Here is a 284,389-nt window from a genome sequence, read left to right on the forward strand (position 1 = left end):
ATTTAAGGCATGGTGTTTTTAAGTAAAGGTATCATATGCTAAAAAGATGGTCTCAATGAAAAAAAACAGCGCAAGCAGTAGCTCGTACACGCGTGATCAATGGTGTCACGCGCTATCACAACACCGACCACGGATTTGTAGGCGCCCGCTCAACATTGACCGGCTCTCAGAAAATGGATTTCAATGACAGAAAATGTAAAAGAGGGCAAGCGGTGGCCGACGCATTTTTTTGGTAACTAATCGATGTGATCAATTAGCTCAAATCAAATAGATTCTGAAAGAGCCTATTTCAGCTTTATTGGGGAAATTTTCTGAGGATCCTAAATCTAGTCTCAGATTTGGGATACGACACCTAGTTCGTTCACATAAACGTTTTCAAGCCTAAGATGTGACTCTACAAGAGTTGGGATGTTTGGTCTTTTTGAAACTTATTTGACTAAAGGATCAAAATAACAATGGTAATTTTTGATTTGCTGCAATGTATCCTTAGTAAATTTGTGCTGATTCCGAAAAAAGAAGCCAGTTTTGCCTAGCTGGCTAGTTGAGCCGGTAATCGCGGACAACATAACGTCTGCACACCCGTTGCGGAAAAGGAGTTTTCACCCGCTGACTATATACCCGTCCTCCGATTTATTTTAAGAATAATACAGAACGCGTGAAAAGGGGTTGTGCTCCTCTGGTAAGGACACATTCAGGAGCAAAGTGTGACTTGTTGCTTACTTTTCGGGTGGCTTCACCCCTACACTGGGAGAAATAATGAAGACTGTGGCTGTTAAACCTAATGCCACTCTCCACCGTTCATCGAAAGAAGGTGTTTACCGTACCCTGGCATACAGTAGACACCGTGCCTGAAGAAACGGCGTTCACTGTATTCTGGGAACCCGCATCTGCTGTACCCTGGAAACTGTTCAGACACGGCATTCAGTATAACTGTAAAATAAAGGCGAAATTTCAAAATCACGAAAGAAACGATTTGATGACGGAAATGAATTCATCTTATCAAGGCGAACAAAAAATGATAAGCATATTATGGTCTCAGACTGATAATTCAGTGGGAATCGTGATCAGAAGTCTAAAAAAGTAGGATTTTGGACTCCAAAACATCGGACTCAGCAAATTACGGTCCAAAATCCTACTTTTTTAGACTTTTGATGCCGATATCTGTTGAATTTCGAGTTTGAGCCCACAACATGCCTATCATTTTTTGTTTGTCTTGTTGAGATGAATTCACTTTCGTCATCGCAACGTTCTTATCGGGATTTTTGAATTTCGCCTTTATCTTACAGTTTTACTGAATGCCGTGTCTGATGTCTGAACAGTGTCCAAGGTACAGCGGATGCGGGTTCCCAGGATACAGTGAACGCCGTTCCTTCAGGCACAGTGTCTACTGTATCCCAGGGTACGGTAAACACCTTCTTTTGGCAAACAATGGAGAGTGGCATTAGGTTTAACAGCCCCAATCTTCATTATTTCTCCCAGTGTATGCGAAGGGAAGGAATCTGCGCCTGACATAACAAAAACTTTGACGCAGCCTCTTTGAGGTGAGGTCTATCGAGTACGTGACGGGTAGGGGTGGTCGAAAAAACACCTTTTTCGAAATCTCAAAAGGAAGATGGCGCACTGTGTAGCATTTTTTCTGCTGATTCCGAACATGTACTTGGTTTTGAGAACGGAGGAAAACTAAGGGCGCTACCAGCCTTTTAAGTTTTGAAAAATTGCGAAAAAAGCGCATTTTAAAGGTTTTTCAATTTGTCAATTTTTCTCCGTTTGAAAATCACTGTACATTTTCGGAATCGGCAGAGAAAATGCAACAAAATGCGCCATCTAACTTTTGCAAAACTTTCGCAAAATGGATATTTTGACGAAAATGGTGTTTTTGACCACCTCTTAGGAGCGTTCTTTTTTCAAAATGTCCATTTCGCAAAAGTTATGCAAAAGTAAGATGGCGCATTTTGTTGCATTCTCTCTGCCGATTCCAAAAATGTACTGTGATTTTCAAACGGAGAAAAATTGAAAAATTAAAAAGCCATGAAAATGCGCATTTATCGCAATTTTTCAAAACCTTAAAGGCTCACTCTAAAAAAAATGCTTCTTAAATTTCATAATCTGGATTTGAAGTTATTTGTAGAACAATGGATCTTAAATTTCATATCCAAAAAGTTCTTAAATTTCATAACTTGCTGTTCTAAACTTTCAGAAGTGGTTTATGAAATGTGAGAACTAGTTTATTAATTTTTTAGAATCAATTGGTTTTGAAAATTCACATTTGGTTCTGAATCTCTACAACCAATATTATGAAACATGATAATAGTTGCATTACTGCCCACAAAATGTATAAATAAAAAATAATAATAAATAAAACCTTTATCCCTTTCTTAATGAATATGTTACAAATGATGAAATCTCAGAAAGCTATGATTTCTTTTCACACTCAGTATTGTCGCAAATCGTTGCAGCTGGCCAACGGAAATAAGCATTGTACTGTAGTGCAGTCGACGCTGTTAACAGTCAGAGGCGCAGCAGTGCATAAGATCCAGATGCACTTTAGGGAAACTCGGTCGACACGCAGAAACTACTTTGGGGACGAGGATGAAAGAGGAGAAGCGAATTGACATAATACGCCACCCACACGTTCATCGCCCGTCCCTACAGTTAAGAAGATGGAATAACAGCACTCAGTAACACCGCTTTTGGCGAAAACACGTCCTTTTTCCGAGGGTCGCCAAAATAGCTTGTAACTCTTGAACACGAGTGGTGGCTGTTCGGCACCACAAGCAACACTTTAACTGCACTCTACGCACTACGCGCACTAACGGTACATAGCGAAACAAAATTGATGACGCGAACTTGCGGTGACGCGGACGCGAACTGGATACGATGTGCACAGCACTGGAGACAAAGACACACTAAAAGTGACGCAGTGTCGCCGAAATCCCGTGCGGCCGAGGGATTACGCGACCCCTCGCCGGGCACAGGTAGCTTCGGCTTCGGCCGGCAGGCCGGCGACCGGTGATTTTCCGTGGAAGCAGCGCCGACTCGGCTCGGGGCGGCTCGGCTCGGCCGGCTCGGGGCGGCTCGGCTCGGCTCGGCTTGGCCGGCTCGGCTCGGCTCGGCTCGGCCCGGAGGACGGTGGCCGGTCAGGCATTGCAAGGGACGCGATTTGCAGCCTCTTGGGAAATACTACACACAAATTTTGAACATGCATTAACTGGAGCATGCCTGCAAGTACGCTCCAACAAGCGCATGCCCGCCAAGCATGCACTAACTAGTGCATCATGCCATGTACACGCGAACTGAAGCAGACAGCTCTCCATACCTCTCATTAATGTAATAACTGTATGCACTAAAAAGTAGTAGGCATACGCTAGCAAAAGCGTGCTGGCTCCAGTTAGTGCATTAAATGTACGTTTTTCAGTTTGTAGACCGCCCCTAGGACTCCTACCTTAGCGGTTCGGAAAATGTTAACACATGCCGATAAAAATGAAAACTTCACCTCTTTATTAATTTAACCATGAATAAAGGACTAGGCAGCAGGACTAAACGGTTAAAAATTTCAGAACCTTGCTCTAAAATCGGCTAGCGTTATAAACTTTCAAAGCGAAAATCTAGATTTTAAGAACCAGAGTTATAAGTCACTCTGTTCTAAAAGTTTATAACCAGTTAATCTTAAAATCCATAACCCAAATCTTAGGTTTCATAACACGATCTTAAATTTTATACGAAGGTTATAAAAATTGAGGTTTAGAACGTGATTATGAAATTTTAGACTCCTTTGGATATGAAATTTCATAATTTTTTTTAGAGTGCTGGTAGCGCCCTCAGTTTTATTCCTTTCTCAAAACCAAGTACATATTCGGAATCAGCAGAAAAAATGCTAAAAAATGCGCCATCTAACTTTTGAGATTTCGAAAAAAGTGTTTTTTCGACCACCCCTAGTGACGAGCCCAGTACAGCGTGTACTATGGACCTCCCATACTCACAGGCTGTGGCGCTGGCAGCGATGGCCACAACGGCGATAGCAAGGACAAGCAGACGCGCCATCGTGCTCGTTGTGCAATGACCGATGTCGGTGTGCCACTCAATCGATTGCCGTGCTTTTTATACGTGCGTCCAATTATCAGTTCGCAGATTGCAGGTGTCATTGCTGCGCATGGCACGCAAACACCCACCAGCTCGTTATGGGCTGAGCCTCAGAAAATAAGTCGTGCCCGCGACGACGTGTCCGCGACGCTGCGAGACAGAACGGCGTAACCCAGAAACGGTTCGGAAACTGCCGACAGAGCAACAGAAACACCGGCCAAGTCGTCGACGGCACTCAGTCATAACCACAGAAACGACAACAATGAAAATTGGACACTTCCTGTTCAAGACAGCCGAGTGGCTGCCTACCGTTCAGGAGGAGCGGCGGCGGCCGCTCTCGGACTGGACGCTGTGTGCGACTCATTTTCTGAGCGCTCTGGCGGCTGACTCGTTGGTCGAAGGGGTTTCGGCGTTTGCATCCTTGTCATGGAAGGTCGTGCGCTTCTCGGCGCACCTGAGCGGATGTTGTGCCCCTCCTGGTTACGGAGAATCAGGGGTGCAAATTTAGGGGTTGAAAGTGACACGATTTAACGTCTTTTGGGTCCCGAACGGGAACGAATGGACCGAATCGCTTCAAATTTGGTGCCGAGCTGCCTGAGGGACCCCTTCATCGTGCAGTGAACACGGGGTCCCGCCGGCGGCCCCCCATCCCCTTCAAAAGGGGTGAGGGGCGTAAGTGGTTTCCACCCCCTGCCAAAACGTTGTTTACCAACGATGTGCTGTTTTTTCGCCTGGAGTCGATTCAGGCGGTTACAATTAATCGTTTTTTTTTGCTTTTTGGCCCTGTTTTTGTCATTTTTGGTGGTTTAAGGGAAAAACATGATTTGGGGTGTCAGTCGTTAGCGGCTGGACACCCCCTGGACAGGGCCACGGACATGGAAACACTTTTGTCGTGTCCGGGGTACCTCCCGCTACCACGCTGACCACCTGGAAAAGGTTCTTAAGAACCATCCCGTGCAGGAGGTGGTTTTTTCTCTGGCTCAGGAACGGTGCGTCGTACGGGGTTGGCTCTACTCTTAATCGAAAGAGGACGTCAAAATAAGTCGGCTTACCAAGTTTAAACCCTCTGTGACAATGGACAGGCCATTTTGAACCTTGCAAAAGTGTCAAAATTTGACACTGTTTTACGGGAGGGGTGAAAAAAACGCAAGGTGGTGGGTTTCGTTGTTGCAACTTTGGGGACGTTTACCCAACACTCTGGCCCATCTCTCCTCAAAATTTCATGTTTCTAGCTGAATTCTAGCAAGACTTACCAGAAAAGGAAAAGATGGGGCTTAAATTTTTACGGCCAGTGTACTCCTCCTGAACGGCTTGGCTGAATCGTCTGAGCTTTTGTACGGTTATGAACAGTGCCCTTGGCTCACCACACACCAAAATGCAGCTTTCCATCTCAATCCATGTCGTCATTACGGCCAAAAATCGTTTTAAAAATTTAAAAAAATCCTGATATATGTTGTCATGTTAAGTTTTACATCATTTCGTACGCTTTGGAGAGTGCTGGTAATGAAAATGGAATCCATTTTGACCTTCGACCGTGGTTCGAGTGATGATGTGACCAAATTTACCATGAACACCGAGCAACCGACAGTACAAAACTTCTTTCAAAAACAATTTTTCAGGATTTTGCAAAAATTATCAATACCTGTTTTTTTTGTAAATTTTTTAAATTCTGATTGCTCCATAATCATGATTCTAGGTCATGCGACAGCCGCTTCTATTACCAACATTTTGGTGCAGACGGGGTTGAGATATCTTTGTTTTTGTGGACTGAGGGAATCCCACCAGTTGTAATTTTGACGAAATCTTGATTGGTCGCTGCTCCGCTCCCTGATGTCTAATCGACGCCATTCTGGGCTTAAAATGCTTCTTTTTGTAAGGTCTTGGCACGTGAAAACTTTAAACAACGTACAACAACGCGAATGGAAGCAATTGCACAAGTCACTTTTGGTCCACTTTTAGTGTAATGCCACCGTACAGGGTACCAGCCAGCACCAGCGGTGTTCTCAGCGATTCCTCTTTTCTTTCGTTGAAATATTATTGCCGTCCTTAGACTAACGTCGGGATGCTGTTCAATTGTCAAGTGGCACGCCTCAAACAACTCATATTGCTATCTTCAACTTGTTCTAATACAACAAGTCATTCTCTATAGCAACTGCGTCAATACACCGGGAAGGATTCCTGAAAAAGGCTCTCTGAATCATGTCGAGAGGCGATTTGTGCTACAAACTGGCAACAGGCGGTTCTAGACTAATTCGACCCCGCTGAAAACGATGCGCCCTGTTGCCAAGCTCGATTTTTGCATTTAAGCCCCTAAATTCAAGATGGCGTCCCAAATGGCCGCCAAAAGGCTCGTTTTTCTGAAATAGGGTAAACTATACAGTTACCGTCAGTTTAAGGGGGCTCATACAAGTTAAAAGCACTTTTTTTAAAAAAATATTTTGATGTAGACGGATTAAGATTTTACAATTTCTGTCTTAAAATCCTTTTAGATAATTGAGTAAGCTTCATTTTGGCTTAAGGGAAAGTGACTTTGGACATTTTTTGGAGATTTAGTCGAAACGTTTAAAATTTTGCTTCTCGTAAGATTTTGTTCGCATACTTGCTCAGATCTGTGGGGAAAAAATCAGGGAGACTCATCCCCAGTAGTGTCATAGAATTGACTACAATGGGCTTTATATCTGCAATAGTTTTCAAGAAAAAAAATAAAAACAATTTTTTGTTGAAAAATTTGTTTAAAAAATTGTTAAAAAAATTGTTTTTATTTTTTTTCTTGAAAACTATTGCAGATATAAAGCCCATTGTAGTCAATTCTATGACACTACTGGGGATGAGTCTCCCTGATTTTTTCCCCACAGATCTGAGCAAGTATGCGAACAAAATCTTACGAGAAGCAAAATTTTAAACGTTTCGACTAAATCTCCAAAAAATGTCCAAAGTCACTTTCCCTTAAGCCAAAATGAAGCTTACTCAATTATCTAAAAGGATTTTAAGACAGAAATTGTAAAATCTTAATCCGTCTACATCAAAATATTTTTTTAAAAAAGTGCTTTTAACTTGTATGAGCCCCCTTAAGAGCATCGCGTTCTTTTCAAGGGCTTCTAGGGTAGGTTATGACACTTAGACCCGTGCGACTTGTTCCAGACACTTGAGAAGGATCTAGACAACGAAGTGGCTGACAAAGATTTCACTTAAAACTTTTTGTGACGCTCTTATTTAACCTGAGAAAATGGTTACCAAAAACACAGTAATCGGCAGCCAAAATACAGTTATCGGCACCCTTTATGACAGTTATCGGCACCCCTTGTTAAAAAGGCAAAACATGACCGAAAGTGACGAAAATTTCTAACAGTCGTCACAGACACTCTATATCACCCCTTGACAAGTCACGAACCCCCTCTCTCTTCTGTTATGCCTCTTGCGCCCTTCATTTTAGACTCACGGACAACTAGCACCATGAGCTGCGAAAAAACAATCTCTCAAAGCGCCGAGGAGGACATTTCGTAAATCACGTAGATCACTGGGAAATAGTGGTCCGATTTCATTCAAATTTGGCAGGGGTCTTCCCACGGTCATAATGCATCAGAATATTAACTCCCGGACGACGCCCGAAACACCAGTGAAGTTTGAGGCCACCCTGACGATAACTGTGTTTGGGGTGATTTCTCTGGTGCAGTTAACGGCACCCCCCGAATGAGGGCAAGCAAGAGGAATTTCTGTGCACCGAGCACAGAATGCTCTGTTCAATAGATGAAGAGAAGGAACCTGGCAAGGAGAATAGTTTTTTCCGGCCCACATTCACGAATTTAACGAAAGATTGAACCCCTGTTCCTAGCATGGAAGATAAGAACGGGCGGCCGAAGCAGCTTCATTTTGCGCTTGACAAGAAACATGGCTCTGTTGGCGGACATGCTCAGTCAAACGCGATGCTGTCTCGGTCCTGCATGCTCAAAAGGTGTCTCTAGCTACCTGCATTGGCCGCATCACTAACGGACGCGTACTTGCAGAGCAGGACCCAATTATTCGCCGAGATGACGATAACTGTACCCCTGCCGATAGTTTACCCTATCGAGGTACGCACAAGCGTCGCTGTATTATTTTTACAGTTTAGGGGTAAAATTATATGAAGTACACTTTGTGTAACCATTATCAACCATCTCCACATTTTTCGGGGGCCTAAATGCGAAGATGGCGTACGAAATCGTCAAAATATACCAAAACTCCCCGTTTTGAAACGGTTTTCTGCTCCTTTTGCTCGTGATTCACGTCCAATGGCAGTTCTTGTCGATCTTCGTAAATTTCCACGATTTAGGAATATACGGGGTCTAATGAGGGAGGGTTTAGTTGCTAAGATGGCGTTCGAAAACGTCCATAAGTACGAAATATTGCTGTTTTTCCTGGAAACTTGCCTTATTTCGTTCGGGTTTCGTGTTCGATGTCAGTACTCATTATTCTTTGTACATAGTCACGTGGTGACCATGTCGGGAAACACTCTTTTACGCCCTTCAAGTGGCGTAAGTCCTTTTATACCCTTCGAAAGGGCGTTAATAACGTAGGAATTGTTTAGCAAAATTTTAATGCCCTGCCAAAAGGCACAAACGATTTACGCCGCTCCGAGGGCGTAAGTCGTTTTCGCCCTGAAAGGGCATAATTTTAATGCCTTTATTTCACCAGTGTTATCACCGTAGTTGGCTGAGCGATAGCGAAGCCCGTTACTCCAGTGGGGTTGAAAAGTTTTGTCTGTCTGTCTGTCTGCGTGTGTGTGTGTGTGTGTGTGTGTGTGTGTGCACTACTCCTCCTAAACAGCTCGGCCGATCTGGCTGAGATTTTGTAGGGTCATTAGGTATGTCCTTTGCTCGCCACCGAGGGGTGACCAACTGTAAAATTTTGTGTACAATGATTGTGTGAATGTGCAAGAATGTGCAAGATTTCTGGCATTTTTGCCACACATGTTGCCTACTTACAGGCGTTTTTGCCACCTGAATGTGGAATGTGGTCAAATTTTGTACAACGAATGTGGGAAGCTGTTCCCCCCTCGCTCGCCACACACCAAAATTCAGCTTTCTATCTCAATCCATTCGGTCATATTAGCCAAAAAACACTTAAAAACGGCAGAAAAAAGACAACTTTTGAGGTACTTTCAACTTTGTGTCAAATTTCATACCGTTCCATATGTTTTTGAGGCTGCTGACGACGAAAATAGAACCCGTGCGGACCCCCGACCGAAAGTTGAATCCCATTGGTGTAGATTTTGATGACCTAATGCTATTTTTTGAGGGGATGACGCCCATTTCTTCGGTCTTCCTAGGAAAGCAGCCTGCCGAAGGCAGGTTATCGCCGCAGGCCAAGGTAGGTGTATATGCCAGTCGTGGATGGTCGAAACTGGCACAGCACCGCGAAGCCTGTTACGACAAGACACGGTCTGGCGTACACCTAACTTGTATTATTTTTTAAAATCGACGGGTCTTGGGCTGAAAGTCGTCCGATCTCAATGACATTAAGCTCGCTGGGAAGGTAATGAAATTCCCCATCTATAGAGACCTTCAGATTAATTGTGTCTCATGAGGTCCGTTCGTAGATGAGAAAACACTCCAACTTTAAGCTGCATATCAACTTGGGACCCTCTACACTGTCTGAAAAAAATGGTTCCCGTCAAATGCGGCTTGGATATGATGTTAAAACGGAGGTGAGTTTTTTAAACGGGTGTTACGCCCCCTAACTTCCGTCAAATTCGATGAAACTTGGTGTCTCAAGTTACCCCGTACAGTTACCTTTCTAAAAAAAAAAGTCAATATTGCCCGATGAGTGATGGCTTCCCCTCAAAACCAATTCTACATTTAGAATGTTCAAATAATAGGGTTGAGAAATACACTGAGATTCCATACGCTATAAGTATAGCACGTATGGTACAATGCAGCTGAGATATCGCACCATACGTGCAATACGATAGCCATATTGCACCTTACGTGCGATGCGTCCCGAAAATGCCCTATGCTAATGCATGGGAATGGGGAGGTTTTGCACTTCATGTGCAATGCTTTTGCATCGCACCAATTGACGCTATACACATAGCGTTTGGATTCTTAGTGTACTGCAGTCATTTGAGTCTAAACAAGACTTGTTTCGAGTACCAAGGGAGAACTCCTTTACTAGGGGTACGCGCCGTTCAGTCTGGGCGCGTAGTGTGGCTGAGCGATGCGAATGGACATTTTTTGTGCACTTCGGACTTTGCTTGAGTAGACGAAATGTCCATCGTAAGGGCCCATATTCAGTGAACTTTAGACCAGGGGTCCAAATGGAAGTGATTTTTGTTATCAGAACACCAAAAACTGCTGGGATCAGTGTCAAACTCCATTCAAAAATTTTGGTCCAAAATTGGTCCAACTTCGGTTAAATGTGAGTCTGGGAAAAGTTTGGAGGTCATTTTTGGCCCGCCCTTCTATTCAAAAAATAGGGGGAGGGCCTATGCATTTGCCTTTGTGTCTGTGTGTTGTTGTTGTTGTTGTTGTTGTTGTTGGCGTCTGTGTACAAGGAAGGAGTTGAGCTAGAGTAACCAGATTTGGAGGGTACTTCAGGAGTACCGTCCAAACAAATAATCCGGTGGTGCAAATCCCGTCCGGGTCGCACAAGGGCTGCTGCAGGTGCATCATGGTTTACATGAGCGGGAGGGGGATTTCCGCCATTATTGGTGCTAGCAGGGCACATAGGGGTATTTTTGGAATCGGGGCGACGAGACAAGATGAATGGACCTGGTCCCGACCCCATCGGCCGCTTTTACAAGTTGGCCAGATCAGGATCTTCAAAAAAAGGGGTCGGCCGACTAAAAAAATTTATTGCAGATTTCGATTGGTCTCAGCAAGGCCTTTTCAACGAGGGGTCGGAAAGGGGGTCCAGGAGCCCGACTTCGTCTATCAGTCACATCAGGATCTTGAAAAAAGGGGGTCGACCGACTGAAAATTTTTACTTAAGTTATCGATAGGTCTTGGCAAGACCTCTTCAACGAGGGGTCGGAAGGGGGGTCCAGGAGCCCGCCTTCATGAGTTATGGGAAAAAGTGCGACGGACTCGTTTTGCGCTCCTGCTGTGCCTCTATTGCAAGGAGTTGCAGGAGCATGGCAAATATGGGTATTAGGGTGGGTCGAAAATCCCAGAATTAAACGGCGTGTGGTTTTCTTTGCAGTTGACCATATTAGAAAAGAGATCCCACAATGCTGGGGTCTGGTGACGTCACCTTCCATCTCTTTCGAGGCTCCGAACTTGGGTCTAATAGTGAAAAATGGCACTTTCGGCCCTACAGGGACCAAACCATGGATCGCCCAGGATGCGGCTATCTCGCGATGGGTGCGGAATATGTTCCTTTATATTTCTGCAAAGTCTGGGCGATGTGGCTCGACATCTTGGTTAAGCCCGGGCACTTGTTTTAACGCTAAAACAAAGTTGCAAAACACTAAAAATTGGATTTAAGGGTCTATTGTTTGCTCAAAGGTCCCATGTTTTTATATGAATGGAAAGAGCTCAAAAAATGCAATTCTTTGGTATATATAACTTTGTGATCGGACGAAAATTGTTGCCAGGGCGTAACTTTACACATTTCAGCGAAAGCTCAAAAACACTAAAAAGTGATCTTTACGAGAATATGTATTGCCTGTGGATCCAATATGATCATACTGTTCGAAAGATCTAAAAAAATGCAAAGTTTTGGTATATTAAGTTTTGTGATTGGACAAAAACTCGATTTGTTGTTAATAATAGAAGAAAGTGTAAGCGTTCGTCGGGCCATCTCCTGCCTAACAAGGGCTTTGCTTCGCTTTGCTTGTGACTTATTTTGCAACAATTCGAGTTTTTGTCCAATCACAAAACTTAATATACCAAAACTTTGCATTTTTTTTAGATCTTTCGAACAGTATGATCATATTGGATCCACAGGCAATACATATTCTCGTAAAGATCACTTTTTAGTGTTTTTGAGCTTTTGCTGAAATGTGTAAAGTTACGCCCTGGCAACAATTTTCGTCCGATCACAAAGTTATATATACCAAAGAATTGCATTTTTTGGGCTCTTTCCATTCATATAAGTACATGGGACCTTTGAGCAAACAATAGACCCTTAAATCCAATTTTTAGTGTTTTGCAACTTTGTTTTAGCGTTAATACAAGTGCCCGGGCTTAACCAAGATGTCGAGCCACATCGCCCAGACTTTGCAGGGATATCAAGAAACATATTCCGCACCCATCGCGAGATAGCCGCATCCTGGGCGATCCATGGTTTGGTCCCTGTAGGGCCGAAAGTGCCATTTTTCACTATTAGACCCAAGTTTGGAGCCTCGAAAGAGATGGAAGGTGACGTCACCAGACCCCAGCATTGTGGGATCTCTTTTCTAATATGGTCAACTGCAAAGAAAACCATACGCCGTTTAATTCTGGGATTTTCGACCCACCCTAATGGGTATTTTCGGAATGAGGGCGAAGAGACAAATGAAACGGGCATATTCTAAGGACAGTTGGAGTAAAAAGTGTAAGGACTATTGCATATTGTGAATAGAAGGGCGGGCCTAAGTCACGATGGTACATCGATAACTTTGCTTTACCCGCTCACGGTGTGTGTGATGCGAGCGGGCCGAAGGCCCGGGCCTTCGACTGGCAAATTTGGGTCTGATGCGAGGGCCGAAGGCCCGAGAAAAGGCCGCCGGCAGGCCAAGCTGGGCCGGCCCCCTGTCGAACCAAGTTGCCGGCGCAGCGAAGCGGAGCTGGCAACTCGGTTCGACGGAAGGGCGGGCCCTAGCTTGTTGAGTTCAGCACACCAAAAACTGCAGGAAATAATATAAAACTCGACATGTAAATTTTGGTCCAAAACAGGGATGGGCAGTACCTAGGTAAAAGTACCTAGGTACTGTACCTAGGTACTTTTTTCAGTACCTTACAGTACCTAGGTACTGAAGAAACAATTGTACCGAATACCGTACCTAGGTATCAGTTTCGGAGTACCGGTACCGAAATGTTTCGGTATTTTTCGGTACTGCGCGTGGAGTGTTGACGGAGCGACGGTGAATGAGATGCGCTAATACAAATGCGTAGGGGGAGAAAGAATTGGACAAAAAGAATATTCCGGGGAAGAAACAGGGCAGGTCTGGTTACCGCACAAGGTCAAGGCAAAAGACCTGCACTCTGAGATGAGACAAAAGATCCATCCCAGCCGAGCGCTGAGGGTTCGTGCCTAAATTGCGTTCTACCGGAACCATCGGCTGCAGCACAATAGACTTGAGGTAGGTCGGTGAAGGGATGGTCCCTGCTGCTGCAGGACGATTTGGTGTGTCGAATTGACGCGGGATTGTAAACAAAAAATGATAGGGTCATTGACGCAAGAAAGTTAAAAGGAACGCAAACAATTGATGTCCCATTCGTGATGTGTGATTGATTTTTGACGTGTTGTGCCCGAATAAGTCCACGTATTGAAGCACTGAAAAATACCTAAAAAGTACCTAGGTACTTTTGAGAGTACCGGTAAAGTACCTAGGTACTGGACTTGCTCGAGTACCGAATACAGTACCTAGGTACTAACTTTTCAATTTTACCGGTACAGTACCTAGGTACAGAACCGACAGTACCTTGCCCACCCCTGGTCCAAAATGACCTAACTTAGGATGAAGTCTGGAGTCGAAATAAAAGTGATTTTCGTTATCAGCACACAAAAAACTGCTGAGATCAATGTCAAACTCGATTTAAAAATTTTGGTCCAAAATTGGTCAAAATTCGGTTAATGTGAGTCTGGGAAAATTTTGGAAGTCATTTTTGAGTTCAGCACACCAAAAACTGCAGGAAACAATATAAAACTTGACTTAAAATTTTTGGTCCAAAATGACCTAATATGGGATGAAAGTATAGGTCTGGTGTTAAAATGGGAGTGATTTTCGTTATCAGCACACAAAAAACTGCTGGGATCAATGTCAAACTCGATTTAAGAATTCTGGTCCAAAATTGGTCAAAATTCGGGGTAAGTGTGAGTATAGGAAAATTTTTGAAGTCATTTTTGAGTTCAGCACACCAAAAACTGCAGAAAACAATATAAAACTTAACGTGAAATTTTTGGTCCAAAATGACCTAATATGGGATGAAAATATAGGTCTGGTGTTGAAATGGGAGTGGTTTTCGTTATCAGCACTCAAAAAACTGCAAGAATCACTATACAATTTATTTTTAAAAATTTAACCAAAAATCGGTTAAATTTTGGGTCAGGGGACAATTTAGAGGTCAATATTGAGGTCAGCGCACTGAAAAATACAGGGAAACACATAAATCTCATCTTGGAAAGTTTGGCCCCAAATTGCGTAGCTCTGGATGAAAATGTAGGATTGGCGTCGAAATAAATGTAGTTTTTGTCACCAGTACACTGAAAACTACACATAATACTTTAGACTCAATTTCTGTATATTGTTTCTAATTGTCTTCATGAAGCACCCTCTGTCGTCACCAATTCCCTGATGGCACACCAAAGCAAATCCATCAGTCGAGTAAAATTCAATTGCCAACATTCAATCGCTTTATTGGCTACTCGTATGCTTGGGTAGGGTGGTCTTAAAAAATAAGAAGTTGCTCTGATCGTCCAACGCCGCTTGGATTTGGATTCTACATCGAAAAATATGTAATACGTGTTTTTTCCTTTTTCGAAAAAATGATTTTTAGGACCTCCGCAGAGCCCTCAAAGTTTTTAACAGTGCTATTAATAGGAAAAAATCGTAACTTGTTCATTTTTTGACTGATTTTCAAAAACGAAACGGGGATTTGTTTGTTTTTGAATGCTTATTACGAAAAAAAATATGCCTACTCCTCTTTTTGGTTCGCCTAACTTTCAGGGGCAAAATATGACTAAATTTCGGCCCAAATTGGCAAGAGTTTCAGTTTGTAGGCCGCTACAGCCACTCCAAGTCCACCCTGTCAGCATGGCAGGGTGCCCCTACCACTAGGCAAGCCCCATGAACAGAATTGGGGTGCCGAGTGCAATTTGCCTACCTCCCGGGGGCATCAAATTGTGGATTTTTTCGAAAATCTATCAATAGTGATGGCTCTTGGGGCTTCTGGGCACTCAAAAGGCCCCCTTTTACACGGTTTGGTACCCACACTACGTGATATGAACGTTATGGACGTAGCTGACGCGAGGGACCGCAAACCACGCAAGGCCACAATAAAAGCCATCAAAATGAAGGAATTTTCTTAATTTTCACGTTTTTCTGCTCCTGAGAGGTATGCATGAGGTGCTCAACAGTCCATTCCTATTGTTTGTTCTTATCACGTAGTGCGGGTACCGAACCGTGTGAAAGGGTGCCCATCTGAGTGTCCAGGGGCCCAAGAGACATCACTATTGATAGATTTTCGGAAAAATCCACAATTTGATGCCTCTGGGAGGTAGGCAAATCGCACTCGGCACCCTAATTCTGTTCATGGGGCTTGCCTAGTGGTAGGGGCACCCCGCCATGCTGACAGGGTGGACTTGGAGTGGCTGTAGCGGCCTACAAACTGAAACTCTTGCCAATTTGGGCCGAAATTTAGTCATTTTTTGCCCCTGAAAGTTAGGCAAACCAAAAAGAGGAGTAGGCATATTTTTTTCGTAATAAGCATTCAAAAACGAACAAATCCCAGTTTCGTTTTTGAAAATCGGTCAAAAAATGACCAAGTTACGGTTTTTTCCTTTTAATAGCACTGTTAAAAACTTTGAGGGCTCTGCGGAGGTCCTAAAAATCATTTTTTCGAAAAAGTAAAAAACACGTATGTCATATTTTTCGATGTAGAGTCTAAATCCGGGCGGCGTTGGACGATCCGAGCAACTTCATTTTTTTTTGGGTCACTATTCGATAACTATTTTTTCTTAACTTATGAACTCACAATTTTATAAGTAATAGTCATGAAACATTTTGTCATTCTTCCATTGTGAACCAGTGAATAAAACAATATTGATTGGAATATGTTATCACAGTTAATATTGAGAGAGTCAGTTTAGGGTAGGCTGATCTGAACCAGTTGGCGGGGACCAATTATTGTCAAATCCAGTGTTTCGTCACATAGAGTCCAATGCCAAGGCTACCCAAGGCTTAATGAACCGACATAATTTATCTTACTCATGTAAACAATACTAAAAGCAGTATCAGTTTTATTAACTTTGGTGAAGTTAAAGGAATCGTCTCATTAAATCCCATCACTAATCATATATTTATATAGTTGGTTGTCTATGCACTAATTGACTCACCGCTCAAAACCTGAGTCGTCTCTGGGTAAAATTCAAGGGGATTGACAAGACCTGAACCTCATGTCGTCAGAACTTGATGAAAGTTGGCTCAAATGTTACCCCCATAGGGGTAAGTAAGCCCACAAAATTTGAACCCTCTAGCTCAACTAACATGGGCGCAGTGAGCAATCTAATTTTCGCCTGAAATTCATTTTCACCTTTTTCCGCAAAATGCACATTTTTGGAAAAGTCGTCGCGCTGGCCGCCCCGACGGCCTTTCCTCCGCCTGATCGACGTTCCTGGACTCAAAATTGTCTGGGGGATCCGAATCTGGCGTCGGTCTTCCGATAGCGTTCCGATAAAAATCCAAAAATGGCACTTTTTTACGGAAATTTAGTTATTTTAGGGGTTCACGCGACAGGCCGTATCCACTAGCCCCCAATCCAAACATGCCCGTTTCAACTTTTTTTCAGTTAAGGGACACCATAAGCTTAATTTTAAGATGGGCCCCGACATTGTGTATGGGTCTCGTTTAGGAGCTAGCCCTATGCCCAACTTTTGACTTTTTCCCTAAAACTTGTTTTTCTATGAAACCTTTAAAAAGGCATGGCCTCCTCAAAAAACGTCCTAGGCGGCAAATAAAGTAGTCTAACGGACGCAGAATTTCCCGAGGATCACGATGCTGCACGTGCATATGAGTTTTGAAGCCTCAAACACAGTCAAAACTACAAAAAACAACAAATTTATGTTAAATGCCACAAAATGTTGAACGGCAATTACGACCCTTTTCCCCGTCGCAAGGCCGCTTTCCCGTTGCCTACTCGGACTCCTTGGAGTTTCCACTTTGAGAATAAGCAGGAAAGGGTCAGCAGCCCACACTGGAAACTGCGGATTTCCCCATAAGGGAGAGGCACCGCGCCGCCCAGGTGGGCAACCAGTTTGACGCACCCCTTGGCCACAGGCAGTGGAGGTCGCGCGCGCCGCCCGGGTAGGCATAGGCGGTGGGCCTCACGGAAAAAAGCTGTACGTCATGACCATATTTTGAGCTTTTGCACAGTTGTAGTATGTACGTATAGTTACAATTTTGGCTGGAGAGGCAATTGATTCGTCCCCTAGGATTCCAGTAATCGGCTATTTTTCAAGGAAATTCCAGGAAATTGCCGTTAGTCCGTTTTAGACGTAGCTTCGTTTCCAGTGGACCGATTTCAACACGCGAAGAATTCTATCCGACGTAAAATATAACAAGGAATCTAAAACTGCCTTCAGATTTAGCGTAGATAAAATACTTTTGACTTTTAGGCCGACAAAGTTAGAATTTTATTTTCACAATTTTCACAGCGCGCGCGGCGGCTCTCGGCGCAAGCGCGGGCCCGCCTGGCCCGGCCCTGTGGCCGCGCTAGCCAAAAAAGTCACACATTCAGTGATGCAGTGATGTACTTGACACAGACGCTCTCAAAGGTATAAGAAACGATTTTGTACGAAGTCTTTTGGATTTTTTCGGACCGTTTGGCCAGAAACGTTCAATGTGTTCAAATTGAACATTTTTTTAAAAACTACATGCAAACTATAATAAACAGTCCCACCAAGTGACGTTTCCACAGACTTCGATGTCTCTTAACGTGAATCCGGCCTCATCCAAGGAATTGGAACACATTTGAACACCTTTTGTGAACGATTTTTTTCATTTTCCTACATTGCCTCTAAAACAGGGGTTCTCAACCTTTTTCGGCTCGCGACTCCAAATTTGTAGCCAAATATTTCCGCGACCCCCACTCTACAAATCGAAGAGCGTACATTGTATGCTCCTACTAGAGCATTCCTGCAAGCACGCTCTAGCTACCGCATGCCTGCCAAGCATGCACTTACTAGTGCATACATGCCATGTACAACGTCCGCCTTTTTGGCCAAAAAATTTTGGCCAAAAACGGTTCAGCTTTACGGATCGTGCTATAGAAGGGGAAATCAACCAAAACGGAGGAAAATGGAAAAACAAGCACGGCACAACGTTAGAATAAGTAAAACTGGCGTAAATAACGTAAATTGCGTCCTTAGAAGCCAACACAATGGCCAAAACACCGATTCCACTTGCACATGGTGTTATATCTTCCAACTTCAGTGCCTTCAAAAGACAACTTCTGCAGTGGTTCAAATTCATTGGTGCTCAAATTATTGAACAACTGGTCGGTCACCTTCGTTTGAGTCCCAGCACGCAATTTGAACCACCAGGGTTGCCTACTCGCATCGCCTTAAACATGCCAGATCGAACGATTTTCTTGCGTTATCTTACAAGTTCGGGGCTCGTGGAATCCGACGCCGTGGTGGTTCAAATTCATTGGTGCTCAAATTATTGAACAACTGGTCGGTCACCTTCGTTTGACACCCAGCAGGCAATTTGAACCACCACGGTTGCCTACCAGCATCGCCTCAAACATGCCGAATTGAACGATCTCATCACGTGTTCTCGCAAGTTCGCGGCCTCTGGAATCCGATGCCGTGGTGGTTCAAATTCATTGGTGCTCAAATTATTGAACAACTGGTCGGTCACCTTCGTTTGACACCCAGCAGGCCATTTGAACCACCATGGTTGCCTACCAGCATCGCCTCAAACATGCCAAATTGAACGATCTCATCGCGTTTTCTCGCAAGTTCGCGGCCTCTGGTATCCGATGCCGTGGTGGTTCAAATTCATTGGTGCTCAAATTATTGAACAACTGGTCGGTCACCTTCGTTTGACACCCAGCAGGCAATTTGAACCACCAGGGTTGCCTACCCGCAGCGCCTCAAACATGCCAGATCGATCGATTTTCTTGCGTTATCTTACAAGTTCGGGGCTCGTGGAATCCGATGCCGTGGTGGTTCAAATTCATTGGTGCTCAAATTATTGAACAACTGGTCTGTCACCTTCGTTTGACACCCAGCAGGCAATTTGAACCACCACGGTTGCCTACCAGCATCGCCTCAAACATGCCGAATTGAACGATCTCATCACGTGTTCTCGCAAGTTCGCGGCCTCTGGAATCCGATGCCGTGGTGGTTCAAATTCATTGGTGCTCAAATTATTGAACAACTGGTCGGTCACCTTCGTTTGACACCCAGCAGGCAATTTGAACCACCAGGGTTGCCTACCCGCAGCGCCTCAAACATGCCAGATCGAACGATTTTCTTGCGTTATCTTACAAGTTCGGGGCTCGTGGAATCCGATGCCGTGGTGGTTCAAATTCATTGGTGCTCAAATTATTGAACAACTGGTCGGTCACCTTCGTTTGACACCCAGCAGGCAATTTGAACCACCAGGGTTGCCTACCCACAGCGCCTCAAATATGCCGAATTGAACGATCTCATCGCGTTTTCTCGCAAGTTCGCGGCCTCTGGAATCCGATGCCGTGGTGGTTCAAATTCATTGGTGCTCAAATTATTGAACAACTGGTCGGTCACCTTCGTTTGAGACACAGCAGGCAATTTGAACCACCACGGTTGCCTACCAGCATCGCCTCAAACATGCCGAATTGAACGATCTCATCGCGTTTTCTCGCAAGTTCGCGGCCTCTGGAATCCGATGCCGTGGTGGTTCAAATTCATTGGTGCTCAAATTATTGAACAACTGGTCGGTCACCTTCGTTTGACGCCCAGCAGGCCATTTGAACCACCACGGTTGCCTACCAGCAACGCCTCAAACATGCCGAATTGAACGATCTCATCACGTGTTCTCGCAAGTTCGCGGCCTCTGGAATCCGATGCCGTGGTGGTTCAGATTCATTGGTGCTCAAATAATTGAACAACTGGTCGGTCACCTTCGTTTCACACCCAGCAAGCAATTTGAACCACCACGGTTGCCTACCAGCATCGCCTCAAACATGCCGAATTGACCGATCTCATCGCGTTTTCTCGCAAGTTCGCGGCCCTCTGGAATCCGATGCCGTGGTGGTTCAAATTCATTGGTGCTCAAATTATTGAACAACTGGTCGGTCACCTTCGTTTGAGACCCAGCAGGCAATTTGAACCACCACGGTTGCCTACCCACAGCGCCTCAAACATGCCAAATTGAACGATCTCATCGCGTTTTCTCGCAAGTTCGCGGCCTCTGGAATCCGATGCCGTGGTGGTTCAAATTCATTGGTGCTCAAATTATTGAACAACTGGTCGGTCACCTTCGTTTGAGACCCAGCAGGCAATTTGAACCACCAGGGTTGCCTACCCGCATCGCCTCAAACATGCCACATCGAACGATTTTCTTGCGTTATCTTACAAGTTCGGGGCTCGTGGAATCCGACGCCGTGGTGGTTCAAATTCATTGGTGCTCAAATTATTGAACAACTGGTCGGTCACCTTCGTCTGACACCCAGCAGGCAATTTGAACCACCACGGTTGCCTACCCACAGCGCCTCAAACATGCCGAATTGAACGATCTTATCGCGTTTTCTCATAAGTTCGCGGCCTCTGGAATCCGATGCCGTGGTGGTTCAAATTCATTGGTGCTCAAGTTATTGAACAACTGGTCGGTCACCTTCGTTTGACACCCAGCAGGCAATTTCAACCACCACGGTTGCCTACCAGCATCGCCTCAAACATGCCGAATTGAACGATCTCGTTCATTTCACTTCTGCAAGTAAGTGTAGTCACCACTTGTATGTCATTGTTTCAGTCCAGCTTCATAGTTAATTTGTCTCTGGCAACGCTGTTTCATCTTGTTTGAATAACACATACTTCTTTTTGGCCCGCCCTTCTATTCAAAAAATAGGGGGAGGGCCTATGCATTTGCCTTTGTGTCTGTGTGTTGTTGTTGTTGTTGTTGTAGTTGTTGTTGTTGGCGTCTGTGTACAAGGAAGGAGTTGAGCTAGAGTAACCAGATTTGGAGGGTACTTCAGGAGTACCGTCCAAACAAATAATCCGGTGGGGCAAATCCCGTCCGGGTCGCACAAGGGCTGCTGCAGGTGCATCATGGTTTACATGAGCGGGGGGGGATTTCCGCCATTATTGGTGCTAGCAGGGCACATAGGGGTATTTTTGGAATCGGGGCGACGAGACAAGATGGACCTGGTCCCGACCCCATCGGCCGCTTTTACAAGTTGGCCAGATCAGGATCTTCAAAAAAGGGGGTCGACCGACTAAAAAAATGTATTGCAGATTTCGATTGGTCTCAGCAAGACCTTTTCAACGAGGGGTCGGAAAGGGGGTCCAGGAGCCCGACTTCGTCTATTAGTCACATCAGGATCTTGAAAAAAGGGGGTCGACCGACTGAAAATTTTTACTTAAGTTTTGGATAGGTCTTGGCAAGACCTCTTCAACGAGGGGTCGGAACGGGGGTCCAGGAGCCCGCCTTCATGAGTTATGGGAAAAAGTGCGACGGACTCGTTTGGCGCTCCTGCTATGCCTCTATTGCAAGGTGTTGCAGTAGCATGGCAAATATGGGTATTTTCCGAGGGGTGAATCACTAGTGTACTCATGTGTACAAATTTGCCCATACTCAGTGTACTCACAAGTTTGAAAAACGCGAAATTCTGTAGTTTTTTGACCGATTTAACGTCGAGTGCCGTTAAAAACGCTAAATAAAGCCTAAAAACGTTTAAAATTATGAAATTTGTGAGCAAAGCCAGGTGTACTCACCCGTACTCATGTACTCATGTGTACAGCAGAACGCTGAGTGATTCACCCCTCGGTATTTTCGGAATGAGGGCGAAGAGACAAATGAAATGGGCATATTCTAAGGACAGTTGGAGTAAAAAGTGTAAGGACTATTGCATATTGTGAATAGAAAGGCGGGCCTAAGTCACGATGGTACATCCCGCGCGGGAGAATCTGCAGTCTGAATTGTACCCAGGAACTGATGTCACACTATGCTTTTAAGTGAACAAGGAGGGTAGTTGTAGTGTGGCTCAATTGTTCTGAAAGTGTTCACAGATGTGCTATTTTGTGTGTAGAATGAAGTATGCATCGGGCATAGTCTAACTGCAGATGACCGGCTGCAGTTCGAGTACGGTTAAAATACAGTTTAAGTACACTTAACTGTACTTGAACTGTGCTCTAACTGCCGAAAAACTAGTAGTTTTTTAGGACCTTTTCAGTTTCAACTGCAGTTTTGCGGACAGTTCACGACAGTTTTGACAAAAATACGGTTTTGCCATAAAAATTCAAAATTTTTGATTTCCAGCCTTATGTTGCCTCCCTCCCTCCCACTCTCTCCCTTTTTTTTTTTTTTTTTAGTCGTTGAAGTCTGTCAGTCAGTAGTCGAACCCGGGCCTCAGGGTTGTCAGACCGCAACGCTGCCAACTGCGCTACGGAGTCGTGTGAGGGTCTGGCGCCAGCGCGGGCGATGCCACTGGCCATGCCCGCGCGCTCAGGTAGACGAGGGATTACCGCCACTCCGCGCTCGGCGCGCTCCACTCCACGAGGAATTTTCCCGTCATTTGCCGAGACAAGCTGATCTGGAAGCAGTGCCGAGCTTCACTCGGCGAAATTTAGAACATTAGAATCATTCCAAGGCCGTGACGTGAAAGGGCATTCAGGGTGAAGTTGGAAGTACTCTTTGACTTCTACAGCAATAAACTTTAATTGTAGTTTTTGACTGCATTCCCAATTGACCCCGGGAATGCATATGTCATACACTTTTTTTTACTCTCCATGTGTAAGCAAAGAGCAAATTAGAAGTATATTTGTAACGGCATTTGGATTTGGAAATAAGTTGAACTTTGACTGTCGTTTGAACTACATTCTGGACTGCCAAAGCAGACTGCAGTTGGATCTGGCAACAAAAATGCAGTTGAAGGACAGTTTCTGTGCACTTGAAAGCACAAAATTGACTGCAGCCAGCAATACAGAACTGATGGCACTTTAAATGCAATTTAAGGGCAGAAAAGAACTGCAGAAAGGAACTGCAGATGAGCCACTGCAGTTTCAAATACAGTTTGACTACTGATCCTTTCGCGCGGGATCGATAACTTTGCTTTACCCGCTCACGGTGTGTGTGATGCGAGCGGGCCGAAGGCCCGGGTCTTCGACTGGCCAGGTTGGGTCTGATGCAAGGGCCGAAGGCCCGAGAAAAGGCCGCCGGCAGGCCAAGCTGGGCCGGCCCCCTGTCGAACCGAGTTGCCGGCGCAGCGAAGCGGAGCTGGCAACTCGGTTCGACGGAAGGGCGGGCCCTAGCTTGTTAGGCTGTGGAGGAGCTCATTTTTGAGAAAAACGACCATGTGTGCATAGACTATGTGTCTTTATAGTAGCCTCTAGGAATTTCACTTACATGTCACCCATAATTGTCTAAATATATGCATCTGGAGCTTGATATTCGCCAAAAGTCGAAAAAATCGTTAAAAAGTGCCCCTTTTGGCCCGCCCTTCTATTCAAAAAATAGGGGGAGGGCCTATGCATTTGCCTTTGTGTCTGTGTGTTGTTGTTGTTGTTGTTGGCGTCTGTGTACAAGGAAGGAGTTGAGCTAGAGTAACCAGATTTGGAGGGTACTTCAGGAGTACCGTCCAAACAAATAATCCGGTAGTGCAAATCCCGTCCGGGTCGCACAAGGGCTGCTGCAGGTGCATCATGGTTTACATGAGCGGGAGGGGGATTTCCGCCATTATTGGTGCTAGCAGGACACATCGGGGTATTTTTGGACCGCCCTTCTATTCAAAAAATAGGGGGAGGGCCTATGCATTTGCCTTTGTGTCTGTGTGTTGTTGTTGTTGTTGTTGTTGTTGTTGTTGTTGGCGTCTGTGTACAAGAAAGGAGTTGAGCTACAGTAACCAGATTTGGAGGGTACTTCAGGATTACCGTCCAATCAAATAATCTGGTGGTGCAAATCCCGTCCGGGTCGCACAAGGGCTGCTGCAGGTGCATCATGGTTTACATGAGCGGGAGGGGGATTTCCGCCATTATTGGTGCTAGCAGGACACATAGGGGTATTTTTGGAATTGGGGCGACGAGACAAGATGAATGGACCTGGTCCCGACCCTATCGGCCGCTTTTACAAGTTGGCCAGATCAGGATCTTCGAAAAAGGGGGTCGACCGACTAAAAAATTTTATTGCAGATTTCGATTGGTCTCAGCAAGACCTTTTCAACGAGGGGTCAGAAAGGGGGTCCAGGAGCCCTACTTCGTCTATTAGTCACATCAGGATCTTGAAAAAAGGGGATCGACCGACTGAAAATTTTTACTTAAGTTTTCGATAGGTCTTGGCAAGACCTCTTCAACGAGGGGTCGGAAGGGGGGTCTAGGAGCCCGCCTTCATGAGTTATGGGAAAAAGTGCGACAGACTCGTTTTGCGCTCCTGCTGTGCCTCTATTGCAAGGAGTTGCAGTAGCATGGCAAATATGGGTATTTTCGGAATAAGGGCGAAGAGACAAATGAAATGGGCATATTCTAAGGAGAGTTGGAGTAAAAAGTGTAAGGACTATTGCATATTGTGAATAGAAGGGCGGGCCTAAGTCACGATGGTACATCGATAACTTCGCTTTACCCGCCCACGGTGTGTGTGTGATGCGAGCGGGCCGAAGGCCCGGGCCTTCAACTGCCAAGTTGGGTCTGATGCGAGGGCCGAAGGCCCGAGAAAAGGCCGCCGGCGGGCCAAGCTGGGCCGGCCCCCTGTCGAACCGAGTTGCCGGCGCAGCGAAGCGGAGCTGGCAACTCGGTTCGACGGAAGGGCGGGCCCTAGCTTGTTAAATTCGTCATCTCTTTTCATAAGCTCTAATTCTCAAAGATGAACCTTCATTAATAGAAATTAAAATACTATGATTTCCCTTGACAGTCAAAATTAATTTTTAAGTGTTGTTCTTTCTCCTTCTGTCTCTCTTTAGGCTAAAACATCTCGTGTCCTGGAAGCTGTTTACCATCCGAATACTGGGCCTTCACAACTCGGGATCGTCTTTAACTGAGAGACCCCATTCAAGACGGCTGTGACTCCTTGCTTTCGTTTCATGAATTTTAAATTTAGTAATATAATTTCTACTAACTTTAAATGTATGGCATTGTTTATTTCCAAACATACTGCTAAAGGAATACTCGCAAGGTAGATTTGAATGCTTTCAATGATGTCAAGTTTCAATTATATTTTCCCTGCATCCATCAAATCTCAGAACTTGTAGGGCAGCGGTAGCAATTGGTTCTTACTTGAGGGCAAGGATGATATGATACCATGATGGAAACAATTGTTAATGAGTATTTATTCTGGATGTTAATATACAGATTTCTTTACAAATATAATCTATGTATCAAAGTACAGATGTTAAAATAAGGTAGCAAAGACAGCACTTAAATTTTAAAAGGAACATAAACAAGAAAATACTTGTGGGTAGGTAATAATGTGGGAAAAATAGTTTAACATAAAATTACTTACTGCAAATCAGAGATATTCTGGTTGGTTATTTGCAGTTAGAATGACATATTCCACTCCTTCATACTTCATGTTCATTGGTTTTAAAACATTGCAATTTCCTGTGATGTCTATTGCTTCAATATTAGCCACTTTTTCACACTTTACTTCATATGCATTCAGATCGACACAGTAGGCAATTGTGTTGAGTTCCCTGTACAAAATGACATACCTTTCATGAATGCAGAAAATGTCAACCACAGTGGCAAACTTTGGAAGTATGTTGTTTGCTGATTTTGGCGCAATCAATAATGTGTCACCCTCAGCAAAAACCGTCCCAAACCACTTCAAACTTGCTAATTGAATAGTTTCGCAATCTTCCACCAGTTTCAGGCAAGCAGTTATCTTCATCTCATGTGGAACTTGGGACGATTTCATCTTCTCCTTGACCTGTGGCTTCACAACTGAGTGGGTCAGGTAGTTGGCTTTGTTCTGGTACATCTTGAATGCTTGCAGAGCACACATGCGTGTGATTAAGGAAAGATAAATTCTTAGCATTGTGGAGGACTTTTGCCAATCGTTTCAGGGTAGCGTGGAAAGCTTCAAACCGCATGTCCCACTGTTCCGTAAAAATAGAAAAAAGGACAAGCTGAGTTGGTAGATGAATTAAAAAATGATGTTTGGCTGTGAATTTACCAGGATACAGGATAACAAACTTCATCAAGTACTGCTTGATCATCCTTTTCAAAAGAGGCGCATGACCTATTATTAGCTCATGGGACAAGCACAAACTTAGTATCATCAGCAGTAAAATGAAGTTTTGTAGACGATCAGGCTCACAGCACTTCCTTAAAAGAAACGGCAGCACACAACTTAGCATCAGAATTTGAGAGGAAGTTTGGCGTAGCCCATTCTTGAGATGCTGGGGTTCAATTGGTGAGGGTCTTCCAGTTGGCAAATCTTTCAGATAGTTATTCACATCAGGAAGAGATATTTTCTTGGATGATACAGCATGATCGAGTAACAGTCTGCACTCAGTCTCCAGAATTCCTTCGGAAAACAAGTGCATGATGTCTTGAGGGAGACATTGCGTAACATCAAAATAGTTGACTTGAAGCAGAGGACTTCTGAAGTTGACTCCAAACTTGACAGTGGGTTTTTCATGTTGTTGTCTCTCTTCCTCTTCACTTTCTTCAAAGTTGTTATTCCCCTCCAAGGCATCAAGCTGCTGTAGGTGCGTATCAGCAGAGCGCAGGACAACTTGAGATTCCTCAAACTTCTCACTCTTTTCACCTTGAGTAACCATGCACTGTCTGCAGAACCTCAAGGCAAATGAGGCAGACTCCTTAAAGCCGCCAATGTTTGCCAAGGCTGGGTAGTCTCCTATTACAAATAACAAAAACCCATGTAAAACTCTTGGAACCCCATTGATGTTGAACGTGACTCCCTCTTCACTGCTCAATTTGTTGATGCCTTCAATGAAGTTTTTCAGAATGGACGCATTCTTCACTTCCTTAGCATGATTTGCATTCGAGAGAGCAAGTAGCTGGATAGCTCGTACTGAGGATCTGACCTCGGGATAAATATTGGCAAGTGACCACAGGTAATTTCTCAACCCAAGACTTGTAAAGGACGACAAAGAATCTCCGGCTTTGATATCATCCAAGTAAAATATTATTGCTAGCGCTGGGGTGCTTTTGTACAACCGGATGATTTTGGTATACATAACCATCTAAAGCAGATTTGAAGATACTTGATGGAGGCTTGGGGTTGTCCACACAATTTAAGATATCCTTACATTGAAGAATCGATTCTAACTGTTTTAAGAAGTCCACATAATACCCAAACTTAGCAGGAACCTGCCGAACCTTGCCATGAAGCAGTATTTTCTTCCAAGCATATACAACTTGTTCAGGAACCAGAGCATCCCAGTTGGCGCGTTGATATTTTTCCAGCCTGTATTTGGTTTGGACACCCTCAAAAATGGTTTGTTGATTCATGTAAGCGAAGAGTGATTCTATATCCTGTTTCTTCACTAAGTCAGTCTCTGAGAGTTCAAAAATGCGGGCCTGAAAAAATGAGACAAGAAAGAAAAAGTTAAAATTAAGAGAAAAAAAAAATACTCAGTAAGAAAACTATGGGGCCAAACCTTGAGAAATTTGTTGTAAAGGTGAAACAGATCATCAACTCCCCTCACAACATTGTCTATTGTAACTTGAGTAGTAACACATTCCTGTTTGATAAATGTCAGAAATTCAGCTGCTCTTTGCTGAATCTTAACAGCATATCCATGCGATTCACCTAAAGAACAAACGATGTGAATTATTCAAAAAAAAAAAAAACATTTGCAAATAAAGTATAGGATATGCTTCCCTTCAAGACGCTTAAATGTAATTCTACCAAACAAGAGAGACCGTTTTCAACTAAAGTAAAATTTAAAATTCTAGCTGTGCTGCATCAAGCACTAGAACATTGGAGCAACAAGAACTTTTTTTACTGCTCACCTGTTGCTTCACCCGATGCATCAACAACATTGATATCGTTCTCAGATAACTCATCTCCAGCTAGTACTTCCTCCAGATCACTGATCTCACTGTCCTCACTGTCTGATGCCATTGGATCATTTAGCCTCCCTGAAATGTTCATAAACATTAGATAAATTGACGACAGTTGCAGCGCCCCGAGCGATGATTGATCAGAGCGATGACGGCACGGCCAGCCAGCAGGAACAACTGGATCGCGAATGGTTTCAGCAAACGCACATCACGCACCTTGAATTGAAACGAAAAGTAGGCAGGATAGCAAAATGGCTAGAACTGTAGAGGACAGACGCATGGTCACGGCCACACGGCCACACGGCCACAGCCACGACCGACAGACAAGGCCTCCAGCACAGAGCGACACAGCACGCCTCCAGAGACAGGCACACTGCAAGAGCAGAGGGTGAGGGGGTGAGGGTGGAGCTAGGTGGAGCGAACGGGGACGGGTGGGGAGGAGGGGTAAGGGGATGGGGGTTGAGATGCAGACACACTTACCAACAGAACGAAGAATTTTGCCATTCGACATAAAATAAGAAATGTAAAGAAGGTTTCGAAAGAAAATACGATAATGTGTGGTGTACCGATATATAATAAAGCTGTGAAGCGACATGGTTTGCAAACATTTTGTTTTTAAAATCAATAGTTTCATAAGGAAAGGTCCTATTTCATATGTTGGCAGATCTGGAGAGCACGTTGGCGGTTGAATTGATCCTTTACCGTTCGTTGCAAGATTTCGTAAATTCGCCTTGAACGTTCCAATAAGTTACTTGAAACCATAGTTTTAGATTAATCAATGCGTTTGACGACATGGCAGCTGCAAAACACCTTTATCGGAAATGGGAAGAATCGCGGGAGGTAGGCCAATTTCTAAACAATAACAAAAAGAGTCTGGCTGCACTGTTCTTTCAACTTTGTCATGCACTTCAATTGACAGGATCAAGATAATGCAATTGCTGATGAAAGAAGTCCCTCTCCTGATCATCAAGATGTTGATTTAGAAGCAAGAGAGATGAGTTTTATAAATAACAGTGCTGCTCTAGAACATGAACTGTGAGTATCTACAGTCATTCCCTATAACTGTAAACAAAGTAGAGTGGGTTTAACTCTTTTGGTGTTGAATTTATTGTAAGTGTGGCAGGTATTTTGATTGAATTGTCATCAAAATTTTCTATTTCTAGTTTACTTGATGAAGATGCAGACCAAGAGGACTGGTCTGACATTTCTGTGTACTTTGCTGATGATGAATGGAGAACAATGCCTGCAGTTGAGAGGGCAAAATATAGAACAATGGAGGAGCGTTACGAGCACATGATGCAAAATTGTAAGTTGTATTTTCCAATTTTATTGTCTTAGGACTCACTCTTACATCGAAAGTCTAATTTTCCCCTTTCCCTATGTTATGTGCCATGAATAGTTGTACCTGTCAAACCACCATATTTCATGGTCCCCGCTGCTGTAGCACAGCCTACTCAAAGAAGACCACACACTGATAAAAATTTTGTAGTAACTTAGCGACACATTTGTCGCTAATTTTTTTAACGACAAGATTTGTTGTGGAACGAATAGCTTGTCAAACCATAGTCGTACAGGAACTAAAGGATAATTTCACAACGACTAACTTGTAATAACACATCAACAGTCCACTTTCAAAAACAAGTCGTTGACCAACAACAAATGTTGTAAGTCAACGACAAGTATTATAAGTCGAAAAAGATTTTGTTATGTCTGCGACAAGTACTCATGGAGAACTTTTGTCGCTAAATTTATTTTGCATGGTTCTTTTTTTATCAATAGTAATTTCACTATGACTGGGCGAACAAATTAGATGAATTTTCATAATTCGCTTTAATTGAGCAGATACAGTACATCCCGCCTATAACGTTGCGGTCCACTTGCGCGGATTCGCAACGTTATAGGCGGGAAACGTTATTAGCGGGTATCAATTAAAACCGTTCTTTTCAAGTGTAAAACGACCCCCCGAGTCAGTCTAGAGATAAATAACCCATATTCAAGCTTTTGTGGGGCTAATTGTTAGTTCTTTAGATAAATTTGGCTATTAAAGACGTGGGGAGTTAAAGGACCTGCTGGAAAGCAAACATAACAGGAAATGCATTGATTGATTGATGTATGTACTGATACTTAGTGAAAATTAAAAAAAGAGACAACTTATTTTTGAAAAAAATGGTTTAATTACAGGTTTGGTTTCTAATTAGGTAACTAAAATCATATATTATTAGTTAAAACATAAAATTGGTGCACATGCTGTTGCATGCTGTTACAAGGACTTGAAATAATCATCAATTGTAGTTTGTTTTTTCTTTTGAGATGTCAAAAGAAAGGTTTCTAAACGGCTCACGAGGGCCATCATTTCCTCAGGTAGGTCCTGCTGTTGACAGAGGTACCGCTTAAGCCCCTCCAGCCTTTCCAAGCCCTCGGCCATTGTCAGAGGGCGGGGCGGCTCCACGTCGTCTCCGTCTTCCTCCTCCTCGCCGTCGATCACGTTGGGCTCCTCCGTGACTGGGCGCAGCGCGATCTGCTCCTCGGCAAACCTTTCCGCAGTCCATACTTCGCTGACAGGCGGGTCATCGTCCGCGGCCACGTACAGGTGGAAAGAAACCCCGGCTTCCAGACCGAGCATCCGACAGACGTCGTCCCATCTAAATCAAGGATACACAAGCATTAGACACTACCCTTGGAATTCGAGACATGCTGGTTGAATTTATTTGAACTTACTGGTCCTTGATAGAGCTGTCGATAGGGATTGGCTCGTCGGTGTCCTCCTCTTCAATGTCATTGCCACCAGCGTTGGACCGGTCGTCCTCGGCGCCGTCCTCATCGCCGTCCTCGGCGACGTCCTCATCGCCGTCCTCGCCGCCGTCCTCGGACTCACCGGCGTCCTCGGCCACTTCTTCGGCGGTCGCTTGCTGCCCGCGGTCAACCTCCATCGCCTCGTCCTCATCACGGTCGTCATCAAGCTCGTTCTCCTCGTCTTCAGGCTCATTGTCGTCCTCTTCTTCCGAGCTGTCTTCTGAGCTGGTCTCCATGGTCTCCAGCTCGTCGTCAACATCGTTGTTGGAGTCCGAGTCAGAGCAGCGCCGCACAGTGGGGCGAAACCGGAAAAAGTCGCACGTAAGTCCGATTTCGCCGTTTTTGTCCCAGAGGGATGGGGCCGACGTTTTTGAACTCAGAAAGGACCATTCTATACAGTTACGAACATTTTGTGCACCTCAAATAACTACTACTTGCCGTTTAGCGACCTCAAAGTAGAGCAATTTTGCGAGAAAATGATACATTTGGCGGGGGTCGGGTAAGAAAGGCTACTCCTATCGCTGTTGCAGAGCAAAATAACATGTTTTATATGTTTTTGGAAAGGCAAAAAATCAAGCAGTCCAGTACATTCATTGGAATCGGTTTCAAACGAAAAGTGTGGAAACTGCGGGTCTTCAAATGTTTGCGAAAATCGTCGTCTGCGACTTTTTTGACGAGGGATAAGTCGAGTTGCGAACATTTGCGAACCGGTCGGGCACCGTGGTGAGATATTATGGTGACCCCACTTTCATGTCCATTTCGTCCGGCGATGCCGTTCGATGCCGTTTTCCTTCAAATCGACGTCAAACATGCGACTTCGTCTCGCCGCGCCACACCGCCGCTACCGCACCGCGCCCTCGGGAGAGGACGGCAGAGGCGCTACGCGCGCTGGCTACTCCAGCCAGCTCTGCCAGACACTGTGCCACACCAGACATCGTTTTGGACTGCCACCGATAGTGATACAACTTCCGTGGTCATGCTGTTACGCCAAGACATGCAACGTTTCGCAGGCCTCGGGTGCAGCCAGTACCAATAGGCGGCACAAGAGGCGCGTTTGGTCGTCTCCTGGGTATATCTTTTGTCTTCTTATCTCCTCAGAAATGATTTTCACTACCAATGAAACCCTCAAATCTAAAGTTTTGCGAGAATTCAGCAATAAGGTTCGTTTTACCCCCCTTCACGCACCTGGCTCCGCCCATTAGGGTGCCTTTCACGATCAAATCTCGTCAGAAATGAATTCAGCGACCCCTAAATACACGATACACAAAATTTGGTGAAGAAAATAATTTCGTGCGACTTTTTCCGTTTTCGCCCCACTGTGCGCCGTGTATTGCGGCCTCCGCGAGCAGCACCGCGCCCACGTGAGCCTCGGCCTCGGGAGCCTCGACCGCCGCGGCCGCGACCGCCGCGGCCTCCCCGCCCACCGCGAGGGCCACGAGCAGCGCCTCGAGCACCGCGGGCACCACGGGCACCACGGGCACCTCGAGCGGCGCGAGCTGCGCCGCGTCCTCCGCGACCAAGGCCTCCAAGTGCACCGCGCTCAAGGTCAGCCGCCAGCTGTCTAGCCTCCGCACTCTCAGCGTCATCCACTGCATAATCTGCTTCGGTGAATTCCCTCACACCCGCCTTCTTGAAGCAATTGGCAATTGTTTCGGCCTTAACTTGATTCCAAGCCCACTAAAAAAAAAAAAATTCTTAGCACTTAACAGACAATTTTTATTGCACTGTCATTTCGATAGAAACTCACCTGAAGAAAGTGAAGAGCCTGGTAAACATTTACCAAGCAGTCTTTTCTTTCAACATTGGGTTTTCCAATGAGATTGCAGAGCCGCTGCACCAGGCGAGTTCGGTAGTAATGCTTCACATTTTTTATGATTCCTTTGTCACAGGGCTGGAGCTTTGATGTTGTGTTCTTTGGCAAGTAGACCATCTTGACATTTGACAGTTGGATTTGTTGAGGGTGCGAGGGGCAGTTGTCAAACAGCAGCACTATCTTCCTTTTCTGGATTCTCATTTTGTTGTTTAGCTTTTCTAGCCACCGGGTGCATTCGTCTGTTGTCATCCACGCATTAACTTGGTCGGAGTAATCACATGGCAGTGAGCGTATCTTTGCAAAACAACGAGGGTTTTTCGCTTTTCCAATCACTAACGGCCTCAATTTGTCCGTCCCATCAGCGTTGCAGCCCAGCAGGATGGTCAAGCGAGCCCTTGATTGCTTGTTGCCAGAGCTCTCTTCTGTTGAGAAGCACATTGTTCTATCAGGTAGGAGATTTAAAAAAAGTCCAAACTCGTCGGCATTGTAGATGTCTTTCAGTTCGTATCCTTTGAGAAGCGATGGGAGCACACGTCTTCGCCAAGCGTCAACAGTATCGTCGAAAACGTCGGCCGACTCACCCGACACCTTGCGGAAGAGGATTCGGTTGCGTCTTTTAAACCTGCTCAACCACCCTCCCGACCTTTCAGTGAAGTCAGTGATTCCAAGCCTGAGAGCAATTGTTTTTGCTTGGGTCTTGAGAAGTCTGGTATTCACAGGAATTTTCACAGGCATCGACCTGGCTTGGGTTATGAACTGCACCAGCGCTTTTTCTAATTCTGGGTATTTAGGAGCCTTCATGCGGTGTTGTTCAAGATTTCCCAGTGTTGCTGCATTCTCAATCTTCACCCGATCTTTGATTATTTGCTGCAAAGTTGTCACTGGCAAACCTAGGTCCTTGGCCAAGGCCTTCTTCGTCGTGTTGGGACGCTCATCAACTCTCTTCAAGATCTCCAGTTTCGCCGACACATTCAGCTTTCTTCGCTTGCCGGGCTCTTCAATGCCCTGTATTCCTTTCGACGGCATTTTCCCATTTACAGGACGCACAACACAAACACAAAAACAATAAACACAGCTTGCCGACGCGGACGACTGAGCCGAGCGAGGGTGGGAAAGCTGGCGAATGGAGGGGTGGGGGGCGCTCGCTGCCCGGCTCTCGACGCCCGGCCGATTCCTGGAACTGTGGCGTTGTTTTGACTTGTCGTGCCGCGCTGCCATGCGAGAATGGCACTAGGGAGGTGATAGCAGAAAGCCTTCTTTTTGCACTTGATATCGAGTACGACGGTCATTTTATTTAGAATAGTTGCTAACGACAGGTGTTTGCATCCAGCAGGTCCTCGAGGAGGGAAGGAAAGTTCGACATGCATGGAAGGGGAGAGGGGGGGGGGACATACTTCGATCGTAAAAAGAAACCTTGGAAATCAATAGTTAATCGTCTTTGCCAATTTTCGGATCGTTTAGACTCAATTTGACCCCAAAAAAAGAGGGCGAAATGCAGCCAAATTGCAACGTTACAGGCGGGAAAACGTTAAATGCGGGAAACGTTTAATGCGGGTGTATTTACTAGGGACTTGACTCGGGAATTTCGTTTTACAACGTTGTAGGCGGGAAAACGTATTAAGAGGGCAACGTTATAGGCGGGACACTGAGATTCCAAACGCTATGAGTATAGCACGTATGGTGCAATGCAGCTGAGGTATCGCACCATACGTGCAATGCGATAGCCATATTGCACCTTACGTGCGATGCGTCCCGAAAATGCCCTATGCTAATGCATGGGAATGGGGAGGTATTGCACTTCATGTGCAATGCTTTTGCATCGCACCAATTGACGCTATACATATAGCGTTTGGATTCTCAGTGGATGTACTGTAATTGCAAAAGATGTGGTTTCCACACAAATTGTATCGTTAAGGGTGATAACAAGAATATTGTTCTTCAACGACAAATTGTCGCTGACTTGAGTCAACGACAGTTGTTTCGCTTTGGTTCATGATGAAATTCTATGTTTTGGAACGACTAAATTTTCACTCATCTGGTTGTTTCTGTACAACCATTTTTTAACAGTGCAGACTCCTAGATCAGTTGGAACAGTAGAAATACGTAAGTAAAAGAACTATGATATAACGCGAGAAATCATGCAACATTCTAAAAACACAATTTATATTTGCCGTGAACAGGAGCTTCTCCAAGGAATGTGACCAAGAGAAACTACAGAGAAATTTCACCAAATAAAACTCCACCCAGAGTACGTCTTTCAGCTCAGAGCAATGTTCCAGAGAACAGTAATGAGGAAATGCCAAACTCTCCACGTTCTTCAAACAACAGGCCAACGCCTCCTGCATCAACAGCTGCTTCCACTGAAAGAGCAAGTGCTCCATCAACATCTTCAGGAAGAAGTCGTGGCGGGCGGATTCCTGAGAAGGTGAAAAGCCAAAATAATCTCAATTAGGCAACAGTTTCAATTTTTAAAAACTAATCAATTTCCTTAAAATTTTACAGATTCGGACATTAGATGAAAAGGTGTTTGGAATACCCAGCTTTGGTGGGAAGAGTTTAACAGAACTCTCCAAGAGAAGAATAAATATGAACATGCGCCCCATTTATCATGATTGCAAAGATTATATTCGAAGGAAATCAAGGGGGAGAGAGTATCTTGATAGGGAGGAATGGACTAACTTTGCAACAAAAGTTTGCGATGCCCATCCAAACCTCAATACTGAAGAAGAAAATTATTGGGTAAGTATATCAACAGTTATCCTTCTCATTATTTCAAATAATTGAATCAAATGTGGTCTAATACTTCCATTATTATAATTAGGAATCATTCAAGGTGGGTCTTCAGAAGTCCTTCAGTGCAGAGAGAAAGAACAACAAAAAGAAAGAAGCAATGGAAAGCACTCAAGAAACATTGGAAAATTCTGAAGACAGGTAAGTTTGCCTCCTCAATCATAGTAATATAACAGAATTACATCAATATTTCTGATACTACTTTTATTTCTGACAGTCCATCCATCATGCACCCGTTGGATTTTGAAGCACAAGATGCTACCAGAGAGCTCAAGAATAATTGTGATCGGAGAGCTATTAAAGAACTCCTAGAGAAATCTCACAGGTTCAGAAAGGAAGAGCGTAGCTCAAGGACACCTTCCGAGCTATTGCTAGAATATCCTTATTTGAAAGTGCCTGAAATGGTAAAAAATACTAGAAAACAATTTGGATTCATGTTTTGATTTTCTTGAAAAGTGCTTTCATGGACCCATGCTTTGCTTGCAGATGGTTTACGATTACCTCATTACTATTGGCATTAGGGTCAGTTGGGGTAATAATGGGACACTGGAAACTTGGGGAAAAATGGGACACTTTCTAAAGTTGACGAGTTTTGGCATTTTAAAACGTCCTACAATGACATGTTTGTGCTTAAAATGTTCATTGAGGTGTCTAGTATTCCATTTTTCATTCGGCGGGACAATGACTGCTCATAGAAATGAGAACTAAGAAATCAAGCAAAACATGGCAATTATGGGTTTTCTTAAGGTTGGAAAAATTTGCCGCAGAGGTCATCTAATTAGAACACTACAGAACCCCCCATAAACAGAAAAGTTAAGTATTATAGTGTGTTGGAAAGCTAAAAGAACGAGGATTTCGATCCACCAACTCATTTTGACATCAATGCATTCGTTAACTTGCAATTGTAGAATTTTCCTGTGGGGTAAAAATGGGACACCACTTTGGGGAAAAATGGGACACTCCTGGGGTAAAAATGGGACACTTGGTTAATGGTAAATTGTGGCCTTTGGGGAGAAAATTTCCAAAGTTGTTTGAATTGACATCTCTGAACGGAAATAGATAGGCCTCGACAATACAAACAAAAAATGTCAACACATGCTATGGGTTTGGACGGATATTTAAAAAGTTAATGGGCTTTGAAATTAACAAATAGTCGCAAAAGGTCAAATTGCACCCAAGTTCTTTTGAAGCGCAATGCCTCTTCATTATTCATCCGAACCGGTGGCATGTGATGACATTTATTGTTCCTCGTGTTGAGACGGATCGAATTTTATAAAGTGGTGTCTATTTGGAAAACTTTGAGGCCTGTTTTACCTCTGCTAAGCCCTTGTCCCATTTTTACCCCAGCGTGTCCCATTATTACCCCAAACTTACAAGTCCGAATTTTCACAGTTTATTTTACACAACTGCAAAATTAAATGACTTTTTGATCTTATTTTAACGCCAAATGGTGTGGAACAGAGTAGCCTATCCTTTAAAAGCATTAGAAACACTCCAACTCGCCATTGTTGAGTTGTGGAAACCTTATTATTCAAACTGTCCCATTATTACCCCAACTGACCCTATAGGCACAGACTCCGAAAGTGACATTTTGGAAATCATGATTAAGGTCCACGAGTTTTTTTTGTCCAAAGCTGTCAAAAAAGGTTTAAAAGCTGTATTTATTGTTAAGGAAGTAAGCATTTGAGCATGTTTATCCTCCATCTGAAATCAGTATTTTATTTCTGAATTTATTTCCCTTTGTTTGCCAACAGGAGGAGAGACAAAGTCTTAGTGCAATGGAGTCAAGCAATATTCAGGCGCCCTTCATTGTGGTACTAAAAAAACTTAACTTTGTCACAGGCGTTACTGAGATCAGAAGTGCGAGCCTGCTCATGGCCAACAATCTAGTGTCCTCTCTTCAAAAGCCCAGTGTGGACAAAATCATGCTGTTCTTGCTGGCAGCTTATGTAACATTGAATGCTGAATATCCATCCCCATACCAGCAGTTTATGAGGGCTCTAGAGAAATTATTCACTGGAAAGGCTCAGCCATCTAAATTTGGTAGGACACAGGTACAATATGACAGGCTAATGTCCCTAATTAAGAAAAAAAATAATGAAACCTTCCTAACATAAGTGAAGGATATGAATTCACTCATTTCCGATAAAGTTTATTCCCAAACAGAGAGACAAAAGTATTTTCTCAAAAAATTGATCTACAATGAACTTTTCTTGAATGACTAGATGATTTTATTTTTTTTAACAAAGTTAAGTTGTTATTTTAAATCACTATTAGAGAACCATGTTCTTAGAAATATTTTTCAATGTAAATTATGGAAGTAGCTTTCAAATAAACAACAAATATTTTGTTAAGTTTTTTGATTTATAGTGATTTGCAGTGAAGCTGAGGGACAAAAGCACTCGCAAAATAGCGAGAACTCACTTTTGCGAAAACGAAGGGGCTGGCGGAGACAACAACAAAAACATTGTCTGGGGCTGCATCAGAAACGTCTCCCGTACATTGCAGCGCGTGTCGCTCGTTGCCCCGCAGCCGTGCTGTGATGGCACAAGTACCTCCAGAAAGCTTGAGACCTCCCCTTTCAGCACGCCAACTTTTTTTTCCCCTTACGTCCTCTCGCTGCGCAGTGCTGTGGCCGAACTATTGGTGCACTTTCGGACGCCACCCGACTGTTGTCGTTTGCTCTCCCGCAGTGTGAAGAGCAACAAGTATCTTATTTGCACTCGACATTGAGGGTGAATAGGTGAAGAGATGGCGGTTCAGAGATGTTGACAAACTTTATTTCAAACGGATCAGTTTCATCATTTGCACCATGTCAAGCATTTTGAAGTTGTGCCCAGTGTGTTGCCCGAAGAAATCTTTATGCTCGCAGTCACAGCATACTCTTAAACTTTATAGTACAGTAAAATCGAACTGTCCCATCAGCCCCAAGTGGTTATGTGGTCTGTGTGTGGGCTGGGCTGTCATCATGTCATCAGGAAACATGAAAACCAGCCTCAGCAGTCTAGAGACTGTAAGAAACAAATCATCAACATTTAGACCAAACCAGTGGGAACAATTCATGGATAGCACTACAAGGTAAGTGTGTGAAGAGTGAATGCTGGAACTGATCCAGGTATAAATACTTCTAGATTGTTATAGAGTCCTAAAGGCCTTAAGGACTTTAGCCCACAAGAATCTTTTCATACATTTTGTAATTTTCTTTGATAGTTCACTTTTTAAGTGGAAGATGCATGAAGCTGAGAAATTATCTTAAATTAAATTGAGCTGATTTTGTACGATGAATGAGCGCATTCTCCTTTGCTTGTAAAATGGAGCCTGGGCTTTCATTACGCTTGAAATTGAGCGTACTAACTTTACGCTTGAAGCAGGGCGTAAGAATTTCTGACCTGGCTTGAGTACGCTTGGCTTCAAGCGTAGGTCTTCTTACGCTTGAAGTCAAGCGTAAAAGTACGCTTCAAGATTTTACGCTTGAGGAAGGGCGTAATACTACGCCTTAGTTTTACCTGTGTGTTTTCACCACGTACAGGTTTGCGTAATTTTTTCGGCACTCCGTTGTGGTACCATCGAAGTGCGTGCCAAAGTTCCTGGGTGAGGTTACCAAACATGGATCACTTTTTAAATAATCTTCTCTAGATCGAAATGAAGTATGGGTTGACTACTATTTTTAAATCTAATATTGATGTTCACCTTACTGGTCATATGGCTACCAAAAATGGTACCTCTAACTCGAATACTTTGGAAGTTGTGAGGACAAGAAAATATGGCTATTTTCGCTAAGGTTAGGTTAGGGTGGTCCAATCATGGATCACCCCACCAGCGTACGGACCCACAGCAAGGTATGCATTCAGTAGTCCCAAAAAATCCAAGTAGTCTGTCTAAATTGCACGATGAAAATTTTTGAAGTGACTGCGGTGATTGCTTGGCCCAGAATCAGGGGTGCAAAAATCACCTTTTTGAACGTCATTTTTCCATCGATTTTCGGGGGCCTGTTTTAGGTGTCTTTCTAAACGCAACCCTGCAGAGTAGAGAGACGCAGTTACAAACTTGTCAGATTCACATTGAACAGTCAAAGGGTCAGTCGATGAGGGGAAAGACAGAAATTTATAATCTGGTCACCCGGTCTTTAGATATAGACCCCCAAACAGAAATGATCCATGTTTGGTACCCCGATCCATGTTCGGCACTTTACCCTATGTAGTCCAAAAACTTGGTCAAAGTTAGGCCAAAATTGGGTCAAAGTTAAGCACCAGATTTGACAGGCATGCCCCTAGGATAACGTTCCCAGAGGTACCACAACGTGTGCGCACGTCTTTCCCCGGCACAGATCTGCATCTAGATTTGTTCTGGCATCAACACTTTCTGAGGGTGAGCTGCACAAAAAAAAATCTCATTCAACGAACGTTAATGAAAGCAGATGATACTCGTTTAGTTTTCTTCTACGGAGTAGGAGTGGCTCATTCCAAAGATAAAAACTGAGTCCTTTGTGCCGTGGCCTGCACCGCCGCGCCGTGCCCGTTGGATTGCGAGCACCCGGTGCCTGTGCGCTGTAGTGGGGAGGGATTGTCAATGCTGCGCGCAGGCCGTCGCGCGCGAGGAGGGGGTGCCATTGTCGAATTCCGCGCAGGTTGCGCCTCATTGCCAGCCAGCCAGCCACACGAACCAGCCCGCCCCGGTCGCCAGCTCCTAATACTATAATATATTGTTAGGATACGCGCTTGGTTTCTGGACTCGAGAGTAAAAACACGCTGACACCTTCATTTGTGAATAGTAGTTTTAAGTATGTTTCATGTGTGAAATTATCATCTGCTAAAAAGCAATGTTTTTGTGACACTGCGTTGAGGCGATGCAAAAGGTGACCGAGCAGTTGTTCAATAATTTGAGCACCAATAAATTTGAACCACCACGGCGTCGGATTCCACGAGCCCCGAACTTGCAAGATAACGCAAGAAATTCGTTCGATCTGGCATGTTTGAGGCGATGCGGGTAGGCAACCCTGGTGGTTCAAATTGCCTGCTGGGTCTCAAACGAAGGTGACCGACTAGTTGTTCAATAATTTGAGCACCAATGAATTTGAACCACCACGGCATCGGATTCCAGAGGCCGCGAACTTGCGAGAAAACACGATGAGATCGTTCAATTCGGCATGTTTGAGGCGCTGTGGGTAGGCAACCGTGGTGGTTCAAATTGCCTGCTGGGTCTCAAACGAAGGTGACCGACCAGTTGTTAAATAATTTGAGCACCAATGAATTTGAACCACCACGGCGTCGGATTCCACGAGCCCCGAACTTGTAAGATAACGCAAGAATATCGTTCGATCTGGCATGTTTGAGGCGATGCGGGTAGGCAACCCTGGTGGTTCAAATCACCTGCTGGGTCTCAAACGAAGTCGACCGACTAGTTGTTCAATAATTTGAGCGCTAACGAATTTGAACCACCACGGCATCGGATTCCAGAGGCCGTGAACTTGCGAGAAAACGCGATGAGATCGTTCAATTCGGCATGTTTGAGGCGCTGTTGGTAGGCAACCGTGGTGGTTCAAATTGCCTGCTGGGTCTCAAACGAAGGTGACCGACCAGTTGTTAAATAATTTGAGCACCAATGAATTTGAACCACCACGGCGTCGGATTCCACGAGCCCCGAACTTGTAAGATAACGCAAGAATATCGTTCGATCTGGCATGTTTGAGGCAATGCGGGTAGGCAACCCTGGTGGTTCAAATCACCTGCTGGGTCTCAAACGAAGTCGACCGACTAGTTGTTCAATAATTTGAGCGCTAATGAATTTGAACCACCACGGCATCGGATTCCAGAGGCCGCGAACTTGCGAGAAAACACGATGAGATCGTTCAATTCGGCATGTTTGAGGCGCTGTGGGTAGGCAACCGTGGTGGTTCAAATTGCCTGCTGGGTCTCAAACGAAGGTGACCGACCAGTTGTTCAATAATTAGAGCACCAATGAATTTGAACCACCACGGCATCGGATTCCAGAGGCTGCAAAGTTGCGAGAAAACGCAAGAAAATCGTTCGATCAAGCATGTTTGAGGCGATGCTGGTAGGCAACCGTGGTGGTTCAAATTGCCTGCTGGATGTCAAACGAAGGTGACCGACTAGTTGTTCAATAATTTGAGCGCTTATGAATTTGAACCACCACGGCATCGGATTCCAGAGGCCGTGAACTTGCGAGAAAACGCGATGAGATCGTTCAATTCGGCATGTTTGAGGCGCTGTTGGTAGGCAACCGTGGTGGTTCAAATTGCCTGCTGGGTCTCAAACGAAGGTGACCGACCAGTTGTTAAATAATTTGAGCACCAATGAATTTGAACCACCACGGCGTCGGATTCCACGAGCCCCGAACTTGTAAGATAACGCAAGAATATCGTTCGATCTGGCATGTTTGAGGCGATGCGGGTAGGCAACCCTGGTGGTTCAAATCACCTGCTGGGTCTCAAACGAAGTCGACCGACTAGTTGTTCAATAATTTGAGCGCAATGAATTTGAACCACCACGGCATCGGATTCCAGAGGCCGCGAACTTGCGAAAAAAACACGATGAGATCGTTCAATTCGGCATGTTTGAGGCGCTGTGGGTAGGCAACCGTGGTGGTTCAAATTGCCTGCTGGGTCTTAAACGAAGGTGACCGACCAGTTGTTCATTAATTTGAGCACCAATAAATTTTGAACCACCACGGCATCGGTTTCCCAGAGGCGCGAAGTTGAGAGAAAAAGCAAGAAAATCGTTCGATCAAGCATGTTTGAGGCGATGCTGGTAGGCAACCGTGGTGGTTCAAATTGCCTACTGGGTCTCAAACGAAGGTGACCGACTAGTTGTTCAATATTTTGAGCACCAATGAATTTGAACCACCACGGCATCGGATTCCAGAGGCCGCGAACTTGCGAGAAAACGCGATGAGATAGTTCAATTCGGCATGTTTGAGGCGATGCTGGTAGGCAACCGTGGTGGTTCAAATTGCCTGCTAGGTCTCAAACGAAGGTGACTGACCAGTTGTTCAATAATTTGAGCACCAATAAATTTGAACCACCACGGCGTCGGATTCCACGAGCCCCGAACTTGTAGGATAACGCAAGAAAATCGTTCGATCTGGCATGTTTGAGGCGATGCGGGTAGGCAACCGTGGTGGTTCAAATTGCCTGCTGGGTCTCAAACGAAGGTGACCGACCAGTTGTTCAATAATTTGAGCACCAATGAATTTGAACCACCACGGCATCGGATTCCAGAGGCCGCGAACTTGCGAGAAAACGCGATGAGATCGTTCAATTCGGCATGTTTGAGGCGCTGTGGGTAGGCAACCGTGGTGGTTCAAATTGCCTGCTGGGTCTCAAACGAAGGTGACCGACCAGTTGTTCAATATTTTGAGCACCAATGAATTTGAACCACCACGGCATCGGATTCCAGAGGCCGCGAACTTGCGAGAAAACGCGATAAGATCGTTCAATTCGGCATGTTTGAGGCGCTGTGGGTAGGCAACCGTGGTGGTTCAAATTGCCTGCTGGGTCTCAAACGAAGGTGACCGACCAGTTGTTCAATAATTTGAGCACCAATGAATTTGAACCACCACGGCATCGGATTCCAGAGGCCGCGAACTTGCGAGAAAACGCGATGAGATCGTTCAATTCGGCATGTTTGAGGCGATGCTGGTAGGCAACCGTGGTGGTTCAAATTGCCTGCTGGTTGTCAAACGAAGGTGACCGACCAGTTGTTCAATATTTTGAGCACCAATGAATTTGAACCACCACGGCATCGGATTCCAGAGGCCGCGAACTTGCGAGAAAACGCGATGAGATCGTTCAATTCGGCATGTTTGAGGCGCTGTGGGTAGGCAACCGTGGTGGTTCAAATTGCCTGCTGGGTCTCAAACGAAGGTGACCGACCAGTTGTTCAATAATTTGAGCACCAATGAATTTAAACCACCACGGCATCGGATTCCAGAGGCCGCGAACTTGCGAAAAAACGCGATGAGATCGTTCAATTCGGAATGTTTGAGGCGCTGTGGGTAGGCAACCGTGGTGTTTCAAATTGCCTCTTGGGTCTCAAACGAAGGTAACCAACCAGTTGTTCAATAATTTGAGCACCAATTAATTTAAACCACCACGGCATCGGATTCCAGAGGCCGCGAACTTGCGAGAAAACGCGATGAGATCGTTCAATTCGGCATGTTTGAGGCGCTGTGGGTAGGCAACCGTGGTGGTTCAAATTGCCTGCTGGGTCTTAAACGAAGGTGACCGACCAGTTGTTCAATATTTTGTGCACCAATGAATTTGAACCACCACGGCGTCGGATTCCAGAGGCCGCGAACTTGCGAGAAAACGCGATAAGATCGTTCAATTCGGCATGTTTGAGGCGCTGTGGGTAGGCAACCGTGGTGGTTCAAATTGCCTGCTGGGTCTCAAACGAAGGTGACCGACCAGTTGTTCAATAATTTGAGCACCAATGAATTTGAACCACCACGGCATCGGATTGCAGAGGCCGCAAACTTGCGAGAAAACGCGATGAGATCGTTCAATTCGGCATGTTTGAGGCGCCTTGGGTAGGCAACCGTGGTGGTTTAAATTGCCTGCTGGGTCTCAAACGAAGGTGACCGACCAGTTGTTCAATAATTTGAGCACCAATGAATTTGAACCACCACGGCGTCGGATTCCACGAGCCCCGAACTTGTAACATAACGCAAGAAAATCGTTCGATCTGGCATGTTTGAGGCGATGCGGGTAGGAAAACCCTGGTGGTTCAAATTGCCTGCTGGGTCTCAAACGAAGGTGACCGACCAGTTGTTACATAATTTGAGCACCAATGAATTTGAACCACCACGGCATCGGATTCCAGAGGCCGCGAACTTGCGAGAAAACGCGATAAGATCGTTCAATTCGGCATGTTTGAGGCGCCTTGGGTAGGCAACCGTGGTGGTTCAAATTGCCTGCTGGGTCTCAAACGAAGGTGACCGACCAGTTGTTCAATAATTTGAGCACCAATGAATTTGAACCACCACGGCACCCGGATTCCAGAGGCCGCGAACTTGCGAGAAAACGCGATGAGATCGTTCAATTCGGCATGTTTGAGGCGATGCTGGTAGGCAACCGTGGTGGTTCAAATTGCCTGCTGGGTGTCAAACGAAGGTGACCGACCAGTTGTTAAATAATTTGAGCACCAATGAATTTGAACCACCACGGCATCCGATTCCAGAGGCCGCGAACTTGCGAGAAAACGCGATAAGATCGTTCAATTCGGCATGTTTGAGGCGCCTTGGGTAGGCAACCGTGGTGGTTCAAATTGCCTGCTGGGTCTCAAACGAAGGTGACCGACCAGTTGTTCAATAATTTGAGCACCAATGAATTTGAACCACCACGGCATCCGGATTCCAGAGGCCGCGAACTTGCGAGAAAACGCGATAAGATCGTTCAATTCGGCATGTTTGAGGCGCCTTGGGTAGGCAACCGTGGTGGTTCAAATTGCCTGCTGGGTCTCAAACAAAGGGTGACCGACTAGTTGTTCAATAATTTGAGCCAATGAATTTGAACCACCACGGCATCGGATTCCAGAGGCCGCGAACTTGCGAGAAAACGCGATGAGATCGTTCAATTCGGCATGTTTGAGGCGCTGTTGGTAGGCAACCGTGGTGGTTCAAATTGCCTGCTGGGTCTCAAACGAAGGTGACCGACCAGTTGTTCAATAATTTGAGCACCAATGAATTTGAACCACCACGGCGTCGGATTCCACGAGCCCCGAACTTGTAAGAAACGCAAAAAAATTCGTTCGATCTGGCATGTTTGAGGCAATGGGGGTAGGAAACCCCTGGTGGTTCAAATTGCCTGCTGGGTCTCAAACGAAGTGACCGACTAGTTGTTCAAAAATTTTGAGCCCAATGAATTTGAACCACCACGGCATCGGATTCCAGGGGCCCGCGAACTTGCGAGAAAACGCGATGAGATCGTTCAATTCGGCATGTTTGAGGCGCTGTGGGTAGGCAACCGTGGTGGTTCAAATTGCCTGCTGGGTCTCAAACGAAGGTGACCGACCAGTTGTTCAATAATTTGAGCACCAATGAATTTGAACCACCACGGCATCGGATTCCAGAGGCTGCGAACTTGCGAGAAAACGCAAGAAAATCGTTCGATCAAGCATGTTTGAGGCGATGCTGGTAGGCAACCGTGGTGGTTCAAATTGCCTGCTGGGTCAAACGAAGGTGACCGCCCATTTGTTCAAAAATTTGAGCCCAATGAATTTGAACCACCACGGCATCGGATTCCAGAGGCCGCGAACTTGCGAGAAAACGCGATGAGATCGTTCAATTCGGCATGTTTGAGGCGCTGTTGGTAGGCAACCGTGGTGGTTCAAATTGCCTGCTGGGTCTCAAACGAAGGTGACCGACCAGTTGTTAAATAATTTGAGCCCCAATAAATTTTGAACCACCACGGCGTCGGATTCCACGACCCCCGAACTTGTAAGATAACGCAAGAAATCGTTCGATTGGCATGTTTGAGGCGATGCGGGTAGGCAACCTGGTGGTTCAAATCCCCCTGCTGGGTCTCAAACGAAGTCGACCGACTAGTTGTTCAATAATTTGAGCGTAATGAATTTGAACCACCACGGCATCGGATTCCAGAGGCCGCGAACTTGGGGAAAAAAAACGATGAGATCGTTCAATTCGGCATGTTTGAGGCGCTGTGGGTAGGCAACCGTGGTGGTTCAAATTGCCTGCTGGGTCTTAAACGAAGGTGACCGACCAGTTGTTCATTAATTTGAGCACCAATGAATTTGAACCACCACGGCATCGGATTCTAGAGGCTGCGAAGTTGAGAGAAAAAGCAAGAAAATCGTTCGATCAAGCATGTTTGAGGCGATGCTGGTAGGCAACCGTGGTGGTTCAAATTGCCTCTGGGTCTCAAACGAAGGTGACCGACAGTTGTTCAATTTTTTGAGCACCAATGAATTTGAACCACCACGGCATCGGATTCCAGAGGCCGCGAACTTGCGAGAAAACGCGATGAGATGTTCAATTCGGCATGTTTGAGGCGATGCTGGTAGGCAACCGTGGTGGTTCAAATTGCCTGCTGGGCTCAAACGAAGGTGACCGACCAGTTGTTCAAAAATTTGAGCACCAATGAATTTGAACCACCACGGCTCGGATTCCACGAGCCCCGAACTTGTGGGAAATACGAAAGGGAAAATCGTTCGATCTGGCATGTTTGAGGCGATGGGGGTAGGCAACCGTGGTGGTTCAAATTGCCTGCTGGGTCTCAAACGAAGGTGACCGCCCAGTTGTTCAATAATTTGAGCACCAATGAATTTGAACCACCACGGCATGGATTCCGAGGCCGCGAACTTGCGAGAAAACGCGATGAGATCGTTAAATTTCGGCATGTTTGAGGCGCTGTGGGTAGGCAACCGTGGTGGTTCAAATTGCCTGCTGGGTCTCAAACGAAGGTGACCGACCAGTTGTTCAATTTTTTGAGCACCAATGAATTTGAACCACCACGGCATCGGATTCCAGAGGCCGCGAACTTGCGAGAAAACGCGATAAGATCGTTCAACGGCTGTTTGAGGCGTGTGGGTAGGCAACCGTGGTGGTTCAAATTGCCTGCTGGGTCTCAAACGAAGGTGACCGACCAGTTGTTCAATAATTTGAGCACCAATGAATTTGAACCACCACGGCATCGGATTCCAGAGGCCGCGAACTTGCAAAGAAAACGCGATGAGATCGTTCAATTCGGCATTTTTGAGGCGATGCTGGTAGGCAACCGTGGTGGTTCAAATTGCCTGCTGGGTGTCAAACGAAGGTGACCGACCAGTTGTTCAATTTTTTGAGCACCAATGAATTTGAACCACCACGGCATCGGATTCCAAGGCCGCGAATTTGCGAAAAAAACGCGATGAGATCGTTCAATTCGGCATGTTTGAGGCGCTGTGGGTAGGCAACCGTGGTGGTTCAAATTGCCTGCTGGGTCTCAAACGAAGGTGACCGACCAGTTGTTCAATAATTTGAGCACCAATGAATTTGAACCACCACGGCGTCGGATTCCAGAGGCCGCGAACTTGCGAGAAAACGCGATGAGATCGTTCAATTGGGAAATGTTTGAGGCGCTGTGGGTAGGCAACCGTGGGGGTTTCAAATTGCCTTTTGGGTCTCAAACGAAGGTAACCAACCAGTTGTTCAAAAATTTTGAGCCCCAAATTTAATTTAAAAACCCACCACGGCATCGGATTCCAGAGGCCGCGAACTTGCGAGAAAACGCGATGAGATCGTTCAATTCGGCATGTTTGAGGCGCTGGGGTAGGCAACCGTGGTGGTTCAAATTGCCTGCTGGGTCTCAAACGAAGGTGACCGACCAGTTGTTCAATTTTTTGGCACCAATAAATTTGAACCACCACGGCGTCGGATTCCAGAGGCCGCGAACTTGCGAGAAAACGCGATAAGATCGTTCAATTCGGCATGTTTGAGGCGCTGGGGTAGGCAACCGTGGTGGTTCAAATTGCCTGCTGGGTCTCAAACGAAGGTGACCGACCAGTTGTTCAATAATTTGAGCACCAATGAATTTGAACCACCACGGCATCGGATTCCAGAGGCCGCAAACTTGCGAAAAAACGCGAGAAAATCGTTCAATTCGGCATGTTTGAGGCGCCTTGGGTAGGCAACCGTGGTGGTTTAAATTGCCTGCTGGGTCCAAACGAAGGTGACCGACCAGTTGTTCAATAATTTGAGCACCAATAAATTTTGAACCACCACGGCGTCGGATTCCACGAGCCCCGAACTTGTAAAAAAACGCAAGAAAATCGTTCGATTGGCATGTTTGAGGCGATGCGGGTAGGCAACCCTGGTGGTTCAAATTGCCTGCTGGGTCTCAAACGAAGGTGACCGACCAGTTGTTACATAATTTGAGCACCAATGAATTGAACCACCACGGCATCGGATTCCAGAGGCCGCGAACTTGCGAGAAAACGCGATAAGATCGTTCAATTCGGCATGTTTGAGGCGCCTTGGGTAGGCAACCGTGGTGGTTCAAATTGCCTGCTGGGTCTCAAACGAAGGTGACCGACCAGTTGTTCAATAATTTGAGCACCAATGAATTTGAACCACCACGGCATCGGATTCCAGAGGCCGCGAACTTGCGAGAAAACGCGATGAGATCGTTCAATTCGGCATGTTTGAGGCGATGCTGGTAGGCAACCGTGGTGGTTCAAATTGCCTGCTGGGTGTCAAACGAAGGTGACCGACCAGTTGTTAAAAAATTTGAGCACCAATGAATTTGAACCACCACGGCACCCGGATTCCAGAGGCCGCGAACTTGCGAGAAAACGCGAAAGATCGTTCAATTCGGCATGTTTGAGGCCCCTTTGGGGTAGGCAACCGTGGTGGTTCAAATTGCCTGCTGGGTCTCAAACGAAGGTGACCGACCAGTTGTTCAATAATTTGAGCACCAATGAATTTGAACCACCACGGCATCGGATTCCAGAGGCCGCGAACTTGCGAGAAAACGCGATAAGATCGTTCAATTCGGCATGTTTGAGGCGCCTTGGGTAGGCAACCGTGGTGGTTCAAATTGCCTGCTGGGTCTCAAACGAAGGTGACCGACCAGTTGTTCAATAATTTGAGCACCAATGAATTTGAACCACCACGGCATCCGATTCCAGAGGCCGCGAACTTGCGAGAAAACGCGATGAGATTGTTCAATTCGGCATGTTTGAGGCGATGCTGGTAGGCAACCGTGGTGGTTCAAATTGCCTGCTGGGTGTCAAACGAAGGTGACCGACCAGTTGTTAAATAATTTGAGCACCAATGAATTTGAACCACCACGGCGTCGGATTCCACGAGCCCCGAACTTGTAAGATAACGCAAGAAAATCGTTCGATCTGGCATGTTTGAGGCGATGCGGGTAGGCAACCGTGGTGGTTCAAATTGCCTGCTGGGTCTCAAACGAAGGTAACCAACCAGTTGTTCAATAATTTGAGCACCAATGAATTTGAACCACCACGGCATCGGATTCCAGAGGCCGCGAACTTGCGAGAAAACGCGATGAGATCGTTCAATTCGGCATGTTTGAGGCGATGCTGGTAGGCAACCGTGGTGGTTCAAATTTCCTGCTAAGTCCCAAACGAAAGTGACCGACCAGTTGTTCAATAATTTGAGCACCAATGAATTTGAACCACCACGGCGTCGGATTCCACGAGCCCCGAACTTGTAACATAACGCAAGAAAATCTTTTCGTTCTTTGGCATTTTTGAGGCGATGGGGTAGGCAAGCCTGGGGTTCAAATTGCCTGCTGGGTCTCAAACGAAGGTGACCGACCAGTTGTTCAATAATTTGAGCACCAATGAATTTGAACCACCACGGCGTCGGATTCCACGAGCCCCGAACTTGTAACACAAGGTAGGTTTACGCCAGACCGCGTCTTGTCGTAACAGGCTTCGCGATGTCTCGCTGCCTGTTCCTCCAATCCACGCCTGGCGTACCTACCTTGGCCTGCGGCGCTAGCCTGCCTGCGGCAGGCAATGGCTTGTCCATTGTCGGTTATTTTTAATTTTTGAATGCTGGGGGGCTCCCCCCCCAAAAAACCCCCCTACATTCAAAATGGTTTGTTTTATTACAAATAACACGATCTTCCCCCTTGTCATTTTTAACGGTCGAGGTGTTGCCCCCCCTTGCTCCAATCCAGAAGTGATCTATCTGCAGAAAGCTCTATTTTTCGCCTTTTTTTAGGTGTTTTTCGGCTATAAAAACTAAAACCAGTTGATCTAGGATGGTAAAATTTTCGCGTGTGCCGAGCCAAGGACATACCCAAGAAGTGTGCAAAATCTCAGCGAGATCGGCCGAGCCGTTCAGGAGGAGTAGTGCGGACACACAGACAGACGGACAGACAGACAGACAGGAAAAACTTTTCAACCCCACTGGAGTAACAGGCTTCGCTATCGCTCAGCCAATAACGCAAGAAAATCGTTCGATCTGGCATGTTTGAGGCGCCTTGGGTGGGCAACCGTGGTGGTTCAAATTGCCTGCTGGGTCTCAAACGAAAGTGACCGACCAGTTGTTCAATAATTTGAGCACCAATAAATTTTGAACCACCACGGCATCGGATTCCAGAGGCCGCGAACTTGCGAGAAAACGCGATGAGATCGTTCAATTCGGCATGTTTGAGGCGATGTGGTAGGCAACCGTGGGGGTTCAAATTGCCTGCTAAGTCTAAAACAAAAGTGACCGACCAGTTGTTCAATAATTTGAGCACCAATGAATTTGAACCACCACGGCGTCGGATTCCACGAGCCCCGAACTTGTAACCCGCAAATTCTAAATCGAGGGGGTATTCACTCGAGGTATTCTGTGTACCCACTAGGATATTCATATTCATTTTCAAATATTCATGTATTCACAAGTATTTAAATATTCACAATTCAGAATATTTGGAAGTATTCGTAAGTATCACGGGTATTCTCTTAGTATTCACGGGTATTCCCCAAATATTCAGAGGTATTTTAGTCCTTGTTGACATTATTTTGTCGGTCTTTTGTCCGAAATCGGCGCGAGGCTTCTGGTATCACTCTCGGGTCCATATTTTGGGCGTTTCTTACTGAAAAAAAAGAGATCCGGGGGAAACCTGGTTCCGGCTTGCCGGGAAAGCTCTATTCTTTAACGACATATTCAAAATATATTCTCAAGTATTCGAACATATTTCCCCAAATATTCATTCATATTTTTGATATTCGTGAGATTTTTTGTATTCGGAGATTTTATGATTCTCAGTATTTAAAAGATTCACAAGTATTTACGCTATTATTTTTGTACCCCACAAAACCGATGAGACCCCCTCGTTTAAATGGTTTGTTTTTTCTACAAAAAAAACGATCTTCCCCTTGTCACTTTTCAATTGTCGAGGTGTTTACCCCCTTTTCACCAAACCAGAAATGATCTATCTGCAGAAAGCTTATTTTCGCCTTTTTTAGGGTTTTTCGGGTATAAAAACTGAAACCCGTTTAGCTAGGATGGGGGAAATTTCCGGGGTGCCGAGCCAAAGGGCATACCAAGAAAGGGGGCAAATCTCACCGAGATCAGCGAGCCGTTCAGGAGGAGTAGTGCGGGCACACAGACAGACGGGCAGAAGACAGCAGGAAAAATTTTTAACCCCACTGGGTAAAAGGCTTCGCTACGCTCACCCAAAAACGCAAGAAAAACGTTCGATTGGAAAGTTTGGGGGCCTTGGGTGGGGAACCGTGGTGGTTCAAATTGCCTGCTGGGTTTTCAAACGAAAAGGGACCGACCTTGTTCAATAATTTGAGCACCAATGAATTTGAACCACCACGGCATCGGATTCCAGAGGCCGCGAACTTTCGAGGGAAAAAAAGCGATGAGATCGTTCAATCGGCATGTTTTAGGCACTGGGGTAGGCAACTGTGGTGGTTCAAATTGCCTGCTGGGGCTCAAACGAAGGGGACCGACCAGTTTTTCAATAATTTGAGCACCAATGAATTTGAACCACCACGGCATCGGATTCCAGAGGCCGCGAACTTGCGAGAAAACGCGATGAGATCGTTCAATTCGGCATGTTTGAGGCGCTGTGGGTAGGCAACCGTGGTGTTCAAATTTCCCCTGGGTCTAAAAAGAAGGTAACCAACCAGTTGTTCAATAAATTTTAGCACCAATAATCTGAACCACCACGGCATCGGATTCCAGAGGCCGCGAACTTGCGAGATAACGCGATGAGATCGTTCAATTCGGCATGTTTGAGGCGCCTTGGGGGAGGCAACCGTGGTGGTTCAAATTTCCTCCTGGGTCTCAAACGAAGGTAACCAACCAGTTGTTCAATAATTTGAGCACCAATGAATTGGAACCACCACGGCATCGGATTCCAGAGGCCGCGAACTTGCGAGAAAACGCGATGAGATCGTTCAATTCGGCATGTTTGAGGCGATGCTGGTAGGCAACCGTGGTGGTTCAAATTGCCTGCTAAGTCTCAAACGAAAGTGACCGACCAGTTGTTCAATAATTTGAGCACCAATGAATTTGAACCACCACGGCGTCGGATTCCACGAGCCCCGAACTTGTAACATAACGCAAGAAAATCGTTCGATCTGGCATGTTTGAGGCGATGCGGGTAGGCAAGCCTGGTGGTTCAAATTGCCTGCTGGGTCTCAAACGAAGGTGACCGACCAGTTGTTCAATAATTTGAGCACCAATGAATTTGAACCACCACGGCGTCGGATTCCACGAGCCCCGAACTTGTAACACAAGGTAGGTTTACGCCAGACCGCGTCTTGTCGTAACAGGCTTCGCGATGTCTCGCTGCCTGTTCCTCCAATCCACGCCTGGCGTACCTACCTTGGCCTGCGGTGCTAGCCTGCCTGCGGCAGGCAATGGCTTGTCCATTGTCGGGTTTTTTTTTAAATTGTTGAATGCTTGGGGGCTCCGCCCCCAAACCCCCCTGCATTCTAAATGGTTTGTTTTATCTACAAAAAACACGATCTTCACCCTTGTCACTTTTCAACTTGTCGAGGTGTTTAAACCCCCCCTTTCTCCAATCCAGAAGTGATCTATCTGCAGAAAGCTCTATTTTTCGCCGTTTTTTAGGTGTTTTTCGGCTATAAAAACTGAACCAGTTGAGCTAGGATGGTGAAATTTCGCGTGTGCCGAGCCAAGGACATACCCAAGAAGTGTGCAAAATCTCACCGAGATCGGGCCCAACCGTTCAGGAGGAGTAGTGCGGACACACAGACAGACGGACAGACAGACAGACAGGAAAAACTTTTCAACCCCACTGGAGTAACAGGCTTCGCTATCGCTCAGCCAATAACGCAAGAAAATCGTTCGATCTGGCATGTTTGAGGCGCCTTGGGTGGGCAACCGTGGTGGTTCAAATTGCCTGCTGGGTCTCAAACGAAAGTGACCGACCAGTTGTTCAATAATTTGAGCACCAATGAATTTGAACCACCACGGCATCGGATTCCAGAGGCCGCGAACTTGCGAGAAAACGCGATGAGATCGTTCAATTCGGCATGTTTGAGGCACTGTGGGTAGGCAACTGTGGTGGTTCAAATTGCCTGCTAGGTCTCAAACGAAAGTGACCGACCAGTTGTTCAATAATTTGAGCACCAATGAATTTGAACCACCACGGCATCGGATTCCAGAGGCCGCGAACTTGCGAGAAAACGCGATGAGATCGTTCAATTCGGCATGTTTGAGGCGCTGTGGGTAGGCAACCGTGGTGTTTCAAATTGCCTCCTGGGTCTCAAACGAAGGTAACCAACCAGTTGTTCAATAATTTGAGCACCAATTAATCTGAACCACCACGGCATCGGATTCCAGAGGCCGCGAACTTGCGAGATAACGCGATGAGATCGTTCAATTCGGCATGTTTGAGGCGCCTTGGGTAGGCAACCGTGGTGGTTCAAATTGCCTGCTGGGTCTCAAGCGAAGGTGACCGACCAGTTGTTCAATAATTTGAGCACCAATGAATTTGAACCACCACGGCGTCGGATTCCACGAGCCCCGAACTTGTAACATAACGCAAGAAAATCGTTCGATCTGGCATGTTTGAGGCGATGCGGGTAGGCAACCCTGGTGGTTCAAATTGCCTGCTGGGTCTCAAACGAAGGTGACCGACCAGTTGTTCAATAATTTGAGCACCAATGAATTTGAACCACCACGGCATCGGATTCCAGAGGCCGCGAACTTGCGAGAAAACGCGATAAGATCGTTCAATTCGGCATGTTTGAGGCGCCTTGGGTAGGCAACCGTGGTGGTTCAAATTGCCTGCTGGGTCTCAAACGAAGGTGACCGACCAGTTGTTCAATAATTTGAGCACCAATGAATTTGAACCACCACGGCATCCGATTCCAGAGGCCGCGAACTTGCGAGAAAACGCGATGAGATTGTTCAATTCGGCATGTTTGAGGCGATGCTGGTAGGCAACCGTGGTGGTTCAAATTGCCTGCTGGGTGTCAAACGAAGGTGACCGACCAGTTGTTCAATAATTTGAGCACCAATGAATTTGAACCACTGCAGAAGTTGTCTTTTGAAGTTGGAAGATATAACACCATGTGCAAGTGGAATCGGCGTTTTGGCCATTGTGTTGGCTTCTAAGGACGTAATTTACGGTATTTACGCCAGTTTTACTTATTTTAACGTTGAGCCGTGCTTGTATTTCCTTTTTCTTCCGTTTTGGTTGATTTCCCCTTCTATAGCACGATCCGTTAAGCTGACCCGTTTTTGGCCAAATTTTTTTGGCCAAAAAGGCGGACGTCTTTATATATTATGCATAAATTTGCGTTAAAATCACTGTATTACACTCATGCAGGGCTGGGAAATACCTAGGTAAAAAGTACCTAGGAACTGTACCTGTACTTTTTTGGTACATATAACTGTACCTAGGTACTCAAGTCACAATTGTAACTGTTCCTGTACCTAGGTACTCAAGTCACAATTGTAACTGTACCTGTACCTAGGTACATTTTGGGCAGTAACTTTACCTAGAACTGCAGGTACTTTTACAGGTACTTTTGGGCGCGAATGTAGGGAAAGACGGGTATAATGAGATGCGCTCACAACAGTGCGGGGATAAAGAGAGACACTCAGAGGACTGCCTGTTTTCGGGGAAGAAACAGATATTCGGCCCCCTCCCCTTTTTATGTGCCTCCTCCGGGTTCCATGTGGCAGGTCTGGTCACCGCACGCACTGCCAAGGTGAACGCAGAGGACTTGCACTATGAAACAATGGACACATCTCAGCGGGGATCATAGGGTTTGTCCCTAAAATGCGTTACCGGAACCATCCCATTATAGCAGCGAGGTTAAGGATGGTCCCTGGAGCCGCCGGCGATGCGGCGTGACGAATCGGGGTTGTAAACAGCACGCACGTTGGCATGAAAAGGGTCATTGACGCAAGAAAGTTTAAAGGGACGAAAAACTCGCGCGAGGTTTGTTTTGGTTGCGTTACTGGGCGGATGTGTTGAAATATCAAAATATCTGAAAGTACCTGAAAAGTACCTAGGTATTTTGCCAAAGTACCTGTAACTGTACCTAGGTACTGAGCTCGATCAAGTACCTGTAACTGTACCTTGGTACTTTTTTGATCCAGTATCTGTATCTGTACCTAGGTAACAAGGTAGGTTTACGCCAGACCGCGTCTTGTCGTAACAGGCTTCGCGATGTCTCGCTGCCTGTTCCTCCAATCCACGCCTGGCGTACCTACCTTGGCCTGCGGCGCTAGCCTGCCTGCGGCAGGCAATGGCTTGTCCATTGTCGGTTATTTTTTAACTTGTTGAATGCTGGGGGGCTCCGCCCCCCAGACCCCCCTATATTCTGAATAGAGTTGTCTTATCTGCAGATAACACGATCTTGACGCTTGTCACTTTTTAACTTGTCGAGGCTGGGGGGCTCCGCCCCCCAGACCCCCCTTTCTCCAAGCCAGAAGTGATCTATCTGCAGAAAGCTCTATTTTTCGCCGTTTTTAGGTGTTTTTCGGCTATAAAAACTGAACCAGTTGAGCTAGGATGGTGAAATTTCGCGTGTGCCGAGCCAAGGACATACCCAAGAAGTGTGCAAAATCTCACCGAGATCGGCCGAGCCGTTCAGGAGGAGTAGTGCGGACACACACACAGACAGACAGACAGACAAAACTTTTCAACCCCACTGAAGTAACAGGCTTCGCTATCGCTCAGCCAAAAATATAAAGTATCTGTCCCAGCCCTGCACTCATGTAACTGGGCAAAAACCGTCAAAAGACAACAACACACTGCTTATGGGGTAAAATTCAAGGGGATTGACACGACCTGAACCTCATGTCGTCAGAACTTGATGAAAGTTGGCTCAAATGTTACCCCCATAGGGGTAAGTAAGCCCACAAAATTTGAACCCTCTAGCTCAACTAACATGGGCGCAGTGAGCAATCTAATTTTCGCCTGAAATTCATTTTCACCTTTTTCAGCAAAATGCACATTTTTGGAAAAGTCGTCGCGCTGGCCGCCCCGACGGCCTTTCCTCCGTCTAATCGACGTTCCTAGACTCAAAATTGTCTGGGGAATCCGAATCTGGCGTCGGTTTTCCGCTAGCGTTCCGATAAAATTCCGAAAATGGCACTTTTTTACGGAAATTTAGTTATTTCAGGGGTTTACGCAACAGGCCGTATCCACTAGCCCCCAATCCAAACATGCCCGTTTCAACTTTTTTTTCAGTTAGGGGACACCATAAGCTTAATTTTAAGTTGGGCCCCGATATTGTGTATGGGTCTCGTTTAGGAGCTAGCCCTATGCCCAACTTTTGACTTTTTCCCTAAAATTTGTTTTTCTGTGAAACCTTTAAAAAGGCATGCCATCCTCAAAAATCGTCCTAGGCGGCCAATAAAGTAATCTAACGGACGCAGAATTTCCCGAGGATCACGATGCTGCACGTGCATTTGAGTTTTGGGGCCTCAAACACAGTCAAAACTCCAAAAAACAACAAATTTATGTCAAATGCCACAAAATGTTGAACGGCAATTTCGACCCTTTTCCCCGTCGCAAGGCCGCTTTGCCGTTGCCTAATCGGACTCCTTGGAGTTTCCACTTTGAGAATAAGCAGGAAAGAGTCAGCAGCCCAGCGGCGGCCAACGTGTGGCCGCCGCCACACTGGAAACTGCGGACTTCCCCGTAAGGACGAGGCACCGCGCCGCCCAGGTAGGCAACCAGTTTGACGCACCCCTCGGCCACGGGCGGTGGAGGTCGTACGCGCCGCCCGGGTAGGCAACCAGTCTGACGCGCTAGGCCCGAGATTTTGTGGGGGTGGGGTGGGGGAGGGGAAGGGACGGTAGCGGGGGGTGGGGGTGGAGGGTGAGACAACCGTGGACTGTTAGTGTTGTTAGTGTGTTGTTGTTGGTGGTGGTGTATTGTGTTTTTGTGGCTGCTGCTTTGTTGTTGATCGCTTTTCGGCTTGAGGCCATAAGAAAGGAACTCTCTCTGTGTGCGTTCGGGCTCGCCTGTTCATCCCGTTGAAGGTTTTATCTACATATCGGTTCAGGATGCGGAAGCCGGTAGGGGGTATTTTGTTCCACCTTGATAAATGTACTAGTTCTTTTAACCTCAACTGAAGTTAAATCCTCATATGTTTCTTTTCAGGCGAGCCCGAACGCACACAGAGAGAGCTCCTTTCTTATGGCCTCAAGCCGAAAAGTGATAACCTACATAGCAGCAGCCACAAAAACACAATACACCACCACCACCAACAACAACACACTAACAACACTAACAGTCGACGGTTGTCTCACACCCCCCGCTACCGTCCCTTCCCCTCCCCCTCCCCACCCCCACTTAATCTCGGGCCTAGCGCGTCAGACTGGTTGCCTACCCGGGCGGCGCGTGCGACCTCCACCGCCTGTGGCCGAGGGGTGCGTCAAACTGGTTTCCTACCTGGGCGGCGCGGTGCCTCGTCCTTACGGGGAAGTCCGCAGTTTCCAGTGTGGCGGCGGCCACACGTTGGCCGCCGCTGGGCTGCTGACTCTTTCCTGCTTATTCTCAAAGTGGAAACTCCAAGGAGTCCGATTAGGCAACGGCAAAGCGGCCTTGCGACGGGGAAAAGGGTCGAAATTGCCGTTCAACATTTTGTGGCATTTGACATAAATTTGTTGTTTTTTGGAGTTTTGACTGTGTTTGAGGCCCCAAAACTCAAATGCACGTGCAGCATCGTGATCCTCGGGAAATTCTGCGTCCGTTAGACTACTTTATTGGCCGCCTAGGACGATTTTTGAGGATGGCATGCCTTTTTAAAGGTTTCACAGAAAAACAAATTTTAGGGAAAAAGTCAAAAGTTGGGCATAGGGCTAGCTCCTAAACGAGACCCATACACAATATCGGGGCCCAACTTAAAATTTAGCTTATGGTGTCCCCTAACTGAAAACAAGTTGAAACGGGCATGTTTGGATTGGGGGCTAGTGGATACGGCCTGTCGCGTAAACCCCTGAAATAACTAAATTTCCGTAAAAAAGTGCCATTTTCGGAATTTTATCGGAATGCTAGCGGAAAACCGACGCCAGATTCGGATTCCCCAGACAATTTTGAGTCTAGGAACGTCGATCAGGCGGAAGAAAGGCCGTCGGGGCGGCCAGCGCGACGATTTTTCCAAAAATGTGCATTTTGCTGAAAAAGGTGAAAATGAATTTCAGGCGAAAATTAGATTGCTCACTGCGCCCATGTTAGTTGAGCTAGAGGGTTCAAATTTTGTGGGCTTACTTACCCCTATAGGGGTAACATTTGAGCCAACTTTCATCAAGTTCTGACGACATGAGGTTCAGGTCGTGTCAATCCCCTTGAATTTCACCCTTATCCAAGTGTGGACCAGGTCCACGCTAGGTAGCGTAGACCACGATGGTCCACGCTAGCAATCGTGGACCACGAATGGTTCACGCTAGGGAACGTGGACCACGAATGGTCCAGGCTACACTGTGGCAAAAAGGTACGGAAAATTCTGTTAATTTTTTTGCCAGGATTCTCCGTAGCCCTCTTATCAACATTCTCCGTAGGCTCTTACAGTATTCTCCGTAGGACCGCACAGTGTTCTCCGTAGGACCGCACAGTATTCTCCGTAGGACCTGGAAGACTGTATAGTCCCACGGAGATCACTGTAAGGTCCTACGGAAAATACTGTAAGAGCCTACGGAGAACATTGACAAGGGGGCTACGGAGAATTACCACAAGCTGTTTACAGAATTTTCCGTAGCTTTTCGCCACAGTGTGGGAAGAACTAAACTTCCTACCGTGGACCATTCGTGGGTCACGCTTCCTAGCGTGGACCATTCGTGGCCCACGTTTTCTAGCGTGGACCACCGTGGTCCACGCTACGTAGCGTGGACTTCGGTGGACTTGGTCCACACTTGGATTAGCTAGCAGTGCAAACACTTGATGTATATTTAACGCGACAATTTTTATTTGCTGCCACAGATGCGACAATTTAAAGGAATCAGATTAGCCTTTCTACCACTGCTTGTTGCATGTAATAAATTTACACACAAGGTAAAGCAGAGTAGCAGCACTCACCAGTGAACTGCACGGGCATGTCGGCGGACCAGACGTAAGGCCTGACCCTGAGCGTGCCGTAGTCCGCCTCCACGGGGACCTCCGCCGCGTCTTCCGGCCGGCCCTGCGGCCACACGGCGAGCCGCCCGGGCCGGTGCTGCGCCTCCAGCACCACCTCGCCGAAGACGAAGTTGTGCGGGCCTGAAATGTGGGCCTGCATGGGGGGCATACGGTGAGACACATCAGCACCTATCTGAGCCAAAAGAACCCGACCACTCCGGCCGGCTCTGCCTAGACATCGAGGGGTCCTATTCAAAAGATCTTATCTGGGCGTTCCCCCCAAGACAATCTTATCTTAAACGCAGGTGAATTTCACATAGTTTGATCGCTTGGTACAGCTACCTATCAACATAATTTGTGAATTTGTTCAAGTAAATCTTAAGATGGAAGATCATAGAAACCAAAAGTGCATGTAGAAATTTGTTTCGCTTACTGTCGTATTTATTCTGATTGATCAAAATGAGTGAAATTTGCCGGCGTTTCAGATAAGATTGTCTTGGGGGGAACGTCCAGATAAGATCTTTTGAATAGGACCTGCCCGGGGGTTTCTGGTCTCAGCGTCTAAACCGTCCAATTAAGAGAGGTATAATAAGCGATGGGCTCGCTTACTTTACCCCTGTAAATTGAAATATTTAGACGCTGTGACCAGAAAACCCTTGCCGGAGCCGGCCGGAGTGGTCGGGATCTTTTGGCTCATATCAGCCATTTTCAGAAAACTCCGTTGACACTGAACTGCTCCGTAGTGTTTTTGTGCATAAGCTTTTGCATAAAGTTGACCAACGGCAACGCGACGCTCACGTAGGAGCGTGCTCGTGAATACAAGCAGAACAGTGTCTCTTATTGAGCGTAATGTTGAGTTTGCAGGGACGTGCGAGCATAACTTTCATTCCAAGTTTACCGTCGTTTCATGTTGTAAGGGTGCTGAAGACGAAAATAACATCATCCACTTTGACCTTTGACCCAGGTTCAAATACCGCGACAGTAAAACATGAAAGAACTAGCAAAATTTAAATAATAAGAGATGGATCAAAGTTCGAGGGGTCCTATACAAAAGATCTTATCTGGGCGTTCCCCCAAGAGAATCTTATCTTATACGCAAGTGAATTTTACTTGGTTGGATCATTTAATACAGCTACTAATCAATATAATTTGTGATAAAGTTCACTTAAAACTGAAAATGAAAGATCAAAGAAACGAATCGTGCATGTAGAAATATATTCCACTTACTCTCGTTTCCGTCCGAAATGATCAAAGTGAGTGAAGTTCGCATGAGTTTAGGATGATTCTCTAAGGGGGAACGCCCAGACAAGATGTTTTGAATAGTACCCATCGAGTTGCTTATTTGTACCGTAGCCTTTCCTGTCGTTATGCCTTTGTATCCCCGGTGCCGGACGGGCGGCTGCCCGAGACCAAGGGGAAACAACTCCAGTCAAACTTGTACACCAAAATTCATCAAACATGTAAAATTCACTGAAAATCACTGACATTTATCGCAATTTGACTGAGATTCATCAAAATTCAAGTGAAATTCGACTGCAATTCATCGAAATTTGACTGAAATTTATCAAAATTTGACTGAAATTCATCAAAATTTGACTAAAATTCATTGAAATTCGACTAAAATTCATCGTATATGTACACCGAAATACACAGTGATTTCCCCTTGCCCGAGACACTCACCTCGAGGATGTTGGTGCAGTCCCTGCCGAGGCGGTTGCAGGACGCGGTCGCCTCGTACGCCAGCGTGCCGTCGGGCCTCTCGCCGTGCAGCATCAGGGTGCTGCAGTTCCGGGCGCCGCACAGGTGCAGCTCGACGTAGCGATGCAACCGTGCAAACTGCACGCGCACCGTCACCGAAGCGTTTGGCGGCAGGGCCACCGTGTGAGCTGCGCACAAACCTCAGACATTCAACCTTTGAAAACTTATTTAGCAGAACTCGAGGGGTCCATTTCAAATGATATCTGGGCGTTCTCCCCCAGAGAATCTTATCTTAAAAGCAGGCATATTTTACTCTTTTTGAACATTTGGGAGGGATACGAGTTGAAACGGAATAAATTTCTACGTGAGCGATTCTCACGTTTCGGGGTAGTTTTGGCGTCTCTGACTTGCCGAAAGTGAGAAATATCCAATTAAGTTTTTCTGATTATTGGGGTCCTGGATGATACTAGAGTTATGGCAATGGTATTCATAGTAAAGACCTTGTACTACCTTACTAAAAACATGAGCCATAAGGTATTCCCATACATTTTAGTGGGTGTTTTGATCACGGAAATTACGTTATCACGGAAGTTACAAAGTGAGAAAATCGGCTTTAACGGCTGACTCGGGCTTGCTGTGGCTTATAAGTCGTTCCAGGGTCAAATGATAGTCTAAGCCCGACATTTCTGCGGAAAATTTTTCACCTAGTGCTGCTGCAACATTGGGTAAAGGGTGCCACGGAAGTTACAGGTAATTGTTGATACACGCCATTTTATAATGCTCTAGCCCGCTTTGAGACCGTGTACAGCTTCTTAGATTTCCGCGACCCATGCAATTATATCCCAGGGACTCCACTTTGATGGCTTGTGTCATGGAAAGTGAAAAGTTTGGCTTGGGGAGAAGTCCAGAGCTGCCTTTCCGAAATAAGTGTAGTGAAATTGAATACACGGTGGACATTTTTCGTTGCAGCATTAGTACCTTTGAAAGAAGTCTGGCTTATTGAGCTTCGGTTGAGTACCTTTGAAAGAAGTCTGGCGTATTGGTCTTCGGTTAATATTAGCTCGAGACATGTCAAGCTTCGAATCCCCATCGATAGTTGGCAGCATTTTCGAACCACACCGCCACACTGGCGGCGGAAAGTTCGAGTATGTTCTCTTTGGACAATCACGGAAGTTACATTTAGGGTATTCCAAACGCTACCTAGACCAATCCAACGAACGTGAACTTTTCGAAATGTGTGCGTTTAGTGGGCAATGGCCCTCCCTAACATCAGAAACAAACCCCATGTCGATATCTGCGCTCGTTTGGGCACAGGAGTCAGAAGAAACGAAACTACCCCGGAACGTGAGAATCGCTGACATGCACTTTTGGCCTCTCATTCATCTTTTATCTCCTAGTTCAAGTGAATTTTGTCTCAAATTATGTTGATTACGTTGATGTAGCTGTATCAAATGATCAAACTAAGTGAAATCCGCCTGCGTTTCAGATAAGATTTTCCTTGGGGAGAACGCCCAGATAAGATTTATTTAAATAGGACCCCTCGAATAACACTGCCATTCGAAATGTGATGGACATTGCACGGTAGGGGCGGTCGTGGTGAAGCCAATGCTGACTATGAAAGTTCTCTACATCAGAAAAGTTCGACAATCACACAGTAAATTGAAATAGCAGAATCTGTAATGGTCTGAGAGCCCCGAATCGCATAAACCTTTAGGTAAATAGATCCGAGGCAGTTTAGCACCAAATCCGCCAGCGGCAAACCCATTCTGCGCACAGGCGAATGAATCCGTGCACTCGCCACGGAATCCGGACAACACTGCACCGTAATCGTCAATTGCGAATCGCTCCACATCGCGCCTTTAGGATGTAATATTATTGGAAATAAAGAGTGTAGATGTACCGCGTAAGTAAAATATAGTTTTATAGACTTGTCAAAGCAAGAAATAGTATGCACACTCATCAAAATATGTAAATAAGGTCGAAAACAACAAAAGCATCCAGAGACACAGTGAGGTTAGGTTGGCCAGCGAGACCGTCACCCTCTAGCAGTATCTGTGAGCCCATCCCAGTTTCTGTGGAGGCCTTGTCCGGCCCATGCCAGTTTCTGTGACCACCAAATTCAGAATCATTTACTGGCGAGCGATTCTCACGTTTCGGGGTAGTTTCGTTTCTTCTGACTCCTGTGCCCAAACGAGCGCAGATATCGACATGGGGTTTGTTTCTGATGTTAGGGAGGGCCATTGCCCACTAAACGCACACATTTCGAAAAGTTCACGTTCGTTGGATTGGTCTACACGAACTTTCCACCCCCAGTGTGGCGGTGTGGTTCGAAAATGCTGCCAACTGTCGATGGGGATTCGAAGCTTGGCATGTCTCGAGCTAATTTCAACCGAAGACCAATACGCCAGACTTCTTTCAAAGGTACTTATGCTGCAACGAAAAATGTCCTCCGTATATTCAATTTCACTACACAAATTTCGAAAAGGCAGCTCTGGACTTCTCCCCAAGCCAAACTTTTAACTTTCCATGACACAAGCCATCACAGTGGAGTCCCTGGGATATAATTGCATGGGTCGCGGAAATCTAAGATGCTGTACACGGTCTCAAAGCGGGCTAGAGCATTATAAAATGGCGTGTATCAACAATTACCTGTAACTTCCGTGGCACCCTTTACCCAATGTTGCAGCAGCACTAGGTGAAAAAAATTTCCGCTTAAATGTCGGGCTTAGAGTATCATTTAACCCTGGAACGACTTTTAAGCCACAGCAAGCCCGAGTCAGCCGTTAAAGCCGATTGTCACACTTTGTAACTTCCGTGATAACGTAATTTCCGTGATCAAAACACCCACTAAAACGTATGGGAATACCTTATGGCTCATGTTTTTAGTAAGGTAGTACAAGGTCTTTACTATGAATACCATTGCCATAACTCTAGTATCATCCAGGACCCCAATAATCAGAAAAACTTAATTGGATATTTCTCACTTTCGGCAAATCAGAGACGCCAAAACTACCCCGAAACGGGAGAATCGCTCTGGCGGTTTCTGTGCCGAACCGTTACGAATTCTGTCATTTCAATTTACTGTGCAAGTAAGTCACAGGAACGTAAAGAAACATGTGAAAAATGGCTACTTTGCGATTATTGAGGACATATGCCAATGCTTAGCATGAAGTAATACGGCGCCAAGCGTGCGTCTGTAAGTGTGGTCTTGGCCAAGCATGCATTTGTAAGTGTGCTCTAAATAGACAGTTGGTTAGGTTGGTAGTGTAATCCAGAGTGATGCATTTTGGATGTCCCTTGATGTCATGGTCTCAAACTTTTGAGCTGGAGTCAACGTTTTAACTCAGTACGTTCTTAGTGTCTTACAAAGAAATTTCGCATAACAGGAAGGAAATGGTGCATTGGTGCAAGTTTGATACCAGGTGTTCTTCGCATTATAATGGTTTTTCCTTGTATCTTACACTGACTCTGTGACTTCGTGCCGTTCCAGGTCACGCCGACAAAAAGCATGAGACGTGAGTGACATAAAATTTCGTTGTGACTTCTCTGAAATGATTTTCCCTGTTGTAAGCACCTAGCCCTATGGTGCATTTGTGTCAAAAATCGGAGCGACTGTAAGTCACGCAATTTTTCTTTGACGTCACTTTTTTGTGACGTCCCTCCGGGACAAGAGTTGTGTGCTCCCGAGCATTCGGCGTCTCTGTGGCCGCAAGGTTGGTGGCGCACTCACCATCGCAGCCTTCCTCGTCGGAGCCGTCGCCACAGTCCTCTTCGCCGCTGCACCTCCGCTGCCCAGGAACACAGCCACCGATGAACCCGCTGCCGTCCTTGCACTTGAAGAGATCCGACGCCCCGCAGTCGCCGGCCGTCACTGCAACTCCAAGCGAAAGGCATGAGGGGGTTGCGATGCAAAGGCAGGCCGTCGACGGTGTCCGAGGCCCAGCCTAGCCGCGGCGGGCTCTCTTAGCACTCAGGTGCACGTCGATGACAGCCGCGATGTTGCAGAGAGGCGGGGCGCAGGGGGAGAGGGGCACAGGCTGGGGCATGGGGAGGGTAAGCGGTTTGAAGCGGTGAAGGCAGTTCGTAGGGGTCGTTGAGGTACATAGGTACTATAATTCAACATTCAACTATGCTAAGGCAAACTTCAGATTTTTATTTCTTTCGCAGATTCTTGCGTTTTATTACTGCAATAAGACGAATTCTCTGGACTTTACAGTAGCAATGCTGTAGGAGTTGTTTGGCATCTCTTGCATATAGCAACTGTGCAAGGGGAGGGGAGGGAGAGAGAGAGAGAGAGAGAGAGAGAGAGAGAGAGAGAGAGAGAGAGAGAGAGAGAGAGAGTGAGAGAGAGACTGCCATATCTGGCCGACCGAAGTGGCCCGAGCGCCTGTGCAATAGGCAAGGCCGGTCGGCGCACGGGCGAGCCAGTTGGGTTGCCTACCCCAAATTACCATTACCATTAAGGGCCAGACCACACATGATCGTATGCCATTCCAGGCGTTCTCAGCTCTCATTTTTCGTGGATCCAGGAGACTTGTTCGAACAATATCGATTGCATTGTTCAAATGGGGAACCTTAAATATTCAACTAAGGCCGAAAAGCGGTCTCTGAACAAGGCTAGCCATGCCGCGTGGAGCCTGTAACAAGAAAAATCCCCCGCGTGCACTTTGGCCAAAAACAGAATTTGACCTATTTTTACGAATTTTCAAGTCGCTGCAGCTCCGAAACTAGACCCACATCCAACAATTCCGAGATCGTAATGTGTTTGGGCATGGTATGGGCTTCAATTTTCGCTATTCGGTTTGGATTTTCACGATATGGGCATGGCCCGGAAAACTCACTAAAAAATTGGTCCAAAAAATAAAAAAATTTCTGCGATTTTTCACATTTTTTATCACCTTTACTAAGTCGCATCTCAAATCCAAGTACATTTTCTGAATCCTCACAGTATTCCCTTCCAGAAACCGTGCTGGGAATCATCGTAGCTTGAATAGTGAGGCAGTTATCGGCCATTACGTGAAAAAGTGCGAATTTCCTCAAACCACTTAAATGTAGTTTTGACTAAAACTTTGAGGGCGCTTTTCTCAGGAACTAGGGTCAGGGCGGGAGGGGAAGAACTGGACACTCCACATTTTACTTCAAATGCCGTATGTACTGGCCTGACAACTGTCGTGTAATGAACCGCTCATGCCACGGAACAACTTTTGATAGTTGTTATTCCTGTGCCTACGGTATTTGAAGAAAAATATGGGGTGTCCAGTTCTTCCCCTGTCCAGTTCTTCCCCGCCCTGACCCTACTGGACCGATCTGGCTGAGATTTGGCACAGAATTTTTTTTTGATGATTTCTACCTACAAAAAAAAAATTGTCGTTATCCGTAATGGTGACCTGCAAAAGTGGCCGATTCGAGATGGAATGCCTATAAGGCAACTTCAGGTTTGATAACGGAAAATCAGCAGCTAATCACGAGCTTTGAGAAAACACCGCTTTTCACGTGATGTGCAGTTAGGATAGTTCTGAATTGACACGAAAAGTTAGGATTGTCTTGGATCTGCTCTGACAGGATTGTCTTGAATCTACCCTGGCAGTTATGAATTTTCTGTAAGGACTCGTCGAGTGATCACAAGTACCCTTTTCCCAAAGTGTGGCAGTCTGGAGAATGGCCTACCTAGCGAGACGGCGGCCAGAAGGCCCAGCAGAATCAGAAACTTGGTCTCCATACTGCGAAGAAAGCGCGAGCACTACTGACCGGCGGCTGCGTTGTGGCAAGCCGACCCCACTGGGCTGGCTGTGATAACAGGGTTAAGGTCATGAATCGTGGCAGCAAAGAAGAACTAGAGCGAAGTACCGATCAAAAGATAACAATTTTTGATGAATTGGGACACAAAATTTGCTAACGGACAATACTTCGTCAGATTTTGTAAGATTTCGACCAGGGGGTGGCAACGGCCTAGGGATACCGTGAAGCGGTGCTCGCGCCGTCAGTGCAGAGATTGCGCACTTGTTCGAGATCATGAAAACTAGACAATGTTTTTCAAAACGATTTGCACCGATGGAAAGGGCTTGAAATTTAGGGTGCATTAGGCTAATTGCTCTTCTCGAAACTCCCCCCTGACTTTATAGCAAGGTGCAGTAAAAACACCGAAAAACACGAGAAATCATAAAATTCAGGAAAAACTCGAATGCGCCATGTTGATTTAAATGATTCCGCCTTTGTGTTCGGTTGAATTGGAAGTATCGGGCAGTCTACTAGGCCTAGTGCACGTTAAATTTTGTGCACTTTTGATCTGCGCAAAGCGTTTTGCAATCAACGGGCTGGATCTTCCAATCGAAGCAAAATACATAAGTAACCCCTGCACCTTCCTCGCGCATGGCTTCACGCGCTTCCTAGGCCGTTGCCGCCCCCTGTTCCAACCTGTTCCAAGACCAAAATATTCTTGTTTTGGCGGCCCGGTAGGAGTGCCGTGTTAGTCAGCTCTCAAGGTAAGGTTGGGTTTAGTGCTAGAATAGCTAGGTCTAGGACTCGGCCCCGTAGTGACTGTACGAACTGAACCACCGCATACAATCATACCTAATCATACCTAATCATACCAATCATACCTAATCATACCTAACCTAACCTAACCCTTCGAATTATAGATTGGAAGTCACTTACATCTTTGGCGTTTGTGTTTCTCGAGTAGTTCCCCCATTCTTGAACTCTGACACGCTTTCACCATTTGCACGTCAAGAACCCGCGGCAACGAGGCTAGCCCTCACAACATTAACCCCTCCTGGAGTGCTGGATCCGCCTCTGGCGGCTGTTTTCGGCGTTCAATTTTGTCATAAATGAGTTTCTTCCCCCTCCAACCCTCCCCAAAAGAAGAAAGAAAACAACCTGCCACAAATTTGAGACGATCGGCACGTATTTCGCGTGGCCCAAGCGGCGTGGGCAGGATCACTGGCAACTGAAGGAGGCAGATTCCAGACCTAAAGGGCAAGCCATTTGCCAACACCTCATGGATTTGGACCAAACTTGGTATACCTATACCTTTTGAGTCAAAAAAATTTTTGGTGAAAAAATTTTTTTTTTTGAAATTTTTTTTTGTCGTTAAAAATAAAAAAATGTTTCTAGACAATTTGACGTCATCACCAAAATTGCTCAAAATTTCACCAAAGACTCATCATTATGTTCTCTTTTCACCTGCCAAGTGCCAATACGGTTAACTTAATACTTTGGGAGATATTAAAGTTTACGAGTCCAAAAGCGACCAACCCGTTAATGATTTTCACCTAGATTTGCTTCTATTCTAGTCAGCAGTCATATTCCGACTAAAGTAATGCTTCGTCTTGAAAAATTTAGAACCAGACTTGATAGTTACACTCAGAATGATGCAATTTAAGGCCACATAAGGAATATTCAGTGATATTTAGTCTTTTTTATGTTTAATAATTCAATTATTTTTATTGCTGTTGGTCAGAATTTTATCATATACTTCTAGATATTACAATTAATACAATAAAATCAATTTTTTGCAGTTGGTGAACATTGATGTACGACCAGGCAGAATAACAGCAGGTTGGCTCTGTTAAACAGAAACAAAACTAATTAATTTTATTCACCAATTTTATGTCAACAGATATTTTCATAGAGATATGAGCCTTACCAGAGAGATTTACATTGCCTCTTTCCGCACTGTAGCAATCACTCCAAATTCTTTTGCAGAATATTCTTTCAGTTCCACTTGGTATTTTGAAATGGGCTTGAAATGGTGCATTTTCATGATTGATGGAACTTTCAAGGCACCAGAGAACCTTTTATCCAAGAAATCCATTTCATTACTTACTTCCTGATCTGACACAAATGCTACAGTCACTTTGGAGTCCTCAGGTAAATTCCATCGCTCATTGGCCCAAGTGAACATCTCCTGTGCATTGCGAATCAGTTCGCCTTGTAAACTTGCTCGACTAGCTGAACGCTTGATGGCTCCACCTAAACTGTCGCATAGTGTCTTGCCATGAGATGTTTCAAAACAGTTCCACACTGCTGTTATTTTGAAGTCCTCTTCATGGTGTAAAAGGTTGGCCACATTTTTGAAATTTCTATACTGTGAAGTTGGGCTGTCAGAAAAGTAATTTATGTGTGTCAAGTCAGGCAGCCTCTTCTTCAAGAAAGAAATTAAAGACTTCTGAAAGGTGTAGATGGTGGGAACAGTATGCTTTAAACAATCAGATATCACCACATAGTTGATGTGCCTCACTTCATTTTGCTCTTTGTCAAAATGGTAAATTATAAAGGGATGAATGGTGCACTCTTTTTGTCCAAAATAGTAGCTCTGTACAGAATCTTGAATCATGAATCTGTAATTTTCTGCGAAGTCCATTAAAACAACAGCCTCACCTTCTTTCAACGAACATTTAGTTTCTCGCAGGAACTTGGCCTGTGACTTTGCCAGAAAATCATGTAAATTTACTTCTTTCATGAGATTGAGGAACTCTTCAACAAAATCTTCTTTATCTTTGGTTACTGTTTCAAGCTGGCTTCTTTTATCTTTCCTGTTCCATGAATTGTATGTTACAGTTTCTGTTTCTTCATCCTGAAGGCTGCCTTCCAATAGTTCTTTGAGGGGTTGAAGACCTGGGCAATTTTTACATCTCCCCAACACACAAGAGAATGTAACATCTGAGCATCGTATCAACTTTAGGCATTCTGGATATCCTTTTACTTCCACTTCATCAATTTTGGTGAACTGTCTCAACATAGACGCATTAATCATAAGCTCTATGTTTTTATGGCATTCACAGACACACTGAGTGTGTGTGCCTGGGGCCCCTGCCAACAGGCAGTATTTGGGACGCAACTCTGCAAACTTACTAAATGATATCTTGTATTCTGGATTTTGATTCTTGAATGATTTGTGGAGTTCCTTCAAATTTCCCAGTAACAGCCTCTTCTGCTTTGTAACCTTTTGCCCATTAATTTTAACACTCAAGCATTTACTTTTATCAGGGTAAATATAAACACATCCCTCATCCTCTTCATAAAACTTCAAGACTGCATCCAGTGTATTCCGAGGCAAGCCATTCTTTGGCCTTTCCCGAACTGAAGGAAGAACGCCACCCTCAGCTTGTACCAACTCTTTTACTCCTCTCACAAATTTTTGGGTTACATTATATTCAGCAAATAAAGATACTATTTTATCCACTGTCCAGCTCTGAGGCAAAACTGAAATTATGTTCACTTTCTCCTGTCTTGAGGCTGCTTTGGCATATTTTTCTTTAAGTTGTTGAACTATTTCTTCCAGATGTTGTTTTTCCTTGTTAAGGGGGCACACCAGTGAAAATCGTCAAATTTTTGCCTTCTTTTTTATTTTATCTTATTTTTCTGCTATTCATCCCGAGTCGAATGCCGCAAACCCCACCCCAAAATTCCCATTAGTTTGGCTTGTGCACATTTTTGAAGTTGTTAAAAAGGTTATTATTCCTGGATATTTTGGACCAATTGTGAACGTTCAGCTTTTTCACTTGAAGTATAATTACAAAATCCTTGAACCACCCAAACGCAGTTAAAAAGAGGGTCATTTTGGCGCAAATCGAACTTAAATACGTCAAATAGCGCATTTATAATCCGAAAAAAACCGTCAAATCTATGTTTCCACTAAAAGGGCTTTTTCTCAAAACACCCTTTTTGTACCTTTGTGCCACTCTCACGGGCGCAAAAATTGAGATAAATTAATGCGGTTTGCGGCAAAATGTTCGTTAAACTTGCGTCTATGGTCTGAACCTCGGAAACGGCCATCCCATAAATAGGACGTGAGCTGCAGCCATGAAAACGCGAAAAAATTGGTTAAAAAATTTCTTTTTATTTTTGCCTTTTGAAAAAACAAATTCAAAATCATTCTTTTTGCATGCCCGTGGTTCAGACCATAGCCACATGTGTCCTGTTGAGAAATTTTCAAATCCCGTGCTCGAGGCTCAATCCAGAGAGGCGGAATCGTGGCAGGAGTGAGACGAGGTCGCAGAAAAATGAAGTGCACTGGCGCTCCGTCTTGCCATCGCCACCCCACCCTCCCATACTGATTTTTCTTTTCTTTGATATAATTTTGAGCCACGAATAAAATATCAATCGAATACATAGGTTACTTTTCTCAGAGTGATCGTTTTTCAAAACCTCTACATTTTCACTGGTGTGCCCCCTTAACGTTGATACTTGACTGCGCTACTTTTTCTACAACTTCCTGTACAGTTTCTTGAATTTTAGCAAGCTTAGATTCACGGTAGCTTACACTTCTCTTAGCTTTCCTTTTTTGGTATGGTGACACTTTTTTGGTGACAAGAAATTCATTTAGTTTCCCCATTCCTGTGCTACCAGTGGAGGAAAATGAACTAGTTTTGGAGAGCTTGTTGTCAGAAGTAGATGAATCAGATGGTACAGCAACATTTTCAGTTTGGGGACCTGATGAAGTTCCTGGTACTGGTGCCGGAGGAGTGAAAGGGAAGTCATCTTCTTCGTGTTTTTGTGACTTTTCCAAGGTAACAACTTTGGCAGAATCATCAAAGCGGCCTTGGTCAGACTGATTTTCAGCATCAATGCTAGAGTCACCTTCCAGCTCTACGGTCTTATCTTTAATTTCATCTTCCTCACTTCCTGGTGAAGGTGGTGGAGACGTAATGTTTTCTAGGCTTTTGTTGATGGTTGAGAAGCACGCAGGACATAAACCTGATCCAGGAACCAAAGAAGTTGAAGGCTGGACAAGTAATAGTTTTTTAAACATGGCATAACTAATATTTCTTGCAGCTTTGGCCTTGTGATTTGGGCCCTTCTCTGCACAAACTGTTTGCTTCATAGGAAATAGTCTCAAATAGGTTAGTTCATGGTTCTCACAAACAGTAAGAATAACTGCTAAGCTAGTACGATAATGCAAAATACTCCGCTCTTCTTTAGTAAAATCTGCTCTTTGTTTGATAGAGCCTCCACAAGCTCCAGTCAAATATTGAAGGGAACAACTAGTCTCCATTGTAGCTTTAAAAACCCTCTCAATTATTCAATAAACACCTCGAAGCAGAAACAACAATAAGACAAATTTTGTTATTGTTCACATCAACAAACAACATCTTGTATGAAAAATTGAGGCAAAAAAGAAAACGAAAAACTATGAGAAATTGCAAAGTAGCATGGGGTATAGACGATGGGACGAGGGCAAGACTTGAGACTCCCCGCACTCCCCTTGACGGGTCCGGCGATACCCCGCACTCAGGTAGCTACTGGAGAAGCCATATCCGTGGCGCGGGGTAGCGCCGCGCACGGCTAGGGGGTGAGATTCTTTTGCAAGTGGTAGTAGCTTGAAGAAATGATTACTTTCTGTTGGAACAGAAGAAATTCTGTCATTGAACTTACTCAGAAGGTTAGTACCACATCTAGAAGTATATGATAAAATTCTGACCAACAGCAATAAAAATAATTGAATTATCAAACATAAAAAAGACTAAATATCACTGAATATTCCTTATGTGGCCTTAAATTGCATCATTCTGAGTATAACTATCAAGTCTGGTTCTAAATTTTTCAAGACGAAGCATTACTTTAGTCGGAATATGACTGCTGACTCGAATAGAAGCAAATCTAGGTGAAAATCATTAACGGGTTGGTCGCTTTTGGACTCGTAAACTTTAATATCTCCCAAAGTATTAAGTTAACCGTATTGGCACTTGGCAGGTGAAAAGAGAACATAATGATGAGTCTTTGGTGAAATTTTGAGCAATTTTGGTGATGACGTCAAATTGTCTAGAAACATTTTTTTATTTTTAACGACAAAAAAAATTTTCAAAAAAAAAAATTTTTCCACCAAAAATTTTTTTGACTCAAAAGGTATAGGTATACCAAGTTTGGTCCAAATCCATGAGGTGTTGGCAAATGGCTTGCCCTTTAGGTCTGGAATCTGCCAGGAGTTCTCTTGCGTTTCCGCGAATACCTTGACCTTAGGGATGTGCGAATAGTTCGGTATCGTATCGAATCGAATCAGGGGTGATTCGATGCGAGGACGGATCTCTTTGCTTCGACCCCGAATATTCGAAATTTCCAAAAACATATAATGCCGTAATACACGTGTAATATCCCCGAAATACCGCGTAATACCGAGTACTCTGTACACGATTTCTTGGAGTGTTAATCCCCTTGGTACAGACTAGTCGGTATAACGCGGTGTTACGGTTACTCGTGTGTTGTGTATTACGGCACTGAAATGCCAATATTTGGCACATTTTGCGAAACAATGGTTTTACACTCACGTGTATTAAGGGGGCAGTAGCGTCATTTGCACGTGTTTTGACGATTTTCGAACCTCCTGTTTAGACGTTAATATAAAGATAAGTATGAATGCCAGAGACAAACGGCAGGCACCATTTGAAAGATAAAAGTCTTTACAACATTTTCAAAAAAAAATATTTTGTTTTAGCATTGAATTAGGATGTTTTGTGTTCTATGCAAAAATGGTCTGCAAAATTACATGGTGTCACTGCGCGCACGATTGCAGCCAAAGTTTTTAACTTTTTACCAATCGGTAAAATGCATCTGAAAAAGCATGAAATTGCCCATAAAATGACCCTTGGGTTTTAATATTGGGCCAGAAAAAATGTGGTTCTTTTCCATCTTAAGTTGAAGATGAGCGTTTCAATAGTTTTTCTTGCCCAATATTGAAACCCAAGGGTCATTATATGGGCAATTTCATGCTTTTTCAGATGCATTTTACCGATTGGTAAAAAGTTAAAAACTTTGGCTGCAATTGTAGAGATTTGACGGTTTTAAAAGGAGTTAAACAAGTGTCAGTCAGTATTTTTATTTCTTGTCTTCTTCCCCTCTCTGGCTTGCTTCCCTCACTCCTGGCCAAGGCCCTACAATACTCCTCTTTCTGAACTCACCCACCAAGCAAGGTGTCACTGTTGCCCAGACTATAAATTGGATCGCGCCTCAGCGCCGGTCAACAGTCTGTAGCCTGGTCTCGGTCTGTGCGCACCTCCCTAATAAACCAGTGAATCCCTACTCTCTCTCGTCACTTATCCGTTCCTCATCACTATTAGTGCCCTACACTACAAGTGGTGACAGCGGTTAAACTGGCGATATTGCGTGGGTTTTCCCTACGTTTTTGAAGGAGGACGAGAGTGTGACGAGCGATTTGTGTGATTGAGTAGTCTATAGGAGGTGTAAGGAGGTATTGCCTGGCTGGATAGTCGTGCTGCTTCCTTGAGGAGCGTAAGCCACTACCAGTCTGTGCAGTCCTACACTTCTCTGAGCAATTGGGTTGATTGATCGTAAGCCTAGTATTTGTGCTGATCAGTTGACAGTTTGAGAGGGTTAGACGAACGTAAGCCTGGAGCTGTTTGAAACGTAACCACTCAGGAGTGCGCTGTTTCAGACGTAAGCACAAGAGCTGTTCGGATAACTTGAAAGAGGTGGATTAACGAAAGCAGTTTGTAAAAACGTGCTGTTAAGACACAGAGTGAGTGGACGGAACTGAAAGCAGAGCTCGCTCGCGCTAGTTACTGTCGTTAGGTCAAAGGAATTTCAGGGAAGTACACGAGAAAGAAAACACAAGTTCTCAAGACATCGCTGTATTATGCAGCCTTTCAGACAACCAGCACGTGACTTCTTCGATCCACACGTAGGACCTTTGCCGCATCCGATGGACGAAGATCAACCAGGCCCTGCTGGTCCTGCTCAAAACGAGCCGCCGCAGCAACCCGACGCGGTAGTTCGACTAGTCCCGCCTCGCGCAGGCCGACCCGGATTGCCCGGATTTGAAGGGTTTGATGTTCAAGAGGGACAGCCTGCAGGAGAACCCGAAGCACCAGAAGCCGGCCGAGGGCGTGGCCGAGGAAGGGGACGTGGCAGAGGCAGAGGCCGCGGTAGAGGCAGAGGCAGAGGTCGCGGAGCTGCTCAAGGACAAGCAAGAGAGTTACGACAGCGTCACGTCGATGAAGCAGACGACGACGACGATGAGGACGAGGAAGCAAGCGAGCACGGCGACGACTTGGGTCATGGATTCCAACAAGGACTACAAGCAATGCAGCCTCTCTTTAATGTCCTAACTCAGATATTGAACACGCAGCAGCAGCAGATACAACAACATCAACAACAGCAACAACAAAATCAGGGTGTACAACAACAGCGCCCAGCACCCACTACAGAGAATACTAGAATCCCAGAATATGACGGAGAACATTGCTATACGCTATGGAGGTCACAGTTCAACAAGATTACAAAGAACATGACGGAAGAAGAAAAGAGTCAGAAACTCGTGACAGCTCTACGAGGAAAAGCTTTGATGGTCTTGCCAATGCTAGACCAGCAAGGAAAAGAAGCAACGTTTCAAGAACTGGATGCTCTTTTGGCAAAAACATTCAGTGCTGTAACATCGCTTTGGCAAAGAAAGCGAGACTTTGAAACATTGAAGCAAGGGCCAGATCAGAAACTAGAAGATTTCGCTCTACAAGTCGAGCATGTGGGAAGAAAATACATGGTCACACACAATGAAGAAGACCTACAAGAAGCATTAGTGACAGCTTTCGTCAAAGGATTAGCAGATAGCCACATGGCAGAAAGACTGGCATTTGCACAGAGCGACACCTTGGCAGATGCTGTAAAGAACCTAAATAGAGGATTACTGCTGTATGGAGAGCGACCAGCCAAAAAGGTCCGTTTGGCTGAGATCGAGTCCACATCAAAGGATACAAGTGAAGTTGAAGTAAACCAAGCTGAGGGTGAACAGAGTACTTCTGGTACTGGAACTCAGACGGTTCAACGAGGACGAGGCCGTGGACGTCCTAGAGGGTCTGGAAGAGGCCGTGGACGAGGCGGTCGAGGATATGCTGGAAATGTACAAAATGGCACATGTCACAATTGCAAGCAGCCAGGACATTTCGCAGCAAACTGCCCAAACGGCTCAAACAACCGAGGCAGAGGATACTTCAATAATGGCAATAATGGAGGAGCACGTACCTGTAGCTACTGCCACATGCCAAATCATGTCTACAGAGACTGCAGAAATCGCCTTCGAGACGAGGCCATGTCACGAGGCCGAGGGCGTGGAAGAGGATACTTCAGTTTCCCACCAGACGCTTTGCGCACAGCTCTGGCATACTACCAATTCCAGGATGCTGGGAACCAGCGCAGCATTGGATGGCCGGACATGAACCAACTCCGGTCCATTCAAGGTCCTAGAAATCAAAATAACCAGTCTCAGCAAGGTTACCAAGGGCAGCGTCAGAATCAGGGGAATCAAGGCCAGCAGCGCATGCCTTACGTACCCAGAAATAATGACCAAGAGGATCAGGGAAACTAGAGCAGGTACCCTTCCAATCGGAGGGAAGTCGGGTGCCAAAAGAACCAAACGTGCTTCAAGTTAAACCAGAAGCTACTCCGACTGTAAAGAAAGAAGACAAACCAGAAGTGAGAAAACCAGTAAAAAGGAAGACAGATGAAAATGCAATGGTGAAAAAGCCTAAACAGTGCAAGCAGAGTAGAGAAACTGATTGCATGAAAAAGGCGTTGCAAGACTGTACCAGTAAAATCCTCAATGAAGAGCAACATCCAGATTGTGATGTGTGTACTTCTTGCAAGGATGTACCAAAGTTGCGGAATGCTCCTTACATAAAGTGTGAAATTCTGGGAACACAAACAGAAGCACTATTAGATACAGGAGCACAAATCACAGTACTTAAAAGAACAAGAAAAGATTTACCTCAGGCTAAACTCAGATTGAAGAGTGCTACTGCACACAGAGCTCCACTATATGGACCAACCTGGACGGACTTCCAAATAAAAGGGAAGACTTATTCCTTCCAAGTCTATGAAGCTGACATTAGTGAAAATCTAATTGGATATGATTTCATGGAGCATTTTGATGTAAGAGTCCATGCCAAAGGACGGTTTGCTAAGTTTGGCTCCAAGGTGAGAGTCCCGTTCAGAGTCAGAAAGTCACCAACAAAAGGAAAGTTTGATGACGGAACATTGTACTATGTGGTCAGAGCCAATCAAAGGACTCTGTTAAGACCATTTGTGACAAAGAAGTTGGAGACAAAGCTGGATGCAGATTTGGAGGCTGATGAGCTGGGAGAAGCCAGCGCATGGGTGAGACAGGGAGACGTAGTGGCCATGGAGCAGGATGAGGTGGAGGTGCTGTCCACACCAACACAATGTTCTGAGCCTTCGGTCACTTCGCCTCTTGCTGGTCTCAACGTGAATCTGAAAGAGAAAGAGAATTATGAAACTGAAAAAGAGAACAAAGACAAAGTGAAAAGTGAGAAAGTCGACACAAAGCAAAAGCAAAGTATGAGAATCCAGCCAGAGGAGGTTTTGAACCTCGAGTCTAGTACAATCAGAACGGGTCTCTTTACCAATAATAAATTTGCAGAAAATAAAGTCTCAAAATTACCTGCAACAGTTTTGGTCCAGTCCGGGATGGTTCCATGTGTAAGTGCACCAATTACTGTGACAATGGAAAATTTGGGAGCAAAATGCATTGAGATCCCAAAGTATACCATCATTGGAGAAGTTTTCCTAGTTCATCCATTGAAGTACAGCGGTCTAACTGAGGATGACGACGATGATCTCAACCCCAATTTCTTGGGTGATATAGAGCCTGATGAGGACCCTGTCCTTGTTGAGGGGGACGAGGAGGCAGAAGATACAGAAGAAATTGTGGAGTTATGTCACCTTTGTGGAGTGGCTTGGACAGAACACGAAGTAGCCCCACATTATGGCGCAGAAATTAATACAACTCCAAGAGAGCCACCGTTGGAGAAGTTGCCAGAAGATTTGCAAACACTCTTGGAAAAGAGCAGTAAAAACCTAACACCAGAACAGAAGGAAGTGTTAGAAAACATACTTAAGACTCATCATGATGTATTTGCAAAAGACAACTATACCTTTGGTACATGCCCATGGCTTAGATTCCGGATTGACACAGGAGATCATCCACCAATAAAGCAAAATGCAAGACCAGTCCCATTGCATTATAGAAAAGAAGTCAGAGAAACCTTCTTAAAATATCTCAAGATGGGAGCCATAAAACCCAGTCAGTCTGCATGGGCATCGCCCATTCTTTGTGTACCAAAGAAAACTGGTGAAGTAAGAGTTTGCGTGGATTACAGAGCACTAAATGCCATAACCAGGGTGCCGGCAGCGCCAATACCTAGAACACAAGAGTTATTGCAACATTTAGCGGGCAAAAAGTACTATCATTGTGCGGATTTGGCACATGGATACCACAACTTGGTAGTACATCCAGATGATCAGCCAAAAACTGCAATAATCTTACCTGATGATTTGGCATTGCCGAGCAGGCAATATGAATACACCCGAATGGGATTTGGATTGTCAGCAGCACCTGGTGCTTTCCAGTATGTTACAGACAGACTGGTAACTCCAGCCACAGTGAAAACTCCGGAAAATGACCTTGGAGACACAGTAGCAGTCTACATCGATGATGTCTGCATTGCTGGAGATAAAGTTGACCAAATGATGACAAGGCTGATAGCTTTCTTCAATAGAGTGAGAGCAGGAGGATTCTTGCTAAAAGCCAAGAAGTGTGAACTTTTCCAGACGGAAGTCTCATTCTTAGGCCATGTCCTGTCAGAAAAAGGAATAAGAGTTGACAATAAGAAAATTCACCAGATCACTCATTGGCCAGCACCAAAGGATGTAAAGGAAGTAAGGTCCTGGTTAGGACTGGTACAATATTATGCAAAATATGTACCTCACTTGGCAACCATAGCCACACCAATATTTGCGTTAATGAAGCAAGGTGTGCCATTCGAATGGTCTAATGATTGTGAAAAAGCTTTTGCAGAGATAAAACAAAAGCTGGTATCGCCACCCATATTGGGAACACCAGATGTAGAGAAGGGCCAATTCACAGTAACGTGTGACGCAAGTCTAACTGGACTAGGAGCAGTCCTAACTCAAGAGCAAGACGGCAAAGATGTGACTATCTCTTTCTGGTCTAAACTGCTCAACAAAGCACAAAGGAACTATTGTGCTACACACCGTGAATTACTTGCTCTAGTAGAAGCAATAAAAGCCTTCAACCATTACCTGGCAGGAGCGCCGTTCATTGTAAAGTCTGACCATGCAGCTTTGCAGTGGCTAAGAAACTTCAAAAATCCAACTGGACGCCTAGCTCGATGGCTTGAAAGGCTGGCGCCATACAAATTTGAAGTTGTCCACGAGAAAGGAATCAACATTGGGCATGCTGATGCATTGAGCAGACGGCCTGCTAGACCATGCACGGCCAACTGCAAGAAATGTGCAAGATTAGAAGAGCGAGACGCGGCATCCTTGAACTACATAGACATGGATAAACTTTTAGAGCTCGATACACTACCTTCGTCCAAAAACTTTGAACTATTCCATGTCTATGACAACATCTTCCACAGTCCACCTTCTATTCCACTATGCCATGCAGTCAGTCATGATGGCAAGTTTGGAAAAGGACTGGCATTGGAGTTAGAAACTCTGTATCGAGTGAAGAAGGATTTCCTGAAACAGAAGGACAGAGGATGCCCAGGATTAGTCATCTCTCACAGTCATGGAAGATGCATAGTGAATGTCATCACAAAAGTGAAGTACTATGACAAGCCTACTCCAGAAGAGGTAGAGCAAGCCTTAATCACTCTACGATTGTGGGTAATAAAGCACAACGTACCTGCAATTTGCATGCCTGAATTCTCATGTGGACTTGATAAAATGCAGTTAGCCACACTGGTTGAAATGCTTCACAGAGTGTTTGGAGACTTGGCCTTCCGGATCTACATGTACCACTTTGAACCTGCAACAAACATACACTGGAAGACATGTGATGTACACTGTAAACTATGTGAAGTAGAGGATAGAATGACAATCCCTGCAAACACAGATGAAGTGATAGCCAATTGGACAACAATTGTGCCTGACGGAGTCTCTAGCATGACCATGGTACGAGACCAAAAGCTTGATGAAGATATAATGCCCATCTATATGGCTGTCAATGACGGACAGAAGCCACACTTTCAGGAAGTGTCTGCCTTTGGTCCACGCACAAGAACACTGTGGCATAAGTTCAAATCATTGGAAATCCAAGACCATTTGTTGTACAAAAGAATTGAACATCCGTCTGGAAACCCTGAAAAGACAAGCACAGTGTTAGTTCTTCCGAGAAAACATGTGAAACCCACAATGGAAATGTACCACACACAGTTGGGCCAAAACAACCACTTTGGTGTTGGTAAGACTTTACAAACCTTGAAGAGATTCTTTTGGTGGCCAGGAATGTACAATGATGTGGCAGAATTCGTGGCAAGTTGCACAACGTGCCTCAGAGTCAAAGGACCTCTCCAGAAAATTAAGGTGCCTCTCAAGATATTCCACGATGGAGTTTTGCATGGCAGATGGCATGTTGACACAGCCGGGCCATACCCTACAACAAAAGAAGGGTACAAGTTTGTGTTAGTGGCAGTGGAAGCACTGTCTGGATGGCCAGTATTTGTGCCACTCAAAACTCAGCAAGCCCAAGAGGTAGCAAGAGCTTTAATCACTCACGTGTTCTCAGTCTATGGAGCGCCACTGTCTATTCTGACAGATCAAGCTCAGATCTTCGAGTCAGAGTTGTTCCATGAGATAATGGCACTCTATCACATTAAGAAAACTCGAACGACTGCTTATCATCCTTCAGCCAATGGAAAGGCAGAACGTTGGGTAAGAACACTGAAACAGAATCTCAAGTTACTATGTGATGGAGCTCATCGAATGTGGGTAGAGTATTTGCCCTTCATTGCACAAGCATACAGAAGTCTACCTCATGCAAAGCATAAGTTCTCACCTTATGAGATAATGTTTGGAGCACCAATGAGGACACCTCTTCATATGGATCAAGGACCACCGCCTGTGATGCCGGTAATGAAAGATAATTACCCATGGGCAGTGCGGAATGCTTTGTGCAAAATCCATGAGGAAGTCAGAAAGATACGAGCTGAAGCTGCAATCAAAATGAAGCAATACTATGACAGGAATGCTGGAATTTGTCCTTTCAATGTAGGAGACAAAGTTTTCCTATACAATAAGGCATTGAAATGGTATGAAGCATGCCGAAAGCTACATATTGAGTGGACAGGCCCCTATACCATACTCACTCTTATAAATGATTGTGATGCTCGAATTCAAAATGATAAAGAGCCTTCTGACATTCAAGTTGTACACATGGATCGCCTTGCACCACATCCTTCAGTTGGAGAAGAAGGTGTCGGAGCTTGGCTGAATTGGCTCACATTCAATGGAACAGATGAATCCGATGAATACTTGTTCCTGCAAGAGAGAAAGAAAAAGGAGTGAGACAGAGATACCAAGTAACACCTGAGACCTCAACAATACTTAGTCCAACAGTTCCCATAGCAACAGAACCATCTTGAAAAGCTGAAGCAGTCATGAGTCAAAGAATGGATACTTTTCTGGAAAAATACAAGATCCCTAAAAAGCCAGGAAGCAAGACAGATGAAAAATGGGAAGCAGTAGTAAAATTGGCAGGACGCAGTAAGCAGTGCCATAAAACTGCAAGTAAGAAGCCAGTGAAGCCACTGAAACAGAAAAAGGTTACAGCAGCCTTACCTCAAGTAGATTTTGCTGCTCTCAAAGCAAAGATGCAAAAGAAATATGATGAGCAGAAAGCTCTAGGGAAAGAAAAACTGGAAGCAGCTGAAAAGGCGAAGCAAGAGAGACGGCGAGAATGGGAATTAAAACAAACAGAAGTAAGTGCTTCACGCAGAAAAATGCAACAAGAGGAAGCAGAAAAACGCAGAGCAATGGTTCGAGATTGTGAAGCAAAAGCAGAAGAAAGACTACAGTTTGACTTACTGGAGGAAGAATTGTTTGGTTCTGCTGGTACGAACAACGATGATGTCGATATTGTCCTCTCTGACTTGGATGAAGACGAGTTGCTTGAAGAACATAGCCAGTTGGTTCCACAAATGCAGCAACTCTCAGTACAAGAAGAAACGGAGATTGCAGATGTTGAAATGGAGTCAGAAGGTATTCCAGTAGTCCACGAAACTTCTCAGTCGAAACCTGCACAAAAGAAAATATTAGTGAGCAAGAAACAGAAGGAGAAAGCCCGTTGTTGGAAATGTGGCTCACGCAATCACAAACGAAGTGAGTGCTCAAACGCACCAAGAAACAACTTCGCCGAGTGGCAAAAGAATTGAATTTGCAAGTACTTACCCTCAAGGATGCCAAACGGAAAGTCGCATTGTTCCCGTTGATTCCGGTGCCACCTCCTTTGCCACCGATCGAGTTGATGGAACAATTGTCATCTCAAGAAAACCTCATAGAGTGAGAAGACCTGCAAAGAAAGACAGAGACAGGTTAGGTACGACGAGACCTAGTGAAACATTTAGCTCTCTATTGTATATATGTTAAAGCTTCAAAGTCAGTATAATCATTAACTTCATGTAAAGTGAAAACCCCTGTTTAAAAATAATAAAACACTAAGCTAATAATTATGTTTTCCTTAGAACTTCTACATTCCTTGGTACACCCACTTAATACGATGATGAACAAAGTTTTAGAGAAACACTCGTAACCCGCCTATTGGCCGCGTTGAGTGCTTTCTACACAAACAAAACGCAAAGTAAGCCCGTCTGTGGGTCAAGTCCCAGACCGCGCTTTTGTGTTTCACCTACACTTGAACTCTAGGATGAGACACTTACAATGAACACGAAGTAAGTTTAAAAATTGGTTGTCAGCTAACCACTTTGTTTGATGGACACCAGTGGGTAAATAGAACGGCTAGAAGTGCCTCAGAATATGGAAGTACGACTGGAAAACAATTCTTTAAACTCAGAATGAACTTAGAATTTGCTTACCTTTGGTCTTTTCGTTTGAAGGGGGAAGAGAAGTAGAATATGTTTCACAAAGTCTCAAAGTATTAACCTGAAATGTCACCTGAAGGAACTTTTGTTTTGATTGGAGTGATAAGCCAAAAGCAGAAGAACAACAACGTTAATAGAAGGCACAGAATCAGCATTACCAACCCAGACGGAATGACAACTTAACAACAGGAAGAATGAAAGTTGGATAAGAAACGTATAAAAGGAAACAAGAATGGAAAGGGGGAAATAAACACTAGAAAACTGGCCCAAGAGCCGCATGCAACATGCACCGAAAGATAAGGTTAAGGGTCGCAATGAATAATTAATGATGTCCTTCCCTGGATAAATAGAGACAAAGTCTAGTGCCCTGGAAATCTGCTGGAAACGCACTTATCGTCACGCACGAATGAGGACATGGTGGAGAAATGGGTGAAGAAATATCAATGACTGGTACAGTGTAAAAATGGAGGAGTGGTAAGAGATGGTCAAACCTACCCAGGAAATGATAAAAAAAAAAAAAAAAAAAAAAAGGGTAAAAAATGAAATAAAAACAGGAAAGATGCACAAATGGTCATGATGTGGAGAGAACGCTAAGCCAAGACATCATTAACGGGATCATCGTCATCAGGATAAGGACATAATACTCCTTCACCGACGGCAAGTTGGAGGCAGGAAAAGCGTGGTTTGGACGTCGCTAAGACAGTTCACCACTCGAGAACGTGCGCTGTGAACACGCAGGGTTTACCCAAACAAACTAAAAAAAAAAAAAAAAGAAGGAATTAGCGAAGGAAAACTAATGGCTGGAAACAAGAAAAGTTAGAATGGTGGGACTTACGCGCATCGCCAGACGCGATTTTCAAGGAGATGGCAGGAAGCAGATCTATTGAATGTCATAGACGGGACTTTGGGCGAACCGTTCGGCAAAAGCGATGATGCTCAAAGGGAATGGTTGACTTTAAGTTTTGAAACCAAATAGCGCAGTGGGTATGAATCTAAAAAAAAAAAAAAAGAAAAAAAAAGGAAAACTCCGAGGAGGAACCCTCAACAACCAAAACGAAGACGTAAGGAAATGAAAGAAAACTTACGGATGAGGCAACCCCACCAGGGGCGCTGAACTTGACTAGTAGACCCGCCACACAGGGGTAGGGGGTGCGAGGATTAATCCCCAAAATATTATAAACACCCATGATAAACAGATACCAGGATACCGGGATACCAGTAAACACGAAGACAGAGCAATATGGCGAAGCAGGGCAACCAGACAAGAAGAGAACAAGCAGATTGACCAACATTGGAAAGTTACAGGAAGTGTTTGAAAAGAACGCGCGCTAAAATTACAAGGCAAAATCAAAGGCCAGAACTATACGAGAAGAAAGCTTCAAGAACGGACATGAAAAGACAATAAGGGAGTCAACATTCAAAAACAAAGAAGTCACAGAGAATAAAGCAAAGGAAGTTCGACCGTTAAACAGACACAGTTGGTACGACTGGCGTCTGCAACCACCACCGAGCCAGACAGGCCGCAATGGAATGGCAGGAAAGCCGGAGTCAAGTGTCAAGGAGCAAAGGCATTGGGAATGTCAGACACAGTAAAGAATCATAGGAGTCAGAGGCAAAATATTACTGTGGTCTGTGACAGGGGTGAGTCAGATGGAGAACACCACACGGTATCTGACGTGGAGGCCATCCGCCAAACCAATCCCTACACCAATGTGGAGGGAAATGTTCCGCAGATGAAGCTGGAACACCATGGAGGACACCGGCACAACAGCACCAGCACCATGACCATCACCACAGCCAACGCCGACACCAACTAGGCTTGGATGAATTCTCAGCCAAATGCCTCTCAGAGAAATTGGTGTGGAGCTGAATGTGGAGAATCGAACCACCGATACCGGTTGTCAACCATCTCAGTCACTCACGCTACCCACTAGACCATTGCAATACATCGGACGGAGCGGAGCGCTAGTCCTGAAGAACCGCTCTGCCCCACCACCGACGCGAGCGTCGACGAACTCGGGAGCCAATCAGCGCAGCGACGTGACCCCACCATCGGCACGAAGTGACCCGCACGACGAAGCAACAGTGCGAACAGGGTAGCCAACCCAGTGAAAACAATAGCCATTCATGCGGATCAATCGCACTCGATATGAACGCACCGAGGCAATGCGTGCTGGAATGCATAACACGCGGGCCGTTGCCCGGTCAAGCCTCACGGTCAGTCGGCACTTGACAGCCAAGAGACGCAGACATGGCGCTTGCCTGGTTAAGTCGGCAGCCATGGTACAACAAATTCAAGCAGACAGCTGTCAAACAGCCGGTGATTGTTTACATTGAAGGAAACATAGGAGTTGGCAAGTCAACGTTACTGAAGAAATTGGAAGAAAAAGGATACCTTGTAGTGCAAGAACCAGTTTCCCAGTGGACAAACTATCATGGGATTAATTTCCTGGAATTGTACACTCAAGATATGCAAAAGTGGGCGTTTACCTTTCAATCAATGGTGCTCAGTACATTGTGGCAGGCTCAACTAGAAGCTATACAACAAGAAAATCTGTCATCGCAGAGCGATCTCTACATAGTGTGGTCAAGATGTTCGCTAAAACGCAGAAAGACGCTGGATTTATGAACGAAGAGCAGTATGTATTGCTTGACAACACAGCCAAGACTATGGTATCTCAGTACAAGAGAAAGGAATACTTCATATATCTTCGAGGCAGTGCCTCGACAGCCTACAAAAGGATCCATCAAAGGGCAAGGGATGAAGAGAGCACATTGTCCAAAGGTTACATCCAACAGCTTCATCTGATTCTGGACAACTGGATGGAGAACGAACCAGGACTTCATGCAGTAGTGGATGCCACAGGATCTCCAGAGACTGTGCAACAACAAGTCATCAAGGCCTTGGGACAATTACCAAGTTAAGTGTGGTAAAACATTGGTGTTAATTAGTCTTCTTAGATCAAAACTGGTGTTTTAGATAGGATTTAGCTAGCTAGTCAGGATTTGCAACACCAAGGCATCATCCCCAACTGTTAGTTAGAGGGGATTAGGTTACAAAATTCTGTGCGCAGTGTTATGTGTGTTACAGGAGGATCTACGAGAATTCTTCTAGAACTGTCTTCTAGAGTCAACAAGACCAACACAGCAAGAATAATCCAATTCTGTAAAATTCCTTTATTTTAAAATGATCAGGCTAAATGGTTGCACCCCAGGATGGCGTCCCTAACTAGTTTTTGGACGTGCCATGGGAGTCGCTGTTAAAAAAATGAAGAGGATCGGGCATATTGTTTGATCCTTGCTGTTGGTCCGTGTTCGTCCGGTCCGTCGTCCAGGACTTCCGTGGTCCGATCGACCAAAATTGGTATGCAGCCTTTGGGGACCTAAGAACGGTGGCAGCAAATCCGGTAAAAGCCCCGGGGGCGATGCTGCAGGAGAACATGTCACAAGGGGTCGAGGAGGATCTGGCAACGGATGCAGCAAGCCGGGCAATTAGGGGTTATTTTGGGAATGGGGCGACGAGAGAAAAACAATGGTACAGTTTCGAGCGAATCGGAGAAGTTGACGGGAAAAGGGTTCAAATCCCAGCAGTATTTGAACATTCTTTTTATTCGAGTTTTTGCATTGTTTCTCATGTTTTGTGAGTTTGCTGATGAAAACGACCTTTATTTAAACCCCAGATCAGGTTTAATTCCGTAAGGTCAAACATAGGCAAAATTCGTACGTTTCTTTGTACACGGGACGGGCAAAGTTGCCATGATCGTACTTCCTGTTATTGGAAGTGCATGGAGTCGCTGTTGAACCACTCTTTAAGAAGATCATATGAATTTTGTTTGACGTTGATGGCGTGTCAAGGAAGGATGGACACCCTTACTTGAGTCAGATGGGCCTAGACGGATATTGTTTCAGCTCACACAAGATGACGCAGAAAGAAAAAAATTAAATGAATGTCAAAGTTTGGGCAACTTATAATTTTCTTTAAAAGAAGGAGTGGAGTAATAACTTTAAAAGGAGGAGAAGTGATAACTTTAAAAGGAGGAGAAGTAATAACTTTAAAAGGAGGAGAAGTGATAACTTTAAAAGGAGGAGAAGTGATAACTTTGAAGGAAAGGAAGCAATTTGAGAAAATTCTTTTAAAGGGGGAGTGGTGTAGAGATTTGACGGTTTTAAAAGGAGTTAAACAAGTGTCAGTCAGTATTTTTATTTCTTGTCTTCTTCCCCTCTCTGGCTTGCTTCCCTCACTCCTGGCCAAGGCCCTACAATACTCCTCTTTCTGAACTCACCCACCAAGCAAGGTGTCACTGTTGCCCAGACTATAAATTGGATCGCGCCTCAGCGCCGGTCAACAGTCTGTAGCCTGGTCTCGGTCTGTGCGCACCTCCCTAATAAACCAGTGAATCCCTACTCTCTCTCGTCACTTATCCGTTCCTCATCACTATTAGTGCCCTACACTACACAATCGTGCGCGCAGTGAAACCATGTAATTTTGCAGACCATTTTTGCATATAACACAAAACATCCTAATTCAATGCTAAAACAAAATATTTTTTTTTGAAAATGTTGTAAAAACTTTTATCTTTCAAATGGTGCCTGCCGTTTGCCTCTGGCATTCATACTTATCTTTATATTAACGTCTAAACAGGAGGTTCAAAAATCGTCAAAACACGTGCAAAAGACGCTACTGCCCCCTTAAACGTAATACACAGTTTTTGTGTACAGGGTATTACGAAAGTGTTTACCCTTCTTTACATCTCGGCAAAAATTTGTTTATGGTGCTATTTTTTAAGATCTCCTTTTATGTTTTGCCGCTTTTGCCGTGTGCGACGTGACCATGATTCGAGAAATTACCTTTCATTTCAAAATAAGATTCCATCCCAAAAAACGACCAAATGAGATTTAGGCATGCGGAGACGATTAGAAAAGATTTTGTGAACCGGCTGCTTTTGGTCGAATTTCTAATTTTTCAAATCTGCTTTGAGGCAAATCCGATCTGTCCTTATTCTTTTCACTTCCTCTATCCTTTACAGTAACTGAAAGTTACTATGTCTGGGGCAACTCAATAGTTCAGCCACAGCTGCGCAGAAAAAAGGCAATTTCCATACAGGGTGAGCTTTCTCAATGTGTCAATAATTTGTTGGTAGCTTGGGCACTCCGAGAGGATCATATTTCACCAATGAACTAGTGGGCGCAAACGTCTAGGTACGGAGATAATTGATATTTAGAAATGGGCATTCGCACCTGATAGATACGCACCTGCGGTCACTGAGGGTGACAAGACCTCACGAGAGGATGTCGTGGGTCTTGCGGGGATGCAACGAAGGTCGCAGGGGTGCGGCGGACCTTCAATTGTCTTTTCAGAGGGGTTGCCGAGGGTCTCAAGTTGCTGTCGTGGGGGTCTGCGTAACAGTGGATCTCGCGGCTGTGTTCACGAGGGTGGCAGGACTCCACGGTTTTTCCGTGAAGTCAGTCCCTCGAGTACTCACTCTACCAAAAATGTCCTGTCAATGCCGTTAATTTATTACCAGTTTTCACTGTAGGTCAATTTACAGCGTTTCCTGTGATCTAATCACGCGATTCACTGTGATCTTGTTCACGGTGTTCACTGTGATCTGGTCTACAGTAAACACTGTGAGTTTGACGCCGCTGAGCACCGAAGTACTGCAAATCAGGCTCCAATTCACGGCGTTTACTGCGGCCAGATCACAGTGAACACTGTAACCAAGATCACAATGAACGCCGTGAAATAGTTCACAGCAAACTCCGTGAATTGCATAACAGCAAACATTGGTAATAAATTAACGACGTTCACATGACACTTTTTGTGGAGTGCTGCGAGTCCCATGGCACCCACTCGTGAGGTCCCGCCGCGGCGCACAGTGGGTCAGAACCCCTATTTCCGTGATCATAGGGCCAAAATTCAAAGTGACTTTGGACCCCATCCAACACCGATTCTCCACTCCAAAATGTCCACTGAACCCAAATCAAGCATCGGTTCGGCGATAGGACGCATCGTTTTTGAATGGCAGGGCTGCAAAGTCAGAATTTGTATCTATATTTTCATGATTTGGGGTAAATCGCACATTATCGCTTCCTCCCAGTTTGGATGCAAACCAATCCAGGTAACCTGCATCCCAGCACGGGACTTTAATTAATACTGTGTAGAAAAGTGCCGTGAGTGAACCGGACCCGAACTTCGTCCGTCTAAGGGTTCTACAGACAACGCTTCTAAGCAAAATATTGCCCCAAAATGCCCAAATTCGACATAAATTGGAGGAAAAGTTACGTTACCCCCCTTTACCCCCCGACCATTTCAACTGGGATTGGTAGGTGGATGCTGTAGATACAACGGGCAACCGGCCGTTCAACCGCACTTAGCCGCAATTTTTTTTTGCATTGATTTTTGAAAATATTAGCATTTTCTATAAATAATTGTTTTTTGACGGTTATGTGTTTTTGCTACCCAATCGGCTTCAGCGCATTCCCGCATCTGATTTATGTTGCTTCGTCTTGTTCAAACGTGTTTGAACGTGTCCATACCTGTTCGGACGCGTTCAAGCGTGTTCGGACGTCTGAATGTGTCAGGGGCGTCGGAAGTACTTTTGGGTGGGGGGTGTGCAAATTTAAAGGGTTGTGCCGTGGGTTGCCTACCTTTCAGGCGGCACCTCCCAAAGCCGGTATAATTGGCGAGCGAAGCGAGCCAAAAGCTCAGGACTAAGCAAAAACAACAGGTTTGTTTCGAGAACTAACAAAAGACATGTGTAAAATGGATTGAGACCATGCAATTTGTGATAAACAAGTCAATAATCCTTGAAAATAAACCAAGTGTAAGACTTCAGGGGAAGTGAAAGGTAAAGCTTTAAATTTATGCGTTCATAAAAACATTAAAGGCATTAAAACGGATTTTTTTTGTACAGAATCTTTGAAAAAGAACGGGAAAAAAGAGAGTGAAGCAAGCTGGTTTCAGGATTTAGTTTTGGTCCTGTTATCAGAGTACAGCGCTACGAGTTCTTGGCGAGCGAAGCGAGCCAAATGGTTTTGATTTAAAAAAGAAAATTATCAAAACCAGTAAGCAAAGCAAGTTTCAGATCGAATATCATCTCATGAGTGTTAACTAGTTTTGTTACCATTAATCTCTCACTCTTTGTGCATCAAAATGGGGGGTGCTGCGCACCCCCCAGATTATTTTGGGGGGTGTGCAGCGTACCCTTTGAACCCCACTTCCGACGCCCCTGGAATGTGTCCAAGTTCAAACGTGTGTCCGAACACGTCTGAGCTTGTCCCAACATGTTCGAACATGTTCAAACGTTTTCGAACGTTCTATCGGTACGCGTCGACGTTCTAACGTTGTGGTTAGTGGCGGTGTGTGTCGGGAATCCTCCCGTCTTGATAAGTGAAAGAACTTGATACTGTTAAAACTCGTCGATACGTGTCGGAACAAGTCCAAAATTCACAATACGGGTTGGTGCCGTTGAAACGACTCTGCGCTAAAACAAACTGTTCAGTGCGTGATGGAACGTCTCAGGTTGCTTAGACGTGTCAACCGTTGTTGGTACTAGTCTACGCTCGATATAAGAATGCACTCTCATTCCAGGAACGAGACAAAGTGTCACGTTCGTTTGATCCGGCTTGGGCATTGTGTCACATTCGTTTGGATGTGTATCTACTAAAAATTAGCTTGCTCACATTCAAACGAATGTGACACAATGCCCAAACGAATGTGACATTTTGTCACGTTTGTTTCAACGTGATGTCACGCTCCTGGAATGAGAGTGTGCACTAGTTTGGGGTGCATTATTTACATCAGACACTAAATAAACCATACACCTTACACAAATACACAAAAATTCGTCAAAAACCTAAATTTTAACCGGATTTTAACCTTAAATTGACGAAAGATGCATGTTTTTGCTGTCCTGTGGTCCTGAAATTTTGCACAGCACCTGCTTATGTCATAATCTATGCAACAGAATAGCATTGTTTGCAATTTCGGGTTAATTGGATTTATACATTAGTCAAATATACCTTTAAACGACAATTATGCAAACCTGACTTTTTCCATCTCTGAAGGGACCTCTTAGGAAGCTTCAGTTAAAATTTGATCCCATTCGGTCGATAAACGGCTTTGCAGGAGGCCGTGATCACGAAAATAGGGGTTCTGACCCACTGTGCGGCGCTCACCGTGATACACTTAAGGATACAGTAAAGTGAAAACAGTGCAGGTACTCACCGTTGAACTCTACGGGCATGTCGGTGGCCCAGTTCCAAGGCCTGACCCTGAGCGTGCCGTAGTCCGCCTCCACGGGGACCTCCGCCACGTCGTCCGGCCGGCCCTGCAGCCACACGGCGAGCCGCCCGGGCCGGTGCTGCGCCTCCAGCACCTTCTCGCCGGGAGGGAAGAAATCGTAGCCGTCCGTGTGGTCCTGCACAGAGAGCACGCGATGAGGCGCCTGGGCAGCGCAAGGCGGCCCGACCGGGGACACTCTGCGAACTCAACAGTGTGCTCTGCACACTCTGTTCAGCGTGTACACAGCAAGTACACCCGGACGAAAGTGTACTCAGATGAGTACACTCCAACCAGAGTGCGCTTAGATGAGTACACTCTAACGAGAGTGTGCTTAGATGAGCACACTCTGAAGAGAGTGTGCTCAGATCCTGCAAATATATGCAGTTGAGTTCACGCTGGTGGGAGTTTGCTCGTGAGCACGAGCACACGCTGAAGAAAGTGTATTCGTGAGTTCACGCTGAAGAGAGTGTACTCGTGAGTACACGCTAAAGAGAGTGTATTGGGTACACTGTTGAGTTTGCAGAGCACTCACCTTGCGGGTGCCGCCACGCCTACCGAGGCGGTTGCAGCCGCCGAATGTCTCGTACCTCAGCGTGCCGTCTTCCCCCACGCCCCGCAGCCACACAGTGCTGCAGAAATGGGCGCTGCACAGGTGCAGCTCGATGGCTTCGTGTACATGCGCGTACTGCACGCGGGCCGTGACCGAGGCGTTGGCGGGGAGCGCCACGCTGGGGATCACTGCGGACAGGGAAGGGAACGTCACTGCAGCTACATGTAGCTCGGCCTGCCGAGGGGCCCGGGAGGGTGACTGCATTGCCCTTTTGGTGAGGTGGCTGCTCCGGAACGGACCGAGCGCCACCGAAACTAGACCGAGCCTCGCCGAAACGAACAGAGGGCCGCCAGAACAGTCTGAGGGTGTCGCTGTTCTTGTAATATTCTCGTTTCGGCGCCCAGACGTTACTGAATCGGCGAATCTTTTTTTACTGTGTGTAGTCCCGGGGAGTACGCACTGCTGGATGGTTGGCAGTAGGGTTGCTGCGTCCCTTTTATCCTCAAACTGGATGTACCCCCGGGACATCTGTTGATCATAGATGACGAAGACCCACTGTTCGCGCACTCGCCGACCCCTGTTGTATTTCCGCTTCACCATTATGCTCTCGCCAATCTGTACTTTCCGACCTGCCCCGCCAAACTGCAACAGGCCTGGGGTGTGCAGGAGCTTGTGGGAGCACACGTCGCGGAAGAATGAGTAGTGGTCAACGCGAGTGTGCTGCCGCCCTGCCCTCATGCCCACCAGGGGGCCCGTCTCTTTTTGGCTGACGCCACAGCAAACCATATGAATTTAGTAAGAAAACTTCGAGCAAATGACAGCTTGGTTCCTGCAATTTAATACCCATTTGTCACACTGAGGTGATTAGGGGGAGAGGAAGGGGAGGGGGAGGGGAAAGTACCGTCAAAAAGGGTGCCAGTTATGAGCTTGGAGAACTTTCGGCACGCAGGGCACCGTGCTCCGTATAGCCTCCTTTGTAGTATTTGTTCTCACGTCCCACAATTTCTGAGGAAACCTTCGTGTTGCAACTCTCTGCACAGTAATTTAGGGTCCTGTCCGTCGAAAACCTTAACAACGTCCGTGACTTTTAAGCAGTGGTTAGACATCTTGAAATTTTAAAAAATTAGCAAAAAAAAAAAAAACAGTGAGGCACGAACGGTGGCTGCGAAAGTTGCCGGGGCAGTGGCTACAATACAAGGCTCAGTAGCGGGGCATGGCCGGGCCAGTCGGTGGTCATCAGTGGTGCAATAGGTTAGGGCGGGTGGGTTCTGAGTGGTCGATACACTGTGGCAAAAAGGTGCGGAAAATTCTGTGAATTCTTTTGCCAGGATTCTCCGTAGCCCTCTTATCAGTTTTCTCCGTAGGCTCTTACAGTATTCTCTGTAGGACCGCACAGTCTTCTCCGCAGGACCTGGAAGACTGTATAGTCTCACGGAGAATGCTGTAAGGTCCTACGGAAAATACTGTAAGAGCCTACGGAGAATACTGACAAGGGGGCTACACAGAATTACCGAAAGCTGTTCACATAATTTTACCTAGCTTTTTGCCACAGTGCATACCTGCGCAAATGTTTTCACTGCTTTCCAACCTGAATTGAGCGCGGGTCTCGCTATCGCTCATCCAACAGTGCGCACTGTGCAGTGGATGGTTTTCACGCACCTTTCGTCAAGTCGTTTCGAAAAAGTGGAAAATAATTGACCTCGTTGATGGTAGAACCTTGTGTGAGTGTATTTCATTACACAGCACCACCATCAACGTCTCATTGAAGCGGGACCTCGAGAATCCACTACTGGGACTTCGGAATTATACGCAGTTCAAATTGACTGCACATTTTGATAATATTGGTGTTTCCTCTTCCGCCTTTCATGGTGGCAAGGTAGTGACCGTAGGGGAAGACAGGCACGTTGGGGAAGGTCCAATCCACGGGTTCATCGAAGACGTACACTCCCTAGAAGCAACCATGCCTATTAATATTCTACAAACTGAAGTGTGTACTCAATATGCCTCTGTAGACGCGTACTTGCAAGTGCACACTTACAGATGCATACTTAGCTGACTATCTACAGAGGCATTCTTTGCTGAGTACACACCTACAGATGCATACTTTGCCGAGTACACACCTACAGATGCATACTCAACTGAGTACACGTCTACAAATGCATAATCAGCTCAGTAACCGTCTATTGATACTCTACAAATTAAGTGTGCAGGTAGGCATATATTTTAGACTGTGGGCCGGGCACACTGTTAAAAATTGTTGTTTTAAAACAACAACACAATTTAGCGGTTCTCACGTTTCGGGGTAGTTTTGGCGTCTCTGATTTGCCGAAAGTGAGAAATATCCAATTAAGTTTTTCTGATTATTGGGGTCCTGGATGATACTAGAGTTATGGCAATGGTATTTATAGTAAAGACCTTTGTACTACCTTCCTAAAAACATGAGCCATAAGGTATTCCCATACGTTTTAGTGGGTGTTTTGATCACGGAAATTACGTTATCACGGAAGTTACAAAGTGTGAAAATCGGCTTTAAAGGCTGATTCGGGCCTGCTGTGGCTTAAAAGTCGTTCCAGGGTCAAATGATACTCTAAGCCCGACATTTAAGCGGAAAATTTTTTCACCTAGTGCTGCTGCAACATTGGGTAAAGGGTGCCACGGAAGTTACAGATAATTGTTGATACACGCCATTTTATAATGCTCTCGCCCGCTTTGAGACCGTGTACAGCATCTTAGATTTCCGCGACCCATGCAATTATATCCCAGGGACTCCACTTTGATGGCTTGTGTCATGGAAAGTTAAAAGTTTGGCTTGGGGAGAAGTCCAGAGCTGCCTTTTCGAAATTTGTGTAGTGAAATTGAACATACGGTGGACATTTTTCGTTGCAGCATTAGTACCTTTGAAAGAAGTCTGGCCTATTGGTCTTCGGTTGAAATTAGCTCGAGACATGCCAAGCTTCGAATCCCCATCGACAGTTGGCAGCATTTTCGAACCCCACCGCCACACTGGGGGCGGGAAATTCGAGTATGTTCTCTTTGGACAATCACGGAAGTTACATTTGGGGTATTCCAAACGCTACGGAGACCAATCCAACGAACGTGAACTTTTCGAAATGTGTGCGTTTACTGGGCAATGGCCCTCCCTAACATCAGAAACAAACCCCATGTCGATATCTGCGCTCGTTTGGGCACAGGAGTCAGAAGAAACGAAACTACCCCGAAACGTGAGAATCGCTCAATTACCAACCTCGACAACGCTGTTGTTTGTGAACATGTTTGCTTGTTTTAAAACGACGAATTCGCTAATAATTATTTTTGGCTGAGCGATAGCGAAGCCTGTTACTCCAATGGGGTTGAAAAACTTTTTCTGTCTGTCTGTCTGTCTGTCTGTGTGTGTACACTACTCCTCCTGAACGGCTCGGCCGATCTGGCTGAGATTTTGCAGGCTCATTAGGTATGTTCTTGGCTCGGCACACGCGAAATTTCACTATCCTAGCTCAACTGGTTCAGTTTTTATAGCCGAAAAACACCAAAAAAATGGCGAAAAATCGAGTTTTCTGCAGGTAGATTTCTCCTGTGTTGATGAAAGGGGGGTCTGGGGGCGGAGCCCCCCAGCATGCAACAAATCAGAGGTAACTGATGATGGGCAAGCATTGCCTGCCGAAGGCAAGCTAGCGCCGCAGGCCAAGGTAGGTACGCCAGGCGCGGATTGGAGGAACAGGCCGCGAGACATCGCGAAGCCTGTTACGACAAGACGCGGTCTGGCGTAAACCTACCTTGTTATGACTTATGCTGTTTCAAAACAATATTTTGCTGCGTACAAACAACCCGGACAATCTAAGAAGTGGTTACTGCGGGGTAACCGGGACTCTACTAGGTCTGTGACCTAATCGGCAATAAAAATTGATGCAAATAAGGCTGTCTACCGGTTTACAAACATCTTGTGGACGAACGACGCAACTCGTTAGTAAACAACGAAAGTCATTTGAAAACAACTTTGATCGCTAAGAAAATAAGCAACATATTTACTGCTAAATTACAACATAATTTTTTACAGTGCACAAACTTGCGTTTGCAGAGCAGTAATAAAATGTTACGTTAAGAATCCCTGTCAGGTCCCCAAAATCAGGCTCAAACTTCTGTGGCAATACAACAAAGTGACGTAAGTCAAAAACATCAGTATTTCAGGAGACGTAAAAAACACTTTTCAAAATCAAGCAACAGGTTAAAACTTTAACCGATGATAGGAGAATTTCTTGTGGCACTTAAACAAGGTAGGTTTACGCCAGACCGCGTCTTGTCGTAACAGGCTTCGCGATGTCTCGCGGCCTGTTCCTCCAATCCGCGCCTGGCGTACCTACCTTGGCCTGCGGCGCTAGCCTGCCTTCGGCAGACATTGGCTTGTCCATCGTCGGTTACTTCTTACGTGATGCATGCTGAGGGGCTCCGCCCCCCAGACTCCCCTTCATTCTAGAAAGAGTTGCTTCATCTACAGATAACACGATCTGGACCCTTGTCACTTTTTAACTTTTCGGGGCTGGGGGGCTCTGCCCCCCAGACCCCCCTTTCTTCAAGGCAGAAGTGATCTGCCTGCAGAAAATTCGATTTTTCGCCGTTTTTTAGGTGTTTTTCGGCTGTAAAAACTGAACCAGTTGAGCTAGGATAGTGAAATTTCGCGTGTGCCGAGCCAAGAACATACCTAATAAGCCTGCAAAATCTCAGCCAGATCGGCCGAGCCGTTCAGGAGGAGTAGTGTACACACACACACAGACACACAGACAGACAGACAGGAAAAACTTTTCAACCCCACTGGAGTAACAGGCTTCGCTATCGCTCAGCCAAAAATACTTTTATGTTAAGAGAAAGTTAAAATAATGATTGGTTTTCCACTTCGCTAGACTTACGTCACATGATTTGTGATTTTTAATCCGTAAGTGCACTTACGTCACTTTGAAAGTTTATATTCTACTCCGTTGTGACCCCTTCTATATATTAAAGTTTAGACAGTGCAAGTCATTAGCTGTATGACATAATCGTACTCGAGATCCCTGCCCAGCTGTGAAAAAAATCTGTGACGCAAGTGTGCTTACGACACATTTTTTACGACATGATTTCAAAAAATATGTCGTAAGTGCACTAACGACATTTTGGCAAATTGACTTCTGAATGAAATTGACTTACGTCAGATTTTACTTGTCATTATCTCCTAGCCCAAATGAGAAAAATGTAATTGTGCATATTGGAAAAGGTCCGCATCAATGAGAGGGTTCCAACCGTGCGACTAACTCGTTTTTGTCGTAAGTGCACTTACGTCACTTTGTTGTAATGCCACAGACTTGGCCGGATCGGCGAAGCTGTTGGAGATGTAGTCCGAACACTTAGTTGGGAAAAAAATCGTTAAGCCAACCCTAGAACTGCACTGTAATTCCAACTGCATTAACCGCTGCCTACATTTTGCAATAAAAAAAAACTTGTCTCAAGTATTTGGCAATGATGACTACTAAAAATTTGCAATAAAAAATTTGTAGCTAAATTTTGCAACAAAGTATGGCTTTTTCGCGATAATGACTACAAAGAGAGCGCAATAAAACAATAATATCAAAAAATTGTGATAAAGTTACTACAAATCGCTCTTTTATCGCCAAAACCAAGGGGTGGTTATTGCCAAAGAATGCAATACCTACATTATTGCACTCCAGGGTGCAATAAATCGTGGGACTCGCAAACTCGGTTTCATCGCCAAAAAATTGTAGTAAAAGTATCTCTAAATGAAGGACACACTGTGAGGAAAATGTACGGTATCCGCCGTTAAATGACTAAGCGATAGCGAAGCCCGTTACTCCAGTGCGGTAGAAAAGTTTTGTCTCTCTGTGTCTGTCTGTGTACACTACTCCTCCTGAACGGCTCGGCCGATCTGGCTGAGATTTGGCAGGCTTTTCAGGTATGTTGTAGGCTCAGCACTATTCTAGCTCACGTCGTTAAGTTTTTAGAGCCGAAAAACACCTAAAAAACAAGCACTTCTATCTGGAATGAAGGGGGGTCTGGGGGCCGAGCCCCCCAGCATGCAGCAAGTAGGAAGTAGCCGACGATTGACAAGCCATTGCCTGCCTAAGGCAGGCTAGCGCCGCAGGCCAAGGTAGGTATGCCAGGCACGGATTGGAGGAACAGGCCACGAGACATCGCGAAGCCTGTTACGACAAGACGTGGTCTGGCGTAAACCAACCTTGTTTATTAACAGGATTTGCCATAGGGGTTTGCGTGAATTTTACAAGTCCTCCGAATCAAGTGAATTGTCAACGTGGTCCAAATCAAGTGAATTTTCAAAGTGGTCCAAATCAAGATCTTCTAACAGAAATGGATTCGTCGAGTCAAGACAAACAAAAAAATGCCAACGCATGTCGAAGGTTTGGATGGAAAATAAAAAGGCTTTATAACTACAAACTTTAACAAGGTAGGTTTACGCCAGACCGCGTCTTGTCGTAACAGGCTTCGCGATGTCTCGCTGCCTGTTCCGCCAATCCGCGCCTGGCGTACCTACCTTTGCCTGCGGCGCTAGCCTGCCTTAGGCAGGCAATGGCTTATCAATCGTCGGCTACTTCCTACTTGCTGCATGCTGGGGTGCTCGGCCCCCAGACCCCCCAAGGCAATGCTTGTCCATCATCAGTTACTTCTAGTTTGTTGCAAGTGGGGGGGGGGGGGCAGACGGGGGGTGAAAGGGGGTTTCCTCAAGACAGGAGAGATCTACCTGCAAAAAATTCGATTTTTCACCGTTTTTAGGCGTTTTTGGGCTATTAAAACTGAACCAGTTGAGCTAGGATAGTGAAATTTCGTGTCTGCCGAGCCAAGAACATCAGCCTGCAAAATCCCAGCTCTATCTGCTGAGCCGTTAAGGAGGAATAGTGCACACACTCACGTACGCACGCATACACAAACGCAGACAGACAAAACTTTTCAACCCAACTGGAGTAACGGGCTTCGCTATCGCTCAAAGATGGTCAAAAATGACCTTTTTAGTACTTTTGAAGCTCAATAACGTTGGCATTTCCCATCCAAACCCATGAGATGTGTTGACATTTTTTGTTTGTCTTGTCAAGACGAATCCATTTTTTAAAAAAATCTTGATTTGGACCAGTTTGAAAATTCACTCAAACCCATTGGAAATTAACAAGACATTCCCTTGGATTTCAAGGCGGCACTGTTACTGTGTTTTTACAAACTGCGGGAATTGCCGTACTTCCAGGTACGGTAAACACCGTACTTCTATGGGTACGGTAAACGCTGTACTTCTAGGTTCGGTAAACACCGTACTCCCAAGTACGGCAAATCCCGTTAATAAATTAACGGTGAACAGTACATTTTTCTCACACTGCAGTGTGGTTTCGCATCGCTCAGTCAATTAAATTGGTCATTTTAACACGTTCAACGTACCGCCGGCACCGAACAAGCGCCAACCATGCTGACACCTTTGTACATGACACTGAAGAAAGATGGAAGGAATGCCCTGAATCTCGAACAGCCTTGGTTCGGAAACTTAAAAACAAACGCGTTCTTCTTCCATTCATTGTTAGATCGAAGACCCAACCTGATATCCATCTGCAAAATTGAAGATAAAACAAATTTCTAGAATGAAATCCAAACTGGCATAGGGGCACTGTCCAAAACAAGGGGGAAGTAGCCCTTTATGCCCTCAATTAATATAGTACTTTCTGTTTAAGCCTCGATAAAAAACATTGGCATGAATGCTGGACAAAAACGGCGGTGACCATGTTAGAGAACAAAGTTTTTACGGAAATTCCGAGAAAATTAAAAAAGTTTTGGCACACCAGTGAAAACTGTCAATTATTTTGCAATTTTTTTTTATTTTACCGTTTTTTTTCTACTTTTTATACTGAGTCAAATGCAATAAACCCGACCTGGAAATTCAAAATACTTTGAGGAAGGAACATTTTACAAGTTAATTTTGACTTGATTTTAATAAGCATCCCTTCCCCTTATAGTTGGCGGTGAGATTCAGCGCTTGAAGATCAATGGGTTTGTTTCTTGACTTTTGAATCAGGGACAGAAAAGGAACATTTTGGCGCAAACCGAACTAAAATGTGTCAAAAGGCGCATTTATAATTTTAAAAAAATCCTTATTTCTATGTATCTACTTAAAGGACTTTTACTCCAAACGCCATCTTTGTACCTTTGTGCCACTCTCACGGGCTCAAAAATTGAGATAACTTAAAGCAGTTTGCAGCAAAATGTTCCTTAAACTTGCGTCTATGGTCTGAACCTCGGAAATGGCCATCGCATAAATGGGTCGTGAGCAGCAGCCATCAAAGCGTCAAAAAATGGTTAAAAAAATTGTTCCTATTTTTTCTTTGTGTAAAAACAGATTCAAAATCATTCTTTTAGCATGCCCGTGGTTCAGACCATAGCAACACATGTTCTGATGAGAAGTTTTCCAATCCCATGTTTGAGGCCCAATCCAGAGAGGCGGAATCGTGGCAGGAGTGAAGCATGGTCGTAGAAAAATGAAGTGCACAGATGCTCCGTCTTGCCATCGCCACACCGCCCTCCTACACTGTGGCTAAAAGCTACGGAAAATTCTGTTAACAGCTTGTGGTGATTCTCCGTAGCCCCCTTGTCAGTATTCTCCGTAGGCTCTTACAGTATTTTCTGTAGGACCGCACAGTATTCTCTGTAGGACCTTACAGTATTCTCCGTAGGACAATACAGTCTTCCATGCCCTACGGAGAATACTGTGCGGTCCTACGGAGAATACTGTACGGCCCCACGGAGAATACTGTAAGAGCCTATGGAGAATATTGATAAGAGGGCTACGGAGAATCCTGGCAAAAAAATTAACAGAATTTTCCGTACCTTTTTGCCACAGTGATAAACTGATTTTTCTTTTATCTGATAAAGTTTTGGCCTAAGAGTAAAATATCAATCGAATACATCCGTTACTTTTCTTCGTTTTTCGGAACCTCTCTCCTTTGTGTGCCCCCTTAAGTTAGGGAGGGGTATGAATCACGATGGAAAAGTCCTTATAATTCTTACATAGTGTCACTGCGGGCACGATTTCATCCAAAGTTTACAACTTATTCGCTATCGGTAAAGTACATCTGGAAGAGCATAAAACTGCCCCACACACTGAATCACGGGGCTTTAAATCGGCTAGACAATGCTACTAGAAAAAAATAGTTTTCAACCAATGAACTATTTAATCGGGTTTTCATATGTAGCTCGCGGGCGCGCTTCACGCCTGGAGGACGTGCTTTGCGGCTGGAAATGTGCTGGCCGAAGGATCCACAAGCCCTGCGAGGCGGCCCGTTTCCGGCATGCTCTCCCTGGCATCCTTCAAGTAAGGCTACTTGTTGACATGGCTGCACTACAGCCCGCTCCTGCTCACCCGCCAACCGATTTCGTGGCCCGCACCAGTCGCTCTGTCTCTCTCGCAACCCTGCGGCGCGGCACACGCCATGAGTGCGAGAGAGACGGGCAGAGGGAGCACGGGCAACAGGGTCGCTGAGCTAAGCGCCAAGACAGAAGGACACCCCACACTGAAGGACCATGGTGGTGAATCGTTCATGGTAGAGCACTGAGAATGAAAGAGTCACCACCATCGCCCTTTTATTGGGTAACGCACGCACCGTTGCCCAAATTTGGGTGACGAGCCCGCGGTGACCAAATTTTGGGCAGTCATAAAATCGTCGCCCAAATTTGGGTAACGCCGTCGGCGACGCCGTGAGGTCCCCGATGACGCTCTTCCGGGGCCACCACGATGACCCAATGTGGCGTTGAGGCCTCCGGTCATCGTGGTGGCCCCGGAAGGACGCCATCGGGAACCTCACAGCGTCGCCGACGCCGACGACGTTACCCAAATTTGGGCGACCAAACGCCTGTTACCAAATTTCGGGTGCTGAATTTTTCGTCACCAAAATTTGGGCAACGAAGTTGCATCACCCATTTAAAGGGTGATGGTGGTGACCAATTCATTCTCAGTGAGGGGACTGTTTTTCTTTTCTCAAATGTGTAGAGCCTCAATGTTGAACACTCCCCCGCTGAAATCTTACTTACCCACACATCATCATCAAAGGTTTCGAATACAGTCACGTTCCCAGATACACGTTGCTTCTCTGTGGGATTGTAGCGATTGAAGTGCGAGACGTGCAGAAACATTCTCAACTTCGGATCGTCATCGTTGCAAGACAGTATCCTCTCAACTATAGCAATGTACGGACCCTATAATCATTATTACAGTGAAGGATACTTCAACTTGCTTTTGCAGATTGCGTTTTTTTTTATAATGGAGGTTGCGGCTCGCTGCTTTCGCCAGGCAATAACTGCAGCTGTCATATAATTCTTCGCACGAGCCATCGCAACCCAATGGTTTATTTATTAGACCTTTTAAGGGGGGACATCACTCCAGAAAACAGTGCTTTTGTAAAAACGTCATAAAAACGAAACGGAAAGAGAAAAAATGTTCATAGTTTAACAGATAAAGTAAAAAACAACACAAAGTCAATCCGCCAGCGCAGTACAGCGCTTTCGTTGAAAACACATTTTTGAGTGTTACGTTAGACTATTTTGCACTGTAGCAGCGCTGGAAGCCAAACGGTTTGCCCTAGAACAACGAAATTTGGTGACAGCCTTCTTGAGATGTCTGGCTATGGTGGGTGGGTACCTCAATCGCATTAAAAAAAACATTTTAAGTTGTATTTGTTCCATACCAAAAAAAATTGTTCAATTTTTTTTTGTCAAAATTATTTAATTTTGAACGTTAAAAAAATAATAAAAATTGACCAATGCAAATTATTTTGCTACCCACCATAGCGGCAAGTTGTAGGAGCTTCCGTGCTAAATCTCACCGTTGTAGCTCAAAAACTGCGCCCTAGAGACCTGCAACCGTTTGCAATTTCATGTTCCGAGAAAAACGCGATCAAAGTTGGGGAAACTGGGCTTTTCCCCTATGCATGTTTGCGGCCCACAACCTCCTAAAACTGCAATTTTTTGAATTTCGGTATGCGGTTTTCACCATTCGACGCGAAAAAGAATGGTCTATAATATAAAATAATAAAAAAAAGTTCTAATTTTTTATCATTTTGGAGTGAGTGATGTCCCCCCTTAAACGAAAACAAAACGCAACTCCTAAAAAAAAACCAGCGGCTTGCGGCTCGCTCTGCTCGTAAATACACGTACTAACATCCAATCAGTGTTGTTTTCACTTAAAAAACTTACTAAAGAAGAAAAATTCAGCCCAAATTTAAACAAGGTCGGTAGCTCGCTGCTCCCCCTCCCCCCCTCCCCCTTTCCCCGTTTTTTCCACTTCATAGATCAAAAATCTGTAGGGTGCACGCTTAACAATGAATGGACGGAACTAGCTTGGGGCTGCGGCTCAAGAGTTTTTAAGTGTGAGCAATGCATGGAGAAGTACATGGGTCATTCCCCGCCGAATCGACGATGGTCTGTTTTTGAGGTCGATGGATTTGGTCCAAACCACTTTTGATCGATGCATTGGGACCCCAAAAGAACCCCTCTAAGAAGATTTTTTTAAATCATTTTTTCACAGAGTTATGGCCAATACCATTTTGGGAAATTTAGTGAAATTTAGTGAAAACAGTACTTTTCATTTTATCCTATGAAAGTGTGATGTGAGACCCCTTTGGCTTCTATTTCCATTTCAACTAGCTCAGAGGGGTCCTGAAAACCTTCTCCTCTGACTGAAGGTAAAAAATCAAAAAAATTCCATTTTTTATATAGGAAAATTTATGAAAAAAAGTGAAAAATGAGCATAACTTTTTTACGTGGTCTGAGAATTTTGACGATACTTTGTCCTAAGTTTCACTTTAGGTGACCGCGTAAAACCACAAAATATTTCATCTGGCAATACGTATCTTCACTGAATCGGGTTGAAAAAACTAAATTTTGAGCTAAAATTTCACTCGAAACTTTTGACGAGAAAACGCATTGACTCCAAAATCAGTTTTTAAAGGGTAGAAAGTTACTAATGATACATCTTGAGGTCAGGGCAGAATAAATACCTCAAGAATCCATCCCATTGATGCTCAAACTGTTGAACACTCCTTATTTTAGGTATTTTGCTCTCCATTTAAGCCTAGACCCCTACTGTACATGGTGGTGGGTGGTAGTGGTGATTATGGTGGTCCGTTGTTTCTTCAAACGAGCAGGACTACCCATGTTGCCTTCACAGACCACTCACAGACAATGCAGCCTCTGAAGAATCCGCTCACACATGATGGGAAAGTTAAGGAAAATAGAGAGAGAAGCACACTTGTTTAATAATATTTTTCAAATTTGAGCTTTAATGTCAATTGTTAGACAAGGTCTGTAACAAAATAAAGAAATGTTCCTGAAAGATAAAAGCAAAAAATATTTAAAGTATGGTATATTTTTAAAATTTAGTTTCATAAAAACTGTAGATAACAAATACATACCTTTTCTGGAATTGAACTACTAATAGAGTATTTTCTCAATATTTTTCAGATTATTTTTGGACAAGATGTAGACCTTACTTTCAATTTTTGGTTGAACTATTGATACTAATTCTCTCAACTGGAAGGGCCACTGGTCTGCATCTTCAGGAAAAGTGAACTTGTATTTAGACTGTGTTTTCACTGAGCATGCCACAAGAATTTCCTGGCTAGAAGCATCAAGAGAGAGAATTTGCCCAAAAATCCAAGAATCTTCATGTTGAACTATGACAAACTGTTCTGCTGAGACATCAGCCCACAAAAATCTTGGTGCTGGCTGTTCTGGTGATGGCTGAACGTTCACTTCTTCTCCAGCTTGAATTAGCTCTTGAAACGATTGAAGTCGCCAAGCTGCCTTGATTTTCTCATTCTTGGATATATGGTAGAGTCCATCCGCCAGTTGAGAGTTCAGAATGGTTAAAATTTCCTTGAACTGAAATTGCTTTATTTCTGAATTTTGAGGTGGGGCAGCAAATTTATCAGGCACTTCTCTTTTCTTTCTTAAAAACACTGCTGAAATTTTGCTTGATGAATGATTAACTTAACGTATTAGTGCTGGCTTCCAACCAGCCCCACTAACTACCGTTACACACTGGCCAGGGGTTCGATGTTCTGCTAACGGCTCCTTTCTCTTCAACTCTACAGGTACAATTGTTCCAGAGACGGCAGATGACAGTATTTTGGTTTCAACTTCACTGGGAACATTAGGTATAAATGCATGGGAACTTCTTAGATCAGGGATCTTGAGAGCTCTGGCAAATCTTGGCTCTAGATCAGCTTCACATTCAAGTACTTCTTGTGACGAGACAAAGCACACTTTAGTTCCATCTTGTGTGTCCTGGCGTGCTTTTGCCCACTTGTAGAACTCTGTTGGGTTTCTAATCAATTTCATTTGAAGGCTGGCTTTGCATGCTTCTCTTTTAAGGGCACCAGCTTGGCCATCGCAGGGACCCTTTCCATGGGAGGTTGCAAAAAAGTTCCACTCACCCTTGACACCAAAGTCCTTTTCATGATAGTCTATTTTCATTACATTGAATCGATTTTTATATTGCTGTGCAGCTCCGTCTGAAAAGTACTTAATTAACTTCATACCAGGTACAATTGGTCTCAGGAACTCAACAAGTTTCTTTTGAAATGTATGGACAGCTGTAATAGAATGCTTCATATATTCTGAGACAATTGTGTATGATACCTGTTTCAACTCATAGTTCTCATCTTTGTAGTAGGCACAGAAGGGATGAAGTGTGACCTGGTCCTGCTTCCAGTAATAGCTTTGGATGGAGTCTTGCACAAGACATGTGTAGTTCTCAGCAAAGTCACAAATAACAAGGACCTCCCCTTGTTTTAATTCTTCTTTGGCTTTTCTTAAGTATGCAGCTTGCTCCTTAGCAATGTGATGATGAGGCAGCAGTATCTTCAACTTTTCAATGTAGGTTTCCACAAAATCATCAGATTTCTTAAGCAGAGTCTCCAGGTCACAGCGGTCAGTGGAGGTCCATTGATCATACGTTAAAGTGTCGATAAAGTTTGCATCAAGGTACTCCAACATCTTCTTTTGCAACGGCTGAAATCCTGGACACTTTGGACAGCATGCGTTGAGATAGCAGTCTGCAGTTGGAGGATCACACAATACCGAAGCCATCACATCCTTGTACGAGCAAAACTTTTCATCACATTCTTTCATATCAATGGCATCATTCATGAGCTTAAAGTTCTGGTGGTATTTGCAAACACAGACAGTGTGGGTGCCTGCAGCTCCAGCTAGAACACAGTGCTTTGGCCTATGTTTTGCAAATGTTGAAAATGATACTTTAATGCCAGTGTGCTTCTCAAATAATACATGCAGTTCTTTCAAGTTGCACAGGACAAGTCTCTTTTGTTTCTGAATCCCCACTCCATTTTCCAGAACACAAACAAAATCCTTTTTTCCTGGCATCACCCTACTTGCGTGCTCATCATCTTCATAAAATGATTGTATTGCTTTTACAGTTTCTTCAGGCAGAGGACGACCTTTCTTTGGCACAGGAACAGGAAGAATACCTTGATTATCCAATTTCATCAATTCTGCAGTTTTCTTAATCATGTAGCTAGTGGCTCCCACTGGTCCAAACGTTTCCAGCACTGCTGTTTGTGTCATAGAGACTAAAGCGACAGACAAAACCCTAATTTTCTCTGCTTTGCTTTTGGAAACCTCAAATTTGTGCATTAATGCATCCATAGTTTGAGTCTGAAACAGTTTCTCAGGTGTCTTGATTGAAGGGGAAGCACCTGCTTCTATGAATAAGTCCTCAAGTTTGTCCTCTATTTTTTGAATCTTATTGGGTGCATAGGTTTGTCCGGCCAGTTTCCTCTTCTGAATGGGAGACTCAACAACAGCATCTGTCACAACACCCAACTTCTTTAAAGCCTCTTGACTGTGACTCGGAAGGTAACCTAGAGTGTAGACAACTTCTTCAGAGCTTGAACTACTTGACATTCCCTCGCCCAAATTTGGTTTGCCTCGGTTTTTGTCTTTGGAAGCTGCAGGATCTGCAAAAAGATTAATTTATGAACAAAATAATTACAAGAACTTAGCACTATTAAAATGACTAACGCTTTTCTTACCTGTGGATCTGGTGTTGTATTTATGTTGTTCTCCTTCCTCTTCTTTTTTATGTTGTCCTTCTTTCTCTTCCTTTTCTAGTTGTCCGTCTTCCTCTTCATCAGCAAAAAGATCTTGTGATTCGTCCATTGGCTTACTTGGTGGAGCTCCTTGGTGGCCTCTGGATGAAGTTGAATCACGAGCTGTTCCCGCTTCCTGCTGGTCAAGGTCTAAATTTGCTTCGGGAGGAGTAGGTACTCCAATCACATTTCCAACTGAGCCTGCCACAGCAACAACCCGAGCTGCTAATTCCCCAGATGTTTGGAACCGCTCTTGAGAGTCGGCAGGAGATGAGTCTGAGAAAATCTTAGCGAGCTCACTAGATATCATACTATAACAATTTTTGCAAAGTTTTTGGCCGGGAATTAAAGTGGAAAAGAGAGTACAAGCTTTGCTCTTCATATGCATATGCATTGTTATCTCTCTGGTTCCATCAACAGGTTTGTGGTGGCGACTGTATGGATCGCAACACTTCTTTTGATTAGATGCATAGAAAAAAAGATAGTTCATCCTATGGTTTTTACACACTTTTATGAGAACAGGTGCTTTGGTCCTTAATTTAAGGAGGTACCAGTCTTCGTGAGTGAAGGTATCTTTAGTAAACAAAGAGCCATTGCAAGCTCCACGATAGCCATCTAGGGAGCACATCCTGAAAACAGAATAGACGCATATTTTTAGGGAAAACAGGATCACATCCATACACCTCTTGCATCCAAAAAATAAACTCACGTTTCTAAAAGTCACAGGAAAATTCTGAAACTTAGAACAAGCTACCGAAAATCGGTACAACTTTCGCCACTCTTAGACAGAAATAACAAAAGGTGATTCAATGTGTCTTCCAAAAAACAGGTAAGCCAGATTCGGATTGGTCAAAGTATGAAAAATTTTAAAAAATTGGAAGTTTTTTGAACTTTTTGATGTATTTTTTCATACTTTCTTCCCACTACTTCCCCCGTCACCCTCCTCCACCCCCAACCCCGTCAGAGCAGACGGCAGGATCCTAACCTACCTCAATATTCAACAACACAACAAACATACCAGCTACAGTTATTAACCTTCAGGGTTGGCGCAACATGCAGCTGTTTAGTATCCAATCCCCCTTCTTCTGGTTACATTTTTCATCATGTGTGAGCTGATTCTACAGTGGCTGCATTGTCTGTAAGTGGTCTGTGAAGGCAACATAGGTAGTCCTGCTCGTTTGAAGAAACAACGGACCACTAGAATCACCACTACCACCCACCACCATGTACAGTAGGGGTCTAGGCTTAAATGGAGAGCAAAATACCTAAAATAAGGAGTGTTCAACAGTTTGAGCATCAATGGGATGGATTCTTGAGGTATTTATTCTGCCCTGACCTCAAGATTCAAGATGTATCATTAGTAACTTTCTACCCTTTAAAAACTGATTTTGGAGTCAATGCGTTTTCTCGTCAAAAGTTTCGAGTGAAATTTTAGCTCAAAATTTAGTTTTTTCAACCCGATTCAGTGAAGATATGTATTGCCAGATGAAATATTTTGTGGTTTTAAGCGGTCACCTAAAGTGAAACTTAGGACAAAGTATCGTCAAAATTCTCAGACCACGTAAAAAAGTTATGCTCATTTTTCACTTTTTTTCATAAATTTTCCTATATAAAAAATGGAAATTTTTTGATTTTTTACCTTCAGTCAGAGGAGAAGGTTTTCAGGACCCCTCTTACCTAGTTGAAATGGAAATAGAAGCCAAAGGGGTCTCACATCACACTTTCGTAGGATAAAATGAAAAGTACTGTTTTCACTAAATTTCACTAAATTTCCCAAAATGGTATTGGCCATAACTCTGGGAACAATGATTTTAAAAAAATCCTCTTAAAGGGGTTCCTTTGGGGTCCCAATGCATCGATTAAAAGTGGTTTGGACCAAATCAATCGACCTCAAAAACAGACCATCGTCGATTCGGCGGGGAATGACCCACATGGTTTAGACACGGACACAGTGAAAGGTGATACCTTTGTTGCCGTTATGAACACTTACTGCATAGCCAGGAATGCTCTTCGCGGCGGATCCGCAGGCAAATATGCAGAGAACGATCATGTAATCTGCATGCGGCAGCATAAGTGGCATCTTGCTAAGGTACCGGCCTCCGACTAGAAAGAGAATAATGTGCCTGATTTTTATACCAGTCTGGACGACCTTACGATTTGACACCACTTGAGCGTACTTTCGCTTGTTTCGATGTGAGGCATGCTTTTAGAAGGCGTACAAGGACAGTTGCTGAGAACTTAAGTGTTTGATTATTACTTAAAGCATATTTTATGGAAAAGTTTCTAGTATTAAAACCCCTAAATTGACAACACTGTCTTGAGTAAAGCTCTTAAACGTAGCTGCAAGGCTATTTTTCGTTCGGTCTTTATCCTTCTTAACGGTGGGGATGCATGTCCACAATTTTAAACCCACTTCCTTAACATTATCCGGGAAATTGAGGAAAATGACACTTCTTGTCCGGATTTACCCCACAGGTAGTGAAAACCTTTGATGTTCAATTGTAAGAAAACGACGAGCCATACGAGCACTCCCGAAAGGTCAAAGTAAAGTCCAAAGACTATATAATAGTATGATAAAATTTTAGTCGTGGGACTGAACTTGACGGTAAGGTACGGTAAGTACATGGAAATACGAGGTAAAGATGCAGCTTTTGCCTATTTTTGATGGTTCTCAAATTTCGTGAAGCAACCACAGCCAAACGGTTTGACCTCCTACCTTGGCGATCTGGAATTATCATTTTTAAATGATTATCTTCCTCTGTTAGGCGGGCTTTTGAGTTATCTTTACTCAAACCCAGTGAAAATCAAAGTGTCCGGAATTACCCCGTGTCCGGAATTACCCCAATCTCCCTTACTCATCTGAGTATGCATATGTAGATGTGTACTTGCAAGTATGCATCTGTAGACGCATACTAGGTACACACTTCAGTTTGTGGAGCAGCCACATACGAGTTTCTCTTCTTTCATACAACTCAGCAGAAGAACGTGCGCCAGCGAGCTGTGGAAAGAGCTTGGGCTAGTTGGCTAGCCAGCCACAGAGCGGTGGTGATCGGATGAAGCGAGAACCATTTCGTTGCACGGAACGGAGAGACACGTCACCGCTACAGTACAGACTGATAGAGCATTGGTGATAGACATCGGCCAGTTCATTCACCCGTGACGCCCTTGCATCACAGTAAAAAAAATCCGGACTTTTGTACGGTAATGGTACAGAAAAATGTAGTACGGAGGTACGGGGAAAAGTGCGGAACGTCCGTACTTGCTCCATACGAACCCATGTAGACGGGTACACCCGTGTACGGAAAAAAGTACGGATAGTTCCGTAGTTGGCAAGTACGGACGGTCCAGGCTAATTAATGGCCAGACATGTTCCGTACTTTTTCTGTACTTTATTCTCGCACTGATATGGTGACCCGCAATAAACACCGAAAACCTTTTGACCTACATAACCCTTACGGTAGGGATGGCCGATAGGGTAAGGTGCCCAGTGATGCCCACTTCTAGCGCACAGCTGCGCCTTTCACCCATTAACGAAGTCTCTCAATCCTCGTACCGTTTGGGGTATTTTCAGGAGCATGCATAAATGATAGAGTAAGGGTTCTCAAGATTGAAAAGGATCAAAATTTAATTCTATCTTTGTGAAAAGAGTAACTATTTCTAGTAGTAACTTATTTCTTAATCAGCTTCTAAAACGGCGTTAAATTGCTGCTGTAAAAAGTTCACTGAACTTATTACTCAGCATAAAAACATAAGAAAAGCTGGAAATTTTGGCTGCGCGACGAAAAGTTCACCGCCTTCAGACCGTGCATGCGCATCGAAGAGACATTCTTCGTTAACCAAGAATTTGATGTGGCCTTGCCAAGTGAAGACTGATCTGTAATGGTTTTGGGAGCGCAGTGTCGGAAAACGGGGCGTGAGTATCGAGGTATCGAGGGAAATCAACTGAAAAGTATCGATACTTGAAAGTATCGAACACAAAGGTATCGAGTAAAAAGTCTCAATACTTGCGGCAAAAGTATCGATACTTCCAAGAATCGACTCGGTATCGGCCGTACCTACCTTACTTTGACTTATCTAATGAATGATAATCTTGATCACTTGTTAGTCCTGGGTGTTTCCAACCATGCAAAATTCTGTTTAAGTTCTGAAACAGATAATATTGTAGCAAATTAGTAATTTTTTTATTTAAATAAATCACTGATGTAACTTTTGCAAATACTAAAACAAAAATAAATAATATGGTAAATAAATGTGAAGAAGAAACTTATCATGAGTGACTTCAGAACTCACAGTGACATTTCTGACGAAGATCCCGCAAACAGAGAAGCTATTAGTGATCTCAAGGCAGAGACTGGTGACAGGGACTTAAGGGGGCACACCAGTGAAAATGCAGAGGTTTCGAAAAACGATCATTCTGAGAAAAGTAACCGATGTATTCGATTGATATTTTATTCTTGGCTCAAAATTATGTCAAAGAAAAGGAAAATCAGTATGGGAGAGCGAGGTGGCGATGGCAAGATGAAGCGCCAGTGCACTTCATTTTTCAACGACCTTGCTTCACTCCTGCCACGATTCCGCCTCTCTGGATTGAGCTTCGCACACGGGATTTGAAATTTTCTCAACAGGACACATGTGGCTATGGTCTGAACCACGGGCATACAAAAAGAATGATTTTGAATATGTTTTTTCAAAAGGCGAAAATAGAAACAAATTTTTTAACCAATTTTTTCGCACTTGCATGGCTGCAGCTCACGTCCTACTTATGGGATGGCCATTTCCGAGGTTCAGACCATAGACGCAAGTGTAACGAACATTTTGCCGCAAACCGCATTAAATTATCTTAATTTTTGCGCCCGTGAGAGTGGCACAAAGGTACAAAATAGGTATTTCGAGAAAAAGCCCTTTAAGTGGAAACATAGATTTGACGTGTTTTTTCGGATTATTAATGCGTCTTTTGACGTATTTTAGTTCAGTTTGCGCCAAAATGTTCCTTTTTACAACTGCGTTTGGGTGGTTCAAGGGTTTTGTAATTGAAGTTCAAGTGAAAACCCTGAACGTTAACAATTGGTCAAAAATATGCAAAAATAATAACCTTTTTGGCAACTTGAAAAATGTGCACAAGCCAAAGTAATCGGAATTTCGGGGTGGGGTTTGAGGTATTCGACTCGGGATGAATAGCAGAAAAATAAGATAAAATAAAAGAGAAGGCGAAAATTTGCCGATTTTCACTGGTGTGCCCCCTTAATGTGAGGAACAACCTATGTTACTGGTGATGATGAGTTTGAGCCTGGTCGCTCAATGGCAAGACATGTAATTTCTCATGCTAAATAATCCGAACCCCTGGGATGTGATTAAGTGAGGATGTGTCTAACTACTGGGGCAATATGTCCTCCGCAACAAAAATTTTTAAAACATTCAGTGGCGAAAAATTAAACCACAAAACACCCATTGAAATTTTGTTAAAACCTTCACTGGAAGAAAATGGCTGCAGCCGGCTCCAGCAGTTGGGCCTCTGTGGAATGCAGTTCCAATTCCTCCTCATCCTGACGAAGGCCATCAAAACTTTTTGAACTCTGTACCTGCCTGCTGTACCTCATGATGCCCCTTTTCTAATTTTTGTTGCAAAGAGCAACTCGCAATGATATCAAGTTTTCAGCAACAATATTAAAAAATTGAGAAAGGATATCATCTCTCTGCTGATGCTCAGTACGAAACAAAAAAGCCCAGTTCAGGGAAGTTTTGAAAAACAAAGACACTTTTTCGGTAACCTTGTCCAGGTACAAAAGAGACCTCCACTTCCTTTCAGATAGTGACTGAACTTTCATAAACATAGTGATTAATGTTGTTGAAGGAAAGAGATCACTCAAACAAGAATTGGAGTCTAAAGTTCTTTACTTCGTTGTAAGAAGAGCACAACAAGCATCGCACTTAATTGTGTTGGTCAGTTGGGTGAGTGAGGAAGCCAACTGCGATGAAACTCCTTGCCTGTGGATTGCATTGTTCACCACAGGTGTTACTTCTTCTCGGACATCACCTCGAATCAAGGATGTTTGAGGTACCGGTACATTGGGATCAGCTCCTTGACAAGCACCAACTTGAAGAAGTATTTTTAAATCACTTAAAAATACAGAGTGATAATCAGAGCAATTCTTTCCTTTAACAACAGAAGAAAATCTGCTAATCAAGCATGTTTTCATGGCTGCAATGAACTGATCATATGTCAAATCAGAGCTTGATCCACCACACTGCGTAATCAAACAAAATAAATTCTCTAGAGCATTCTGGTTGAGATTCCGAAGTTTGAGAGTCTTCATGCCATTTCCTTGCACTTTGCGCCACAGGAATCTTAACGACTGAATATTGTCAATCCACCCTGTTATACAGGGTGGGACATGCCTGGATCCATCCTTCTTCCTGATGAATGTCCATTGCTTTAGCTCTTCTGACATTTTAGACCATTCTTCATAAATGCAAAGAATCAGCTGTAATGTCAACTCGGGTGCTCCTCTTTTTTTCTTTAGACCTCGCACGTGGACCATTTGTCAAATAAAAAAAAAGTCAGCTTTCCTGATAAAATTTACAGTGGTCATGCAGTTAGGCAACTTTGAACCATTGGTCACTGTGTAGAACTGTTCCATGCCACTAGCTGTTGTCGAACTTATAGCTTCTGCAGCGAAATCCACCCTAATTTTGTCCCTACCTTTGGGGTTCAAATGTCTAGGTGTCAATGAGGACAGCTTGCAAAAAGAGTTATCTAACATTAGGAATTCAATAAGATCTCGCCACCGAGCAACCTTACCAGGCTTGTACTCAACATCACTAGTAAGGAGGTTGTTTGTCACATTTTTAAAAATATGGGCTACATCCCAAATGTGAACCACTCTTGTTTCTCCAACACAATAAAAGACACTATCACCACTCTCTGCCTTGAGGTCAGTAATTGCCCCCTGTTAGTGGGGCCTTGATGAGAAAAACTGGCCACGACATTAAGGCCCAAATTGGAGAGAGAAGTAATTACGTCCTTGAGAAGTATAGAAAGCATAGTTCTGGGACACGTTTTGGAAACCATATAAAATGCTATGGGCAGGACCCACTTTGTATTCAGGGCCTGTGCCATGAAGACAAGGGCATGGTCAGCAATTAAATGAGTCTTTCCTCTAGAACCAAAGTTTTCAAAACCTCTCACAATGTTTTTTTTTTTTTTTTTTTTTTTTTTTGAGGACTGGACAGAACAGAGACTCTTCAACACATTTTTTAAAGTTGACTCACTTGGCAGTACAACATAGGTTCTCAAGAAGCGAAAGGATCTAGGGCTTCTTTTGTATACAGAAAGCCAAAACAATTTATCATCCATTGTCCATGTTCTCCCTCTTGGTTTCTTTTTAATGTTCCGCAGCTCTCCTTCTAAGATTAATCGAGCTCCCCGGGATGGTGACATTTCAGTTAGGATATCAATGGCTTTCTGATTAAGTAACTTCTTTCGTTTAAAACCCACTCTCTGCGAAAGAATCAATCTCCTCTTGAAGTAAAGTGCAATTTGTCTGTACTCTTGAGCAGTTCTGAGCACATTTCGTACATCACCAGTGAGATTACTAACTCCAGACATAGAAGCCAATTTGTTTATGCTCACTCTTTGAGGAGGGGGAGATCTCTCTCTTGTCCCCTCTCAAAGCCAACAACCTTCAAAACAGAAGAAAAAAAATTGAAATGAGGAAAAATTGCATAGTCTTACGTCAAGGAGTTGCGGCTGGTGGAATGTCCATATGAGGAGACTTGTCAACTGGTTCAAATGCCAGAAACTCCTCATCATCCTCAGGATGGCTTCGTTTCTCTGCAATGAGAGCTCAAATGAATATTCAGACACAACGAAGTTATCAGTTTCATCAATATTTAAAGTACAAACCTCCTCTATTGTTGTTGTCATCCTGAGAGGGAGAGGTCTCTGGCATTTCCTCATCCACAGGAGAAGTAACAGTAGGGGGCAAAGGAGCAGAATCTAGAGATTTAAAAAAAATTGTTTGCAAAGCATGAAAAATATTATTTTGAAAGAACGGAACTGAACAAAATTGTATTGTTTGTGTAAAGGGTACTCACCATTTGGTATATCATAAGAGAAGTCGTTTTTTATTTGCACAAGAAAAGATGTATTATTTGAAAACTTTCAGTGAGTACAGAGAAAAATAAAGAAAATATCATGATTCTGACCAAAGTGAAAACTTCCCTATGTTATTACAGCCAAACGGGGAGAGATAGCGCAAAACCCTTTGACATTGAATCTTTTCATAATGATCACAACCCCTAAAAAAAGTTTCCTGCAAATCGAAGAGATGAATTGCCAAGAGTTCGTTGGTTTGGCATGGAATCGCCCCGATAACAAGGTAGGTTTACGCCAGACCGCGTCTTGTCGTAACAGGCTTCGCGATGTCTCGCTGCCTGTTCCTCCAATCCACGCCTGGCGTACCTACCTTGGCCTGCGGCGCTAGCCTGCCTGCGGCAGGCAATGGCTTGTCCGTTGTCGGTTATTTTTTAACTTGTTGAATGCTGGGGGGCTCCGCCCCCCAGACCCCCCTACATTGTAAATAGAGTTGTTTTATCTACAGGTAACACGATCTTGACCCTTGTCACTTTTTAACTTGGCAAGGCTGGGGGGCTCCACCCCCCAGACCCCCCTTTCTCCAAGACAGAAGTGGTCTATCTGCAGAAATCTCTATTTTTCGCCGTTTTTTAGGTGTTTTTCGCCTATAAAAACTGAACCAGTTGAGCTAGGATGGTGAAATTTCGCGTGTGCCGAGCCAAGGACATACCTAAGAAGTGTGCAAAATCTCACCGAGATCGGCCGAGCCGTTCAGGAGGAGTAGTGCGGACAGACAGACCGACAGACAGACCGACAGACAGACAGACCGACAGACAGACAAAACTTTTCAACCCCACTGGAGTAACAGGCTTCGCTATCGCTCAGCCAAAAACGGAACCTGGTTTTCCCAGGAAGCCAAAGGGGAAAGCATACGTGATTTCGAGGGGGTTCCTGCGAAAACCAACGACCGCCAGGAACCGTTTTTACTGTGTAGAGTCAAAATAGCACTGGGAAGAAAGAATTTTTTTTTCACGGATTTTCAGACCGTGAAGAAAAAACACTCTACGCACGGAATTGCCCTGCCGAGTGCGACCGTCTTGCCGTCGCCACGCCCCACTCCAGCCCTGTGGCAGACCCAGCCTCGGCGCACTCACCGTTGCAGCCTTCCTCGTCGGAGCGGTCGCCGCAGTGCCTTCCACCGTCGCACCTCCCCCATCCACCAACACACTTGCCGTCCTCGCACCGGAACTCCCACGGTTTGCACAAGCCGGCCACTGCGGACAGAGAGGCCGTGAGACGGCGCTGCGACGCGGACAGGCTGTCCCTTGTACTCGCTCGACGCAGTGAGACTAGCACGAGGGATGAATCTCTCTGCGTTCTGGTGTCCATATGAGTACATGAGTACGGGTGAGTACACCTTGCTTTTCTCATAAATTTCACATTTGTAAACATTTTAAGGCCTTATTTACACACTTAATGTCATGGGACTTTTTTTGTCCCACGATTTATGCAATTTTCAGCACATCCGACGCTGATACAATTTTGTTGCCGTCTGGAGACACATTTTGTCCGACGCCCGCTGCAAATTGTACTTTCACAAGACAATTTGTCCCACCTGGCGGACACAAAATTGCATCACCACCGGATGTGCTTAAAATTGCATCATTCATGGCCCCATGACATTTAGTGTGTAGCGTTTTCAATGGCACTTAACGCCAAATCGGTCGAAAAACTAGTAAATTTCGCCCTTCTTCAACTTGTGAGTACACTGAGTACGGGGTAACTTGTACACGAACACTAGTGATTCACCCCTCGGACCAGCATGCAAAGCCCAGTGGGGAATTTTCCCTAGAAGGAGAAGCCCACGAGCTTGATCCACACAGATCCGCAAGACCCATTTTCCCAAGGCTGGTTCCAATGTTGACTTTTCGTCCAGGAACTCGCTCATACATTTATTGGCCTGAAATGGTTTAGTCAGAATAGCCGTTTATTCAGTCAAAAAGTTACACATTAACCAAACAGTGCACAAGTACGGTAAAGTATACAGTTACCGTCAGTTTAAGAGTATCGCCTTCTTGTCTGTTATCTTTATCTGTTTACTTTCAGTGTACAAACAGATAAAAACAACACAAAGTCAATCAACCAGCGCAGTACAGCGCTTTCGTTGAAAACACATTTTTGAGTGTTAGGTTAGACCATTTTGCTCTGTAGCAGCGCTGGACGCCAAACGGTTTGACCTAGAACAACGAAATTTGGTGACAGCCTTCCTGAGATGTCTGGCTACGGTGGGTACCTCAATCACATTTAAAAAATCATTTTAAGTTGTATTTGTTCCATACCAAAAAAAAAATGTTGAATTTTTTTTTGTCAAAATTGTTCAATTTTGAACGTTAAAAAAATTATAAAAATTGACCAATGCAAATTATTTTGCTACCCACCATAGCGGCAAGTTGTAGGAGCTTCCGTGCTAAATCTCCCCGTTGTAGCTCAAAAACTGCGCCCTAGAGACCTGCAACCGTTTGCAATTTCATGTTCCGAGAAAAACGCGGTCAAAGTAGGGGAAACGGCGCTTTTCCATGCATGTTTGCGGCCCACAACCTCCTAAAACTGCAATTTTTGGAATTTCGGTATGCGGTTTTCACCATACGACGCGAAAAAGAATGGTCTATAATATACACTAATAAAAAAAGTTCTAATTTTTGATCATTTTGGCGTGATGTCCCCCCTTAAAAGAACAAAACTCAGGGAAGCGGAATTTGGACCTGGTCCATATAGGAACAAAACTCCGGTACGCCTTGATCATCAAGGAAAAAGCTGTTCCCTTGGTTCCAGGTGCTACACTTTTTGAATTTTAGTCATATGTGCAAACTGTTGTCGTAACGGCCTTGGTATCGTTTCGGTTTGGGTATCGTCCCTACGCACAAGGTACACAAGTTGCTTCCCCCCGGGCACGGCCCACCTGTCGAGACGGCGGCCAGAAGGCCGAGCAGAGTGAGGGACTTGGCGGCCATCGTCGGGCGAGGCGCGGGCACTACTGCTGCGGAGCGACAAGCCTGCAGAGCGTGGCCGCGCGGGGCTGGCCGATTACGGGGTCAGAGGGCACGGCGCACAGTGGGACGAAACGCGAAAAAGGCGGCGATAATTATAGGAGGCTCCGATTGCGTCAAAAATCTCTACTCAGAGGTTTTTAAAGTCAAGGAACTTGTTTCTGATAAAATCAAAACAAAAAACCAAACCCCAGGGGCGGAGCGTGTGTTCAGGTCAGGAGGGAACCGTTCATTTTGCACTGATTGCGGCGAAAATCTCTTTTTCGGAATTTTTAGGCTGAGGAACTAATTTCTTATAAAATTAAAACCAAAATTTAAACCTCTGGTCCGGAGCTAGCTCTCAGGTAAGGGGGAAACCGTATTTTCGTTGACCACTATGTTTGAGTCAATGACCTGTTTTTTCTTACGAATACATTAAAAAAAACTGTCTTGAAGTCCAATTGTTCAGTTCCTGGTTCGCCCCTCACGTTAAGACTTTGCTTAAGATATTGTCTGAGATGAGTTCCTCATTCTCGAAAACCCCGGAGAAGACATTTTTGCCGGTATCGGTGCAAAATGGACGGTTTCCCCTAACCTGAACGCTGGTTCCGCATGGCGTTGAGATTTTGGTTCTGGATTTTATCAGAAATGAGTTCCACGACCTTGAAAACCTACGAGGAGAGATTTTCGCCGTAATCGGAGCCTCGTTCAACTATCGCCACTTTTTTCGCGTCGCGTTCCACTGTGCGGCGCCAGCCAATAACTCACTTTTGGAGGCGATTTCCTCAAAACAAGAAACATTCCGAAACGTTCGGCAGCTTGGAGCCAATGTGGACTGGCTGCCCTATCACCGACATGCTACAGAACCGTGCGCAAATGTGCGCAACTCAACTTATCGCATCGTGAAAATCGTTCAAACGCTGATTTTGTAACGCTTTTAACAGCGTTGTACTTTCACTCGGATGACCCAAGAGTAAACCTGACTGCTGTATTACATTTGGTGAGGCTGTAAGCTTTCTAAAACCATACAATATGGTACCTTCATCTTGAACAGGGCGCCCACCAGAGCGAACACTTTACACCTTTTGTAATAAGTAAACGAAAAGCTGAAAATGTGTCATGTTTTGCGGTCTGCTGTAGCTCGCTCGTGTCATTTACTGTCAAACTAACAAGTGTCACGCATAGCTGAGTCCTTTCCAACACTTTCCAATGAACATCGAAGAGTTTGTCGGACCCTGCAGTTCAAATTTCAAAACGCTACTTCTCGCCGCTTTTTACGCGTTTCGTCCCACTGTGCGGCGGCCGGGAGCGGGGAAAGGGGCCAACACGTCTACCCTAGACGAAGGCCAAGTCCAGGCCAGCGGGCCATCACCCGGCCAACACCCGGCCCAGGCCCGGCCAACACCCGGCTACCACCCCGCCAAGTCCGGCCAACACCCGGCCTGGGCCCGGTCAACTCCGGCCAAACCCGGCCTCGGACAACACCCCGCCATTGCTTGGCCAGCACGCGGCCCATTCCGGCCATACTAATTGAACGGCCGAAAAGGGGTATTTTTGCTGTCTAAAGCGCTTCCGAGGCTCCCCATAACACTCCCGGCGCCTTTTTCGGTACCGCGGTATTAGAGGGTAGGCGAGCGTGTGTCGGGCCCGAAATGGCATACGATCATGTGTGGCCTAGTCCTTAATGGAAATGGTAAATAGTGGGTAGGCAGCCCCGCAGACACGCCTGTTGAGCAGGCTGGCCTACGCTGTACCCTGGCAGGCGCTGGCTCGGCCCTGGCAAATGGCAACGTGGGTGACATGGCGATCAGGCACCCCTTTGTGGCCGGGGATGGGCAGATTATTTACTATTGGACCTTGCACCACAAGCTTCAACACACAGTTCGTTCTCTTCACTTATTTATTTACTGTTTCTTCCCTAAATTGTGTGTTTTCAAGTGAGTACCGCAGCCCATCTGGATCAACCTCTACTGGGTGATTCCGTGCGTAGGGGCCGTTTTAGCCACCTTAGAAAGTCAAGTTATCAATCTTGCTTGTTCGGCCGAACTTTGGCCTAAATGGCATCAATTGAACCCCAGGAAGACACTCTGAGCGTGGGTGAGCTAAAAGTTGACTTTCGTTTTCTCCCCCTATAAAATATGACGAAATTTACTGAAAATATGACGGAAATTACGCTTGACGGAAATTACAAACAGGTGTTTCTGGCTCACTGCAACTGCATATCGCCACAGAAATATGCCATAAGTTTGGCACACTAGTTCGACGTCAAGACACATCTTTTCACGTGTAGGATGTCTTTCAAAACCCAAAAGACGAGGAGCGAGAGGGGCATACGGAAATTACACCAATTGTTACAACCCACCGATTTCACACACAACTTCCACTCGCACACTCACCCCCCTCACTTTTTCGCCACCGACTCCCGTTCACATGGTAAACAGACCGTGCTGATTCCAAATACGGCGGTGGTTTTGAGCAGGGAGCACTCCTAGTAGTTTTTTTGGAGCTTACTTTGAAACGGCTAAGGTAAAAAACGGAGTACGGTGGACATTTAGTACGCGTTCTGAAAGTTCAGTTCCAATCAATATACGATCTTTAAATTCAAGCAAGATAGTCACAATTAGTTAGAGATTCGATGGGTGTGTGTGGAATTCGAAGATTTGAATGGAACAAAGGGTTATAGAGCCGCAAAATTGGTGTAAGGTGCGAATGGACATGACGGAACTTACAAAATCGACCCTTTTGGCCCCCCTCCCGCGTCACATGTTAGCTTTGTAAGTCCATATACAAAGGGAACAAGCTATTCTAGTGCCAAACAAGATTCTTAAGTGTATAAATGGACTGCACTCGAATAAATTCGCTCTGGGGAGGGTGTGGACACGAAAACGCCCTCTACGCGCGGAATCACCCTACTGTTGAGGAAGCAGCAGTCATCGGCCCTACAGGATATCAAAATCGAAAATCGATCAAAATCGTCTTTTATGCCCTGGAAAATTCGCGTTTTTAGTCGAGTTAAAGCAGTCACTGCGTCTGATCCGAGGCGGGCCTTCGTACTTTTCCAACAGGCAATTGGTCTTTGGACCTTCCTTTAGCTTGCCTTTGTTACGGTGTGCGAATGTCCATCTTAAGGGGGCACACCAGTGAAAATCGTCGAATTTTGGCCTTCTTTTTTATTTCATCTTATTTTTCTTCTATTTATCCCGAGTCGAACGCCGCAAACCCCACCCCTAAATTCCAATAACTTTGGGTCGTGCACATTTTTTTAAGTTGCTAAATGTAAACGTCTAGGTTTTCCACTTAAAGTTCAATTGCAAAACCCTTGAACCACCCAAACGCAGTTGTAAAAAGGGACATCCGAACTAAAATACGTGAAAAGGCGCATTTATAATCGGCAAAAAACACGTCAAATCTATGTTTCTACTTAAAGGCCTTTTACTCAAAACACCCTTTTTGTACCTTTGTGCCACTCTCACGGGCGCTAAAATTGAGATAATTCAATGCGGTTTGCGGCAAAATGTTTGTAAAACTTGCGTCTATGGTCTGAACCTCGGAAATGGCCATCCCATGAATAGAACGTAAGCAGCAGCCATGAAAGCGCGAAAAGATTAGTTAAAAAATTTGTTTCTATTTTTGCCTTCTGAAATAACAAATTCAAAATTATTCTTTTAGCATACCCGTGGTTCAGACCATAGCCACATGTGTCCTGTTGAGAAATTTTCAAATCCCGTGCTCGAGGCTCAATCCAGAGAGGCGGAATCGTGGCAGGAGTGAGACGGATGGCAGAAAAATGAAGTGCACTGCACAGTGGGCTGAGGGAGCGAAATGTGACATTTAATTCGACTGTGGCCGAACGGATTGTGCTACAGCAGTCAAACTAGTACCAATCGATTCGTCTTGAGCCGCTCTATCGATCTGACTATGTGTCTAAATTTTCAGAGGACGGGTTTCATCAAATAAGACCAAAAAGTGTTCATAAATTTATTTTAACACCACATTATCAACTTGGTAGCCAAGGACAAGTCAAAATAAGTTCATCGCAAGGAAAAAATAAAAACAAAATGAAATCAACAAAACAGTAAATAATAACAACAAAAGTAATTTGGTACAGCTCCAGGCGAGAAACTTGGGTCATGTCCTAGCTACCCTACAAAACAGTAACATCCTATGTAAAATTTGTCGAACAGGAAGTGCAAGGCTAATAGAATCCCCACAAGTCTCCACCCTCACCCCCAAACTCCTGCGTAACATGCGTAATATCCGTAACAACCGTAACAGCCTGAAATTTTTTTTAAAAGTCCGTGTTTCTAACTTCGTGTTTTCTAACCTTTTTGCCGTTTTCAGACAAACTTTTAGGTGTTTACAGTGGGTTACACATGCCATCGCTAGACACACCAAGATAAACTCAACTACAGCACTGCACAGAAAGTTTAAACTTGTCTAATGAAACTTGTCTGATGCGAGGGCAGAGCGAGTACGCACGGATATGTCTCACGTAAACACTCAAACATACCTGTCCAGTGTCCAGTCCAGTCACTGCATGCAAATCTTATACCCTAGAAACTTGCAGAGATATGCGCGCGTTACTTCCTGATTTTTGCGGCGACGCGGTGGCAGTGGCGCGCGCAAGCAGCAGCGTCAACAGCGCCACATGTCGTTGCGGCGGCGCGGCGAAATGACGAACAGAGCTAGCTTTCGACGCGTCGCAATCCGAGAGGAGCCTCGATGAGCCTTTGATAGAATTTGGATCTTGTAGAGGAAGGTCCAAGGAACATTTTGGCGTATAGATCTCTTTCGGGACACGAAGGAGTCGCTTTGAAACTCAAATTGAATATTGGGAATAAATGAAAATTCGCATATTTACCTAAATTTATAAATATGTGTCTTCTCACGCCACCAAGGCCAAAATGAGTCCACATTCTGTCTTCATCTCGAGTTGCATACCCAAACAATAGATTCTGCCGAAAACAGGGATAAAAAATTTGCCCTGGCTGGTCGGAAAGGGGTTTTGGGACTGTGCAATTTTTGTGCTCCGCGGCACTAGCTCGGTAACCGTAAAAAACCAAGTTTTCACGGGTAGTTTTCACTGTGATACGGCTAGGTTTTTGGGCTGGCATGTCCATTTTCTTCAAGAGTGGACCTTTCTGAACATTAACTCACACACAGCCAATCCAAAAAATGATTTTGAAAAAATGGTATTAAATGTCGTTTTTACGGATCTCAGCCCACTGTGCACTGGCGCTCCTTCTTGCCATCTCCACCCCACCCTCCCATACTCATTTTTCTTTTCTTTGATATAATTTTGAGCCAAGAATAAAATATCAATCGAATACATAGGTTACTTTTCTCAGAATGATCGATTTTCAAAACCTCTGCATTTTCACTGGTGTGCCCCCTTAATTTGGGCGCAGTATTGTCTCAAAAGAGATTAAAACGGTCACACCGATTTTTCAAAGACATTTGTAACTGTTTTGATTAACTTTGAGACGATTCTGTTCGCAAACAAAGGCTGATAATTGCACTCCGTAACAAAAATATCATTCAACGAACGTTAATGAAAGCAGATGATACTCGTTTGGTTTTCTTCTAGGTAGTATTTCGGGATTATTCATAATTGTGTATGAAATGAAATAGATGGCCCAATAAAATACATAGACCTAAGCGAGCTGGACAGTGTTGGTGCGAGCCGAGCTGTGGTTTGCACCGCCGCGCCGTGCCTCGAGCGCGCTGAGCCGTGCCGAGCCGTGAGGCATTGTTGCTGTTCCGTGCGCTGTACCCAGGGAGGGACTGTGCGAGAGGGGGGAGGGCATTGTTGGCCGGTGCCGCTCGCGCTGTACCCGGAGGAGGAGTTGTCGATGCGTCGCGCAGGCTGTGCCTCACTCACTCACCAGCCCGCCCGGGCAGCCAGCCCCCATTATTGTTAGGATACAGCCTTGGTTTCTGAACTCTCGAGTAAAAGCTAGCTGACACCTTTAAGTGTTTTATATTGTTCTAGGTACGTTTTAAAGTACTAAAGGTATCATCTGCTAAAAACATTCTAATGGAAGGTCTAAAGACCAATTGCCCGTTGGAGAAGTACGAAGGCCCACCCTGGATCAGACGCAGTGGCTGCTGAAAGTCGGCCAAAAACACCAATTTTCCAAGGCATTTTAGACCATTGTGATCAACATTGAGACAATAGGGTATTTTCGTAGATCCCTGAACCGGAAGCACACAGACGCCATGTTGGCGGAAGTAGATCCAAACTTGACATGGGAAAGAGACGTTCATCAAACGTATCGGCCACACTTGAACATAAACAGTTGTTGGATACTTGTTTGCAGTGCATATGTGTTTGGCGAGCAATATTTGTACAGCTCGGCTATAGTTTTGGATCCGAAGAGAGGTAAGTTTCCGGCCAATTTGGCGTCTGCTGGTCTGCTTGCTTCCGGTTCAGGATTCTACGAAAGTACCCCATACTACTCCCAAACTAAGGCTTATAATCGCACTCCGTAACAAAGGCATGCTGAAGGAAGGTCCAAAGACGAATTGCTCGTTGAGAAAGTACGAAGGCCCGCCTCGGATCAGACGCGGAGACTGTTTTAACTCGACTCAAATCGCGAATTTTCCAAGGCATTTAAGATGATTTCGATCAACTTTGAGACAACACTCTTAATACCTTACGAATTATTTTGAGCATACGTATAACAAACTAAAATACTTTGTTATACGAAGAAATAGTTCGTAAATTACAAAGTATTTTCTTTGTAAGCTTACGTATGCTTAAAATACTTTGTTATACAAACTACGTTTCTTTGTATGGCCCAAAATAGTTTGTAAGGTTTTCTCAGAGAATACTACTCCCAAACTAAGGCTGAACGCCCTTCCCAAGGGCGTAAATCATTTTAAATCAGTGTTATGCCATATGGGGCATGATTTTGAGGCCATTGTTTACAATTGCAGTCTTCCAGGTCCTACGGAGAAGGCTGTACGGTCCTGCGGAGACTATTAATAAGCGGGCTACGGAGAATCTTGGCAAAAAAATTACAGAATTTTCCGTTATCGATATCTCTTGTTGCCACTGCTATCTCAACGGAGACACACCGCCCTGCGTCATCTGGCCTGCAGCGTGCTCTGGGCTCGCGCAGTCTAACGCTCACTCAGATCGCGAGCTGCAAGCCTGTGTGCTGTGCGCTGGCGGCCCTGCAGTGACGACGCACAGGCGCCAGTGACGTCATCGAGTCCCCGCCCCCCTCTCCTCCTTCCTTCGGCCCCGGCGTGCTTTCGGTTCCAGTCGCTCGCCGCACTCCGCCCCGCGCGGATCGGCACCCAACTCGACTTTGCATTTTCGTCCGAGAAGAGGATTTCGACTGGCGGCCGCATCACGGTAAGTTGTGAGATGACAGTCCCCGCGGCATAAATAAGAGCCGCCGCACACGGCCAGTACTATATTGGTCTTGCCGGCGTCGGGCTGGTCAGTGTTACGCTTGCCCCTTCTCCTGCCTCAGAGTTCCCCCTCCCCCAGACCGCCTTCTTCTTCGCATGCAGCCAGCTCTGCCTGCCTCGTTGCCACTCACTCCCCTCCCTCTTCTTTTTCACCTTCCTCCTGCTGTTTACTCTTCTTCGTCTTCTTTTTCCATCGGTTTTCCTTCTCCGTTCTCCGCCTCCCGCTCCCTACTCCGCCTCTCCGCCGCCGCGCCGCCTATCTCCACGTCCACAAAGTGCGCGTTGCCGCGTGAGTCATGCGCGCTGGGAAAACCCGTCTCCGTCTCCCAGAACATCCGAACCGTTCGCTAAAATTCGCAAATTTCGGGCGATAATGAAAGTGAGACGCCCCTTTACTTTTACCAGTGGTGTGTAGAAAACTTGCTTTATACGGTGAAATGTAACTCGGTCGCAAAGAAACTGAGCATGCGCCTGAAGGAAGAAATAGTGTCGAAAAAAACCAGTAGCGTGATTAATGAACGATTCTCTGGACGGTCCTCAACCTCGTCGCCGCGGAGGCAGGCCGACTGTGCGACTTGTGAGCCAAAGCAGCGTGGCAGCCGGCCCGCCTGCCGCAGGTCGTTGCCATGGCCTTGGCACCGCATGCGGAGAGGCCCCCACTACTCGCACGCAGTCCGCGCCTGCTAGGAGTGGGAGGCAGAGAGGGGGCCTCCCCGGCAGGTGCCGCGGACACGACTGATAGCTTTGGAAAGGAAGGCAGGCCCGCAAATAGTGATCCAGCTCGCCACCACGGCCACCGCGACATCGAGCCATGTGGATCGAAAGCGATTTGGAAGCCTGATTAAGGACGGTTACCCACTCGGGCGCACAGTATACACACATAGATTTTGTGTGCAGGTATAAAGTCTCACCAGGTTTTGCTGGGAAGGTTCCAAGTAGAATGTATCTGAGTATCACTGTCAGAAATTTTGTCGTAAATTAACGACAAAAATGTCGCTAATTTTGATAGCGACAGAAATCGTTCTGAAACTACTTCGTCGTAACTGAACGACAAAAAAATCATTTCTCTACGACAACGTCGTAATCGCGATTACATATTTAGAAATCTGAAATCCCCGAAAAGTTGATGAAAAGTTGCAATTTTGCTCGCTTATTTACGATTTGTGTCGTTCGTTTACGATTCATTACTCAAATTTACGAAAACATTCGTAAATGTACGACTGAAGTCATAACTGCACGACATATTCCTTAGAAAAACTACGATCGTTCGTAAACTAACGATTAAGTTGTTGGCTGAGCGATAGCGAAGCCTGTTACTCCAGTGGGGTTGAAAAGTTTTGTCTGTCTGTCGGTCTGTCTGTCTGTCGGTCTGTCTGTCCGCACTACTCCTCCTGAACGGCTCGGCCGATCTCGGTGAGATTTTGCACACTTTTTAAGTATGTCCTTGGCTCGGCACACGCGAAATTTCACCATCCTAGCTCAACTGGTTCAGTTTTTATAGGCGAAAAACACCTAAAAAACGGCGAAAAATAGAGAGTTCTGCAGATAGACCACTTCTGTCTTGGAGAAAGGGGGGGCTGGGGGGCGGAGCCCCCCCGCTACGACAAGTTAACAAGGTAGGTTTACGCCAGACCGCGTCTTGTCGTAACAGGCTTCGCGATGTCTCGCTGCCTGTTTCCCACGGGCGACCCACCTTCCCGCTACCTCCTACGGGAGGAAGGGTTATCTTCCTCTTATTTTTTTAAATTGTTAATTCTCCGCCCCCTACCCCCTACATTGTAAAATTCCTCTATATTACCCCTATAACACGATATTACCCTTTCCCTTTTTAACTTGTTTAAGCTGGGCTAACGCCCCAACCCCTTCTCCGTACAGAACTTTGGTTTTCAGCAGAAAGCTATTAGGTTTCCTTCGCAGGAATTTTAGGTTTATGTCCGTATAAAAACTGAACCCTTTAAACTAGGATTAATTTCGCGTGGTTTCCGGGGCATACCTTTTAAAACTCACCAGGGGGCCCCTTCAGGAGGGTAAAGGCGGCAAAAAGACCGAAACAGCCAGAAACCCAGATTAGCCTAGTCAAAACTGTGTCACCCCTCTTTGAGTAACATTCCTTGTTTCAGCCAAAAAGTGACCAAGGTCCCCATATTCTTTATTCGGTAATATATACTAACTCCTTACAGTAGGGTTGGGACCCCTCGTCCCAAGTTCCAAATCCACGACCGGCGTACCATTGGGCCCGCCGGGGGCAGCCTGCCGCCGGGAGGCCCAAGGTTGTCCCGGCGTGGATTTTTAGGAACAGGGGGCTCCCCGACCGCCTTTTTAGAGACAAGAAAAACGATCTTTCCCGTAAACTTTAACCCTTTTCAGGCTGGGGGGGGGTCCGCCCCCAAGCCTTTCTCCATTGAAAAGTGGTCTATCTGCAGTCTTTTGTTTTTGCCGTTTTTTGGTGTTTTTCCCCCTATAAAAACTGAACCCAGTCGAGCTAGGTGGTTTTACACTTTCGCGTTTTGCCGGCCGGCACACCTAAAATTTTCACCAGACCCGAGCCGTTCAGGGTTATAGGGGAAAAAACACCAAAAAACAGACGAAAAACTTTTCCCAAAACCCGACTTTGGGGAAAGGGGGTTGGCGGAGCCCCCCAGCCCCAAAAAAAATGACAAGGGTCAAGATCGTGTTATCTTTTAGATAAAACAACTCCATTTACAATGTAGGGGGGTCTGGGGGGAGCCCCCCAGCATCCAACAAGTTAAAAAATAACCGACAACGGACAAGCCATTGCCTGCCGCAGGCAGGCTAGCGCCGCAGGCCAAGGTAGGTACGCCAGGCGTGGATTGGAGGAACAGGCAGCGAGACATCGCGAAGCCTGTTACGACAAGACGCGGTCTGGCGTAAACCTACCTTGTAAATTTACGACTTAATTCGTTTCAAAACGGAACGTCTCCCTATCAAAATTAGCGACAAATATGTCGTAAATTTACGACTCAAGTCGTAAATTTACGACATTTTGTAAAACAATTATGTCGTTTAATTAAAAACGACATAATTGTTTTACAAAATGTCGTAAATTTACGATTTTTTTAACAGTGTAGACCTATCGAAAATCACAATAAAATGTTCCAGTCGGTCGACCCCCTTTTTCGAAGATACTGATCGGGCCAACTGCTGGAGGCGGGCTCGTAGATCCCCCCATTTCCTACCTCATTTAGTCATAATTTGTTCTATCACCTTAATGTTCATTAGAAGGGTATTTAATGTGCAGCTTTCTTCAAAAATCACACCTCCTTGAGTTGCATCTTGCAGTTCCGTTTTCCCCCTGTTTTTGATTCAAGAGTGTGTCTTTCCTTTGCCGAATATCTTCGTTTAGCTTTTAGCGAAAACTCTTCGGTAAATTGGGCCGAAATCTAAGGTAAACCCTTGGAGTATTATCCTTCTTGCGCGTCAAAATTCAGGCAATAGATGGAGTACAAACTAATTAACACCACGGGAAATGTGCCGATCATAAAAAAAAATATGACACAGATTTAAACAAACAATGTTTTTAATTTGTTCCAGGTCCCGATAAGTTGGAGTGCCATGTCGTCCCAATGTTCAGCGGCCGCCGGAACACGTGGCCAGGGCGACTCGCTGGCCCCGGGAGAAAGAGTGAAGGTACACCCACACTCGACTATGAACTGTAGCGCACTGTCAAGCCGTAATGCGTTAAGTCACCTGGGTGGATGTACGATTAAACCAAGCGTCCACCTACGTTTACAAGCAATGCATGAAAGATATGCATCCGGTCGTTATGGCCGGGGATAGAAAAGATAAAAGATACTAACATCGATTAGGCATAAGATGAGCTCTGTAGGACGACGAGTCCTTCCCTGACTCTGATGAGGACTCATCATAAGAGCACATATTTTCTCGCAGTCTTTGCCATGTTTTCTAAAACAAGAGATCGGCCTACAGGGCTCGCGTTATGCTCGATCAAAAGATGATCACATTTTGAATCTTTTGAGACCCCGGTCATAGTGATACCACATTTAGTTTCCGAGTAATCGGCCTAAAACTTCCACACTCTCAGCCTCGTATTGACATTTTATCACTTGCCAAAAACGTAACCACTTGCGTGCAAACGTAATACTTACAGTGCATCACTGGAAGAAAAACGTACGGAACGTGTCTGGTCAATTTTTTACGTGGACCGTCCGTACCTTTCAACCACGGAAGTTCTGTGCATGTTTTCCGTACCAGTCACAAAGAACCAGTACGGAAGGTCCGTGCACGCTAAAACTTTTCTCGAACCTTCGAAGGAATACCGCCAAAAATACGGCGTGAATCGCGACAGGGGTTTGCCGTCGAAGCACGGTGCGAGGCGCACGTCACGGCTGACATAACCAAGCTCTGAGTTGCATATCCGCTTTTAACCGGGACATCCTTGGACAATTTACACAACTGACCCCAAAATAAGATTCTACGCGAAATTTTACGTTGCCTTGCTAGTATATTTCGTGTCCTGTTACATAAAATCCCAATTATATTTGATTTGACGATGGAGCGTCGAACATGGACGGCAAGCCGTTCGGCGGAAGGCCGTCGAAGCACAACGGAGCCTCATGGGCCCGGGCACTCCCACCGAGCTTCGGCGGACCTTCATCGGCCGCGTCATCAGCTTTCGGCGGCGTTCGGCGGGTGATTCCACCGAACTTAGACGCGGCGCGACAGTAGTCCGCCGAAGAAGGCTATTTACGCCGAATTTTCGGCGGGGCTTTTCGAAAAAAGTTTTAGCGTGTGCCTTTTCCGAACACCATTTTCCGTACCAAACCACGGAAGTTTTCGTTGTGATCCCACATGAACTGTGTCCCGCTTAAACCGTTTTCCCGCTTAAGCTGTTGCTTAATGTAATTTCCAAATAAAGCGAAACACCGGAAAATTCACCCGCGTCAACCGTTTTCCCGCCTAAACCGTCGCGATCATGTGCAATTCGACCGACACGGTTTACTCTACAAATCGAAGAGTGTACATGGTATGCTCTAACTAGCGCATGCCTGCCAAGCATGCAATTACTAGCGCATACATGCCATGTACACGCTTCCTGATGCAGACAACTCCCTATCCCTTATGCACTAGATGTATGCTTCAGTTAGCGTGTACATGGCATGTATGCACTAGTTAGTGCATGCCTGGCAGGCATGCGCTAGCTAGAGCGTGCTTGCAGGCATGCTCCAGTTAGAGCATACCATGTACACTCTTCGATTTGTAGAGTAGAAGGGATGCACTGAAGCATTTTCACTTTTGCTTTGCACGATTTTGTTTATAACATAGGGTATTTGGTCCATTAAACCTGACGTTTTCTCATTTGCAACGTTCTTTTTAATTTCTACATGATCTATTGACAATTCTGTCTTAAATCGATCAGAATTGTGCATAGTTATAGAGAAAATAGGACACAATACGTCTGCTCAACAAACTTAATAAGGAAGAGACAAAAATTCCATAGGGTCTGAGTGTGCATTTTGGTTGCTCAGACCCCCAACGACATTGTCTAAAGTCATGCTTGTGTTTCTCTGAGCGCTGTCACTGCATTGTAGGTGAACGTCACTGTCATGGGGACGCGCCTTTTCACGAACCTCGGTTTCGAGCTGACGTGTCCAACTGACAGCAGAAAGAGTTCCTCCATCATGATTTGGCGACTGTCGCCCACCGACAAGACAATCCGCTGGAGCGCCTTCTGGGACGGCAACGCACCGGTGAGCATTGAAACCGTACTTTACGGTAAAAAACGGAACCTGGTTTTCGAAGAAAGTCTCCAGGAACCGTTTTTACCGTGTATATTAACTCCTAACAACGGACGTTGCTTCGAGGCTGCCAGACTTGACTTCGATCTCCGCTCCAGCCGAGCGACCCCAACCTGCCGAGCGAGGATGGCGGTGGGCCTTACCCGGAGCAGGAGTTCCCCGGCGGCGAGCACACGTTCGTGGTGGAGCGGCGGCCGGCCGCTGGAGGCGTGCCGGACCACATAGCAGTGTGGCTGCAGGAGCGGCCCGACCGCGTGGCCAGGGTGCGCGTGCAGGAGGGCTGCGACCGCCTCAGGACCACCACCTTCATCGGCTCCATCTCCCCGAAGTTCTACAACTGTGAGTACACTGCGAGAAAAAAGTACGGAAAAATTACGGAACATGTCTGGTCAATAATTTGCCCGGACTGTCTGTACCTGACCTACTACGGAACTTCTACAGGGTGAGTTTTTTCGATGTGTCAATTATTTGTAGAAAGCTTAGGCACCCCTAGCGGATCATTTTTCGCCAGTGAACTAGTGGGCGCAAACGTCTAGTTACTGAGATAAGAAGTGTTTTGTAATTTAACTTCGCGCCCACGAGGTAGGCTCCCGTCACCACTGAGGGTGGCGGGACCTCACGAGTGGGTGTCATGGGACTCGCAGTACTCGAGGGAGTGCCACTGACTTCACGGAGAAACCGTGGAGTCCTGCCACCCTCGCGAAGACAGCCGCGAGATCCACTGTTACGCAGGCCACCACGACAGCCACTTGAGACCCTCGGCAACCCCTCTGAAATGACTATTGAAAGGTCCGCCACACCCCTGCGACCTTCGTTGCATCCCCGCAAGACCCACGACATCCTGTCGTGAGGTCTTGTGACCCTCAGTGACAGCAGGTGGCTAGCTGGCAGGTGCGAATGCCCATTTCTAAATATCAATTATCTCCGTACCTAGACGTTTGCGCCCACCAGTTCATTGGTGAAAAAAGATCCTCTCGGGGTGCTCAAGCTACCTCCAAATTATTGACACATTGAAAAAACTCACCCTGTGATTACGTTCAGTTCTTATGGGACAAGTACGGACATTCCGTAAGGGAAGGTGGGGTACCATGTGACACGGCCACTATGTGACTTTGGCTTTTTCTCCCAAACGGCTTGCTATCCAACAGCGGTAAGAAGACTCAAAGGAAGGTATCATGAAGGAGAATCGACGTGCAATAGGTCGTGACTCTCCTTCGAAAAATACGGGAATGGTAGCGATCAGAATTGGAAACCGTCTTAAAATAGGTCATTGGAAACTTTTTCTATTTCCCGCCGCGTCCGCTTTTCACCTTTAAAATACATTTGAAGGACATATGCTCTGCAAGATGTTCTTTTTTGATGTTTTAGGCGCAAAATAAGCTTTGGCTCGATTCTCTACGGCATAAACTTTGAGCGTTATTGCTGTTTCCCCTTAAACTGTTGATCTGGGCACCATGTGACACTACTGTCATTCGCTATGGGATTCCACGATTCACCCGGTTGAATGTGTTCAGCTCATGACATTTGTACACTAATAACTAAAACCTTCATTGCTCGGGAACCAAAGATGATAAATTGATGAACTCAACGGAAATAAAAAGCTGGAAGACTTCTTCATTCATTCTTTGAGTATAGGTACGCTGAATAGGATTCAAACCCTGACAAAAGGCCACTGTTACATGGTACACTAAGGCTGTCACATAGTGTACTACGTGCACGGTTAGCGCGACTCCTTGAAAAACAAGGACGGTTTTTGAAAAACAAGGGAATATGGAACACTTCAAGGAAGTTCCTTGGAAGTGTGCTCCCATTCCAAGGAGGCTCCCTTGTTTTCCAAGGCCAGTTCCTTGTTTTCTTGGACTCCAGACAAATTCCAAGGGCCCGCCTTGTTTTTGGGGTGCACTTCCAAGGATACGCCTTGGTTGGTCTTTGCCGATTCAAGGAACCGCCTTGTTTGTCCGCAAACGCTCGAGTTACGTCGTCGAGCACGTCATGAGGTCCCCGATGACGTCCCCCTGGGGTTCACCATGACGACCCCCATGTTTCACTGTGCCGTTGAGGCGGCCGGGTCTCACAGTGGCCAACGCCGAAGTCCGTTTTCTTCTACGTCCAGTACTTTCGGAGATACGAGGACGTACCACGAGGCCGCCGTCCAGGCGGAGGAGGAAGTGGTGATTTTTTCGAGGCCAAAGTAGCTCTGGCCACGAGCCTATTTGGTGTCCGGGACTTTTGACTTCGGAATCGGGTTAGGGGGGGTGCCGGCCCACCTCGAAACCAAATTTGGTCAAATTCCGGCCAGCCGTTTGTCCAGGATGGCGTCAAACAGCTGAATTTTGGACTTCTTTTGCTGATTGGATGATGTTTGACGCCATCCGGGCAAACGGCTGGCCGGAATTTGACCAAATTTGGTTTCGAGGTGGGCCGGCACCCCCCTAATCCGATTCCGAAGTCAAAGCCCCGGACACCAAATAGGTCGTGGCCAGAGCTACTTTGGCCTCGAAAAAATCACCACTTCCTCCTCCGCCTGGACGGCGGCCTCGTGGTACGTCCTCGTATCTCCGAAAGTACTGGACGTAGAAGAAAACGGACTTCGGCGTTGGCCACTGTGAGACCCGGCCGCCTCAACGGCACAGTGAAACATGGGGGTCGTCATGGTGAACCCCAGGGGGACGTCATCGGGGACCTCATGACGTGCTCGACGACGTAACTCGAGCGTTTGCGGACAACAGGCGGTTCCTTGAATCGGCAAGACCACCCAAGGCGTATCCTTGGAAGTGCACCCAAAAACAAGGCGGGCCCTTGGAATTTGTCTGGAGTCCAAGAAAACAAGGAACTGGCCTTGGAAAACAAGGGAGCCTCCTTGGAATGGGAGCACACTTCCAAGGAACTTCCTTGAAGTGTTCCATATTTCCTTGTTTTTCAAAAACCGTCCTTGTTTTTCAAGGAGTCGCGCTAACCGTGTGGGGTACGAAGTGACACTTTGACTTGGCCCATTCAACTCGGGATAACTCAGCAACCAAAACAGATAAATTAGAGATCTCAACAGAAATTTTAAGTTGAAGATTCATTTTGTTCACATGACTACTTAAGGATGGAATGTGATTGGTAGTATTGGGTTGACGGGCACTTAACAAAAACCGTCACATGGTACCCCACCTTCCCTTACTTCCGTACTAAATTCATCTTTCCATTTTCCGAACTAGTACGGATTTTTTACAGTGTACCGCAGTGGTCTTTTTTCTTTTGTGAGGGGGCGAGGCGCTTCCTGGGAGATTCCTTAAACGCATCACACACTGTTAATGTCTTACGGTGAAAGGCTGCACCAACATACTATAGTGGAAATTTTGACCATAATACCAACGAAATTCGTCAAAATGTCTATTACGTGCAGTGAATTCTCAATGGTATGTTACCACGTCAGCTGCACCACCATAATATGGAACATTTTCACTATCACGGGCTCCGTTACCGCGCCTTAAGTACCGTAGAACAGGGTGATTCCAGACACGCGGTAAATTCGGGTTGAAATGCCAAAATTCTACGGGTTACCTTTTCATCTACACAACACTCTTGAAGTCGTAGAGAGACAGAAGATTCTCCATGTGTTGTGATCAAAATTATCCAATTAAGGGTAGCTGACTGTATAATACTTGGCTTTGAACATCCCCTGTACATCATACGGATATTTTGACGAATTTCCTTCGTGTTATGGAGAATCACCACCATGATGTTCGTGCAGCCTTCCAACGTTCACATTGAGCGTAGCCCTGAAGCATTGTGTCACTTTTTTTTCCAGCGGGCGGGGTCTGCGGGCACCAGGGCATGGTGCTGCCCTCCGGCAGCAAGGTGCGCGTCGGCGTGGACGTGCAGAGGACCGACCTGGGCTTCCAGCTGGTGATGCGGCGCCCCCAGGACGCCGTCGAGGCGAGCAGCGCGGTCGCGGTGACGGGCATCGCGGATGACCGCCGCGCGTGGGGCTCGTTGGCCAGGGGGCCGGACGGCCAAGTCGTCAGCAGCGTAAGTTGGCTCGAGGCGTTCGTACACGGTAAAAACGGTTTCTGGTTTTCCCAGGAGCTTCCTGGAAATCGCCTATGTCTCAACCATAGGCTTCCTGGGAAAACCAGGTTCCGTTTTTGCCGTGTAGCGTTGGGCCAACCGTCGGCGTCATCAATGGCGAGAAGCTTTGGAAAATTCTGTTAACCTTTTTGCGAAGATTCTCCGTAGCCCTTATTCTCCGTGGGACCGTGCAGTCTTCTCGGTAGGACCAAACAGTCTTCTGGAGGACTTTTGAGCCCTGCGGAGAACACTGTACGGTCGTCCGGAGGATACTGTGAAGTCCTGCGGCGGAGAATACAGGGTGAGTTTTTTCGATGTGTCAATAATTTGTACAAAGCTTTGGCACCCCAAGCGGATCATTTTTCGCCACTGAAGTAGTGGGCGCAAACGTCTAGTTACTGAGATAATAAGTGTTTTGTAATTTACGTTCGCGCCCACGAGGTAGGCTCCCGCCACCACTGAGGGTGGCGGGACCTCACGAGTGGGTGTCATGGGACTCGCAGTACTCGAGGGAGTGCCACTGACCTCACGGGGAAAACGTGGAGTCGAGTCCTGCCACCCTCGCGAAGACAGCCGCGAGATCCACTGTTACGCAGGCCACCACGACAGCCACTTGAGACCCTCGGCAACCCCTCTGAAATGACTATTGAAAGGTGCGCCGCACCCCTGCGACCTTCGAAACATCCCCGCTAGACCCACGACATCCTCTCGTGAGGTCTTGTGACCCCCAGTGACAGCAGGTGCGTATCTGGCAGGTGCGAATGCCCATTCCCTAATATCAATTATCTCCGTAGACATTTGCGCCCACTAGTTCATTGGTGAAAAAAGATCCTCTCGGGGTACCCAAGCTACCTCCAAATTATTGACACCACTGCGAGAAAAGATCACGGTAAATCCTGTACTGATTACTCCAGACGTCACCGTACTTTTTTTTAACAGGCAAAACCGTCGTTTTTTTACAGGCAATACCGTACTTTTTTTACAGGCAACACCGTACTTTTTTACAAGGAATCCCGTCCTTTTTTACCCGGCAATCCCGTTCTTTTAATACCTATCAAAAACGGCTATAATTTATGTTAGTCGGTCGACCCTCGTTTTTCAAGATTCTGATGTACATAACTTGCGAAGTCGGACTCCTGGACCCCCCTTCCGACCACTCCTTGGAAAGGTCTTGACGAGACCTATCGAAAGGTGCAATAAAAATTTTCAGTCGGTCGACCCCCTTTTTTCAAGATCCTGATGTGGACAATTCTTGGGAGCGGCCTTTGATGGGACCAGATCTGGTCCTTCCTACGGCATGCACTGTACGAAAGAACGGTAACTACTGATAAAAAAAAACTACGACACATTTTGTATAACAAGTAGGGAAAATACTGTAGACTGTACGGTGGATACTGGTTTTTGAAGTACGGTAAAGTTTGGCAAAAAAAATATCCAGGATTTACCGTCATTTTTTCTCAGAGTGACATTGAAGAACCTGACCCCGTATTGTAAGGTCATACGGAGAATATTGGCAAGAGGGCTACGGGAAATCATCACAAACTGTTCACAGAATTTTCCTGATCTTTATGACGTGTAGCATCAGTGAAAACCACTTTTTTTAATGTTGTAACGTGGCGAAATCGTTTCACGTTCTTTGAATGAGTTTATGACGACGAATGCGTCGTAGCGTTTCTCCCTTTTTTTTGTTAATCTATTGCATGGTGGCTTCATAACATCCTTGCGAAGTATTCTTTGGCATTTTATTACGAACTCCCAAAATTTCCGCATTGTGGGTTATTACTTAGTAACTTGAACGGAAAATGCTTTGCAACGTTCTGGACTTCACAACTCACAAACTTTTTCTTTTGCGATGCGAGAGTGTTCGTAATGAAAGCCGGAGAATACTTGTACTGTGAAATATTTTCCCAAGCTTTGCAAGATTTCGACAGCACTCTTGGAAGCTACGTAGCATTTGATTCATAACCACAAAAAAATGAAGGCATTGTAGAATTGCTTCCATCATGAAGAAATGCTTCGTATGACGAAGGATTTTGCTTTGTATAAGACGAAGCATTTCTTCGAAAGATTTTACAATGCTTTCATTTTCTTCTTTTTACGAAGTGATTCTTTGTAGAGTTTTTCCTGTGAGGGCGCCCTCTCCTCTGCAGGCGCACCTGCCCAGTTACCGAGACCCCCTCGGCCAGCCGCAGTTGACGCCCCGCCTGCCGGACGGCGAGCACGTGTTCGTGGTGGAGCGCCGGCCGGCCGAGATGGCCGTGTGGCTCGAGGCGCGCCCCAACTTCGTGGTCAGGGCGCCCGTGCTGCAGGGCGAGCCGCTCCACCTCGAGCTGCACGCCGCCCTCAACCGCGTGCTGTACGACAAGGCGTGACCAGAGCCACGGCCGGCGCGGCGGGTGGAACTGGGGGAGTGTTCCCCGCAGTTCGTGATAGTGGTCCGAAAGGAACGAAAGTTCTCAGCCATCGTCAGGGTGGTTCCAGAAGTAAATTTGATCCGCTATTGTATCTTGTGAGCGGAAACATGGTCCGAATATAAAATTACATATCCCGTGCATAGACGAAACTGCGTATTTATTTTTAAGGTGGGTGTACGCCAGACCTATGATGTTTGATTCGATCTCATGATCGTCGCCAATATGATGTTTGATTCGATCTCATGATCGTCGCCAATATGATGTTTGATTCGATCTCATGATCGTCGCCAATATGATGTTTGATTCGATCTCATGATCGTCGCCAATATGATGTTTGATTCGATCTCATGATCGTCGCCAATATGATGTTTGATTCGATCTCATGATCGTCGCCAATATGATGTTTGATTCGATCTCATGATCGTCGCCAATATGATGTTTGGTCTCTCATCCTTGTAGCCAAGTGGAATGTACATGGCACCAGCATAGCCATAGTACGGAAAGTCAAATGTGGACCTGGGGTGCCTTGTCCAACTGACACAGTTGATCGACATGAAGAGAAACATAAGCACTCTTTCAGTATTTTCACAGAGTATGCCGCCAAGTCCAGCTCTCACAAATCGAATGACTGCTCGGACATTTGATGCAGCTATCGGTTTGTACCCTCTCCGGCTCACACGTATGAGGTTGCCATACGTGCCGTCGGGATCCCTCTTCAGTTCATGAAAGGCTTCCTGCATCAACTTTGAGCATTTGTGGTTGCCCCACATGGTAGTTGTGTTGTACTCAAACAGTTTGATATGAGGAATGGTGACGAACCGCATGGAAGGATCGTATCTTTCTATATCCTTGTCGCCATACAGGCCAGAAATGGAATCATCTTTCCAACTTGACCTCAACACCCCCGTCGCCAGATCGACCATGTTCTCTCGATACTTAGCTATCACGGCGACGGTGGTGTTGATATCATCATCTTCGGGATCTTCTCGCAAGGGCACGGTCCCCGAACCCAGTTCCAGCATCATGTTGTTGTACAGCACCGAGACTTTTATAACTGCCCCCGATTGCAGTCTGGATTCCGGGGGTATTTGGTTGAAATCAATCTGGTTGAAAATGTAATCCACCAAATCTGGCTTTACAAAATTGATGTCAATCGTTCTCTCAATTGGTGTAATTAGGAATAATAATGGACTGCTGTCCCGTCTGTCCCTGTTGGCTTGTGCCGGCACCGTCTGATTCAGATGTAGTCTGGCGTTGCCGCTGATCATTGTTGACATCTCCGTCTTCTGTCTGGTCGACCTCCATGTCCTCTTCCTTGATTGGCAATCTGGAACCTAAAAGTTTGTCATCTTTCTGGTGTAAAACTATTCTGAGATCGTCATCATCATCATCCTCTTGCAGATTTTCTACAGTAGTTGTATCCTTTGTTCTATTGACAAACATTCCTTCTTCGTCCGTTGATGATTCATCATTATCTCCAGGTGGATTACCGAAACATGTTGTACTAGCTCCAATGATTTTCTGCACTGTATTTGGCGAATATACTTCTGCATCTGATACTCGTCGCCAAAATGATGTTTGATTCGATCTCATGATCGTCGCCAATATGATGTTTGATTCGATCTCATCCTCGTCGTCAATATGATGTTTGATTCGATCTCATCCTCGTCGCCAATACAAGGTAGGTGTACGCCAGACCGTGTCTGGTCGTAACAGGCTTCGCGATGCTGCGCCAGTTTCGACCATCCACGCCTGGTGTATTCACCTCACTGGTAAAACTAAAGCGTAATATTACCCACTGTTTTCAAGCGTAATCAGTTTACGCTTGAAATCAAGCGTAACAGGCTCATCCGCCAAGATTTCCCCCATCTAAATGCATGGGGGAATTTCTAGCCTATGCTTGATTTCAAGCGTAACGTCTTCAAGCATAACTCTATGCTTGACTCAAGCATAGAGTTACGCTTTAGTTTTACCAGTGCTACCTTGGCCTGCGGCGCTAACCTGCCTCCGGCAGGCTGCTTCCCTAGGCAGGCCGTAGAGATGGGCGTGATCCCCTCCAAAAATAGTATTTGGTCATCAAAATCTACACCAATGGGATTTAACTTTCGATCGGTGGCCCGAACGGGTTCTATTTTCGTCATCAGCAGCCTCAAAAACATATGAAACGATATGAAACTTGACAAAAAGTTGAAAGTACCAAAAAAGTTGTCCTTTTTCTGTCGTTTTTGAAGTGTTTTTTGGCTGATATGACCGAATGGATTGAGATAGAAAGCTGCATTTTGGTGTGTGGCGAGCCAAGGACATACCTAATGACCCTGCAAAATCTCAGCCAGATCGGCCAAGCCGTTCAGGAGGAGTAGTGCACACACACACGCACGCAGACAGACAGACAGACAAAACTTTTCAACCCCACAGGAGTAACGGGCTTCGCTATCGTTCAGCCAAAAAGTAACCTACGTATTCGATTGATATTTTATTTGTGGCTCAAAATTATATCAAAGAAAAGAAAAATCAGTATGGGAGGGTGAGGTACCGATGGCAAGACGGAGCGCCAGTGCTCTTCATTTTTCTGCGACCTCGTCTCACTCCTGCCACGATTCCGCCTCTCTGGATTGAGCCTCGAGCACGGGATTTGAAAATTTCTCAACAGGACACATGTGGCTATGGTCTGAACCACGGGCATGCAAAAAGAATGATTTTGAATTTGTTTTTTCAAAAGGCAAAAATAGAAACAAATTTTTTAACCAAATTTTTTGCGCTTTCATGGCTGCAGCTCACGTCCTATTTATTGGATGATCATTTCCGAGGTTCAGACCATAGACACAAAATTTTTGTTTCGTCAATTGATAGTGATCGATGTGGTAAGGCACCATGTCAAACCGTTTTGCCCGGCGACGCATAGTTTCGGCGTCGCGACGCCCCAAAGTTCGAAATTTTGGCGGTGTTTGACATTTTCCAGACCGCACGACGGAGAAATCAAGGGTCGCAGCGTCTTGAAACTTTGCACACTTGTTGGCAGGGACTGTATGCAGGGGATCGTCTACTCCAATTTGGGCTCTAACGTCTAGGAACGTAACTGGAACGCCTTAAAGATAAGTGATTTTCAGGAAGCTCCGGAGCGGAATCTAATGAAAGGGCGAAAAAATGGACTTTCACATCCCCTAGGCCATGCCTTTCTCTTCACGGGCAAATTTTTTCCATTTCTCTCGGAGGTGTGGTACTCGCGTAGCGTGGTCTAGAAATGTCTCTCTTGTAAACTGCGTTTGGGCAGCCCCTGGCAACTCCCATGCCCGGGCTGTCCACACGCTCGCCGCGCTTTTCCGAGCGCCGGAGCGCTGGCGACGCCGTTCCGCGACATTTTAAATCGCAGAAAATATTGAATATCAACTATTAGAAACATATAATGATCTCTAGGCGATGTAAAATTTCACGCAGAATCGTTTTCTGTACTCAGTTCGCCAATATTATGAACGGATGTGGAAATAACTGCGAAATGAGCAGTTCTCGCGAAATGTGATAATTTCGTGTCCTCTCTCTGGTTCTTCCAACCTGAAGTCGATTTGAACCAGGTCTTTTCCGACCTTAATGTTTTTTGACCTTGCGGACAAGGTACAATTCTTATCAGGATGAAATTTTGCCTCCTTCCACCATTAAATTGCAAGTTTTACCCCAGAATGTAATTTCCGTGGACACTTTTTGATGTCCTACGCTCCAGATTTGGGGCTTCGCGCCTCTACTACAGCCCAAGGGAGTATGAGAAATCACTTTCGCGAAGTGCATTTTGTTTTACGCAAGTGAGGCTACGTTTTGACGTGTAGAACGTATCTCTCGGATAAAATTTGCAGACACAAGATGACTCCGAAAATTGTCCTCCACAACTAAAATTCGAAAAGCCTAAAATCGGTTTTTTTTTTTGGACGGTTTTTCTACCTTATGTGCGATCGTTCTGAAACTTTTCTCATATTGTTGGTGCATTCGTTCTACACAATTTGCAAAGTGGCGGAGTAATGTGGCACCATTAGAACGGAAAATATAAACTTAAATAAGTTTCAAAGCGGCGAAAAAATTGGCCTAGCAAGCAATAAGTGTAATTTCCGTTCCACCCATTGCTAGCAGACCATTCAAAATTTTGAATGCGAACCAATCCTTGTGTGTTTGCCTTGTGGACAAGTTGTTCCAGGAAAATTTTGGTTCCGGTGGCACTTGTGGTTTGGCTTGTAAACCCTATTTCATGCAATAATGTAATTTCCGTGGACTGTAATTTCCGTGGACAAAATGGAGTTTTCGTTGCGTTTCACGTGATTTTCGCCTCGTAAGGGGCCTCAGCTCTAAAGTATGTCGATATTTTTCGTTTTAAACCTCTCTTATGGAGGGAATGCCATTCTTATGGCCTAACCCAAGAAAGCATGCACACTGCTAATCCAAGTGTGGACCAAGTCCACGCTAAATAGCGTGGACCACGGTGGTCCACGCTAGGAAACGTGGACCACGAATGGTCCACGCTAGGAAGCGTGGACCACGGATGGTCCACACTTGGAAGTGTGATTGGCCTATGAGAAGTTCAACGCTGTGAAGCGTGGACCACAGCTCGGTCCACGTTTTTTAGCGTGGACCACGGCTTGGTCCACGCTTCATAGCGTGGATCATTCGTGGTCCACGTTTCCTAGCGTGGACCATTCGTGGTCCACGTTTCCTAGCGTGGACCACCGTGGTCCACGCTATTTAGCGTGGACTTGGTCCACACTTGGATTAGCAGTGCACTGAATATAGGTCACTGGCAGGGTGTAATAACATAACATTATCATTATAGTTAGCGTTAAGTTATTTGTTAAAAGTTATAACTAGTAACCTTTAAGTGTTTGCTCGTCCTTTAACGTTATTCACTTCACTCATAAATTTTACGTTAATTTTTATCTGGTTATTTTTTATACCGAATTTAAGTTTATCAAATTACTTTTCGGTAAAAGAATAACGGTAATCCAGTTTCAGAGCAATTTATGTTAAAAGAAGAGTCGCTCTCACTCAGCCGAATTCTCACTGGGCCGAATCCCCACTGGGCCGAAATGCCACTGGGCCGAATTGTCACAGAGCCGAATATGATCATGCTTGTGCTCTAGCCACGTGTCACTCGGCCGAAATCCCACAGAACCGAATTCTCACTTGGCCGAATGTGCAGACCATCTTCAAATGTGAGCGTTTCGTGTCACTCCGCCGAATGCTCACGGAGCCGAAATCCCACTTGGCCGAAAGCAAGCGAAAAAAAAAGTCGATCCCATTCAGCCGAAATCCCACTCAGCCGAATGCTGCAGATGGAGAGCCGATGAGTAGCACTAGTTCAAAGGCTCACTCGTATGGTTGTCTAACAGAGCCGAAAGTTACACAGCTGGCGTTGAGCAGTACCTAAAACTAATGGGTTGCCACCCATCCTAACCTAACCTAACGGGCTCGCGGTAGATCTTACGCTACTCGCGACAGATCTTACTCTACTCGCGACAGATCTTACGCTTCTCGCGACAGATCTTACGCTACTCGCGACAGATCTTAGGCTACTCGCGACAGATCTTAGGCTACTCGCGACAGATCTTAGACTACTCGCGACAGATCTTACGCTACCGTGCGAGTTCTTACGCTACCCGCGACAGATCTGACGTTATTCGCAGAAGGGTTTCGGCTGAATGTGAATTCGGCCCAGTGAGACACAATGCACAAACATCACCAAGCTTATAATTTCGGCCCTGTGGGAATTCGGCTGAGTGAGAATTCGGCTCAATGAGATCGCAGTCTTCTTTTACTCGTTTTCGGCGCAGTGGCATTTCGACGAAGTGAGATTTCGGCTCAGTGGAACAGTAAATGAATTAGTATTGTCGTGTCGGAGTTTCGGCTCAGTGGCATTTCGGCTTAGTGACATTTCGGCTCTGTGGGCATTCGGCTACTTGAGATTTCGGCTGAGTGAGGTTCTCCCTAAAAGAAGAGTTAGGGGTTTTTATTTGTAGCATTTTATTGTTTATTTTTAATCTTATGATATCGTGTCACAACGTTAATTAGTTGTAACTATTGATAGATGTACCAATATTAAATGTTAGGAACCATAACGATTATTAACGTTAATTCAGTGGAAGCCATTTCCCGTGCCGGCCGTGCCTCGCGACATGAGACGGGGGGTTTTATTGTGCCTAGGACCTACCTAGGACCCATGCAGGACCTAGTCAGACACACTGTTGTTGTGTACCTGACAAGCACAGTGTTCAGAACAGCGTGCCATGCACAATTGCGTTTGCAAAGTGCGGGGTGGCAATTACATTCTCGATTGTAACTGTAGCAATTAACGTTATTTGCGTGCCACGAAATCCACGAATGATTTTAGTTAAAATAATTAACGTTATTTGCTAACCTCGAATTTTGTGTTAAAGTCCACAATTGTTATGTGCACATTAACGTTATAAAATATTAACGTTATTTCTTCATAACTGTTATAAACCTTAACAACAATGTTTTACGACGTAGTTTTTTCGGTATAACCTATTATCGATAATTCAATAACGTTAATGGCCGCCCTAAAGAATTAACGTTAATAAACTCAACATATTATAGTTGTGATACTAACATTAACTAACAAAATAAAAGTCATAGTAATAACGTTAATTCCTTAGTTAACGTTAAGGTAATGATAATGTAAAGTTTGCACACCCTGGTCACTGGCCAATCATAGGTGCGTTTACTTGAAGAAAAGTTGATCGGCAGGTCGATCGAGCGGCCCACTGCTCGCGCCGCGGTATTTTTAGCCGTCTCAAATGCAAATTCAGGCATTTCAGGCACAAAAGTTAACAACCTATACATTTTCGAAAAGGGGAAACGGTTTCAGTAATCTATTTGACGTTTTGGGTCTTAGCACCCGAAAGGCAAGCTGAGGAAAGTTGTGGCGTAGTTTAACACAACATCCATCTAGTTAAACCCGCCGCAAGTCACAAAATGGACCCAAACGAGCAGCGACCCGACTTTTTGCAAGAGTCTAAGCTTTCGACTCCACTCATCAGATTGGTCAAACAATGTATTTTCTGGACAACCAAGCGGTTTTATGCTGCTTTGTTCGGCGCGGCCGGCATACTGCCATAACAGTTTTGACTGCGAGTCAGTGAAACCGTTCAACGTTGATTATTCAGATCGGAAAGCTTAACCGAAAACTTTGAGTCTTGCGAAAAATAGGGTCGCTGTATTTTGGGGTCTAGCTGACCAGACCATTTAAGACTTGCGGTGGACTTAACCTGACCGATATGTTAAGCAACATGACGCCCAGAACAGAATGGTCACGAAAAGCTCATCGTGAGCTGATTTCGGGTCACATGTGACATTATATGTGCTCAAATCGTGACGAAATTTCGTCACCTGCAGCTCACGGTGACCTTTTCGTGACGATTCCGTTTTCCTTGGGCGTCTTTCCTAAGCCTGCCTTTCGAATGCTAAGACCCAGTTTATCGAATAAATTACAGCAATCTGTTCCTCAAACTTTACTCTTTCCGAAAATATAGGTTAGTAAACGTTGTTGCCATATATGCTAGGAGGGCTAAATAGACCGCACCGCCGATCAACTTTTCCTTAACTGACCGCACCCATTATTTAATACTTTCCGAACATAGAGGACACGCAGGAGCTGATCAAGTGGGACTTTCCTCCGTTGTCCACTGTAGGGCCAATCATTTGCCAAGTGTGAGAGGTACCGCCTGGGAGGTAAACACTATGCAACCGTGGTCAGAAGAAAATGAATTCACAGTTGTTCCCGAGACAGGGAATTAAGCCGGGGGAGGTGGACACCGGACCCAGTCCTGCTCAAAAAGGCTGTTCTAGGGTGGGGGCCCCGCACCCCTCCCGGGGAATGTATACCTCCTCACTTACTGGTCACACTACGAGTGGGTCCTTGTAGCCGCATGAGGTTCTCCTCCGCCAGTATAACGTGGCACCCTAGTAAGGACGGCCATGTCCCGTTAGGCAGTGCACGCGGGCATACACTCTACCAAAAATGTCCTGTCAACGCCGTTAATTTATTACCAGTTTTCACTGTAGGTTAATTCACAGCGTTTACTGTGATCTGCTCACGCGATTCACTGTGATCTTGTTCACGGTGTTCACTGTGATCTGGTTCACAGTAAACACTGTGAGTTTGACGCCGCTGAGCACCGAAGTGCTGCAAATCAGGCTCCAATTCACGGCGTTTACTGTGGCCAGATCACAGTGAACACTGTAACCGAGATCACAGTGAACGCCGTGAGCTAGTTCACAGCAAACGCCGTGAATTGCATAACAGCAAACATTGGTAATAAATTAACGGCATACGATCAAACTGTGGTCTAGCCCGAAATCTTATTGTTAGGCACGCAACATGGAACCAGAATGCACAGATGTGGAGGGAGCTGCCTAAACTGCTAAGCATTTGCGTTCGTATCGCACCTATTCTAAGGGCCCATTAAAATGTAATTTCCGTGGACAAATTCTGAGGCTGTGTAATTTCCGTGGACAGCAAAAAAATTAAAATTGCGATATTTTCTATATTAGTGGGGTGATAGCTCGCCCCGATGAATCCATGATCCCTAGTGGTGTTCTTAACAAGATAAATGCAAAAAACCCGGATTCAATTGAACTTTTTTTCAAAAAGTTTCGGGGCCCAAAATTAACCATTTCGCGAGAACTGCTCAAATAAGATTACGCTACGACGCCCGTTTTGCCCGCCGCATATTTCCCTTTTGTTAATGCAAAGAAACTATAACATTTAGAGACAAACGGGCACTTGCAATCGAAAGATCACACTTTTTTCCTTGGATTTTTCACTATGGAATGAATGCGAGTCCGCTGAAACACTTACGGTAACTCAAAGAACGTGATTGATGAATTAGGGCAACATAACCTCTTCATCCCAACGCGTCTTTCTTTCTCGACCTTTTTGATCGTTCCGCTGGACTCGCATTCATTCCATAGTGCAAAATCCAAGGAAAAAAGTGTGACCTTTCGATTGCAAGTGCCCGTTTGTCTCTAAATGTTATAGTTTCTTTGCATTAACAAAAGGGAAATATGCGGCGGGCAAAACGGGCGTCGTGGCGTTATCTTATTTCGCATTTATTTCCACATCCGTTCATTATATTGGCAAACTGAGTACAGAAAACGATTCTGCGTGAAATTTTACATCGCCCAGAGGTCATCATATGTTTCTAATAGTTGATATTCAATATTTTCTGCAATTTAAAATGTCGCGGAACGGCGTCGCCAGCGCTCCGGCGCTCGGAAAAGCGCGGCGAGCGTGTGGACAGCCCGGGCATGGGAGTTGCCAGGGGCTGGTTTGGGTGGTTCAAGGGTTTTGTAATTAAACTTCAAGTGAAAAACCTGAACGTTCACAATTGGTCTAAAATATCCAAAAATAATAACCTTTTTAGCAACTTCAAAAATGTGCACAAGCCAAAGTAGGGTCAGGGCGGGGAAGAACTGGACAGGGGAAGAACTGGACACCCCATATTTAACTTCAAATACCGGAGGCACAGGAAAAACAACCATCAAAAGTTGTTCCGTGGCATCAGCGGTTCATTACATGACAGTTGTCAGGCCAGCACATACGGCATTTGAAGTAAAATGTGGGGTGTCCAGTTCTTCCCCTGTCCAGTTTTTCCCCGCCCTGACCCTAATTGGAATTTTGGGGTGGGGTTTGCGGCATTCGACTCGGAATGAATAGCAGAAAAATGAGATAAAATAAAAAAGAATGCAAAAATTTGACGATTTTCACTGGTGTGCCCCCTTAATATTGAGGAAGAGTTTCTTGTCCATGCCTATGATACAAGGGAATTCTCTGACCATTTTCATGCCTATGTGACCTCACCTAAAGAGTTCTTGTATAAATGTGTGTCAGTTCAGGAGTTGACTCATTCGCAAAATTTCAATGGTAACTTTAGTGAAGGGGAGATGTATATTTCATCTCGTTACATTGTATAATGAGACTTGTTGTAAAATGTGAAATAATGTTGTTAAAATGTTAATTGTTTAAATGTTAATTGTTAAATAATGTTAAATAAATTATTCAATTCAAAACATTTTCCTGTAATTTCTCCTACTCCAACAAACAAATATAACACACAGCAGTGAATCAAAGTTTGCTCTCGGAAAGTACTAAACGTGCCCCAATGAGTGGGGGGGGAGGAAACTGCTCTTGCAACACAGATTAAACAAAAGAGCAAGACAGATAAAATTTTAGTTCTGCAGTTATGGTGGAGTATCAGTGTGCCTAAAATATTTAGCCAAACTAATAACTGCATTCTCAGTGTAGCTAAAAGCTTCTTGCACAAACAGCAAATATAAATTTTGTGTATTTGCTAGTCCCTGTTCGAATCACTGCTAATTTTTCTCAGCTTACAGAATTCAGTTGTATGGCTAAAAAAATAGCTGCGCGCATACAACTATTTTAGTTCGCACCGGAGCTAATTTTTTAGCTCCCACGTAATTTTTTATTTTGCGAGTAAGGCATTAAAATTTTGCTTTTAAGTCCCATACTATTCACGCCCTTCCCAAGGGCATAAAATGGTTTAAGCCCTTGAAGGGCGTAAAAGAGTGTTTATGCCCTATGGGGCATGATTTTGAGGCCTTTGCTTACCGGTGCACTCTTCCAGGTCCTACGGAGAACTGTACGGTCCTACGGAGAATATTGATAAGAGGGCTACGGAGAATCTTGGCAAAAAAATTACAGAATTTTCCGTTATCGATATCTCTTGTTGCCACTGCTATCTCAACGGACACACCGCCCTGCGTCATCTGGCCTGCAGCGTGCTCTGGGCTCGCGCAGTCTGACGCTCACTCAGATCGCGAGCTGCAAGCCTGTGTGCTGTGCGCTGGCGGCCCTGCAGTGACGGCGCACAGGCGCCAGTGACGTCATCGAGTCCCCGCCCCCCTCTCCTCCTTCCTTCGGCCCCGGCGCGCTTTCGGTTCCAGTCGCTCGCCGCACTCCGCCCCGCGCGGATCGGCACCCAACTCGACTTTGCATTTTCGTCCGAGAAGAGGATTTCGTCTGGCGGCCGCATCACGGTAAGTTGTGAGATGACAGTCCCCGCGGCACAAATAAGAGCCCGCACACGGCCAGTGCTATATTGGTCTTGCCGGCGTCGGGCTGGTCAGTGTTACGCTTGCCCCTTCTCCTGTCTCAGAGTTCCCCCTCCCCCAGACCGCCTTCTTCTTCGCATGCAGCCAGCTCTGCCTGCCTCGTTGCCACTCACTCCCCTTCCTATTCCTTTTCACGTTTCTCCTGCTGTTAACTCTCCTTTCTTCTTTCTACTCTTCTTCGTCTTCCTCCTCCCCATTCTTTCTCTTTTTCCATCCGGTTTCCCTCTCCGTTTTCTGGGTCCCGCTCCCCACTTCGCCTCTCCGCCGCCGCGTTGCCAATCCCCACGTCAGCAAAGTGCGCGTTGCCGCGTGAGTCATGCGCGCGGAAGACCTGCGTCCGCCTCCCTGAACATCCGAACCGTTCGCTAAAATTCGCACTCTAAATGTCTTACGAAGAAATTTCCCACAATTGGAAGGAAATGGCGTAAGCATAATGCGAAGGTGGTTTTTCTTCGTCTTACGAAGGTTTTTCTTTGCATCTTACAATGAAAACGCTTAACAGAATCGTATTACGAAGGAATATTGCTTCGTATTATGATTGCGCCGAATCCTCTGTAACATACGAATAACATAGGGCAAATTTCATTGCAAGACATTAAGAGTGCAAATTTCAGGTGCAAATGAAAATGAGACGGCTCTTTACTTTCACGAGTGGCCCGTAGAAAACTTGCTTCATACGGTAAAATGTAACTCGGTCGCAAAGGGATTGAGCGTCCGAAGGGGGAAAAAGTGTCGAAAAACCCCGTTGAGTAATTGATGGACGGTCCTCAACCTCGTCGTCGCGGAGGCAGACCGACTGTGCGACTTGTGAGCCAAAGCAGCGTGGCAGCCGGCCCGCCTGCCGCAGGTCGTTGCCATGGCCTTGGCACCGCATGCGGAGAGGCCCCCACTACTCGCACGCAGTCCGCGCGCTAGGAGTGAGAGGAAGAGGGAAAGAGGGAGGAGGGGGGGCCTCCCCCTCCCATTTCCCTCTTCCCCCTTTCAAAGTCGCGTCTTGCCGACCGCCTCCTCGTGGCTGCGCGTTGAGTCCGAGCCGGCGGGCAATCGCGTGCGACATTGTCGCGGATTCGATTCTTGGAATCAGTCTGCAGGTGGCAGTCAGGCGCTGGGCGTGCTTACTTAACACTTATTTGAGATTTTGACATTTTATTTCGTTAACGGCTGGAAATAAAAAAAGTTATGCGTAGGATAACTTAAATTCAAAATTAAATTGTAAACTTTAGTTACCTTGTGGATAACTTATTTACGTTTAGTCGTTGACGAGATAAAGGTACTCAAAATAAAGGCACACAGAAAAACGGTGTCAAAAGTGCCTTGCAAACTAGCTTTGATGAAGCATTTTTTCGGCGTTAGCGAGCCCCCAGGCCTAAAGCAAAACTGACGAATGCTGTCTTAATTTGCGAACACTTCGGTTTGCATGCCAATGGTTGGCAAAGAAGATTGCAGAAAGCTTGCTGGTGCCATAGGGCATGGTTGGTGAAAACATCAGGTGTGGGTTGTTGGTACTAACGTAACATTCCAAAGTAATTTTCCAGGTTTTGACAGAAATGAGTTTTTCACCTTCGAATAATCCCGATTAGAGATTTTGGCGATGATTTGGAGGTTCCTTTAATTGTAACCACCTTTTTCGCATTTCGTCCCACTGTGCGGCGTTCCACAGTGGGCCAGAACCCCTATTTTCGTGATCACGGCCTCCTGCACAGCCGTTTTTTGACCGAATTGGATGAAATTTTAACAGAAGCTTCCTAAAAGGTCCCTTTAGAGATGGAAAAAGTCAGGTTTGCATAATTGTGTTTAAAAGGTATATTTGGCTAATGTATAAATCCAATTAACACTAAATTGCAAAAAATGCTATTTTGTTGCATAGATTTTGGTATAAGCAGGTGCTGTGCAAAATTTCAGGACCACAGGACAACAGAAACATGCATATTTCGTCAATTAAAGGTTAAAATTGGGTGAAAATGGAGGTTTTTGACTATTTTTTGTGTATTGGTGTAAGGTGTATGGTTTATTTGGGGTATGATGTAAATACGGCACCCAAAACTAGTTCACACTCTCATTCCAGGAGCGTGACATCAGGTTGAAACAAACGTGACAAAATGTCACATTCGTTTGAGCATTGTGTCACGTTCGTTTGAATGTGAAAAAACTAATTTTTGGTAGATTTACATTCAAACGAATGTGACACTTTGTCACGTTCGTTTTAACGTGATGTCACGTTCCTGGAATGAGAGCGCATTCATTCTTATATCGAGCGTGGACTAGTATTAACAAGGGTTGACACGTCTAAGCAACCTGACACGTTCCAACACGCACTGAACATTTTGTATTAGCGCAGAGACGTTCTAACGGTACCAACACGTATAGTGAATTTTTGACTTGTTCCGACACGTATCGACGAGTTTCAGTTTTCATCAAGTTCTTACGCTTAACAAGACGGGAGACTTCCCGACACACACCGACACTAACCACAACGTTAGAACGTCGACGCGTACCGATAACACGTTCGAGTACGTTCGAACACGTTTGAACACACTCGAACACGTTGGAACACGTCCCGACAAGCTCAGACGTGTTCGGACACGTTCGAACACACGTTTGAACACATTTGGACACTTTCAGACGTCCGAACATGTTTGATCTCGTCCGAGCAGGTTTGGACGCATTTGAACACGTTCAAACACGTTCGAACAAGACATTTGTACTCTGGAAGCTACATAAATCAGATGCGGAGAGGCGCTGAAGCCGATTTGGCATCAAAAACACATAACCGTCAAAAACCATTATTTTTAGACATGCTAATATTATCAAAAATCGGTGCTAAAAAAAATTGCGGCTGAGTGCGGTTGAACGGCCGGTTGCCCAATGTAGCTACAGCATCCACCTACCGATCCCAGTTGAAATGGTCGGGGGGTAAAGGGGGGTAACATAACTTTTCCTCCAATTTATGTCGAATTTGGGCATTTTGGGCAATAGTTTGCTTGGAAGTGTTGTCTGTATAACCCTTAGATGGACGAAGTTCGGGTCTGGTTCTCTCCCAGCACATTTTTATACAGTATTAATTTAAGTTCCGTGCTGATATGCAGGCTACCTGGAATGGTTTGCATCCAAACTGGGAGGAAGCGATAATGTGCGATTTACACAAAATCATGAAAATATAGATACAAATTCTGACTTTGCAGCCCTGCCATTCAAATGCGATGCGTCCTATCGCCAAACCAAAGCTTGATTTGAGTTCATTGGACATTTTTAAGTGGAGAAGCGGTATTGGATGGGTTCCAAAGTCACTTTAAATTTTGACCCTATGATCACGGAAATAGGGGTTCTGACCCACTGTGCGTTCCCTCCAAGATTATCTTAAACGCAGGTGAATTTCACTCATTTCGACCATAAGGGACGGATCCGAGAGAAAGCGCAGGGCGTGCTAACTTAACATTTATTAAGATTTTGAGTGCCTTTATCTCGTCCACGACAAAAGGTAAAAAAGTTATGCACAGGGCAACTTAAATTTAAAACTTGATTTTGAATTTAAGTTATTCTATGCATAACTTTTTTATTTCCAGCCGTTTACGAAATGAAATGTCAAAAATCGCAAATAAATGTTAAGTTAGCACGCCCTGAGTAAGCGGAATGTGTTTCTACATGCACTGTTGGTTTCTTTGATCTTCCGTCTTCAGATTTAAGTGAATTGAGGGTCTGCGCCGTGCGGAACTGCGGCGGCGGCTTCTATCTGCGTCATGTCCCAGCTAACTGCAGCACGTTTCAACTGCGGCAGGTTCCGACTGCGAGCACATTTTCTGAAAGAAATTTACAATTTGGCACACGTCGTCGTCCAGCCAGGCCTAATGTCCGCGTTCTCCGACACCGCTTGATGGGCGTCCGGTCACCCACACGAAACCACGACGGAAGGAGTGGGAGGAGGACGCATTGGTTACGTCCTATGCTTGATGCATGGCAGAATAGGTTAGAAAATGATTACATGGGGGAGGGAAAGGTTTCGTGCTTTGGGAAGGCATACAAGGCGAGTGGCTGGAGAATCTACCATGTTAATTTCCTCACAGTACCGGCATACAGGACATGAGCCCCGTCCCGTTTGAGCCCCGATGGTCTGAGCCCCGACCTGAGCCCCAACCTGAGCCCGGGTGTAGCCCCGACTTGAGCCCCGACCCAAGCCCCAATTTCCAGAGCCCGGATTGAGCCCCGACCTGAGCCCCTTTTGAGCCCCATTTGAGCCCCATAGCAATAAATTATGCAAAAATGCGTGATTTCAAGTCGCGGGGCTCAAATGGGGCTCAAGTGGGGCTCAAACGGGGCTCAGGTCGGGGCTCAATCCGGGCTCTGGAAATTGGGGCTTGGGTCGGGGCTCAAGTGGGGGCTCACCCCGGGCTTAGGTTGGGGCTCAGGTCAGGGCTCAGACCATCGGGGCTCAAACGGGACGGGGCTCATGTCCTGTATGCCACAGTACCATTGTTAGGAATACTTCATATTTTAACCTCTAAATTGAAACAACTGCCCTTTATTGACTATTGTCTTTGGATGGAATGCATTTTTTTCGCTCATCCGGCATCCTCTTATGGCTATTTGTGCCGAACGTTATCACGATTTTTAACCCACCACAAGCATAAAAGCGGAAATAAAAGAAAACACATACTGTCTGGGTTTTCGACCACTCCCGAAACGCCCAAGAAAAGCCTACGAACTTAAAAATAAATAAAAAATCACATTCATGGGCGGGGCGTGCTAACTTAACATTTATTGAGATTTTGAGCGCCTTTATCTCGTCAACGACAAAAGGTAAAAAAGTTATGCACAGGGTAACATAAATTTAAAATTTGATTTTGAATTTAAGTTATTTTATGCATAACTTTTTTATTTCCAGCCGTTTACGAAATAAAATGTCAAAAATAGCAAATAAATGTTAAGTTAGCACGCCCTGTTCATGGGATGGGATGGTTGGTTACGATATGTACATACAAGATATGTGCCATTAACAATTTATGTAAAGTACGAGGTAGAGATGTGTAGCATTTTCCCATTTCTACTAAAACTTCAAAGTCTGATAGCGACCGCAGCCAAAGGGCTTGAACTTTTACCCTGGTGGTTGTGGCTAAATGGCTTATGTTATTCTGTGAGGGGGGCTTTGGAGCCGGGGACGATACTCAAACCGAAACGATACCAGGGCCGTTACGACAACAGTTTGCACATATGACTGTAACTCAAAAAGTGTAGCGGCTGTAATCAAGGGAACAGCTTTTCCTTGTTGATCAAGGCGTACCGGAACAGTTTTGATACCAAATGGGCCAAGTCCAAATTCCGCTTCCCTGAGTTTTGTTTGTTTAGGCCCGAAAAAGAACAAAAACAGGGAAGCGGAATTTGGACTTGGTCCATATGCGTAGGAACAAAACTCCGGTACGCCTTGATCAACAAGGAAAAGCTGCTCCCGTGGTTCCAGCTGCAACACTTTTTGAGTTTTAATCATAAGTGCAAACTGTCGTAACGGCTCTGGTATCGTTTCGGTTTGGGTATCATCCCTGTTTGGAGCTGCATTGAGCGGAACCCTGAGACTCGAAGTGTTCAGAATGACGCTGCGAGCCGGATTCACCCTTCTCTCCCGTAAACGTCAAATAATTTTAAAACTTAAGCTGGTGATAACATACCGTTAGCTTGTTCGTATCTAATATGACAAAAAAGTCGTAAAATTTAAAGAGAAAAGGAATCCGCCGTTCTCTAAAAGCGGCACCGTGGAACTGGTGGATAACATTTGTTCTGATGCCATTGGCATTTTAATATTTGGCTTGTTTTACAGAATGAGCTCGTACATTTACCAGTCGTTTCTGTTGTAAAATTAACTGACGTTTAGTTGTAACATTACAATTTTATTGACAACAGCACGTTGCAAATGTGCTTCTGAAGATCCTGTTCGGTGCCGCTGAGATGTTTGCGTTGGGCGATGGGGGCTTCACCATGGCAGCCGCCGCTGAGCTGGGCCAGGGGTAAGTGATCCTGGAAGCGAAAGAAGGAAAAATTTCAACTTATCTCCAAATTGAGTTTTAATCTTACTTTTGTGCCTCAGGATGGTTTGCATCAGTGCACTACATTAAATTATTTGATCCAACTCCTAACAGTTCAGGAAAAAATCCACATGAAAAATGGATACAACTCAACTTGACATCTTTTACGGTCTAAATTTTATCGGAAAATGGGGGTTACTCAACCAAAGTCGACATGACTTCGTTGCTTGTTACACTCTCAGACTGTTATTGACTTTTTGTCCTTAGTGAAAGGGTATTTTACACAGCAATAAAAAGTACTATTTCCTCAATATCTATGTAAGATTTCATTTGTTATATTGACTTTAAGTCAATTTGCTATTGACAAAGAGTCAATACGCAATTGACTTCAAAAAGAGTCAGTAATTGATGACAATTTAGTCTTTACAGTGAACAATATTGTAAGGGAGGGTGGGGCACCATGACCACTGGGGCACCATGACCACCCCCCTCGCTCTCGGGAACTACTTTGCCGACGGCAACCGGTCGACCGGACTTTCGAGAGAATAGAATTCTAACTATTTTCAGCGAGAGCCCTACCTTCTAGCTTCAAGGGTACGACCATAGCACCCCGCCGAAATTTTTGTTACAGCGTTTTGGCTAAATTGGGCGTTTTTCAAATCTGAGATATTTTTTCTCACTCTCACATTTGAGGAGATAAGTTCGATGTCTTAGGTTTTTCTCAAAATGTCGGCTCTCCGGCAAAATATCCAACATCACATTTAATTCTAAGTAGCTTTTTGCTTGCTCGGGGAGCCTTAGAGTCGTAAACTGCATTGTGGGGAGCCATGACCACTTTTTAGTGGGGCACCATGACCATACATATTTGAGTGTTTTTTCTCATATTTTGGCCTGATAATGATTTATTTTTGTCGAAAATTTGCTTTTTGCTTCTGAAAATGTATAAAGGTTGAATAATTGCTGCAGAATAGATAGTTTTACCACAAATCGTGAATCACCAGGATTATTAAGAATGGTTCTGAAACTGAGACTTGGAATGGTAGTCTCTCTGGCACTAAATGAGCTCCAAACCGCAAAAGTTGGCCGCGAAGGCGATCCGTGGCTACTTTGCACCAAGATGGCTCTGGCATTATAAGAAACAGCATTTAATTCACTTGTTTGCAGTGTAGTAACCGTGATAATTTTCTTAAAATTTACCAAATTGAAATCTGCATACGAATTCCGATTCGTCTTAGCAAGACAAACATAAAATGTTAACACATGTCATAGCTTTGGATGTGAAATTTGGAAGCCTCAGAGCGTTAACTGTTTTAAACCGTCCATTTTAAGGCATTTTAGAACTTTGATACTTCGAAGGTCTTTACAGTGTTTTTTAGTTAAGATGACTGGCCTGATGGTAAGGACAGCGATATAAACAATTTCAATGAGAATACTGGTAGAAAGTACACTTTTTTGGGCCAAAAAATTACTATGGTCATGGTGCCCCAAGGGGTGGTCATGGTACCCCATAGGTGGGGCGCCATGACCACTTTGAGTTTTATTTTCCAAAGTGTTCCGTGAGCCTGCCGTGCATTGCAGACAAGTTCCAATGGGTGGAAGAGGTCCCTGGAGGTCCAATGAATCCCCTCATGCTGGAAACTTAACTTTTCGAACCACACGGTGGAGTAGAGGGAGGCACAAAAAAAAAGTGGTCATGGTTCCCCACCCTCCCTTACATGGTCACAAAGAAAATACTACATATTATTGCCGTTTAAAAAATCTACTTCAGCAAAGGACAAAACGTCAATTATGGTGAGAAAAAAGTCAATACTAGTCGGAGAGTGTAGATTCACACGTATGTGGAGCACTTACTCCGCTCCAGGAAGCCAGGAGTTCTCGTCACTTGAATTCAACTGACCTTTCCAGTCTAAGCTTCTCGTGTGGTACTCGCTTCTTTGCAATTACCACACTTTAAGATCGTGCTTATATCGAGCGGTTGTATTCAAAAGATATTATCTTGGCATTCCCCCCAAGGGAACCTGATCTTAAACGCAGGCGAATTTCACTCATTTTGACTTTTTGAACGGATGCGAGAGAAAGCGGAATTTATTTCAACATGCAATATTGGTTTCATTGATCGTCCATCTTTTGATTAAAGTGAATTAAATCACAAATTATATTGATTTGAAGCTGTATCAAATAATCAAACGAAGTGAAATTTTCCTGCGTTTAAGATAAGATTCTTTCTCTTGGGGAGATCACACTGGTAAGGTCTTTTGAAGAGGACCCCTAGAATTGCAGCGAAACGGTATTGGACTCAGTGTTGAATAGAGCATCAACAACACCGAGTTCCATTCTATTGGCCTCGTTCTTGCAAGAACGAGGTGTCCTATTAAAAAGATCTTACCTGCACGCCCCTATTCAAAGAATTTAATATGAAACGGAAGAGATTTGCACTAAGTTTGACTATTTGGGACGGATAAGAGGGTAAGCAGAACATATTTTCACATACCGTATTAATTTCTTTGATCTTGCATCAAGTTTTTTTACTTCAGTCTCAAATTATTTTGATTTGTAGCTGTCTCAAATGATCAAACTCATTCAAATTTGCTTCCGTTGCCGATAAGTTTCTAAGAATACACTCTCATTCCAGGAACGTGACATCACGTTCAAACGCATGTGACAAAATGTTATGTTCGTTTCAGGACTGTGTCACATTCGTTTGAATGTGAACAAGCTAATTTATGGCTTATTCATACCCAAAGGAATGTGACACAATGCTCAAAGGACCGTGACATGTTGTCACATTCGTTTGAACGTGATGTCATGTTCCAGGGACGGGAGTGTAGGAGCGCCCAGATAAGATCTTTTGAAAAGGGCCCCTCGATAAGTCGACTCTTGACGTGTGGCGGCACAAAGATAATGGCATCTTTCGCACGAGACGCTTGGCCTCGGAAGGTCTTCTGTGTGAATGATGTTCGTGTTTCGCAATCCCAGGACCTACACGGTGGTCTCCCCCTGCTCCGTGCGGCCGCACTCCGAGTATCTCGTGGCCGTGGCGGTGCACGGCGCCGGCCAGGACACGTCCGTGCAGCTGGACCTCGTCAACAGCGGTGACAACGGCCAGAATGCCACCTACACCGAGAAGCTGGTGGTGCCGGCCGGCTGCACCAAGACGGCGTGTCTCAAGGTCAGTGCCCCCATTCTGATACCGGAGTGTGGAGAGCTACACACCTGGAATGCGAAGGTGCAGGCTTAGATCCTTACAAAGTATGGTGAGCGCGTGTAAGGTAAAAACTATTAAGAACGTGTTACGAAGAAAAAGTTATGGACAGTAAAATTTCATCAACATTTGCTTTGCGTGCACACGTCCAAGTGTGGAGAATTGCTCTGCACCAGGAAGCGAGGGTTCTTCCGCACTTGGTTTCAGTGTGTTTTATACTTTGAAAATGGTATGTGACTGAGTGCTTCGCAGGTGGGCGAGCTGCACGCCGGCAAGGTGCGCCTGTCCGCCAAGGGCGAGGGTGGCGTGCCGTTCGACAACGCCACGACGGTGCACTTGGACGCCAAGACGGCCTCGCTGTTCGTGCAGACCGACAAGGCCCAGTACAAGCCGGGGCAGGACGTGCGCATCAGGGTGCTGGTCCTGGACCCTCAGCTGAGGCCGACCATCGGGGATCCCATCAACGTGTTTGTCTCGGTTAGTGCACCCATTCTGCTAATACCATGGTGCCTTCACTGGTAAGACAGGTATACAAGGAAATCGAAAGTGAGGTGAAGTTACAACATTTGGCTGTGGTTGGTGAGACCTAAAGAGTGGTTACCGCATTCTACCCCACGTACAAATGTGGTAAGCATTACACCCCTTCAAATTAGTGGCGTACCGTACATGCCTATAATTTAGCCGGTACCTCATGTATTGCGTGGTCAACACCACCCTTTTATGAGGTATACAGGACTGACCACAGATTTGCTGTGGTATTCACCATGAATTTTATGAGGTACTTCGCTGACCACTGATTTCAAGGGGTATCGACCGCATTTCCACGTGTGGTAAATTTGGGTTACCACAGTTTTGCACCTACCACAGATTATCTGCAGTCTGCACCACACTTCGAAGGACAGTATAAACGCTACACTCTCAAGGGGATAACAGTCTTCGAGGCCGTTCAAGACGTAATGAGAATGCCTTGGAAAAGGCATTGACATTTGGCCCAAAAGTCTTCACCCAATTTTCGCCGATCCTGGGGCCTTTTATTGTTTCTGAGTGAGCTCATGACAAATATAAACGACATTTTGACCCAAAGTCACGTGCCAATCCCGTTTCGATTGAACCTAGCTGAAATCCACGAAGTTTACAATGTGCGGCACGGGCCAAGTTGCCTATAGGTATCACCACTTCTCCTGTTATTTAATTCCGGAGGCTTATTGTTGCAGTGTTACGAATGACGTCAAAATAACAGTGGTTTGTGCGATTCCAGGACGGCAAAGGCAACCGCGTGAAGCAGTGGCTGGGCGAGCGGCCGGAGGGCGGGCTGTGGTCTGGCACGTTCTCCCTGTCCGAGGGGCCCGTCCTCGGGGACTGGACGGTTGCTACCTCGCTGTCCGCCGCGCCATCGGCCTCCGGCGAGGTAAAGAAGACCTTCAGCGTGGCCGAGTACGTCCTGCCCACGTTCGAGGTGACGGCCAAGGCGCCGAAGGCGGTCGCCTTCAGCCAGGGCAAGATCCCCGTCACCGTCAAAGCCAAGTGAGTGAACCGAGGTGGAACACTGAGATTCCAAGCGCTATGAATATAGCACGCATGACGCAATGCATTGAGGTATCGCACCATACGCAGGGATGATACCCTAACCGAAACAATACCAGGGCCGTTACGACAACAGTTCGCACAAATGACTTAAACTCTAAAAGTGTAGCACCTGGAACCAAGGGAAGAGGTTTTCCTAGTTGATCAAGGCGTACGGAAGTTTTGTTCCCATATGAGCCAAGTCCAAATTCCGCTTCCCTGAGTTTTGTTAATTTAGGCCCCAAAAAGAACAAAATTCAGGGAAGCGGAAGAACAAAATTCAGGGAAGCGGAATTTGGACCTGGTCCATAAAGGAACAAAACTCCGATTCGCCTTGATCAACAAGGAAAATCTGTTCCCTTCCAGGTGATACACTTTTTTAGTTTTAGTCATAAGTGCAAACTGTTGTTGTAACGGCCCTGGTATCGTTTCGGTTTGGGTATCACCCCTGACCATACGTGTGCCTCAGCCATACTGCACATTACGTGCAATGCGTCCTGAAAATGCCCTATGCTTATGCATAGGAATCAGAAAGCATTGCACTTCACGTGCAATGCTTTTGGATTGCATCAATTGACGCTATATGCATAGCGTTTTGATTTTCTGTGAAGTAACATTCAATTTTAATGTTCAGAATTTTTTGAATTCAACATGAAGTTTGGAAGAGCATCAATGAACTGCAGCTACATTTCCGCCGAAATAATTCCTCCCCAAAAGCCTAGGGGAAATGACTTGTGTGTTTACATAAATTGACGCCTAAGGAGTTAACATTTTAAAGCAAATACCTGGATTTCAGCCGTATGAGTAACAGAACGCGCACACACAGCTGTTCAAAGGACCACCAAAGCATTGTTTTTCTGCACATTTCGAAAGTTTTTCACGAGCCCACGAGGCATATGCTTCGTAACTACAAAGAAAATGAAGGCATTGTAGAATTGCTTCGAAATATGAAGTAATGCTTCGTATCAACATAGGGATTTTGCTTCATAATACGAAGCAATTCTTTGTTGATTTTACAGCGCAATTATTTTCTTTGAATTACGAAGCGACTCTTCGTGGGGTTTTTCTTGTGCGGAGTTCACTGAGAATGAAAGAGTCACTACCATCGCCCTTTCATTGGGTAACGCACGCACCGTTGCCCAAATTTGGGCGACGAGCCCGCGGTGACCAAATTTTGGGCCACCAAATTTGGGTAATGCCGTCGGCGACGTCGTGAGGTCCCCGATGACGCTCTTTCGGGGCCACCACGATGACTCAATGGGGCGCTGAGGCCTCCGGTCATCGTGGAAGGACGTCATCGGGAACCTCACGGCGTCGCCGACGGCGTTACCCAAATTTAGGCGACCAAACGCCTGTTACCAAATTTCGGGTGATGAATTTTTCGTCACCAAAATCTGGGCAACGAAGTTGCATCACCCATTTAAAGGGTAATGGTGGTGACCAATTCATTCTCAGTGTTTACATACATAAAAACTGCGCCACCTGCTTTTCTGAAATTTGGTTACCAATCTGATGCTATCCATTAGACTCAAATCCCTCACACAAAGTGTCTAGTGGTGTTTTTGGCCCGTCCCGTTTATTTTTTGTAAAAAAATGACGGAGGGACGGGCATATAGTATGATCCCTGCTGTGCGTCCGTTCGTTCGTCCGTCCGTCCGTCCGAGGACTTCCCGTGGTCTTATCTTGACCAAATTTGGTATGCAGCCTCCTTGGGTGACCCTAAGAACCGCCCGGTGGCAGCAAATCCGATCCGATCCCCGGGGGCGCTGCTGCAGGTGCATCATGGTCTACATGGGGTCGAGGAGGATCTCGGCAAGGGATGCAGCTAGGAGGGCATGTAGGGGTATTTTTGGAATCGGGGCGACGAGAGAAAACCAATGGTGCCAGTTTCGAGCGAATCGGAGAACTTTGGACCCGGGTTCAAATCCCAGCGGAGTATTTTTTAAACATTCTTTTTATTCGAGTTTTTGCACTGTTTTTGATGTTTTCGAGGGTGCTGATGACGAAAACGACATTTATTTTAACCCCAGACTCAGGTTTAATCCCCGTCAGGGTCAAACATAGGCGAAATTCGTACGTTTCTTAAGGGGGCACACCAGTGAAAATGCAGAGGTTTCGAAAATCGATCATTCTGAGAAAGTAACCAATGTATTCAATTGATATTTTATTCTTGGCTCAAAATTATATCAAAGAAAAGAAATATGAGTATGGGAGGGTTGGGTGGAGATGGCAAGACGGAGCGCCAGTGCACTTCATTTTTCTGCGACCTTGCTTCACTCCTGCCACGATTCCGCCTCTCTGGATTGAGCCTCGAGCACGGGATTTGAAATTTTCTCAACAGGACACATGTGGCTATGGTCTGAACCACGGGCATACAAAAAGAATAATTTTGAATTTGTTATTTCAGAAGGCAAAAATAGAAACAATTTTTTTAACCAATTTTTTCGCGCTTTCATGGCTGCTGCTTACGTTCTATTTATGGGATGGCCATTTCCGAGGTTCAGACCATAGACGCAAGTTTAACAAACATTTTGCCGCAAACCGCATTGAATTATCTCAATTTTTGCGCCCGTGAGAGTGGCACAAAGGTACAAAAAGGGTGTTTTGAGTAAAAGCCCTTTAAGTAGAAACATAGATTTGACGTGTTTTTTGCCGATTATAAATGCGCCTTTTCACGTATTTTAGTTCGGTTTGCGCCAAAATGTTCCTTTTTACGACTGCGTTTGGGTGGTTCAAGGGTTTTGTAATTGAACTTTAAGTGGAAAACCTAAACGTTAACAATTGGTCTAAAATATGCAAAAATAATAACCTTTTTAGGAACTTAAAAAATGTGCACGACCCAAAGTTATTGGAATTTAGGGGTGGGGTTTGCGGCGTTCGACTCGGGATAAATAGAAGAAAAATAAGATAAAATAAAAAAGAAAGCCAAAATTCGACGATTTTCACTGGTGTGCCCCCTTAATGTACGGGACGGGCCAAAGTTGCCGATGTATATCGCTACTTTTCCTGTTATTTCATACGGAATCCATTCCATCAGATTGTGGCTGCAACTGCCCATTTGTCTTGTGGAGTGCCAAATTCAATGAAGTGAACAAGTGAGTTTTTTCGAAGTAAAAATGTCGGGACAACAGTGATTCTGTGCTGGCACGAAACTTCAAAATTTTAACGCAAAACGTTAAGATTTAGTAGAAGTACGGGATTGCCCTTTAAAAAAGAGCTCTCGGGAACGATTGTCCCGTGTCACGTTAAGAAATACGAGAGGCACTTTGAGAAAACCTTACAAACTATTTTGGGCCTTACCGTAGAACGGGGTAATATGAGACAAATTTCGAGGTTTTTTGTGAATTTCCCCCTTTTAATTTCAATTTGAGGTACAGAGGTGTTCATCACTTGTTCATTGACCCTTTGGCGACACTCCCACCAAATTTCAGATTTTTAGGTGCAGTAGGGACCTTTCAATAACCCTCGGAATGCCGTCCCATATTTCCCTGCAATGTGGGGTAATATGAGACAAAAGAAAGAAATGGTAAAGAAGTATTGAGAATTAACTCATTTAGGCGGGTTTGGAGTTTTTTAAGTTCTTTTTATTCATTTTAAAGATGATTGGGAACTCTATAATGGAGACGATGTAAAATCTGGAGGGAAGAAAAATGGGTGTCACTAAAGAGAGCTGAGAAATGTACAAAAAGTCATGAGTTCTGCCTGTCACATGAAAATTCTAAACGAAGAGCATAGATGCCGGTCAGATAGCAAAACAAATTCGTGTTAAAATCACAATTACTTGAAATTATTAACAGTGGAGTATGTTTGGCCTCATGTTTCAAGTGAAAAGAGGTGTCTCTATTTTCCCTGCAAGGTAACAAAATTGTATTCCATCTGGAACAGGCAGCCCGGGAGTAGACATAACGGAACCAAATTTTGTCCAGATTATGTTGACATAATTGCCTACAGATTTAAACCTCGTTCGGACGAGAACCCGAGTTCTAACCGAGGTTTCTGGGGAGGTTTTTACAAACTTTATAAAACTTGTTAAAATTTAGAGGTTTTTCCTTTGGTTCTACATAATGCTGGCGAGTCTCTGATTGCCTTCGTGCGTTTCCTGTGAGCTGCCAAGGCCTCCTAGATCACGAAAAAAAATTCACAGTGGTCTTAAGTGGTCTGGAATTCCAAACAGCCTCTAGAGAGCAACACGACAAAAACCGAAAAAAGTGCGCTTTGTCTCGATTTTCCTTCATGTCTCATATTACCCCGTTCTACGGTACAAAGAAAAGTAGTTTGTATAACAAAGTATTTTGAGCATACGTAAGCTTACAAAGAAAATACTTTGTAATTTACGAACTATTTCTTCGTGTAACAAAGTATTTTAGTTTGTTATACGTATGCTCAAAATACTTCGTAAGGTTTTAAGAGGGCAAAAACTTAGTGAATTATGCAGTGGGACAACTACAGATCTTACATTTTGCACCTTCTTGAGACGAAAGCAACCTGAAAACCTCCGAAATCCGAAACCCTATATTAGATCATTTCGAAGCACAATGTTCACCATCTTATCGGGCAGACCGCCTCTCTTTGACAAACCGTTTGGTCACAAAGGGGGCAGGGACATAAAATTGTTACATTGCTGTAAAATGACCGATTGTACACACCTTGCGTACATATTTGTGCATGCCATGCACTGATAAACCAAGTGTAGTATCCACTTATGGACCTGCATAGCTGGCAAGACTGCAAACTGATGACGTCCAAGTGTGGATTTTCCTTGTTGGAACTGAAGGACGAGAAGTTACGAATGCGCGATTTTGCTTGGTTGCAGGTACACCTACGGCAAGCCGGTGGTCGGCAAGGCCACGGTGCGGGCCGCGCTGCCGCACTACTGGGTCAACCCCGTCTCGCCGCGGCCATTCTCCCTGTTTGGCAGTGGCGTGGTCAGCCTCCCCACCAGCACGCCGCCCAGGCCCACTCACGTGGAGAAGGTGGTCCCGATTGACGGCAGCGTCACGGTCGAGTTCGACATGAAGGATGATCTCAAGTAAGAAGACGACACCATGTCGACAAGTTTGCTGCTACATTACAACTGCATGCTTATTGCACCGTTTAGCTCTGTTACTGAAAATTGAATGGTCGGACACATGGCCAAATCATGGCAAGACAAAAATTTAAGCCAAAACTGGCATGACAGGAAGTTTACACCGAAAAACGGCATGGCGTGTGTCTCACGCCGTCGTCCTCTGGCGTGAATGTACAGTACCATGTAGATTGGTGCGTCCAATGCGTTTTATGAAAACAATCATGCCAAAATTCGTTATAACAGGAAATTCACGCCAATACTAGGCGTGAATTCTGAAACACGCTCATTTTTGGCATGACTTTTTTGTCATGCCGTTTTCCGCGCGACTTAAATTCACGCCCTCGCAGCAGCCCGAAGTCACGCCGCCGGTAGATCTTCAGTGGTGCTGCGCATATCCGCGGATGGCATGGAATACCTGGAAATAATAAAAATGTCATGAAAAAAAAAACTTTGTCATGGAAATTCTGGTAATGTCATGGACAATTTAGTGCTTATCCCTCTTTAGCAGTCTCGAAAGTCAGCCCCTTAATACAGTTCCCTAATACAGTCTTTCTGGTCCTGGCGGGAGAACGCCTATTCGGCCCACTCCTCGACCGCCACATCGTTCTTTGAGTTTATGTCGCTCTGCTTTCTCAGACTGGACGAGAACTATCCCTGGAACCAGCTGACCTACGAAGTGTCCGTGGTGGAGGACCACACGAACCGCGTGCTGAAAGCCAGTGACGTGGAGATCACCCAAGTCCGCCAGCACGACTTCGAGTTGCAGTTCCTCTCGTACGACTTCCAGCCCGGAAAGCTTGTCATAGCCAGGGTGAGTAGGCGGCGGCCGTTTCTGTTTAACACTGCAAACAGACCGTGCAAAATCACATTGGGACATTCCATGTGAAGTCAACCAGGCCTTAGCCACCATGGGCTCCGATCCGGTTCTCGTTTTCAGGGTTTGTTACCCCTATGGTCCCATGAAATAATCGGTACTTGGTTTGGGGTCCGGCCCCCCAGGGGCTGGGCTATGGCCAATTTACTTTTTTGCTAAATATAGGAACAACGCAACTTTGGAGGGCAATATCTCAGCAACCATTGGTCGTAGGTCAAATCCGAGACCAGATTTGGAAAGAGGATGAAAAACTGAATCTTTTATGTCTTTGAAGTTTTTACGTCCAAAAACTTTTTATAACTTTAAAACTTTAGTGAAGTTTTCAAATTAGCGCCATTTCCTAGATCCTCAACCGATTTTGACCAATCTGGGCTTAAAAGATAGCTTAAACCCTTCCCTAAACGAAAATGTTAACCAAAAAATGTGTTCGGCTTCGTTCCCGAGAACGAGCCATTTTCGTGAACCCCTGCAACCACGTATTTCACCAAATTGTAGTGACGGCCGCACTCGATACCACACTGGACGCTCTCTCAGGTGTTTTCGGCTCAAAGCAAGTTTCCGGGTTGCTTTTCTTAGGTTAGGGGACTCAAGCGCCTGTCAGGTAGGCCAACAACCAGCAGACCTGCAATGCACTAGTGACGACAGGGTGGCCTACACAAATCAAACGTGTGCTTAGTACACAGCTGTGGGAGTATGCTTGGAAGCATACATCTATAGGAGTGTGCTTGTCAAGCATACATCTATGGACACACTAAATTTTCTACGAAGAAATGTGGCTGGTAAGCTACGGAGAAATATTTTCCTTCGTATGCTACAATGAAAATTGATAATTTCATTGGTAATACGGATGAAGTCAAGCCAATTCATAAAGAACTATAATTTACGGTGAGGCCTCTTCGTATGGAGAAAAAAAGGAATTGGTAAGATACGAATGGGAGTCTGCTCTCTGCCGATGTTGGTAGAGTACGAAGAAAGTTAGAAAACAATCCGTATGCTACAAATCATTAAAATGTAAAAATGGCCTTGAAAATTTAGAACAAATGGGATATCACTTTTCTCTCCCTACACAGCTAAAGATGAGTTTTCACAAATCAACATCATATCTTTGAGAGTTGAAGTATCACCTGTAGGAATTAAAACTGAAGCAGACTATATTAGCCCTACTTTTGTTCACACCTGTGGTGCGCAACTAACCTACAAACCCAGACGGTTGAAATATAAATGTATATTTACAATAATGGTACTAGGACTCCATGGACTCCATACACTGCTCATTGACTAACCTTTACTTGCAGCATTGTAAACAGTGTCACAGCTCGCAATACTCGTCCAAGAAGGCCTGCTTGAACGCAGCCATTTCGCCGACAAAGTGAAATTAGAAAGACACACTTTAGGAAAGGCGGTCTCTATGAAATGTCCTTGACTCACGGCTCAAAATTATTTCTTTGACATTGCTCATCACCAAACCACAAACCAAAAAAACACACCAAATAGCAGACGTCGCGAAGTCGCTTTTAAATTTTCAAAAGCCGCGCATGGTTATTCACACGTTAGGCGTACTGCCAATAACGTGAGAGGACTGGAGTGTTTTGTTTTCCCCCGTGTCCTCTGCTGGCTCGGCTGCCTTCGAAACAACAATTTTAGGATTCAAGTAAAATGTAAACAAACAATTCGGAAACCCGGTGGTAAAATTTTTTTCGTGATTCGTCGAGATTTGGTCCAGGTACCGAGGCATTGAGTGCTCTACAGAAACTAAGTATCGAATCTAGTCTTTGGGTGATGTGAGTTTAGTCCTTTTTTAAACCCAAAGTCAATAAGTTGCGGTGATTTTCGAGAGGTTAGTTGTTCTAACGTCATAGCATTTTAAAAATCACGTATTTTATGAAGTTGCGAATGTGGCTAAGCGTGGCCAGGCATTAAAATTTTATATCGAGACGCGGAGGCAAATGTTTTCAGTGAATCAATGGTATGAGTTACTGAAAGTGTCGGTTTGATCAAATTTGCGTGTAAAGGAAGTATCTGATTCATTTTAATATGGCATAACAATTTTACTTCTTTACAGCGAGCTTTCCATGTCTGTTTGGGGATTGGGCTGTGACAACTATTTATTTGACTTGAAAGCTAAGTATTCAGTTCACTAAACAATGTCTCCGTTCTCTCACTTTTTTTTAATGTGAGTGCATAGTTATCGCCTCTGAAGCTTTCGCTCTTTGAAGTATCTCAGTTTGTGTTCAGTATCAGTAACTGAACCTGTACTTGTGCTTTCTTATGAACAAATTAGCCAAAGCTAGAGTGAGATGCATTGCATGCAACAGGCAGGACGGCGGAGGGGAGGGGAAGTGGGCGGGGGCGGCGGGGGCAAGGGGAAAGGGGCAAGGGAGCGTGGGGGAGGGTAAAGGGAAGGTGGTGTGACGAGCGAGCCACTCGTCGCAGGTCAATTCAATATTGATTAAGTGAAAATAGTTCATTTATTTTATGTTTGGGGGGGAAAAATGATAAATGCTTTGCTGGAAGTTTGAATCCGGTGGAAATCATTTAAAAAAAAATAAAAGACTAACAAGTGACGTCATTGTTACCTTGCCAACCTCAGGGTGCATAGTAAAATTGACAGGAATCTCATTTCAAATTTGACTTAAGATTCTTTAAAATACTGCATAAAAAAAACAAAACAAATTTCTTATTTATTTCGTTCTTTGTAACCCCGTTTTCAAAAAACTTTATCTTCATGTATTGAGTTTTAAATGTCGCTTTTGGAGATTGACGTTTGTCAACCTGCGGGGCAGTTCCCGCTTTTCTCAAACCGTTTGCGCCGCGCCAAACGGTAGACATTCGTTAGTTTCAGGAGGTGGGACGTGTCCTGTTTGTCTGATTTTTAATAAGGTTTTCGTCGCTAGTAGAGGCGTCCCTGTTTAGAATTCAACTTTTTCGCATCGTATCCAGGCCAGGTAGAGACATTTTTAAACGGGACTTATGTGGCTTATCGACTTCGGCCGATCAGGAAGTTGCTTTAGGCTCTGAGAACGACGTCCAACGGAATCGACCACCTTTCTACGGTAAAAACGACTAATACTGTTTTCCCCTGTTTCCGAGCAGCTCGAGTGCGTTGCCGTCCGCCGCCAGCTTCAAGCCCTGCCCCTCGCCGAGCCGGGGTGGTGCAGAGAGTCAGCTGGCGACGTTGTGCTGGAGCAGTGCCCCTTCACCTGTGAGGCCCCACATCGAACTGACGTCGTCGTGCACAGCACGCGTTGCAGGTGAGCGTTCGAGATTTGGAATGATAGAGAATGATTCGGCACAGCTGTGTCGTCGCACTCGCTTGCACGCGTGTCCCGTGGGTGCGAGAGAGACAGCCGACCGATGACATCGGACTGTGCTTTTGATGCTTTGATCGCTCTGTCTCTCTCGCACTCACGGGGCGAGAGAGGTGCGAGAGAGACGGTGCGACGAAACGCTGTTCGGTACCAGTGTGCAGTAGACTGATTCCGAGAGTCGTTTTTGTCGCTCTGTCTCTCTCGCACCCATAAGCGACGCCCCATGAGTGCGAGAGAGACAGAGCGATGAAAGCTACTCTCGGAATCGGTCTGCAGTTTCCCCGGACCTCTCTCCTCTCACCCTTCCTTCTTTCCCTTGGCTACACTTGAGCCTGTTGATTATGGAGTGCCTGTATTAATGATTGGTTTGGTGTTCTGTTTCAGCCATGGAGTTTCTGTCCGAGCCATACGTTAAAGCCATCACTGTGGATCAGTTACAAGAGATCGCTACGAAAGGAGAAATTTCTGAGAGTGCTGTAACAACACTACGAGGTGCAAATCTTAATCATACTTTTAAAATATTAATATTGTAACTAAATATTTGTAAGTTGTAATGCTATTTAAGGGAGGAAAGTGTTTCAAAACTGTTCTCACTTAGTAGAAGGGTGCTCTATCTTTGACTTTTTTAAAAGCTTGATATAAAGCGAGGCAAGGGATTTGTGACTTAACAGAACACATTTTGAACAGGCACCGGTTTATTTTAATTCAAAAATGTTTTATTCAGGATATATGTGCTTTTAGCTGTTAATTTTGTTTTTGAATTATCATATTTTAGAATTCTTGTGAAATGGGAATCTACTGTGCTAGCTGTGAGCAAAGAATAAGTGGGGGAATTGATGCTTTTGAGAAACACCTGCAACGCCATGCATCACCTTTTATATGCTGCGAAGGAGATTGTCAAAGAAGAAAGTTTGCTGTCAAGAGTTCCCTGTATCGCCATCTGCGAGACCACCATATTGAAGAGTGTGATTCATCCTCTGATTCCTCTTCGGCATCATCATCTGCTTCTTCAGCATCATCATCTGCCACTTGTTCAGAGTCGTCAAGCCAAGAATCTGATCAGAGTCATGAAGGAGATGATAGTACTTCAAGCAGTGACAATGTTGATGACAACACCAATGGCAACAACATCAATAGTTCAGAAGAATCGATTCATGATGTAACTGAAGAAATTATATCTCGTAATGAGTTTGATATTTCTCTTGAAAGAGCTGCTGCTCGCTTGATATTAGATCTGCTGAAACGAGGAAATGTCACAGGAACAGCTGTCTCTGTTGTCATTGAAGAGTCACAATTATTTGTGTCTACTATAGTTGATGTTGTAAAGAAGGAGATTGCAACCAATCTGAAGAACAAAGATGTAGAAGATGGTATTATTCAACAGTGTGTCAATAATGTATCAGCTAGTGAGCCCTTTAAATTCTTAAAAACCAAGGACCAACAGCAAAACTACTTTGAAAAGAATTTTGGCTTGGTAAAAAGACAACCCGAGTTTCTTGGTTATCGAGATGATCATAAAGTTGACTCAAATGGAGTTTCCATACCAACTCAAGTGCGGGTTAACTTTCAATATGTTTCTGTGACTAAAATGCTCACAGCTGTCTTGAACAACAAAGTTCTCCATAAGCTCATACACTCAGAAAAGAAGAGCACTGATGGGAAAATTCGATCTTTTTTAGATGGGTCTCTTGCTGCCACACATCCTCTAATATCTGAGTATCCATTTACCATACGCATAACATTGCATACTGATGACTTTGACACTCCAAATCCATTAGGTTCCAAAACAGGCATCCATAAAATTTCAGAAATAAATTATCAACTTCAAAATCTACCTGCTGAAGAGAATGCACGACTTCGGTCTGTGTTTGTAATGGCATATGCTTACAAAGAGGATCTACCTGTAGATGGAATTGGTGCCATGTTGGATCCATTCTTTCTGGAAATGGAGCAGTTAGAAACAGCTGATGGGGTAGAAATAAATGTAAATGGTCGTCCCTATACCCTTCGTGCAACACTTGTTGCTGGTGCTGCTGATGATCTTGCAGCACATGAAGCTTTGGGACTTTATTCACCTTCATGCCGAAGATTCTGTTCTATCTGCACTATCTTGAAGAAAGATTTCTACCAGGATATTTTTGCCCAAGGTGAACTTAGAACAAAAGAGCTCCACCAATTTCATTTGAGGGAACTGCTTGAAAGATCTGAAGAGTTTATGAAGGCAAATTATGGTGTCCAGCTAAATGCTGCCCTGCAGAGAAGAGCTAAGTATGCAGAATTTCCTGAAGCTCTAATCAAAGATGGCATGCATGATTTATTGAAGGGAGTGGTTCCAATGGAAATCAAACTTGCTCTGCACGAATTTTGTTTTGTAAAGAAATATTTTGATGTGTTTTATTTTAATCATAGAATTGCCACTTTTAATTATGGGCCAGGTGACTCCAATAACAAGCCATCACCAAACTTTACCATTGCCTCAGTGGAGAACAAAGGCTGCTATACATTACACCAAACAGCTGCGCAAACTTGGTGTTTATTACAAGTGTTCCCATTTCTGGTTGGTGATAAAGTGCCTTTGGACAACCCCCATCTCAGACTTATTGTTCATCTGAAGTGTATTTGCAGGGTCATATTTAGTCATGTCCTTGCTGAGAGTGATTTTCAAGAGCTTGATACAAATATTTATGATCATCACAAACTATTTTTCACTCTGTATCCTCCAACTGAAGAGCCCCCTGCTGCTGCTGCTGTTGATGTTGATGCTGCTGTTGAAGAAGATGAAGACAATCCAGAAGAGAATGAAGATTTTTTGCAGGATCCAGTTGAATTATTGGTAGATGGCCATGTCACTCAAGAAGAAAATAATAATCCTGGTGATGAGGCAGGACATTCAACAAATGAGCCAAAGAAGAAACAAAAGAAGAAGAAGCCAAAGAAAATTCGCCCACTCCATAAACATCACCACCTCCTCCACTACATCTGGCTCATGCGGAAATTTGGCCCAGCAGTTTTGTATTGGTGTATGAGGTAATTTTTTTTTTGTTTAAACATTTTATTTAATTCAAATGTTTAAAGAGCAGTGCTCTGATGTGTCTTTTAGTAATATTTTATTTTTTATAAAACATGTTGTGATTTAATTTTCTTCTTCTTTCTTATCACAGGTATGAAGGCAAGCATGCCCTGGCCAAAAGATTTGGAACAATAGTTTGCAATCACAAAAATCTACCAGTGTCATTTCTTGACATCCAACAAATGTACCAATGCGCAGAACTAATGGATCTTGACACAGAAGTGTTGAATGAAATATTTATTTCTAAAGGTTCCTTGAAAGTTGCTGGAGAATGTCCTCATTTCAATGCTCTCAGTGTCCACGGGATCAATGAAGAAGAAGTGTTGGAAGAAGTAACCAAAGTGGAGATTGCTGGTTTTCTGCACCAAGAGGGACTTTATGTGAATCTGCAATTAGCTGACAATGACAATGCACCTTTGTTTGGACGTATTTGCAACATTTATGTTCACAATGAAAATGTGTATCTGATCACGAAGGATTTCAAGGGAGTATATGACTCCAGATTTGATGCTTTCCTGATTGAAAGTGAAGCCGTTCCACTTGTTAGAGCATTATTGTTAACTGATCTTTTCCTCGACAAGCCGATGACTGCATGGACTGTGAACTCGGAGTCCTTCTACTTGTCACCAAGAAGATGTTTGGCTGAAGCTTTAATGCAAAACCCATGACCTGCTCTCTCTCTCTCTCCTCAAGCCAATCAATTTGTGGTGCAAGCCTTACTTATTACATTGCCCACAGTGATATGTATTTTAATTTCAATTCTCAGTTTCAAAATACACAGAATTTAAAATGTTAAGAAAAATGTCAATGATTAGATTATGATTTTTTAAAAATATATTGTTTATCATGTCTAATAATGCTGAAAAGTTTGGGAAAGTTCGCTAATGTATGTTAACTTTCTTCTCAGGTATTTGTTCACGGTATTTGCTTTTTGTGGTATTATTATTAATTTTCTTTTTTTTTTATTTACAGGAAAAGGCATTGCTGGCAGGCATTTACTCATGCTCTCTAAACTAGGATGTGATGATCTGCAGAGATATGGCTTGAATGTAGGCGATCTTTTGGACCTAATTGAACTGGTTCGAGAGTCTTTGGTAATCTTCTTTTTTACTCATACAAATTTGAATTTCTTTGGTTCTTTAGAAGTAATAACTTTTCTTTTATTCCATTTAGCCTCCTAAGATTTCTCCTGTGATTTATCCATCGGTGGTGATAAACCATACAACACCAATAGGGGTAACTATCATTAAGCTTCTTTATGTTATTTACCCTATATCTGTAGCAGTCTAATGTGTATCTTATCTTGTTCACAGAGAGATCAGAGCAGAAATGAAGGCAATGGAAGTAGCAGTTGTGTCAATACTAGTGCCGATGTCACTTCTCAAAGACTGGGAGAAAGTGCCAGCTGCAGTTCAATTACGAACAGACCAAGCGCTGACTTGAATATTACTTCTGGCAGTAGTGGGCAAGCAGGAACCAGCAGTACAATTACAATCAGATCAAGCGCTGACTTGAATACTGCTTCCAGCAGTAAATTTGGGCAAGCTGGAACCAGCAGTTCAATTATGATCAGACAAAGCAATGACTTGAATATTGCTTCGAGCAGTAAAGGTGGGAAAGCTGGAACCAGTGCTGGACTTGGCTATGAAGGCAGTTCAGATGATTTCGATGAAAGTAATGACGATGATGTAAGTATGAAATCAATATCATATGTGCTTGTAATTCTCAGTATTACTGTGTCTATTTTCAGTTTTCTTTACTATTTTCTAATTGTGAAATGTTTATTTTTCCTAGAGCATTGACCGCATCGATTTGGACTCAGACCAACGTGACAATTCAGACACAGTGCCGGTAAGATTTTAACCAATATCTAGTTTATCATCTTGTGGCAAATTTCAGGTGACTTTCTAATGTTAACATTATACTTGACTTGCTTTCCCCCCATTATAGAGTGATGATGAAGCTTTTGTGGGCTTTGCTTCTCGAAGTGAAGTGAGCAACTTGATTCCTTATGAACGAGTTGCTTTTAAAGCCCGAATCAATGCATACCAGCGTCTCATATCACAAGGTAAGACATGTTTTCTCTTCTAAGTTTTAAATACTTCATGTACTGCAAACTCAACTAAATAGGTGTTCCCTTACAGGCTTCAAAACTCAGCAAAAACCCACCATCCCTGCTGTTCAGTGTTTTCCAAGTGAGAAAACAAAGAGTAAACACAAAGATGTGCCAAAAAATTTAGGTGGTGGTATGGTTGTTGATAAACGGAGTAAGAAATCTAAAAAAAGGTCACATTCGAAAGAAGAAGTTGGTATGCAATCTTCAGGAACAAAACTTAGAAGACTTTCTTCAAAGAAGGTAAATTATTTCCTGCAGAGTTGTTTTCTTGGCAGTTCAGTAATGCATGAGTATTTAGTCCTTCCCAAGATTTGCCCATACTAAGTTATTGTTGATGCTTTCTTTTTGTAATGACTTCTATTTGTTTTTCAGAAAAGAAGAAATGCTGAAAAGGACAAACCTCGAGCTGAAATATTGCAAGAACACACAGCTTTTTTATCGGATGAAAACCTGGTAATTATGATTTAAGTATTTCTGACACCCCTCTAAACTCATTCCTGCTTTCTGCAGTTCACCTGGTTGTCTTTGTTTTAGCGACCAATTGACAAGAAGGAGATTCAAAACTACTTGGAGGATAATTTGAGTCCCAAAGTGAGTTTCAGTTTTAAAAAATTATTATTAGTTTAGCTTACAAGTAATTTTCATAGAATGGTCTCTTTTCCCAGTATTCAATCCTCGATATTTTATCTTCTGAATCTAAGAACAATGTAGCTGTGACATCTCTGGCAGAAACATTGGAAAACGATGGTGTAGTTTTTGGTACTGATGTGACAAAATTGGTGGCTGCTCTTATGGAGCATTTGTATGCCCAAACTGAGTGAGTAAAATTTATTATCTAGTCTTAGTTTTTTCATGTATCAAATTTTTCATGTTTATATTGTTTTTCAGCAATCCAAGTTTGATAACAGCTCAAATGAGAGAAGGTTTGGCAGTCTGCTTGGTGGCCACATTCCCGAGGTTGGCACATCAGCCTTCAACTCATGAAGAGAAGCCCTGGGTACGTTCCAGTTTTTCTTGTCTTTTCTTTTTTGATGGAAGGGAATCTGTGACTCATTCCATGAACTTAGTCTAAATTTGTTGTTTCTGTTTTTAATTTAGTCTTGGATTTATGACCGGAAAAACAATAAAGGAAAGCTGGCCAACTACCACGCTCACAAGCAAAGGACTTCAGAAAAACCTCGTCTTCGAGGTGGTGGTTTAAAGGCAAAGAAGCCCAAGGACAAGGACAAAGCCAGAAAGACTGACATTGAGGAAGTGGTTAGATACACCAATATAGACGATCTTGGCTTGTCAAAAGATGTATGTTAAACTCATTTCTTAATTGTAATGATAATTTTCACACAAATAGTTTAAAACTGATTTTATTTTCAGGCTCGCTACCTGAGACTCATTGTTCCAGATGATAGAAAGAAGAAAGAGATTGAGGAATTAATGGACAAAACATTTGATGAAAGACGGAAACTGGTGGCTGACACCAGGTGCTATGTGTACCTTTTGCTTCAAGCATATCCTCACTTAAAGAGTTTTGAAGGAAGAATGGTAAGCATAATCACCTTAAAATTTTGAGTTTTTCTGTTAAATACTTTTAATTTTGACCAAAGTTAAAAGAACTTTTACAACAATTATGTACATGACATGTGTTTCAGATTGATGATGAGTTTGAGAAAATGTTCAAAGACAAAGGCTCGATGCTGATTCGGAATTATGCAGACCTTGTGCCCAAACTGCTGGCAATTGCGAAGGACGATGAGAAAAAGTTCCCTCCTGAAAAGTGTTTTAAGTTTGCAGACTGTAAGTATATTTATCATCCTTTTGAGGCTTTATTGATATTAATAATATTGATGAACTAAAAAACTTGTTCCATGTAGTTAATGTATCTTCTTCTGCTCTCTTGTTGTTACAGCTGCGATGAATTCTTTAGTCATCTTGTCATTGTATTTGCCGAGACCTAAACGAGTTGAAGCTAATTTGTGGGAGAAAAGTATGGAACCACTGCCGTTACTCCAAGATTTTTTTGTAGTTATACCGGTGAGTATTCATCCCCCAACCCCCCTCTCTCTTTTCCCTCCCTCTTTCTCTTTCTTTTCCGTCTTTTCCTTTCTCTTATATTCAGTCTGTTTTTACTTGAACATAATTAGTACCCTTCCACTTCTTATGTGTTGTTACTTGTTACAGAGCAACAATGATATGAGAACTTATGTGATTGAAAGAAGGGAACAGGAGGACGGACCAGTCCAACCATACATTCTTGCAAAGGGCACCTACAAGAACATTGAGAGTATGGCATTGGTGCTGGGCGACACGGAGTACATTTATCTGTCTCAAACTACAATGCCACTGAGAGCAGTTGATTTGTTAATTAAAGCCAATTATGTACTTGGAACACACTTTTATCTTGGCTGGAAATATGTTTTCAGGTTTTTAATTGCCAATGTGTATAAAATGAAGCTAGAAAATCCTCGCCACTCAGCTTTCACTGATCAATTTAAAACCATAATGGGAAACTGAGCAATGTGCCATTACATGTAATTTATATTTTTTTGTAAATTATTTTTGCCTTTTTATGCTTTGTAATTCCTGAGAGAGCATTTAACTTTTTGTTCTAAATATAACAGGCATTTTTTCTTGTTCTTGTGTAAATTTTCCTTTATTTTTCCTGATTCTGTTTTACCTCTTCCACCAGTACAGGCTCTAGTGCAGGCCAGGCATTCACTTGCAAGTAAAACAAGCCCGACAAGCCCCTACTGGCTCGATCTAAGAGGCTTCGCCCTGAGCTAGTTGGGGGATCCTTGAGAACAGCACACAATTCCATTTTATCCCTGCCACCTCACCATAACAGGCCAGGCGCCTGACGGGTAGGCAACCTATGCTGCTGCCCGATTGGTTGCCTACGTACAGGGCGCTGTGGTTGGATCCAGTTGGATCTTGGAGTATCCACAAATGCACGGCCTTCCAGTGTCGTGGGGTTGGCAACATTGGGAAACAATTGAAGACTTTTGTTTTGGTTCTGTGGTTAGTTTTCTGCTCTTTGTTGTCAGCCGGTACAAGATGGTACAAAACGAAGAGAAACTATGTTTAGATTTAATGAAACAGTGATTTCCTACTGCGGTTTTACTTCTCCACCATGGAAGTGAAGTACGTAAGGATATCCAGAGTGTGCCTGGGCGTTCCTGGCAACTGGTAGTTTGTGGAGAAAGCCGGACTGATGATCTCAGCACCCTGCAGCAAGGTTAACTACAGGTGAGAGGTAGGGGATATGCAGACTGTCTGAAGCTTATGATGCAGTCCTCTTTAAAAGGTTTAGATGCTCAGATTTGAATTGTTTATTATTATTGAATTGTGTAAATAATTCAACTAAAATGTGCTAATAGGAAAGTTGAAATCAATTGATTTCACCTGTTAATAGATGGTTGCCAAGTTTGCCCGACAGATATTGTTTGAATGAACTTGTCCGGTATTTTCATATCATTTTGATCACCGCTTTCCCAGACCAATCAACGGGGGAGTATTTCAGGATAATGGGACTTTTAGATTCATCGTATTTTACGATCCAAAATAGATTTTTCATAGCTTACGGATGGTTTCTTGTTCCTACGAATATTTATGGCTCCTCCTTCATTTTATTCGCAAAGTATAAACCAAGCTCTTCTACGGTGAAAGTCCATCGTACACTGTGGTACTCCTCATTCGTATTACGGCTGCGCAGCTGGTACCGTAAGGTACTGTGAGTTTTATCTATATTGCGAATAGATTTCACCGTAGAAAATTAAGTGTGGATGTGTACTTGGGCAAGCATGCATCTATGGCTGTGTGCTTTTAAATGGGTGAGATAAATGCATGCTTCTCCAAGTACACAGCTACAGATGCATGCTTGCCCAAGTACATATCTATAGATGTATGCTTGTCAAGCACACTTCTATAGATGCTTACTCAAGCATACTCCTGTAGCTGTGTGCTTCCAAGTATACTCCCACAGCTGTGTACTAAGCACACACCTGACCTTGCAGTGTACTTTGCCTCCTGAAGGGTGGGACAGGCAGCGCGCTCTGGGCGATCGGACCAGTACAACACTCCGCCACCTCGCCGTGATATCTACACGTGGGGGTGGGTGTCGTTGTTGTTAGTTATTGTTGCACGCCAGGGTAAGGGATGTTCCAGGCGTTTCAGTCAGCAATTGGGTAAAAATACATGTTTGAGTTTTCTTTGTCAGTCCCAGTAGATTTGACAGCACGCTTCAACGGCATTTTAGAATTAATCTGAAGTCATACGATAGTCAATGACATTGAAGATAGAGGTTAGTAGTGTTAAAGAAGATACTTTTATTTAGCTGGCCAAGGAGAGTATCTTATTGGTATGCCTTCAGATTAATGCCAAAATGCCGTTTAAGCGGGCTGTCAAGTCTGCAGGAAAGCATAAAGAAAAGTATCTCCTTTAACTATACACTCTCATTCCAGGAACGTGACATCACGTTGAAACGAACGTGACAACATGTCACGTTCGTTTGAGCATTGTGTCACATTCGTTAGAGTGTGAATTGTCCAAAAAACAGCTTGTTCACATTCAAACGAACGTGACACAATGCTCAAACGAACGTGACATTTTGTCACGTTCGTTTCAACGTGATGTCACGTTCCTAGAATGAGAGTGTAGCTTAAGCTAAAGCTAAGCTAATAAAAGTATCTTCTTTGACACTACTAACCTCTATCTTCAATGTTAATGACTATGGTATGCCTTCAAATTAATAGAAGTGTGCTTGACAAGCATATATCTATAGATGTGTACTTGGGCAAGCATGCATCTGTAGCTGTGTACTTGGAGAAGCATGCATTCATCTCACCCATCTAAAAGCACACAGCCATAGATGCATGCTTGCCCAAGTACACAGCTATAGGTGCATGCTTGCCCAACAACACAAATGTAGATGCATGCTTGCTCAAGTACACATCTATAGATGTATGCTTGACAAGCACACTCCTATAGATGTATGCTTCCAAGCATACTCCCACAGCTGTGTACTAAGCACACGTTTGATTTGTGTAGGCCACCCTGTCGTCACTAGTGCATTGCAGGTCTGCTGGTTGTTGGCCTACCTGACAGGCGCTTGGGTCCCCTAACCTAAGAAAAGCAACCCGGAAACTTGCTTTGAGCCGAAAACACCTGAGAGAGCGTCCAGTGTGGTATCGAGTGCGGCCGTCACTACAATTTGGTGAAATACGTGGTTGCAGGGGTTCACGAAAATGGCTCGTTCTCGGGAACGAAGCCGAACACATTTTTTGGTTAACATTTTCGTTTAGGGAAGGGTTTAAGCTATCTTTTAAGCCCAGATTGGTCAAAATCGGTTGAGGATCTAGGAGATGGCGCTAATTTGAAAACTTCACTAAAGTTTTAAAGTTATAAAAAGTTTTTGGACGTAAAAACTTCAAAGACATAAAAGATTCAGTTTTTCATCCTCTTTCCAAATCTGGTCTCGGATTTGACCTACGACCAATGGTTGCTGAGATATTGCCCTCCAAAGTTGCGTTGTTCCTATATTTAGCAAAAAAGTAAATTGGCCATAGCCCAGCCCCTGGGGGGCCGGACCCCAAACCAAGTACCGATTATTTCATGGGACCATAGGGGTAACAAACCCTGAAAACGAGAACCGGATCGGAGCCCATGGTGGCTAAGGCCTGGTCGACTTCACATGGAATGTCCCATTGTGAAAATTTCCAAATATTCCAACCCCAACCAAATTTAAGAAAAATGCAAAAATTACAGCAAGTACTTTCACACAACTGTCACGCAACTTTCAGTCCCCCGCACACCTTTCTTGTTTTGTGTGTTTTTTTGTTGTTTTTGGCCACCGGGATTTGAACATGCTGACTCTCAACACGTATATAGTCTTGAGCAGGAAGCACCCCTAGTAGTGGTTTTGGTGGTTTCTTCCAAACTATCATGACGAAAGTCGAAGCACGGTACTCTACAAATCGAAGAGTGTACATGGTATGCTCTAACTGGAGCATGCCTGCAAGCACGCTCTAACTAGCGCATGCCTGCCAAGCATGCACTTCACTGCAGGAAATAACCACAACAAAAGTACACAAATTTCTGGCAAATTTTTTATCAGGTTTTTATTGTACTTTCAAAGTACAACAATTGTTGTACAAAGTACAATGGAACCGGCATGACGAGTGCTGGGCAGTGCAGGCCTCGTTGTGGTTTGTACAATTCTCGTTGTACTTTCTACAATCCCTGTTGTACTTTTATTGTACAGTTTTTGTTGTACATTTGTTGTACTATTCACACTTTTCCTTGCAGTGTTACAAGCGCATACATGCCATGTACACGCTTCCTGATGCAGACAACTCCCTATACCTTATTCACTAGATGCATGCTTCAGTTAGCGTGTACATGGCATGTATGCACTAGTTGGTGCATGCCTGGCAGGCATGCGCTAGCTAGAGCGTGCTTGCAGGCATGCTGCAGTTAGAGCATACCATGTACACTCTTCGATTTGTAGAGTAGACAGTTTGTACGAAGGAAACTTCCAGGGAAACTTCCAATGAACATACAATCTTAATAGAGAAGTGTGTACGTACTGTGGACATTTGGGGGAAGTGCGTAAAATTCAAAGATTCGAATGGAGCAGAAGGTTCCAGAGCCGCAAAGTTGGTGTAAGGTGCGAATGGACTTACGAAAACGACCCTTCTGGCCTCCCTCTCGAGTCACATGGTACCGTAGAACGGGGTAATATGAGACATGAAGGAAAATCGAGACAAAGCGCACTTTTTTCGGTTTTTGTCGTGTTGCTCTCTAGCGGCTGTTTGGAAGACCACTGTGAATTTTTTTTCGTGATCTAGGAGGCCTTGGCAGCTCACAGGCAACGCACGAAGGCAATCAGAGACTCGCCAGGATTATGTAGAACCAAAGGAAAAACCTCTAAATTTTAACAAGTTTTATAAAGTTTGTAAAAACCTCCCCAGAAACCTCGGTTAGAACTCGGGTTCTCGTCCGAACGAGGTTTAAATCTGTAGGCAATCATGTCAACATAATCTGGACAAAATTTGGTTCCGTTATGTCTACTCCCGGGCTGCCTGTTCCAGATGGAATACAATTTTGTTACCTTGCAGGGAAAATAGAGACACCTCTTTTCACTTGAAACATGAGGCCAAACATACTCCACTGTTAATAATTTCAAGTACCGTCAACGGGGGTAACTTGGGACACTTTTTCACGTTTTTTGAACGCCAGAGGCAAGATTCTCAACCCAGACCATTGGATCCTAACTATGTTAAAGTTTGACCCTTTTCCCATGATTTCATGCCTGTCTGGTTCATTTGCCTCGATTACATCGTTTCCAAGCGGTCCCGAAAGAGTGTCCCAAGTTACCCCATGACCGGGGGTAACTTGGGACAGTAGGTAATTAGCTACGTTCCCATGCATCTATTGATGTTAATGGACGTAATAAATTCAAGTCACAACATATAGACCAAAAATTCGGGCCTAGGAACTCTTGTAGGACCGATATTGGACTATATCAAGGGCTCTACGCGGAACTCTCTTTTCTACTGGTATTTTCCAGGCATTTTCTGAAAATTTCAAAATATGGATTACCAGAAGACAAAACTGTAGAGCAAGGCATCTCTTTCCATCATGAGCGTCAAATCCTAAGTTTAAGTTATGTCAAGGACCAGGTAAGTCAACTCCTAGGAGGCTACGACTGCTGGAAACATGAGGAAAAGACTGTCCCAAGTTACCCCGTAAAATTTCGATTTTTGAGAAAATGAAGTCTGGACCGAAGATGGGAAAACTATAATCAACGCCCTTTTGCGAACTTTATTGTCTGTGTACGATGTAACAACCCAGAGAGACTAATTGGCCAAATCTGCATTGCGCTCCTTGCACTAGGGTCAACTTGTCAATGTTTGACAAATTTTGTCAAAAACCCGATTATGTAGTTTCCCGTTTCTCAAATACTAATTGTTATGCTATGCACCTTTTCTACCTTTCCGCGCGTGCCCTGAGGCCTCTGAAAGAAAACCCTGCCGCGGGTTTGACGCTAGGAACCCCCGTCACTGAATGGCAGCACGTACAAGCTGTACAGGGCAGACTGTCCCAAGTTACCCCCGGTGTCCCAAGTTACCCCCGTTGACGGTAATTATGATTTTAACACGAATTTGTTTTGCTATCTGACCGGCGGCATCTATGCTCTTCGTTTAGAATTTTCATGTGACCGGCAGAACTCATGACTTTTTGTACATTTCTCAGCTCTCTTTAGTGACACCCATTTTTCTTCCCTCCAGATTTTATATCGTCTCCATTATAGTTCCCAATCATCTTTAAAATGAATAAAAAGAACTTAAAAAACTCCAAACCCGCCTAAATGAGTTAATTCTCAATACTTCTTTACCATTTCTTTCTTTTGTCTCATATTACCCCACATTGCAGGGAAATATGGGACGGCATTCCGAGGGTTATTGAAAGGTCCCTACTGCACCTAAAAATCTGAAATTTGGTGGGAGTGTCGCCAAAGGGTCAATGAACAAGTGATGAACACCTCTGTACCTCAAATTGAAATTAAAAGGGGGAAATTCACAAAAAACCTCGAAATTTGTCTCATATTACCCCGTTCTACGGTAGATTTGAAACTCCATAGACTGTGGGGAAAAGCAAGTTCAGTGCCAAACAAGATTTTCGAGTGCCGAAATGGACCGCATTCGAATCAGTTTGCTCTGGGAAGGGCTTGGACACAAAAATGCCCTCTACGTGAGGAATCAGTTTGACAATGGCGATGGATTTCATGTTTGAAATTTTTTATTGACTGCAGAGAACTCAAATCTCGCAGTCTGAAACACTTGCACACTATTTTAAGCTTTACAAACAAGAGAAGCTTGCTATAAGAAGCTTTGAGCATAAATTAGCTTTCAAAGAAAATGCTTAGACATTTGCGAACCATTTCTTTGAATAACAAATTACTTAGTTTTTCCCGAATATATGCTCAAATGGGTGGTAAGGTTTTAGGCGTGCGACTGTCGGTTAGTGCCCCCTCTTCTTCGTCTTCCCGCTCGTGCTGGGCGCTCCACCGGAGTGGGGCTGGCCGGTGCGGTGAGGGGAGTCATCGCGGGCGTTCTTGCCCTTGGCGAGGTACCCGGAGGTGATTTGGCCGGAACCGTGGTTCACGGTGTGGTCGATCTGCTGGCCGGCACCGTCCTTAATGGTACGGCGGCTCGTGGGGCTGCCGGGGGCCTGGAACCAGCCGTGGCCGGACCGCTTGACCAGCACGTGCTCGCCCTGCTCCTCGGCGGACACCAGCAGCGCGGCCTGGAAATGAACCCAACAGTTCATCGACACTGCTCCACGTAGCCATGGACATTTTTGTTACCAGTTTCCGAACGTTCCTCTGTCCATGCACACTGAAGTCTTGTCGACTTTTAAAAATTATGATTTTTGTATGCAGACAGTTGTGCATGCACACATCGAGAGGGCCCAAGGGGCAAACAACTTCGTCAAAATTTGCTCACCGGTATTTCAAATTCATGTTATTCCCCGTTATTTCATGGTTATTTCAACGTTATTTCGCGTCATTTCGCCTCATTTCAAAGTCATTTCAGCGTTTTTTCAACGTTATTTCACCGGTATTTCACGTTATTTCAAGGAAAATGTACACCAAAATTCAAGTTGTTTGCCCCTTGAGGGGTCCTATTCAAAAGCTCTTATCTGGGCGTTAAACCCAATCCACCAAATCTTAAACGCAGGCAAATTTCACTAAGTTTGATCATTTGATTTAGCTAGAAATCAATATAATTTTGATAAAATTCACCTAACTGTGACGATGAAATATCACAGAAACAAAAAGAGCATGTATACATATATTCCCTCCGTTCCGAATGGTCAAACTGAGTGAAATTCCCCTGCCTTTAAGATAAGAATGTCTGGGGGAGAACGCGCAGACAAGATCATTAGAATAGGACTGAAACACATTGAATATGAGAGCACATTCGAAACACTTCCGGGGACTTTCTCACCTGGTGATTGCCAGGTAACAATATCGCTTCAAGGTAGAAAGGATAACGTCTGTCTTACGGAACAAATTTCCAACGACAAATCTGTCCTAACTTGCCAGCTTAAAAACGTACGCATACACTGTGCGAAAAAACCACAGTGAATCTCGTTAATTTTTTTGCCGGGATTTACTGTAGTTCAGTACACAGGATTTACCGTGCCTGGCTACAGTGTCTACTGTACCTGGTACAGGATATTCCGTACTCCACCCCTGTGGTACAGTAAATCCCGTACAAAGTACAGCAGATCCTGTTAAAAAAGTACAGCAAATCCTGTACTCTGAACTACAGTGACAGCTGTACTAATCACTACAGGATTTACTGTGATTTTTTCCCACAGTGTAACACGTATCGTCGAATGTGGCACTCACCGCCAGGCAGATGCCTGCAAAAGCGAAGGCGGTGAGCAGTTTGACGGCCATGGTTGGATTTTGTGAAACTGACGCTCAAGTTGGAGCTTATAAAGGTCAGGCCGCATGTGAGAGCTCACGATTTTTCAATGATTCGTGCACTACACTCATTTGGAAAGTCTTTATTGTACCAGGAAAATTGCAGCCATTCTTCTAATCAGAGTCACGCGCGTCGAGAAAAAAAACAAGACATGCGGAGGGTGCAAATACGTGGAATGGCACCAACGTAAGTCATTGGACGCGTGACAAGCGTTGCCACAGCCACAGTGGGCCAGAAGACCCGTAGAGGCGGCCTAAACTCTAGACGTGTTTTGAGCTCCAGAGTCGCTAATCGGAAAACGAACTGACATGTGACCCCGCCAATGGATTCCTCGTTCGGAGAGCAGGGTGGGGTCACACGTTTGGTTCGATTCCCATTTAGCGACACAAGAGCTAAAATCGCGTCTAGGGTTTTGTCCGCCTCCAACTGGTCTTCTCGCCCACTGTGCGCAGGGCACTCTCTTTCCAGAAACGCGACATCACGTCGAAACGAGTGTGATGCAGTGTCACGCTCCTTTGAGCAATGTGTCACGTTCGTTTGGATGGTGAATCAGCTAAATCTAGCGCACGTTACACAAGCCAATGTCCACTGAAGGTTCACGGTAAAAGTGACACCTTGAAATCCAAGGAGATGTCTTGGTTTTATTTCCAAAGGGGTTGTGTTTTGGTGGCTTTTCCAAGTGGTCCAAATGTAGATCTTTTTACGGAAATTGGGATTCGTCTCCACAAGACAATCAAAAAATGTCAACACATCACATTGGTTTAGATGGGAAATAAAGGGGGCAATACACTGAAAATGGCCACTGAAAATGGAAGCCACTGAAAAAGGGGCTGCAATGGGTATTTCCTACCTTAAGGGTATGGACTGTAGCTGGGTCTTCCAAATACAAATTCAAAAGGTTAGAAAAATAACTTTCCCTTTTTAATAAAAAGATGTACCAAGCTAAGCCTACGGGTTGTACTTTATCGATTACGATAACGTTATGATGCCCTTTCGAGGTAGGATTCCTGAATGTACCGTCAACGGGGGTAACTTGGGACACTTTTTCACGTTTTTTGAACGCCAGAGGCAAGATTTTCAACCCATATAATTGATTACCTCGTTTCCAAGCTGTCTCGAAAGTGTGTCCCGAGTTACCCCATGACCGGGGGTAACTTGGGACAGTAGGTAATTAGCTACATTCCCATGCATCTATTGATGTTAATGGATGTAATAAATTAAAGTCACAACATGTAAACCAAGAATTCAGGCCTAGGCACTCTTGTAGGACCGATATTGGACTATATCCAGGGCTCTACGTGGAACTCTCTTTTCTACTAGTATTTTCTAGGCATTTTCTGAAAATTTCAAATTATGGATTACCAGAAGATGATTTCCATCATCAGCGTAAAATCTGAAGTTTATGTTATCTCAGGGACCGGGTCAGTCAACTCGTTGGAGGCTAGGACTGCTGGAAACATGAGGAAAAAACTGTCCCAAGTTACCCCGTAAAATTTCGATTTTTGATAAAATGCAGTCTGGACCGAACATGGCAAAACTATAATCAACGCCCTTTTGCGAACGTTATTGTCTGTGTATGATCTAACAGCCCAGAGAGGCTAATCGGCCAAATCTGCATTTCACTCCTTGCACTAGGGTCAACTTGTCAATGTTTGACATATTTTGTCAAAAACCCTATTATGTAGTTTCCCGTTTCTCAAATACTAATTGTGATGTTATGCGCCTTTTCTACTTTTCCGCGCGTGCCCTGAGGCCTCTGAAACAAAACCCTGCCGCGGGTTTGACGCTAGGAACCCCCGTCGCTGAATGGCAGCACCAACAAGCTGTACAGGGCAGACTCTCCCAAGTTACCCCCGTTGACGGTAACACAATGTTCAAAGGAACGTGATGTTTCGTCACATTCATTTCAATGTCATGTCGGGTTCCTCGAATGAGACTGCGGCAGTCGAAACTATGGACGTCCCTGGCACCAACCCCGTGGGTTGAAAAGTAGACAAGGGCGAGGGGCTTCATAAATCTTGTGTCCCCTTGAGCGCCAGAAACCTCTAGATCTTCCCGAAATAGAAGCACAATAAGAACATTTTGGGCGTGAAATGGGTTGAAATCGTGCAAAATCCGATGAAATCTCTTGCCTCAAAAACAAATTTCTTGGCTGCCCCATTGGACACCGTAAAAAGTCTCACTTTGCTTTGCATAGGATTTTTAGGTGTTTAGGGGTTTTACGTTCAAATTTGGGTTCGTGAGGAGCAAGTACGAAGCTTCCGTCCATCCGTACTATTTTCTTGTGTATTAATTCTGTGTGAAAGTACGGATTTTTTTTCTGCAGTGATTTTGATATCTCAGCTACGTGTGCTCACTTATGACCCGGTGTTTCTTCCGCAGGTGAAAGTGACGGACATTGACGGCGCCCCTGTGCAGGACGAGAAGAACACCGTCAAGTTGACGTACACTTACGGATGGATGGACCAGGAGCAGAAAACGCTTGCAGAGAAAACTGTTCCATCTACAGGGATCGTCACGTTCGAACTGGAACCCGAGAAGAACAAGACGCAGATCACTGTGACCGTAGGTACACCTTTTTTTGCAAAACTGTTACTTTGCCGTCAAGAAACAAAACGCTTGAACAAGCCACACATCATATTTTGTACGTGGCGTCTCAGTTTCGAGCATGTGAAATTTTTCGTTCGAATTTGTATGTAGTTTTGCACTCTTTTGTACTCTGAGCAGGCATGCCCTATGTTATGAGCAGGGACGATACCCAAACCGAAACGATACCAGGGCCGTTACGACAACAGTTTGCACTTATGATTAAAACTCAAAAAGTTTTGGAACCAAGGGAACAGCTTTTACTTGTTGATCAAGGCGTACCGGAGTTTTGTTCCTATATGGACCAAGTCCAAATGGGAACAAAACTCCGTTACCCCTTGATCAACAAAAGAAAAGCTGTTCCCTTGGTTCCAGGTGCAACACTTTTTGAGTTTCAGTCATAAGTGCAAACTGTTGTCGTAACGGCCCTGGTTTCGTTTCGGTTTGGGTAGGGAGGGTATCATCCCTGCTTGTGAGAGACCACGTACGAAAATTATTTAGTGGAGGTCAGTGCGTGGGTCCAAGAACGTATTTATCATGTCCAACGAACGCTCAAGTCATCATGGTAGCGAAAAGCTATGGTACGTTAATTTTTTAGCACAATTCTCGGTAGCCTTCCAACATTCTCCGTAGCCCTTGGCGATTTTTGACTTTAAGGGGGCACACCAGTGAAAATGCAGAGGTTTCGAAAAACGATCATTCTGAGAAAAGTAACCGATGTATTCGATTGATATTTTATTCTTGGCTCAAAATTATGTCAAAGAAAAGGAAAATCAGTATGGGAGAGCGAGGTGGCGATGGCAAGATGAAGCGCCAGTGCACTTGATTTTTCAACGACCTTACTTCACTCCTGCCACGTTTCCGCCTCTCTGGATTGAGCTTCACGGGATTTGAAAATTTCTCAACAGGACACATGTGGCTATGGTCTGAACCACGGGCATGCCAAAAGAATGATTTCGAATTTGTTTTTTCAGAGGGCAAAAATAGAAACAAATATTTTAACCAATTTTTTCGCACTTTCATGGCTCCAGCTCACGTCCTATTTTTGGGATGGCCATTTCCGAGGTTCAGACCATAGACGCAAGTGTAACGAACATTTTGCCGCAAACCGCATTAAATTATCTTAATTTTTGCGCCCGTGAAAGTGGCACAAAGTTACAAAAAAGGTGTTTGGAGAAAAAGCCCTTTAAGTGGAAACATAGATTTGACGTGTTTTTTTGGATTATAAATGCGTCTTTTGACGTTCAGTTTGCGTCAAAATGTCCCTCTTTTCAACTGCGTTTGGGTGGTTCAAGGGTTTTGTAATTGAAGTTCAAGTGAAAACCCTGAACGTTAACAATTGGTCAAAAATATTACCTTTTTAGCAACTTCAAAAATGTACACAAGCCAAAGTAATAGGAATTTCGGGGTGGGGTTTGCGGCCTTCGACTCGAGATGAATAGCAGAAAAATAAGAGAAAAAAAAAGAGAAGGCAAAAATTTGCCGATTTTCACTGGTGTGCCCCCTTAATCGCTATCGGTCGATGAGAAAAAAAAGTTCCGCCAAGGCAAGCTTAGCAAAGCGGTCTTGCCGTGGCTCGGCAGGGGAGGCCGGGCAGAGAGGGGGCAAGAAGGGTGGGGGTGGCTGTGAGGAGTGGGGACTGGCGCGGCGAGGCGGCGCGGCGTGGCGGCGCAGGACGACGACAGACGACGACGACGACGACCAACACGACCATGCAGTCCCCTCCGAGCGCGCTGAATGGATGGATGGGTGGATGGGATGGGATGTGTGGGATCGGATGAAGAGCTAGAAGCGGTAGCAAGACCGCTTAAAAAATCCCAATTGGTCTGGATTGGCAGTTTGGTAATCAGTAGTCGAAAACGCAGACGGTTAACCGTAAAACAGCGATTCAACGATGAAAACCGCGATTATTAAAAGTTTTACAAACAAAGATTGATACTTGGAATAAACTTAGAATGTAGTGAGAGGATAGAAAAAGCATGTAACCAACCTCAAATGTCTGTGACAACATGTACGCCTTCTTCACTGAATATTTTTCAGGCGTCCACGAACCGTTCCCGCTCAGAATTTTAGCAGATGCCGGTTACCTTAGCCGATTAAGAGACAGTTAATCGAAAATCGATCATTGAAAAATAATCGGTTGATACGTACAGCGAATACAGAACCAGTAACTGAGGGTTTGGAACCTATGGGGAACACCGTAACGCCGTTTGGTGAACACTGGGGTCTTGCGGAGAAAACAGAAAGGTCCTAAAGGGGAACATTGACAAGAGGGCTACGGAGAATTGTCACAAGTTGTTCACTGAATTTTTTGTAGTTTCTTGCCACAGTGACCACACGCGGTAGTGTCGGGTAGTGTTTGCGTTGGTGGACTGCCAAAACTTCAGTGGTGCGGTTCGGAAACTGTACGAAACATGGACCCTTTCGATCATCGCTTAGTGACGAACAAAAGTAATAAAAACTTCTGCAACCAGCAGCGCACCATCTACACGGTGAATGTTACTGTACACGGTAAAAACGGTACCTGGTTTTCCCAGGAGCCCTATGGCGAAGACATAGGTGATTTCCAGGGGGTTCCTGGGAAAACCAGGAACCGTTTTGACCGTGTAGTCAAAAGCTGAACCCTGATTGGTCACAAGCATTGTGGGTCTGGATGAAGTTGACAACAGTCACCAGGTGGCGTGCAACTGGTATTACTTTTGTCCTGCACAGGGTGACGACTGAAAGTGTCTATTGGGTACGGAAAAGGTTCAGGCCTTCCATTCTGGTTTACTGGGGTCCCCTGTAAACTGGTACAGAAAACTACGGAACCTCTGTGGTTGGCGTACAGATGATAACGGTAAAAAAATGAACCGACATGTTCCATTCTTTTTCTGTGTTTTATCCGGTTTTATCTTTCATTGGAATCCGTTCATTCTGCAATCCTACACTCTAAATATCAATGAAATTTGAGATACTCGTTAAATGTTCGTGTACAAATTCAAAGGAGGCGTTGCTTGTAAACCTGCGAAACGTTTTGCATATAATTGTGCCAAAACTTGCATATATTTATGTATTTTTACGCAAAAACATGCAAATTCCACGTATGCACAGAATCTTGCAAGTTACACGTGCAAAATTCTTTACAAGCATTTGATGTTTTTGTTTCAGTGAATTGGGTGCAAACAGTACACGAAGCAATGTCCCTTCATTCTTTCAGTGTTTTTAATATTGTCATTGTAAGATGCAGAGAAAAACTTCGAGATACGAAAAAGCACTACTTCGTATCTTCCTTGCGCAAATTCCTGCGTATTAAGGAAAAATTTTTCGTATGACATTTAGAGTTGTGGATATGGCACTCTCTTTCCAGGAACGTGTCAGCACGTAACGAATGTGACAAGAAGTCACGTTCGCGTGATCTTTGTGTCAAATTTATGTGAATCCGCCATTCAATAGCTTATTCACAATCAACCGAAGGTGATGCAATACTCAATGGAACAAGACACTTTGTCACATTCGTTTCAACGTAGTGTTACGGTCCTGGAATGGAGGTGGGTGCACTAAGTTACTCACGTAAACCAATGCCAAATCACTGGTTTTTTGACAAAGGGGCGTAAGTCCACAAATTGGCAAAATCCACTTTTTTTCAGAAAAGAATTTAAAATTAAAGAACAAGCCTACTGGTTTTTGAAAAATGAAAATATCTCAATTAGTTCAGAACATACAGAAGGTGTCCAAAGGGCGTAAGTCCATTCCATTTTTGATAAAGGGGCGTAAGTCCACCCGTTTTGTGACAAAGAGGCGTAAGTCCAGGTGGGTTTTTGACAAAGAGGCGTAAGTCCAGGTGGGTTTTTGACAAAGAGGCGTAAGTCCATTAGCCATTCTGACAAAGAGGCGTAAGTCCGCAGGCCATTTTGACAAACAGGCGTAAGTCCATGGGTCATTCTGACAAACAGGCGTAAGTCCATAGAACATTCTGACAAACAGGCGTAAGTCCATAGAGCATTCTGACAATCAGGCGTAAGTCCATGGACCTTAAGTCGTAAGTCCGTGGCATAAGTCCACAGACCATCCCAATCAACTAACCACTCATGAGGTCACTGAGTGGTTTGCAACTTGTGAACACTGTTCCAATCAAATAATAATGACTACAGTGCAAACCTAACAGTCAACTAAGTACAAACGCATGCTTGGCCAAGTACATACTTACGAATGCATGCTTGCAAGTACACACTAACAAACGCATCCCTGGCGCCGTATAACTCCATGCGTGAAGCATGCGTTTGTAAGTGTGGACTTGCAAGCATGCATTTGTAACTGTGTACTTAGTAGACAGTTAGGTTTGAAGTGTAACGTTTCCTCTCATCTCAATCGCATCAGGCTTACAATACGTATTTCAGAATGGACTCTTACATCTTTGCGAGGGTAATCAGATTTAAAAGAGCAGCATTCTTCCTCACCGGAGTCCGATGGAGATGGTGATTGGCGCATTAATCGTCTGCAGCAGGGGAGAACCTGGACTCATCCATGCTGATAACCTCCATGTAGCACACTCTGTGTTGGGCCAATGACTTTTAGGCCAAGTGCTGCCTAAGAAGACGAATGCAACATTCACCATCGTCATCGGACTCTGGTTTCACCATCATCATCGGACTCAGGTGACGAAGAATGCTGGTCTTTTATCTGATACCCCTTGCAAATATTTAAGAGTCCGTTTTGAGATATGTATTGTTAGCCTGATGGGATTGAGATGAGAGGAACCATTAGTCATTACAAGGTAGGTTTACGCCAGACCGCGTCTTGTCGTAACAGGCTTCGCGATGTCTCGCAGCCTGCTTCTCCAATCCGCGCCAGACGTACCTACCTTGGCCTGCAGCGCTAGCCTGCCTTCGGCAGGCAATGGCTTCTCCATCGTCGATTTTCCTAACTTGTTGCGGGCTGTGTTGGGGGCTCGGCCCCCCAGACCCCCCTACATTCTAGGTAGAGTTGCTTCATCTGCAGATAACTCGATCTTGACCCTTGTAACTTTTTCACTTGTCCGGGCTGGGGGGCTCCGCCCTCCAGACCCCCCTTTCTCCAAGACAGGAGTGATCTATCTGCAGAAAACTCGATTTTTCGCCGTTTTTTATGTGTTTTTCGGCTATAAAAACCGAACCAGTTGGGCTAGGATGGTGAAATTTCGCGTGTGCCGACCCAAGGACATACCCAAAAAGTGTGCCAAATCTCACCGAGATCGGTCGAGCCGTTCAGGAGGAGTAGTGCGGACAGGCACACAGACAGACAGACAGGAAAAATTTTTCAACCCCACTGGAGTAACAGGCTTCGCTATCGCTCAGCCAATTATTTGATTAAAACAGTGTTGACATGTTGCAAACCACTCTGTGACCTCATGAGTGGACATTCGCCATTTTCACCACATTAGCTGTGGACATTCGTAAGTGGTTAATTACAAATCAGAACTAGTTTATCGGGATAGTCTGTGGACTTACGCCTGTTTGTCAGAATGGCCTATGGACTTACGCCTGTTTGTCAGAATGGCTAATGGACTTACGCCTCTTTGTCAAAAATCCACCTGGACTTACGCCTCTTTGTCAAAAACCCACCTGGACTTACGCCTCTTTGTCAAAAATCCACCTGGACTTACGCCTCTTTGTCAAAAAACCACCTGGACTTACGCCTCTTTGTCAAAAATCCACCTGGACTTACGCCTCTTTGTCGAAAATAACACCTCATTTGGAAGGGTTTTTCTGACATTGTAGGAGTTACAGAAGAGTTACACACATGAGATTTTTACCAAAAGATGCACACTTTCTCAAAGAATTTGTCACAAAAATTTGAGTGTTGTGTGGGAATTTATAGATCTTAGGAGCTAAAAACTGTATGTTTTTTGGCCGTCCTGAAAAATTTGGTTCAGTGGACTTACGCCTCTTTGTCAAAAAACCAGTGAAATTCGTGGATGAATTCTGTAGACGTATCCGATTCAACTTACGTGCATTTTCAACACTACTACACCAATAGTGGGCTGTCTCGTCATTTTCACTTTTCTGCAGCAGCACAACGTGTTGAATTCTTCGTTTCAGGCTACTTACCGCAGCATGACTACCGTCCAGCACATGCACGCAATGGGGGAGAGGAGGAATGAGAAGGTCAACGTGCAGGTGGAGCAGGACAGCGTCAAGGTGAGTAATACCTTTAGTGATATTCAACGAATGTCACGTCGTGTTCGCTGGGATTCTCTTGGGGGGAACGCTCAGATAAGATCTTTTGAATAGGACCCCTCGATGCCTCGATATGTTCTGATAAGAAATTTTCAAATCCCGTGCTCGAGGCTCAATGCAGAGATGAGTCATCGTGGCAGGAGTGACACAAGGTCATAAATGATGTTTTTTTCGTTTTTGAAGACGTAATTTTTGTTTTCAATCAGATTTTTGTTTTGAAAACGCATTTTTCATTACGAAATGGTAAAATTTTTGTTCCAGAATTATTATTTTTTGTTTTAGAACAGAGATTTGCCGTTTTTGAAAACATCAGTAGTTGTTTTTAAACTTTGCACGAATTTTCCATCCTAAAACGGCTGGATTTTTAACAGTGCTGCTTTTTCTATTGTGATAAGTTTCATAGCAGCGCTCAAAAGGCTAATGCGATTTCTTCAAAATATCAAACCGATGACAGCAATAGACCTTTCCGGGCTAAGCAACTTGTTCAGTACACTCGGATCTTTGCGCCGCCACACTTTAAGATCCAGCTCTTGTGGCGAAACGGAATTGAACTCGGTGTCTACTGGTGTATCAACAACGAGTTTAATGCCATTTCGCTGCAAATAGGTTGGGTCTTACAGTGTGGCGGCGCAAAGATTGGGTTATTGCACAAGAAGCTTAGCCCGGAAAGGTCTATAAAAAATTATCGCGTTAAAGATGCTACTTATAGGTCTTCTATAGGCTTTGGCTGGTCCGGGCCCAAAATATCACAGTTTTGGTGGGATAAAGTGAATACGCTGATGCAATACAACATTTATCCCGTGAGAACTTTTTATGGCGCTAATGCTATAAAAATGTTTTTGCTTCTGAGATGAGTTCATTATTCCCATTAGAAAACCAGTGAGGGCCCCGCACTCGAACAGGTCTTAAGGTTAAGTTCCGGGCACCATTCTAAAGAAGACATGAAACCTTGCAGGAAACAGGAACCAAATTGCCATGCCTACTTAGCATCGGAGTTTATAAATATGCCCAACGCACAGTCAAGCAATAAAGACACCGTGTAAGAATTAAAAATGAAAACGAAGCAGTCTGAATCCAGACAAGTCCATTTATTTCTGAAAAATCAGACATGGGCACAAAATTGGCACACCTGTCTAAATAGGACTCCACAGCTGCTCGGTGAGGCACTGCTTGGCGCCCTGGAGGGGCCCTCCCTGCGAGATGCCGGCCTTGGTCAAGCACGCGACGATCGGTTCGACGCGGGACTCCCTCTTGGCCCCCTGCTTGATGGGGGTCGTCCCCGCACTGACGCGGCAGGCATTGCTGGGCCCGGCTGGCAGGTGGCTCAGGCACTTGGCGATTCGGCCGTTGAGGTCAGCCACCTGTTTGTCGGTGTAGAGGCTCTGGAAGCGGTCCGTTAGAGGCCTTTATTAATTCAGTGTACCAGTTTTGCCTTAGGGATGCGCGAAACAAGGATTTTTATTTCGAATCGAATCTCAAAAAAAAGTTTCGAATCGAACTCGAATTGAATCTGGGAAAAGCTGTCGAATCGAATCGAATCTGAACAGAAACTTAAAAAAAAGGAGTGCGTTTCAAAACACATTTTCTGTAATAAAGGAAGGGCATAGAGCAGGAATACAAAAAGAGGAAAAATCAAATATGTGATCTTGCTTTGGCATAAAAACGAGGGGTGACCCACTGTAAAATTTGGTGTACAATGATTGTGTGAAAATGTGCAAGATTTCTGGCGTTTTTGCCATACATGTTGCCTACTTACAGGCGGTTTTGCCACCTGAATGTGGAATGTGGTCAAATTTTGGACAACGAATGTGGGAAGCTGTTCCCCCCTGGCTTAAAAACAACGCTATGCACGCGAAATTCAACCGTTCCCGAGCAACCGATTCGAAGACGAACCACTATCGATTCGAAAATTCCGAATAATCGGGATCGAAGCAAAGAGATCCGTCCTCGAATCGAATCGAATCAGGGCTGATTCGATTCGATACTGAACTATTCGCACATCCCTACTTTGCCTGTACATTGTCTCTTGTCAGACTTAGACGGAACCCAACAGTGCAGCCATGTAGCATGCTGCAGAGTGCTTTCAGTTTTCTCTATGCACATAATAATATTGGTTTGCAAAGGAGAATACTTTAAAGGGGGACACTAATCCAAAAACAGTGCTACTGTATAAACGTCATAAAAACCAACGGAAAGAGATAAATTGTTCACATTTTAACTGTTGCACTTCCAATATGACGTCACATTCCTTTTAATATAAGTGCACGTTGAAACAAACGTGAATTCCCAATAATTGAGCCGTGTCTCGCAGCAAAGCATGAGCCATCGTATTAGAAGGATCGTGTCAAAATTCACGTCCTAACGAATATGCAGTCCTGTCCGATGAATAACAGTGTAGTTCGGAAGCAGCACTCGAGTTACGATGGGGATCCTTGCGTCCACTGCTGTGTCACAGCCACTCACCTTCGCCACCTAGAACATAAAGCAATCCAAACTTATTTCCAAACAAGTAACCAGGACCAAATAATCCATGAACATAAAGTGTGTTAAGACGGACATAACTCTTAAAACAGTGCTTTTGTAAAAACGTCATCAAAACCAAACGGAAAGAGATACATAAATTGTTCATATTTTAACAGATAAAGTATAAATTCAACACAAAGTCAATCCGCCAGGGCAGTACAGCGCTTTCCTTGAACACACATTTTTTAGTGTTAGGTTAGACCATTTCGCACTGTTGCAGTGCTGGACGCCAAACGGTTTGACCTAGAAGAACGAAATTTGGTGACAGCCTTCCTTAGATGTCTGGCTATAGTGAGTACTTCAATCACATTTAAAAAATCATTTATTTGTTAAATACAAAAAAAAATTCTTCATTTTTTGGTTAAAATTGTTCAATTTTCTACGCTAAAAAAGTAATACGAATTGACTTATTCAAATTATTTTTGTTTACCCACAATAGCGGCATGTTGAAGGAGCTTCCATGCTAAATCTCACCGCTGTAGCTCAAAAACTGCGGCCTAGAGGCCTGCAACCGTTTGCAATTTCCTGTTCCGAGAAAATCAAGGTTATAACCTTGATCCTTACAATGCCGCCAGGTCCCCTTCTGGTAGTTTTTACCAAACATCCTGGTTTGTTCATGTGCTTACAAAACTGAAGCAAATAGTCCAAAATTTAAAAAAAAATATTTTCAAAGCACTGAACTCTGATGTGACGTCGATATACTTGACGAACCCCCTCCGAATCAATTTTCCCCTCCTCTCCTCCGGATTCGAACCGGGATCTCACACTTGTGAGACGGGCACGTTACCACTGCGCCACCACGTCGCCTGTGGGCCGAGGGGATCCGCACCTGGTGACTCTCTTCGTCTGTGACTCAGGGAAATACTCCCAGTGTTTCTGCCGGATTTAAGACTCCGAAAATAACGAAACCGGTTGCAGTTAACTTTTTGGCACGCTAACATTTCAATGGAACCAAATATTTTGAAGTTTTACGTATGGCGTCAATTACTGAACAGTCTAGTAAAATTTACCTGGATTATTAACCAGACACCTGGTAAATGTCACAACACCCAATCTGGTTACTTGAACTGATCATCTGGCAAGAGTTACTAGGATTCTCGTATGCGTAACTAATACGCGTTTAACTAGGATTGGTCTGGTACTTATAACCAGACTTTTTTTTCAGTGTAGGGGAACTGGGCTTTTTTCCTATGCATGCCTCTGGCCCACACCCTCTAGAAACTCCTTTTTTTCCAATCTCGGAATGCGGTTTTCACCAATCGACACAGAAAAGAATGATCTATTATATAAACTATTTAAAAAAAAGTTGCGACTTTTGACTATTTTGGAGTGATGTCCCAGGAAGGGACCTTGCGAGATGTCACAAAACTCTGAAGAGGGCGTCTTAAGCTCTTTTGACCGTATTGTGTAAGATTTTGCGAGATTCTTGAGGACTTTTGCGAGATAGTTCTGGATTTTGAAATAGCATCACGAAATGTTTAGCTGAATTCGACTGAGATCAGTCAAGATTTCGGCCGAACATCTTAACTCTGGATTTCGCGAGTGGATTAAGAAAAACACTCATCAATAATTATCGTAATGTCAATACATTGTATGCCGGTATGAAGGACAAAGCCACCTTTGTGGGCTTGGATCAAAAGGTGCCCCACCATGTGTGGACTGCGCTTAAAACGCAGTAAAACGCATCAAGTTAACCACATTTGGGTCCTTTGGTTTCAAAGTAAGAAGAAACCGTCGTCGCCGGTCTCATCTTTAAGTAAAGACGGTCATTTGAATGGTTTTTCGTGCGCATTATTGCAACAGTAAGGTCATTCTATGGTCAATCTCTTGCCATCTAAGACGTATTATACATATTGATTGACAAAAAAGGATATATTTTCTTGCAGATGTGGATTTTTTTAAGAGATGATAACTCTTAACTTACAGCAGCTACAAACAGCGCGAAGCAGAGGACGATGACGATCTTGGAGGCCATGGTTAGAGTTCTTGACGAGCGGTCGATGCTGGCGCTTTTATAGTACATCAACTGGCACACACGTCTTATTCTGCTGTCTCACTGCACGCCGTTTCCTTTCCCGGAACTTTATCTTATTTCTGCAGCAAATATTGACGGCCGCTGGTCTTTCTTGTTAACTGCCGTCATCGTCGCTCACAGCACATTCAATTTCTTTTTGTACATTTACAAACTTTTTAGAACACATTGTTTAACTACGTTTACAAACAGGAGTCATATGTTTACAAGAGTTTCGTTAACACTTTTCATAATCTTTATCTTGCAAATCATACGTAATTTTACAGCACCTCCATACTCTATCTTCTTCGTAACTAAAAGAATAAACATCGTAATTATTGTCTTGAAAGGTTTTATTATTATTGTTATTAATATTAAAAACGTTAACACCTTTTAGCTGAGCGATAGCGAAGCATCACAAGTTTTTCATGTCTGTCTGTGTGTGTGGCTGGTGTAGCAGCGCGAAGCAAGTTACGCTGATACTCGGTCTGGCGTACACCTACCGTAAATGTGGGTAATATGGACCACCAGTGGCTAATGCGGACCACCCCTGAAATTTTCCTGAATGATTGCTTCGAGCCAAGTAACTTACAAGTTCGAATGCTAGTGACTGACACGGTTTTCCATGCCACAGGTAGGCGGAATCACCGATCACTTAAGAGAGTTTTAGGGGTGGTCCACATAACCCACCGGTGGTCCGTATTACCCGCTTCCACGGTACCTTGTTTTAATGTCTGTTCTCCCCTTGTCTCCAGATCGGCGACGACATCGAGGTGCGCGTGTGGGCCTTGGTGCCACTGCGGCAGGCCACGCTGGTGGTGCAGGGCCCGCTTGGACTGCAGGGGCGGGACTTGCCCGCCGGGCTGGACGCAAGAAGGACGGTGAGGACTCGGAGACGGGCACACGGTGCGCGTGCGCGCCACCGCCGACATGGCAAAATTCCCGTCCTGGTGTACGCGGGGATTGCGGACAGATTTGCAGACGCAACGTTAGATGGGAACGTCAATCGACTGCAGTAGTTCTTTGGGGGTTCTTACGGGGTTTCCAATTTTGTCTTGTTTACCCGTGGAAACGAAAACAACCCCGCAGTGAGACAGAAATTAGCTACTCTGTCATTTTTCACCAACCCCTTTTTCGAAAAATTTCTGCCTTACCGGCACACGGTGGACGTCACTTAAAGGATGACAATGGCGAAGAAAAACGATGTGGATAAGGATCGAGTGCAAATAATCTATTGTAAAACTGCAATGAAACTGCAGTTAAACTGCACCATCCGACCGGTGTGCCCCGAGAACAGGCCTTATCATGTGGTCCAGGTCGGATGCAGCAGCTCGCATGACCGCCTGCCAGCGTAGTGGATAACACACCTGACTCGCAACCGAAAGGACCGACGATCGAGTACCGCCCAAGTCCAACAACTTCAACATCGAAAAACAGTTTCTCTACAGAATGAGAGGCGACGGGGTTCAAAAAAGCTTCCCAAAAAAGGAAAAAAAAATAATTTTTTAATTTTGCGATTGAAATTTGAACACTATACTCGCAACTACAGCTACCATTATAACTGTCGCATACACTTGCGACCCTACTTTTAATTAGGGTCGAAACTGCAACCGAAACTGCAGTGTTCGAAAATACTACCAGAATATCTGTATTCAAACTGCAGTCAAACTGTAGTTTCACTAAAAAAACTACACTCTAAGTGTAGTTTACTGTAGTTTAACTGCACTGAAACTGCATTGATCCATCTGCAGTCTGACTACCATTGTTTTGCAAACAGTTTAAACTCAGAAAGAATAGATTTACTTCACTTCATCTCGAGACGTTCAATAGTTGTCCTGCGGTCTTAAACTGAGTTAAGTTGCACTTTACAAGTACAGAAAAAATTACAGATCTTTCCACCCGGGAGCAGCGCGAAGCAAGTTACGCTGATACTCGGTCTGGCGTACACCTACCGTAAATGTGGGTAATATGGACCACCAGTGGCTAATGCGGACCACCCCTGAAATTTTCCTGAATGATTGCTTCGAGCCAAGTAACTTACAAGTTCGAATGCTAGTGACTGACACGGTTTTCCATGCCACAGGTAGGCGGAATCACCGATCACTTAAGAGAGTTTTAGGGGTGGTCCACATAACCCACCGGTGGTCCGTATTACCCGCTTCCACGGTACCTTGTTTTAATGTCTGTTCTCCCCTTGTCTCCAGATCGGCGACGACATCGAGGTGCGCGTGTGGGCCTTGGTGCCACTGCGGCAGGCCACGCTGGTGGTGCAGGGCCCGCTTGGACTGCGGACGGTGCGGGACTTGCCCGCCGGGCTGGACGCCAAGAAGGACGGTGAGGACTCGGAGACGGGCACCACGGTGCGCGTGCGCGCCACCGCCGACATGGCCCCCGTCTCGCGCGTCCTGGTGTACGCGGTGACGGCGGACGGCTCCCTCGCGGCGGATGTGACGGCCGTCAAGGTCGACACGAACCTCGCGCCGGTAAGTGCCGCCACGTCTCTGGAGTAGGGATGTGCGAATCAAGGATTTTCATTTCGAATCGAATCTCAAAATAAAGTTTCGAATGAGGTACCGTGGAAGCGGGTAATATGGACCAGCGGTGGGTAATGTGGACCACCCCTAAAACTCTCTTAAGTGATCGGTGATTCCGCCTACCTGTGGCATGGAAAACCGTGTCAGTCACTAGCATTCGAACTTGTAAGTTACTTGGCTCGAACCAATCATTCAGGAAAATTTCAGGGGTGGTCCACATTACCCACTGGTGGTCCATATTACCCGCATTTACGGTATTTTGCGTAAGTGAAGAAGAGAAAGAAGAAGATGCGGCGGTGGGGGTAGAACATCACAAACCCTCATTTGTTTGGCGGCCATGATGCCCCCCACCCGCCCGCACCTCGCGCCGCAAGCAGAGTAACTGCCTAAACAAATGAGGGTTTGTTATGTTCTACCCCCACCTCCGCATCTTCTTCTTTCTCTTCTTCACTATCGCAAAATACCTCATTGAACTCGAATCGAATCTGGAAAAAGTTGTCGAATCGAATCAAATTCGAACTGAAACTAAAAAAAATTAGTGTGTTTTAACACACATTTTCTGTAATAAAGGAAGGGCATAGAGTAGGAATACAAAATGATGAGAAATCAAATATCTGATCTTGCTTTCGCTTAAAAACAAACGCTATGCGCGTGACATTCAACCGTTCCCGAGCAACCGATTCGAAGACGAACCACTGTCGATTCGAAAATTTCGAATATTCGGGGTCGAAGCAAAGAGATCCGTCCCCGAATCGAATCCAATCACCCCTGATTCGATTCCGAACTATTCGCACACCCCTACTCTGGAGTGGAGTTGTTCTCTACCTTCACAGCCAGCAAAGCTATTCAACAAGGTAGGTGTACGCCAGGCCGTGTCTTGTCATAAGGGAAGTTGCCAAAATTGTGGGTCCTTTTGGCTCCTAAAAAAGTGAAAAAAATATCTCGTTCTAAATTTTTTTTAGTATTTTTCCTGTATTCTAGGGGTCATTCTAAACGCATTTCCGAAGGAGGCCAGTATTTTCTCGCACTTTGATTTTTCCCCTATACTTTAACATGGGGAGATGGCACGGAAGTTACCATGGCACGGAAGTTACATCATAAACAAACGGCGAAAACGGACCAACCCGTTCACCAAATCGAACAGGTGTCTCGCCTAAAGTTTAAGAGACGTGAAAGCGCAAAATGGCCAGGTGGACCGAAATCGATAGGCCAAGTAACACGCTTGCTATTGATGACACGGAATGTTACACACAAACCTGACACATGCCGGATTTTAACCTTTGATGGTCCAGCCAGCCGGAATGGAGCCCTGCAGCGAAAATCCGCCTACCGCGCCGGAAAGAGGAAACCGCGCTGCTCATTCTGGTCGCTGAGCCGAACTTTTCTCGCTACAGGTTCGGCGCTGAGGCGCGAAACTAAAGCTGACGATGTTTGAAAACCAGTACACGGTGGACATTTTTTCATCCAATAAAGCAGGGGGTGAGAGTCACTGGAATAAATTGCTATCCAAGGGTGTCATAAAGGGTTGCCAACGGAACAAAAGGCTGTTCGCGGATTTGCTCTCCGACAAATAGTTCAGGAGATTTTCGCCTTGAAACACGGACTTTTTGGACAATGGACAGCACGGAAGTTACATTTTGCCCAGTTTTAGCCTGTTTTGACAGGGAAATGCTTGAACTGCATGCTCGGTTAGTGTGTGGGATAGTAGGGGAGATGAAGTTGAGTCATAGGAATCAAACCGCAGGTCGATACGTCGAAAAATAAGGAAACTGTGGCCCAAAGACACAAAAGGACCCACAATTTTGGCAACCTCCCATAACGGGCTACGCGGTGCTGTACCAGTTCCAACAGTCCGCGCGCTGGTAGGCGGAAACACCTCTTTCGACGCGAGAAAGTCCCAATAGGAAAACTTGAGTCAATTATCTAAATTTCACATGGGAGGTTTAAAAAACTATGTTTAACTCGATTTTTTTGTTGTACTGTTCACTTTTCCTTGCAGTGTGCACTTCCGAGTGTGGAGAACTCCTCGACACTTTGGTAGACAGTGGTGACCAACGAAGTGACTGTGTTCCAGGTGGAGGTCCGCGTGCTGCCGGGCCGCAGCGAGCCGGGCGGCGAGGTGGCGGTGACTCTGTCCGCGCGGCCCAACGCCACGGTGGCGCTGCTGGCCGTGGACCAGAGCGTGCTGCTGCTCAAGGAGGCCAACAACGTCGTGACGCGGGAGGACGCCGTCAAGGAGCTCCTCAGCTACGAGTCCAGGGCCGAGAAGCGCTGGGGACGAGGCTGCGATGCGCAGAGCCTGCTGAGCAGGGGGAGGCCCCGGTGGTTGTCCGTGGAGGAGGTGCTGCAGGTCAGTACCGAGGGGTCGGCAACTCCTATATTACTTCGTACGCGGTGGCTATATTACCCGTATATTACCTTATATTACCATATATTACTTGCATATTACCACAATTTCGCCTCTATAATACCCCTGTATTACTATATATTACTTTGTATAACTTTGTATTACACATATGTTACCTATATTACTGGTAATATACGTATACTCCCTCGTACACGGCTAAGGGAAGTTGCCGACCCCTCGGTCAGTACTGTCGCTTACACACTGTAAAAAAGCTATTTACATGTACACGGATAGGAATTTTACCATGCACTCGTATGGTAATTTTCCTATACATCGGTACGGCATTCTCCCATCCCCTGTGTAGGATTTTTCCTATACATCGGAATGGCGCAACTGCAATGTATGTATAGGACTTCCACCAAAATGTGTAAATTAGGCAGGCCGAAGCGGATGTACTGTCAGATATTCAATACAACGGCTGCATTTTCCGCCTGAATAGATCATCGAGTATTAATCTTTAGTAATTCTTCACCCCGGTTTTCCACATTGGCCAAGTACGACTTCACCACTTGAACACCCAAGGTGAAATGAACACCTGAGTTAAAATGATGTAAGAGTTGAAATGCTTTCAACTTTCTTGCAATGAGATAAGACGCGAGCCCCCTGACCCAACCAAATTCCTAGCCGCAGCGTACACCGAGAAGTAAGTCCGTCAAAACGACACTAGCGCCATCTAGCGGATAATCCGGACAGCGGGCAAACAAGCAGCTTTTGTGACTTTTGTACGTTGTTAAAAAATAATCTTATTAATTGGCTGAGCGATAGCGAAGCCTGTTACTCCAGTCGGGTTGAAAAGTTTTTCATGTCTGTCTGTGTGTGTGTGTGTGCGTGTGTCTGTGTGTCCGCACTACTCCTCCTGAACGGCTCGGCCGATCCGGCTGAGATTTTGCAGGGTCATTAGGTGTATCCTTGGCTCGCCACACACCAAAATTCAGCTTTCTATCTCAATCCATTCGGTCACATTAGCCAAAAAACACTTTAAAAACGGCAGAAAAAAATACAACTTTTTAGGTACTCTCAACATTTTGTCAAGTTGCGTGTCGTTTTCTATGTTTTTTAAGCTGCTGATGACGAAAATAGAACCCATTCGCATCCCCGACCCAAAGTTATATTCCATTAGTGTGGATTTTCATGACCAAATGCTAATTTTTGAGGGGATCACGCCCATTTCTACGGTCTGCCGGAGGCAGGTTAGCGCCGCAGGCCAAGGTAGGTGTGTAAGCCAGTCGTGGATTGTCGAAACTGGCGCAGCATCGCGAAGCCTGTTACGACAAGACACGGTCTGGCGTACAACTACCTTGTTACAAGTGTTTTAAGAACATACAACAATTTGTATCGCTGTTAATAAGGTGGATAGCAGATTCTTTTTTCCAGTTGGCCATATTACTAATACACAGGCTGCAAAATACTATACAAGTATAGGAATTACCCATATTCCGATGCATGTATAGGAATATTCCTATACATTTTCAGCCCGTATAGCAAAAAACCTAAATAAATCGGAATATTCTTATACATGTATCGGAATTTCAGTAATTCCTATACATGTATAGGAATTTTCTCAGACCACTGTATGGTAAAATTCCGAACATTTTTTACAGTGCACTGTTGCAGGAATACCGTACCTCTGAACGTGAAATGTAAAATAACCTTTTATCTGTTTAACCAGGATGCGGGTGTGGCCTTCATGACGAATGCCAAGACAGTGCAGAAGCCGCCACTATGTAAGTTTGCGTAAGAGTTTTAAGGATGGCATCGTTAAGGTTTCATCGACCAACACGCACAGAACGGTTCAAAATTCAGCCGTAATTTTGGCCGAAGCTACCGCAAAGAGTCCAGAGCCGCTCCAGAGTCGTTAAGCATGCCCCAACCAAAACGCGTGATGCCACCAATGGATTTACCTTTCAGAGAGCGTTCTATTGGTGGGGTGGGGTCACACGCTCGGTCTTATTAAGAGATGTGCTCCTTCTAAAAACGCTACTGACTTTTTGAGCCCTACGAAGTGAAATGGCTTCAAACAAGGTAGGTTTACGCCAGACCGCGTCTTGTCGTAACAGGCTTCGCGATGTCTCGCTGCCTGTTCCTCCAATCCACGCCTGGCGTACCTACCTTGGCCTGCGGCGCTAGCCTGCCTGCGGCAGGCAATGGCTTGTCCATTGTCGGTTATTTTTTGGCTGAGCGATAGCGAAGCCTGTTACTCAGGTGGGGTTGAAAATTTTTTCCTGTCTGCGTGCGTGCGTGGTGTGTGTGTCCGCGCTACTCCTCCTGAACGGCTCGGCCGATCTCGGTGAGATTTTTTGGGTATGTCCTTGGCTCGGCACACGCGAAATTTCACTATCCTAGCTCAACTGGTTCGGTTTTTATAGCCGAAAAACACCTAAAAAATGGCGAAAAATCGAGTTTTCTGCAGGCAGATCACTTCTGTCTTGAAGAAAGGGGGGTCTGGGGGGCGGGGCGGGACCCCCCAGCCTCGACAAGTTAAAAAGTCAGGCCAATGCAGCCTTAGGCACGAAATCAAATGCTGTTTTGACCTTCAATCACGCGAATTGGTGTGCGGATGCCTGGAAAAGAAACCTAGCCTGCTGAAGGCAGGCAAGCGCCGCAGGCCAAGGTAGGTGTAACGCCAGGCGTGGATTGTCATAACTGGCGCAGCATCGCGAAGCCTGTTACGACAAGACACGGTCTGGCGTACACCTACCTTGTTTAACTTGTTGAATGCTGGGGGCCTCCGCCCCCTACATTCTGAATAGAGTTGTTTTGTCTACAAATAACACGATCTTGACCCTTGTTACTTTTTTACTTGTCGAGGCTGGCGGGCTCCGCCCCCCAGACCCCCCTTTCTCCAAGCCAGAAGTGATCTACCTGCAGAAAGGTCTATTTTTCGCCGTTTTTTAGGTGTTTTTCGGCTATAAAAACTGAACCAGTTGAGCTAGGATGGTGAAATTCCGCGTGTGCCGAGCCAAGGACATACCCAAGAAGTGTGCAAAGTCTCACCGAGATCAGCCGAGCCGTTCAGGAGGAGTAGTGCGGACACACAGACAGACAGACAGACAGACAAAACTTTTCAACCCCACTGAAGTAACAGGCTTCGCTATCGCTCAGCCAAAAAGCATATTTCTATTTGAGCACACATCACTTTACAAATTGGAAATACGTCACAAATTACTCTTCAATTTGCAAATTATTTCTTCGTATTTCAAGCTAAATTGTTTCCACCTTACCCATTTTCAGACTATCTCGTTAGGTTTGGGGCATCCGGAACTTTGGTCGCGTCAATCGTTTTTTGGCCCACTATGCCACGTGAACACCTCAAGTCGCCAGCAGGGATGATGCCCAAACCGAAACAATACCAGAGCCATGACGAGAACAGTCAACACTTATGACGCAAACTACTCCAAAACGGCAGCAGTTGGAACTAACGGAAAAGCTGGTCCTCGATGATCAAGACGTAAAGAAGTTTTGTTTCCATATGGACCGTGTCTGATTTCCGGTTCCCTGAGTTTTGTTGATTTAGGCCCAAAAAATAACAAACCGCAGGAAAGCGGATTTCGGACTTGATCCACATGGAAACAAAACTCTGGTGCGCTTTGATCACCACGGAAAAGCTTTTTTCGTGGATCTAGCTGCTACAGTGTTTTAGTTTTCATCGTGAGGACTAACTGTTGCCATAAGGGCTCTGGAATTGTTTTGTTTTGGGTATCATACCTGTTCGCCTGTGCTTCTGGTGTGATGCTCTCCCTGTGTGCAGCAACGACTTTCGGGTTCGGAACCCCGAGCAACTCAAGAGGGGTTCTCTTCGGGGCCACTTCCGTAAGCATGGCGACGCCCATGGCCGCCCCCGCAGCGGGTCTGGGGGGAGCATTTGGAGGTGCGGCTCTGCAAACGCAACCGCCCAGGCTGCGGACGCTCTTCCCCGAGACGTGGCTCTGGGAGAACTTCAATTCGGGGTAAGCCCGCGTGTCTAGAAATTGCTTCCACTTGCGCAATGCACTCTCAGCCTCGTACTGACATTTTCGTCTATTAATTAACTTTTGCAATCTTGCTATTACGTAGTTTTAACAGACGCAAAATGCCTTATTTTCTCTTCTGCTTTATACAAATTTGTTCATTATAAAGATTGATTTGGTCCTTTCACATTGATATTTTGTTATGACTGTGTGTAGTTTCTCATGCGTTAATAACAGTAACAATTGAATCCAAAAACGATAATAAATTGTGAAGAGCTGAAGGGAAAATAAAAGCAGGGTGTGCTAACCTAACATTTATTTGCGATTTTTGACATTTTATTTCGTAAACGGCTGGAAATAAAATCGTTATGCATAGAATAACTTAAATTCAAAATCAAGTTTTAAATTTAAGTTACCCTGTGAATAACTTTATTACCTTTTGTCGTTGACGAGATAAAGGCACTCAAAATCCTAATTGTTGTTAATTTAGCATGCCCTGAATAAAAGATGTGGCGTCTGTAGAAAATAACTTCCGAGAGAGGAAAAGTCAACACAAGGCTGAGTGAGGCCGACAGTTTTGCTTGACGTCAAAGTGCTCTCTGTTTGCAGTGCTGACGGGAACGTGACCCTCAAGAGGATCGTCCCGGACACCATCACGTCGTGGGTCGTGTCTGCCCTGGCCATGGATCCGAAACAGGGGCTGGGGCTCAGCGAGACGACAAAGGTACCGAAACATCTACTTTTGTGATACAGATGTGACAGTGACAGAGTTTCCGGGGAAACCAGGTTCTGTTTTCACCGTGCGTTTCGTCGAAAGGGGAGGCCTTAGCTTGTTTATGATCCAAAGCACTCCTACAGTGCCTTCGAACTCCCACCTTGTACACAGACGACGACAACGACGACCCTCAGACACAGAGGCAAGTGCATCGACCCTGCCCACTTTTTTTCGTTTAGAAGGGTGGGCCAAAAACGGGTGGCCATCTGAGAGCCAGAGGGCCCAAAGAAACATCAACATTAAAAGATTTTCGAAAAAAATAAAGATTTGATGCCCCCTTGGAGTTAGGCAAATGGGACCCGGTACTCCAGTTCTGTCGATTGGGCTTGCCTTGTGGTGGGAGCACCCCGCCATGCTCAAAGGGTGGCCTTGGAGCGGCTGTAGCGGCCCATAAGCTGAAACTCTTGCCCATTTAGGCCAAAATTTAGTCATTTTTTCCCTCAAAATTAAGGGGGCACACCAGTGAAAATGCAGAGGTTTCGAAAAACGATCATTCTGCGAAAAGTTAACCGATGTATCCGAATGATATTTTAATGATTTTAATCTTGTCTCAAAATTATGTCAAAGAAAAGGAAAATCAGTATGGGAGAGCGAGGTGGCGAAGGCAAGATGATGCGCCAGTGCACTTCATTTTCCAACGACTTTGCTTCACTCCTGCCACGATTCCGCCTCTCTGGATTGAGCTTCGGGCACGGGATTTGAAAATTTCTCAATAGGACACATGTGGCTATGGTCTGAACCACGGGCATGCCAAAAGAATGATTTTGAATTTGTTTTTTCAAAAGGCAAAAATAGAAAGAAATTTTAAAACCAATTTTTTTGCGCTTTCATGGCTGCAGCTCACGTCCTTTTTATGGGATGGCCATTTCCGAGGTTCAGACCATAGACGCAAGTGTAACGAACATTTTGCCGCAAACCGCATAAAATTATCTTAATTTTTGCGCCCGTGAGAGTGGCACAAAGGTACAAAAAAGGTGTTTTGAGAAAAAGTCCTTTAAGTGAAAACATAGATTTGACGTGTTTTTTTTTTTTTCAAATTAAAAATGCGTCTTTTGACGTATTTTAGTTCAGTTTGCGCCAAAATGTTCCTCTTTTCAACTGCGTTTGGGTGGGTCAGGGGTTTTGTAATTGAAGTTCAAGTGAAAAACCTGAACGTTAACAATTTGTCAAAAATATGCAAAAATAATTACCTTTTTAGCAACTTCAAAAATGTGCACAAGCCAAAGTAATCGGAATTTCGCGTCGGGGTTGGCGGCATTCGACTCGGAATGAAAAGCAGAAAAATAAGATAAAATAAAAGAGAAGGCAAAATTTGACGATCTTCACTGGTGTGCCCCCTTAAGCAAGCCAAAACGATGGGTTGGCTTTTTTTTTCTGAATAAGCGTTCAAAAACGAAAAATGCTCTGTTTCGTTGAAAATCGGACAAAAACTGGCCGAGTTATGATTTTTCATGTTATCAGCACTTAAGGGGGCACACCAGTGAAAATGCAGAGGTTTCGAAAATCGATCATTCTGAGAAAGTAACCAATGTATTCAATTGATATTTTATTCGTGGCTCAAAATTATATCAAAGAAAAGAAATATGAGTATGGGAGGGTTGGGTGGAGATGGCAAGACGGAGCGCCAGTGCACTTCAGTTTTCTGCGACCTCGGCTCACTCTTGCCACGATTCCGCCTCTCTGGATTGAGCCTCGAGCACGGGATTTGAAATTTTCTCAACAGGACACATGTGGCTATGGTCTGAACCACGGGCATACAAAAAGAATAATTTTGAATTTGTTATTTCAGAAGGCAAAAATAGAAACAATTTTTTTAACCAATTTTTTCGCGCTTTCATGGCTGCTGCTTACGTTCTATTTATGGGATGGCCATTTCCGAGGTTCAGACCATAGACGCAAGTTTAACAAACATTTTGCCGCAAACCGCATTGAATTATCTCAATTTTTGCGCCCGTGAGAGTGGCACAAAGGTACAAAAAGGGTGTTTTGAGTAAAAGCCCTTTAAGTAGAAACATAGATTTGACGTGTTTTTTGCCGATTATAAATGCGCCTTTTCACGTATTTTAGTTCGGTTTGCGCCAAAATGTTCCTTTTTACGACTGCGTTTGGGTGGTTCAAGGGTTTTGTAATTGAACTTTAAGTGGAAAACCTAAACGTTAACAATTGGTCTAAAATATGCAAAAATAATAACCTTTTTAGGAACTTAAAAAATGTGCACGACCCAAAGTTATTGGAATTTAGGGGTGGGGTTTGCGGCGTTCGACTCGGGATAAATAGAAGAAAAATAAGATAAAATAAAAAAGAAAGCCAAAATTCGACGATTTTCACTGGTGTGCCCCCTTAAATACTTGAGGTGCTAAAAATCATTTTTTTTCTAATAAAGGAAAAAAAGACGCATATACTTTTTTTCGGCGAAGAATCGAATTCCGGGCGGCGTTGGACGATCCGAGCAACTTCATTTTCTTTCGGACCACCCTAACTGGGGTTCATCATACAAAATTCATGATTTGTGCAAAAAATCTTCCTGTGCCAGAGCATGAGACTAGGGGTAATGGACTCGCAACGGAGCTGGCCGGAATCTCTGCCTTGCTAATTGTAGTTCACTATTTCTTCGACTAAATATGCGATTTTTGAGATGGGTCGGGCATTTTCGGAAAGAAGACATCTTAAAGTATGCCCTAAATTCAAAAAAGTTTTAATTTTCCCACCAGGGCTCGAACAGGAACAGCTTAACCGTTGCGCTACTCAAATGCGCAGGGCGACGGCCATGGTGCCAGGGGCGACGCAGGGGGGGCGCCTCTTCAACTTGCGCTAGAAGCTTCCGGATGCCTCAAAAGTGATGGGACATAGTTTGGCTTCGACATATATCAAGGTGCACCACTTGTCCCATCACTTTTGCGGCATCCGGAAGCTTCTAGCGCAAGTTGAAGAGGCGCCCCCCCTGCGTCGCCCCTGGCACCATGGCCGTCGCCCTGCGCATTTGAGTAGCGTAACGGTTAAGCTGTCCCTGTTCGAGCCCTGGTGGGAAAATTGAAACTTTTTTGAATTTAGGGCATACTTTAAGATGTCTTCTTTCCAAAAATGCCCGACCCATCTCAAAACTCGCATATTTAGTCGGAGAAATAGTGAACTACAATTAGCAAAGCAGAGATTCCGGCCAGCTCCGTTGCGAGTCCATTACCCCTAGTCTCATGGCCAGAGGCTTGTGGGGAAAGTTGTAGATAACTTAAATCGGGTATAGAGCTAGCATGTATTATCAGGTATTAAAAACAAATATAAAGTAAGTGAAACAGAAAAGTTTTTTCTTTTTTTTAAGTAAAAAAAAAAAATCTGACAGATTGTGTCGACGGCCTTGCCGAGGGAGCGGTCATTGTCTAGGTGGTTTTGCATTTAGACCAGAGGTGCCCTGTTCATGCGCTGTTCATTTGTTCCGGTGAGAAGTCACTTAGTAGCTCGCCGCTAAGGGTAGTGTGCCCAGTGATGGCCATAGTAAGGGGGAGTGGGGTAATTCCGGACGCTTTTCTTTCTTTTTGGTCTTTGAGCTTGAATTCGCTTCTTGGGTCAAATGTTATTACAGGAGAGTTAAGTATGGACCTTTACCTTCAAAATGATATACATGACCCCATTTCACCAAGAAAAAATACGATTTCATGAAATCCTAGGAGTCACGAAGTTAATTTGATTATTGTGTAAGAGTGTGGAGAAAGAAAAGAAGTGGTGTTGTGAAGTTGTGGCTCAGGGGACTACCAATGGCAGTGGTACCAATGTGGTCGATGTGCCACCCGTCGAAATTCAAACTTGACAATAAATAGAAATCAAAATGCTGGTAAATTCAAAAAATTCCAATGCTTATGAACTCAGCAGTGTTCTGACAATGGAACATCTTTAAAGTCCATCATTATTAAAATGTTCTTAGCAGGAAGAAGGCAGTAAATTAATTTTCACGGGTTGGCAACTAGTTTCTCGGCATCTGCGCCCTTGCGAAAATCGCGAAGCTGAAAGCACCAGCAGTCGCGCATTAAAACTGCCCCTCTATGATGACGTTGAATTGTTTGGCTTGTTTCAAAAGGCTATGGTTCTCTAGTCATGTTTTCTTCAATTCTGTGTAATAGTTCTCCCTTACAACACCACGACGGTTGGTTTGACAAACTTCATAAACTCGGGAGGGATTCGTCCAACGCCGCCCGGATTTCGATTCATCGCCGAAAAAAAGTATATGCGTCTTTTTTTCCTTTTTTAGAAAAAAAAATGATTTTTAGTACCTCAAGTATTTAAGTGCTGATAACATGAAAAATCATAACTCGGCCAGTTTTTGTCCGATTTTCAACGAACCAGAGCATTATTCGTTTTTGAACGCTTATTCAGAAAAAAATGCCAACCCATCGTTTTGGCTTGCTTAAGGGGGCACACCAGTGAAGATCGTCAAATTTTTGCCTTCTCTTTTATTTTATCTTATTTTTCTGCTATTCATTCCGAGTCGAATGCCGCCAACCCCGACGCGAAATTCCGATTACTTTGGCTTGTGCACATTTTTGAAGTTGCTAAAAAGGTAATTATTTTTGCATATTTTTGACAAATTGTTAACGTTCAGGTTTTTCACTTGAACTTCAATTACAAAACCCACCCAAACGCAGTTGAAAAGAGGAACATATTGGCGCAAACTGAACTAAAATACGTCAAAACACGCATTTATAATCCGAAAAAACACGTCAAATCTATGTTTTCACTTAAAGGGCTTTTTCTCAAAACACCCTTTTTATACCTTTGTGCCACTCTCACGGACGCAAAAATTAAGATAATTTAATGCGGTTTGCGGCAAAATGTTCGTTACACTTGCGTCTATGGTCTGAACCTCGGAAATGGCCATCCCATAAATAGGACGTGAGCTGCAGCCATGAAAGCGCGAAAAGATTGGTTAAAAAATTTGTTTCTATTTTTGCCTTCTGAAAAAACGAATTCAAAATCATTCTTTTTGCATGCCCGTGGTTCAGACCATAGCCACATGTGTCCTGTTGAGAAATTTTCAAATCCCGTGCGCGAAGCTCAATCCAGAGAGGCGGAATCGTGGCAGGAGTGAAGCAAGGTCGTTGAAAAATGAAGTGCACTGGCGCCTTATCTTGCCATCGCCACCTCGCTCTCCCGCACTGATTTGCCTTTTCTTTGACATAATTTGGAGCCAAGAATAAAATATCAATGGAAGACATCGGTTACTTTTCTCAGAATGATCGTTTTTTGAAACCTCTGCATTTTCACTGGTGTGCCCCCTTAACAAGTCCATTGCCAAGAAATTTGAAGCAGCATGTTGGCGTCACAGAATTTTATAAGAAAAAGCTTTTTACGTCGTACAATCTGCGCTGACAGTTGACATTGTCTTGCATAAGCACTGACAGGATTATTCTTTTTAGGAGGCGTCGAAGTAAAGGCAGCAAACGAATGATACTAAAATGTGGTCGTTTTACATTACGCATTTACCGCGAGAGCCTGACCCGATTTGCCAAGTTGGGTCTGATGGCCCGAGGAACCGCCGGCAGGCCAAGCTGGGCCGACCCCTGTCGAACCGAGTTGCCGCCGCAGCGAAGTGGAGCTGGCAAGTTGGTTCGACGAAAGGGCTGCCCCAGCTTGTTAAGCTTTACTTTTACCAGTGCAGTGGACTGACGGATCTTGCGTTGCAGCTGACGGTGTTCAGGCCGTTCTTCGCCACCCTGAACCTCCCCTACTCCGTGATTCGAGGCGAGACAGTGCAGGTGCCCGTCATCGTCTTCAACTACATGGACGAGGACACCTCCGCCACGGTGACGCTGGACAACGAGCACGGGGACTTCGACTTCGCCGGTGACGACACTGGTAAGCTTTCGGCTCAGTGTCAGATCAACTGCTCACTTCCTGGTGCGGAGTGATTCTCTAGTCTTACACGCACTGCAAATGCAAAGGCGATACTCAAGAACTTTTTTTTGGCGATACAATTCAGTATCGCCAACAAACGGCATTACGGAAAAGTATTGCCTTCAGAACGGCGATACACAGAAGTATCGCCAAAATTTGGCGATACTTTTGGGTATCGCCAAAACCACGGCATTAAACTAACGACTTGTCCCCTTGATTTGTTCAACGTTTAATGCCAAATCTTGGCAATACTCCGAAGTATCGCCAAATTTTGGCGATACTTTTGTGTATCGCCGTTTTGAAGGCAATACTTTTACGTAAGGCCGTTTATTGGCGATACTCAATTGTATCGCCAAAAAAGGTACTAAAAGTATTGCCGTTGGATTTGCAGTGCGTGTGCAGTTTTGCAGTGTAGAGTAGGTCATGGAACCCCTACACTGGTAGCCAAGGAATGTGACGTCACGTTCGCTTTCACGTGAAAACGGCGATGTTAGTTTGAGCGTTACAAACGGTGAAAATTTACAGTCAAACGACTGTGACATACCGCACCGCTTTGTCACATTACTTCGGGTGTGACACGGAATCAGCTGTCAAACTGTGACGTTAAAACGAATGTGACACATGGTACCCAAGTACACATGACGTGTCACATCCAAACGAATGTGACATCCATGTACTGTCACATTCGTTAAATTGTGACATGTGACATGCCCACTTTGTCATGTTCGTTTGGATGTGACATGCCATGATTGTTAGATTAAGCGGTGTTACGTTCGTTTTAATGTGACGTGGACATGTCACAATCGAACGAACGTGACAGTACATGGATGTCACATTCGTTTGACACGTCATGTGTACTTGGGTACCATGTGTCACATTCGTTTTAGTCACTGCAAATCCAACGGCAATACTTTTAGTACCTTTTTTGGCGATACAATTGAGTATCGCCAATAAACGGCCTTACGTAAAAGTATTGCCTTCAAAACGGCGATACACAAAAGTATCGCCAAAATTTGGCGATACTTCGGAGTATTGCCAAGATTTGGCATTAAACGTTGAACAAATCAAGGGGACAAGTCGTTAGTTTAATGCCGTGGTTTTGGCGATACCCAAAAGTATCGCCAAATTTTGGCGATACTTCTGTGTATCGCCGTTCTGAAGGCAATACTTTTCCGTAATGCCGTTTGTTGGCGATACTGAATTGTATCGCCAAAAAAAAGTTCTTGAGTATCGCCTTTGCATTTGCAGTGGTGTGACAGTTCGACAGCTGATTGCGTGTCGCACCCGAAGTAATGTGACAAAGCGGTGCGGTATGTCACATTCGTTTGACTGTAAATTTTCACCGTTTGTCACGCTCAAACTAACATCGCCGTTTACACGTGAAAACGAACGTGACGTCACATTCCTTGGCTACCAGTGTATCTCTTGGCATGGTGCAAGCGTGGAGAACTCCACACTTCAAGTGGGGAGTGGGGACTGCAAACTCTGCACTTCCAAGTACGGAATCAGCAAATTCCGCACCTCTGCATTCAAAGTGTGGACTTCGTCACTTCCCACCCGGTTGACAGTGGTGCGTGTTCTCAGGCGCCGCGAGACAGACGCGGCAGGTGGCTGTGCCGCGGCAGGGCGCCGCCTCCGCGTCCTTCGACATCACCCCCAAGAAGGTGGGCCACGTGTCGCTCAAGGTCACCGCCATCGGAGACAAGGCCGGCGACGCGTTGGAGCGGGCCCTGAAGGTCAAGGTGAGGGACATTGGACGATCGATCGAATTGTGCTTTAAGGTGGAAACAAGGGCACTGGGTACTCCCACCTCGCTCTTATCCGTTGGCGGTGTGAATGCGCTCGTTTGAGGCTAATGCTCATCCAAACGAATGTGAAACAATGCCCCACCGACCGTGACATTATGTCACATTCGTTTCAACGTGAATGAAAGTGTGTACTGCTCTAAAAATTGCAAACATGTGACAGAGAGAGAGAGAGAGAGACAGAGAGAGAGACAGAGAGAGACAGAGAGAGACGAGAGAGAGAGAGAGAGAGAGAGAGAGAGCGAGAGAGTGAGAGGAGAGAGAGAGAGAGAGAGAGAGAGAGAGAGGGACAGAGAGAAAGAGACAGAGACATATTCGTTGTGCACTGTTATCGTACGGATGTGACGTCACATTCGTTAGATTCAGAATTTCGCCACATTCGTTTAAACGTGAATCAACATTCAAACGAATGTGAAATCATATCAAACGAACGTGTTACAACGCACGTGACGTCTCATTCTCTGAATTTGAAGTGTGGCTTTCCTCACGCCCCCATTTCATTTTCAGGCGGAGGGGGAGACTCAGTATCGCAACAAAGCCATTCCGGTGTCCCTTGCCAAAGCAGAGACCTTCAAGACGATCGTTGCCCTCGAGTTCCCCGAGAACACGGTGCCCGATTCAGAAACGGTAGAAGTGTCTGCCATCGGTAAGAAGCATGCACGTCATTTCTTGTGCCTGTATTCTAGGATAGAATGGTGCCCGCATTGTTCACTGTGGCAAAAAGGTACGGAAAATTCTGTTAATTTTTTTGCCTGGATTCTCCGTAGCCCTCTTATCAATAATCTCCGTAGGCTCTTACAGTATTCTCCGTAGGGCCGTGCAGTATTCTCCGTAGGATCGCAGAGTCTTCTCCGTAGGACATGGAAGACTGTATGGTCCTACGGAGAATACTGTAAGGTCCTACAGAGAATACTGTGCGGTCCTACAGAAAATACTGTAAGAGCCTACGGAGAATACTGACAAGGGGGCTACGGAGAATTACCACAAGCTGTTTACAGAATTTTCCGTAGCTTTTAGCCACAGTGTTTAAACAACTTAAAAGATGCGAGAATTTCGCATTTTTCTGCCGTTTGTCCGGTATATTACGATTCCTTTTCGTCGCCCTCCTAACCGTTGCATTGTCAAATTTAAAAAAAAAATCAAAACTGTCATTTTTTTCCCCGTTTGAATTGAATACCTCCTGACGCGTGCTTAAAATGTAACGGTATTTTGCAGGTGACGTTCTGGGACCCACCACAGCCAACCTGGACAAACTTATCAGAATGCCGTTCGGATGTGGTGAGCAGAACATGCTCAACTTCGTTCCCAACATCGTCATCATGAAGTACCTCAATGTACGTGTTGCAGCACCGTGTCAAACTAAATGTATCTACTTTGCAAATGCTACGCTGTACAATGTGGCAAAAACGTGCGGAAAATACTGCCCGTGGTAATTCTCCGTAGCCCCCTTGTCAATATTCTCCGTAGGACCTTAGAGTATTTTCCGTAGGACCGTACAGTCTTCTCCGTAGGACTGCATAGTACAACTCTGCGGTCCTACGGAGAAGACTGTAAGAGCCTACGGAGAATATTCATACATGGGCTACGGAGAATCTTGGCCAAAAAGTTAACAGAATTTTCTGTACCCTTTTCGCCACAGTGTGTGCATCAAAAGTGCATAACTATGCATTTAAAAAGTCCACCAGAGTAAAGTGTTTTCCAACTTCCTCCGTTTTTCAGCATACCAACAAGCTGACCCCCGCCCTGGAACGCAAGGCTCGCTCCTTCACGGAGATGGGTTATCAGAAGGAGATGACGTACCGACACAGGGACGGCTCCTTCAGCGCGTTCGGGGAGTCGGACCGCAACGGCAGCACATGGTGGGTGTGGCTGCTTCCGTGTGACTAGAGTGTGGTATTACCCTCTCTTTAGTAGTGTAACCCGCGTGAAATCAACGTACCTACAGGGCGTGCGAACTTAACATTTATTAGGATTTCGGGTGCCTTTATCTCGTCAACAAGTAGAGATAAAAAAGTTATGCACAGAATAACTAATATTTTAAATTTCATTTTGACTTTTAGTTATTCTATGCACAACCTTTTTTATTCCCTGCCGTTTACGAAATAAAAAGTCAAAATCCGCAAATAAATGTGGAGTTTGTACGCCCTGCGTACGTACACGCACGTACCCATCCCATCCCCTCATCAGCCACACTGCGCGCCCACACTAAACGGCTCGTACCCCTAGTTAAGTGCAGTCGTGTAAATCTTGTCAGAACGTCAGAAACATGTCTGAAAGCCTGATCAAAATTCGCGCACCTCTGAAAGCTTAAAACTTACTCTGACATTCTGCACATCTCAAGCCATCAATTTTGGCTAAAGTTTTCAGAAATTAAGCTTTCAGAGGTGCACGGATTTTGATCAGGATTTCAGACATGTTTCTGACATTCTGACAAAATTTACACGAGTGTGTGTCAGGGATGATACCCAAACCGAAACGATACCAGGGCCGTTACGAAAACAGTTTGCACTTATGACTCAAACTCAAAAAGTGTAGCACCTGGAACCAAGGGAACAGCTTTCCCTTGTTGATCAAGGCGTGCCGGAGTTTTGTTTCTATACGGACCAAGTCCAAATATCGCTCCCCTGACTTTTGTTCTTTTTGGGGCCTAAATCAACAAAACTCAGGGAAGTGCTTGGACTTGGCCCATATGGGAACAAACCTCCGGTACACCTTGATCAAAGGAAAACCTCTTCCCTAGGTTCCAGGTGCTACCCTCTTTTGAGTTTAAGTCATATGTGCAAACTGTTGTCGTAACGGCCCTGGTATCGTTTCGGTTTGGGTATCATCCCTGGTGTGTGTACGATGTCCAGGCTGACGGCCTTCGTGGCCAAGTCCTTCCGGATGGCCGAGTCGGTGGTGCCGGTGGAGGGGCGCGTCATCGACGAGGCCCTGGCGTGGCTGTCCAGGCATCAGGCTGCGGACGGCTCCTTCCCGGAGGTGGGCTCCATCTGCCACCGCGACATGCAGGGCGGCGCGGCCAAGGGGCTCGCCCTCACCGCCTACGTGCTCACCGCCTTCCTGCAGGAGAAGGTGAGCGCCGCAGTGTGCTAACGGTGCAGGCGGCCCAAACCCCACACGCGTTTCGTGCTCCACAATCTCTTGGTAGGATTCGTACCGAACAAGGCAGATAAGTGCTAACGATCCTTTTTAATTGTTCTGCTCAATTTATTTTAAAAAGCCACCAATTTCTTTATGTATTCTTATGAATTTCTTCGAAGGGAAATCTTTACTAGGGTTCAAATCGACGCCTTTGAAACTTAGTGCTTGAAATACAAGCTGAAAACTTCAGATAGTGCTGACACACTCTGCGTAAATCGAAGGTTTAGTTTGATAACTCCACGCAAATTGTTGACAAGCCACTTCCCTCGTGGTATGGTCCCCGTTCAGCCGCTGAGTTTAAGCTCAGCTTTCACTGACCGACCTGCAGCAAGGTAGAGCTTGGAGCGCTGTGACGATGTCTTAATTACACTTCCCAATTTATGTACCCAAACAAACCAATTTTTACTGCAAAAGATGCCATCTGCCGTCTTACAAAATATTATCTCTAACCGTAAGCTAAGATTTTTCAACAAAATATTTAGTCAGTGTGCTCACGCCGTTGCCCGCGTGCCTTGCAGAATGCCACGTCGAAGTACCAGGACGCAACCACGAAGGCGCTCAACTTCTTGCTCGAGGGCCGGTCCGACCTGGACGACCCCTACGCCCTCGCCATCACCACCTACGCCCTGCACTTGGCCAGCCACCCTGCCAAGGACGAGGCGTTCAAGATGCTTAACGCAAAGGCCCAGTCCGCACGTAAGAAAAGCGTTCAAAATATCTGTAAACGTTACGAGCTGTTTTCGAAGGAAGAGGGGTTTTCGCTCTCGAAGACTCTACACTGAGAATCCAAACGCTATGAGTATAGCGTCAATTGGTGCAATGCAAAAGCATTGCACATGAAGAGCAATGCCTCCCATTTCCCATGCATTAGCATAGGGCCTTTTCGGGAAGCATTGCACCAAAGGTGCAATATGGCTGAGGCATTGCACGTATGGTGCGATATCACAGCGCATTGCACCATACGTGCTATACTCATAGCGTTTGGAATCTCAGTGTAATTATTTTTCAAAGAAATATTAGGACCCGAACAATTGCTCAAAACAGCCCCGAAAAAAAGTAAAAATTCGTAGAATTTCGGTTATCTTACGATTTATCACGCACGCTAATATGCACCTGAATGTTACGCATGCATACCGCCAGAGTTCAAAAAGTAATGCCAGCATTTTACCACAAAGTATTTCAAGCAAATTTTCGAAGCGTAAACCTCGTAGTGGATGAACTACTCGTAAAACAAAGAAATAAATTTGTGCTATCGATTTTCTCAAAATACTCGATAGGTTTTAAGTGTACACCTCTCTTCGGTGCTGTAATGAGTTTTCTATGCATCTCACTGTGAGACTAAGTGTGGAGAATTCCGCACTTAAAATGCGGAGGAGTGAATTTTAATGCCTCTGCGCTTGGAACACAACCGACTATCAAACCAAGTGGAGGAGTCGGAATTGCAGTCACCACACTTGAGGTGTGGGGTAGCTCTTGGATTTAAACGCTCTATACTTGGAAAGTTCCGCACCGGACCAGTGGAGAATGTTAACTTTGCACTTTCAAAAGCAGAGGCTGCAAAGTCCGCACCTCCGCATTTCAAGTGCGGAGTTTCCCCGCTTGGTGTCACAGTGTGGTGGATATGAATGGCTGTCTTCCTCGCAGGCGGACTCCGGTGGTGGAGCAAGTCAGACGCGGCCGACCCTAAAAACCCGTTCCGCAGCCAGCCCAACTCCGTCAACGTGGAGATGACGGCCTACGCCCTGCTGGCGTACCTGCAGCGCGGCCTGGCCGGGGAGGCATTCCCCATCATGCAGTGGCTCATCGCGCAGCGCAACTCCAACGGCGGATTCGCCTCGACGCAGGTGCTCCCTCACTCTAAATGTCTTACTATGAAATTTGACCTATGTTATTCGTATGTTACCGTAGAACGGGGTAATATGAGACAAATTTCGGGGCTTTTTGTAAATTTCCCTCTTTTAATTTTAACTTGAGGTGCTGAGGTGTTCATCACTTGTTCATTGACCCTTTGGCTACACTCCCTCCAAATTTCAGATTTGTAGGTGCAGTAGGGACCTTGCAATAACCCTCGGAATGCCGTCCCATATTTCCCTGCAATGTGGGGTAATATGAGACAAAAAAGAAAAATGGTAAAGAAGTATGAAAAATTAGCTCATAAGGCGGGTTTGGAGCTTTTTAAGTTCTTTTCATTCATTTTAAAGATGATGGGGGACTACAATGAAGAAGAGATAAAATCTGGAGGGAAGAAAAATGGGTGTCACAAAAGAGAGCTGAAAAATGTTTAAGAAGTTGTGAGTTGTGCCTGTCACAAGAAAATACTAAACGAAGAGCATAGATGCCGGTCAGGTAGTAAAACCAATTCGTGTTAAAATCGTAAAAAAATGAAATTGATAACAGTGGAGTATGTTTGGCCTCATGTTTCAAACCAAAAGAGGTGTCTCTATTTTCCCTGCAAGGTAACAAAATTGTTGGCTGAGCGATAGCGAAGCCTGTTACTCCAGTGGGTTTGAAAAATTTTTCCTGTCTGTCTGTCTGTCCATGTGTGTGTGTGTGTGTCTGTGTGTCCGCACTACTCCTCCTGAACGGCTCGGCCGATCTCGGTGAGATTTTGCACACTTTTTGGGTATGTCCTTGGCTCGGCACACGCGAAATCTCACCATCCTAGGTCAACTGGTTTAGTTTTTATAGCCAAAAAACACTTAAAAAACGGCGAAAAATCGAGTTTTTTGTAGGCAGATCGCTTCTGTCGTGATAAAAGGGGGGTCTGGGGGGCGGAGCTCGGTTGGGAAAAAGTACAAGGGTCAAGATCGAGTTATCTGGAGATGAAGCAACTCTTTCTAGAATGAAGGGGGGTCTGGGGGGCGGAGCCCCCCAGCACGCAACAAGTTAGGAAAATCGTCGATGGAGATGGAGAAGCCATTGCCTGCCGAAGGCAGGCTAGCGCCGCAGGCCAAGGTAGGTACGCCAGGCGCGGATTGGAGAAAAAGGCAGCGAGCAGACATCGCGAAGCCTGTTACGACAAGACGCGGTCTGGCGTAAACCTACCTTGTATTCCATCTGGAACAGGCGGCCCGGGAGTAGACATAACAGAACCAAAATTTGTCCTGATTATGTTGACATGATTGTCTACACATTTAAACCTCGTTCGGACGAGAACCCGAGTTCCAACCGAGGTTTCTGGGGAGGTTTTTACGAACTTTATAAAACTTGTCAGAATTTAGAGGATTTTCGTTTGGTTCTTAATAATCCTGGCGAGTCTCTGATTGCCTTCGTGCGTTTCCTGTGAGCTGCCAACGCCTCCTAGGTCACGAAAAAAAATTCACGATGGGCTTCTGAACAACCACTTTGGAGCAACGCGACAAAAACCAAAAAAAGGGCGATTGGCCTCGATTTTCCTTTATGTCTCATATTACCCCGTTCTACGGCACAGTGAATTCGGCGCAAGCATAATACGAAGCAATATTCCTTCGTAACAAATCTTTTAAGCTTTTTCATTGTAAGATTCAAAGAAAAACATTCGTAATACGAAGAAAGACCACCTTCGTATTATGCTTGCGCCATTTCCTTCGTAATATGGGAATATTTTTTCGTAAGACAATTAGAGTGAGCTGTTTAAGCAAGAGCTGTTAAAGTAAATTTTAACGTTAATTGTGCACATTTTCTTCAAGGTTTTTGTTAAAATTTATTTGTATTATTACTTTGAGTCTTTTTGCTGGAATGGACTCAGAAAGGTTCAAATATTCTAGGACGATTTTCAGTTCGATGCCTTTGCCTACAGAAGGACGAGAAGTCAAAATTACCGGCGTTAATTGACGCCGTTGATTTTGACTTCTCATCCTCCTATAGGGCCAACAGCATCACAATATTCATTGAACTCAACACTTTCTTAGATTACTGGATCCTGAGTCTATTCCAACAACGAGACTCAAAGAAATGACTCAAATTTATTTTAATGAAAAATGAAATTTTATTTGAAATTTGAAATTTATTGAAAATTAATGTCAACAACCCTGACTTGGTGTGCCTGGTGAGGTAAAATTCTCCACTCTTGGACGGGTGGTGTTTCAAGCGCCTGCGAACTGGGCGTAGGCCACGCGTTGAACATAGCAGTGTTGCGGGCTGGACTACTCTACGTTCGCAGGCGCTTGGCCTTGATTCATCACTAGCGTACAGAACTCACGCGTGGATCCAAGCAGGACGAGTGCCAAGGGCGCAATCTTCTCCACCCCAAGTGTGGAGAATCACTCCGCACCGGGAAGTGTAAAGTGACACTTGAGTTGATAGTGTGGATCCCACCCCACCTCTCTCTCTCCCCTTTCTCTCCCCTTCTCTCTCTCTCTCTCTCTCTCTCTCTCTCTCTCTCTCTCTCTCTCTCTCTCTTCCACCTTCCAAGGCTTGACTCTTAAAACGCCGTCCCGGCAGGACACCGTGGTGGGTCTGCAAGCGCTGGCCGCCATGGCGGAGCGCATGGCGCTGCCCGCCGGCGACATGCGCCTCGTCTTCTCGTACGCGGCCGAGGGCGCCAAGCAGGACGCGCCCATCGTCGTCAACGACGAGACTGGCTTGGTGCTGCAGCGGCACGAGGTGAGCGGGGGCACAAGGGGAAACAACTCTAGCCAAACTTGTACACCGAAATTTATCAAATATGTAAAAGTCGCTGAAATTTATAAAAAAAAATTCTAAATTTGACCGAAATTTATCGAAATACGACTAAAAAACTCGTCGAAATTCGACTGAATTTCATTGGATTTGTACACTGAAATTTACGTTGATTTCCTTTTTGGGGGCGGTTTTTGTCGTCACCGAGAACATCATTAGCGGGGAGACTACAGCAGGGTGAGGCGCCTAGTTCTAGTTGTCGGGGCATCTTGTCACTCTGAGGCGTTACTCTTGCTAGCCGGCGGCTGCAATTCGTATTCTTCCCAAGGACCTACTTTAAAACCATCAGGAGAAGTTTGAAACCCAGACAGGCAGCGTTTAATCAATAAAATGGACCTTATACAATACACGCTGCATCAGCGATAATACAAATCTTGAAAACCTTGAAATCAGGGAAAAGTCGAGGAAAAAAAATTAAGTCAGGGAAATGTCAGGGAATTTCGGAAAATGCGGCAAAATGTCAGGGAAAAATATATTTACTGCGGCACTGGACCTGTTTGCTGGGCAACCGCGGATGAAAGTGCGAGGCACCGGTCGTTCCCGTTCAACTCAGTCAATGTTTCGATGCGCTCACTTGTCAGAGAAATTTGCAATTTCGCGTTAGGAAAGTCAGGGAAAATATTACACGGTAAAAACGGAACTTGGTTTTCCCAGGAAGCCTACACTGTTAAAAATTGATTGTACAGAAACAATCAGATGAGTGAAAATTTAGTCGTTCCAAAACATAGAACTTCATCATGAACCAAAGCGAAACGAATGTCGTTGACTCAAGTCAGCGACAATTTGTCGTTGAAGAACAATATTCTTGTTATCACCCTTAACGATACAATTTGTGTGCAAACAACATCTTTTGCAATTATCTGCTCAATGAAAGCGAATTATGAAAATTCATCTATTTTGTTCGCCAAGTCATAGTGAAATTACTCTTGATAAAAAAAGAACCATGCAAAATAAATTTAGCGACAAAAGTTCTCCATGAGTACTTGTCGCAGACATAACAAAATCTTCGACTTGCAATACTTGTCGTTGACTTACAACATTTGTTGTTGGTCAACGACTTGTTTTTGAAAGTGGACTGTTGATGTGTTATAACAAGTTAGTCGTTGTGAAATTATCCTTTAGTTCCTGTACGACTATGGTTTAACAGGCTATTCGTTCCACAACAAATCTTGTTGTTAAAAAAATTAGCGACAAATGTGTAGCGACAAATGTGTCGCTAAGTTACTACAAAATTTTTATCAGTGTATGGTAGAGACATAGGCGATTTCCAGGCAGTTCCTGGGAAAACCAGGTTCCGTTTTTACCGTGTAATGTTCTTTTGTATGAACGCTGTGCATGCACATAACGAAAAATATATTCACACGTAGGATCATTTTCTCCTTCTGACGTGCCCTGACGGTGCATATGTTGAACAAAATGTTCCTGCGTGCAAATAATATTTCAGATTTTATTTAAACGTTGCGCGTCTCCGATGCAACGGAAAGTTATTGGCACGCAGAGTTGAAAAGAGTCTTTGCCCTGGGGACCTGCACCGGCTTGCATTCTCGGTGGGCGTGCCTGAGTAACATGACGGGCGAATTTTTTTGCCCTTGGTTCAAGACCCTGATCTTCTTCTAAATAATTTTCTGCTTGTCAAAAATCAAAACAGGCGTCGTTTCAACGCAGCATGTATGAAGTAAATGCTTCTGTTATTTTCACGCTGCTTCTTTTCCGTATGAGATTTTTGCACCATGCCGTCTATTTCTCCTGGAAAGTTTTAAAAAAACCTTCCGCTTGGAGTGATGCCTCAAGAGCTTTCTTTCCATGCCTTGCGTTCCCAGTGCAGTGTTATTCTGCTTGTTGCAGCTGCCCCGCTCTGTCCGCGAGGTCGAGCTGACGGCCGACGGCACCGGCTTCTCGCTGGCGCAAGTGTCCTGGAGCTTCAACGAGGCCACGGCGGGCAAGCACCCTCTCTTCAAGCTGCGCGCCGAGGCGGCCAAGGCGACGCCCATCACGCTCGTGCTGCGGGTGTGCTCCAGGTGAGATTGTGAAAACAAATCACAGTGGACATCAAGGCCGGTGGAAGGGTGCTTTTTTGAGGTCAAGCGACGCTAAATCGAGGGGTCCTATTCAAAAAATCTTGATGAAAGATGAAAGATCAAAGAAACCAACAGTGCATGTAGAAATATATTCCGATTACTCTCATACCCTTCCCAAATGGTCAAACTGAGTAAATTTCACCTGCGTTTAAGATAAGATTGTGTTGGGGGGAACGCCCAGATAAGATCTTTTGAATAGGACCCCTTGAAATAGGACTGAAACCGAAAGTGCGACGTTCCAAACGAGGAATCAATTGGTGGGGATAAACGTTTGGTTCGAATGTTGCACGCCGGTACGAGAACCATGTTCTCGTACCGGCGTGAAGGTGTTAAGTGACTCAAGCTTAAAACTTATCCGGGACTTTGGCGGCCTCGACCGGTCCATTCTGGCCCACTGTGCAAGTGTGTAGAGTAGAACTTCACACTTGAAATGCGGTTGTGTGTATGCGGAATTTGCAGTCTCCGCACTTCAAAGTGCCAGAGTTTGTAGTCTTTGCACACTAGAAGTGTGGAGCTCTCCGCTTTAGCACCATGCCAGGAGTTAGGGGTTTGTGAATTTCTCCCGATTGGTCCACCACTCGGAATTGATCCAGGAAGCGGAAGAAGGGGGTAAGTCGAGTTGAAACCGTGCACTTTTGCAAGGCCTTAACCTTGCAGGTGGGAGAACAGGTGGGGAATGTCATCTAAATATAGATGCAAGAGGATGGGACTTGTCTCACCACACTTATTTTTGGACCATATTTTCGCTCATGTTTACTTGATAGACTGATGAGAGGTCACTGAATCAACTCGACTTAACCCCTTCTTCCGTTTTTTGGATCAATTTGAGCGCAAGTACACATGTGTGCACATGCATGATGCCCGCGGGATTCCCCAGCCTGCTAAATATGTTGTTCAAAGCGAAAACAGACCGAATGCCTCACTTCTGGTTGACCACAAGCCCATTTAAGGCGCAGACGAACGGCCGAGGGGCAACCTCGTACGATGTTTGACGACACAAGATTTCTAAAGACAAAAGATTTCGTCAGATTCCGTCCATTTTTAAGCCTTAAATAACAGGAAAAGTAGCGATATTCATCGGCAACTTTGGCCCGTCCCGTACATTAAGAAACGTACGAATTTCGCCTATGTTTGACCCTGACGGGAATTAAACCTGAGTCTGGGGTTAAAATAAATGTAGTTTTCGTCATCAGCACCCTCAAGAACATCAGAAACAATGCAAAAACTCGAATAAAAAGAATGTTCAAAAATACCCCGCTGGGATTTGAACCCGGGTCCGAACTTCTCCGATTCGCTCGAAACTGGCACCATTGTTTTTTTCTCGTCGCCCCGATTCCAAAAATACCCCTACATGCCCTTCTAGCTGCATCCGTTGCCGAGATCCTCCTCGACCCTATGTAGACCATGATGCACCTGCAGCAGCGCCCCCGGGGCTCGGATCGGATTTGCTGCCACCGGGTGGTTCTTAGGGTCACCCAAGGAGGCTGCATACTAAATTTGGTCAAGATCGGACCACGGGAAGTCCTCGGACGGACGAACGGACGGACGCACAGCAGGGATCATACTATATGCCCGTCCCTCCGTCATTTTTTTTACAAAAAATGAACGGGACGGGCCAAAAATGCTGTTTTCTGGCCTCTTTCCGGAAAAATCTTGGTTATTCTGAGATTTGTAGGGCTCCAGGGCACACAGGATTTCTCGAGTGGTTGCCCCCACGCAAACGGCTTTGAACTCGATTTTCAGGTCGTTATCGTGATTACGATTCTTATGATTCCTATGATTACCGGACCTATGATACACACACGATTCACCGCTTGAACCCCTCTTTTCCTCCTCAATTGAAGTGTCGAGTATGGAGAATGACTCCGCTCTGGAAAGAGTTGAATGCTGCACTTGGTTTGACAGTGTGATGTGCCCTTTAGCTTCATCGCGGGGCCGTGGGGTTGCGAGAGCAACATGGCAGTGGTAGAGGTGTCGCTGCCGTCTGGCTTTGCAGTGGACCAGGACGCGCTGCCCGCCCTCAAGAAGACCGCGGACGTGAAGCGCGTCGAGACTAAGGACCAGGACACCGCCGTCGTGCTCTACTTCGACAAGGTGAGCACTGTCTCAGCAGAAGCTTTGCCACACGGGTGCTACGAAGGTGTACTCTGTTATCCAAGTTGCGATACTTTCAACACAAAAACGTGCGATGATCTCTAAAATGCGATTCCCACGAATCATTGCTCTTGAGATGCAATGACTTCTGCAGCGCACAAAATTCTGCTATGATCATCGCAACTTTCTGCAATGAAAATCGGAATTGTTGCAAAGAACTGCGATGATGACAACGCAAAATCCGCGATCATTACAGTTTTTTGCAACAATCATTGCAAGCTCATCACACCTTTTCGCAATGATCATCATCACAATAAAGTGCGAGAAAATTTATATCGCGCAGAAAGTGTGGTCTGTACCGCCAGTGGAATAACAGTGTACCGTTACGCCGCTCGTGAAGTGTGCAGCCTGTACGCGCTTCTAGAAACTCAAATCTAGATGCACAGTGCGTGAAAAGCACGATTTCGTGCGGAACTACGTACACTTTCGTGCTGAGTTACACACAAATTCGTGCATTTTAAACACACGCACAATTTTGTGCAAAGTTTATGCCCAAAAAAAACTGCAGAGTACATTTTGTGCATGTCGGAAACTATGCTTGAAGAAGGCTGTACGGTCAGGCGTATTCATCGTTTGAAAGAAACGTAGAACCTTTCGCTCCAATTTTAATGGAGTACCCAATGATACTGGGGTGCTCTTTCTGAGACTGTCCAACTGATTCGATCATGGCCTTTGCCACGCGGTTCCAGATGGACACCGAGGAGTACTGCGTCGAGATAGCCGCCATCCGTACCCACCTCGTGTCCAACCAGAAGCCTGTTCCTGTCACCGTGTACGACTACTATGATCAGAGTAAGCGCAATCGTACTACTATATGGGGTACACTGTAAAACTTACTTGGCACTTTATGATAGAAACGTGGATGATAATCTCATCACAAAATGACACTTTTATCACAGGCCCTATACTATTGATAACCAAATGTCACGGTTATTTGATAATTGTGTTCCACTCGTTTGGATGTGACACATCCATAAGTAAAATTATTCACGTTGAAACGAGCGTGACACAACGCTCTAAGGATGGTGACATTTTATCACACCAAATGTTGAATGTTATGTACAATTTTGTGGGAGGCACCAACGCGTATGGAAGCAATCGCAAAGCTCAGTTTTGGGCCATTTTCAGTGTATTGCCCTCTCAAGGAGAAAAACTTTTCGGACCAATTTGCACGCGACTTTGAACTAAAATAGGGCTATGTGAGCAGTTTTCTGTACACGTGTACAAAACTGCACAGGATACTGACAGGATGCTGGAGGGTACTGCTCAAAACTGACAGTATCCTGTGCAGTTTTGCACAAGTGTACAAAAAAACTGCTCATATAGCCCTATTTTAGTTCAAAGTCGCGTGCAAATTTATACGAAAAGCTTTTTTCCTTGAGGAGGCAATACACTGAAAATGGCCCAAAACTGACCTTTGCGATTGCTTCCATACGCGTTGTTGTTCGTTTTTCAAACTTTTCATGTGTCAAGACCTTACGAAAAAGAGAATTTTAGGCCCAGAATGGCGTCGATCGGACGTCAGGGAGCGGAGCAGCTACCAATCAAATTATCGTCATAAACCGAACCGGTGGAAGTCCCTCAGTCCGTAAAATGAAGGTCTCTCAACCCCGTTTGCGCCAAAATGTAGATAATTGAAGCGGCTATCGCATGAACTAGAACTATGAACATCAAGCAATCAAAAGTACAAAATTTTACGAAAAAAAACCTGTTTTGATCATTTTTGCAAAATCACTGTTATCCAAGTTGCAATGATTTCAACACAAAAACGTGCGATAATATCCAAAATGTGATTCCCACGAATCATTGCTCCCCAGATGCTATGACTTTTGTATCACAAATTTTTGCAATGATCATCGCACATTTCTGCAATGAAAGTAGGAATTATTGCATAAAAATGCGATGACGGCAACACCAACTCTGCATTCAATACAGTTTTTTGCAATGATCATTGCAAAATTCTGCGATGCAGCAGCTCATCACACCTTTTTGCAATAATCATCACAGAAAATAGCGATGAAATTTGTATCGCGCTGAAAGTGCGTCCTGCATCGCAAATGGAATAACCGTGATCTTAAAAAATTGTTTTTGAATGAAATTTAGTACTTTTGGTTGCTCGATGTTCATGGTTCTAGTTCACGCGATAGCTACTTCAATTTCCTACATTTTGGAGCAAACGGAGTTAAGATATCTTAATTTTTGCGGACTAAGGGCCTTCCACCAGTTCGATTTTGGATGAAAATTTGATTGGTAGCTGCTCTGCTCCCTGACGTCCGATCAACGCCATTCTGGGCATAAAATGATTCTTTTTGTAAGGCCTTAACACAAAAAAATCTTTGAACAATGTGCAACAACGCGTATGGAAGCAATCGCCCAAGTCAGTTTTGGGTTATTTTCAGTGTATTGCCCCTGTAAAAAACTGTGATATCTCTGACAAAATTTGTACAAAAACCTTGAGGGTGCACGCTCGTGGAGTGAGTGAAGGTGTAATTTTTGTGTCTCCGTTTCAAAAATTTTGCCCCATGCAAACTGAAAGTCACTGTAAATGTCTCAAACATGTGTGTTTTTGTGCAGCCCGGCGCGCTCGCGTGTTCTACGTGCCACCTTCAGCAGGGGCAGTGGACGAGAAGTGAAGCAGCCACCAGTCTTCGGCCCCGAGATCATCATATCTGTCTCGTTGTGGTTTCCTCGTGGAGTCTTTCGTGAAAAGAAAAATGAGCCTGTTTCGCAAACTTTATCCTTGCATCAAAATACGAAGGGACCTAGTTTCTTTAAACTGAGCGGATAAAACAAAAGCTCTCCGGTTTATGGCCTGTCTTGTCTTTTCAATTCTTTATCGCATATGCGGCTCCGCGTCGGGCAGGTTGACCACCCCTTCGGCACGCCACAGGACAGCAGCCATGAACAAGCGACGCACGCACTGTCATTTTCACTGTCATTTTCACAGCACACAGCATGCGCCAAGGACCATCGGGCACACCTGGCATCTGTTTCTGAGAGCCATTCGAACGTCCGATGTCAGTCACTGACAAATCAGAGCTGCTTGACCATTTTCGCCGACTGGGAAGCTTAGGATAAGCTAAAGGATGGTTTTCAAACAAATCCGAATTCGAATTAGTTGTACTGGAACCGGCTGGAGTACTCCCTTCTCCTGACACTATTTCAAGGAACAATTTGGCCCTGAACAGCCTTTTTCTGCTACACGCTCAGACCAATATGGACTTTTTTCTCTATTGCTTATAGCGGTTTTTGAGCAAACGTAAAATGTACTATTTTCTCCTTAACTATGCACAATTCTGATCGTTTCAGGGATATAATTGTCAATAGGTCATGTTAAAATTGAAAAGTACATTGCAAATGACATTAAGTCAGGTTTAATGGACTATAAACATTATACAATGAACAAAATAGTGCATAGCCAAAGAGAAAATAGAACATATTACGTTTGCACAAAAACCTTTATGGCAACAGATAAAAAGTCAATACGAGTCTGAGAGTGTAAAATAACAGGAATCATAAAAGATTTCGCCGAAATGGTACCCATTGGCCACAGCCTTTTCACAGCACCAGAACTAGAGCAACGCCACAGAAAAAGTCTCGTTTTATGCCACCATTGTAACACTGTGCCGGGAACAAAACACCAACCTTCCTTAGAAGGCCACCGGCCACAACGTATTGGCTGGCCGCTGGCTTCGAAGTGTAGCCCCCTCTCACGGCGCCTGGCTCGCCACAAGACACATAGTGCTGCCTACTCTCACGGCGGCGTTTTACTGGCCGCTTGCCACGAAGTGTTGCCTACTCTCAAGGCGCTTGGCTGAACGCTGGTCCCGAAGTGTTGCCTACTCCCACGGCGCTTGACTGGCCGCTGGCCACGAAGTGTTGCCCACTCTCACGGCGCGGTGCTCGGCTAGTTACTGGCCACAAAGTGTTGCCTACTCTCACGGCGCTTCGCTGGTGATAAGTTTCATACAATTTCATACAACAGGAAGTTTTGTAAATCAACGGAAGTTCGTCGTTAATTTACGAAGGTTCTTTGTAAATTTACGAAGAAAATTCGTAAATGTACAAAGTCTGTTGTTAATCTACGAAGCCCTTCGTAAATTTACGGCGGGCTTCGTAAATCTACGACGGGTCTTCGTAAATCTACGGCGGACCTTCGTAAATAAGGTAAAAAATCAATTGTGGGTCACGAATCAATTGTGGGTCATTTTTTTTCGACGGGTCACCGCTACTCCGACGCAGATTGAATCGATTTGAATTTCGCGGTAGACCTTCCTCCAACCTTTCTTTGTCTCCCCAAATAGCGTTGTATGTCCGAGCGACGACTGTAACAGCTCCTATCAGGCTTCAAAGGAAGGCCCTTCAAAAAGTCGTGAAAAAAGCGCCCATCCAACGAGGCGAAAAATCGTTTGTTTTTCAAATTGCCACCGAAACGGGACGCCCTTGCTGATTTAGGTTCATAATAGGCCAGGGAACATAAACTTACCATAGTACAGCCGAAATCGTTCGATGCCATGGTGCGCGGGTGCTCTACAAATCGAAGAGTGTACATGGTATGCTCTAACTGGAGCATGCCTGCAAGCACGCTCTAGCTAGCGCATGCCTGCCAGGCATGCACTAACTAGTGCATACATGCCATGTACACGCTAACTGAAGCATGCATCTAGTGCATAAGGGATAGGGAGTTGTCTGCATCAGGAAGCGTGTACATGGCATGTATGCGCTAGTAAGTGCATGCTTGGCAGGCATGCGCTAGTTAGAGCGTGCTTGCAGGCATGCTCCAGTTAGAGCATACCATGTACACTCTTCGATTTGTAGAGTGATGGCAAAGTAGCGTTCGCTACCATGCCCGACCCATTATTTTTGACGAATTTTGCGGTAGTTTTTCTTATATTTTTTGTTTTCTGCGCTTCTGAATGACTGATGTATCACAGTAAATTCCATTTTTCTGCTCAGTCACATATAGTACTACGATACGAAGGTTATGTTAAGCTTAGGCTACAGCCCCGAATGACAACGCTAGCTCTTACTTCCAGTCCGCCATAAGGCTTTTTTTGTTGGGAAGGGGGCATTGCGGGGCTTACATAGCGCCCGGACCGCTCTCTAGCTGCAGGCTAGGCACCCGAGGCCAGTCCGGCCCTGTAGGAGTCAAATCAATCCCTACAGACTAAATATTCTGACTGAAATAGATTATAAACTGTAGCAATACCTCACAATGACAGGGTGTGGTGTTGGATTGTCTACCACACCGGCGGCCCTAGAATATGCACTATAAAAGTTTCGTCTCCAGTCCAGGACGTTTTACTCACATCGCTCACATCTGTCTCACAGTGAAATAAGCCTGTTTATGTCGGTTTATGTATTTCTCCTCTTTGAGTGAAATACGTGCCTGCTTGGTTTATTGAGAACCAGGGACCTTTTATTAATGAAAATAGGAAAATATCTTAAAAAAGTGGTCAATTTACAAGCAAAAAGACGAAATGGCCCTCAATTGATATGACCCAGAATTGATTCATTGTGCTACAGATCCTGCAGTTTTCACGATTCCGAAAAATAAATTCAAAAGTGAATTCCTCTCACATTTAAGCAAATCATATCCAAATTTGAGCTTTCTACAATGCTGACCCACAACTGGTTCCAAAAATCAATTGTGGGCCAAAACAGACTATTTTTAAAACAGCCACAGCTTAGTAAATATGGATGATAGAGGGGGCTACTGTCTGCAAAACGTAGTCCAAGAACCATATTTAAAGGCCGCACATGCACTTTTGTCACCAGGTCAAAATTGAAGGCCTTAATTTGGAATTTTCAAAAATGTGACCCACAATTGATATTTTACCTTAAACGAAGGATCTGTTGGCAATTTGTTTGCCGAAGGATCTCTATATTAATGAAGGTTCTTTGTTTATAAACGAAGGTTCCCTGTAAATTTACGAAGTATCTTTGTAGATTTAGGAAGGTGCTTCGTAAATTTCCATTGTGATTGTAAAATCGACAGAGATCGTTCATAAAATTAACGAAGGTTTTTGTAAATATACGAAGGCTTTCGTAAATTAACGAAGGAACCGTTGGCAATTTTTTTGCCGAAGGATCCGTCGTTTTTTCCGGACATTAATTTTTACAGTGTATCGACCCAGCAACCATCTGCCCTGTCAGATTATAAACAAATTACAGTACGTGTGTGCACAAGGATGCAGGGCTCACTCAGTGTGTCGAAGGGGCAAAGTGTGTCAGACGGCGGCACTGTAACTGTTGATGGCACGCTGGTGCACTCCAATCGACAAGGTGATGTAACTGGCCAGAGAAAAACGTGAAAGCACATCGTACCGCTCAACCTTTGAATCGTGACAGCCTCCACCGTCCTTATCAGCAGCACTGAAACGATAGCTATCGGCAGTCATGCCAACCATTGTAAAATGTAAGGCAGGATGCAAAGGAATCCGAATGAATAGACAAATGTGAGGCAGGTACAATGGAAAGAGTGCCTGAGTTGACTGTTTGAAATTTCCGTCACTTTCGGTTGGGTGGGGTTGGGTGAGGTTCCGAAACGGTGACCTAACCTAACTTTAGGTTTGCTTTGCACTGTAAAAATTAATGTCCGGAAAAAACGACGGATCCTTCCGCAAAAAAAAATTGCCAACGGTTCCTTTGTTAATTTACGAAGCTCTTCATATATTTACAAAAACCTTCGTTAATTTTTTGAACGATCTCTGTCGATTTTACAATCTTAATGGAAATTTTCGAAGCACCTTCGTAAATCTACAGAGATCCCTCGTAAATTTACAGGGAACCTTCGTTTATAAACGAAGAACCTTCGTAAATATACAGAGAGAACCTTCGTAATAATACGTCTGGAATTAACGACGGATCCTTCGGCAGAAAAATTGTCAACAGTTCCTTCGTTTATTTACGAAAGTCCGCCGTAGATTTACGAAGATCCATCGTAGATTAACGGAGCCCGTCGTAAATTTACGAAGGGCTTCGTAAATTTACAACAGACTTTGTACATTTACGATTTTTCTTCGTAAATTTACCAAGAACCTTCGTAAATTAACGACGAACTTCCGTTGATTTACAAAAGTTCCTGTAGGAAAGAAACATTTACAGTGCACTTTTGGACATCCTTAAAAGCCTACGGAAAAAATTCCGTCTTAAATTCACAACATAATTTTTACAGTGCACCAATTTTGCGGCTCTGTAACCCTTTGTTCCACTCGAATCTTCAAATTCCACACACACCCATCAAATCTTTAACGAATAGTGACTGCCTTGCTTGAATTTCAAGATCGTATATTGATTAGAAGTGTCCTTTCGGAACGCGTACAAAATGTCCACCGTACTCCGACTTTTACCTTAGTGGTTTCAAAGTAACCACAAAAAAAACCTTCTAGGAGTGCTCCCTGCTCAAAACCACCGCCGTATTTAGAATCAGCACGGACTGTTTACACCATGAACGGATCCCGGTGGCGAAAAAGTGAGAGGGGTGAGTGTGTGAGTGGAAGTTGTGTGTGAAAACGGTGGGTTGTAACAATTAATGTAATTTGCGTATGCCCCTCTCGCTCCTCTCCTATTGGGTTTTAAAAGTCACCCTACACGTGATAAGACGTGTCTTGACGTCGAACTAGTGTGCGAAACTTATGGCATATTTCTGTAGCGATAGGCATTTGCATTGAGCCAGAAACATCTTTTTGTAATTTCGGTCAAGCGTAAATTCCATCATATTTTCAGTGCGATCCCGAATAAAATGTACAAAGAGTATCGAACGCTCAAGCGATGTTTTGGCAGAAGCAATGCAAGTAATACACAATATTCCATCAATTTTAGGTAACCCGACTCGTCTAGTTGGGGGGGGGGGAGAGAGAAATGCGAGGTACATTTTTTCCTAAAAGTAATAGAAACCGTAAGCCGGGGTAATATGAGACAATTCCGGGGTAATATGAGACGGAGTTTGGTTTGCGTAAGATTCACTCTGAGCTCGCTATTCGGCCTCAAAGAGAGCCACTGCTGTAAATAATTAATTGGCGAGCGATAGCGAGCCCTTGCCGTGTTTGGGCGCTCCGAAAAGTGACTGGTCGTGCGTCTGTCTGTCTGTCTGTAGCGTACACGCTCACGTTTCTCAGCAACTACAACACTAATAGTTACCAAATTTTGCACCGAACATCCCCTAAAGGTCCCACAGGGGGAGTTTATTTTATATTCACGATTACTACCGTTTGAAATATTCAAAACATCTTTTTGAATTAGGTTCTTAGCGTGGTTAGGTTGGCAGCATATATAGCAATTTTTCATACTTGCGGCCGCGGCTCTCAAATACGGGACTGGCAAAACATTGGCAAATAAAACAAAATAGAGAGGAGAAGGGCTTAGAAGTGAGTTCGGTCTTAGTTTTTCGATATTCTAGAATGATTGAAACCCCTCCGGAGTGTCAACACAGTGAAATACGGAAAATGAAAGTGACAATTATTACGCGTTTCGTCCGTCCGCCCTCTCCCCTCCCCCGCCACAGGGGAAATGTTTTAGTCAGTGGAGTGTGTTTGATCGTTTGATAATTGCAAGAATGATTTGGTCTTTTTAAGTTTTGAGAGTGTATTTCCATTTTTATTCTCAGACATTATACTTTTTAGTTGTTTGCTTTGCTCAATAACAGTTAGAAAATAGATCAATGCAATCTAAAAGTACAAACCAGACACTAATCTTGCCAAAATAAATAGTCTTTGCTGACTCTTGGCACTGACTCTGGGGAAAGGCTTCATTGCAATGCTGTAAGTTTACTATAGTACTAACCTTAAAGATAACTATATGGTGAGTGAGAGTAGCGCATACATGGTTTGACATTGACATCTGATTCAATGAGACGATTCAGTGACTTGGTCATATGATTTCATGAGACGATTCTTTTAACTTCATCATACATTGTCTGCGACAACTGGTAATTTGTGTCAGTCATGGTTTGAGTTGGCTGTCTTTTTAATTTATTCAGAATGTTAGGTAAATACTTATGCTATACTTTTTTAAAGATTAAATATCACATCATGACTATCAGTATGAATAAGATTAACTTGCGTTTAGCAATAAGTGGGCTCGACATTGAATTCAATGGAACGATTCATTGGATCTGACAGAAGGTCTTCTCCGTAAAGTAGTTGCAATCAGCCTGCCTGTAAATGTGTCTCTTTTTAATGAATTGAGATAAATCAATGAAGTTTCATCCACTAGTTTAAAATAAAAGGGAGATAAAAGGCTTTTTAGGTATTACTTATAACATTGTGTATTCATAAGTTCAATAACAAGGAGATATCGAATGGTAATTGAAGCATTTGTGAATCATATTAAGTAATTCAATGCTGGCTGTTGAATGTTACTCGACTGAGTAACAGTGTTAGGGTTCATGTTACGACACAATGAACAGGAAACACACTTAGAAATTGCGAAAATAACTTCCAATTTCATCCCAGACCATTACTTTTCCCAAAATTTACCAATTTCTGAACAAAATTTTGAAGTCGAGTTCTACATAGTTTCCTGCAGTTTTGGGTGTGCTGATCACGAAAATGACTTCAAATTTCATCTCAGACCTTTACTTTTCCAAATATTTACCAATTTCGGACCAAAATTTTTGAGTCGAGTTATACATAGTTTCCTGCAGTTTTTGGTGTGCTGATCACGAAAATGACTTCCAATTTCATCTCAGACCTTTACTTTTCCAAATATTTGCCAATTTTGGACCAATATTTTTGAGTCGAGTTATACATAGTTTCCTGCAGTTTTTGCTGTGCTGATCACGAAAATGACTTCCAATTTCATCTCAGACCTTTACTTTTCCAAATATTTGCCAATTTTGGACCAAAATTTTTGAGTCGAGTTTTACATAGTTTCCTGCAGTTTTTGGTGTGCTGATCACGAAAATGACTTCAAATTTCATCTCAGACCTTTACTTTTCCAAATATTTACCAATTTTGGACCAAAATTTTTGAGTCGAGTTCCACATAGTTTCCTGCAGTTTTTGGTGTGCTGATCACGAAAATGACTTCAAATTTCATCTCAGACCTTTACTTTTCCAAATATTTACCAATTTTGGACCAAAATTTTTGAGTCGAGTTTTACATAGTTTCCTGCAGTTTTTGGTGCGCTGATCACGAAAATGACTTCCAATTTCATCCCAGACCTTTCCTTCTCCTAAAATTTACCAATTTGTGACCAAAATTACAAAGTTGAGTTTCTCATTGTTTCCTGCAGTTTTCAGTAAGATAATCACGAAAATGACATGAATTCCGGCCTTTTCGTGACGGAAGACACTGTATTGGCCTCATTCTCCACATATTCTTCGCCATCTCCTATAAGAATGTGTTCAGACGCATCGCTCGCCTACTACGCGCCCAAACTAAACGGCGCGTACCCCTAGTTTATCTTTGTTGGTACCATTTTTCACCGTGAAGTTTGACAGGGATAAGTCATCAAATGCCACGAGCATTATAATTCTAACGATAAAAATCATGCGTCTCATATTACCTCGAAATTGTCTCATATTACCCCGGCCTACGGAACCATGTAAATACTTAAATATTGGACTCCTGTTTCGGACCTCCGTCATATTTTGTAGGAAGAGAAAACGAAAGGCAACTTGTAGCTCGCCCACGCTCAAAGTGTCTTCCTGGGGTTCAATTGATGCCATCTAGTCAAAATTCCGGCAAAACAAGCGACGTTGATTATGTGACTTTCTAAGGTGGCGAAAACGGCCCCTACGCACGAAATCACCCAGTACACTTTTTGACATTCCCAAAAACCTTCGGAAAATATTTCGTCCTAAATTCCGAACATATTATTTACAGTGTAGTTCACCTTGCGAATAGTTTTACGTTTCTTCTGAAAAAGGATGAAAATTGAGTTATCCCCTTCCTCCGCTTCATGGATCATTTCTCATAGAAACTGTCTCCTCTTACTTCCTTTTTTTTTCTTCCGGGTCAGCGCTCTTTAGAAACATTGGAAGCTATACTGAATGAACCTAAGTTCAGCGTGATGCGCCATTTTTACAATTGGCAATACATTGAAGGGTACTTTCTTTGGGGGTCTGATAGCGAACAGTTTAGCTCATGATAAAAGCGCATGTGACTGCCAACTCGGTGAGACTTAGGTCGTAGCCACTCAGTGAAGCGATGAAGCTGTTCCTACTCGGATGCATTCTTGCGGCGGTGGGGGCTCCCGGGGCACCTGTCCCAATGGCCACGGTGACGGCAGTTCTGGACGCATCAAATGGTATGTGCAAACGCGAGTCATATTTTTTACGTGTAAAATATCAAGATTTTAAGAAAATTTCTATGAAGTTCGAGGGGTCCTATTCAAATGATCTTATCTGGGCGGGTAGTTACATGCGTACCGTGCCTTTTCAAGTCAGAGGTATGAAACAGTCATTCCAATTTCTTTTACGCATTCTAACGGCTTGACCCTCTTCTTCTAAACCAGTGCAGCTTGTGGAGGTGAAAAAAGGTTCGAAGCGTTCTGTCGCCTGAGCCCTGTAGGCTTGAGAATACCCATTTTGTAAGCTCCGTCATTGTCCGCCAGGGGCGCCCATACGGGTTTTACGGTGGTGCGGCCGCACCACCGTGAATTCAGAAAAGAGGGAGGTTAGGAGGAGGAGAGGGAGGCAGGGAGGTAAAAAGGAGGGAGGGAGAGAAAAGGAAAGAGAAGAAAGGAAAGGGAAAGAAGAAGAGAGAAGGAAAAGGAAAGACCTTATATTGGAAAAATTCGAAACTGGTCAAAAAGAGGGAGGTTTTCAGCCCAGGAGGGAGGGAGGTACGAGGTCCCCGCACCACCGTCCTCAAAACTTGTGGGCGCCCCTGTTGTCCGCAGCACCCATCGGTCAACTTTACCCCTCAGAATTGAGAAACTTGGCCGCCGCAATCAAACAACGGCCGTTGCGCGTTGTTCTTTTTCAATCAAAATCTCCAATGGTGCCGTTTGTACTCGTTGTGCTTGTGCCCCTTATGGACTGCTAAAAAATGTCCTCCGTGTGTCAACTAAACTAGTGCTCACATCATAAAAAGACGCTTAGGCCGCATTTCTTCGTGGTTGCATGTGTGGTAACTCTTCGTGCTGAAAGTGTTACTCCTCCCGCATGAGACAATCGCTCGGGCAGATGTTTGCGACGCATCGTGGATTTACGGCACGCCTAAGCATCTGACAAAACGGTGGATTGTAAAAATGATGTAAAATTCCGTATTGGCTAACACAGCCTAAGCCAGGTGAGATAATTAACCAGCCGTAGCGGGGAAAGTTGTGTCCTTGGTTAGGGAAAACGAGGCCGTGAAGGTTTTGAACTTTTAGAATCGAACAGTCCGTTTGACGCCTAAAAACTTCACTTCGTAATTTTCCGTCATTTGTAAATTCCGTCATGGTCTTCGCTCGTTTGACCTCTATAATACCCCTAGGACCTACCAATGCATTTCTTTGATAAGAAAAAGCCACAAAAGGTCATTTTGATTCATTTCGAGCATTGTAGTCAAAGCTGAATTTGACCTTGAACTTCAATATATCTTAAAATATCTGGTTACTTTGGCACGCCCTCTCTCTTAGACGGTTGGAGCTAGAGGGTTGAAACTTTGCACGTTCACTAGGGTCAAGACATGTGTTATGCACACCAAATTTGAACGTGCTAGCTCAAAATGAGGCGCCGCGGTGAACTGGTGTGTAATTTTCCGTCATCACGCTATGAAGTAAACTTCTGTTATACTGAGGGTTGAGCCTGGCCACTCTCAGATCGTCATGAAGGGGTCCCAAGGAATGCATTTGAGTAAAAAAAGCGCGGGCAACACTCTACCAAAAGTGTCCTGTAAATGCCGTTAATTTATTACCAGTTTCCACTGTAGGTCAATTCACAGCGTTTACTGTGATCTGCTCACGCGATTCACTGTGATCTTGTTCACGCTGTTTACTGTGATCTGGTCCCCAGTAAGCACTGTGAGTTTGACGCCGCTGAGCACCGAAGTACTGAAAATCAGGCTCAAATTCACGGCGTTTACTGGGGCCAGATCACAGTGAACACTGTAATCGAGACCACAGTGAACGCCGTGAACTAGTACACAGCAAACGCCGTGAATTGCATAACAGCAAACATGGGTAATAAATTAACGGCGCTGACAGGACATTTTTTGTAGAGTGAAGAAAGAATTTTTTCACAGATTTTAAGAACGTGAAAAGGCACGCTACGCACGGAATTACCCGGCTTGAAAGTTCACCACAATCAAGCCCAATTCTTCGCAGCTTGAAACCAAATAGTGTGTATTGAGAGCGCTCTCTGCAAGATTCTGAGATTTGGCGGCTAGAAATAATTTAAACAGGCTAGGACCACCAAAAAATTTAGAAGTAAAGTTTGAATTTTATGTAGACATATCTTTTTAGGTGTCGCCGAGAACCTGTACTGTTTTTGGTCCAACCGCTGACCGCCGCCTTGTCTTAGACTATCCAATCCAAACGCCCTGCCTTGATTAACATTAAAGAGGCTGTTTTAATGCCAGTCTACTGCACGGCAATTAATTGACCTGTAGTAGCCAAGTTCAGTAAAAGAAGCGCCTTGTCAAAACAATCCAAACGGACCTTCCTTGAAAAACAACATAGGGTCTGTTCAATGCCTGTTCTAGTCCTGTTGAGGCAAAGTCCCGAACTGGTCCCGTTTTCCAGTGTCGGTAATTTTATGCAACTCCTGAAAATTAAAGAAATGCACCAGATAGGATGAAATCGTTCTCATACAGGGTGAGTTTTTTCAATGTGTCAATAATTCGGAGGTAGCGTGGGCACCCCGAGTGGATCTTTTTTCACCAATGAACTAGTGGGCGCAAACGACTAGGTACGGAGATAATTGATATTTAGAAATGGGCATTCGCACCTGCCAGATACACACCTGCGGTCACTGACAAGGGAACCTATTCAGGGGGTACACTCAGATTTCGACCAAACTTTTTTTTTCGTAAGAATAACATATAAGATTAAGAATGCACCCCAAAGTTGGTGCCAAGATACATATCCACACCCCTCCTGACTATTTTTAACGGAAAAGAGGGGTAAAATGGCCAAGGGGGAAACGACTGAGAAATTTTGTGTACATCGGATAGGGATAACCCCGGATAACCCGCGGATTACCTCCGGATAACATCGAAAAATTTCCAGGATTACCATTGGATTACCCCGGATTACCTCATAATTTCCCCGGATTACCCCGGATTACCTCAGAATTTCCCCGGATTACTTCGAAATTTCTGGTTATCCGGATAGCGGATAACCAATTTGCTGTACATCGGATAACCGAAGTCGTTTCCCCCTCGAAAATGGCCCATGATTTTACGTGCAACGAGCAGATTTTTGGTCGTAATTGGGCAGTCGCACCAAATTTGTGCAAAATATGATAATATATGAAACAGACCAAAATTTTCTCTCATTTTCGTCACAAGGGGACCAAACATTGAAGGAAATGACAAAAAACTCGACTTCAAATTTTCCGATTCGATGTCTGAAAATGACCCATACAATGCAAAAAGGCTTATTTTACCCCTTTTTTAGGTTTTAAAAAATTGGTAAAGGGTGTAGATATATATCTTGGCACCAGCTTTGAGGTGCATTCTTAATCTTATATGTTATTCTTACGAGAAAAAAAGTTTGGTCGAAATCTGAGCGTACCCCCTGAATAGGTTCCCTTGTGAGGGTCACAAGACCTCACGACAGGATGTCGTGGGTCTTGCGGGGATGCAACGAAGGTCGCAGGGGTGCGGCGGACCTTTCAATAGTCATTTCAGAGGGGGTGCCGAGGGTCTCAAGTGGCTGTCGTGGTGGCCTGCGCAACAGTGGATCTCGCGGCTGTCTTCGCGAGGGTGGCAGGACTCCACGGTTTCTCCGTGAAGTCAGTGGCACTCCCTCGAGTACTGCGAGTGCCATGACACCCACTTGTGAGGTCCCGCCACCCTCAGTGGCGGCGAGAGCCTACCTCGTGGGCGCGAAGTTAAATTACAAAACACTTCTTGTCTCAGTAACTAGACGTTTGCGCCCACTAGTTCACTGGCGAAAAATGATCCGCTAGGGGTGCCTAAGCTTTCTACAAATAATTGACACATCGAAAAAACTCACCCTGTATAAGAAGTTGACGGGTGTGTATACACATCATCTGTCAAGTGCATCGTCTGCATAATTGCTGAAATCCATCCCGTACGTGTCTGTTTGGTTCGCAATCGACACGGTTCGGGAGCCCTCGAAGGCGCTACGGGGATTACCCCGCAGAGGGACGGTAGTAAAACGGGTCCTGTTTTCCGCCCCAAACTCTCAAAAATGGACTGCAAACCCATTAGTAGCTTTCTTGCCAATCCAGTAGTGCTTCGTTTGGCCTCCTGGGCCTAGAGCACACGCAGAGAATGGCAGAATTCGGTGCTCTGGAGGCCTGGAATGCCAAATTTTGTGATTACAAACGAAGCGCCCTAGCGAAGCAAGCCAATACCAATGGTTTTTCAGTGCAGAGGGCAGCACGCTTGAATCTTCGAAAAGGGCACTTTGTCCCATATTCCTCCGTTCTTCGCCATCTCTTCTTCCAACTTTAAATATGGACTCGCCACTTGACTGCAGTTTCCATCGGCTTATAAAACGCTTCGCAGATACCTAATATTTTTCTGTTCTCTTTGCAGACGCCCTGGACTTTCGGCCTTCAGAGCCCGTTGGCGCGGAGGGTGATATCGACCTAGCAACGCTCTCAAGTGGAAGACCTGCCTCGGGAACGGGACCGACGCAGCGCGTTCGCCAGGAAGCAGTGGTTCGAGAGCAAGCCGCAGACTCACTCGGGACGTCCTTAGCGCCCCCGCAGACTCCACGAGCACCGACGAAGCTGAGGGGGTCCACGTTGTGGCGACCGAACACGTCGCCGTCCGGACCATGGGCGCCAGCAACCTCGCGCCCCGTCACGTGGTCCCCAAGAACGTCGCGCCCCTTCACGTGGGCGCCAGCAACCTCGCGCCCTGTCACGTGGGCCCCAAGAACGTCGCGCCCCTTCACGTGGGCGCCAGCAACCTCGCGCCCTGTCACGTGGGCCCCAAGAACGTCGCGCCCCTTCACGTGGGCGCCTCAGAGGTCGACGCCAGGGGACTGGGTTCCGGGGGGCTCCGGTGACTCAGGGGGTTCGGACTCGTGGGACTGGGATTGGGATTCGGACACTGGGAGTTCTGGCCCTTTGGACGCAACCGCGTTTCTCATAATATTGGGTATTCTTCTCTTTGCCCTTGTGTATTTCGTGGTGTGCAGTTTTGCCATAGGGTTGTGATAAAGAGCAGGGCGTGCTAACTTAACATTTATTGAGATTTTGAGTGCCTTTATCTCGTCAACGACAAAAGGTAAAAAGTTATGCACAGGGCAACTTAAATTTAAAATTTGATTTTGAATTTAAGTTATTATATGCATAATTTTTTTATTTCCAGCCGTTTACGAAATAAAATGTCAAAAATCGCAAATAAATGTTAAGTTAGCACGCCCTGATAAAGAGGCAGATTATGTATATTCATTATCCATAGCTGTTGTTATATTTGTGATCATGTAAGGTGTGCACAATATGTAACATCAATTAGGGACAAGTACTCCCTACCGACCGCGCTGTAAATGTCTTCCGGTGAAAGGCTGCACCAACATACTATAGGGGTACGCGCCGTTTAGTTTGGGCGCGTAGTAGGCGAGCGATGCGTCTGAACACATTCTTATAGGAGATGGCGAAGAATATGTGCAGAATAAGGCCAATACAGAGTCTTCCGTAACGAAAGGGCCGGAATTCATGCCCTTTTCGTGATTATCTTACTGAAAACTGCAGGAAACAATGGGAAACTCAACTTTGAAATTTTGGTCCGAAATTGGTAAATATTGGGAAAAGTAAAGGTCTGGGATGAAATTGGAAGTCATTGTCGTGATCAGCACACCAAAGACTGCAGGAAACTATGTAAAGCTCGACTTAAAAATTTTGGTCCAAAATTGGTAAATTTTGGGAAAAGTAAAGGTCTGGGATGAAATTGGAAGTCATTTTCGTGATCAGCACACCAAAAACTGCAGGAAACTATGTAAAACTCAACTTAAAAATTTTGGTCCAAAATTGGTAAACATTTGGAAAAGTAAAGGTCTGGGGTGAAAATAAAAGGCATTTTTGTGATCAGCACTGCACGAAACAATGACTCACCAAGGAAATTTTGGTCCCAAATCATGTAATTCTAGTCGAAAGTATGGGTCTGCAGTTGTTAACATGAACACAATTTCTAAGTGTGTTTCCTGTTTATGGTGTCGTAACATGAACCCTGACACTGTTACTTGGTCGAGTAACATTCAACAGCCAGCATTGAATTGCTTAATGCGATTCACAAATTTCAATTACCATTCGATACCTCCTTGTTATGGAACTTATGAATACGCAATGTTATTTGTAGTACCTAAAAAGTCTTTTATCTCCCTTTTATTTTAAACTAGTGGATGAAACTATATTGATTTATCTCAATTAATTAAAAAGAGACACATTTACCGGCAGGCTGATTGCAACTACTTAACGGAGAAGACCTTTTGTCAGATCCAATGAATCGTTTCATAGAACCCAATGTCCAGCCCACTTATTGCTAAACGCAAGTTAATCTTATTCTTAATGATAGTCATGATGTGATATTTAATCTTTGAAACAGTATAGCATAAGTATTTAGGGTAAACTATACAGTTATCGGCAGGGGTACAGTTATCGTCATCTCGGCGAATAATTGGGTCCTGCTCTGCAAGTACGAGTCCGTTAGGGATGCGGCCAATGCAGGTCGCTAGAGACACCTTTTGAGCATGCAGGACCGAGACAGCACCGCGTTTGACTGAGCATGTCAGCCAACAGAGCCAAGTTTCTTGTCTAGTGCAGAATGAACCTGCTTCGGCCGCCCGTTCTTATCTTCCATGCTAGGAACAGGGGTTCAATCTTTCGTTAAATTCGTGAAAGTGGGCCGGAAAAAACTATTCTCCTTGCCAGGTTCCTTCTCCCCATCTATTGAAGAAGGCATAATGTGCTTGGTGCACAGAAATTCCTCTTGAATGCCCTCCTTCGGGGGGTGCCGATAACTGCACCAGAAAAATCACCCCAAACACAGTTTATCGTCAGGGTGGCCTCAAACTTCACTGGTGTTTCGGGCGTCGCACGGGAGTTAATATTCTGATGCATTATGACCGTAGGAAGACCCCTGCCAAATTTGAATGAAATCGGATCACTATTTCCCAGTGATCTACGTGATTTACGAAAGTCCTCCTCGGCGCTTTGAGAGGTTGTTTTTTCGCAGCTCATGGTGCTAGTTGTCCGTGAGTCTGAAATGAAGGGCGCAAGAGGCATAACAGAAGAGAGAGGGGGTTCGTAACATGTCAAGGGGAGATATAGAGTGTCTGTGACGACTGTTAGAAATTTTCGTCACTTTCGGTCATGTTTTGCCTTTTTAACAAGGGGTGCCGATAACTGTCATAAAGGGTGCCGATAACTGTATTTTGGCTGCCGATTACTGTGTTTTTGGTAACCTTTTTGGCCCGCCCTTCTATTCAAAAAATAGGGGGAGGGCCATGCCTCTAAGGACCGGCCGGGTACATGGTTCCCGGACTCAAAAACGGCCATACGAGCTTCAAACTTAGACTTTTTGCGTTTTCTTCCTTTTTTTTTCGAAAAATTAAATGGTTTTGGCACTCACTTCGATCCGGACCGTGTTCCCATATATACTGCGTTCCCGCATCCAATGGGTCGTTGGCGTCCACACGGGAACCCCGTCCCCGTCACTGGGCATAGCCCTTGCGACCGTCCGGGCACGGGGTTCCCGGGATTTTTTTTCGGCTGGTTGGTTTTTGTTATTGCATGATTCGTGCTTATATCTAGTCGCGAGGTCTGGGAGATGCAGGGTTTGGTCAAAGTAGACTCCGGTGCTGAGCGGAAGTTTGCCCAAAACGGGTCCGGTCGTGAATGTGTTAAGCAAAGTTGTGTTCTTAGTTAAGTGTAATGATCAGCAATTTACGACATTAGCTCAATGTATAATGAGCCAAGTTTTGTTCCTAGCTTAGTATATTATCTAACTGAGCGATTCTCACGTTTCGGGGTAGTTTCGTTTCTTCTGACTCCTGTGCCCAAACGAGCGCAGATATCGACATGGGGTTTGTTTCTGATGTTAGGGAGGGCCATTGCCCACTAAACGAACACATTTCGAAAAGTTCACGTTCGTTGGATTGGTCTACGTAGCGTTTGGAATACCCCAAATGTAACTTCCGTGATTGTCCAAAGAGAACATACTCGAACTTCCCGCTGGTTTCCCCCCCCCCCTTACCTCTTGGCATGGCGCAAACTCTGCACTTCCCTGCGGCGACTGCTTATTCCATACCTCCGCTTTGAGGCATTTTCAGGTCAAGCGTATCAAAGCTTGAGCTATTACTCGCAAAATGTGCGAGGCTGTGTGTACAGTTTGGTCAGAGGCCTAGGTTTGGGAACTGGGGAGGCTGGGGAGGCCCGGGCTGAGGCAATGTACACTGCTCAGAAACATACTAAAAAGGAATATATATATAGGGGGGACCTGAGCGTCGCCGTGGCCGTGGCCGTGGCGAGATTCTACTTCCTACCCAAGCTGCGGAGGCAGTGGGTTCAGCATTTCTCATACCCACCGTGCCGCCCAGCTTTCCGACCTTCCCACCAGGGGCGCTGGCGTTTCTTGGGTGTGAGAATAGAGGCTCTCTAGTGTGAGAAATAAAAATAAACAAATAATATTGTAGAAATGTGGGACTAGGAGATAAAAATACGGCAAAAATTTAAAAATACAGTAAATATATTCTGTTAGTTATAAAATCATATTATAAAATCATGGAAGGAAAAATTTTAAAATTAAAACAAAAATGGTAAAATTACATTTAAAAATGTACACCAACTAATGTTTAGAACTTTGCATATAAGCCACAACACGCTGACTTATGTTATGGGGTAATTTTGAAGTTGGAGGTGGAGCTGAAAATTTATCCGATGTTGTTGCAGCTTTTATATACCCATGCTCAGGCACAATTCTGACACTGTTGGGAGGACGGCCTGTGATATGAATGTTTCTTGCCCCGCCAAGAGCTGCCATCCGTCTAGAGATTGCATGGTGATTTGGTGGCATTGTGTTTCCTTGACGAACTGCATTTGGGTTGTTGTACCTATTAAATGAATAAAGAGCAGAAACAAATGCATTGTCAGTTTTGCATTCAGTTTCAAAGCGATCCATCATCTTTTCCACAGCCGGAAGGAATAAGTCAGGCCTTTGAGTTAGCTTTTCTTGCAGAAAATTCACAAACATGCTTGTACGCTCATTGCATTTAGAGATTCTCTCCGCAATTTCAGAACTAGGGACAGCTTCTTCACAAGGACCACCAAGAGAATCTTCAACTATTTCAGGAACAGGGACAGCTTCGTCAATACAAGCGACAGCTTCTTCACAAGGACCGCCAGGAGAATCTTCAACTATTTCAGCAACAGGGACAGCTTCGTCAATAGCAGCATCTCCTTCACTTTGTTCATGAATATCAACACAAGTATCTTCACTGTCCAATGGTAACTTAGATGTGCCCACATCAAATGGATCCACATGGCCACTTCTCAAACTTGAAAACCATTCTGGAGGAAGCTCCTCATTTGGGCTTGAAATCAATTTGTACAACAGCTTCTTGGCCTTTACATCAGTGAAAGGCAAGAACTGTTGGCTAGACAAATTGTGCTCCTTCACTACATAAAATTGGTGCTTACAAGGAGCACCAGTTTTCCCAACTGGGCAAGTACAAATTTCCACATCCATATTAACAGTGTAGCATTGTTTGGCCCGACAGGCCCGACGCCCCCCTCCCCCTCGGCCGCGCCGCCGCGGCCCCTGTTCGAGCCGTCATAAACGGCGCTCAGCGGGTCCCCAATTTTTACGGCCGTCAATATGGAAGGCTTCAGTCTTCGCGATGCATTTTGTACGCAACCACACCAATTGTTTTTAGAGTGTGACAGGCCAATAGCTCATGATGAGACGGCAATTTTGATACCAAGCAACACAAAAATGTGACGGTAGGGAAGATTCAGCCTGCGTGATGCGTTCTGCGCGCAATCACGGGCATCAGTTCGCAAGTGCCAAAACAGAACCCGGCGCCTCCCGGCCAACGCCACCAGGACCGCGGCCGCGCACACCCAAGCTTGACCTGCCCCTGAGCTGAAGCAAAGCTCTCAGCAGAGGTTTTTTAAAAAAGAAACAAGAAGAAAAATTTAAGCAAGTCTATAGTTAGTCTGTGTTTTAAAAAAAGGAAAGGTCACCAGAGCATAAAATTGAATCGACTCAATCGATTTTGTAGCCCCTTCAACCATTTTTACAAATACTTTTCCCAAATGACCCATGGACCCACCATCAACAGAAAAGGTGGGACTGACTTATATAAGCGTTATAACATAAAATAAATATCTGACTAAGTTCTAGAGCAAACAAATTGACACATTTTTAAAGCACACATAAATGATTTCAATTTGATAGATGAATTCCCGTTTTTAGAAGTGTTTAAAACACACCCTGAATTATGATAATTTTTATCTATATCTTATTTTGATAGAAAAATTCAAGCAAGTCTAATGTTAAAAGCAAGAAAGGCCACTACTTTAATTAAAGCATAATTTTTTAAGAAGTCCGATCGTGGAACACGACCGATGCCGATTTCCTTCATTTTTTGGTCAAAGGTAGTCTTGTGGGTCTAAGAAAGGCCACAAATTTTCTGGGCCGAAATATGCACCGTTCAGATTCTATGGGCAATTTTCGTTTTCTCTGACGACTTTTCACATCATATGGCCAAAATTGAAAAATCGCCTTTCTGAGGCCTCTATTGAGCTCAAAATGTGATATCTTATGTAAAATCACGCGAGGTACACGAATCCGGTGCCCGTTTGTTGATAGGACAACCCAAAAAGATGTTCTGACTGTTTTTCAGGTTTCGTAGTGGTTTTTACTTTTCTTGGGGGTTTTTGGGGTTCGGCACGATTTTCGCCAACCGATGATGGATTTTTAGATAAAAGGGCCAATCTATCATACTACGAGATAAAAAGTTTGTGTACGCCGCGTGAAAAACAGTGGCGCTGCAAAAAAATGAAAAAACCCTCTTTCTGGGGAGTTTTAGATCAGATAAACCACCTTTTGCGTGACCGTCTCCGCCCCATATTCAGTCTAAATATTGTCCCAAGTGATGTCAGAGTTGGTGTGAAATTTCACCGCTGTAGCTCAAGTAGTTTGGAAATGGCAGCTTTCTAAAGTTTTGCAATCACGTAAGGCATTTACTTTAAGTAGAATTGCGGTAAATGTGAAGACTTGTCACAGATCGGGTAATAAATGAGATAGATGAGTGCGTCAAAGTTCTCTAAGCGTAATTTTGGACAAGGAATCCGATTTTGCTGGTACGAAGACCCCAGCAGTCAGAGCCGCAGATCTCGGTGAAGACGACGTCGAATTTGCCGTAGGCTCCACTCATGATGTCCTGGAACTGCTTGGTCTGGAACACCTTGCGGCAAAGGCCGGGCCCAGTATTTCTATCGAGCAAGTCGAACAATCCCATCAAGTCAAAGTCCACCATTTCGGTGAACTTCATGCTGTTCACGTAGGTCGGGAGCTCCTTCGACAAGTCCACGTCGGTGTAGTTGGCGCGGGGCTGCTTCAGCGGAAAGGGACTCAAGTCCACCACCTCGTGGCCGCTGTCCGCCAGGGCCTGCATCGTGGCCTGCAAAGCAGAGAAACTCTGTATTAAACAGCATGCAACAACACGTGTGTGCAGACTGTAAGCTCCACACGTCCAAGTGTAGAGAATTACTCCACACCAGGAAGAGTCGCTCCAGCGTGGAGTGTACATGCTAGGCTGACTCCAGGTGGAGTGTGCATGACAGGTTGGCTCTAGGTGGGGTATACTTTGTCAGCACTTGAATTTCTAGAGTACACTTAGTTTGGCAGAGCACTTAATTAACATAACGAGACGCATACCTCGAACATGACGTTGTGGCTGCTAGCCGGGATCGGAAATATGCCCAACACTCGATAGGCACATACTGATGGGACTGTCCCCACAAGGGCCAGCAGTCCGAGGACGGCAAGAAGCTCACTCCGTGCTATGGTGTCAATCAGCGTGCCCATGGCTCCTGCCCTGACTCCTTTTATACCTTTCAACTTTTACGATAAGTCTGGGCCAGATATACATGCCCACATGGTGGGCAGTCTGTGGGCTTATCTGGGCCCTTCAGACTTCTTCTTCTTACGAAGTTGTATCATACGTGCTTATAAGAATCTCCAGACACACTTGAACACCTGCTTTTGAACTGTACCGCACTCGGTTTTTAGATTCCTTTCATCAATAAGAACTGCAGAAAATCGTGTGACCACGAACCTGGGTGTCGCAGGGGTTCAACACCCCCCAAAATGGCTGGGTTGTTTTTAAGGTTTCGCACTGTGTTGGATAGGTGGCGCTATCAGTGTCGGGCCATATGTGTTTTTTTTTCCCGTTGTTGGAGCTTCTCGTAGTACTCCACTTTATCTTCTTTCCGCTGATGACCAGAAGAAATGACGTCACATCTCAATTCATTACCGCACACATGTAAAAATAAAATAGGCAGGCGGCGGGGATGTTTGGCGTCCGTGGAAAAGCGCCGACGCTGGGCCCCTTGCATTCACGTCCAAGTTATGACAGCGCAAAGAGAGCATATTGCATACTGCCAATCCAAGAAGTGTCGGACAAGTACACACTTGCAGGTGAAGACAAAAATGTGCTAGTGCCCGTGCAAGGGTCGACCACACTGTGATTAACATTTAAATTTTGGCATTATGACAAATCAATGGCTACACGGTAAAAACGGTTCCTGATTTTCCCAGGAACTTCCTGGAAATCGCCTATACCTTCACCATTGGCCTCCTGGGAAAACCAGGTTCCGTTTTTACCGTGTGCTGATAGATGAACAAAGCTGCCGTACGCTTCTAGTCGTGATACTATAGGTTCACCATAGGCTACTACTCGCTGCGCTGTCTTAATACTAAGTATTACGAAGAAAAGGCTCAGCAGGATCTTGGCAGCGTAGGACATTTTGGTCAACGCCCGAAAGTGAGTAATTGTCCTACACTTAGAAGCAGTGGAGGCGATGTCACTACAAGTGGATCCATCCTACAGAAAAGTAATGTGTAGAGTCACAATTGTTGAAAGTTTTAAGTTGTTCGACTTTGTACTAGCTGGGCTCATTTTGTTCAGGTGATGGAAATGACGGAAAAGAACGAGAAGTGTGTTCACTTTTAAAAGAAGCTGTTTAGAGGATTTGGAAAAGGAGAGTGTTTAACTCGAGTTTCACTAGCGTTCAAACGAATGTGATAGCGCATATTCTCGGAAGTCATATCAAAATACTTCTTTGACAAGTGCACGTTGAGTGTAAATGTCGGTGGTTCGCGATAAACGGTGTCTGGTAGAAACCCTCGACAGCTAGACGACATCACGTCATGCAGCTGTTTTAAGCCGAGTAAGCTCATAAAAGGACTGCCAATTGGGGCAGCGACTGAACTGCCAGCGCACTGGTCGAACTGAAGTAACCTCAACAGCTTGCTCGGTACAATCTCCACGGCGTAGCCTACTCCCAAGTACACTCTATTTCACTGGTTTTCGGACAAAGGGGTGTAAGTCCATAAAATCGAAAAATTGAGTGAAGTGTATTTTCGGATATATCACTCAAAACCGCACAACCTGGTGTTGTCAGATCGTCAATATGACTGCTGCTTGCGGAGATACCGCACTGTCCCAAAGGACGTAAGTCCACCAATTTTCTGACAAAAGAGCACAAGTCCACCGTTTTCTGAAAAAAACAGCACAAGTCCACGTAAGTCCATACGTTTTCTGACAAAACAGCACAAGTCCATCGGTTTTCTGACAAAACCGCGTAAGTCCAGGGAATCTATGGACTTACGCGGTTTTGTCAGAAAACCGATGGACTTGTGCTGTTTTGACAGAAATGGGGAATACATTCCAAAAGGATAGTGCAGCCTACAAGGATTCTGGTTCTATAGAATCCATTTGCCTGACGCGCTACTTTTGATTGTGAGCAAAACCTTACTGATTGCAGGCCTTGAATGTGTATCTTTGTCATTGCACCAAACAGCATAAGTCCACCTGTTTTCTGACAAAACCGCGTAAGTCCAGGAAATCTATGGACTTGCGCTGTTTCGTCAGAAAATAGGTGGACTTGTGCTGTTCTGTCAGAAAACGTATGGACTTACGTGGACTTGTGCTGTTTTTCTCAGAAAACGGTGGACATGTGCCCTTTTGTCAGCACAAACATCATGATCAAAACCGCGTAAGTCCATACATTTCCGAAACCGTTGTGACAACTCAATCATGACACATTCAGGCGGATAAGACATGAAAATTCATATACTAAAATGTATACGTCTTTTCCTGCAACTCTTAATGGTTCAGATGCAGGAAGGTTTTCATTACATACCCACAAATTTTCATTTGAGGACTTACACCCCTTTGTCCGAAAACCAGTGATTTAGAGTGTGTAAGAGTCTTGCTGTAAGATTTGAGCAAAGTTACAGTGCATTCGGCGCAAGCATAATACGGAGCAAAATTGCTCCACAGGAATCTTTTTCTGACTTCGATTGTAGGATACACAGAAAACCTACGTAATACGAAGAAAAACTGCGTTCGTATAGCTTACGCCATTTCCTACGGGAAATTTCTTACACTCTCATGAGAGTGCTGCAGCACTCTCAGCCTCTTGCGGGCTTTATCGTCAGTAACCAACCATGTACTAAAAGTGCGTGCTAAGTAGACAGTTAGATTTGTAGTGCACTGCAGAAAATAACCACAGCAAATATAACACAAATTTCTGGCAAATTTTTGTTTAGGGATTTAGTGTACTTTTCAAGTACAACAATTGTTGTACAAAGCACAACGGAACCGGCATGACGAGTGCTGGGCAGTCCAGGGCTGCTTGTGGTTTGTACAATTCTCGTTGTACTTTCTACAATCCCTGTTGTACTTTTATTGTACAGTTTTTGTTGTACTTTTGTTATAATATCCACACTTTTTCTTGCAGTGCAGTTTCTATGAGAAATATACGCTGCGTATGAGGATCCGCAGCGTATATTTCTCGGAAACTGCAATTTCTTACTTCCGTTTTTGTTCTTCTTCTCTCGGCCAGAGCTTCTCTGGAGTACTCTATTCAGGGAACATCCGTAACTCATAATCTCAACAGAAGTGCAATATTTGAGCTATTTTATTTATATTCATGAGAGGCAGACATTGTCGCTTTCGCGTCATTGGTGATTAACCTATCAGGTTTAAAGAGGCTTGGCCAGGGAAGCGGTGATGCATTTTTGTGACTCTGAAATAATGGAAGAGTCAACCTTCATGCCGGTGAGGCACGGGGCGAGGAAGTCGACGAGGGACTCCTTGGGGTAGCCCTTGCCGGCCTTGACACGGGCTTCGTAGCGGCAGGAGGCAGCGGGGGTGGAGGTCGCGGTCTCAACGATGCCGGACTGGCACGCCTTAATGCGCCTGTCGATCTCATCGAGCTGCTTGATGTTGTAGGAAGCCTGCAGCACGGAAGAGTCAGGTCAAAGCACACTGCCGAACGATTGATGATTCGAATATTCGAAATTTCACATCATTGATGGTTCGTCTTCGAACAAAGGTGGACAAATTAGAGACAAAAAATCCGAAAATGACAGGAAAGTATGAGTGAGCATCGAATCGTTAATTTTGATTCGAATTCAATTCGGCACCTTTTTTCTATGATTCGATTCAAAAACAAATTTAAGATTCGATTTGAACTCTATGTGAAACGAAAATCCTTGATTCACACACCCCTTTCGTCAAACCAAGTGTGAGTGGAGAACTCCAAAGTATACCTGGTGTGGAGTAGAGTAACTCTGAGTGTGCATGCACACTGTGTACAGAGTTGCACAGTGTGCACACCTGGATAGAGTTTGCAATCTTGTAGTACTCCCAAGGAGACCGAAATCGTCACGCAGCATTCTTAAAAGCCTACGAAGCATGTGCCTCATAACTGCGAAGAAAATGAAGGCATTGTAGAATTGCTTTGTACTAAGAAGAAATGCTTGGTATTACGAAGGGCTTTGCATCATAAAACGAAGCACTTCTTAGATTTTACAATGCCTTCATTTTCTTCGTAGGGTCAGGGCGGGGAAGAACTAGACAGGGGAAGAACTAAACACCCCGTATTTTACTTAAATTACCCCAAACGTAGGCATACGCACAGGCATAAAAACCATCAAAAGTTGTTCAGAGGCATCAGTGGTTCATTACTTAAAACTTGATAAGCCTACACTGAGATTCCAAACGCTATGAGTATAGCACGTATGGTGCAATGCGCTGTGATATCGCACCATACGTGCAATGCCTCAGCCATATTGCACCTTTGGTGCAATGCTTCCCGAAAAGGCCCTATGCTAATGCATGGGAAATGGGAGGCATTGCTCTTCATGTGCAATGCTTTTGCATTGCACCAATTGACGCTATACTCATAGCGTTTGGATTCTCAGTGTAGGCATACGGCATTCGGAGTAAAATATGGGGTGTTCAGTTCTTCCCCTGTCCAGTTCTTCCCCACGGTGACCCTATTACGAAGCGGTTCTTCGTAGAGTCTTTACTGTGTGCAGGTGACGGATTTTCACCACGATGTGAGCACGAGTGTACGTGTGACTTGAAATAGCTCACGATGAGATTTTCGTGACGATTCTGTTCTCCTTGAGTGAGCACTGTCTATTTCACGACTTCTCTCACCTTCTTGAGGGCGGGCTGGACGGGCTTGGCGAGGGATTCGCTGAGGCACTGCTTAGCGGTGGCCACAACGGCGGGGTTTACGGGATCCCTGTTTTATTCATATATAAGAATTTGGTGATACGTCATAGCAATAGGGGAACTTTGTTATAAACTGTTGAAACTACGATTGAAATTCTTGTGACCTGTACAAATATTGGTAATCAGTGCGATTATTAATTCACTAATAATAAAAGTCGCGAAGCTGCCCCTTCGCGACACCCATTTTTAGGAGTTTTTGACCTCTACCAAAAAGCCAATCGGTGTTGGATCCGGCCCTATTTGTGTTTCGGCGATTCGTATTCACTAGAGGAACCGAAAAAACGGGAGGGAGCCAGATCTGAGGGGGGTCCCCGGCCAAGTGATTTTTTGTCTGGAGCTGCTCTTGGTCATTGCATGTAAAGACCACACCAAACGTGGTGCAGACCACTCCAAACGTGGCCTATCGTGGTCCAGACCACACCAACACTTGAGGCCCAAATGGCACCTTTTTGACGTTTGGTTTTTCAGTGGTTTTGTCTATGGCGCAGTGCGGAGGAAAGAGTCTAGCACGCTCCACACTGAGAAAAAAGTCTGGTTAAAAGTACCAGACCAATCCTAGTTAAACGAGTACTAGTTACTCATACGAGAATCCTAGTAACTCTCACCAGATGATCAGTTGCAGTAACCAGATCGGGTGTTGTGACATTTACCAGGTGTCTGGTTAATAATCCTGGTAAATTTTACCAGACTGTTCCGTAATTGGCACCATACGTAAAACTTCGAAATATTCGTTTCAATTGAAATGTTCGGGTGTCAAAAAGTAAACTGCAACCGGTTTCGTTATTTTCGGAGTCTTAAATCCGAAAGAAACACTGGGAGTATTTCCCTGAGCCAGACACGTAGAGAGTCACCTGGTGGGGATCCCCTCGACCCACAGGCGACGTGGTGGCGCAGTGGTAACGTGCCCGTCTCACAAGTGTGAGATCCCGGTTCGAATCCGGAGGAGAGGAGGAGGAGGGAAAAAAACAATTCAGAGGTTGTTCGTTAACGAAATCGACGTTACATCAGGTTTCATCACTACGAAAAATATTTTATTAAAATTTGGACTTCTTACTTCAGTTTTGTAAGCACATTAACTAACCAGGATGTTTGGTAAAAACTACCAGAAGGGGACCTGGCGGCATTGTGAGGATAACTATAAATCTGGTACGGTTTACTAGACCGAGGCCAACTAGACAGTTTAGTATTTTTTACCAGAATTCTAGTTGAGTTATATTCTATCAGACAGTCTGGTATTTGGTACAAGGATTCTGGTTATCGTTACTAGACTTTTTTTCAGTGCAGGTTATCAATGCGTCCTAATAGAATAATCCTAATTGTCAGAGTAGATTCATGACAATCCTTACTAAGAGCAGATTCAGGACAATCCTAACTGGTACAGTGCTCCCTTACTCCAAGCTGAGGATTCGGGGGACAGGTCCAGGTTGGAGAGAACAGAGGAAACAGTTGAACACGTGTTGCAAGGGACGGCGAGGGTCGAGCTCGCGCACCGAGAGGTCAATAAAAGCGATCGCGTTGAGGCCCGATGCCGACCACGACTCTTGCCGGGCTCGCCGTGCTACCTGCTTCCCATTGTGGAGGCACCTTTCGGTCCATACGATGGTCCGACGCTTTGGCGACCGTCCGGGTTTATGGCTGCACTCGTCAAACCCCTGTCAGACGGCGAGCTCGCCGAGGGTCGAGGGTACACAGCGAAAATAAAAAAATCAGGCTGGAGGGGGCAGCATAGAAGGAGGGAGCTTATTCTCGCCGCGTGCCACAAAGTATCGCCTACTGGCGCCCACGGCGCTTCGCTGGCACCTGGCCACGAAGTGTTGCCTACTCTCACGGCGCTTCGCAAGCACCTGGCCACGAAGTGTTGCCTACTCTCACGGCGCTTCGCAAGCACCTGGCCACGAAGTGTCGCCTACTCTCACGGCGCTTCGCAAGCACCTGGCCACGAAGTGTTGCCTACTCTCACGGCGCTTCGCAAGCACCTGGCCACGAAGTGTTGCCTACTCTCGCGGCGCGACGCTGGACCAGGCTACGAAGTGTTGCCTACTCTCGCGGCGCTTCGCTGGCACCAGGCTACGAAGTGTTGCCTACTCTCGCGGCGCTTCGCTAGCACCTGGCCATGAAGTGTTGCCTACTCTCGCGGCATCGCTGGCACTTGGCCACGATGTGTTGCCTACACTGTGGCAAAAAGCTGCCGAAAATTCTGTATACAGCTTGTGGTAGACCGTCCCTTGTTTTTTCAGATTGAACCGAGACAAAAGTTCGTGGTGCCAAATTGTTCCATTTGGTGCAAATTTTAAAAATCGTCCGATTTCGGAATTTGAAAGTTGTCTCCCAAGTAAACACGTCATTTTGATGCCCGAAGGGCGAAAATTTCAAGCGTTTTGCCGTATCTCGAACCGTTATGGCCGAAACAGCGCTCTGAACGCGCGCCGCCTCCGCGCGGAAGGCCGATCTGGACCCAACTACGATGCTTTTGGGCTGCCCCGAGCCGCCCTGTAGGGAAATGGATCGCTACATCGCTGTCAGCACCTTCCTAAAACTTGTGTTTGACTAATTGCATAGTAATTGGTAGGTTAGATTTCGGTACAGACGTGTTAAAGACCAAATTTTACAGCAAAACACGCGAAAAATACTTAAGGGGGGACATCACTCCAAAAACAGTGCTTTTGTAAAAACGTCATAAAAACCAAACGGAAAGAGAAAAATTGTTCATATTTTAACAGATAAAGCATAAGGTAAAAAATCAATTGTGGGTCACGAATCAATTGTGGGTCATTTTTTTCGACGGGTCACTGCAGACCCTGTGGAGATTGAATCGATTTGAATTTCGCGGTTGACCTTCCTCCAACCTTTCTTTGTCCCCCCCAAATAGCGTGTATGTCTGTGCGACGACTGAAACAGCTCCTATCAGGCTTCAAAGGAAGGCTCTTCAAAAAGTCGTGAAAAAAGCGCCCATCCAACGAGGCGAAAAATGGTGTGTTTTTTCAAGTTGCACCGTGAAGCTTTTACGAGATTAAACGGGACGCCCTTGCTGATTTAGGTTCATAATAGGTCAGGGAACATAAATTTACCATAGTACAGCCGAAATCATTCGATGCCATGGTGCGCGGGTGATGGCAAAGTAGCGTTCGCTACCATGTCTGACCCATTATTTTAGACGAATTTTACGGTAGTTTTTCTTATATTTTTTGTTTTCAGCGCTTCTGAATTACTGACGTATCACAGTAAATTCCATTTTTCTGCTCTGTCACATTTAGTACTACAATACGAAGGTTGTTAAGCTTACGCTACAGCCCCGAATGACTACGCTAGCACTTACTTCCAGTCCGCCATAAGCCTTTTTTTGTTGGCGAAGGGGGGGGGGCATTGCGGGGCTTACATCGCACGTCTTGATACGGGACCACAAATCGCCGCCGCGCAGGTCCCCCTGGCGGCCGAGCCGAGCGGTGCCGAAGAGTGCCGAGCGGCCGGAGCCGAAGGGGACTTTGTGCCGTGCCGAGCACGGCAACCTGGGGCACGAAGGAGCCATAATCATCGAAATACCCTAAATGCTAATAGTTTTAACATCTATTAGCCAGGGGAAGGTCTTCGGCTTCGATGCAGAGCTAGATTCTGCTGCAGATGGAAATGCATGTTCGTCAGAAGGAAATTGTAGTATGTTGGTGTGGACAGACGGCTACCTTAAGGGGGCTCATACATGTTAAACACACTTTGTAAAAAAAAAATTTTTGATGTAGATGGATTAAGATTTTACAATTTCTGTGTTAAAACCCTTTTAGATAATTGAGTAAGCTTCATTTTGGCTTAAAGGAAAGTGACTTTGGACATTTTTTGGAGATTTAGTCGAAACGTTTAAAATTTTGGTTCTCGTAAGATTTTGTTCGCATACTTGCTCAGATCTGTGGGGAAAAAATCAGGGAGACTCATCCCTAGTAGTGTCATAGAATTGACTACAATGGGCTTTATATCTGCAATAGTTTTCAAGAAATAAAATAAAAACATTTTTTTTAACAATTTTTTAAACAAATTTTTTAACAAAAAATTGTTTTTATTTTTTTTCTTGAAAACTATTGCAGATATAAGGCCCATTGTAGTCAATTCTATGACACTACTAGGGATGAGTCTCCCTGATTTTTTCCCCACAGATCTGAGCAAGTATGCGAACAAAATCTTACGAGAACCAAAATTTTAAACGTTTCGACTAAATCTTCAAAAAATGTCCAAAGTCACTTTCCTTTAAGCCAAAATGAAGCTTACTCAATTATCTAAAAGGGTTTTAACACAGAAATTGTAAAATCTTAATCCATCTACATCAAAAAAATTTTTTTACAAAGTGTGTTTAACATGTATGAGCCCCCTTAATATTTTTAAAATAATTTGTCCAACCTATCCTAATCAAAACCAAACGGGCTCGCTACAGATCTTATTCTCATCGCGGCAGATCTATTTCTAATGTCAACAGATCTTAGCCTACTCTATTCTCAAAATATTTCATGCTATAGTCGCGACAAGTTTCGGTCACTTGCGACCTGACCAACTTTACGTAACCTAACGTACCATATATAAACCAAACCTTAATATTCTTAAAACATATTGTCCAACCTAAAATTTGAACATAACTAAAAAGGATGGGTGAAACCGAAAAATTAAAAACTGGCCAGTATTTGAACCACCAATACTAAGGGCCGTAGGCAGAGGTGGTACCCCGGAGCCACGGAGACATCTGCTGAGGAGGCGCTCGACAACTCTACTTGAGTGACTAAGCCCCCCGAGGGTCCGGGGTTATCCCCATCCTCGGAATACCCACGTGGACCTTCGGGCTTGCCTTCGGGCCACGCTCGGCGAGGGGGACTTCGGGCGCGCTCGGAAGGGGACCTGCGCCGCGCCGATTTGTGGTCCCCTAACCGTTCCTTACATCGCACCCGGAAGGGGACCGCTCTCTAACTGCAGAGGCTAGGCATCCGAGGCCAGTCCGGCCCTGTAGGAGTCAAATCAATCCCTACAGACTAAATATTCTGACTGAAATAGATTATAAACTGTAGCAATACCTCACGATGACAGGGTGTGGTGTTGGATTGTCTACCACACCGGCGGCCGTAGAATATGCACTATAAAAGTTTCGTCTCTATTCCAGGACGTTTAACTCACATCTGTCTCACAGTGAAATAGGCTTGTTTACATATTTTTCCTCTTTGAGTGAAAAACGTGCCTGCTTGGTTTATTGAGAGCCAGGGACCTTTTATTAATGGAAATAAGAAAACATCTTGCAAAAGTGGTCAATTTACGAGCAAAAAGACGAAATGGCCCATAATTGATATGACCCAGATTTGATTCATTGTGCTACAGATCCTGCAGTTTTCACGATTCCGAAAAATAAATTCAAAAGTGAATTCCTCTCGCATTTAAGCAAATCATATCCAAATTTGAGCTTTCTACAATGCTGACCCACAAATGGTTCCAAAAATCAATTGTGGGCCAAAACCGACTACAGGGTGAGTTTCCTCAATGTGTCAATAATTTGCAGGCAGTTTGGGTATCCCTAGGGGACCATTTTTCGCCAATGAACTAGTGGGCGCAAACGTCTAGGTACGGAGATAATTGGTGTTTTGTAATTGGATTTTGCGCCTACGAGGTAGGCACCCGGTGCCACTGAGGGCGGCAGGACCTGTCGAGGGGGTGTCGCGGGACTAGCAGTACTCGCGGGAGTGCCACTGACCTCGCGGAAGTATCTGAGGAATCCCGCCACCCTCGCAAAGACAGCCGTGAGATCCACTGTAACGGGGGCCACCATGACAGCCTCTTCAGACCCGCGGCAACCCCTCCCAAAAGACATTTGCAAGGTCCGCCGCACCCCTACGAGACTCGAAGCACCCCTCCTAGCCCGCGAAGGGATGTAAAGGCCGGTAATATTACCGGTAAAGAACGGTATAATACGGTAAAATACGGTATTTTACGGAGACCCCGGTAAAATTGGTATTTTTCGGTCATTTTGAAATATTGACTTATTTGCCCTTCTTTTGCTACCACACGATGAATTAGGACGTAGGGACTGCAAACAGCGCCTCTTGGGAACTCTTGGTTTGTATCTGCCCCTCGCGCCGCCCCATCTTACGTGTAAGACATTATCTCTAGGCACTTAAAACATAGCAAGAAGTCAATGTTCTCTTCTTTTGCAAAACTTGTGGAAACTAAAATTTAACTACACGATCCAAACCAGAAACTTCTTTGTTGCCAAGATAAGTATAATGTAAACTAACTTTAAACAGAAACTAGGAAAAAATAGGGGTAGATACTTGTTAGTTATTTGACCTGAATAATGCAATAAACATTTACATGATTGGACACCATGGGGCTGCCGCGCCGATGCCTTTCAGGAAAAAGAGTTTTCATGAAATTGAGCCAACTTACATGGACAACGAGAGAAAATGCAATATTTTTGCACTTCAGTTTATTTGGGCTGTTAATTTACGATCAAAAGAACCAGGCAAAATCTAAATTTATTTACGAAAAGGGAAAGTCCACAAAACTCAGACATAAGGGGGAGGGGTCAGTAAGTCGGAGAATAGTTCATATCTTTAACCCACACAGTGTTTGGTCCTTGTCTTTCAAAATGCTTCATTGTTCTTGAGTCATGTTGGCTTGGAAGTATGGATGAAACGATGGAACCGATACACCCTCACCAAAACGTACCTTCTTTCCCCCTATTTTCACAAGAGGTACCACCATTACCCCTTAGAGTCAAGAAAAATCAATGTTACCCAATTTTACCGTATAATACGGTAAAATACCGTATTTTACCGTATTTTACGTAACTTTGAATCTTACCGGTATTTTTGCATCCCTACTTAGACGTTTGCGCCCACTAGTTCATTGGTAGAAAATGATCGCCTTGGGGTGCCCAAACTACCTACAAATTATTGACACGTTGAGAAAACTCACCCTGTATTTTTAAAACAGCCACAGCTTAGTAAATACGGATGATAGACGGGGCTACTATGCTGCCAAACTTAGTCCAAGGACCATAGTTAAAGACCGCACATGCACTTTTGTCACTAGGTCAAAATAAAATGCCTTTATTTGGAATTTTCAAAAATGTGACTCACAATTGATTTTTTACCTTAAAACAACACTAAGTCAATCCGCCAGGGCAGTACAGCGCTTTCGTTGAAAACACATTTTTGAGTGTTAGGTTAGACCATTTCGCACGGTTGCAGCGCTGGACGCCAAACGGTTTGACCTAGAACATTGAAATTTGGTGACAGCCTTCCTGAGATGTCTGGATATGGTGGGTACCTCAATCACATTTCAAAAATCATTTAAAGTTGAATTTGTTACATGCCAAAAAAAATTGTTCAAGTTTTTGGGTCAAAATTGTTTAATTTTGAACGTTAAAAAATAATAAAAACTGACCAAATCAAAATATTTTGCTACCCACCATAGCGGCATGTCGTAGGAGCTTCCATGCTAAATCTCCCCGCTGTAGCTCAAAAACTGCGCCCTAGAGGCCTGCAACCGTTTGCAATTTCATGTTCCGAGAAAAACGCGAACGAAGTTGGGGAAACTGGGCTTTTCCCCTATGCATGTTTGCGGCGCACAACCTACTAAAACTGCATTTTTTTGAATTCCGGAATTCGGTTTTCACCATTCGACGCAGAAAGGAATGGTCTATAATATAAACTAATAAAAAAAAGTTGCAATTTTTGATCATTTTGGAGTGATGTCCCCCCTTAAATGGCTAAATTCGACACTTCGAGGGCATATTTTAGCATTTTCGTATTAAGTATCCCACTAACCACATGGGAATTTTCAGAGATAATTCAGATACATGTTTTGGAAAGGTGCTGACAGCGACGCAGCGATCCATTGCCCTCCGGGGCGGCTCGGTGCAGCCCAAAAGCATCGTAGTTGGGTCCAGATCGGCCTTCCGCGCGGTGGCGGAGCGCGTTCAGAGCGCCGTTTCGGCCATAACAGTTCAAGATACGGCAAAACGCTTGAAATTTTCGCCCAAGGGGCATCAAAATGACGTGTTTACTTGGAAGACAACTTTCAAATTCTGAAATCGGACGATTTTTGAAATCTGCACTTAGGCCCTTCAGGCTCGGCCATGCGATATCGTAGCACCACCAAACTTTGGCAGAGGTGTTTTCTTACCAAATGGAACAATTTGGCACCACGAACTTTTGTCTCGGTTCAATTTGAAAAAATAAGGGACGGTCTAAGCTTGTGGTAATTCTCTGTAGCCCCCTTGTCAATATTCTCCGTAGGCTCTTGCAGTATTTTCCGTAGGACGACACAGTATTCTCCGTAGGACCTTACAGTGATCTCCGTAGGTCTTTCAGGTCCTACGGTCCGCGGTCCTACAGAGAATACTGTTCGGCCCTACGGAGAATGCTGTAAGAGCCTACGGAGAATATTGATAAGATGGCTACGGAGAATCCTGGCAAAAAAATTAACACAATTTTTTGTACCTTTTTGCCACAGTGTACTCTTGCGGCGCCTATCTGGCACCTGGCCACGAAGTGTTGCCAACTCTCAAAGTGCTTCGCTAGCTAGCACCTGGCCACGAAGTGTTGCCTACTCTTACGGCACTCGACTGGCCGCTGTCCCAAAAATGTGTTGCCAATTTTCACCGCTGGCCACAGAGTGTTGCCTACTCTCACGGTGCTTGGCTGGGTGCTGGCCACGAAGTTTGGTCGACTTTTCACGGTTCTTGACTGGTCACTGGCTGTAAAGTGTTGCCTATTCTCGCCGCTGGCCACGAATTCTTGCCTACTTTCACGGCCCCCGGCTGGATCAGCAGCACACCCCGGAAGTGCTGCCTGCGACGATAGAACTAAGTCGTTTCCTCTGCAGAAGTTTTGGACAAACCTGGAGCGTGAGTTTTTAAATGCACGAATTTGTGCGTAAGCGGGAAAGTGTAAGTTGTTGAACATCAAATTCTGCGTTTCACGCGCATGCGCAGTTTTGAGTGAAAATCTGCTCAAAATGAACTACGTAGGAAAGTAGAGAACATAGCGTAAGCGCAATCCTTACAACAAATGCCAAAGAACAAAGCTTTCTCTATGCGTACTGGAATGTCGTGAAATCGTCTTTTTTCCCATGCAAGAGAAACAATAAAACTGTTTGTTAGCTCAATTTTATTTTCTGTAACACCATCTTATGCAAAAGAGCATGACAAGAATAGTTTACATCAATACAAAAACAAACCTGAAGAAAACTAGGCAACTTTTTGCCCATGGAAGTGGACTTAAAAACATATGACAAAAAATTGCATAGTTTTAGCTTTGCCGTAAGTAGTGGCTTGTTCTTTTACTGTGCAGACACAAAGGCATAAATATTATTACCATGGAGGCGCTTACGATCTACGCCAACTCCCCCTCTTATTTGGTCAAAAGCTCAACTTTTTTCTTCCTTCAAAAATGACGCGGTTTTCGGCGTTAAATGCGTTTTGGGGCCTAAAATTATTAAACCGAGAGAAGCTGAATTTGGACTCAGTCCATATAAGTACAAAATTTCGGTATACTTCGATAAACAAGGATAAGGTGAACCCTTGGACGTAGCTGCTACCGTTTTTGAGTTTTACAGTAGTCTCCTATGTAATCTGCCGCCGTTGTGACGGCCTGGTTTTGTTTCGTTTTGGGTGTCATCCCTGGTGGAAACCCATAACTAGCCGGCTAAAGTTGTCCGCGGTCTGAAGTTGACGAACGTGCCGCCGATAATCCTGGCGGTAAGGTTGAAGGTCAACTTTAAGTCTTTGGCTTCCCGGACGCCGTCGTCGACGGGCTCGATGACGTAGTCGCGAATCACGGAGGCGAACATGGTCTTCATGGCCATCATGGCGTAGAAGCCCGCCGGGCAGCGCCTGGGCCCCGCGCTGAAGGGGATGAAGGCGCAGGGGTGGTGCTGCTTGCCCGGCGCGAACCGCTCCGGGTCGTACCTCCACGGGTCCGGCCAGTGCACGGGGTCGTGGTGCGCGCCGTGCACGTTGACGATGAGCGTCGAGTTGGCGGGGATCGTCTTGCCTGCGAGCTCCGTCTGCTGGTAGACCTGCCTCGCCAGGAAAGGGGTGGAGGGCGCGATGCGCTGGGTCTCCTTGATGACCTGCTCCATGTACTGCAGCCTGGGGGCAGAGAAAGTCACCACCGTCAAGGGAGCAATACACTAAAAATGACCGAAAACCGAGGGGTGAATCATTTGGATACTGTGGCGAAATGCAACGGAAAATTTTGTAAACAACTTGTGATAATTTTCCGTAGCTCTCCCAGCACTGGACCTCACATTTTCCTCCGTAGGACCGCACGGTCTTCTCCGTACGACCGTACAGTCTTCTCAGAAGGACTGTACAGTTTTCTCGAAGACAGTATAGTCCTACGGTGCTGCGGGGAATACTGTAAGGTCGTAGGTAGAGTATCAAGAAAAGAAGTAGGGAGAATCTTGGCAAAAAAAATGAACAGAATTTTCCTTGGGTTTCTGCCACAGTTGATTTCAGCCATAAATTAAGAAAGTCACGCTCAAACGAATATGACATCGTAATACCACAGACTCACTTCGTGAGGAGAGGAAATTCTTCTAAAATTGGCGGATTTACAGGCAATATCATAACGAGTGAGGTTTCGAGAAATTATGTCAAAAAAACAAAAGTTTGGAGAATTTTCCTTTGCGAAAATGTCATTTTTTTAATAAAAACATTTCGTCACCGAAACATGTTACGAAAAAAATTGAAGCATTTTATTACAGCACGCTTGTTGAAGCTGATAATAATAAAAATGTGCCAAAAATTTTCAAGAATGTACGACAAATGTAGTATTTAAACGACATTTTTGTAAAATTAAAAACAGTTTGAAAAAGAAAATCTCCCTTACTTTTTTTCGTTATTTTACGCTATTTTTTTTACAGTGCGCCCTTACCTCGGCAGGTCTTGCAGCTCGACACTACGCGCGTCGGCGCCGACGCCCAGGACTTGGTCCACCTCGGCCCGCACGCGGTCCTGGATCTCCGGCGAGATGGACATCATCTTGAAGATGAGGCTGAGCGAGGTGGTGGTCGTGTCGGTGGAAGCGCTGAGGAACGTGAAGAACTCGTCCATGATGTCCTGGTTGCTGAAAGCGTCGCTCTGCAGCATCTTGTCCAGCATGATCTGCTTGCGGGCGACGCCGCGGCCGAGGGCGGCTTCCTCGGCGTCGCGGACGGCCTGCAGGCGTCGCTGCACGATGGTGGCGTCCACGAACTCGCGTATCTCGCCCAGCGCGCGGTTGATGCGTCGCCCCATGGGCGTCCTGTTGTAGACGAACTCGGGCCACAGCAGCGGCTGGAAGCTGCGCGTGTTGACGGCCTCCAGCGTCTCGTCCAGCACGTGCGCCGCGTCGCGCAGGCGCTGCTCGTCGGCCGGGCCCAGCTCCTCGGCCAGCATGGCCACGCGCATGAAGACCCGCACCAGCGGCAGGCCCAGGGCCTTGTGCACGTCGAAGGCCTGGCGGGGGAAGCTCTTGCTGAAGTTGTCGGCCGCCTCGGAGAACACGTGGAAGTGGGTCTCGACGGCCTCCTTGGCGATGGCGGGCTCCAGCGCGTGGCGGTGCACCTTCCAGTCGGGGCCGTTCATCTGCAGCAGCCCTCTCGGCGCGAAGGAGCGGATGAAGCCGTAAAAGAACTGGGCCTTGTCGCTGAACTCTTTGCGCTTCATGATCTGGGCGATGTCCTCGGGGTCGGACGCAACAACGACGAGTTGGTTGAACAGCGAGAACCGGCATAGCTCCCTTCGGGCGTTCACCATGTCGAGACACGTCTGGAAGACCGTCTCGCGCTTCACGGCGGCGAACGTGAGCGCGTTGCCCAGGACGGGCAGCGAGGGCGGCCCAGGGATGGCCAGCTCCAGCTTCCTGAACTCCGCGTAGGAGAGCGCCGCGCGCACCAGCACGGCCAGCAGCAGCGCCGCGGCGCACGCCGCGAGCAGCAGCAGCGTCACAGCCATCTCGGCAGACTGAGCGGACACTCCAATGACTCCTTCCACAGTGCCCTAGGCGGAAGCTGGGCCCCTCCTCGCAGTCCAGGACCCCTCTCGACCAAGGCTGGCGTGTCTTCCACCAAATGTCAGAACCGCCTAGAAACTTTCCATGCCCACTTTTTTTTTCGAGAGTCCTATGACGCTCCTCGGTTCTTCACTTAAAAAACCATGAGGCCCGCGTTGCCGATTCGGCCAGGGTCTCAATGTGACCATTGGCGATTTCCGCACCGCTTTGATACTTTTTAGGCGAGAAGAAGCCTTCCTGTCTCGCGATGATCCGTATTTCTTGGTCAAGCGTATCAAAGCTCGCGCTATTATTCGAGTGCAGTCGTTGCTCGTGGCGCCAGATTCACATTGCAAATTAGGAATGAGGTTTATCGCTTGCTTTCTTTCACCATGAATAAAAGTGATGTTGGTCCATATCTCCAGCAATAAGTGACTTGTGAAATTGGCTCTCGGAAACTTTTTTTCTGTATCATGAAAACAAAGGAAATCCACCGAGTATTTGCCCTCGAGGCAACAAACAAATTTTAAGTTAAAGTTTCAATGGTATTTTACAAACTACTTGTTTTAAGCTTTTTGAGCCGACCAAAAAAGTTTAAATATCTTTTTGAAGCTCTTTTCTACGTAGGGAACACACGCACAAAGGTTTGTCAGAAACCGGGACATCAATTTCGGGGTCTCGAGACACTGGAAAGAATCATCTTTCTTCCCTTTCTCGCCGACATTACGCACGGCATTTCGGTGGTCGAGTATCCAACAAAGACAGACAGAGGTGGCCAGGGCGTGCTAACTGAACATTGATTTGTGATTTTTGACATTTTATTTCGTAAACGGCTGCAAAAAAAAGTTATGAATATAGCAACTTAAATTCAAAATCAAATTTAAAATTCTAGTTACCCTGTGCGTAACTCTTTTACCTTTTGTCGTTGACGAGATAAACGCACTCAAAATCTTTATAAATGTTAAGTGAGCACGCCCTGCATGCCACTTTGACAATTGGCACACTTCGCCAAAATAAGGTTCTTTCTTTGAATTTTGAACGCTGCATGTACTCAACGAGGGGGAATTCTTGTTAACACGGAGAGTCCTGTAAAGATGACGTACGCACTGACGGCGTGAAATGGAACGTCACGGGAGCGTCCTGCGTGACAATAAGTATAGGTTGCCGTGCGTACACGCAGCGTTTTAAAACAAAGTCAAAAAGTTATTTGCACGCAGGAATACATTTCCTGCGTGCAAATAATAAAACAAATCCTAGCAGACACGCAGCGAAAAAATAACAGACGAATTCATTATAAACGCGCAGCGTAGAGAAACAACATCCGTTTTCATTATTGACACGCATGAAAATTTTTAAGACTAGAGAAATCTTGCACCCCGGCCAAAAAATTCCGAGACATGAGCGCATCCACTACCCACACTGTTCGGGATTATTTTGTGAAATTACGATTAGTTGTCTGTTAAATCTGTACCACGAACTGCTCGTAAATTTCAAAAACGATCTGATCATCCATCTTTTTTTCGTCAATTTACAAAAATATTCTTAAACTTACAAACTTGATCCTCAAATTTTGGTCGTTACGGACATTTTTTCTTCCTATATAGTAAGGAAACAACGGACGAAAACGCAGTTTTTCAGACTTGCTTTTACAATCATACTTGTAAATTAACGATTTCACCTGTAAATTTAAGAAGCAGTTTGTAAAATGATGAACAATTTGTCAATTTACAATTAACTCTGTAAAAAACAGTGCAGTTCGTGGTACAGATTTAACAGGCAACTATTCATAAAAAATAAGCTTGATTTGTAAGAAAACAAGTTTACGCGTGATAAAACGAGAATAGTCGTAAGATAACTATTTTATCAGTAAAACTACGATCTTTCGTCAGTAACATTAAGATTTCATCGTAAAATTACGAATTTATTCCTAAATTTATGAGTAAAGTTTGTCGAAAATATGACGATTGTTCGTTTCATGAATCTTGTAGTTATTTTACGAATTATTATTTGTAAAATTACAACACTAATTGTTGGGATTACTGTTGTAAAATGACGACTTCCCTTAACAGTGCAAATCTTCAGTGAAAATTGTGAAATTGAGAAAATTTGAGACCCTGCACTGTCCGAACTCGACCTCCTAAAAACTCGTGTGATCCAAGGGCAAATGACTCCAGCCACGTTTATACGCTTAAATTCATACAACATGTGCACGAAAACTCATTAAAATTTATCGAAATTCTTTTTAAAATAAGATAATGTTCGCCTGAAAAATTCATCGAAATTTGACAAGAGTGGTTTCCCTTTGGAGCGATCTAGTTTCGAATTTTCGCACTTTTTAGGTATCTCAGACGGGACACATTTCGGTGCTATATTTGATTTTGGTTTGCGAATCCCAAACCCTCAGAAACAGCCTTTTTGGTGTGAAAAGGAGGGGGGGTGGGCCACTCCAAAAACTGTGCTTTAGTAAAAACGTTATAAAAAGAAATCGGAAAGAGATAAATAGTTCATGTTGAAACACATTAAGTATAGAGCCAAAAAGGTTAAATCTGCCAGGGGAGTTTAGCGCTTTAGGTAAAATCGAGGGGTCCTATTCAAAAGATCTTATCTGGGCGTTCCCCCAAAGACAATCTTATCTTAAACGCAGGCGAATTTCACCCAGTTTGATCATTTGATACAGCAACAAACCAATATAATTTGTTATAAAATTCACTGAAATGTGAAGATGAAAGACCAAAAAACCAAAAGTGCATGTTGAAATATATTCCGCTTACTCTCGTACCCGTCCCAAATGATCAAACTTGGTGAAATGCGCCTGCGTTTCAGATAAGATTGTCTTGGGGGGAACGCCCAGATAAGATCTTTTGAATAGGACCCCGCGAAATAGGTGATGATGAGAATCGGCGTTGTTTTCGTTGCGCTGCCTCTCCCACCTCACCTACGCCAAGGCCACACGAGCGAGAGAGAAAGCGACTGGAGCAGTGGCCGGAGTCAGCCTCCCGCAAAGCGGCTGGTTCTGAGTCGGCCGCCGGCTAGGCGTGCCGCGTCCGCGGCGGTCAGCCACCTTAAACGCCGCTGACCTGTCAAGGGCAGATCTAAAGATCTGCTGGAAGGGGTTTAAGGTTTAAGGATGGACGTTCAACAAACGGCTCTGTCAAGCATGAGCCTGAGGGGACGATCCTACATTTTCTACTGACTGGGCAATGGTGCGACCTTTCGCAGACCGAAGGGGCGTTGCCCTCATCTCCCTTCCTTCCCACTGAGACGAATGAAATTTTTTCTAGGTTTCAGCGTAACTGCACGGTAAGGGGAAGTCGTATTTTTACAACTTTATTTTACATGAATACCGTCGTAATTTTACAAAATAAACTCATAATTTCACGAACGTATTCGTTATTGGCCAAATAGAAAGAGAAATTTCACAATTTTACAGTTTTTTACGGTTAACCTTGTAAAATTACGAACTATAGCTGTAATATTACGAAAACAGGCGTCACTTCACGAACGAAATTACATTATCGTAATTTTACAAGTTTAGTTGTAAATTAACGAGTAATTTCCTGTTAATTCAGTAGGACTTCGTAAAATTACAAAAGTTTGTTAAATTACAAAGAAAAATCGTAAATTAACAAGGAAAAATCGTAAATTTACAAAGAAAGTCATAAAATTTTGAAGGTACATTATTAGTTCTTTTTCACGTTTTTTCGTCGAGGCAAACCAAGAACAATGTGAAAATGATATGGTTGAAGATTTGAATTATAACGACTGTACCCATTAACTTACGAACAATTTGTACTATAGAATTAACAGGGAATTACTCGTTATTTTACAGCAAAGTCCCTAACTGTGTGGTTTTGTGCCAAACAAAAATATTTTTTCTACTACACTGCAAGAAAATACAACAAAAGGACACAAATTTCAGGCAATTTTTTTATCAGGAATTTTTTGTACTTACAAAGTACCACAATTGTTGTACGAAGTACAATGGGACTGACATATGGAGTGCTGTGCAGCATAGGCCTCGTTGTGGTTTGTACAGTTCTCATTGTACTTTCTACAATCCCTGTTGTACTTTCATTTTACAGTTTTTGTTGTTCTTTTGTTGTACTATTCCCGGTTTTTCTTGCTGTGTATTTCATCGTGATGGGCATCTCTTCTAACGCCCTTTACATAAGGTGTTCATGAGGTGTTTCAAAACGAAGAAATAACGACGAACCCTATTGGGGGTATGGTCACATGGAAAATTGGCCAGTGCAACCGAGTTGCATGCTGGGTCGAAATCTCGAATCAACAGTGGTCTTTGAATCGGTTCCTCGGGAACGGTTGAGAGTCGCGTGCAAAGCGTTTCTCGTACATCAAAGCAAGAACAGATATTTGATTTTCCTTCCTTTTGTATTCCTTCTCTATGCCCTTCCTTCAATCACCGTGGCAAAAAGGTACGGAAAATTCTGTTAATTTTTTTGCCAGGATTCCTCTTATCAATATTCTCCGAAGGCTCTTACAGTATTCTCCGTAGGGCCGTACAGTATTCTCCGTAGGACCGCACAGTCTTCTCCGTAGGGCATGCAAGACTGTATAGTCGTACGGAGAATACTGTAACGTTCTACAGAGAATACTGTGCGGTCCTACAGAAAATACTGTAAGAGCCGACGGAGAATACTGACAAGGGGGCTACGGAGAATCACCACAAGCTGTGTACAGAATTTTCCGTAGCTTTTAGCCACAGTGCATAATACGGAGCAATATTCCTTCGTAACACGAATCTTTTTAGCTTTTTCATTGTAAGATACAAAGAAAAACCTTCGTAATACGAAGAAAAACCACCTTCGTATTATGCTTGCGCCATTTCCTTCGTAATATGGGAAATTTCTTCGTAAGACATTTAGAGTGTAGCAGTGGAAGGTAACATAAGTAAGCAAGACTTGTCAATCTAAGCGCAGAGGTTGAGCGGCTGGTGCTAATAAATTAGCTCGTGGACGCTTAGCGCCTATTAACTGTTTATTCGCCCCCAGCCTATAAGTCCTCCCGCACTCCTCGCCGGGGAAGGAACAACAGCAGCCGAAGGGGAAAGGTAGACAGTCGGCGAGCGAGCATAAGTCTAAGGTTCGAATACCCAAAATTTTCTGACTTAGCTACCTGGCTAACACGGGTCTGCTAAGAATATTAGCAACTGGTGCTAAGGTATTATCTGTCCATACGGGGCTTAGATAACTAGCAAGGGCAGTAGTTAACTGTAAGCAGCTCAGCTCAGGGCGTGCTAACTTAACATTTATTTGCGATTTTTGACATTTTAAACGGCTGGAAATAAAAAAGTAATGCATAGAATAACTTAAATTGAACCTAACTTTACCTTGATGTGAGGCCTTAGGCGGAAATAATTAAGGGATGGATTGTGAATCGTTCCTAGTTGAATAGACATAAAACGGTATTTTATTCCCTTAAAATATATGTTACAAAAATATACAAAACATAAATAGCTACCTAACACACATTTTACTGTAACGACAATTTACAAATTTACAAAAATTTACAAAACGGCCGTACAAGGAAAAAAATTATAACTGCACTGAAAACTTAAGTTCTTCCTGAGTATACGCAAAGACGTCTTAAGACGACTTAAAGACGTGCAAATTTAAGTTTTCAGTGGGCACTTATCCAAATGTACAGTCACAGAAGGATTCAGTCTTGTTTCGCCCACTTTTCCTTAATTTCGTCGACATAGCTGATGACGGGCTTGTAGACGAGCTCCACTGCGTCGTAGGCGATCACAAAGTCAATGTGGCAGAACACCTTTGGTGGTAACCTGTGAAGTTTCTGGAGGACCCCGGGCTGCAGAGCTTTGGCGAAAGCCTCCGAGTCCTGGAAACAAGGTTTCAGGTATGTCAGACTCACTCCCCAAGAAACAGTTTTTTTTTTCTTTTTTTTTTCCATGGAGGTAGATTGGGCTGCGCTGCTGATCTGGCAGCAAGTCTGCTTGACACAAATTAAGCAACCCGTAAAAAAGTCCAAAACTGACAATCCTCGACTTGAAATCATATATTAGCCAATATTTGGGGCTTCAGACACCTGCTCTTTGCAGTTTTGGCAAGCTGAAGTGTATTTCAGGACCGAGCTTGCTAATTTTAAATATTCTAAACGTTTACCGAGCTTTGAGGAAAGCAAACTTGCCACCGGCTTTGCGTCGTAGGTTAGATTTGAAAACTTACCTTCCAGTTGACGGACCCGTCGCCCACAGCGTATACGATATAAGTGGGAGTTCTGATGTTCGTCAGATTGTACTCTGGTGGCAAGTCCTGACCGTACAAGTCCTGGTTCCTGTCCTTGCCGTAGTCGTATTGCGCGAACCTTCCTAAATTCAAAAAATAAAACAGAAGGAAAGGGACGATTCAGTGAAAATTTTAGGATGCGCAGCGTTCCGACGCATCTTCAGTCGCATTGATCCACTAAGAACCCCACAGACCGCACTTTCAGCCTCTTCTTGAGCATGTCGTCAATTACCATCCTTGAACAATAATATGCAGTGTTCTCCTTTTAGACATACCAACAATTTAACAATTTCCTTAATGAAATTGCCTTTTTTGACAAAATGGTCTTAAAAACGCAATTAAAGAACAAAAATTAAAAGTATACTTATTTCGGTAAAAAAATCCATTGCGGATCACGAATCAAGGGCTATTTTGTTTGACTGGGCTACAAATTCAGGAATGAGCGAATTGATATAGCTACAAGTCGTGCAGAGCATTCGGACCTATGTCACTAGTTAGTGCTATGCCTTCCCATGCATTATCCTAGGGCATTTTTGGGACGCATCGCACGCAAGATGCCATACGGCTACGGCATTGCACGTACGGTGCGAAAAACTTCTTACCTGAGTTAATGCACTGCGCGTAGTGCTGCATCTGCCTGATGGAGGTGCCCGCGGGGAAGTGGTGCATGATCAGCTGCAGATTTTCCTACACAAGTTGGACAACAGTTGGCATCAACCGACAACGCATTCGTCTTTCTTGTAGTTACGAAGCAGATGCTACGTAGGCTATTTGTGTGTCGCTTCCACGTAGGGGTACTGGGAATGGGGCAGTATTTTTCGTACACCAGATTTTTCCAGCGGCAGGTGTTTTGCAACATTTTACAGGTTTTCGCGCCAAAATTATGCAAGATTTTGTGAGATTTAGACGCGATTTTGCGAAATTATTATTATAGCTTCCGGAAGGGCTCGTCAGAATTTTTTTCCTGTTTCGAGCAAGATTTCCCCGTAAACAAAGCTAGTACATGTCTGGAATCCGACGTCTTTCGGACGTCCCGAAGAAGTCGGTTTTGGGAGCTCTTCGGGACCTCCCTAAACGTACTACTAATGAAGCTCTCTCGTACGTCGCGCGGGGACCTAGTGTGTGGTGCCAGAGTTCGCCGCCAGAGCGCGCCCTGGTCGCTCGTCCCAAAGTAGTCGGTTCTTGGAGCACTTCGGGACGTCCGAAACGGTAGGTCTATGTGAGGTCTTTGGGAGGTCCCCCACCACACCCGTCGCAGCGTCCTGCGGCCATGTAGTTCCGAGTGAGTCCGCTAGAGCGCGCCTCGGGCCCACGCGATGCTCACCTGTTGTGCAGATGACAGTCGGCGCACTTTGGCGCGCACTGTGCTTGTGGCGTCGGATCCTTACTTCTATTTATTTTTCTGTTAACTATAGTAAATTCATTTCTCCAAAGAAAAGAAACCACGCACGAAGATGTTCAGTGCACCAATAAGAAGAATACTTCAAAGCCTGGTGCAGGCTTATTTCGTGTTTCAATCCAAATCAGAAAGTACCGGTGTAAGTTAACCTACAATATTCTGTTACTTTGATACTCTTATTGTCAAAGTGTTTATTTTGTTCGTCTTCTGATTTTATGCTTGAGAAATAGGCTCTTTGCGGAAACCTCGACCCACTGGAGTTGCCCAAGATTCTGGAACGATAACCTGCACCACTATGCAATTACATGTGGAACAAGAACTGACTCCTGTGCTTCAGTGTCAAATTAAGTAAATTTCCTGCGACAGAGCAAAGTAAGCATGACACCTCGGAATCAGTGCTAATGGAATTTCTTTCAGTCATTTTGGCTTATTTTTAATCAAGGGGTGTTACAGTTATGGTTGCTGTATTTTCTTTTCAGTCCAACCGAGATTCCTCTTTTAAATATTTTGTTTTTGAGTCCTGTCCACCATTTTTGTCTCCATATTTTCTGCTGTTCATGACAAGTCTTATCGTTTGATTTTTAATTTAAAAAGGTCAGTGAATAAATACCTTTTTCCTTACAGTTTATCTGTGTCATATTCACATTCCTATACGCATTCACATTCATATCCAGAACAGTGGCGCACCCTAGCGGCAGGCCATCGAACTACGACACAGGTGCGCGCTCTAGCGGTCACCTTCGGAACTACATGGCCGCAGGGCGCTGCGACGGGTGGTGGGGGACCTCCGAAAGACCTCTCACAGACCTACCGTTTCCGACGTCCCGAAGTGCTCCCGAAAGAGACGTCCTGAAATGTAGCACGGCAGTACTTCTTTCGGATGCCTTTTTTGTTTCATAAGGTACTCCTTCCGTACTACATTTTGGGATGTACAGAGCTCCGAAATGGTAGTACGACAGTACTACTTTTGATAGTAGTTTTGTTTACGGGGTTGGGCCACTCAAGTGTAAACAGGATTTCGCGAGTAGTTGACCTCTCGTGGTCGCCCCCTTCACCTTCGACCGAGGGCCACGCTGAGAAATAAATAGGGAGTTATAGTGAAGGATCCTCCGGCATAAATCGAAGGGTTCCTATTTAAAGGATCTTATCTGGCCTACCCCCCCGAAAAGAATCTTTACCAAAAACGCAAGTGAATTTTGCCATGGCTGACCATTTGGGACGGATAGGAGAGTAAGCGGAACCTATTTCTACATACACTTCGGTTTCATCTTCCAGTTAAAGTGAATTGAATAAAAAAAAATACTGATTTGCAGCCGTATCAAATGATAAAACTAAGTGAAATTCGCTGGCATGTTACATAAGATCGCTTTTAGGGAACAACCAGATAAGATCTTTTGAATTGAACACTGCGAAAACCTTACAAACTATTTTGGGCCTTACAAAGAAAAGTATACTTTGTATAACAAAGTATTTTGAGCATACGTAAGCTTTCAACGAAAATACTTCGTAATTTACGAACTATTTCTTCGTAAAACAAAGTATTTTAGTTTGTTATACGTATGCTCAAAATACTTCGTAAGGTTTTCAGAGTGAAGCATTAATATGATGCTCAGGGTTTCTTTGTATGAAAAGTTACGAAGATTGTTCGGAATGAACAAACAATCGTTGTCACATTCAGCAGAAAAACGCTTTGCTAAATGTTTGTGGATCTTAGAAGTCCATGTGTGAATCAACAATACCCTAACGAAAGTGCCTTTGGCAACACTTTTGCCTTAAGGGGGCACACCAGTGAAAATGTAGAGGTTTTGAAAAACGATCATTCTGAGAAAAGTAACCTATGTACTTGATTGATATTTTTTTCGTGGCTCAAAATTATATCAAAGAAAAAAAAATCAGTATGGGAGGGTGGGGTGGCGATTGCAAGACGGAGCGCCAGTGCACTTCAGTTTTCTGCGACCTCGTCTCACTCCTGCCACGATTCCGCCTCTCTGGATTGAGCCTCGAGCACGGGATTTGAAAATTTCTCAACAGGACACATGTGGCTATGGTCTGAACCACGGGCATGCAAAAAGAATGATTTTGAATTTGTTTTTTCATAAGGCAAAAATAGAAACAAATTTTTTAACCTAATTTTTTGCGCTTTCATGGCAGCAGCTCACGTCCTATTTATGGGATGGCCATATCCGAGGTTCAGACCATAGACGCAAGTTTAACGAACATTTTGCCGCAAACCACATTAATTTATCTCAACTTTTGCGCCCGTGAGAGTGGCACAAAGGTACAAAAAAGGTGTTTTGAGAAAAAGCCCTTTTAGTAGAAACATAGATTTGACGTGTTTTTTCGGATTATAAATGCGCCTTTTGAAGTATTTAAGTTCGTTTTGCGCCAAAATGACCCTCTTTTTAACTGCGTTTGGGTGGTTCAAGGGCTTTGTAATTAAACTTTAAGTGAAAGACCTGAACGTTCACAATTGGTCTAAAATATCCAAAAATAATAACCCTTTTAGCAACTTCAAAAATGTGCACAAGCCAAAGTAATTGGAATTTTGGGGTGGGGTTTGCGGCATTCGACTCGGGATGAATAGCAGAAAAATAAGATAAAATAAAAAAGAAGGCAAAAATTTGACGATTTTCACTGGTGTGCCCCCTTAAGTAATACCATAGATTCAAATTAATAGTGCACTGCCACTTCTACATTGAACTCACTTCGTCGACAGGCTCGTGGAAATTGCCCATGATGAACTCGATCAACCTCCTGCAGAAAGGTCGTATCTTTGGCTTCGGGACGTCGTAGGGGAAGCAGGCCTGGGGGAACGGCTTATCAAAGCCGGGGAACAGGTCGTTTTCCACGTTCGCGGAAAAACCTAGCTGAACACGGGCAAAACATCCGGGAACATGAGAGATCTAAGTCGCCGCCTCCTAATAGAATAATCCTGTCAGTGCTGATCCAAGACAATCCTAACTGCTCAGAGGTTTCAGAGGAGCCTAAAACTGCTCATTAGTTTTCTTGAGACGATGGACAAGCCAATGCCTGCCGAAGGCAGGCTAGCGCCTCAGGCCAAGGTAGGTACGCCAGGCGCGGATTGGAGGAACAGGCCGCGAGACATCGCGAAGCCTGTTACGACAAGACGCGGTCTGGCGTAAACCTACCTTGTATAAGAAATAACCGTTTTACATCGCGAATTCTGCGCTGACAGTTACGATTGTCATGGATCAGCACTGACAGTTAGGATTATTCAATTAGGACGCGTCGAAGAAGACGACTCGAAGGTGGGCGTTCACAAACATAGTAAAAACCCTAGAAAGAATCGCTTTGTTATACGAAGAAAATGAATCGAGATGAAGGCATTGTAAAATCTACGAAAAGATGCATCGTACTATGGACTGTTAATTTTAAGACTCCATTTCCAGACGAAGACAAGTTTGAAAATTAATAACGAGTTTATGCAAATGTACTTCACTCAATTAAGTCTAAAAATTCAGAATTTTTTAACAGTGCGTGGTTTGCTTCTTGTAGCCACAAAGTGGTTTATTTTCGTTTATTTTAAAAGCAAATGCTTCGCAAGAAGTGATTAACTGCAGGTAAGGTAGGGATGGTAATAAACGATTTTTTACCTTTTGGTATTTTGAACTGGTTTTAAACCGATTAAAATACTGGAACATACCAGTAAAACCGCAAAATACCAAGAAATTCAAATATCCTGGCTCAATATCAGGTTTACAACCGTATAATACCGTAAAATGCCGACCAAAGCCAGAGCCATCCAAGCTGTTTGAATTATAAACGAGTTCTTCGCGTTGGCAACGAGCCCAATTCTTCGCATGCTTACTGCGTTTTCAAGGTTCTTAGAGTGCGAAATTCTGCATCAGTCTCACCTCACCGCCGGGAATGAGCTTGAGCATGTGGCTGACGTAGGCCACGAAGCCTGTGGCGTGCTTGGTAAGGACTTGCGGCGACAGCAGCACCTGCCCCATGATCTTGTCGTTGTACTCGGGCCTCGTCGCCAGCAGCACTTCCAGGGCGGTGACGCTCAACGAGTGCCCGATCGCGATCACCTTCTCGTGGCCCGTCTTGTTGAGGACGTAATCGATGCTCTCGGCGTGGTCGACCACTCCGTTCTCATGCCAGCTGCGAAAAAGCATGCTATGACATTCACTGGACACTGTAAAAATAAATTATCTGCTGTTTTTACAGAAGAAAAGGCTATGAAGTATCGTTTCGTAATATGATAGAAAGGAAGGCATTGTAAAATCTACAGAAAAAAAAACCTTCGTATTTTGAGGAAAAAGCCTTCACAATACGAAGCATTTCTTCAAGAAAGAGGCATCAGGTGTGCGCAGGTATGCGCCACCAAGACTTTACAGGCCAGGCATGCTGCAGCGGCGATGCGTGTTATATGAGGCACGATTCAAGCTCAAGCATGCTGAGAATATTCTTTATTTTGTCGAGTACGTAACCAAATGATCTGAAACCTAAGTTATCTTGCCGCCACTTCTCTGCTGACTTTCATTCCAGGAGCGTGAGATCTCCACTGTTAAAAAAAGTCTGAAAATTCAGCCATTGTGCCAGCTTTCGGTTTTGAATCTAAATCAGACTTCATTCGAAAAACAGAGTTTTGCCTTAGTCCTAAACGCTTTGTCTAAAGGGTGTCAGACTAAGTGTCTGCCATTTGTACCATTCTAAAATCATAGAATTTAAATTTCAGAAGGGAAGAGGGCTGTTTCTGCATCAGACTACTTGCTGTATGCTTTTATAAGAGAAACTTGGCAAATTTCATGCAACCCAACATTGGGTTCAGGCAACTCAGTTTTCATACTATTTTTTACCACTCCTTTGGGACTTTTAGACAAAAGAAAGCATTTTTCTTCCATTATGGGCGCCAGTGCTAAAGAGTGATGTTGGAAACTTTTATTCTGTTAAAGTTTCAATTTTTTACCAAAGGCCATCACTCTATTAAATGACGAAACACACGCTCCCATACCAAATTTATATCTGTAGCAAACGCGCGAGTTTAACAATTGACATTTGAAGTTACCTCTCGCGGTTGGCTCCGTGCCGTCGTTCCCTAGGGTGCGTCATGCCAGCTCCAGATGAGTGCAGGGAAGAGTCCCACATCGGGGACATTGCCCTACACTCAATTTTTTACCTAGACGGTTCCTTGGAGTACGTCTCTCCTTTGAGGTTCGGATGCGAACATTATCATTTCACCGAGTTACGGGAAAATTTTCTGCTGCCACTTTCAGACAAAACAATCTAGTAATTGAGACAATTTTGTCTGAATTTTTCAGACTACGACCTGTCTGAAAGGTTAAGACTTGTGTAAGTCTGAAAATTTCAGACCAGGATTTAGTCTGAATTTTCAGTAGGATGTTCTGCATATTTACTTCAGTCAAAAAAGTCTGAATTTTCAGCAAAAATTTTTAACAGTGTCTTTCAAACGGTTGTGGCAAGTTGTCACACCCCTTTCAGCATTGTGCCACGCTACTTTCGTACTCTACAAATCAAAGAGTGTACATGGTACGCTCTAACTGGAGCATGCCTGCAAGCACGCTCTAACTAGCGCATGCCTGCCAGGCATGCACCAACTAGTGCATACATGCCATGTACACGCTAACTGAAGCATACATTTACTGCATAAGGGATAGGGAGTTTTCTGCATCAGGAAGCGTGTACTTGGCATGTATGCTCTAGTTAGTGCATGCTTGGCAGGCATGCACTAGCTAGAGCGTGCTTGCAGGCATGCTCCAGTTAGAGCATACTATGTACACTCTTTGATTTGTAGAGTAGTAAGTCAGTCATAAATTCGCTTCTTCACATTATAACGAGCGTGACACAGTGCTCAAAAGATCGTGGCACTTTTATTTGTCACTACCGTTTCAACGTTATGTCGCTTTGCTTGACGGAATGCTCACCTAAAATCCCAGAAGTCGTGGTCTCTGGTCGTCAATGTTTCGTGCTTGCGACTATAAAAGCTGCCTCTGTAGTTGAACGTCCAGAGGTCATAGCCATGCTCAACCATCATTGGGACTGCAACGAGAACACAACAGAATGTCAGAAAATGTGGCGACACTCATCAGCAACTTTGGCCAGTCCCATACATTTTGAAATGAAGGTCGTACATCATTCAAAATCAGTCTGTTCTAGTTTGAACCTTTCTCTGGCAATGTGGGTTGGCCAAGTTAAAAGCTACTTCAAAGCCAGTGGTAAGTTTACTTGCCACAAATTTGGCAAGCCGTTTTGAATGCCAAAATTTGGCAAGCTTTGGTCAGAAACCTCCACAAGCTTGCCAAATTTTGGCAAGCTGGGGAGTATTTCCAGGCCAAGCTTGCCAATTTTTGGCATTTAAAACGGCTTGCCAAATTTGTGGCAAGTAAACTTACCACCGGCTTTGCTGTGCAGTCACTTGAAGGAATAGAATGATCCGCTCACCGAGTCCGTCGGGTCGGAAGTACCACTGCTCGTCGCTGGAGGCCAGCCCGTGGCCGAACACGACGGGGAGGCCTCCGCGGGTGCCGTTCTTGCTGGCCACCACGTGGTGCAGCACCAACTCGTACCCGTCCGACGTCACGAACGTGTGGGTGTCCAACGTGTAGCCCAGCCATCTCGCTAGCTCCACCTGTAGGCCAGAAACACAAAGGGTAGTGAGTAGAGGAACGGGGAAAAACAGTCCTTCTGCCTAATATGTTCAAAATACACCGGAAAAATCCTTCGCAGACACGAGCGTGATTGTGGCTTTCTTTGAACAATGAATGATTGTTGCAGGAATTTATCTGTTTAGAAAGCAGTCTAAAAATTACACAAAAGGGCAACACGATTCCCCCGAACCCAGGCAAAAATTACTTTGCAAAAGCCTGCAAGTGAGCAGCTAGCACTACTTCGAGAGGTCCTATTCAAAAGATCTTATCTGGGCGTTCCCCCAAGAGAATCTTATCTTAAACGCAGGCAAATTTCTCTGAGTTTTATCACTTGATACAGCTACAAGTCAATATAATTTGTGATTTAATTCACTTTTATGTGAAGATGAAAGATCAAAGAAACCAATAGTGCATGTAGAAATATATTCCGCTTGCTCTTGTATCCGTCACAAATGTTCAAAATGAGTGGAATTCGCGTGCGTTTATGATGAGATTCACTTGGGGGAACGCCCAGATAAGATTTTTTTATGTAGGACCCCTCGACTTGTCCACCCTTGGAGCGGACGGCCACATCAACACAGCGAGGGTTGGCCGCCTGGGGTGGCAATGATGGCAATTTCATGACTATTTTTTTCTTACAGCAATGTCATTAAAGCAAGTGATAACATTACGTCCAAGGAATAAGTATCGGAGCTTTGGTAACCATGTCATAAATTTCTAGTGAGATTGTCATTATTTGAAAGCGATGAAAATATCATCCACGTTTTTGTCATAAAGTCATCACAAATTTTCACAGTGCAATAGATCAGTGGTCCACATGACATACTGGTGTTTTATATTGTCCGCTCTTACGGTATTCTAAGGCTTGGCGGCGCAGAGTGCATTTGATCCCCACACTTAAATCCTTCAAAGAACTTGTTGTAATACAAAGAAAACGAAGATTTTACAGCCCACGAAGGAATCGTTTGAAATACAAACGATTTTGTTTGTACTCGAAAGAAAAAAAATCCTTCGCACGCTGCGAAGAAGTCCTCCGTACGCGACAAAGGAATTTTCCTTCGTATTTCAGACAAAATCGTTTCTATTACAAACGATTTCCTTCCTAGGACGTGAGGCCTTCGTTTTCTTTGTATTACAACAAACATTTTTGTACGAGTCTATCTGTGCAGGGCGACCGTGCCGTACTTACCGAACTCATCCAGAACTGGGGCTTGGTGTTCCGCAGCCGTCGCGGCCGGCGCAGGAAGGCGTCCGCGGCTGCGATCACTGCTAGCACGGCCAGCAGCCGGAGGAGCGTCGCCATGTCGTGGAGGCGCTGGGGAGCGTCGGCGCGTCCGGAGCGCGGCGGGGTCCAATGCGCGAATGACCGGGACCGAGCAGGCAGCCGGCCGCGCCCCGCCAAACTTCCGCGAGCGCCACAAGGAAGTCCACCGGTGGGCAGGCTTCGAGCGTCCGGTCGCCCCAGGCACTGACCCGCGCCGTGCCGGCTGGCCCGGGTCACGGGTGCCGCGGCAGAGCAGGCACAAGGTCCCGCTGGCTGGTAGCGACATTTCCGGATCTTGATGAGAACGCGAACGGGCGTCTATGCCAGGAACGTCAAGTCACGTTGAAAATAGTGTGACTAAATGTCACGTGCCTTTCAGTATAGTTGGGTTACATTCGTTTGAATGGAAATCAGCCGTACTATAGCCCGTACTGGTTAAATTTAAGAAATCCTTTAAAGACGTGTTTTAATTTAACCTTCAGCATTTCAACTCAATCCATTTGTTCATACTAACCTAAAAACACTTTAACAAGGTAGGTGTACGCCAGACCGTGTCTTGTCGTCGCAATGCTGCGGCAGTTTCGACAATCCACGCCTGGCGTATACACCTACCTTGGCCTGCGGCGCTAGCCTGCCTTCGGCAGGCTGCTCGGGGCTGCTCTTCTAGACAAACCGTAGAAATGGGCGTGATCCCCACAAAAATAGCACTTGGTGATCAAAATCTACACCAATGGGACTTAACTGTAGGTCGGGGGTCAGATTGGGTTCTACTTTTGTCATCAGCACCCTCAATAACGAAGTAACCGATACGAAACTTGACCAAAAGTTAAAAGTACCTAAAAAGCTTCCTTTTTTTCTACCGGTTTTGGCTGCGCGATAGCGATGCCCGTTACTCCAGTGCGGTTGAGAAGTTTTGTCTGTCTGCGCGCGCGCGCCTGTGTGTGTGTGTGTGTGTGTGTAGGTGTGCGTGCGTGTGTGTGCACTACTACTCCTGAACGGCTCGACCGATTCGGCTGGGATTTTCCAGGATCATTAGGTATATCCTTAGCTCGCCACACGCCAAAACTCAGCATTTCAACCCAATCCATTTGGTAATACTAACCCAAAAACACTTTAAAAAACGGCAACGCGAGTTAACCTAATCTTAGGTAGGCAGAAAGTTGTACAATTTTTGGCTGTGCGATAGCAAAAACCCCGAATAACGACTTTGATGGCCATGGATGCGCGCGTTACCCCCCCCCCCCCTAACGGTTACTAGATCCGGACTTACGTTATTTTCTCAGAAAATCAGTTGACGTAAGTCCGGACTTGATATGTAAAAACTTTGAACAACGCACAACAACGCGTATGGAAGCAATGGCACAAGTCATTTTTGGGCCATTTTCAGTGTATTGCCCCCTTAATAATGTTTTTAAATTAAAACAAAAATTTCAAGCCAATAGGTTTGTTACTTTTTGCAGAATGACTGTTTTACGAAACCTCTACATTTTCACTGGTGTGCCCCCTTAATGGCCTCAGAG

The 284,389-nt window shown here is 44.8% G+C and overlaps 18 protein-coding genes across 28 annotated transcripts in view; 5 read left to right on the plus strand and 13 right to left on the minus strand.

The window, feature by feature from the left end:
• Window positions 1-4,120, minus strand: part of LOC117650395 — a gene marked incomplete at its 3' end in the record, with an annotated part of 18,291 nt that extends 14,171 nt beyond the window's left edge. The window contains 1 exon segment of the mRNA XM_034393803.1: window positions 3,981-4,120. Within this exon segment, the coding sequence (XP_034249694.1) occupies window positions 3,981-4,041 (61 nt within the window).
• Window positions 4,121-26,795: 22,675 nt separating this feature from the next.
• LOC117650394 lies at window positions 26,796-30,269 on the minus strand. The gene is made up of 3 exons (XM_034393802.1): window positions 28,093-30,269; window positions 27,738-27,889; window positions 26,796-27,657 (listed from the first exon to the last, which is right to left on the minus strand). Exons 1-3 carry the CDS (start codon window positions 28,238-28,240, stop codon window positions 27,247-27,249), a joined length of 711 nt encoding a protein of 236 aa, XP_034249693.1. The 5' UTR covers window positions 28,241-30,269; the 3' UTR covers window positions 26,796-27,246.
• An 11-nt stretch (window positions 30,270-30,280) lies between these two features.
• LOC117650396 (acidic leucine-rich nuclear phosphoprotein 32-related protein 1-like) lies at window positions 30,281-32,205 on the minus strand. The gene is made up of 2 exons (XM_034393804.1): window positions 30,862-32,205; window positions 30,281-30,785 (listed from the first exon to the last, which is right to left on the minus strand). Exons 1-2 carry the CDS (start codon window positions 31,170-31,172, stop codon window positions 30,404-30,406), a joined length of 693 nt encoding a protein of 230 aa, XP_034249695.1. The 5' UTR covers window positions 31,173-32,205; the 3' UTR covers window positions 30,281-30,403.
• Window positions 32,062-33,830, minus strand: LOC117650707 (tigger transposable element-derived protein 6-like). Its single transcript, XM_034394289.1, has 4 exons — window positions 32,684-33,830; window positions 32,503-32,613; window positions 32,122-32,184; window positions 32,062-32,067 (listed from the first exon to the last, which is right to left on the minus strand). Exons 1-4 carry the CDS (start codon window positions 33,773-33,775, stop codon window positions 32,062-32,064), a joined length of 1,272 nt encoding a protein of 423 aa, XP_034250180.1. The 5' UTR covers window positions 33,776-33,830.
• Window positions 33,831-34,875: 1,045 nt separating this feature from the next.
• On the minus strand, window positions 34,876-118,218 carry LOC117650393. 3 transcript variants are annotated; one of them, XM_034393799.1, is made up of 8 exons: window positions 118,154-118,218; window positions 116,349-116,468; window positions 91,966-92,171; window positions 91,377-91,569; window positions 65,008-65,148; window positions 61,260-61,465; window positions 59,541-59,733; window positions 34,876-35,166 (listed from the first exon to the last, which is right to left on the minus strand). In XM_034393799.1, the coding sequence occupies exons 1-8, from the start codon at window positions 118,203-118,205 to the stop codon at window positions 35,012-35,014; spliced, it is 1,266 nt and encodes a 421-aa protein (XP_034249690.1). In that variant the 5' UTR covers window positions 118,206-118,218; the 3' UTR covers window positions 34,876-35,011. The 3 variants fall into 3 exon arrangements, with proteins under 3 accessions (XP_034249690.1, XP_034249692.1, XP_034249691.1); XM_034393801.1 differs by lacking the exon at window positions 118,154-118,218 and adding an exon at window positions 117,246-117,375 and having other exon boundaries at window positions 34,879-35,166; window positions 92,021-92,171; XM_034393800.1 differs by having other exon boundaries at window positions 34,880-35,166; window positions 92,021-92,171.
• Window positions 76,709-81,653, plus strand: LOC117650391. The gene has a single exon (XM_034393796.1). The coding sequence runs from the start codon at window positions 76,740-76,742 to the stop codon at window positions 81,615-81,617; it is 4,878 nt and encodes a 1,625-aa protein (XP_034249687.1). The 5' UTR covers window positions 76,709-76,739; the 3' UTR covers window positions 81,618-81,653.
• LOC117650397 lies at window positions 93,753-110,215 on the minus strand. The gene is made up of 5 exons (XM_034393805.1): window positions 110,045-110,215; window positions 109,111-109,223; window positions 102,046-102,210; window positions 99,409-99,573; window positions 93,753-93,931 (listed from the first exon to the last, which is right to left on the minus strand). The coding sequence occupies exons 2-5, from the start codon at window positions 109,198-109,200 to the stop codon at window positions 93,770-93,772; spliced, it is 582 nt and encodes a 193-aa protein (XP_034249696.1). The 5' UTR covers window positions 109,201-109,223; window positions 110,045-110,215; the 3' UTR covers window positions 93,753-93,769.
• Window positions 104,267-107,953, minus strand: LOC117650392. Its single transcript, XM_034393797.1, has 4 exons — window positions 107,830-107,953; window positions 107,064-107,749; window positions 104,424-106,988; window positions 104,267-104,338 (listed from the first exon to the last, which is right to left on the minus strand). The coding sequence occupies exons 2-3, from the start codon at window positions 107,746-107,748 to the stop codon at window positions 105,001-105,003; spliced, it is 2,673 nt and encodes an 890-aa protein (XP_034249688.1). The 5' UTR covers window position 107,749; window positions 107,830-107,953; the 3' UTR covers window positions 104,267-104,338; window positions 104,424-105,000.
• Window positions 118,219-125,353: 7,135 nt separating the features above from the next.
• On the plus strand, window positions 125,354-230,226 carry LOC117650398 (alpha-1-macroglobulin-like). Of its 8 annotated transcripts, none has more exons than XM_034393808.1 (28): window positions 148,714-148,941; window positions 152,694-152,979; window positions 154,906-155,009; window positions 158,004-158,196; window positions 158,482-158,706; window positions 159,488-159,753; window positions 164,606-164,821; window positions 165,497-165,671; window positions 187,101-187,283; window positions 193,364-193,462; window positions 200,240-200,518; window positions 202,644-202,919; window positions 204,646-204,700; window positions 206,725-206,923; window positions 207,533-207,647; window positions 213,371-213,542; window positions 215,166-215,323; window positions 215,894-216,032; window positions 216,602-216,720; window positions 217,106-217,245; window positions 218,239-218,458; window positions 219,046-219,223; window positions 220,172-220,371; window positions 222,950-223,111; window positions 225,032-225,204; window positions 227,187-227,358; window positions 228,108-228,210; window positions 229,993-230,226. In XM_034393808.1, the coding sequence occupies exons 3-28, from the start codon at window positions 154,951-154,953 to the stop codon at window positions 230,049-230,051; spliced, it is 4,335 nt and encodes a 1,444-aa protein (XP_034249699.1). In that variant the 5' UTR covers window positions 148,714-148,941; window positions 152,694-152,979; window positions 154,906-154,950; the 3' UTR covers window positions 230,052-230,226. The 8 variants fall into 8 exon arrangements, with proteins under 8 accessions (XP_034249701.1, XP_034249699.1, XP_034249702.1 ...); XM_034393811.1 differs by having other exon boundaries at window positions 154,930-155,009; XM_034393809.1 differs by having other exon boundaries at window positions 152,792-152,979.
• LOC117650400 lies at window positions 126,400-139,679 on the plus strand. The gene is made up of 6 exons (XM_034393818.1): window positions 126,400-126,539; window positions 129,195-129,290; window positions 131,213-131,371; window positions 131,518-131,758; window positions 135,216-135,436; window positions 137,626-139,679. Exons 2-6 carry the CDS (start codon window positions 129,216-129,218, stop codon window positions 137,845-137,847), a joined length of 918 nt encoding a protein of 305 aa, XP_034249709.1. The 5' UTR covers window positions 126,400-126,539; window positions 129,195-129,215; the 3' UTR covers window positions 137,848-139,679.
• LOC117650399 lies at window positions 168,973-173,041 on the plus strand. 2 transcript variants are annotated; one of them, XM_034393817.1, is made up of 4 exons: window positions 168,973-168,985; window positions 169,427-169,534; window positions 169,818-172,069; window positions 172,204-173,041. In XM_034393817.1, exons 3-4 carry the CDS (start codon window positions 169,830-169,832, stop codon window positions 172,778-172,780), a joined length of 2,817 nt encoding a protein of 938 aa, XP_034249708.1. In that variant the 5' UTR covers window positions 168,973-168,985; window positions 169,427-169,534; window positions 169,818-169,829; the 3' UTR covers window positions 172,781-173,041. The 2 variants fall into 2 exon arrangements, with proteins under 2 accessions (XP_034249708.1, XP_034249707.1); XM_034393816.1 differs by lacking the exon at window positions 168,973-168,985 and having other exon boundaries at window positions 169,474-172,069.
• On the minus strand, window positions 182,745-184,904 carry LOC117650402. The gene is made up of 2 exons (XM_034393820.1): window positions 184,640-184,904; window positions 182,745-183,528 (listed from the first exon to the last, which is right to left on the minus strand). The coding sequence occupies exons 1-2, from the start codon at window positions 184,688-184,690 to the stop codon at window positions 183,244-183,246; spliced, it is 336 nt and encodes a 111-aa protein (XP_034249711.1). The 5' UTR covers window positions 184,691-184,904; the 3' UTR covers window positions 182,745-183,243.
• On the minus strand, window positions 194,464-198,314 carry LOC117650401. Its single transcript, XM_034393819.1, has 3 exons — window positions 197,949-198,314; window positions 195,965-195,973; window positions 194,464-194,883 (listed from the first exon to the last, which is right to left on the minus strand). The coding sequence occupies exons 1-3, from the start codon at window positions 198,045-198,047 to the stop codon at window positions 194,635-194,637; spliced, it is 357 nt and encodes a 118-aa protein (XP_034249710.1). The 5' UTR covers window positions 198,048-198,314; the 3' UTR covers window positions 194,464-194,634.
• An 8,323-nt stretch (window positions 230,227-238,549) lies between the features above and the next one.
• LOC117650474 (adhesive plaque matrix protein-like) lies at window positions 238,550-244,338 on the plus strand. The gene is made up of 2 exons (XM_034393932.1): window positions 238,550-238,671; window positions 243,078-244,338. The coding sequence occupies exons 1-2, from the start codon at window positions 238,572-238,574 to the stop codon at window positions 243,704-243,706; spliced, it is 729 nt and encodes a 242-aa protein (XP_034249823.1). The 5' UTR covers window positions 238,550-238,571; the 3' UTR covers window positions 243,707-244,338.
• Window positions 244,339-249,798: 5,460 nt separating this feature from the next.
• On the minus strand, window positions 249,799-250,595 carry LOC117650519. The gene is made up of 2 exons (XM_034394003.1): window positions 250,431-250,595; window positions 249,799-250,173 (listed from the first exon to the last, which is right to left on the minus strand). The coding sequence occupies exons 1-2, from the start codon at window positions 250,578-250,580 to the stop codon at window positions 249,817-249,819; spliced, it is 507 nt and encodes a 168-aa protein (XP_034249894.1). The 5' UTR covers window positions 250,581-250,595; the 3' UTR covers window positions 249,799-249,816.
• Window positions 250,596-253,679: 3,084 nt separating this feature from the next.
• On the minus strand, window positions 253,680-256,879 carry LOC117650710. Its single transcript, XM_034394291.1, has 3 exons — window positions 256,869-256,879; window positions 255,229-255,316; window positions 253,680-254,018 (listed from the first exon to the last, which is right to left on the minus strand). The coding sequence occupies exons 1-3, from the start codon at window positions 256,877-256,879 to the stop codon at window positions 253,764-253,766; spliced, it is 354 nt and encodes a 117-aa protein (XP_034250182.1). The 3' UTR covers window positions 253,680-253,763.
• A 7,544-nt stretch (window positions 256,880-264,423) lies between these two features.
• On the minus strand, window positions 264,424-267,216 carry LOC117650517 (probable cytochrome P450 4aa1). Its single transcript, XM_034394000.1, has 2 exons — window positions 266,211-267,216; window positions 264,424-265,423 (listed from the first exon to the last, which is right to left on the minus strand). The coding sequence occupies exons 1-2, from the start codon at window positions 267,071-267,073 to the stop codon at window positions 264,970-264,972; spliced, it is 1,317 nt and encodes a 438-aa protein (XP_034249891.1). The 5' UTR covers window positions 267,074-267,216; the 3' UTR covers window positions 264,424-264,969.
• Window positions 267,217-272,535: 5,319 nt separating this feature from the next.
• On the minus strand, window positions 272,536-282,922 carry LOC117650518 (lipase 1-like). The gene is made up of 8 exons (XM_034394001.1): window positions 282,795-282,922; window positions 281,400-281,586; window positions 280,883-280,997; window positions 278,846-279,098; window positions 277,676-277,837; window positions 274,174-274,258; window positions 273,512-273,654; window positions 272,536-273,164 (listed from the first exon to the last, which is right to left on the minus strand). Exons 1-8 carry the CDS (start codon window positions 282,906-282,908, stop codon window positions 272,985-272,987), a joined length of 1,239 nt encoding a protein of 412 aa, XP_034249892.1. The 5' UTR covers window positions 282,909-282,922; the 3' UTR covers window positions 272,536-272,984.
• Window positions 282,923-284,389: the final 1,467 nt, after the last annotated feature.

The sequence above is a fragment of the Thrips palmi genome, unplaced genomic scaffold, assembly GCF_012932325.1.
Source record: "Thrips palmi isolate BJ-2018 unplaced genomic scaffold, TpBJ-2018v1 HiC_scaffold_5, whole genome shotgun sequence".
Lineage (NCBI taxonomy): Eukaryota > Metazoa > Arthropoda > Insecta > Thysanoptera > Thripidae > Thrips > Thrips palmi.

Bases quoted from the DNA above. Each gene is read 5' to 3' on its own strand.
- LOC117650394 (XM_034393802.1), bottom strand. From the start codon at position 28,240: ATGTTTATGAACATTTCAGGGAGGCTAAATGATCCAATGGCATCAGAC. The intron at 27,890-28,092 runs GTGAGCAGTAAA...TTTGTTCTTTAG, and splicing joins TGCATCGGGTGAAGCAACAG to GTGAATCGCATGGATATGCT. The intron at 27,658-27,737 runs GTTTGGCCCCAT...TCATTTTTTCAG, and splicing joins TTTACAACAAATTTCTCAAG to GCCCGCATTTTTGAACTCTC.
- LOC117650396 (XM_034393804.1), bottom strand. From the start codon at position 31,172: ATGGAGACCAGCTCAGAAGACAGCTCGGAAGAAGAGGACGACAATGAG. The intron at 30,786-30,861 runs GTAAGTTCAAAT...TCCTTGATTTAG, and splicing joins GACAGCTCTATCAAGGACCA to ATGGGACGACGTCTGTCGGA.
- LOC117650707 (XM_034394289.1), bottom strand. From the start codon at position 33,775: ATGCCGTCGAAAGGAATACAGGGCATTGAAGAGCCCGGCAAGCGAAGA. The intron at 32,614-32,683 runs GTGAGTTTCTAT...TTTTTTTTTTAG, and splicing joins AGGCTCTTCACTTTCTTCAG to TGGGCTTGGAATCAAGTTAA. The intron at 32,185-32,502 runs GCTAGACAGCTG...TCGTGTATTTAG, and splicing joins ATGACGCTGAGAGTGCGGAG to GGGTCGCTGAATTCATTTCT.
- LOC117650391 (XM_034393796.1), top strand. From the start codon at position 76,740: ATGGTGAAAAAGCCTAAACAGTGCAAGCAGAGTAGAGAAACTGATTGC.
- LOC117650392 (XM_034393797.1), bottom strand. From the start codon at position 107,748: ATGTGCTCCCTAGATGGCTATCGTGGAGCTTGCAATGGCTCTTTGTTT. The intron at 106,989-107,063 runs GTAAGAAAAGCG...ATCTTTTTGCAG, and splicing joins ATACAACACCAGATCCACAG to ATCCTGCAGCTTCCAAAGAC.
- LOC117650397 (XM_034393805.1), bottom strand. From the start codon at position 109,200: ATGCCACTTATGCTGCCGCATGCAGATTACATGATCGTTCTCTGCATA. The intron at 102,211-109,110 runs GTAAGTGTTCAT...TAATGATTATAG, and splicing joins AGAGCATTCCTGGCTATGCA to GGTCCGTACATTGCTATAGT. The intron at 99,574-102,045 runs GTAAGTAAGATT...TCAATTTTGCAG, and splicing joins CCTTTGATGATGATGTGTGG to ATGGATATCAGGTTGGGTCT.
- LOC117650393 (XM_034393799.1), bottom strand. From the start codon at position 118,205: ATGGCCGCCAAGTCCCTCACTCTGCTCGGCCTTCTGGCCGCCGTCTCG. The intron at 116,469-118,153 runs GTGGGCCGTGCC...CTCTGTCCGCAG, and splicing joins TCTGGCCGCCGTCTCGACAG to TGGCCGGCTTGTGCAAACCG. The intron at 61,466-65,007 runs GTGAGTGCGCCA...GTTTGTGCGCAG, and splicing joins CGACGAGGAAGGCTGCGATG to CTCACACGGTGGCCCTGCCG.
- LOC117650400 (XM_034393818.1), top strand. From the start codon at position 129,216: ATGTCGTCCCAATGTTCAGCGGCCGCCGGAACACGTGGCCAGGGCGAC. The intron at 131,372-131,517 runs GTGAGCATTGAA...TCTCCGCTCCAG, and splicing joins TCTGGGACGGCAACGCACCG to CCGAGCGACCCCAACCTGCC. The intron at 135,437-137,625 runs GTAAGTTGGCTC...TCTCCTCTGCAG, and splicing joins ACGGCCAAGTCGTCAGCAGC to GCGCACCTGCCCAGTTACCG.
- LOC117650398 (XM_034393810.1), top strand. From the start codon at position 154,951: ATGTTTGCGTTGGGCGATGGGGGCTTCACCATGGCAGCCGCCGCTGAG. The intron at 187,284-193,363 runs GTAGGTACACCT...TCTTCGTTTCAG, and splicing joins AGACGCAGATCACTGTGACC to GCTACTTACCGCAGCATGAC. The intron at 213,543-215,165 runs GTAAGCTTTCGG...GCGTGTTCTCAG, and splicing joins CTTCGCCGGTGACGACACTG to GCGCCGCGAGACAGACGCGG.
- LOC117650399 (XM_034393817.1), top strand. From the start codon at position 169,830: ATGGGAATCTACTGTGCTAGCTGTGAGCAAAGAATAAGTGGGGGAATT. The intron at 172,070-172,203 runs GTAATTTTTTTT...TTCTTATCACAG, and splicing joins GTTTTGTATTGGTGTATGAG to GTATGAAGGCAAGCATGCCC.
- LOC117650402 (XM_034393820.1), bottom strand. From the start codon at position 184,690: ATGGCCGTCAAACTGCTCACCGCCTTCGCTTTTGCAGGCATCTGCCTG. The intron at 183,529-184,639 runs GTGAGTGCCACA...GTTCATTTCCAG, and splicing joins TTGCAGGCATCTGCCTGGCG to GCCGCGCTGCTGGTGTCCGC.
- LOC117650401 (XM_034393819.1), bottom strand. From the start codon at position 198,047: ATGTACTATAAAAGCGCCAGCATCGACCGCTCGTCAAGAACTCTAACC.
- LOC117650474 (XM_034393932.1), top strand. From the start codon at position 238,572: ATGAAGCTGTTCCTACTCGGATGCATTCTTGCGGCGGTGGGGGCTCCC. The intron at 238,672-243,077 runs GTATGTGCAAAC...TTCTCTTTGCAG, and splicing joins AGTTCTGGACGCATCAAATG to ACGCCCTGGACTTTCGGCCT.
- LOC117650519 (XM_034394003.1), bottom strand. From the start codon at position 250,580: ATGGGCACGCTGATTGACACCATAGCACGGAGTGAGCTTCTTGCCGTC. The intron at 250,174-250,430 runs GTATGCGTCTCG...TCTGCTTTGCAG, and splicing joins GCCACAACGTCATGTTCGAG to GCCACGATGCAGGCCCTGGC.
- LOC117650710 (XM_034394291.1), bottom strand. The intron at 254,019-255,228 runs GTGAGAGAAGTC...TCCGTGCTGCAG, and splicing joins TCCAGCCCGCCCTCAAGAAG to GCTTCCTACAACATCAAGCA.
- LOC117650517 (XM_034394000.1), bottom strand. From the start codon at position 267,073: ATGGTGAACGCCCGAAGGGAGCTATGCCGGTTCTCGCTGTTCAACCAA. The intron at 265,424-266,210 runs GTAAGGGCGCAC...CTCTGCCCCCAG, and splicing joins GAGCTGCAAGACCTGCCGAG to GCTGCAGTACATGGAGCAGG.
- LOC117650518 (XM_034394001.1), bottom strand. From the start codon at position 282,908: ATGGCGACGCTCCTCCGGCTGCTGGCCGTGCTAGCAGTGATCGCAGCC. The intron at 281,587-282,794 runs GTAAGTACGGCA...TCTGGCCTACAG, and splicing joins CCCAGTTCTGGATGAGTTCG to GTGGAGCTAGCGAGATGGCT. The intron at 274,259-277,675 runs GTGAGTTCAATG...CAACTTGTGTAG, and splicing joins TCCACGAGCCTGTCGACGAA to GAAAATCTGCAGCTGATCAT.